The sequence below is a fragment of the Orcinus orca genome, chromosome X (assembly GCF_937001465.1).
Source record: "Orcinus orca chromosome X, mOrcOrc1.1, whole genome shotgun sequence".
NCBI classification, from domain to species: domain Eukaryota; kingdom Metazoa; phylum Chordata; class Mammalia; order Artiodactyla; family Delphinidae; genus Orcinus; species Orcinus orca.
Window position 1 is genome coordinate 87589618 of NC_064580.1, and position 243793 is coordinate 87833410.

The following is a 243793-nucleotide window of genomic DNA, read 5'->3' on the forward strand; positions in this document are numbered from 1 at the left end:
CCATCTTGTTTAATGTATCATTTAAAGTTTGTGTTTCCTTATTTATTTTCATTTTGGATGATAGGTCCATTGGTGAAAGTGGGGTGTTAAAGTCCCCTGCTATGAATGTGTTACTGTCAATTTCCCCTTTTATGGCTGTTAGTATTTTCCTTATGTATTGAGGTGCTCCTATGTTGGGTTCATAAATATTTACAATTGTTATATCTCCTTCTTGGATTGGTCCCTTGCTCATTATGTAGTGTCCTTCTTTGTCTCTTCTAATAGTCTTTATTTTAAAGTCTATTTTGTCTGATATGAGAATTGCTACTCCAGCTTTCTTTTGGTTTCCATTTGCATGGTATATATTTTCCATACCCTTACTTTCAGTCTGTATGAGTCTCTAGGTCTGAAGTGGGTCTCTTGTAGACAGCATATATATGGGTCTTGTTTTTGTATCCATTCAGCCAATCTGTGTCTTTTGGTGGGAGCATTTAATCCATTTACATTTAAGGTAATTATCGATATATATGTTCCTATTCCCATTTTCTTAATTTTTTGGTTTTTTTTTTTTTATTGGAGGTCTTTACGTTCTCTGTGTTTCTTGCCTAGAGAAGTTCCTTTAGCATTTGTTGTAAAGCTGGTTTGGTGGTGCTGAACTCTCTCTGCTTTGGCTTTTCACTAAAGATTTTAATTTCTCCATCAGCCGCATAGCACAGGGAGATCAGCTCGGGGCTTTGTGACCGCCTGGAGGGGTGGGATAGGGAGGGTGGGAGGGAGGGAGACGCAATCGGGAAGAGATATGGGAATATATGTATATATATAACTGATTCATTTTGTTGTGAAGCTGAAACTAACATACCATTGTAAAGCAATTATACTCCAATAAAGATGTTAAAAAAAAAAATCTGAATGAGATCCTTGCTGGGTAAAGTAATCTTGGTTGTAGGTTTTTTGTCTTCATCACTTTAAATATGTCCTTCCAGTCCCTTCTGGCTTGCAGAATTTCTGATGAAAGATCAGCTATTAACCTTATGAGGATTACCTTGTGTGTTTTTTGTTGTTTTTCCCTTGCTGTTTTAATATGTTTTCTTTGTATTTAATTTTTGACAGTTTGATGAATATGTTTCTTGGCGTGTATTTCCTTGGATTAATCCTGTATGGGACTCTGTGTGCTTCCTGGACTTGATTTACTATTTCCTTTCCCATATTAGGGAAGTTTTCAACTATAATCTCTTCAAATATTTTCTCAGTCCCTTTCTTTTTCTCTTATTCTTCTGGAAACTCTATAATTCGAATGTTGGTGCATTTAACGTTGTCCCAGTGGTCTCTGAGACTGTCCTCAATTCTTTTCATTCTTTTTTCTTTATTCTGCTCTGCAGTAGTTATTTCCACTATTTTGTCTTCCAGGTCACTTATCCATTCTTCTGCCTCAGTTTTTCTGCTATTGATCCCTTCTAGAGTATTTTTAATTTCATTTATTGTGTTGTTCATTGTTGCTTGTTTCCTCTGTAGTTCTTCTAGGTCCTTGTTAAATGTTTCTTGCATTTTGTCTATTCTATTTCCAAGATTTTGGATCATCTTTACTATAATAATTCTGAATTCTTTTTCAGGTAGACTGCCTATTTCCTCTTCATTTGTTAGGTCTGGTGGGGTTTTACTTTTCTCCTTCATCTGCTGTGTGTTTTTCTGTCTTTTCATTTTGCTTATCTTACTGTGTTTGGGGTCTCCTTTTTGCAGGCTGCAGCTTCAAAGTTCCCGTTGTTCTTGGTGTCTGTCCCCAGTGGCTAAGTTTGGTTCAGTGGGTTGTGTAGGCTTCCTGGTGGAGGGGACTTGTGCCTGTGTTCTGGTGGATGAGGCTGGATCTTGTCTTTCTGGTACGCAGGTCCATGTCTGGTGGTGTGTTTTGGGGTGTTTGTGGACTTATTATGATTTTAGGCAGCCTCTCTGCTAATGGGTGGAGTTGTATTTCTGTCTTGCTAGTTGTTTGGCATAGGGTGTCCAGCACTGTAGCTTGTTCATCGTTGAGTGAAGCTGAGTGCTGTTTTTGAGATGGAGATCTCTGGGAGATTTTCGCCATTTGATATTATGTGGAGCTGGGAGGTCTCTTGTGGACCAGTGTCCTGAAGGTTGCTCTCCCACTTCAGAGGCACAGCACTGACCCCTGGCTGTAGTACAAAGAGCCTTTCATCCACATGGCTCAGAATAAAAGAGAGAAAAAGTAGAAAGAAAGAAAGAAAGGAAGAAAGAAAAAAAAAGAAAGAAAGAGGTTTAAGTAAAAAAAAAAAATGGACAGATAGAACCTATGGACAAATGATGAACGCAAAGCTATACAGACAAAATCTCACACAGAAGCATACACATACACACTCACACAAAAGGGAAAAGGGGAAAACATAATAAATCTTGCTGTCAAAGTCCACCTCCTCAATTTGGGATGATTCGTTGTCTATTCATGTATTCCACAGATGCAGGGTACATCAAGTTACTTGTGGAGATTTAATCCACTGCTCCTGAGGCTTCTGGGAGAGATTTTCCTTTCTCTTCTTTGTTCACACAGCTCCAGGTGCTCAGCTTTGGATTTGTCCCAGCCTCTGCGTGTAGGTCACCAGAGGGTGTCTGTTCTTCTCTCAGACAGGACGGGGTTAAAGGAGCAGCTGACTTGGGAGCTCTGGCTCACTCATGCCGGGGGCAGGGAGGGGTGTGGATGCAGGACGTGCCTGCGGCGGCAGAGGCCAGCAGGACCTTGCACTAGCCTGTGGCGAGCCATGCGTTCTCCTGGGGAAGTTGCCCCTGGATCCCGGGGCCCTGGCAGTGGCGGGCTGCACAGGTCTCCCTGGAAGGGAGGTGTGGATAGTGACCTGTGCTCGCACACAAGCTTCTTGGCGGTGGCAGCAGCAGCCTTAGCATCTCATGCCCTTCTGGGGTCCACGCTGTTAGCTGCAGCTCACACCCATCTCTGAACCTCCTTTAAGCAGCACTCTTAATCCCCTGTCCTCGCGCACCAGGAAACAAAGAGGGAAGAAAAAGTCTCTTGCCTCTTTGGCAGGTCCAGACTTTTCCCCAGACTCCCTCCCGGCTAGCTGTGGTGCACTAACCCCCTGCAGGCTGTGTTCATGCTGCCACCCCCAGTCCTCTCCCAGTGCTCCGACTGAAGCCCGAGCCTCAGATCCCAGCCCCGCCCACCCCAGCGGGTGAGCCAACAAGCCTCTCGGGCTGGTGAGTGCTGGTTGGCACCGATCCTCTGTGCGGGAATCTCTCTGCTTTGCCCTCTGCACTCCTGTTGCTGTGCTCTCCTCCGTGGCTCCAAAGCTTCCTCCCTCCACAGCTTCCCCCTCCACCACCCACAGTCTCCCTACGTGAAGGGGCTTCGTAGTGTGTGGAAACCTTTCCTCCTTCACAGCTCCCTCCCACTGGTGCAGGTCCCATCCCTATTCTTTTGTCTTTGTTTATTCTTTTTGCTTTTGCCCTACCCAGGTACGTGGGGAGTTTCTTGCCTTTTGGGAGGTCTGAGGTCAGCGTTCAGTAGGTGTTCTTCAGTTTTTCTATGTGTAGATGTATTTCTGGTGTATCTGTGCAGAGGAAGGTGATCTCCATGTCTTACTCTTCTGCCATCTTCCTTCGACCCAAGAATGGACTATTGATACATGTAACAACATAGATGAAAGAAATTACACACAAAAGACTACATGTATATATATATATATATATATATATATATATATATATATATATATATATAGTATGATTCTATCTTTATGCAATTTGAGAAGAAGCAAGTTTTTAGTGACAGAAAGCAGTGGTCCATGTTGAAGATAAGGGATTTACTGCAAAATGACAAGATGAAATTTTTTGATTTGGTAAAAATTTCTACATTTTGATCATGATGTTAGTAACTCAACAGTATACACTTGTCAAAATTCATCAAATTGTACACTTACAATTGGTGAATTTTACTACTGTAAATTATACCTCAATAAAGCTGATTAATAAAGATCAATGAAATTTAACTTATCTTATTCTTTAGATACTGTAGCCACAGTAAAGGATACTATTTTTTATGAAGTCATGATATTTTAATGACATACCTAGAAAAAGATGAACTGTGTTTTCTCAATGTATTGTGTTTTAATCTCTAATTTGTTTTTCTTCACTGTGTATTTCAGGATCAACATCATTCCTGAAATATCAGAGGTAAATTTAATCAACTGGTCCCCAGTTCCTACTCTGGGATTTAAACTCTGTGCCTTGTATGTCAACAGTTGTGAAAGAGAGAAAAAGAAAGAAAGAAAGAAAGAAAGAAAGAAAGAAAGAAAGAAAGAAAGAAAGAAAGAAAGAAAGAAAGAAAGAAAGAAAGAAAGAAAGAAAGAAAGAAAGAAGGAAGGAAGGAAGGAAGGAAGAAGCAAGGAAGGAAGAAAGGAAGAAAGAAGGAAGAAGCAAGGAAGGAAGGAAGGAAGAAAGAAAAAAGAACAGAAGAAACAAAGAATGAAAGAAAGAAGGAAGGAAGGAAGGAAGAAAGAAAGAAAGAAAGAAAGAAAGGAAGGAAGGAAGAAAGAAAGAGAGGAGAGGAGAGAAAGAGAGAAAGAAAGAAGGAAGGAAGGAAGGAAGAAAGAAAGAAAGAAGGAAAGGAAGAAAGAAGGAAAGAAAGAAAGAAAGAAAGAAAGAAAGAAGGAAGGAAGGAAGGAAGGAAGAAAGAAAGAAAGAAAGAAAAAAGAAAAAAGAAAGAAAGAAAGAAGGAAGGATGGAAGGAAGGAAGGAAGGAAAGGAGGAAGGAAGGGAGAAAGAAAGAAAGGAAGGAAAGAAGAAAGAAAAGGAAGGAAGGAAGGAAAAAGGAAGGAAGGAGGGAAGAAAGGAAGAAAAAGGAAGAAAGAGAAACAATTTTATATACACTGATTTGATATTTGAAATAAGATTTAAAGTTACCTTTATTGTACAGATCCCATGACAATGTTCATATTAAAACTGGTCATGTTAGTAACTTCAGAGGGATGGTTTTGGCTTTACAGTCTTTAGCTTTCTTCTATAGGTTATTATGAGGGATTGATGGTATTCCACTCCTTGGATATAAATGCAGGTGCCCATAGCATATATTTGGGGGCATGTTAGGAGACTTTCCTTGTATTAAGGATCCAGTGACAGCTGGTCTTTATATCACCTCCTGGTGATTATGCTTGTTCCTTGGATACTCAGGAGTATCCTTGCAGTATGTGACCCAAATTTGATGCTAAATTTTGATTCCAAAAGATGACATACCCTAGAAAAATATCCATGTTCCCTGGAATATAGAAGCCCTGGAACAAACTCTACATTCATGGAGCTATTTTCAGTTTCCCTGAAGCCAATTCTGCATGGCATATGGGGAGAGGACAGTAGCAACTGAAGGACAAAATGACCTTTTGAATCCTCTCACTCATCTGTATGAAAAGTGGTAATGGATAGTTGAAAAATCATGAACTAGGAGTGTAACAATTCAACCACTTACAACTGGACAATATTATTTGTGTCAGTTAACCTTGCTAAGCCTTAGTCTCCTCATCTGCAAAATAGAGACAATATATATCTTGCAGTGCTATTGTGTTTATTAAAATTAGAATATAAATATCAGTATGTATATGTAATGCCTTTCACATTGCAAATATCCAAAACATGGTAGCTGTTATTATGATTATGCTTGGCATACTTGAAAATACCATTTGCAAGACTCCTCAAAGATAAAGAGCTCACTCTCCTCTATTTTCAAACATAAAATTCATGTTATTAATAAAAGCTAACTTGGGACTTAAAAGTCTAAGCAAAACTTCAATTCTTTACTTTTTTCCTATTTCCAGTCTTCAGGACTTTCTACTCTGTTTGATGTTCAAAATTAAATGTCATGAAAGAGGCCCTGGTGTACCCAGGTTAGTCATCATCTTAAAAACAAATCTGTAGCCATGAGATGTGGAATTCATTTTTGCAAGATTAAACAAAATTTCAAGCAAAACTACATTCTTCTCTGAGCTGAATCTTTGGAAATTAATCTGCTCAGCCATCCCTAGCACTTTACTGTTGTCTCTTGTAAATGCCTGCCAAAAAATTCCCATTCAAAAGTAAAAATGGAAGACTACCCAGAGTTCTAGAAAACAAAAATAAGTTGAACACAGGAACAACAAGAACAACAACAACTCTCCCTTATTGGAAAGAACTCCAACAATGACTCAGGGAAGAAGGGAGAGGCAAGGCAAGGAGAGGGTGAGTGGAGGGAGAAGATGTAGTCATCAATAGGATTTTGAAAACATAACTTTTCCTCTAAAATATAATCCCCCAAACCTGCTGCTATATTCTCAGAAGCAGATGATAAAACAGAATGCAAAGTAAGCTCTTATCTTACTACTGAATCTATATGCAAAACAGCTATTATGCACTGCAGAGGAATGCATTCTTCATTTTATCATTATTGCAGACTCATTCTGTGATTTCTCTCTCAATGGGTGACCACAATAAGCCCGAAGGTACAGTTCATTCTTCTGAAAGACCTATTAGAGTCACTCCTAAATGCCTGCCTCAGAGCTACCATTTTTAAAAACTCTAGGTTTTGCTTCATCCTTCAAGCAGCTGCAACCCAAACTTTTTACTGCTTGTAGAAAGAAGGAGGAGAAAGAAAAAGACCAATAATTCAGTGAAGTCTCAACGGAAGTTAAGGCAGTGGTGTCAGCTGGGATCTGGAGTGATGGATTAAGTTTTCATTTCCCTTGAGAATCTCGAGATCCACTTATGGGGGGATTCATGATGTGGTCAGACCTGTGGGCAGGGCTCAATTCGTACATTCCATAGAGGATTGCAACAGGCCAGAGAGAAGACAGGGGCATAGCTTTGTCACAGGCTGAAATGAAAAGAAATAGCAGGGGAAAAGGCTGAGCATTCCACCATCCTTATTCTGCCTCCTTCTATGAAAGGTGGTTTTGACCAGTGCTGCCGACTGTCAATAGAGAAATCTATTCTTTGCTCTTATCTCTGTCAGACTCACCCCAGAGATAGAGGGCAGAGGTTGAAAAGGAAAAGAGAAAGTTAAAGTTGTTTTTCTTAACTTATTGACTTTACTAACGTAGAAAACGGAGATGTGCATAGCTAGCTACCTTCCAGGCTGGGCTGTTACCAACTCAACATCTAACAAAGTGACCTGGAAACAAAGACAAAATAGATGAGCTGAGAGAGTTCCTCAGCCCCCTCCTCCCATAAGCAGGCACTGATTACTAAGAACATTTTCATGAGCAGTGCAAGATTTTTTTTCCTTTGCACATGACCTTTAAAACTACCTGATAAGCTATTTGCACTGCCTACCCTAGAAGTTTCAATAGAGAGAGAAGATGAACATTAACCTTAATGGCTAAATTACCAAGTGTCACTCGAAAGGCCTTTCCCCTTGAGAGAAGTCTGTGCAGCAGCCAAACACTCACTCCTTTAAAAATTAACAGCAAGTCTCTATTGAAATCAAAACTGCAGATTTTTCCAAACTTGGGCACTTTAAAAGTCAACATGTTACATTTGGCGATGGACAATCTTTTTTAAAAAATCAATAATCTGGTCAAAAAATTAGAAGAACTTTTATTAAAGCTTTCTGAAAAGAACCTGAAGAAAGTTTCTCAGGGTAATGCTGAGAACACTGATATATATATCTTATTCCAGAAAAGGCAAAAAATGAAACCTGCATGAATAAAGGAAGCCATTTTAGTGTGTCCAGCCATTCATTCATTTATGGAGTACCTACTCTATGCTAGGCACTATATTAGATCCTTGGGGTGTGATGGTGAGCAAAACCAGAAGTATTTACCCTCCATCATTGGACTCACTGTCTAGTGGAGGAAATCACATAAATACAGAAAAAAATGACTCATTACATTGTGATGGTTCCAATGAATGCACTCTGGTAGAAGTTTGGAGAAAATGACTGCCCAGAAATAGCCATCCTCTCCAAAGAGATAGCGCACTGATACCTTCATGTCTCATAGAACAAAAACTGGGAGCCCTTTCTTAGTCCCTAGGAAGTCAATTATTATGAAACAACAAGCGTTGGTCTTTGTTTGGCCTCAGAGCCTAATACTTTTCTCAGTCGTTCCTTCATTCAATCCACAATCATTTATTGAGTTTTTACTATGTGCCAGAAACTGTGTTAGACCCTGGGTATACAAAGATAAATAAGACAAAGTTCCTTCCATCAAGGGACTTACAGTCTACTGGGAAAGACAGACACAGACACAAATAATTACAATACAGCACAGTAATTGCTCTACTAGAGAAAAGTACAAAGTGTGATGAGAATTCAGAAGGAAAAATAAGCTGCTTTTCTAATACTTTCTGGGGCCTGATCCATCAGCAAAATCCTCACTACACAGGACTAACAGGAAAACACAGGCAGATCATTTGTCGTGTCGCTTGGTGTTCTAGCAGCAGTCAGAAGCTTCCACTCAGGAAAGGTGGGCAGGCAGTTGAAAAGGAAAGAGTGACATTAACAAACACAGCATGCCATTCTAAACTCAGGACACAAGTGAGTTTCCTGCCTGGCAACTCGTCCCTGACACCTCACTGCAGAGATAAACAAGCACCCCACCCCACCCTACCACCAGGCAATTGCTAAGGATGGTTTTATGTCTTCGAAGCAACTTCTCTAACACATCTGTCTCAAGTGCACTTACCTGCCACTCAGGGCCCTTCATAGTCTTTTCCGTGCTTTTTCCTTTTTAAATAGTTGGAGATATAATTTATGTCAAGCAGATAATGAGAGCTACTGCTTCACCTCAGTCTACCCTTCATCAAAATACTTAACTCCAATTAGGGAGATGCAAGCATAAAGAGGTAAGCATTTTCAGGAAAAAAATTAATGAAATAAATACTCTATAATGTATACACACCATAACTCTCTTTTTCAATCATCAGTTACAGCAGAAGGAATGAAATTCAAATAATAGTCAGCTATTGAACTGACCATATCCCCTTTTGCAATAAGTAAGCAGTTCTAATAAAACGGTACTTGGTCCTTTAACTCTTTCAGGTCAAACACGCAGCAATGTGTTAAAGCTCCAAACTGCCCTAGAATCCTGGAGGAATAAAGGAAGCTCCTAGGGTCTTTTAAAGGGAGCTCAAACCTAAAGTCATTTTTGCTGAAAGGCAAAGGACCAAGAGTTTCTAATGCTAAAGCTACTATCAATAGAAATATTAATAGAATCATTTGGCAGAAATGACAACAATTCCCAAAAAGAATACACACTGGGGGAATCTAGCAACACTTTTTCCATCAGTACTTGGTATACATTGAGATTTACATGGATAAATGTGTCGTTACACAAGACCATTATATGACACACCTGGGCAATTCACATAAACAGTCCAGGTATTCTGCATATATTCATTTCATAGAGGTAGCATCCCATCACTCCAAACCACATCTAGTACTGATTGAGGTCTCCTTAATTGCCATCCATTTTTTTCTCTACTCCTTTTGCAGGATTAAATAGACCTATTCCAGCTGGTAAAAAGAACCAATATATCCCATTACTGCTTTTGCAAAGGTCACTCTCCTGCTTTGAGCTGGGGTTATTTTTAATCACAGGTTATATGTATTCAAGGCAAGGCCTTTATTGAAACCTCCAGTTCATTTTAAAAAGTCTCTGGACATATTGAATAAATTGCAGCTCAGAAGTAAAATGCAATGATAGGCTCTCTACCTCCTTACATGCAAGGCACTAGGGAGCGGGTTCCCAACTAGCTCCACCTCCAGTGCAAATTAGGTCTTCACCTAGCCAAGATCAAGATGATAGTGCTCATCTCAGCATACACAGACTAGGAAACTTCAACCCATCAGGTACCATGGTACTGGTTTTCAATAAGATGTAGACCAAAAGGAGATGAACTTTATGGGTCACTTAAAATTTCATGGCAGCTTTTCAGGAAGAGAAGCAGAGAGATAATGTCCTGGCTAAGTTCCAGGCTGAAGAACAACACAGAAGCTGGAATACATATTCATTTAACAGCATAACTTCTATACTTCACTTGAGATGCCTCACTCCAAGATTATCTGTTTTTGTTACAATGTCTCTGTCATAGAGACAGCTGGATTTCTTTGGTGACTGAAACTAAGGAAGTCTTATGGATAAAATTCATATTTGTTGAGACTCACAAAAGGTAATATATAAATAGCTATTTATGGATTTTATTCTTCTCAGTGTCTATCTTTTTGATTTACAATGCTGTTTATATTACTGTTTAAGGTTAAAACTGTGTTATATACCTGGAAATTATATACAAATAGGCCAAATTTTGAATCAGATTAAATATTCAGAAGATAAAGTGGCAGTCAGCATTTTCATTTGTTTTATTCTGAATGCCAAATAACAAATAGTTTTCTCCAGATCTCAAAATCCACCATAATGAATCAACTTCCTCCTGTTGTAGCATATTTTATATTTAATGTCAATATGAATTTGTTTCTTAGTTTCAAAAAAATTGAGTTGGAAATTTTGATGTAAGAAGTAAGATGCATAAGCTTTCATTGTCTATAATGCAGTAGCCCCCAAGCATTATCTTACCATCAGCAAGACCGAGTTCTGAGAAATGAAGCCAATTGTCAGTGAGCAGTAACAAATATACTTGGCCTATCCATATAACATTCTACATGGATTTGAATACTATCTGCCATCCTATAATGACCTCTAAGAAGCCTTTGTAAGATTGTCAACCTCCTTTAAGGGGTAAGTAAATTTCTTTTCTACATCTTGACGGAGAGGCAATAAAAATTAGATTCCAACAAGTTCTGCACCAATGAGCTTCTGTTATGCAATATTACCATTATCAATGTAGTAACCACATCTGGCCTACTCTTTGGACATTCAAAACAAGGTGCTTCAAAAAGATGGTTCTAAAATGATTGTTAGAGGTAGGGGATTAAGAGATACAAACTATTATGTAAAAAATAAATAAGCTACAAGATATATTGTACAGCACAAGGAAATATAGCCATTATTTTGTAATAACTATAAATGGATATAATCTATAAAAATTTTGAATCAGTATTTTGTACACCTGAAACTAATATAATATTGTAAGTCAACTACAGGTAAATTTAAAAAAATTTTAAACTATAAGTGAAACTTAAAAATTAAAAAAAATAAAATGATTGTTATATTTTTATTAAATTTATTTTTATAAAATATTTACAGTCTTAAAGTATGTTTGGCTCAAAACTGTTCTACTGGAATAACAAGTAAAACTTCAAATTAAATAGCACTTGAAATAAGAAATTCACATAACTTTTTAAGGACACATTTTAGACATCAGAACAGGCACTATATCTAGATCATTTTCTTAATAACATTCTCAGTTTTCTCTAAACTTTTTATTGGAATATAGTTGATTTACAATGTTGTGTTACTTTCTGTTGTACAGCAAAGTGAATCAGTCATAGATATACATACATCCACCCTTCTTTAGACTCTTTTCCCATATAGGCCATTACAGACTATGGAGTAGACTTCCCTGTGCTATACAGTAGGTCCTTATTAGTTATCAGTTTTATACATAGTAGCGTGTATATGTCAATCTTAATCTCCCAATTTACCCCCCCCCCATTTTTCCTCCCTGGTAACCATAAGTTTGTATTCTACATCTGTAACTCTATTTCTGTTTTGTAGATAAATTCAGTTGTACCCTTTTTTAGATTCCACACATAAAGGATATCATATGATATTTGTCTTTCTCTGTGTGACTTACTTCACTCAGTATGACAATCTCTAGGTCCATCCATGTTGCTGCAAGTGGCATTATTTCATTCTTTTTTATGGCTGAGTAATATTCCATTGTACATAAGTACCACATCTTCTTTATCCATTCCTCTGTTGATGGACATTTAGGTTGCTTCCATATCCTGGTTATTGTAAATAGTGCTGCAGTGAACATTGAGGTACATGTATATCTTCAAATTATGGTTTTCTCCAGATATATGCCCAGGAGTGGGATTTCTGGATCATATGGTAGCTCAACTTTTAATTTCTTAAGGAACATCCATACTGTTCTCCACAGCAGCTGTACCAATTTACATTCCCACCAACAGTGTTGGAGTGTTTCCTTTTCTCCACACTCTCTAGCATTTATTGTTTGTTGATTTTTTGATGATAGCCAATTTTGACCGGTGTGAGGTGATACCTCATTGTAGTTTTGATTTGCATTTCTCTAATAATTAGTGATCTTGAGCCTTTCTTCATGTGATTTTTAACCCTCTGTATGTCTTCTTTGGAGAAATGTCTATTTAGATCTTCCACCCATTTTTTGACTGGGTTGTTTGTTTTTTTGATATTGAGATGCATGCACTGTTTGTATATATTGGAAATTAATCCTTTGTCCATTGTTGCATTTGCAAATATTTTCTCCCATTCTGACAGTTGTCTTTTCATTTTGTTTATGGTTTCTTTTGCTGGGAAAAAGCTCTTAAGTTCATTTAGGTCCCATTTGTTTATTTTTGTTTTTATTTTCATTACTCTAGGAGGTGGATCATAAAAAGATCTTGTGTCAATTTATGTCAAAGAGTGTTCCGCCTATGTTTTCCTCTAAGAGCTTTATAGTATCTGGCCTTATATTTAGGTCATTAATCTATTTTGAGTTTATTTTTCTGTATGGTATTTGGAAGTGTTCTAATTTCATTCTTTTACATGTGGCTGTCCAGTTTTCCAAGCACCACTTATTGAAGAGACTGTCTTTTCTCCATTGTATATTCTTGCCTCCTTTGTCATAGATTAATTGGCCATAGGTGTGTGGGTTTATCTCTGGACTTTCTATCCTGTCCATTGACATATATTTCTGTTTTTCTGCCATTACCATACTGTTATGATGACTGTAGCTTTGTAGTATAGTCTGAAGTCAGGGAGCCAGATTCCTCCAGCTTCATTTTTCTTCTCAAGATTGCTTTGGCTATTCAGGGTCTTTTGTGTTTCCATACAAATTGCAAAAATTTTCATTCTAGTTCTGTGAAAAATGCCATTGGTAGTTTGATAGGGATTGCATTGAATCTGTAGATTGCTTTGGGCAGTATAGTCATTTTGACAATATTGATTCTTCCAATCCAAGAACATGGTATATCTCTCCATCTGTTTGTGTCATCTTTTATTTCTTTCATCAGTATCTTATAGCTTTCTGAGTACAGGTCTTTTGCCTCCTTATATAAGCTTATTCATAGGTATATTATTCTTTTTGATGCAATGGTAAATGGGACTGTTTATTTGATTTCTCTTTCTGATCTTTCATTGTTAACATGTAGGTACACAAGTAATTTCTGTGTATTAACTATGTATCCTGCAACTTTACCCAATTCATTGATGAGTTCTTATAGTTTACTGTTAGCATCTTTAGGATTATCTATGTATATTATCATGTCATCTGCAAACAGTTACAGTTTTACTTTTTCCTTTCAAATCTGGATTCCATTTATTTCTTTTTCTTCTCTGATTGCCATAGCTAAGACTTTCAAACTATGTTGAATAATAGTGGTGAGTGTGGACATCCTTGTCTTGTTCCTGATCTTAGAGGAAATGCTTTCAGTTTTTCACCACTGAGAATGATATTTGCTGTTGGTTTGTTATATATAGCCTTTACTATGTTGAGGTAGGTTCCCTCTATGCCCACTTTCTGGAGAGTTTTTATCATAACTGGGTACTGAATTTTGTCAAAAGCTTTTTCTGCCTCTATTAAGATGATCATATCATTTTTATTCATCAGTTTGTTAATGTGGTGTATCACACTGATTGATTTGCTGATATCGAAAAATCCTGCATCCCTGGGATAAATCACATTTGATCATGCTGTTTGATACTTTTGGTGTGTTGTTGGATTCAGTTTGCTAGTATTTTGTTGAGAATTGTTGCATCTATGTTCATCAGTGATATTGGCCTGTAATTTTCTTCTTTTGTGATGTCCTTGGTTTTGGCATCAGGGTGATAGTGGCCTTGTAGAATGAGCTTGGGATTGTTCCTTCCTCTGCAAATTTTTCGAAGAATTTCAGAAGGGTAAGTGTTAACTCTTCTCTGAATGTTTGATAGAATTCGCCTATGAAGCCATTTGTGACTTTGGTTTTTTGGAAGGTTTTTAATCACAGTTTCCATTTTAGTACTTATAATTTGTCTCTATATTTTCTAATTTTTCCTGGTTCAGTCTTGGGAGATTGTACCTTTCTAAGAATTTGACCATTTCTTCTAGGTTGTCCACTTTATTGGCATATGGTTGCTTGTAGTAGTCTCTTAGGATCCTTTGTATTTCTGCAGTGTCCGTTGTAACTCCTCCTTTTTCATTTCTAATTTTATTGATTTGAGTTCTCTCCCTTTGTTTCCTGATGAGTCTGGCTAAAGGTTTATCAATTTTGTTCACCTTCTCAGAGAACCAGCTTTTAGCTTCATTGACCTTTGCTCTTGTTTTCTTCATCTCAATTTCATTTATTTCTTCTCTGATCTTTATGATTTCTTTCCTTCTACTAACTTTGGGTTTTGTTTCTTCTTTTTTCTCTAGTTGCTTTAGATGTAAGGTAGATTGTTTATTTGAGACTTTTCTTGTTTCTTTTTTTTCATAAATTTATTTATTTTACTTATTTATTTATTTTTGTCTGCAGTGAGTCTTCATTGCTGCACATGGGCTTTCTCTAGTTGTGGCGAGTGGGGCTCCTCTTTGTTACAGGCTTCTCACTGCAGTGGCTTCTCTTGTTTTGGAACACGAGCTCTAGGACATGTGGGTTTCAGTAGTTGTGGCATGCAGGCTCAGTAGTTGTGGTGCATGGGCTCTAAAGAGCAGGCTCAGTAGTTATGGTGCACGGGCTTAGTTTCTCCATGTGGGATATTCCCAGACCAGGGATTGAACCTGTATCCCCTGCATTGGCAGGTGGATTCTTAACCACTGCACTACCAAGGAAGTCCCTAGATTTTTCTTGTTTCTTGAGAATTGTATTGCTATAAACTTTCCTGTTAGAACTGCTTTACTGTGTCCCATAGGTTTTGGATCACTGTGTTTTTGTTGTCATTTGTCTCTAGGTATTTTTTGATTTCCTCTTTGATTTCTTCAGTGATCCATTGGTTATTTAGTAACATATTGTTTAGCCTCCATGTGTTTGTGTTTTTTACAGGTTATTTTTCCTTTAATTGGTTTCTAATCTCATAGTGTAGTGGTCAGAAAAGATGCTTGATATGATTTCAACTTTCTTAAATTTACCGAGGCTTGATTTGTGACCCTAGATGTCACCTATCCTGGAGAATGTTCCATGTGCACTTGAAAAGAAACTGTATTTTGCTGCTTTCTGATGGAATGTCCTATAAATATCAATTTAGTCTATCTGGTCTAATGTCTCCTTTAAGGCTTGTGTTTCCTTTTAATTTTCTGTCTGGATGATCTCTGTATTGGTGTAAGTGGAGTGTTAAAGTCCCCCACTATTATTGTGTTACTGTCTGTTTCCCCTTTTATGGCTGTCAGCATTTGCCTTATATACGGTGGTGCTCCTTTGTTGGGTGCATAGACTTTTACAATTGTTATATCTTCCCCTTGATCATTATGTAGTGTCCTTCCTTGTCTCTTGTAACAGTCTTTATTTTAAAGTGTATTTTGTCTGATATGAGTATTGCTACTCCAGCTTTCTGTTGATTTCCATTTGCATGCAATAGCTTTTTCTATCCCTTTGCTTTCAGTCTGTATGTGTCCCCAGGTCTTCAGTGGGTCTCTTGTAGATAGTATATATACGGGTCTTGTTTTTGTATCCATTCAGGCACTCTATGTCTTTTGGTTGGAGGGTTTAATGCATTTACATTTAAAGTAATTATTGATATGTATATTCTTATTGCAATTTTGTTAATTGTTTTGGGTTTGTTTCTGTAGGTCTTTTAACTTCCCTTCCTCTTTTGTTCTTTTCTCTTGTGGTTTGATAACCATTTTTAGTGTTGTGTTTGGGTTGCTTTTTCTTTTTTATGTGTATATCTATTGTAGTTTTTGGTTTGCATTTCCCATGAGGTTTTGATAAAGCAGTCTATACATATACAAGTTTGTTTTAAGTTGCTGGTCTCACAATTTCAAACGCAATTCCCATTTCCTACATTTATACTCTCTTCACAGTTGCTGATTTTGTTTTCATATTTGTGTATGGATTGTTTCCTGCTTTTAGTGTATGTTTGCCCTTATCATTGAGCTTTCACAATTGTGATTTTCTTGTTTCTAGTTGTGGCCTCTTTTATTTTCCTCTGCCTAGAGAAGTTCCTTTAGCATTTGTTGTAAAGCTGGTTTGTTGGTGCTGAATTCTCTTAGCTTTTGCTTGGCTGTAAAGCGTTTGATTTGTCCGTCAAATCTGAATGAGATCCTTGCTGGGTAGTGTAATCTTGGTTGTAGGTTTTTCTCTTTCATCACTTTAAATATATCCTGCCATTCCTTTCTGGACTGAAGATTTCTGCTGAAAAATCAGCTAATAACTTTATGGGTATTCCCTTGTATGTTATCTGTGGCTTTTAATATTTTTTCTTTGTATTTAATTTTTGTTAGTTTGATTAATACGTGTTTTGGTGTGTTCCTCCTTGGGTTTATCCTGTATGGGACTCTCTGCGCTTCCTGGACTTGGGTGGCTATTTCCTTTCCTATATTAGGCAAGTTTTTGACTATAATCTCTTCAAATATTTTCTTATGTCCTTTCTCTTTTTCTTCTTCTTCTGGCACCCCATAATTCAAATGTTAGTGCGTTTAATGTTGTCCCAGATGTCTCTGAGACTGTCCTCATTTCTTTTCATTCTTTTTTCTTTATTCTGTTCTGTGACAGTGATTTCCACCATTCTTTCTTCCAGCTCACGTATCCTTTCTTCTGCCTCAGTTATTCTGCTATTGATTCCCTCTAGTGTGTTTTTCATTTCAGTTATTGTATTGTTCATCTGTCTTTGTTCTTTAGTTCTACTAGGTTTTTGTTGAACATTTCTTGTATCTTCTCGATCCGTGCCTCCATTCTTTTTGTGAGATTGGATCATCTTTACTATCATTACTCTAAATTCTTTTTCAGGTAAATTGTTTATCTTCTCTTCATTTAGTTGCTCTTGTAGATTTTTTATCTTGCTCCTTTGTCTGAAACATATTTCTCTGTCATCTCATTTTGTCTAGCTTACTGTGTTTGTGGTCTCCTTTCTGCAGGCTGCGGAATTGTAGTTCCTCTTGCTTCTTGTGTCTGCCTTCTGGTGGGTGAGTTTGGTCCAGAGGCTTGTGCCATTACCTCCTTGATAGTGTGTTTGACTGGGGTTGTGGTTACTAGAGCCTGCCCTGGATATTGAGCAGGGCTTCCCTTTTGCTCTGTGGTTGTCACTGCCCTGTCAGGGGTGGGGTCTCCTCCCTAGTTGTTGGAGTAGAGGCCCCCAGATCTGTTTCTTAGTTGTGTTTTTGATCTGTGGTGCAAGGTAGGTGGAGTTGGAGCACTCCCACTGGGAGAGGAGGCACTGAGTATTCCTCCTCTGGAGTTGTTCACCTGTGAATGTGCTCTATTATTTCTATTTTTGCCTATTGTGTGGGCTCACAAAGTACACTGTTGTTGGCACTGCTCTCAGTCCTGCCTTAACAGTGGATATGCCAGCAATTGGCCCTGGTGACTCTCATGCGTTGTTTTCACCAGGCCACCAGTGTAAATCCACTGAGGTCAGGTTCCAGGACTGCAGTAGTCATGCACCTACACCTGCTGTGGGAGCTATGGAGGCAGTTAAGAGTCTGGCAGGTGGGTTGCCCAGGCCAGGGGCGGTGGGGGAGGGAGTGGGTAGCTGGCAATGACAGGACTGCACAAGCCAGCTATGGTGGGAGCCCTCCTTAGTACCAGTGGAGGCAGGGGCTGACACATGAGGAGAGAGGCTGCAATGAAACCCCACCCTTTGTGTGTCACTCAGCAATGGCACTTCAATTCTGTGGTGGTCTGGACTTCCTCTGCAAGCATTCCCAGTTATGTAGCTCCTCACTCACATCCCCTCAGGCTGTCTCCTCACAGCCAACAGCAGTCCCCTCCCTGGCTCTGCTCTCCAAACCCCATGTTCCAGCACCCAGTCCCCGTGTGCACCTGCAGACACCTGTCTCAGTCTGGGGTATGCAGGGATGTGGCACCGACCATCTGTGCAAGTCTCACTCTGTCCTGCCTGCCACAGACCAGTTGCTGGGCTCTCCTCTGAGCCCCCGAAGCTCCCCTTCTGTCCCAGCTGATCTCTCCACCAGTGAGAGGGCTTCCCCAGATACAGGAACCTCTCCTCTCCTTCATCTCCCCACAAGGGGTGCAGGTCTCATTCTGTTTCCTCTCCTCTTCCTTTTCCCTTCTTCTTTCTTTCATCCTACCTGGTAATATGGGGATCTTTCTCTTCTTTCCAATGTCCAAGGTCTTCTGATAGTATTCAGCAGATGCTCTGTGAGAAATGTTCCATTTGTACTTGTAGTCTTGATGTGTTTTTGAGGAGACATGAACTCCACGTCCTCCTGCTCCTCCACCATCTTAGAAAGTCCCACCAGCTGATATTTTTATTTTAACTTCTTTGGTTAAACTGTAACACAATGATGGAGACACCAAACACAGTCAGTGACATGTTATGACTCTCCAAGGAAAGATTAGAGTATTTTGCCATCATTTCTTCCTAGACAGGCAGACTTGTAAAAGGTAAAGCTGGGGGTGGCCGTCCTCCAAGCTCTGGCACACCACACCATTCTCAGTTTTCTTCACTAAGGTTGAGGCTTACTTGTCAAATAGGAATTTATTCTAACAGAACATTAAGCAATCATCCCTCCATAGTACGATAATATTTAAAAGCTAATACAGAAACTTTCAAAAATATTATTTTCATTGAGGATTTTAAGTCGTCCAGTAGCAGATACTCCCTCTGTACCTAGACTTATCAGAAACTGCCAAAAAATAATTTCAAACATTTGTTGTTTGTTTTGTTTTGCATTAAATAGTCACCAGTTCCAAAAGAATAGAAAGAACACCCTCTGCCAGCTTGACTTATTCTCAGTTATTAAATTTATTGTGAATTAAAAAGAAAAAAAAGGTCAGTGATCTTTTCCACACCATAAATAACCATGAAGAGAAAGAATTCTGGGTTAAATGACAATTTCTTTTATAGATGAAATTGTTTGACTTTGTTTATTAAAGTTCATTTCACAGAATTAAAGCAATTCAAAATTTTAAAGTGTTTGTGCTTATTTTTTTTTAACATCGTCATTGGAGTACAACTGCTCCACAATGGTGTGCTAGCCTCCGCCCCACAACAAAGTGAATCAGTTATACATATACATATGTTCCCATATCTCTTCCCTTTTGCATCTCCCTCCCTCCCACCCTCCCCATCCCACCCCTCCAGGCGGTCACAGACCACTGAGCTGACCTCCCTGTGCTATGTGGCCACCCCCACCATCTATCCATCTTACATTTGGCAGTGCATATATGTCCATGCAACTCTCCCACTCCGTCACAGCCTATCCCTCCCCCTCCCCATATCCTCAAGTCCATTCTCTAGTAGGTCTGTGTCTTTATTCCTGTATTACCCCTGGGTTCTTCATGACCTTCTTTTTTTTCTTAGATTCCATATATATGTGTTAGCACATGGTATTTGTCTTTCTCACCCTGACCTACCTCACTCTGCATGGCAGACTCTAGATCCATCCACCTCACCACAAATATCTCAACCTCATTTGCCTTTATGGCCGAGCAATATTCCATTGTATATATGTGCCACATCCTCTCCATCTACTCATCTGATGATGGACACCTAGGCTGCCCCCACGCCCTGACCACTGCAAACAGAGCTGCAATGAACATTTTGGTACATGACTCTTTTGGAATTATGGTTTTCCCAGGGTACATGCCCAGCAGTCAGACCGCTGGGCCGCATGGTAGTTCTATTTTTAGTTTTTAAAGGAAACTCCATACTGCTCCCCACAGTGGCTGCATCAATCTACATTCCCACCAACAGTGCAAGAGGGCTCCCCACTCTCCACACCCTCTCCAGCATTCACTGTTTCCAGATTTTTTGATGATGGCCACTCCGACCAGTGCGAGATGATATCCCACTGTAGACTTGATTTGCATCTCTCCAATGACTAATGAAGTTGAGCGTTCTTTCATGTGCCCGTTGGCAATCCGTATGTCTTCTTTGGAGAAACGTCCACCTAGGCCCTCCACCCACTCTTGGACCGGGTTGCCTGTTCCTTTGTTATTGAGCTGCACGAGCTGCTCGTAAATCCTGGAGATCAATCCTTTGTCAGCTGCCTCATATGCAAATATTCTCTCCCATTCTGAGGGTCATCCTTCGGTCTTGTCTATGGTTTATTTCCTGCGCAAAAGCTCCCAAGTTTCACTAGGTCCCACCTGTTCATTCTTGTCCCTACTTCCATTTCTCTAGGAGGTGGGTCAAAAAGGACCTCGCTGTGATCCATGCCACAGAGTGCCCTGCCTATGTTTTCCTCTAAGAGATTGATAGTGTCTGGCCTTACATTTAGGTCTTTAATCTATTTTGAGTTTATTTTTGTGTATGGTGTTAGGGAGTGTTCTAATTTCATACTTTTACATGTACCTGTTCAGTTTTCCCAGCACCACTTATTGAAGAGGCTGTCTTTTCTCCACTGTATATTCTTGCCTCCTTTATCAAAGATAAGGTGACCATACATGTTTCAGTTTATCTCTGGGATTTCTATCCTGTTCCATTGATCTATATTTCTGTTTTTGTGCCAGTACCATACTGTCTTGATTACTGTAGCTTTGTAGTATAGTCTCAAGTCAGGGAGCCTATTCCTCCAGCTCCGTTTTTTGTTCTCAAGATCACTTTGGCTATTCGGGGTCTTTTGTGCTTCAATACAAATGGTGAAATTTTTTGTTCTACTTCTGTGAAAAATGCCAGTGGTAGCTTGATAGGGATTGCATTGAATCTGTAGATTGCTTTGGGTAGTAGAGTCATTTTCACAATGTTGATTCTTCCAATCCAAGAACATGGTATATCTCTCCATTTATTTGTATCATCTTTAATTTCTTTCATCAGTGTCTTATAATTTTCTGCATACAGGTCTTTTGTCTCCTTAGGTAGGTTTTTTCCTAGATATTTTATTCTTTTTGTTGCAATGGTAAATGGGAGTGTTTTCTTAGTTGCACCTTCAGATTTTTCATCATTAGTGTATAGGAATGCGAGAGATTGCTGTGCATTAATTTTGTATCTGGCTACTTTACCAAATTCATTGACTAGCTCTAGTAGTTTTCTGGTAGCATCTTTAGGATTCTCTATGTATAGTATCATGTCATCTGCAAACAGTGACAGCTTTACTTCTTCTTTGCAGATTTGGATTCCTTTTATTTCTTTTTCTTCTCTGATGCCTCTGGCTAAAACTTCCAAAACTATGTTGAATAAGAGCGGTGAGAGTGGGCAACCTTGTCTTGTTCATGATCTTAGTGGAAATGGTTTCAGTTTTTTACCACTGAGGACGATGTTGACTGTGGCTTTGCCATATATGGCCTTTATTATGTTGAGGAAACTTCCCTCTATGCTTACTTTCTACAGAGTTTTTATCATAAATGGGTGTTGAATATTGTTGAAAGATTTCTCTGCATCTATTGAGATGATCGTATGGTTTTTCACCTTCAATTTGTTAATATGGTGTATCACGTTGATTGATTTGCATAGATTGAAAAATCCTTGTGTTCCTGGAATAAACCCCACTTGATGATGGTGTATGATCCTTTTAATGTGCTGTTGGTTACTCTTTGCTAGTATTTTGTTGAAGATTTTTGCATCTATGTTCATCAGTGATATTGGCCTGCAGTTTTCTTTCTTTGTGACATCTTTGTCTGGTTTTGGTATCAGAATGATGGTGACCTCGTAGAATGAGCTTGGGAGTGTTCCTCTCTCTGCTATATTTTGGAAGAGTTTGAGAAGGGTAGATGTTAGTTCTTCTCTAAATGTTTGATAGAATTCGCCTGTGAAGCCACCTGGTCCTTGGCTTTTGTTGTAAGATTTTTAATCACAGTTTTAATTTCAGTGCTTGTGATTGGTCTGTTCATATTTTCTGCTTCTTCCTGGTTCAGTCTCGGCGGGTTGTGCATTTCTAAGAATATGTCCAATTCTTCCAGGTTGTCCATTTTATTGGCATATAATTGCTTGTAGTAATCTCTAATGATCCTTTGTATTTCTGCAGTGTCAGTTGTTACTTCGCCTTTTTCATTTCTAATTCTATTGATTTGAGTCTTCTCCCTATTTTGCTTAATGAGTCTGGCTAATGGTTTATCAATTTTCTTTATCTTCTCAAAGAACCAGCTTTTAGTTTTATTGTTCTTTTCTATCATTTACTTCATTACTTTTTCATTTATTTCTGATCTGATCTTTATGATTTCTTTCTTTCTGTTAACTTTGAGGGTTTTTTTTTCTTCTTTATCCAATTGCTTTAGGTGGAAGTTTAGGTTGTTTATCTGAGATGTTTCCTGTTTCTTAAGGTAGGATTGTATTGCTATAAACTTCCCTCTTAGAACTGCTTTTGTTGCATCCCATAGATTTTGGGTCGTCGTGTCTCCATTGTCATTTGTTTCTGGGTATTTTCTGATTTCCCCTTTGATTTATTCAGTGATCACTTTGTTATTAAGTGGTGTATTGTTTAGCCTACATATGTTTGTATATTTTACAGATCTTTTCCTGTAATGGATATCTAGTCTCATAGCATTGTGGTGAGAAAAGATACTTGATATGATTTCAATTTTGTTAAATTTACCAAGGTTTGATTTGTGACCCAAGATATGATCTATCCTATAGAATGTTCCATGAGCACTTGAGAAAAATGTTTATTCTGTTGTTTTTGGATGGACTGTCCTATAAATATCAATTAAGTCCATCTTGTTTAATGTATCATTTAAAGCTTGTGTTTCCTTATTTATTTTCATTTTGGATGATCTGTTCATTGGTGAAAGTGGGGTGTTAAAGTCCCCTACTATGATGTGTTACTGCCAATTTCCCCTTTTATGGCTGTTAGTGTTTGCCTTATATATTGAGGTGCTCCTATGTTGGGTTCATAAATATTTACAATTGTTATAACTTCTTGGATCGATCCCTTGATCATTATGTAGTGTCCTTCTTTGTCTCTTGTAAAAGTCTTTATTTTAAAGTCTATTTTGTCTGATATGAGAATTGCTACTCTATCTTTATTTTGATTTGCATTTGCATGGAATATCTTTTTCCATCCCCTCACTTTCAGTCTGTATGTGTCTCTAGGTCTGAAGTGGATCTCTTGTAGACAGTATATATATGGGTCTTGTTTTTGTATCCATTCAGCAAGTCTGTGTCTTTTAGTGGGAGCATTAAATCCATTTAAATTTAAGGTAATTATCGACATGTATGTTCTTATTCCCATTTTCTTAATTGTTTTGCATTTGTTATTGTAGGTCTTTTCCTTCTCTGTGTTTCTTGCCTAGAGAAGTTCCTTTAGCATTTGTTGTAAAGCTGGTTTGGTGGTGCTGAACTCTCTCAGCTTTTGCTTGTCACTAAAGGTTTTCATATCTCCATCAAATCTGAATGAGATCCTTGCTGGATAGAGTAATATCAGTTGTAGGTTTTTCTCCTTCATCACTTTAAATATGTCCTACTACTCCCTTCTGGTTGCAGAGTTCATGCTGAAAGGTCAGCTGTTAACCTTATGGTGATTTCCTTGTGTGTTATTTTTTGTTTTTCCCTTGCTGCTTTTAATATGTTTTCTTTGTATTTAATGTTTGAGAGTTTGATTAATATGTGACTTGGCATGTTTCTCCTTGGATTTATCCTGTATGGGAATCTCTGTGCCTCCTGGACTTGATTAACTATTTCCTTTCCCATATTAGGGAAGTTTTCAACTATAATCTCCTCAAATATTTTCTCAGTCCCTTTCTTTTTCTCTTCTTCTTCTGGGACCCCTATAATTCGAATGTTGGTGCATTTCATGTTGTCCCAGAGGTCTCTGAGACTGTCCTCAGTTCTTTTCATTTCTTTATTCTGCTCTGCAGTAGTTATTTCCACTATTTTATCTTCCAGGTCACTTATCTGTTCTTCTGCCTCAGTTATTCTGCTATTGATCCCTTCTAGAGTATTTTTAATTTCATTTATTGTGTTGTTCATCATTGCTTGTTTCCTCTTTAGTTCTTCTAGGTCCTTGTTAAATGCTTCTTGCATTTTCTCTATTCTATTTCCAGGAGTTTGGATCATCTTTACTATCATTATTCTGAATTCTTTTTCAGGTAGACTGCCTATTTCCTCTTCATTTGTTAGGTCTGGTGGGGTTTTACTTTTCTCCTTCATCTGCTGTGTGTTTTTCTGTCTTCTCATTTTGCTTATCTTACTGTGTTTGGGGTCTCCTTTTTGCAGGCTGCAGGTTCGTAGTTCCCATTGTTTTTGTGTCTGTCCCCAGTGGCTAAGGTTGGTTCAGTGGGTTGTGTAGGCTTCCTGGTGGAGGGGACTTGTGCCTGTGTTCTGGTGGATGAGGCTGGATCTTGTCTTTCTGGTGCGCAGGTCCATGTCTGGTGGTGTGTTTTGGGGTGTCTGTGACCTTATTGTGATTTTAGGCAGACTCTCTGCCAGTGGGTGGGTTTGTGTTCCTGTCTTGCTAGTTGTTTGGCATAGGGTGTCCAGCACTGTAGCTTGCTTGTCATTGAGTGAAGATGGGTCTTGGTGTTGAGATGGAGATCTCTGGGAGATTTTTGCCGTTTGATATTTTGTGGAGCTAGGAGGTCTCTTGTGGACCAGTGTCCTGAAGATTGCTCTCCCATCTCAGAGGCACAGCACTGGCCCCTGGCTGGAGCACCAAGAGCCTTTCATCCACACAGAAGAGGAAAAGAGGAAAAAATAATATATCTTGCTACCGAAGTCCGCCTCCTGAATTTGGGATGATTCATTGTCTATTCAGGTATTCCACAGAAGCAGCGTACATCAAGTTGATTGTGGAGATTTAATCAGCTGCTTCTGAGGCTGCTGGGAGAAATTTCCCTTTCTCTTCTTTGTTCGCAGAGCTCCTGGGGTTCAGCTTTGGATTTGGCCCCGCCTCTGCATGTAGGTCACCTGAGGGCGTGTGTTCTCCGCTCAGACAGGACGGAGTTAAAGGAGCAGCTGATTCGGGGGCTCTGGCTCACAGGCAGGCCGTGCGTTCTCCCGGGTAAGTTGTCCCTGGATCCTGGGACCCTGGCAGTGGCAGGCTGCACAGGCTCCCGGGAAGGGAAGTGTGGAGGGTGACCTGTGCTTGCACACAGGCTTCTTCGTGGCGACAATAGCAGCCTTAGCGTCTCATGCCCGTCTCTGGGGTCCGAGCTTTTAGCTGCGGTTCGCGCCCGTCTCTGGAGCTCTTTAACTTGGCGCTATTAATCCCCTCTCCTCGTGCACCAGGAATCAAAGGGGGAAGAAAAAGTCTCTTGCCTCTTCGGCAGCTCCAGACTTCTTCCCCGCCTCCCTCCCAGCTAGCTGTGGTGCACTAACCCCTTCAGGCTGTGCTTATGCTGCCAGTCCTCTCCCTGCAATCGGAAGCCCGAGCCTCAGCTCCCAGCCCCCGCCGGTCCCAGCGGGTGAGCAGACAAGCCTCTCGGGCTGGTGAGTGCTGGTCGGCACCAATCCTCTGTGCGGGAATCTCTCCGCTCCGCCCTCCGCACCCCTGTTGCTGCGCTCTCCTCCGCGGCTCCGAAGCTTCCCCCCTCCGCCACCCACATTCTCCCCCCACGAAGGGGCTTCCTAGTGTGTGGAAACATTTCCTCCTTCACAGCTCCCTCCCACTGGTGCAGGTCCTCTCCCTATTCTTTTGTCTCTGTTTTTTCTTTTTTCTTTTGCCCTACCCAGGTACGTGGGGAGATTCTTGCCTTTTGGGAGGTCTGAGGTCTTCTGCCAGCGTTCAGTGGGTATTCTATAGGAGCAGATCCATGTGTAGATGTATTTCTGATATATCTGTGGGGAGGAAGGTGATCTCCGCGTCTTACTCTTCTGCCATCTTCCTCAACTCTCTCTGCTTATTTTTTAGTACTGTTGATATTACACATCTGTTACTAAAGAAAAATATCCAGAACACTACAATTTCTTACTTTAGCTAAATAAAACAATGTAAATGCCTGTGGTATTTGGTGATGGTGCCTATCCTTCTAATAGACTACGAAAAACAAACTATTGTCCAAATGTGTATGATTAACTCACTGAAATGGAGATGTTTCCCTTCCAGATAGCTTCACAAGTAACTGTTTTAATTAATTTGCTAAACACAATAACTAGATAATCTTCAGTTTTCTTATGGAACTGCAAATTGAGACTGAGTAAATCACTGACCAAAAAAATGTATAACATAGGTCTTCTAATAATGAAGTGTTACTAAGTATACTTATTATATGTTTATAAAGTATGCACAATTCTTTCCAGTTCTGTCATCTTTCAGTCATGCCCAACTAAAACCTGAGAGCTTTTTTTTAATAGGGGACCTTAGGTTTGGTGATAATGACACACATTTGCAAATGCTGTCACTCCTCCCATTAAGAGATGGAGTTTAAGGTCCCTACACTTGAACATGGGTGGGCTTTTGTGACTGCCTCAACAAACATAATGCAACAGAGGTGACTTCTGAGGTTAGCTTTCTGTTGCTTCCTCTTGAGACATTCACTATGGGATCTTTTATCCACCATGTAAGAAGTCCAGCTACTCTTAGACCACCATGTGGAGACACCAAATGGAGAGACTACACAGAGAAATAGAGATACCCAAAGCACACCAGCTGTTTCAGGCTTCCCACCATAGCACAGGACATAGAGTGCCGAAGTCTTTGAGATAACCCCAACTCCAACTACGACCTGACTATAACCACAGCTCTGATACAACTAGAGACCTGACAATAAATGCCTAGCTGAGTCCTGTCAACCTTCATATTTATGAGCAAAATTAATTTTTATTATGGTTTTAAGCCACTGCTTTGGTAAATTGTTTGTTACACAGCCAGAACAATATCTTACACCACTTTGATGTCCCCAGTGGTGCCTAGTATAATCTGAGTACTTGTAGGCATTTAATAAGTTGATCATTAATCAAACATTAACAATTCTTTAGTAAATCAAGATTTTTACCTAAATATTTAAAAGAAATCCATCCAAATTCAAAATAATTAACTTTTTAACCACTATTTATCATTATCCACTAGATACATTCAAAATCCTCAGACCTCAGTGGATTCTCAGAAGATATACCAGTCTATATTAATACAGCTACCCAGCAAATCAAGACCAATACTGAGTTGAGTGTCTGGAGTCTCACCCAACTTGGGCCCTGCACTGAGTAGATGGGAATATTCATGTGTCATGGTAAGGAATGATACCTCAAGCTGATCTGCCATCCTGAAATTTTTTCTGTCTCAGCTTCCCAAATAAGTGAGAAAAGAATATCCTCCATTTTCACAAAAATCTCATAACTGCTTTTCTTTTTCCCTTCCTTCCCTCCCTAATACCATTCTAGTTCAAATTCCCATCATCTCTCTCTATTACACAACTCAAATTGTCTCTTAAATGACCTGTCTCTGTTTTCTCTTTCTCCCCCCCCATACTACATTTTCTATAGAACAGACTGTCATCCTTAAAATATAAATCATGTTGCCCCTTGTTTGAAGAATTCCAGCGTTTTCTCTGAATTTAGGATAAAATTCATGTTTATATTTACTAGGGCCTACACAGCCTTATGTGATCCAGTCCTTGCCTATCACTGTAGCCCTTTTACAAAACCTCACTGACATGACCCTCTCACAGTGGCCTTCTTTCAGGTCCTAGATAATAACAAGCTTTTCCCATCTCAGATACTTCACACATGTTGCATTCTTTTCCTGGAATACCCTAGGCCAGTTATCCTTCCTTTATAACAGACTCCTTTGTAGCAGATCTCAGCTGAAATATCACTTCCCCAGAATAGCCTTTCCCAGTCAACCTATCTAAAGTGGTACCACAACCCCCATCATTACTCTCTTTCAGAACATGCTCACTTGTCCTTCATTGCACTTTTCACAATTTGCAATTATGCACTTATTTGGGTTTTTTTTCATTTTTTGGCCATGCCGTGCAGCACGTGGGATCTTAGTTCCTTGACCAGGGATCAAACCCGAGCCTCCTGCTGTGGAAGCATGGAGTGTTAACCACTGGACCACCAGGGAAGTCCCATGCAATTATGCATTTATTTGTGAATCAATTTTTTAAATATACATCTCCCTTTTTAGATTGTAAGCCCCACCAGAGCAAGGATGGTACATGTTCCATTTTTATACTCAGCTCCTAGAGCATTGTCTACTAGACATGGAAAAATAAATGAATATCCACTGATACATTTTGAAATTCTACAGTAGAAATTAGTATCTAGTTGACAATAAAAGAGGATTGTGGGGCTTCCCTGGTGGCGCACTTGTTGAGAGTCCGCCTGCCGATGCGGGGGACGCGGGTTCGTGCCCCAGTCCGGGGGGATCCCACATGCCACAGAGCAGCTGGGCTTGTGGGCCGTGGTCACTGGGCCTGCACGTCCGGAGCCTGTGCTCCATGGTGGGATAGGCCACAGCAGTGAGAGGCCCACGTACTGCAAAAAAAGAAAAAAAAAAAGAGGATCGTGAATTAGACATGATTTCTAACCCAGTACCTTTATTATATCTGGCAACTATAGTAAAAAAATAACTAGAAAAGGCAAGGACACAAAGAAGAATACCACCCAGGATACTCTGAGGTGCTGGGAGCAAGTGGATTGTCCATAGATTCACACTTGACTCTCTTACATAGTGTATTTATCCCTAAAAACCTAAGCACTTCCCTACAAATTGGTTTCCAGGGACACATTTACCTTCTGTGATGGTTAATTTTATGTGTCAACTTGACTGGGCTAAGGGATGCCCAAATAGCTGATAAAACATTATTTCTGGGTATGTCTATGAGGGTGTTTCTGGAAGAGATTAGTATTTATTCAGTAGAGTGAATAAAAAGTTCTACCCTCAACAATGGTGGGCATCATCCAATCCTTTGAAGGCCAAAATGGAACAAAAAGGCAGAGGAAAGGCAAATTTGCTTTTTTTTTTTTGAGCTGGGACACCCATCTTCTCCTGCCCTCAGACATCAGCTCTCCTGGTTCTCACGATTTCTGCTTCAGACTGGGAGTTACACCGCTGCTCCCCCATCCTGGGTTCTCAGGCCTTGGGACTCAGACTGAAATATACCACTGGCTTTCCTGGCTCTCCAGCTTGCAGATGGCAGGTTGTGGGACTTCTAGGTTTCCATAACTGCATAAGCCAAGTCCTACAATAAGTCTCCTCTTACATCTATCTATCTATCTATCTGCCTACCCTATTGGTTCTGTTTCTCTCGAGGACCCTGACTAATACACCTACTTCTTGTTTTCTTCACCTCTATCTTATGAAGTTGACAGAACTCTCATATACTTCACTGCCATCTTCCTTTTAGAATAGCTCTGTTGTGAAATACAATTTAGAAGTTAAAGAGCCCTTCCCCTTTGTCTCACTTGAAGTCCCAAAACAAACCAGAACACAACAGAGGCCAGTTTTAGTAAATAAAGGTTTTATTATGTAGGTCTGGAGACTTCACCTATTTTTAAGGAAACAAGTTTTTATTAAAACATCTGAGTACTCATGATGCTAGCTGAGTTGAGGGTAAGAATTTTTGGAAACATAAAAAATTAATTTGTCTCCAACTACAGAAAGCAAAAGAAGGAAGGATTTCTAAATGACCCTATGGTAAAGAAATACATTAATTAAGATATAAACATTGAAGTGAAATTAACAAAACTTTGTCTTCTCATTTGGACTGTAAGTTCCTTAAGGACAAGTCCTGTGCTTTACATCTCTACTTAATCAATCTATAAAAATGTTCTTAATACTTTTCCTCAAATATGCTAAGCACTTCATATTCATTAGCTTATTTCTACATACGTTCCCCTGGCAACCACTTTTTCCTGGTGTATAACTGGATTTCCAGGGTGTCAGAAGGGCTGACCCATCCATGAGTACTTGTCTGTGTAAACAAACAAGATGAAGCTTATTGTAAAATGCAGAAGTCTTCCATTCAGGAATCAAATCTACGTGAACAACTCATAATCAAGATGAAATTCAACACACATATTTAAGATGCAAAAGACCAGTACATTGCCCAATTCAGGATGCCTATTCTCATCATGTTCTTGGTTAATTTTCCTTCTAACGAAACACTCATTCAGCTAATATTTCCAGACATTTCCTATATGCAAGTCACAGTGCCTGGGTGGCAGGGAGGGGATTATGGGATGCAAAATATATAAAATGTGACTTCTGTTCTCAGAAAATTTACAGTCTAATTGAGAAGATAAAACATATACACAAATAACTATAATACAAAGTAAAAAGCAATCAGAACCAAAAACAATCTTTTAGATAAAAGGCTAGCTAAGTTGAGAAACTGTAAAAATGTGTGAGATGAGGAAGACTTCCTAAAATAGAAGGTGTTATTTGAATTGTAATTGCAATAATTAGTACGTAAGTCTTGAATATATGGGGATAAGGAAAAAGAGCATTTCTAGCACATACCATGTTCACTGTGCTGGACCCATAATGAGTACTGCACTGGTTACCTATTGCTGCTGTAACAATGTACCACAAATTTAGTGGTTTAAAATAACACAAATTTATTATCTTGCAGTTCTGAGGGTCAGAAGTCTACAGTATGTCTCACTGGGCTAAAATCTAGGTATCAACAGGCCTGTGTTCCTCCTAGAGGATCTAGGAGAGAATCTGTTTCATTGTTTTTTCCAGCTTGGAGGCCACCCACCTTCCAACCTTCTCACGTCAGCTAGTACTCATTCTCATCTCCTGCTTCCCTCTTATAATCACCCTTGTGATTACTTCAAGCCTAATCCAGGATAATCTCCTCATCTCAAGGTTCTTAAATTAAACAAAACTGCAATTTTCCTTTTGCCATATAAATTAATGTATTCACAGACCTCAGGGAATAGGTCAGAGACATTTTTAGGAGGCCATTATTCAGCCTACCACAAGTACTTAATTCAACATTTATTGATTTTCCTGCCTTTAAATACTTCACTTTACAGTCACAGATTTATGCATCTTGGAATTTTTTTGCTCTTATTGATGTATAAATTGACAAAATTGTAAAATATTTAAATTATCAACATGATGATTTGATATACATATACATTGAGAAAGAATTCTCACCATTGGGTTAATACATCCATTAACTCCTACATCTACCTTTCTTTGGTGAAAAAAGTTAAGTTTTATTCTCTTAGCAAATTTCAATACAATTATATAAACTTATACAGCACAGTGTTATCACCCACAATCACCATGTTATACATTAGCTCCTCAGCTCTTATTCATCCTATATCTAAAAGTCCTTTTACCAACCTCCTCCTATTTTCCCTACCTCTCAGACATCCTGGCAACAATCATTCTACTCTCTGTTTCTATGTGCTTGCCCTTATTTTTTTTAAGATTGCATATATAAAAGTTACCATGCAGTATTTGTCTCTCTCTGTCTGGCTTATTTCACTTAGCATAATGCCCACCAGGTTCATCCATGTTGTCACAAATGGAAGGATTTTCTTCTTTTTAAAGGCTGAATAATACCACATTTTCTTTATCCATTCATCTGTCAATGGATACTTAAGTTGTTTCCACACCTTGGATATTGTAAATAATGCTGCAATAAAAATGGGAGTACGGATATCTCTTTGAGATGGTCATTTTGTTTCCATTGGATATACACCCAGAAGTGGAATTGATGCTGGATTATATGGTAGTTCTATTTTTAATTTCTTGAGGAACCTCCATACTGTTTTTCATGATGGCTGTAGCAGTTTACAGTCCCACCAACAGTGTATAAGGATTCTTTTCCCTTCACATCCTCATCAGCATTTATCTCTTGTCTTTTTGATAATAGACATCCTAACAGGTGTGAGATGAAATCTCACTTATGTTTTTGTTTTGTTTTCTTTTCTTTTCTTTTTTGCGGTACACGGGCCTCTCACTGTTGTGGCCTCTCCCGTTGTGGAGCACAGTCTCCGGACGCGCAGGCTCAGCAGCCATGGCTCACAGGCCCAGCCGCTCCGCAGCATGTGGGATCTTCCCGGACCGGGACACAAACCCATGTCCCCCGCATCGGCAGGCGGACTCTCAACCACTGCACCACCAGGGAAGCCCTCACTTATGGTTTTGATTCACATTTCCCTGATGATTAGTGATATGATATGGAATACCTTTTCATGTACCTGTTGGCCATTTGTATGTCTTCTTTGGAGAAATGTCTATTCAGATTCTACTTATTTTCAGTTGGGTTATTTGTGTGTGTGTGTGTGTGTGTGTGTTTTACTATTGAGTTGTATGAGCTGCTTGTATATTTTATATATTAATCACTTATTGGATATGTCATTTGCAAATATTTTCTCCCATTCTATTCTGCCCTGCAAGGTTTCTTTTCAAAAATCTGCTGATGGTCTTATGGGGGTTGCCTTGAACATAATAAGTTGCTTTTCCCTCACTGCTTTTCCGATACTCTTTGACTTTTGATGATTTTACTATATTGTGTCTCTGTATGGATCTCTTTAGATTCATCTTGTTTGGTACTCTTTGGGCTTCTTGGATTGGATGTTTGTTTCTTTCCCCAGGTTAGGGAAGTTTTCAGCCAGTATTTCTTTGAATAAGCTTTCTGCCCCTTTCTGTCTCTCTTCTCCTTCTTGGTCCCTTGTAATGTGTATATGGGTTCACTTTATGGTGTCCCATAAGTCCCTTAAACTATCCTCAACCCTTTTTTCATTCTTTTTGCTTTTTGTTCCTCTGCTTAGATGAATTCCACTGCCCTGTCTCTCTGTCTTCGAGTTTGCTGATCCTTTCCTCTGTTTCATCTAGTCTGTTGTTGAACTCCTCCACTGGATTTTTCAGTTCTATTATTCTTCAGCTCTATGATTTCTGTTTGGTACTTTTAAAATTTTTTCCCTTTGTTGAACTTTTCACTTTGCTCATGCATTAATCTCCTTACCTCAGTGAGCCATTACCATTATGGTCATTATTTTGAACTCTCTATTGGATAAATCACTTATATCTGTTTCATTAGGATTGGTTTCTGGAGGTTTACCTTTTCCTTCGTTTGGAACATATTTCCTTGTTTCTTCATCCTTCTTGACCCTCTGAATTTTGTTTCTTCACATTAGATAAAATAGCCACCTCTGCCAGTCCTGACAGTCTGGTCTCATGTAGGAGACAAATCTCATTAATCAGCCTGACCTGAACTCCTGGTTGCCTCTCAAACCACTGTGATTTGCCATCCCAGTAGTTGAGGGTGTGCCAAGACCTGTTGGTGTCCCAAAGGGTACACCACAGTCAGCACCTGGATGCAGGCTAATTAGAAGCCAGATCCTCAGGCAGCATCTATAAAAATTGCACTCAAGCTCCTCCCAGCAGGAACTGGAAGATAAGAGTTTTTTCCTACTCTCTCTATGCTGAGCCTGGGTGTATAGCCTTGGGGGGGGTGGGTGTGTCCATTTAAAAACTGCTTCTTTTTTTATTATAGTCATGGGGGACTTGTGAATGCAAGCCTCACTGACTATGAGAGCCAGGCATTCTGAGGGCCCTTCCCTTGGGTGGCAGCTGCAAAAGCTAGGGCACCAGATGTGTATATAGGCTCCTCCCAGGGAGATGTTGGTGACCTGGTTTTACCATTGGAGCAAACTTGAAGGAGAAGGTGGGGGAAATTCCCATCAGCTCTTTTGGGCTCCATGGAAGATAGCAGTCTGCACATGGATGCATGCTAATTAGAGGCCAGACTCTCAGACAGCAGATTGTAAAGTATGCAGTCAAACTCCATCCAGGGAAAGACTGGGAGAGGGGTGTTTTTGCCTGCTCCCTCTACACTGAGCTCTGGGAGGATAGCCAAGGTGAGTGCTCACACACACGTTAAGAATTCCTTCTTCATTTTCTATAGTCTTGTGGCATTCATGAACACAAGCTCCATTAGCTTTCAGAGCTAGATGTTTTGGGGGCCCATTGGTCATGTGTGAGCCTTAAAAGTTGGGGCACTAGACATGTGGTCCAAACCTTTCTCTCCTCAGGGAGAAGCTGGAAGTTGGGGGTTCCTTCCTGATTGTATGGTGCTGTGCTGGGAGAGGGGCTTATGGTGAGAGAGTGTCTCAACCTTTCCATTTTGAAGTGGGTATTATTTTTTCTTTGCCTTATGTGTAGGACTCACTCAGCTAGTTTCTAGATTTCTCTCAGAGGAAATTGTTGCATGTGTAATTGTATATTTGGTGTATTTTGTTTTATTTTTTGACTGTCAAAGCAGGAAAGCCCCAGTGATAGGGTTACAATGGTCAAAAAGGGACACACAGAATAAAGAGTGTAGATCCTCTCTATCCTTGTTTTGTTTTTTTTTTTGTTTGTTTTAATTAATTTGTTTGTTTGTTTTGGCTGTGTTGGGTCTTCATTGCTGTGTACGGGCTTTCTCTAGCTGCGGCGAGCGGGGGCTACTCTTCATGGTGGTGCACTGGCTTCTCATTGTCATGGCTTCTCTTGTTGTGGAGCATGGGCTTTAGGCACACAGGTTTCATTAGTTGTGGCACACGGGCTCAGTAGTTGTGGATCACAAGCTCTAGAGCACAAGCTCAGTAGTTGTGGCACATGGGCTTAGTTGCTCCGTGGTATGTGGGATCTTCCCAGGCCAGGGCTTGAACACATGTTCCTGCATTGGCAGCCAGATTCTTAACCACTGCACCACTAGGGAAGCCCCTATCCTTGCTTTTGAATGACAGTCTTTCTGAATACAAAATTCTACCATAGAAATAATAACACAAATACTTACTTGAATTATTCTTTAAGCCTTCTTTAAAGGAAGCTTGGCCATTTAATGGATAACTGTGTACTAGAAATGTTAAATATTCAAATATTTTAGGGATTATTAGACATTGGCTTTCAGTTAACCATAATCTCTGGTGACCCATCAGTTAGCATGGGGTCCTATAAGACTTTCAGTGATAAATCGGGTATTGACCTGGGTCTGCATCATGATTCACTTAGTGAAATCTTAATGCTATCTTGAGTTCATTTCTCCAGCTCCTGAGTTAAATAGATACCCTTAACAACTGGTATGATTTCCATGTATGCTCCATGAGCAATGCAGTAAGAACTAATTTATAAGAAAGTAAAAGTTGGATTTTTTGTTTTATTTTTTTAAGGACAAAGCAGCAAAACCCCAATGGTAAGGTCACAATGGTCACAATGGAATACATAGAGTAAAGAGAGTATAGGTTCTCCCTATCCAGAGAAGATGGCAGTGCATATATGTAGAAACAAATATAATATGTAAAGGCACTTCACCAAATGCTTTAATTTCCCATTTCCATTATTTTCTGAATTTTCTTCTATTTTGTTATTGGGGACTATAGGGTGAAACCAATGTAGGGTATAGTACTCATTCAATACTCAATGCTCTCCGATTGAACAGACATAACACTAGACACTATATCAAGCTCTGGAGTTGCAGAAATGAATAGTGCACAGTTCATATGCCCAAGCAGTTCATCATTTAGCCATGGATATAGACATGAAGACAGAGAATTATACTAATAGGTATGTTAGTACAAGTAGTGTCACAGTGACAAGGAATGCCTAACTAGGGACTGGGGCACCAGAGAAACTTTCAGGATAAGTCTTTCATGTTGAGTTGGAGAATTCTAGGAAGACTAGCAGATGGAAAAACATTCCAGGCAGATGAAGCAGAGTGTGCAAAAGTACAGGGGCATGTAACAGTCTTCTAGGAACTGCAGGTAGTTTGTCATTGCTGGAATATAAGGTGTAAGCGGAGTAGTATAACTAGAGGAGGGAGGGAGGTAAGGAGTGGATTAAAAGGGACATTATATGCCATATCAGTAAGAGTCCAAGCAGTCAACTGATGGCACACTCAAATTGGGTAATTTGAGAAGAGTTTGATAAAGGGATTACTTACAAAGGTGTTGTACAGGGTTTAGGACAAGCAACAACAGCTGCAGAACTCTGGCGCAAATAACAGTAGGTGGTTATTACCATGAAGCTTTGAAGGGGCAAGGAATGGAGAAGGCCTAGCAGTAGTTGCAACATTCAGTAAAAGGATGAAGCCAACCCCAGCAACCTTCCAGGGAAGGAGCCAGGGAAATAAATATCACAACCACATTCTCAGTACCCTCTCCAATCTCCTTCTGAAGCCTCTCATTAACCAAATCCAGCTGGAAGCCAGAGAGCAAGAAATTCTATCAATGCAGTCTATATGGGGTCACGCTTCCCGGGCATAGCTCATGAGAGAAAGGTGGACCATAAATCTGCAAGACCAAATGAAAATTTTCCAGAATATATGACGTGCTAAGAAGTTTAAGCTTTATTTTGTAGATGATGGGGAGCCAAAATGATGTTTTATTGAAAGAAGTGAGAATCTGATTTCTGCTTTAGTCAAATCACTCTGGTAACAGCATGGAAAAAAATTTTTTTAATACTTTAGGAAAATAACACTAATAGATAATTAATTAATTAGTTAATTAATTAATTAAAGTAATGGAACAAATGACAAAGCAATCTCATTGATAGAAAACCTTTGTCCTGTGAGACCAGTCATAAGTATTTACAGCTATGCTTGAATCACATGTGTGATCAAGCTACAGAATATAGCTAGGGTCAAAGACATGATGGGGACCTGAAGAAATGATATTCCCTTTGATTTGTGACTCTCTGAAAGTGATGTTCTAAAGGAGATTCCCAACTCATGATTATTATTTAGGGATACATATTCTGTTCTGTATATTCAATAGACAGGAGTATAATTCAGTATTATGAGAGTCACACCAATCTGATAGGAGCTGAAATAATCAGAGACTAAATTGTAAATCATCTCATACTTTGGACAAATATTGATTTGAGCATAGAATATAATCCAAAGATGTTTGGTGAGATAGCACCTTAGGGAACCTTTGCTATAAAGCAGTTCATTCATTATTCATTCTACAAATGTTTATCAAGTACCTACTATGTGCTAGGCACTGTGCTGGGTGTTAAAAAAGAAAATGGAGAAAAAACATACAGGATCCCTTGCCCTTGTGTGGCATAAAGACTAGTGGGTAAGAAAGATCATGGAACCATAAACAAATATATAATATAGTATCAGATAATTCTAAGTGTTATATGTAAACATATCTTTGATAGACAATAACAGAGGAGACTTACATTAGATTGGATGATCAACATTTTGTCCATGACAATCCACCAACCACATACATTTCAAATACTTTGTTACCACTGTATGAAGCACCAGTGTCATAGCTACACAGAATACTAAGGTAATAAATATTTCTCTGGGACAGAACATATATTCAGGCTAGTTATAAAAAGTATGGTTTGGGGACTAATGCAATTATGAAACCAGGTGGTTCTTAGATCAGCCCGCATTCCAAAAGGACCAGACATCCCCATCAATACACTTAGTGCCTTTGACCTCTAGTTACACCCACATGGGTGGAGTATTGTTCCCAACTTTTGACTCATGGGCACATAGCAATCTTATCTTCCAAAAACTGGTATAGGAGTGGGGCTTTTATCAACATGAATGTGGGGTTATGTTGTTATTGCCGGTGCTTTCTTAACCACCCACACAAATTGTTTCATAAGTCTTCCAAATATTTTAGAAAAATAAAGTATATTGGGTTTGGAAGACAATTCAATATCATTTTATTGAAGAAACAAAGCACGAATGTATTTTTAAACTTTCATTGAGACCCCATGTTAAACAATCCAAAGACATCAAGGTAAGTATGAGTCCCAGATGTCATGCAGTAGCCGAGGAGGCCTTTTTATAAATCACAATATTGCTACATAAAAGTTTTTTTCCCTTTGTTGTCTAAAGCTGCCAGTTTATGGCTGACAGCTATCAGTAGCCAGTCAATAATAACGGGAAGCCATTGTTTAATTCACTTTTAACTGAGCTGGGATGCAAAAAGGAACATTTGAATCTTGGAAACAAGTCTCAATAGAGAAGCCTGACCGTATCTGTAACCTCCCCAACCTTGGGCCACTAGAAGCTCCAAACTAACTTAACATATTATTTTTGGATTCAGGTAAAGCAATGTGCACTCATCAGGCTAAGTCAGCTTTGGACCTATGGGCTTTAGATACCAACATCTCTATCCATAAAATGGAACAATTAACCCTGAGCTTTCAGACTCTCATTCAACTGATTCAAACAACTCTTAGACACTACTCACTATGCATTTTGATCATTACAATTGCTAAATACCAAGTACATCAAGGTCTCTAGGCTGACTCTAGCACCATATCAAGACAATATTTTATTTCCATTTTCTGGATTGGACCTCCACTCCAGAGAAAATTATTTGCTTTCAGGACCAACATCTGGAATAAACATTAAACTTACCATAAGGTATTTGGTTTGCACAGAGTGTAGAATTAAGCCGTTAAAAGGAATTCAGTTAGTTATATGACAGATTGGGTTTTATTCTTCAACCATGCAAAAAGCCATCAAACAGTGAGAGAAGCTGGAGCTTTCCTCTAGTGCTGAAGTCATCAATGCCACCATGGCTCCCTGCCAGCACTGCAGGCTCAGCTTGGCTTGCCTCTCTTGTCTCCTTCTTGCCTATTTCATAAATCCCTTCTCGATGCCTCTAGATGTATAAGGGAAATACATCCTGGACTGGGATCAAGGTTAGGGGGAGGAAAGGAAGTAGGGATTTTTTTTAAGGTATTGAGAAGAGTAAACAACCACAAAAGAAACCCAAGGTTTTATGACCTGAAAGTCTCCATGTTAATAGTCCAACCCTTTTCCAAACACAGTCAACTCTGTCCTCACCCTCTTGGCAAATAAATCCCATTCACCAAAGTTCAAAAGAAAGTTCATGAAAAGGGTATTTTGCAATAATAGGCAACTCATCCAGGTCCAGCCCTCACGGAATTCACCACCAAAATACACTACTATGGTTAACAATGATACAGACATATGGACTGCATAGTGCTAAAAATGTAAAACAGAAAACAGCTGGCAGTTATTAAGCTCTTTCTGTGGGCTACACACAGTGTTAAGTGATTAATCATTAATGACATTATTTCCCCTAATTCTTATAACAATCCAATGAGATAAACATAATTGATGTTCTCATTTTACAGATTAGAAAAATGAGGCACAGAAATGTAAAGTAATTTTTTCAAGGTCACACAGCTAGTAAATGACAGGACTAGGATATGATCTGAGGGACTCTGCTTCTAGATCCCACATTCTTCCCCCTTTCCCCCCACCATAATCTTATTCACCATGATATAGCACCTCACTACCCACCTACAGAGGTATCAAGACAGTACAGCCCATACACTTGTATGTAAACTTATAGCTTCTTTCCCACTTAAATTGAGGAAAACTAATTTAACGCTTTAGTCCTACCTTGTCTTCTTTTCTCTTTCCAGAGGATACTTCTCCCTTTTCAGTTTCCTCTTGTTATCTCTACTCCTTGTCTTCTGACAGGAACTTCTTTCGGCTTTCTGCCCCTGAACTTGAACACTTGTATTGAACCTTCTTAATGACTCAATGTCTTGATGGTATCAATGTGTTTTATAAAAATTGATTAATGCTTCTTGTGTGTTTTTATGTGTTTTCTAAATTAGTTCCTCTCATTGCCTTTTGTATTTCTTCTTGCTACCTAGCACCGTATAACTTTTCTTACAAATGAACCCATGAGCATATTATCCATAATCTTTTCCAACTTCAGCCATGCAGATCCAGTGACAGTCTCTCACGGGGCAGTGAAATAGGCACTTGTGCACTTAAGCACTTGTATTAGGTATCTAAATGAAAACATTAGCACTCCATATTCTGAAGCATTTCTCAGTTTGTATAGAGTGCTTAATCAATAAGATTCATATTGTGCCTGATTCTTCCCTTAGTGGTTGGTGAATACACTATTATAAAGCTATATAGGGAATCTCTTGGTTGAATTACTTAAGGAGTTTAAAGTCAAAAGTTGAATCCATATGTTTGTACAGCTGAATAACCCTCATCTGGGCAGGCAGCTAGAGATGATGAGCAAAGGTCCTCCAATTTAAAATCTATATTTGTAAGCTCCATTTATGGAGCTGTTTCTAAGACCTGCTTCTAGGCATTGACTTCCCAGGACATATAAAAGCCATGCTTTTATATATACATAGTGGTTAGGGGCATGAGCTTTGGCAACAAATTTGAATTTTAATCCCAGTCCACCACTTTTTGACTCTGACCTTGGACAAGTCACTTTACCTCTCTAGACCTCAGTTTTCTCATCTATACATGGAGATAGTATCTACCCCATAAGTTCACTATGAGCTTTAAATGGGATGTTATATGAAAAGAACGCATGCAATAGTAAGCAGCCAATAAATGGTAGTTTTCAGCCACCATATAGCCCGCCAATTCTTCAGAAGCATTCTATCTTAAAAATTCAGGAAAAGGGGCATAGATAGGGCAGAAAGCAAGTTCTACGCTATCATTAGCTCCAAGGACAATCTTAAGACTCTCCTAAGGTGAAGGGAGAAACTGAGGCCACTATGTTTGCTGTGTGGTCCAGTCCCATTCTGGTTGATGTCAGAACAGATAAGCGCACATTTTTGGCATTTGTAATAAAAAGCAGGAGGAGGAAATTATAAGAGAGAGAGCACGCACAACAAATGCTCTTAATTTTCCTTGTAATGAAACAGAATGAAAATGGATCATTAAAATCTTTCATTGGGAAATCAAGTAGCTCTCATATTAACACGAGAAACAATGATAACTTTGGCATGATTTTAGAATGAGAGTGTGAGTGGCAAAATACAAATGCCAAGGGGAAAATCAGTTGCCTTTTTTTCATTATTAATGTTTTCCTTTTGTCTACTGAATTCTGGAGTTATTTAAATTCAATGTTTGTATATAATCTTGCCTGTGCTTGGCATTCTTCAATAAAAATGGTTCAGCAGAACAGAAACAAAATCTAGTAATTATGGCTGTAGCTACAATGTTTGTTAAGACTTGAAAGCAGACAATAGAAATGGTTGTTTAATCATTGAAATTCAAAGAACAAAAAACATCTCTCCGTTAACCTTTTGTTGAACCTGGCCCAGCGAAAGAGAATTACAGCTGAATGAACCAATGCAGATGTGTGCCTCTTTTTAAAATATTTTTTAAAGGTGCAAAACAGATTGTCCAAAGCAAGTTTGTTGATGATGAGTTTTTTTCATTGGTAAATACTGCCTACCAGCCTCCAGTTGCCAACACACAAGACAGGTGAAAATATGATTGTAAGAGGTGTGATGACAGCTCCCTCACTATACTTTATTAATTCCAAGATACACTTGTGCAGGTGTTAAGTACTTTTTTGTGCCTTTTACTAAAAAATTTCAGAATATTTTGAGCAGGTACACCTAAGAGGTGATAAAGAAACATATCTATGTTTTACTGCAATATAGTGCAATTGCAGTCTTATGCTGCCATGTATAGTGATCACTCATTATTTATTCAATCTTTCAGTGAATATTTACTGAAGGCCTACTGTGTGCTGGAGTATCAGCAGTGAACCTCAGTGATGTGATCCACAACCTCATAGAGTTTTCAGTCTAGTACACATGAACAGTAAGCAAATAAATATAGTAATTCCAAATTGAGAATAATGGTATGAAGAAAATATAGCAGGGTCCTATTTTTACCAAGTTCCTATGGGAAATGAAATGTTCCTAGAAAGGACTGAGTCCACTGGGGAAATTTTCCGGTTTGACCACTTCAAGCATGAATTGACCACCCTGAGGCTTGAAGATTAATGGCCCTGGTAATTTTAGCCCTGCTACGGTACCTGCTCATGGCATTTAATTTACCTAAGGAAAACCTACCAAAAGGAAAAAAAATGTGTTGACATGCTGGGTAACGTAAATGCCCCCATTTATTTCATGTGACACATGGCTTTGAGCTTTTTTTCCAGGATAGTTGCTGTTTAATTTCACAAAACATTCTCCTATTCCCGCATCATAGGAAAGCGTAAATAAAGGTACCACTCTGCCATCCCTCTATCGTTAATCATGTTCCCTCCTGTCTCCCCCAATCCCTCCTCTCTTTTCAAAATGGAAACACTCTAGAGTGTTTAAATCTTCTCTCTTCTAGATATTTCTCAGTTTACCAATCATTTCTATTGCTGTACTTTGTTTTTAATATTTTCTCTTTCTTTTGAATGGATGCTGAACATGAAATAAAGCATCCCGAGCTATTACCTCACCTTCTGCAGCACAGGAGTCTTTATTGCACTGCTGATGATATTCCACGAAAATGTTAGAGCGTAATCATTCATGTTATTAAACAGTCCCAGATCTGGCTATAACAGCACAAAGGAACAGAGGAAGTCTTGGGTAAGTAATGCATCTGTTTGGCTGCTATAAGGAGTGGAGTCACTGAAAAATCTTGCCCTCGTTGCACCTGTTTATATTGCCAAGAACAGTCTTGCTTTCAAAAGGACTGTTTATTGTTGTAGTGGTTTGTTTGATTCTTGGAACATCAAAATGATCAAATTCTGACAAATCCATGATGTTATATAAAACTATGGTAATTTATCAAATTGGGGCACATTTCAGGGACTCACACAGGGTCACTGCCCCGATCAACCCTTGCTCTGATCTCCTCTGAACTCTGTCAAAACACAGGGACCATATTGTTTATTACCATCATTCCAGGAAGGTGCAGCTTTCCCTCATTCTCTACATTGCAACTGTCTCTCAAACTAGCTTCTTATTGGAGGAAGCTGCAATGACTTTTGAGGAGGGCTAGGGGAACTGTGACATAAGAAAGAGCAAAAGCGTGCTCCCCCACTGATTCTTGGGGTACAGAAAAGATTATACAGTCAAGGAGAAACCAAGAAATGTGGTTGTGAGTGCACACTCTTCCTTACCCCTTTTCAAAATGATCTGAAAAGTATAGCCAGAGTAATGCCTAATTTCCACATGGATGAGTTCTAAAATGATAACCTCTGTATTGTTTTTGTGGAGATTTTTTACATTTGATTGTTGTGGGCATTTAAAAAGGAATTTAAAACAAAAATACTCTTCAGAATGTGTCTGGCAACATATGTGGATCTTTCAGTAATGGGACAGGTACAAAAGGAAAGGTTTATTCAATGGGATTTCTAAACTGCAGAGCAATTTCCAGCATTTCAGCAAGGAAATGTTAAGCTCCAACTGTGTGCTCAGTAAGTTGGCCTTTTAATAATGTGCTCTTAAGACCCTTCCTTAATCTTTGTTCCTTCACCTACATAAGAAAGTGGGGGAAATCCCCAGCACCATTGCCCAGCAGTGTATCAAACTCGTTTATAGTTGAGTGATATTGAAAAAAATTGAAATCATAATTCTTACATAAACTATCCATTGGGATTTATGTATATCATGAAAATACAAAAGCCAAAGGTTCTACAACACTTCCTTAACAGTATCATTGGTTATAGAGAGAGCACTGTTTGCAATATACTGGTAAATGAGTCTATTTTCCTCTATATTGGTATTCCAAGCATCTGTCCTAGCAAGCAAGACAATTGGGCAGCAACTCTTTTTTTGTAATCAGATTTTGTTGAACGTGTCCTAAGAATCAGTAAAAGAAAGACGTTTCTCATTTCAATTCACATAATATTCATCAAAATCTTTAGTTGGTGATGTAAAGAAGCCCTGCACATGGATGTGGAAGAGGGTCCTTTACAGGCTTTCCAGAAATGTGTGTGCTTTGATAAAAGTTTACTAGAAGGCCAACCTAAGAACACAAGAAGGAAGGAGGATCCAAATGGTCTTCTGAGAAGTTGCTCCTTTCAACCAAAAAGCCAAACTTGGTGAAAAAGAGTAATGGAGGGATGTATGCCTGGTTGAGTGTCCATAACCTCTCAATGAACAGCAGCAGCAGGCTTTGCAGGAAACAGAAATCAGGGGATTAACAACCTTGTCCAACCACACATGGATCTAAAATGAAAAACAGTTTCTGGCAAACTAAGTAAGGCTTGAGGTTGCTCATGATGTCTCCAAAGAGGTGGCTTGGGCAAGCGTTTCCCCAAGGCACTCCAAATAAAATTAGAAAAGAATAAGAAGAAAATCTCATATTATTGGAACAAAAATGTCTTTGGAAGATTTTGCAATTTTGAAAATTGATATGTAACATATGATCTAATTAAAAAGAGTATACTGCTAAACACAGTTTTAAGACAAGTCTCCTAAACTCTCAACCAGTAGATAGTTTTCCCCTGAGCTCTTCCTGTAGAGAAATTTTGGAGTCACCACAGCAGTTGAGAGCTAAAGGATGGGGTGGGGTTACGGATAGGCTCTCAAAGGTTACTAGGGTTTGGTGAGCCTGGGCATAAAATTAGATGAATGACAGCCAGGAGAGAAGCTTAAACCAAAGTTTAAGCATGACCCTTGAGTTTGTCCCCTGATACCTCATCAACCTAGCTATCTTGAGGCTTCGATTTACTGTGGTAGAATGAGGAAAAAAGGTACTATTTCAATTTGGCCATTCATCCCTTGTTAACGTCAACATTCAATGAATTTTTAATTGTCTAAAATATCAAGGTATTTTACATAAGATAATAAGAGAGAATGTACTTTAAAAGTTGAAGAGTGTTATACAAAGGTAAAGGTTTATCTTTACAACTTTAGCTATAGCTTTGCCATAAAGGTTTTAAGGGGTCCACAAAACTTCACTGCATGTTAGCACTGATGGTCAAAACAGACACTTGAGCACTTACTTCTCTAGGCAACCCCTGGTAAAATAAGGCTGGCTGTGCATCCAAAGCTTGGTAATCTACCACCCCTATCCCTACAGCAGTGTAAAATAACAATGAGCTCCAAATATGGGCAAAGTGGGAGACCACCTCTGCAGAATGTTAATGTTTAATTATCAAACTTCTATTAGACTAAAGAAGCTGTTCTGGGAAGATGCTATGCAGTTACACTGTTAGTGACTTTAGTGACAGTTGCATACTAAACTGGGACTCAAATGGGATTTTTAGTACAAAAGCCACCTTTGTGAGTAACAGTCCAGCTGGCCAAGAGTTACCCGTAAAGACTCATTTAGGATTTTATTTTTCCAATGTGTGCAATATATTCAATTCATGAGTATCCTTGTTGACATGAAACACACTGAGTTTAGATAGACTCATGAGTATCCTTGTTGACATGAAACATACTGAGTTTAGATTAATTAAAATTAATAATTCTCTTGCATTTAAATATTTTTTCCAAACAATTCTCCCCAAACTGATGTCATGAAGTTGACTGGAGTTGTACCAACTACTGAAAGCCAGTAGTAGAATGTTCCTATGGAATTGTTAGAGCTAGTGAACTCTAACTCAGAGATTCCTTATGTTCCTTAACATGGAGTCTTATCACCAGTCATTTGAAGGCCAAACCTATAAACCATCAGTTAACATAATTTGACTTATCAAGCCAAATACAGTAGTGTTTAAGGGAAAGATTATATCTCCCAAGTAACCAGGCTAAATATATATATATATATATATATATATTTTTAGCAAACTTATCCTGAGATAAAATTCAAGTGCAATAAGTTTGGGGGGAGCTGCTTTCAGGAAACACTCATAGTAGAATGGGTAAATGAGACAGGGAAGGAGAAGAAACCAGTAAAAGGTGGCAACAGATGCTCAGTCTTGGTGTGGAACTCTGGAGAAAATTTTCCCTACTGGGAGACAATGAAGCAGGAATATTTATCCATGAAATTCCCATCAGACATTGGTTAAGGACTGCTTCTATGGCCACTAATCCTCTGGCACTTCACACTTGCCCTGCATACAGAACAAGTGCTCCCACAAGCAAAAAAAAAAAAAAAAAAGCCTCAACAGAGAGTCAAAAGTGTTAGCAGTAAGCAACCTCCAGTGTGTAGAAGTGAGTGTCACGAAACATGGGTGAAGTACCACCATCATCTGTTACACCCTTACTTACTAACCAGAGTGTAGTCCATTGAGCAGCAATATCAGAATACCCTGGGATCTTGTTAGAAATGCAGAATCTCCGGCTCCACCTCAGATTAATGTATATTAAAATTTGAGAAGAGGGCTTCCCTGGTGGCGCAGTGGTTGAGAGTCCGCCTGCCGATGCAGGGGACATGGGTTCGTGCCCCGGTCTGGGAAGATCCCACATGCCGCGGAGCGGCTGGGCCCGTGAGCCATGGCCGCTGAGCCTGCGCGTCCGGAGACTGTGCTCTGCAACAGGAGAGGCCACAACAGTGAGAAGCCCACATACCACAAAGAAAAAAAAAATTGAGAAGAGCTATGGTACAACATATGAGAGAGAGAGAGCGAGAGAGAGAGAGCGAGAGAGAGAGAGAGAGAGAGAGAGAGAGAGAGAGAGAGAAGAGAGAGAGAGAGAGAGAGAGAGGGAGAGAGAGAGGAAAAGAGAGAAGATAGATCAAACCTCTCAAAATAGAATCAAGTATGTCAAGGTGCTATTTTTAGCTGAAACAAACAAGTGTCATCTGGAATTCTAACAAAAGTCAGTTATCCACTAACATGCTTTGTCAGAGCCAACAAATCTACAGTTTCATAGACAAACATCAACAAGACAATAAAGTGCTCTCCCAACCCAGACACTTGTAAGACAAGATTCTTGTGGCCTTAATACCTGAAGGGTGTAAGACCATGACATAAAGGCTGCCTAGAGGTTTAGCACCTTGAGAATCTCCAAGCAGAAAACCAATCAAGACATTATAGTAGGTGCTTCTCAATACACTACTGTTTCCATGGTGATGGTTATTCTGATCCAAATCTGATCCATTTTCTCATTAAAGATACTAGAAAATGCATCATAATGAGAAAATGTTGACTGGACTATAAAATCAGAAGTAACAATGGACATTGTTAAGCTCTTTAAACCCCTAAAACAATCCCTCAAAGGACCATGCTACAGGCCATCCAGAAATAATTGCCAATGCTAGATCTTCCACATACATATAAGAAAGGTGGGGGTGGGAGAGAAAGCCCTTCTCACCCATAGAAAGTTAACATAATCTAAGAGAGATTGAGTGCTGGAAATTCATATCTGGAAAGCATACTGAGTTAACAAGGCCAAGATCACAAAGTAAGAAGCTTCAGATGGAGAAAATCTCTTACACAGGCAACCAGCCACGAATATGAGAATTTTATTATCATGTTCACAAGAAAGACACCCTACTGAAATCTGAATCATAACTTCAATTACAAATTTCAGCATATTTTAGTTGCATTATAATGTACTGTAACCTCTATGAGGAATCTATAAAATTATTATAAACATGACATCTAACATGTATCAACTATATACATGCCACACATATGCACTTATATATTTTCACCCATATAATTCTCAACCCTATGAGGTGAGGAACTATAATTAATTCCCATTTTACAGATGAGGAAACTGTGACTAAGGGACGATAGGTAACTCACTTGCACAAAATCACACAACTAGAGGGTTGCAGAATTGGGGTTTGAACATAGACCTATGGTGACAACAGAACCTACACTCTGATCCCCAAGGCTCTTCTATATCATTATGAGATACTCTATTCTTTATTATCAAGCCAGACATATTCAAAAAAACAGCCCATCAGAAGTCAAAACAGGATTAAAAATCACTGGACTACCATCTAAGTAGAGGATTTTCTTTTCTGCTCATTAAGTTTATTTTTTAACCTTGAAAGCAGATTATGTCTCTTTAGTGCACCCCCAACTTTGGATACACAAAATATTATTTATATCAAAGCTAATCTTATAAAGTGTAAGAGGCTGGTCAGTGCTTCCTATTAGAGGCTGATGATTCCCTTAAGGCTCATGTCATTTGAAATCTGGCCTTGTGTTTTGTTGAAATAAATCTAGATTTTCATAGTAATCCAAGGGAAAATATCGAAGACATGAAGAGAGCATAAATCTTTCTGAGTTATTAGGTTTGGTGTCTTATTCAGGTCTTCGGTTAAACTGCAGGAAGAAAGAAAGAAAGAAATGTAGAGAGGAAACATAAGTGCCCTGAAGGGAGAGCAGTGGTGCAATCAAGATCACATCATGGAGAAGGTGTCAAGATATGACAACACGAAGGAAACTACCAATGTAAAAACAGACATTTGGAAGCGTTTTAAAGACTTCTAGATAGAGGGACATTAGCAGGAGAATGCAGGTTAAAAAAATGCTTTATCTTTTGCTTCACAAATTTGCTGACTCATAACCTAGTAAAGCAAGTACAATCTTTTTGCAACAAAGAGAACCAGAAAAAGTATGGAAAAGAGCCAGCTAAACACTATAAGAAAGAGAGTGGGAGTGGGGAGAGGGGAAAGAAAGAGAGCAAAGGGGGAAAGAGGAATCAAAAATAAGAAAAGATGGATATAAAAGAGAACACTTTCAATTTTTTTGTGTTTTTTGTTTTTATGCCATTGCTTGTACATCTTTTTAAAAATATATTTATTGGAATATAATTTCTTTGCAATGTTGTATTAGTTTCTGCTGTACAACGAAGTGAATCAGCTATATGTATACATATATCCCCATATGCTCTCCCTCTTGAGCCTCCCTCCCACCCTCCCTATCCCACCCCTCTAGGTCATCACAAAGCATCGAGCTGATCTCCCTGTGCTATGCAGCAGCTTGCCACTAACCACCCATTTTACATTTGGTAGTGTATATATGTCAGTGCTACTCTCTCACTATTCCCAGCTTCCCCTTACCACCCTGTGTCCTCAAGCCCACTCTCTACATCTGTGTCGTTGTTGCTGCACTACCACTAGGTACATCAGTACTGTTTTTTTAGATTCCATATTTGTGTGTTAGCACCCGTTATATGTTTTTCTCTTTCTGACTTATTTCACTCGGTATGACAGACTCTACGTCTATCCACCTCATTACAAACAACTCAGTTTCATTCCTTTTTATGGCTGAGTAATATTCCACTGTATATATGTGCCACATCTTCTGTATCCATTCATGTGTCGATGGACATTTGGTTGCTTCAATGTCCTGGCTATTGTAAATAGTGCTGCAATGAGCATTGTGATACATGTACCTTTTTGAATTATGGTTTTCTCACGGTACATGCCCAGTAGCGGGATTGCTGGGTCATATGGTAATTCTATGTTTAGTTTTTTAAGGAACCTCCATACTGTTCTCCATAGTGACCTATCAATTTACATTCCCACCAATAGTGCAGGAGGGTTGCATTTTCTCCACACCAACTCCAGCATTTATTGTTTGTAGATTCTTTGATGAGGGACATTATGACCAGTGTGAGGTGATACCTTGTTGTGGTTTTGATTTGCATTTCTCTAATGATTAGTGATGTTGAGCATCTTTTCATGTGTTTCTTGGCAAAGTGTATGTCTACTTTGGAGAAATGTCTATTTAGGTTTTCTGCCCATTTTTGGATTACGTTGTTTGTTTTTTTGATATTTAGCTTCATGAGCTGCCTGTATATTTGGAGCTTAATCCTTTGTCAGTTGCTTCATTTGCAAATACTTTCTCCCATTTTGAGGGTTGTCTTTTCATCTTGTTTATGTTTTCCTTTGCTATGCAAAAGCTTTTAAGTTTCATTAGGTCCTATTTGTTTATTTTTTATTTTATTTCCATTACTCTAGGAGGTGGATCAAAAAGGATTGTGCTGTGATTTATGTCATACAGTGATCTGTCTATGTTTTCCTCTAAGAGTTTTATAGTGTCTGGCCTTACATTTAGGTCTTTAAGCCATTTTGAGTTTACTTTTGTGTATGGTGTTAGGAAGTGTTCTAATTTCATTCTTTTACATGTAGCTGTCCAGTTTTCCCAGCACCACTTATTGAAGAGGCTGTCTTTTCTCCATTTTATATTCTTGCTTCCTTTATGAAAATTAAGGTGACCATATGTGTGTGGGTTTATCTCTGGGCTTTCTATCCTGTTCCATTGATCTATATTTCTGTTTTTGTGCCAGTACAATACTGTCTTGATTACTGTAGCTTTGTAGTATAATCTGAAGCCAGGGAGCCTGATTCTTCCAGCTCTGTTTTTTATTCTCAAGATTGCTTTGGCTATTTGGGGTCCTTTGTGTTTCCATACAAACTGTAAAATTTCATGTTCTCATTCTATGAAAAATGCCCTTGGTAGTTTGATAGGGATTGCATTGAACCTGTAGATTGCTTTGGGTAGCATAGTCATTTTCACAATGTTGATTCTTCTAGTCCAAGAACATGGTACATCTCTCCATCTGTTTGTATCATCTTTGATTTCTTTCATCAGTTTCTTATAGTTTTCTGCATATACGTCTTTCGCCTCCTCAGGTAGGTTTATTCCTAGGTATTTTATTCTTTTTGTTGCAATGGTAAATGGGAGTGTTTCCTTAATTTCTCTTTCTGACATTTTGTTGTTGGTGAATAGGAATGCAAGAGATTTCTGTGCATTATTTTTGTATCCTGCTACTTTACCAAATTCATTGATTAGCTCTAGTAGTTTACTGGTGGCATCTTTAGCATTTTCTATGTATAGTATCAAACAGTGACAGTTTTACATTTTCTTTTGCAATTTGGATTCCTTTTATTTCTTTTTCTTCTCTGATTGCCATTGATAAAACTTCCAAAACTATGTTGAATAAGAGTGGTGAGAGTGGGCACCCTTGTCTTGTTCTTGATCTTAGAGGAGATGCATTCAGTTTTTCACAATTGGGAATGATGTTGGCTGTGGGTTTTTCATGTATGGCTTTTATTATCTTGAGATAGGTTCCCTCTAGGCCCACTTTCTGAAGAGTTTTTATCATACATGGGTGTTGAATTTTGTCAAAAGCTTTTTCTGCATCTATTGAGGTTATCATATGGTTTTTATCCTTCAGTTTGTTAATATGGTGTATCACACTGATTGATCTGCATATATTGAAGCATCCTTGCATTCCTGGGATAAACCCCACTTGATCATGGTGTATGATCCTTTTAATGTGTTGTTGGATTCTGTTTCCTAGTATTTTGCTGAGGATTTTTGCATCTATGTTCATCAGTGACATGGGCCTGTAATTTTTTTGTGATATCTTTTCCTGGTTTTGGTATCAGGGTGATGGTGGCCTCTTAGAAGTAGTTTGGGTGTGTTCCACCCTCTGCTATATTTTGGAAGACTTTGAGAAGGATAGGTGTTACCTCTTCTCTGAATGTTTGATAGAATTTGCCTGTGAAGCCATGTGGCCCTGGGCTTTTGTTTGTTGGAATATTTTTTTCTTTTATTTATTTATTATTATTATTTTGGCTGCATTGGGTCTTCATTGTGGTGTGTGGGCTTCTCATTGTGGTGGTTTCGCTTGTTGTGGAGCACAAGCAAGCGGGCTTCAGTAGTTGTGGGTCATGGGCTTAGTTGTTCCACAGCACGTGGGATCTTCCCAGACCAGGACTCGAACCCATATCCCCTACATTGGTGGGCAGATTCTTTACCACTGTGCCACCAGGGAAGTCCTGTTGGAAGAATTTTAATCACACTTTCAATTTCATTGCTTGTGATTGATGTGCTCATATGTTCTATTTCTTCCTGGTTCAGTCTTGGAAGGTTTTACTTTTCTAAGAATTTGTCCATTTCTTCAGGTTGTCCATTTTATTGGCAAATGGTTGCTTGTAGTAGTCTCTCAAGATCCTTTGTGTTTCTGCAGTGTCAGCTCTTACTTTTCCTTTTTCATTTCTAATTCTGTTGATTTGATTCTTCTCCCATTTTTTCCTGATGAGTCTGGCTAATGTTTATCAATTTTGTTTATTTTCTCAAAGAACCAGCTTTTAGTTTTATTGATTTTTGCTATAGTTTCCTTCATTTCTTTTTCATTTATTTCTGATCTGACCTTTATTATTTCTTTCCTTCTGCTAACTTGGAGTTTTTTTTTCTTCTTCTTTCTCTAATTGCTTTATATATAAAGTTAGGTTGTTATTTGAGATGTTTCTTGTTTCTTGAGGTAGGATTGTATTGCTATAAACTTCCCTCTTAGAACTGCTTTTGCTGCATCCCATAGGTTTTGGGTCGTCGTGTTTTCATTGTCATTTGTTTTTAGGTATTTTGATTTCCTCTTTTATTTCTTCAGTGACCTCTTGGTTGTTTAGTAGCATATTGTTTAGTCTTCATGTGTTTGTATTTTTTACATGTTGTTTTCTTGTAATTGATATCTAGTCTCATAGCATTGTGGTCAGAAAAGATGCTTGATACAATTTCAATTTTCTTAAGTTTACCAAGGCTTGACAGATCATTTCACCCAAGATGTGATCTGTCCTGGAGAATGTTCCATGTGTATTCTGTTGAAAACACAGAAGAATGTGTATTCTGTTATTTTTGGATGGAATGTCCTATAAATATCAATTAAGTCCATCTGGTCTAATATGTCATTTAAAGCTTGTGTTTCCTTATTCATTTTCATTTTGGATGATCTGTCCATTGGTGAAAGTGTAGTGTTACAGTTGCCCACTATTATTGTGTTACTGTCGATTTCCCCATTCATGGCTGTTAGCATTTGCCTTATGTATTGAGTTGTTCCTATGTTGTGTGCATATATAATTGTTATATCTTCTTCTTGGATTGATCCCTTGATCATTATATAGTGCCCTTCCTTGTCTCTTGTAACAGTGTTTATTTTAAAGTATTTTTTGTCTGATATGAGTATTGCTACTCCAACTTTCTTTTGAGTTCCATTTTCATGGAATATCTTTTTCCATTCCCTCACTTTCAGTCTGTGTGTGTCCTAGGTCTGAAGTGGTTCACTTGTAGACAGCATATATACAGGTCTCATTTTTGTATACATTCAGCCAGTCTGTGTCTTTTGGCTGCGGCATTTAATCTATTTACATTTAAGGTAATTATCGATATGTATGTTCCTATTGCCATTTTTTTAATTGTTTTGGGTTTGTAAGTTTGTAAGTTTAATTGTTTTGTTTTTGTAAGTCTTTTCCTACTCTTGTGTTTCCTGCCTAGAGAAGTTTTTTTATCATTTGTTGTAAAGCTGGTTGGGTGATGCTGAATTCTCTTAATGTTTCCTTGTTTGTAAAACTTTTGATTTCTCTGTCAAATCTGAATAAGGTCCTTTCTGGGTAGAGTATTCTTAGTTGTAGGTTCTTCCATTTCATCACTTTAAATATATTTTGTTACTCCCTTCTGGCCTGTAGAGCTTCTGCTGAAAGATCAGCTGTTAACCTTATGGGGATTCCCTTGTAAGTTATTTGTTGCTTTTCCCTTGCTGCTTTTAATATGTTTTCCTTGTGTTTCATTTTTGTTAGTTTGATTAATATGTGTCTTGGTGTCTTTCTCCTTGGGTTTATCCTGTATGGGACTGTCTGTGCTTCCTGGACTTCGACTATTTCCTTTCCCATGCTGGGGAAGTTTTTGGCTATAATGTCTTCAAATATTTCCTCAGAACCTGTCCTTTTTTCTTCTTCTGGGATGCCTATAATTAGAATGTTGGTGTATTTAATGTTGTCCCAGAGGTCTCTGAGACTGTCCTCCATTCTTTTCATTCTTTTTTCTTTTCTGCTCTGCAGCAGTTATTTCCATCATTCTATCTTCCAGCTCACTTATCCCTTCTTCTGCCTCAGTTTTTCTGTCATTGGTTCCTTCTAGAGTATTTTTAATTTCAGTTATTGTGTTGTTCATTACTCTTTGTATGCTCATTACCTCTTTTAGGTTCCTGTTAAACGTTTCTTGTATTTTCTCAATTCTATTTCTGAGATTTTAGATGATCTTTACTGTCATTTCTCTGAATTATTTTTCAAGTAGTTTGCCTATTTCCTCTTCATTTATTTGGTCTTGTAAGTTTTTATCTTGCTCCTTTGCCTGAAAGATATTTCTCTGTCTTCTCATTTTATCTAATTTACAGTATTTGAGTTCTCCTTTCCCTAGGCTGCCGGGTTGTAGCTCCTCTTGCTTCTGTTCTCTGCCCCTGGTGGTGAGGTTGGTCCAGTGGCTTGCATAGGCTTCCTGATGGGAGGGACTGGTGCCTGTGTTCTGGTGGGTAGAGCTGATTCTTTTCCCTCTGATGAGCAGGGCCCCGTCAGTTGGTGTGTTTTGGGGTGTCTATGAGCTTAGTATGACTTTAGGTAGACTGTATGCTGATTGGTGGATTGTGTTCCTGTCTTGTTTGTTGTTTGGTGTGAGGCATCCAACACTGGGAGCTGCTGGCAGTTGGTGGAGCTGGGTTTTGGATTCTGATAGAGGCCTCTATGAGAGTGTTCAGTGATTAATCTTCTCTGGGGCCAGGAATTCTCTAATGGTCCTGTGTCCTGGACTCGGTGCACCCAGTGCAGAGCCTCAGGCCTGACTTCTGGTCAAGAGACCAAGACCCAGCAAGTCACTCATCCCAGCAGTAAAGGGGATTAAAAAAAAGAATAACATAACCCCAGACAAGTGGTAAAAACTAAAGTCAAACAAACAGAAACAGAAACAAGGAAACATGCACACACACAAAAGAAACAAAAACAGAACAAAATAAATCAAAAAGCAAGAGAACAACTAGACAAACAAAAGAACCCAAGAGCAAAATCAAACAGTTAAAAAGTAAGCTGACAAAAACACAAAACCAAAAAGACAAAACCAAAGCAGAGTGCCAACTGAAGAATGAAGCAAAGAAACAAAACAAACCAACAAAAATGATAAAAAAATTTAAAAAGGAGAAAGAAGACAGAACTATAGAAAAGCAATGTAGAAATAGAAATATTAAAAAAATAAAATAGAAAATATGTTAAAGAGAAAAAAAAGGACAAACAAAACCTGAGAAATGGTAAAAACAAAATCAAACAGACAAAAACAGAAACAAGGTAACACACACACATGTAAAAGAAACAAAAACAGAGCCAAATTTTAAAAAAGCAAGAGAACAACCAGACACATAGAAGAACTCAAAAACGAAATCAAACAATTAGGATTAAAACTAACAAAAACACATAACCTAAAAACAAAATGAAAGCAGTGTGCCAACTGAAGAATAAAGCAAGGAAACAGAACAAACTGATAAAAATTATTTTAAAAATAATAATAAAATAAAACAAAATAAAAGGGGAAAAATACAGGACAACATAAAAGCAAAGTAGAAATGGAAATATAAAAATAAATAAAGATATATTAAAGGAAAAGAAGAAGAAAAACATAAGGGAAAAGAACACAGAAAAACAGAAAAGCAAAGTAAAAATAGAAATACATAAAAAGATTTTTTTTAAATATATTATAAAACAGAGATCCCAAAAGACTAAATGAAAAAAAAAGAGAGAAAGAAAAAGAAACAAACAAACAAAAAAAGCCAGAGCCAAAAACAGAATGAATCAAAATATCATAAAATTAATGGTAATAATTATGTTTCCCTGGGGTCTCAGCTGTAAGTGTCCTTGCACATGCCATGAGCCACAGCCCACCACCACCTCCCCAAGAGGCTAACCTCTACCTCTGGCCTGGTTTCTGGACCTGCTGTGGGCCCTGTGGAGACCACTCAGTCTCTGATCTGGCCCAATTCCTGTGTGTGCTTGCCCCCAAAGTCCACAGCTGCCAGAACTAGACCATTTTCATTCATGGAAACATTCATTGTCTACTCAGATATTACATAGACACAGGGTCTACCTAGCTGAATGTGGGGATTTAATCTGCAGCTTGTACAGCCATTGGAAAGACTTTCAATCTTCTTCCTTAGTCACCCTGCCCCTGGGGTTCAGCTTTGGTTTTATCCCTACTTCTGTGTGTGGTCCACCCACAGGAGTCTGGTCCTGAGGCTGCCTTGGAGCTCTTGGGTCTGCCCCTCTGAGAAACAGGCGCAGAGGTGGTATGACTGCTTGGATCATGGGGGCCCCAGTGGCGCCAAATGTGCAGGGAAGCCAACGGCCATGGGCGCAAGATATATGGCTCTAGTGAGGGACTTTTCTGGCTCCTGGTGTACTGCACACAAGGGCAACATTTTTTATTTCCCTTCAGCTGATGCATGAGGGCCAGCTCTGAGGGGGCTTTTTTTTATTGCTTGGCAGCCAGCATACACACGAGAGCCAGCCCTGAGGGTGCTTCTTTTGTTGTCATAGGCAGGCACCAGCATGTGGGGAGAGAGAGGTTACAGTAGTGGCTCCTCTGCCTGCGTGTGACTCAGCAGTAGTACCCTGCTTCCATGGCAGTCCTGTCTTCATCCATAAGCATTCCCTACTGCGGATTTCCTCCCTCCCGTCCCCTCAGTCTGTCTTCCCACAGCCAACAGCAGTTCTCGCTCCAGGCCTGTTCTCCAATCCCCACCCTCCAGCTCCCAGCCCCCTTGCACACCTGTGAACACACGTCCCATTCTGGGGCACATAGGGCCAAGGTATGGACCATCTGTGTATTTCTCACTCTGTGCCGTCTGCCACAGATAGGCTGCTTCACCCTCTTCTGACAGTCTCAAATGCTTCCCTTCTCTCCCAATTGATTTCCCCATCAGAGAGGGGGTTTCCCCATCAGAGAGGGGGTTTCCCCGAATTTGGGAATCTCTCCTTTGCTTCAGCTCCCCCACCCCTGGGTGCAGATCCCATCCCACTTCCTCTCCTCTTCCTTCTCCCTTCTTTTTTCCATCCTACCCAGTTATGAAGGGATCTTTATAGTCCTTTCTGTTGTCCAAGGTCTTCTGCTAGTTTTCAGCTGGTGTTCTGTGAGAACTGTTGCATCTATAGATGTCTTCCTGATGCATCCATGGAGAGAGATGAACTCCACATCCACCTACTCCTCTGCCATCTTGAATCTCCATGTTCAATTTTATAGCTTGTAATACAGTTGTCCAAAAACCTAGCAATGTGTGGTTGAGTAGAACATCAATTTATCAAAGTAAATATTTTCTTTACAATTATCATATTTAAAGTGTTTTGTATTTTTTTAAATCAAGAAGACTAAATTGAGGAGAAGAGTGTTTAAATGTGTTGCAGAAGAATGAAACTCCCTAGAGACCTGATGAAATGGGGATATGTGTGGGGCTGGGTACGGAGCTTAGCACAGAGTAAAGACAGATAAAACAAAACAGTCAGTAGCTCTCTCTGAAGGGTCAAAAGGCACAGAAAGAAATACTATAGAAACTTGACCTAGAAGTACAGGTTGATTCAAACTGGTATTTAATGGGCAGATTCAGCATACAGCACTAAATATTGCCTGTATTTGTTTTGATGATGATAAAGGGCCCAAGCTACCAATGCAAATCTAAACCCACTAAGCCTTGAGATCACAGCAGGACCAAATGTAAGAAGTAAACACACTGAATCAGCCCATCAGCCTCTGAGGCTCCCACCACACCTAAACATTTCATGATGACTCTGCCCTCCCTAAAGGGAACTTTGTAACAAGGGATCTGGCTCATCAAATATGAACCAAGGTAACCCAGCAGACACCTCTGAGTAAAAACAGCACAAGATCCTCCAGTGCTGGTCTCCATCTGGCACATTTATCACCTTCTTGAAAGGCAAGTATACTGGGAAGTGTATTATTATACCTGGATGCATCTCTGAGACCAAATTTCAGAGGTACCAACATCTGAAAGATTTTCCCTAGTGCTCCCTCAATCTACCTGAGAAGAAAGAGGCAGCAATGTGCAAGTAACTTTCCAATAAAGAAAATTTAGGGTAAACACGCTATTAATAATGACATGGGGCTGATGTAAGAACAGATGGGGTGCGGGTGTTCAAGGAAGCATCCATGTGAAAGTGTGAAACTGCAGAGAGGTGTGAAGAGGCACCACATCTCCCTCGATCTGAGGACTCCTGTGGGCATCTGTCACAGTCTCACCCGAGAACACACTGAGGAAACTAGGGAGTAAAATCCTCAGAGGGCACCTGAGGGAGTCCTGCTGCTTTACTAGAGAAAAAAATAGAGAACCAACTCAGGAACAATCCCAAAAACACCGAGGGAATTGACTTGGAGAGAGTAGAAAGAGAATCCAATTAAGAGGTGATTTAATGGAATTTGTTGGCTCCCTTCAACTCCAAAGTTTTCCAAAATATTAAGGGCTTCAGATGCATCTGCCAAATAGAACTACATAGTGCCTGAGTGCAGGCAAAGCCTGAATTCTAGCAATTTATATCAATACAAAACATTACTGAGGAGCAGCCATGTTCTCATCCAGCCAAGCAACATAAATATCACCACTGCATGACAGCACTTGCTCTATGGATGAACTCTACAGAAAACAAAATCCTCCATCTCAGAGCAAGCTTAGAGTCTTTTTAAAAATATATATCCACCCACAACAACTTTGAGTCAGAGTCATTTGCCTACAAATGAGATGATTATGTATTTTAGATAGTTCGTTTGTCTGATCTAAAGGACAACAGATGAAAGACAAGAAAAAAGAGAAAGAAAGGAATATGAGAAACAGACCAAAACAATGCCCCCTCTTAGAAAAGAAGAAAATAACCTTTAAGTATAGCTGGCTACAGAGAAACCTCTAGAATAGACAGTCCATTCCAGCATTCTCTACACACTTCTCAGCATCACAACTATACAGCTTTGTTAATTGTCCAAGACACAATTTTTCCAATAGCTTGATCCTGCCAGTGCCCAAATCCACAGCTTGATATAAAATCCATAGTGAGCTCTGGAAATGGAAAATTTTTCCTTGACAGCATAGGGAAATGTTAATAAATTCAACAAAGGAAGGAACATGATACTTTTGAAGGTGTTAAATAGACAGATACAAGAGAGATAACACTATTTTATGTACATTAAATATAAATGCTTATCATCCAAGCATCTAAATTCACAGTATCCTTGGCTATAAATAAATAAAAAGTAAATACAAATAGTAAGTCAATTTTGTTCTAATGATCAAAATCACTGATGATGCAAACATCTCAAAGTGCTGAAGTAGAAGTAATGGGAAAAGGCCCAGGTAACAGTCCTATAGAGTCGACCAGTGGCTGCTCTTAGCAAAGAAACAAGGTTATTCAAGTTATCATTTATCACTTCTGTGCAGCCTGGATCCTGGAAATTCTCTTGGGAGTTTTAAGGGGCCTGTACATCATCAGCCAATTAGCAAGTGATAGCCAATTAAAGGGAGTTTAGTCAATAACTTTGCTTTAAATCTGACCACAAAACTCTTGTCTACTCCCTCCTTTGTAAATGGGAATGATTGAACTCCCTTATCCCACAGGACCAGCATGAGGAACCATTAAAAATCATTCTACTCTTACATTCTACATCAATAGTTGCAAGGATAATGATTGCATTGGTTTATAGTGTGAACATTGAACCTAGTGTTTTCCAAGGAGGCTCTCACAAACCACCAAATCTTTTCCCTACCTCACTCTCGCTTAATTTAGAAGTTTCTGTTCTGGGCATTAGAGTAGCCAAAATATTTTAACAATTACCCTAACCTCACAGTGATGCCTTCCACTCTCTTACAGAAGACACTTCTCTCTCAGGGATCAGGATATATGTTTTTCTCTCTTTCTTCATCACTGTCTTCTCTTACCCCCTATACCACCCACCCACATTCTCCATGGTCTTTGGTACCACACTCTCAGTGGGTCTTTCTACCTCAACTCTAGCCATTAACCTATGTGTCTTAATCACACTGCAAGCCCAACACTGCTGCCCACAGTTCTTTGACCTCTTTTACTACAAGGACTTTCTCCTGCATCCCATTTCAGAAACATACTCCCAGGGTGACGTGCTGGACTTCATCTGTCACCAGAACTGCTCCACTTCAGAACACTTAAATGCCAATAGCTCTTTCTTTGAGTACTACCTTTTATTTGATAAACTCACTCCATGACTCCCACTCCTCCTGTTCTTCATTTTCACTGAGTTCCCCAGTCCTGTGAGACTTCTATTTTCATCAGCTTATTGGTCCATTTTGGTTTCACTTTCTTCCCGCCCCAGCCTCAAGTTGTGATTCAATCTTTAAACACTCTTTTGCCAATACCTTTAAATCCATTGCCCCCATAGGGAATTCTACAAAAATTGTCCTGCAAATCTTTACCCTTTAATCAATCCAATCACCTATGTTCTCTATTCCTACATTTGGGCCACTGACCATAACCAGATTTTTAAAAATCAAACAAATGTTCTTGGTGCTCTGAAATATCAGTCTCCAAACTAAGTTAGGCCATAATAAATACCCCCCACAGGTACCCAACAATCCTTCCAAGTGTCTCTGGTCCACAATCCACTCTACTTTTCCCCCTCCTAATTAACCCTTCATCCTGTTACAATCTGACTTTGTCCCCAGAAACAGCTTTTGTCTGTTTCGCTCATCATACTTAAAGAACCAAGGTTTCTTTGTCCCTCAGAGTATAACATAGTAATATCAGTGGGCATCACTGCCATTTTACTGAGTAGTGTATGGAGACCAAGAGAAGAGAGATGACTTTAGCAGAGTATGTGAACCTTCCATGAGCTTCAGCACACATATCAAGGATTCAGAACAACACATTAAAGTAAAGATGGCAAAGTGATGAGAACAAAACACTGAAAAGGGCCTTACACTTCTTAGTTTGTGCTTCAAAATCCTAGTGGGAGTAACCAGACCCTGGATAAAAGAATACAAACATGGCATGGGTACTGAACCCTAATGAATCAGAGATATATAGGTCTTATCTACTTGGAAATCAATTTTTCTTCGCTTACTCATGTTACCAAGATCCCAGTAAGGTAACATGACCTTCAGGCTTCCCTTGATTATTTTGTTACAATAGAAGTATCTCACTCCATCCATTCACTGATCAAGAATCATGGGAAAGTATCCTGGAATAGCTTACATGAAAGTTCACTTGCCTTCTGCCGAGTCAGTGTAGAGCACTCTGAAGTTACAGCAGCACCTATTCCATATGTAATTGATAACAACCCCCATAGTCAGGAAATCATACCTGGGAGTGACATGGCATAAGTTTTCTCTCTAAATCTATGTCAAACCAGCTCCTAACTGCATCTCAGAGGTACAGGGAGGCACTTTGTTTGCAAAGCTAGCTCAGAACTTTCCTCTTTTGCTCTTGGGAAATTTTTCATTCAAAGTCTCATTGCTTCAGCTCAGCACACCATCCATTTAACAGTCAAAGGGCACAGGTACACTTTCTTTACACAGGGTAGATTAAGTCCATTGATAAGCTCTTGAGCCAATGAATTTCCCCGTAGGTTGCCACAGAGACATTGAGCTCAAGTCTGTGTAATTGTGATACGTAGAGAAAATTCTCTACTGAAACACTGGAGTTCAGTACAAAGTGCACGCTGGCGCAGGTGCTGATGTGAGACTTGAAGAACTGGACGGAGCCTAAGTGAAATTCCTACACAGGAAAATGCTTCTCTAAAACTGTGAGTCATCCAAAGTTGGGAAAGTTTCAGAGGAAGCCCAGAGGGTGAGGAATAAAGAATAACAGAGTTAATTAGGAGGGCTATTACCACTGGAAGCTTCAGGCAGGCAGGAACCCCAGTTATACAGACTCCCAGACATAAATCACCGGCGCTTACCAGCTACATAGTCAAACTGGCAGGCTTTAAAAAAGACATGGTTGGCTTCCCAAGTCACACCACTCAGGAATGGAGGAAAATGAGGAGGCACAGTAGCAGCTGAGAGAGCCAAACTACTAAAGCAATGCCCCCCAGGAGACTCAGCTATGCAGAGCGGGAAACAAGTGACAGTTCAATCATTCTCCAGTGGGGGTTTGTGCCTCACGAGGTAATGGACTTATAATTGTACATATTTTTATAAATTTTCAATTAAGCAATTAGATTCTTTTCTCCCTAATTTGGTGCTCTCAGTGCTAGTTTCTCCTCTGGAAATTCCTCTGCCCTATGATCATCTGCAGGGGTCATGCTCATAGGAGCTACCTGGAGGCAGGCGGGGCTGCAGTAAACTCAAGTTTAGAATTCCAGGCATACCCTTCTAGGCGATTACTTTCAGAATTAATTTACATCTTTCCTCCGATTGATTCCTCTTGGGAAGGTGAGGGTTGCCTCCTGCCCTCAGGGCCTTCCTTGTGACTCCGCTGTAGGAGAGGCTCCTTTGAGAGGGTCTGCATTTGCTTTTATGTCACTAATGGCAGGATTGGATTTCCTCATGCTCTAAGAGTCTTCTGGAAAGAAAGATGTTTTGTCCTCCGTCCTCCTCCCCTCAATACACACTATCCTCCCTTCTTAATCCAAGCTTCCTACACAGATTCTCTTTCTCATTATCCTTTTCTAACTTCAAGTCCCTCATCCTCAATGAAGCCTTCAGCTCACTTACACTTCTCCCTCTCTTGAGCAGTTATGGCACTTAGAGAAGTATTGTGGCACACAGAGAAAAAAATTAAACAAAGTTTTGGGGTTACACAAGCTTGGATATGAATTCCAGCTCCAGAATTTACTACAAGGTAACTTTGAAAAAGTTATTTCATCTCTCCAAGGCTCAGCTCCCTCATCTGTATAGTGAATATCACCATAGTCTCTATTTCATATTTATAAGAATTAAATAATAAAAATAATAACCATCACTTATATTTGACTTAAAATGTGCCAAACTCTTTTTTAACTATGTTGCATACATTAATTCATTTACTTTTGAGTCACAGAGAGGTTAAGTAATTTGCTCAAAGTCACAGAGCTTGTGGGTGGAGAAAGGAGTTGAATCTAGGCAGTCCATGACCTTATCCTCTATACTACAATGATATGCTATATGTAAAAGATTTAACAGAGATATAGAAAATAATAAGTGATCAAGAGGGATGAAGAGGCCTCTCTCTGTTTGTCCACAAGAAAGAGCATAGTACATACTATAGAACAAATACAGATGGTCCCCAACTTAAGATAGTTCGACTTAACAATTTTTGACTTTAAACAGCATGAAAGCTAGATATGCATTCAGTAGAAACCATATTTCAAATTTTGAATTTTTATCTTTCCCTAAGCTAGCAATGTGTTGTACAATACTCTCTCATGATGAGGGGCAGTGGCTGTGAGCCACAGCCCCCACTCAGCTATGCGATCACAGGCTAAACAACCAATACACTTACAACCATTCTGTATCCATGTATTCTGTTTTTCACTTTCTGTACAATATTCAATAAATTACTTGAGAAATTCAACACTTTACTATGAGGTAGGCTTTGTGTTAGACGATTTTGCCCAACTGTAAGCTAATGTAAGTATTCTGACCACTTTTAAGGTAGGTTGGCTAAGCTATCATGTTCAGTAGAATAGGTGTATTAAATGCATTTTTGATTTACAATATTTTCAACTTACAGCAAGTTTATTGGGACATAACCCCATGGTAAGTCGAGGAAGATCTGTATAGAAGTGAGAGCAGGGATCAAAATCTCAGATATATCACTTATTACCTGTGTGACCAAGACAAAATCACTCTACTACTCCAAAATTTAGTTTACTCATCTGTAAAATGGAAATAATCATAGCACCAACCTATTATGATTGTTGTGAGGAATCAATGGCATGTAGTTGATACTCAGCAAATGCTAACTTACTTCCTAATTGTTTGCACCCATCATTTGACACTTACCTACACTACCTCATATTGCTGCTTCTCTCTTCATTTGTGGGTCCTGTCTTGCTCAGTTTATAAGCTTTGAGGACTAAGACAATACCCTAAGCCTCTTGATAACCCTTTAGCATAATGCTGTGCCCACACAAAGTCCTCATTAATTGGATTCTTAACCTTTGTTGAACATGTGCTTGGCCAAGCACTGTGCTAGGTGCTCAAATGCATTACCCCCTTGAAATCTCATAACTATTTTGTTTCTTGATAGATTTTATGCTTCGTGATATAAAATCTCCACTGAAAAATGGAACGTGTCCTTTTCTTTGGGACTAATTTCAAAGGGTGAGGATAATTTCAGAAGCTTCCAAGCCCTTTTGTTAACTGATAGAAACAAACCTTCTGTCATTCTTCTTTCTAAGTACCCTCGACTTGGTGACATTTTCCAAACAATTGTCAGTGTTTGTGCAGGTGGGAGCCAGGTTCTTCCTCTAGGGTTCAGCTATATGAATCACCTTGAGATTCTTTTTCCTGGGACCTTTACCCTAAACTTCTTTTTCTCACTCTTTGGTTTTATTCATCACATGCAGACCTCAGAGGACACAGAAGGCAGGGCTGTGTAACAATACTGATTCTTAGCATATGTAGGACCAAAGAGGAAAAATAGAAAATTGTGTGTAAAGAAATTAACCCTGGAGCTTTATTTGAATAGGCCAAAGAGTCATAATGCAGACATGTTGGACCATGTATCTGTACTCATTATTTTCATGACTGTGGCTTTATAATTGCTTCTGATGAAAAGCAGGGAGATGAAAATCCAACATCAAAACATAAATAACCAACAAACTCTGACTGTGTGGGAAATGCACTGTACTAAAGGATTTACTTTCCCAGACAAAAGAGTGAAAGTAAGTGGGTTTGCTGCTATTGAATTCAAAGCAATTGAACTCAGCTTCTTTCTGTAGTTCAAGTTTCCAGCAAACAATTTACAGTGTAAACGTAGCAAAGGATTTTGCTGAACAAATGGTTGTGTAGTGTGAATGGGATATAAATTAAGGATGCTCTGTTTTTTCTGAACCTGCAAGTAACTTCTCATTATGTCTCCCTCTGCACTGCAGTTTGCTTTCCATGTGTGGAATGTGTAGCTTTGAAACAAAGCCATGGAAACTGGCATCTAGTCAAGCGGTGTGCAATCACAAATGGGTGGAGGAGTGCAGTAATGCAATGTGGCACTTTAATTGAGTTTAGGTTAATACCACAACTTAGGAATATCAAGTTCTATTACCTACATTAAGAGTAATCTATTGGATGTAGTAGTTAGAAGTAGGAGAGGTTGGAAGCCACACATTAGTTAGACCTGCTTAAAGAGCTACCTGCTGTTGCTGTTTTTATCCCCTTGTCTATGGATAAAGATGTTAAGTGCCAATCACCAGAACATCTGACAACTCAATAATCTAATTGGACCATTTATAATTACTGAGACAGCCACCATTACTGGGGACCTGTGATCCATCAGGGTCTGTGTTGTTAGACATTTTGCTTATCTTGTTGCATTTAATCCTTACAGCAACCATGCAAAGTAGACATCAGGATCTTTATATTATAGATTTGGCAGCTGACAACTAAAGAGGTTAAATCACTTACCCACATTCACACTTTAAGTTATACAGCAAAGCTTGGACCAGGTCTGTTTGAATTCAAAACCTATGCCCTTTCCAGGGTGAAGTGCTGCCTGTCAGCTATGTGAGAGGCAGAGAAAAGAACTGATGACTTTCAGCGGTACTATTGACCTATTGACGACAAGAATGTTCTACACCATCTCAAGATCACCTTTCTCTGGTATTTGGTGATGAGAGGACAACATAACGATTACCAACGTGAGTTTTAGCATAGGAAAGACCTGGAAAGACCCGCAATTCAACCACTTACTAGTAGTGGGATCTTGGATAATGTACTTATCTCTAGGCCCTTGTTTTCTCACCTGTAAAATGAGGGTAATAATGCTATGGTAAATACCTCATAGAACTGTAGAATGGATTAAATGAGATCATATATGTAAAGTATCTGGCATAGTGCCTGGTATATATTAAGCATTCGATAAAACTTCACTATCATTGTTAGTATATTATTTAATACTTTCATGTATAAAGTAAAGGAATTCTCTCTCTTCTTCTTGGAGATATGCCTGACTTAGCATTCTAGCACAAACACAACTGTGGCATCTACCCCCTAGTGTCCCACAAGCTATGTTCCAGCTATAAGACTTACCAGCTAATATGGCCTCAGATTCTAAAAGACCTTCAAAAGTGTCATGCCAGGGGCAAAGAATCCTCAGAGAAATGAGTCTCAGATTTTTTTTAACTGAACATAAGATTTTTCTCCCCAAATCCCAAATGCACTTAATCAGCCTTTCAATTTAACTCCCTTAAGCAACTACCCAAATTTCAGAATCATTTCTTGTAGCCACGCTCGCTGAGAACCTCTTCACTGAGTCACATCTCAGACTTTTAAGTCTCCTTCACAGTAGCCTTTAAAAAAGAAAGATCTGTTCCCTTTCAAACACTTTGCAAAGAATCAAATTGTTAGGTTAACTTACCTCATGCTGTATGAAAACCTGAGTTCCTAGCCCTCCCACTGAAATATTTAGTTTGCATGTACTACAAGTCATACCTATCATTTATTTTTAATTGCAATAAACTTATGTTTGCCATAAAGCAATTGCAAAGTTTTTATTTCAACAAGGTAAGCAGAAGCAGTGTTTATAAAGAATGAGCTTCATCCCCAGGGTCAAACAGCTTAGCAAGATTGAGTCAAATGGCCAATTTATAAAACTATATTTAAAAATTATCCCATGTGTTAAAGGAAACATTTGAAGAAAAGTATAAAGTACTTGGTACTTGGAAATGTGAGGGAGTTCCTTAATTTTATTACAGCTGCAACCATAGACAGTAAGCCTTTAGGAAAACGGAAGTCATTTTGATGACACCCCTCAAAGCTGTAGCACCATGCACAAGTAGCAATCTGTCTTCTATAGCAGCTCTCTGGAAATATAAAGGGTCTGTCAAATGACAAGTTAGTACCCCAAACTCAGTAGGAAGACCAAATCGACATAAGATGCAATCCCCAGCCCCTCACTCTCTGCTCCAGCCTGAGGAACATCTTCCAGTTGTCCCAATGTCCTGTACTCTTTCATTCCTCCAAGCCTTAACCTCAGCTATTCTATCTGCCTAGTTTATTCTTACCTGCTACTTCACTTGTTTTACTCATCTTTCTGGTCTAATCTAAAAATGTCATTTTGTCAAAAAGTTTTCCTTGACCGCTCCCTCTCCACAAGTCTGGGTGAGTTGATACTGCTACATGTGATCACAACACCATACACTATTTCTGTCAGAGAACATATCACATCAGAGTGTATTATAATTGCTTATTTGCTTACCTAATCATCTGTACTAAATGTAAGCTCAGTAAAGCAGAGACAATGTGTTTCTTTTTCACCATTATATCTTAGTACCTAGCACACTGCCTAGTAAATAAATATTTGTTGAGTTGAATTAAATTGAATATTACTATAATAGAACTTCCATAGATATGAAAGATACCAAAAGAGTAAATTTATGATTTGGAAGTTTAACCTTCTCTGGCAATATAGTGTAGTAGTTATGAGCTGGATTTTACAGTCATCCAACCAAACCATAAGCTTTTAAGTGCAATTAACGTGTCGGTCATGCTCACTACTTTATCCTCAGCACATTGAACAGTATTGAGGGTATGATGGGAGCTCAACAAATATTCAATTAATGAATGAGTAACTGAATGAGTGAATGAACAAACAGCTCCCATATCAGACTTTCTCTCAATCAGGAAAAGTTCATGTCCTTGGAGAGTAAGGGAATCCCCACCAGGACCCTAACCCAAAATCTACCTCCTCCATGAAGCACTCTCTAATCCCCACTACCCCTCCCTAAACAGAAACCTTTATACCACCTGAATGAATACAGAAGGCAAACCTAAATAAATGTGAACATTACATAAAGCTTAGAAGGAATAGTCAATAGGATGGATAATCAAATCAGGATTCAAAATGATCTCAATAAACCAGAATAAAATGCCTACACCTAAAAGATTCAATTTAACTGAAATATGCTCTAAGTCCAGCATTCAGGTTCAAAATACAATTTCATAAGTACAGGATAGGATGAGACCAGTCTAGACAGCTGTGAAATAGACCTGGAGATTTTAGTTGGCCTCAAGATCAATATGAGCCAGCAGTGAGATGTGACTGCTAAAGATACAAATGCAGTCTAAAAACTACACTAGCAGAAGTATTTTGTCCAGTTCACTAAACGCAGTGGTCCCACAGTACCCTGTTCCAGCCCAACCACATCTGTGGTATTGTTTTCAACATTTTAAGAGAATCATTTACAAACTAGATTAAGTTCAGAATAGATAAACCAGAATGATGAAAGTGTACAATATATGATAGATAGCTGAAGGACCAGGGGACATGTGTACTGAGAACAGAAAATCTGAGGTCAGGGAATGTAGCAGCCTCTCTGGGCAGGGGGAAAGAAACAAAAGGTAAGGAGTGATAGGGGGCATATATAATTTGAAGAAGTCCCACCAATGAGTCTAATACACACATAATCCACCATGTCCACCCCCCATAATTGTTGAGAACCACTGTTCTTGAAAAAATAAATTAAACCAGCCAGCAGAATATTACATGAGGACAATTCTAGAAATGATATTATAATGTTATTATAGTTGAGGCAGTGGAACAATGCAACAGACTGCCTTATGAGTCAAAGAGCACCACCATCCCTCATTACTGGAAAAGTTTATACAGAAACTGAACATCCACTGTCAGGGATGTAACAGGGAAAATTAATTTTGGAGTCAGTTGTTGGAAGAGATGGTCTGAATAGTGCCTCCATGTTGTAAAGATGCTATGGGGGGGTGCAGGGAAGATGGCGGAAGAGTAACATGCGGAGATCACCTTCCTCCCCACAGATACACCAGAAATACATCTACACGTGGAACAGCTCCTACAGAACACCTACTGAATGCTGGCAGAAGACCTCAGACCTCCCAAAAGGCAAGAAACTCCCCACGTACCTGGGTAGGGCAAAAGAAAAAACAGAGACAAAAGAATAGGGACAGCACCTGCACCAGTGGGAGGGAGCTGTGAAGGAGGAAAAGTTTCCACACACTAGGAAGCCCCTTCGCGGGCAGAGACTGCGGGAGGCAGAGGGGGGAAGCTTCGGAGCCGCGGAGGAGATCAGAGCAACAGGGGTGCGGAGGGCAAAGCGGGGAAATTCCCACACAGAGGATCGGTGCCGACCGGCACTCACCAGCCTGAGAGGCTTGTCTGCTCACCCGCCCAGGCGGGCTGCGAGCTGAGGCTCGGGTTTCGGTCGGAGCGCAGGGAGAGGACTGGGGTTGGCGGCTTGAACAGAGCCTGAAGGGGTTAGTGCACCACGGCTAGCCGGGAGGGAGTCCGGGGAAAAGTCTGCACCTGCCGAAGAGGCAAGAGACTTTTTCTTCCCTCTTTGTTTCCTGGTGCTCGAGGAGAGGGGTTTAAGAGCACTGCTTAAAGGAACTCCAGAGACGGGCGCGAGCCGCGGCTAAAAGCGCGAACCCCAGAGATGGGCAGGAGACGCTAAGGCTGCTGCTGCCGCCACCAAGGGGCCTGTGTGAGAGCACAGGTCACTATCCACACCCCTCTTCCGGGGAGCCTGTGCAGCCCGCCACTGCCAGGTTCCCAGGATCCAGGGACAACTTCCCCGGGAGAACGCACGGCGGGCCTCAGGCTGGTGCAACGTCATGCCGGCCTCTGCCGCCGCAGGCCCGCCCCCCACGCCGTGCCCCTCCCTCCCCCCACCCCCCGGCCTGAGCGCGCCAGAGCCCCGAATCAGCGGCTCCTTTAACACCGTCCTGTCTGAGCAAAAAACAGACGCCCTCCAGGGACCTACACTCAGAGGCGGCCAAATCCAAAGCTGAGCCCCTGTGAGCTGTGAGAACAAAGAAGAGAAAGGGAAATCTCTCCCAGCAGCCTCAGAAACAGCGGATTAAAGCTCCACAATCAACTTGATGTACCCTGCATCTGTGGAATACATGAATAGACAACGAATCATCCCAAATTGAGGAGGTGGACTTCGAGAGCAAGATCTATGATTTTTTCCCCTTTTCCTCTTTCTGTGAATGTGTATGTGTATGCTTCTGTGTGAGATCTTGTCTGTATAGCTTTGCTTCCACCATTTGTCCTAGGGTTCTATCCGTCCATTGTTTTTTTTTAATTTTTTTCTTAATAATTCATTTTAATAACTTTATTACACTTTACCTTCTTTCTTTCTTTCTTTCTTTCTTTCTTTCTTTCTTTCTTTCTTTCTTTCTTTCTTTTTTTCTTTCTTTCTTTCTTTCCTTCCTTCCTTCCCTCCTTTAGACAATGAATCATCCCAAATTGAGGAGGTGGACTTTGAGAGCAAGATTTATGATTTTTTCCCCTTTACCTCTTTTTGTGAGGATGTATGTATATGCTTCTGTGTAAGATTTTTGTCTGTATAGCTTTGCTTCCAACATTTGTCTAAGGTTCTATCTGTCCTTTTTCTTTTTTCTTTCTAAATAATTATTGTTAAATTTAATAACTTTATTATACTTTATTTTATTTTACTGTATCTTCTTTCTTTCTGTCTTTTTTCCTTCCTGCCTGCCTGCCTTCCTTCCTCCCTCCCTCCCTCCTTTCTTTCCTTCTCGCCTTCTTTCCTTCTTTTCGTCTTTCTTTCTTTCTTTCTTTCTTTCTTTCTTTCTTCATACTTCTACTAATTCTCTCTACTTTTTCTCCCTTTTATTCTGAGCCGTGTGGATGAAAGGCTCTTGGTGCTCCAGCCAGGAGTCAGGGCTCTGCCTCTGAGGTGGGACAGCCAACTTCAGGACACTGGTCAACAAGAGACCTCCCAGCTCCACATAATAACAAACAGCGAAAATCTTCCAGAGACCTCCATCTTAACACCAGCACCCAGCTTCACTCAACGACAAGCAAGCTACAGTGCTGGACAACCTATGCCAAACAACTAGCAAAACAGGAACACAACCCCACCCATTAGCAGAGAGGCTGCCTAAAATCATAATAAGTCCACAGACACCACAAAACATACCACCAGACGTGGACCTGCCCACTAGAGAGACAAGATACAGCCTCATCCACCACAACACAGGTACTAGTCCCCTCCACCAGGAAGCCTACACAACCCACTGACCCAACCTTAGCCACTGGGGACAGACATCAAAAACAACGGGAACTACGAACCTGCAACCTGCAAAAAGGAGACCCCAAACACAGTAAGATAAGCAAAATGAGAAGACAGAAAAACACACAGCAGATGAAGGAGCAATATAAAATTGCACCACACCTAACAAATGAAGAGGAAATAGGCAGTCTACCTGAAAAAGAATTCAGAATAATGATAGTAAGGATGATCCAAAATCTTGAAAATAGAATGGACAAAATGCAAGAAACATTTAACAAGGACCTAGAAGAAATAAAGATGAAAAAAGCAACAATGAACAACACAATAACTGAAATTAAAAGAAGTCTAGATGGGATCAATAGCAGAATAACTGAGGCAGAAGAACGGATAAGTGACCTGGAAGATAAAATAGTGGAAATAACTACTGCAGAGCAGAATAAAGAAAAAAGAATAAAAAGAACTGAGGACAGTCTCAGAGACTTCTGGGACAACATTAAACACACCAACATTCGAATTATAGGGGTTCCAGAAGAAGAAGAGAAAAAGAAAGGGACTGAGACAATATTTGAAGAGATTATAGTTGAAAACTTCCCTAATATGGGAAAGGAAATACTTAATCAAGTCCAAGAAGCACAGAGAGTCCCATATAGGATAAGTCCAAGGAGAACTATGCCAAGACACATATTAATCAAACTGTCAAAAATTAAATACAAAGAAAACATATTAAAAGCAGCAAGGGAAAAACAACAAATAACACACAAGGGAATCCCCATAAGGTTAACAGCTGATCTCTCAGCAGAAACCCTGCAAGCCAGAAGGGAGTGGCAGGACATACTGAAAGTGATGAAGGAGAAAAACCTGCAACCAAGATTACTCTACCCAGCAAGGATCTCATTCAGATTTGATGGAGAAATTAAAACCTTTACAGACAAGCAAAAGCTGAGAGAGTTCAGCACCACCAAACCAGCTTTACAACAAACGCTAAAGGAACTTCTCTAGACAAGAAACACAAGAGAAGGAAAATACCTATAATAACTAACCCAAAACAATTTAGAAAATGGGAATAGGAACATACATATCGATAATTACCTTAAATGTAAATGGACTAAATTCTCCCACCAAAAGACACAGATTGGCTGAATGGATACAAAAACAAGACCCTTATATATGCTGTCTACAAGAGACCCACTTCAGACCTAGAGACACATAGAGACTGAAAGTAAGGGGATGGAAAAAGATATTCCATGCAAATGGAAACCAAAGGAAAGCTGGAGTAGCAATTCTCATATCAGACAAAATAGACTTTAAAATAAAGAATCTTAGAAAAGACAAAGAAGGACACTACCTAATGATCAAGGGATCGATTCAAGAAGAAGATATAACAATTGTAAATATTTATGCACCCAACATAGGAGCACCTCAATACATAAGGCAAATACTAACAGCCATAAAAGGGGAAATCGACAGTAACACATTCATAGTAGGGGACTTTAACACCCCACTTCCACCAATGGACAGATCACCCAAAATGAAAATAAATAAGGAAACACAAGCTTTAAATGATACATTAAACAAGATGGACTTCAGTGATATTTATAGGACACTCCATCCAAAAACAACAGAATACACATTTTTCTCAAGTGGTCATGGATCAATCTCCAGGATAGGTCGTATCTTGGGTCACAAATCAAGCCTTGGTAAATTTAAGAAAATTGAAATTGTATCAAGTATCTTTTCCGACCACAACACCATGAGACTAGATATCAGTTACAGGAAAAGATCTGTAAAAAATACTAACACATGGAGGCTAAACAGTACACTACTTAATAACGAAGTGATCACTGAAGAAATCAAAGAGGAAATAAAAAAATACCTAGAAACAAATGACAGTGGAGACACAACAACCCAAAACCTATGGGATGCAGCAAAAGCAGTTCTAAGGGGGAAGTTTATAGCAATACAAGCCCACCTTAAGAAGCAGGAAACATCTCGAATAAACAACCTAACCTTGCACCTCAAGCAGTTAGAGAAAGAAGAACAAAAAAACCCCAAAGCTAGCAGAAGGAAAGAAATCTTAAAAATCAGATCATAAATAAATGAAAAAGAAATGAAGGAAACAATAGCAAAGATCAATAAAACTAAAAGCTGGTACTTTGAGAAGATAAACAAAATAGATAAACCATTAGCCAGCCTCATCAAGAAAAAAAGGGAGAAGACTCAAATCAATAGAATTAGAAATGAAAAAGGAGAAGTAACAACTGACACTGCAGAAATAAAAAAGATCATGAGAGATTACTACAAGCAACTCTATGCCAATAAAATGGACAACCTGGAAGAAATGGACAAATTCTTAGAAATGCACAACCTGCCAAGACTGAACCAGGAATAAATAGAAAATATGAACAGACCAATCACAAGCACTGAAATTGAAACTGTGATTAAAGATCTTCCAACAAACAAAAGCCCAGGACCAGCTGGCTTCACAGGCGAATTCTATCAAACATTTAGAGAAGAACTAACACCTATCCTTCTCAAACTCTTCCAAAATATAGCAGAGGGAGGAACATTCCCATATTCCTTCTACGAGGCCACCATCACCTTGATACCAAAACCAGACAAGGATGTCACAAAGAAAGAAAACTACAGGCCAATATCACTGATGAACGTAGATGCAAAAATCCTCAATAAAATACTAGCAAACAGAATCCAGCAGCACATTAAAAGGATCATACACCATGATCAAGTGGGGTTTATTCCAGGAATGCAAGGATTCTACACTCTACGCAAATCTATCAATGTGATAAACCATATTAAAAAATTGAAGGAGAAAAAACATATGATCATTTCAATAGATGCAGAGAAAGCTTTTGACAAAATTCAACACCCATTTATGATAAAAACCCTGCAGAAGGTAGGCATAGAGGCAACTTTCCTCAACATAATAAAGGTCATATATGACAAGCCCACAGCCAACATCATCCTCAATGGTGAAAAACTGAAAGCATTTCCACTAAGATCAGGAAAAAGACAAGGTTGCCCACTCTCACCACTCTTATTCAACATAGCTTTGGAAGTTTTAGCCACAGCAATCAGAGAAGAAAAGGAAATAAAAGGAATCCAAATCAGAAAAGAAGAAGTAAAGCTGTCACTGTTTGCAGATGGCATGATACTATACATAGAGAATCCTAAAGATGCTACCAGAAAACTACTAGAGCTAATCAATGAATTTAGTAAAGTAGCAGGATATAAAATTAATGCCCAGAAATCTCTGGCATTCCTATATACTAATGATGAAAAATCTGAAATTGAAATCAAGAAAACACTCCCATTTACATTGCAACAAAAAAGAATAAAATATCTAGGAATAAACCTACCTAAAGAGACAAAAGACCTGTATGCAGAAAATTATAAGACACTGATGAAAGAAATTAAAGATGACACAAATAGATGGAGAGATATACCATGTTCTTGGATTGGAAGAATCAACATTCTGTAAATGACTCTACTACCGAAAGCAATCTTCAGATTCAATGCAATCCCTATCAAACTACCACTGGCATTTTTCACAGAACTAGAACAAAACATTTGGCAATTTGTATGGAAACACAAAAGACCCCGAATAGCCAAAGCAATCTTGAGAATGAAAAAAGGAGCTGGAGGAATCAGGCTCCCTGACTTCAGACTATACTACAAAGCTACAGTAATCAAGACGGTATGGTACTGGCACAAAAACAGAAATATAGATCAATGGAACATGATAGAAAGCCCAGAGATAAACCCATGCACATATGGATACCATATCTTTGATAAAGGTGGCAGGAATGTACAGTGGAGAAAGGACAGCCTCTTCAATAAGGGGTGCTGGGAAAACTGGACAGATACATGTAAAAGTATGAGATTAGATCAGTCACTAACCCCATACACAAAAATAAGCTCAAAATGGATTAAAGACCTAAATGTAAGGCCAGAAACTATCAAACTCTTAGAGGAAAACATAGGCAGAACACTCAATGACATAAATCACAGCAAGATCCTTTCTGACCCACCTCCTAGAGTAATGGAAATAAAAACAAAAATAAGCAAATGGGACCTAATGAAACTTCAAAGCTTTTTCACAGCAAAGGAAACCATAAACAAGACCAAAAGACAACCCTCAGAATGGGAGAAAATATTTTCAAATGAAGCAACTGACAAAGGATTAATCTCCAAAATTTACAAGCAGCTCATGCAGCTCAATAACAAAAAAACAAACAACCCAATCCAAAAATGGGCAGAAGACCTAAATAGACATTTCTCCAAAGAAGATATACAGACTGCCAACAAACACATGAAAGGATGCTCAATGTCATTAATCATTAGAGAAATGCAAATCAAAACTACAATGAGATATCATCTCACACCAGTCAGAATGGCCATCATCAAAAAATCTAGAAACAATAAATGCTGGAGAGGGTGTGGAGAAAAGGGAACACTCTTGCACTGCTGGTGGGAATGTGAATTGGTTCAGCCACTATGGAGAACAGTCTGGAGGTTCCTTAAAAAAACTACAAATAGAACTACCATATGACCCAGCAATCCCACTACTGGGCATATACCCTGAGAAAACCAAAATTCAAAAAGAGTCATGTACCAAAATGTTCATTGCAGCTCTATTTACAATAGCCAGGACATGGAAACAACCTAAGTGCCCATCATCGGATGAATGGATAAAGAAGATGTGGCACATATATACAATGGAATATTACTCAGCCATAAAAAGAAACGAAATTGAGCTATTTGTAATGAGGTGGATAGACCTGGAGTCTGTCATACAGAGTGAAGTAAATCAGAAAGAAAAAGACAAATACCGTATGTTAAGACATATATATGGAATTTAAGAAGAAAAAAAAATGTCATGAAGAACCCAGGGGTAAGACAGGAATAAAGACACAGACCTACTGGAGAACGGACTTGAGGATATGGGGAGGGGGAAGGGAGAGCTGTGACAGGGCGAGAGAGAGTCATGGACAGATACACACTAAAAAACGTAAGGTAGATAGCTAGTGGGAAGCAGTCGCATGGCACAGGGATATCGGCTCGGTGTTTTGTGACCGCCTGGAGGGGTGGGATAGGGAGGGTGGGAGGGAGGGAGGGAGACGCAAGAGGGAAGAGATATGGGAACATATGTATATGTATAACTGATTCACTTTGTTATAAAGCAGAAACTAACACACCATTGTAAAGCAATTATACCCCAAACTGATTCACTTTGTTATAAAGCAGAAACTAACACACCATTGTAAAGCAATTATACACCAGAAGAGATGTTAAAAAAAAAAAAAGAAAACACTCCCATTTACCAACGCAACAAAAAGAATAAAATATCTAGGAATAAACCTACCTAAGGAGACAAAAGACCTATATGCAGAAAACTATAAGACACTGATGAAAGAAATTCAAGATGATACAAATAGATGGAGAGATATACCATGTTCTTGGATTGGAAGAATCAACATTGTGAAAATGACTCTACTACCCAAAGCAATCTATAGATTCAATGCAATCCCAATCAAACTACCACTGGCATTTTTCACAGAACTAGAACAAAAAATTTCACCATTTGTACTGAAACACAAAAGACCCCGAATAGCCAAAGCAATCTTGAGAACGAAAAAGGGAGCTGGAGGAATCAGGCTCCCTGACTTGTGACTATACTACAAAGCTACAGTAATAAAGACAGTATGGTACTGGCAAAAAAACAGAAAGATAGATCAATGAAACAGGATAGACAGCCCAGACATAAACCCACGCACATATGAACACCGTGTCTTTGATAAAGGTGGCAGGAATGTACAGCGGAGAAAGGACAGCCTCCTCAATAAGTGGTGCTGGGAAAACTGGATAGGTACATGTAAAAGTGTGAGATTAGATCACTCCCTAACACCATACACAAAAATAAGCTCAAAATGGATTAAAGACCTAAATGTAAGGCCAGAAACTATCAAACTCTTAGAGAAAAACATAGGCAGAACACTCTATGACATAAATCACAGCAAGATCCTTTCTGACCCACCTCCTAGAGAAATGGAAATAAAAAGAAATAAACAAATGGGACCTAATGAAACTTCAAAGCTTTTGCACAACAAAGGAAACCACAAACAAGACCAAAAGACAACTCTCAGAATGGGAGAAAATTTTCAAATGAAGCAACTGACAAAGGATTAATCTCCAAAATTTACAAGCAGCTCATGCAGCTCAATAACAAAAAAACAAACAACCCAATCCAAAAATGGGCAGAAGACCTAAATAGACATTTCTCCAAAGAAGATATGCAGACTGCCAACAAACACATGAAAGAATGCTCAACATCATTAATCATTAGAGAAATGTAAATCAAGACTACAATGAGATATCATCTCACACCAGTCAGAATGGCCATCATCAAAAAATCTAGAAACAATAAATTCTAGAGAGGGTGTGGAGAAAAGGGAACACTCTTGCACTGCTGGTGGGAATGTGAATTGGTTCAGCCACTATGGAGAACAGTCTGGAGGTTCCTTAAAAAAACTACAAATAGAACTACCATATGACCCAGCAATCCCACTACTGGGCATATACCCTGAGAAAACCAAAATTCAAAAAGTCATGTACCAAAATGTTCATTGCAGCTCTATTTACAATAGCCCGGAGATGGAAACAACCTAAGTGCCCATCATCGGATGAATGGATAAAGAAGATGTGGCACATATATACAATGGAATATTACTCAGCCATAAAAAGAAATGAAATTGAGCTATTTGTAATGAGGTGGATAGATCTAGAGTCTGTCATACAGAGTGAAGTAAGTCAGAAAGAAAAAGACAAATACCGTATGCTAAGACATATATATGGAATTTAAGAAGAAAAAAAAATGTCATGAAGAACCTAGGGGTAAGACAGGAATAAAGACACAGACCTACTGGAGAACGGACTTGAGGATATGGGGAGGGGGAAGGGAGAGCTGTGACAGGGCGAGAGAGAGTCATGGACATATACACACTAACAAACGTAAGGTAGATAGCTAGTGGGAAGCAGCTGCATGGCACAGGGATATCGTCTCGGTGCTATGTGACCGCCTGGAGGGGTGGGATAGTGAGGGTGGGAGGCAGGGAGACGCAAGAGGGAAGTGATATGGGAACATATGTATATGTATAACTGATTCACTTTTTTATAAAGCAGAAACTAACACACCATTGTAAAGCAATTATACCCCAATAAAGATGTTAAAAAAAAAAGATGCTATGATTCTATCCTTCCATTTCTCTGAATTCCTAAATCATCTAGCTTACCCCATTCCTCTCGCAACTACTACTCATTTTTTCAGACAGTATTTATATAAGACTTTTGTGAGGGTGGATTCTATGCACAGAATTTTATGCAGAGTAGGTTGTCAGATGTTTAGTGAATAAATGAATCCTTGAATTGTAAAAGGTATTAAGAAGTTTCAGAAAACTGAATGTCAGCAATATTTACTAGAAAAAGACTGGGTTTGGATTTAGAATACCTGGATTCTAGACCCAGTTTGTCTTTTGACCTTAGTCATCTGAAATTAATTAACCTCGGCTTTCTCATCTATAAGATAAGAATAATAATGCCTGCCTTAGCTATCACATAAAGTAATAATTAAATGAGATAGTGTATCATAAACTCTAAGGTGTAAAAGTTTTTCTCAAACTATTGATATAAAACACCAGCCGTCATCCAACCACTGGCCTATGAATAAGTGGCTGACTACTTCTTTGGCAGATTTCTATTGCTGTCAATATCAACACTACTCCCCACACCACCCACCTTCACTCTCACTCCAAGATCACGTAACCCTTCCTATGGCTCAAGACATTTGGCCCTTCTGATTAAGCCCTATTCTTCTCCCTGCTTGTAAATATGAGTGAGTACAAGGAACTTCCAGTGTGTTGAGATAATGGAAACCATTTGGTTAAGATAGATCGTCCCCATAAAGCCTTTTTAGCCTCTTTAAAGAACTCTCTCATTTACCCTCATAACCCCAGCCAGGGTCCCAATTTCTTCTTCCTATACCTATGCTGATGAAGACAGCTATCACAGCATCCTACAGTTTTCCCCTTTCAGGCAACCTCCCCTTGGGCCTCCCTCCCCTTTCTCTTTACTTTGGTAACTTACTTCTTTGCTACTCTTCCTTGGAAAAGCTATGAAAAAAATCTTCCAGACTGAAGAGCAAAGAGCTGATACTGTGCCTTTTTCCCTCCATTCTGGGAGAGAGATCCACTGATAGGGAACAAATACCTTCTTATCCCAAAGGAATGAGCCACTCAGGGACAGAATTACCATAATTTGAGAACATAGAACTCTTTCTGGAATCCTTCATATACTATCATATAGGCAACAGACTATTCTGAAAAGAAATGCCTCCCCGAGTCCATCTCTACTCTCTGATACCAGCCACCTTTTAATCTGTATCTAGGTGTACGTGGTTGGCCACATAATCTAGTCTTGGGTTTGAAAAATTTGGATAGCTGAGACTCCAGTGATCTATAGGTTGTGGTGTGAATACTGATAATAAAGTGAGAGCATGTGCCCCTTCAATTTCTCCTCTTCATGATTTTCTGAGATAAAGGTGGCACACATAGAGTCACTTGTTATACAATGTAAATATGTGTGTTTGAGGCTCCACATAGCAATTGGATTCACTGACTGACTCTAAAGCAACACAGATATTTGAAGCAATGTGAAGAGGCAGCCTGGCCAACAATTGTAGATTTTAAAAAATTGTGCTAAAGTGCCTGGCAAGGTTTCATATTTAGGCACTAATACAATTTAAACAATTTTCACAACCTTTTGATTTCAGAAATCATTCTTTGTATTTAACTTCTGCCTCTGCTTACTCTTGTAAAGTCAACTGGATAATGGAAAAATAAATTAAATCAGTGCAACCCGCTGTGTATCTCAAATCACCTTCATCTCTTTCAACAGACAGACACAGCCCTAAACGTATGTAAATTGCTCCAGACAAATTTCTTAAGGTAGAGTTTGCAGTAGCATCTGCTTTAAGAAAAAGAAAATGTGTTTTCTTTAATTTTGTCATAATATATGGAGTCTCATATGGAAAAAGTTCTCCTCACTTCATGTTCTATGCCAGGACTGCAGAGAATAATTGACCAAACTCATACGATCCATATTCTAACCTCACTCTTTCACTAACCAGCTGTGGGTCCCTAAGTAAATCACTTTCCCTCTCTGGGTCTCACTTTATTCAACTGTGAAATGAATGTAGTTGGACTAAATCACTTGTTCCCAAATGGTAGTCCATAGACAGGTACCAGCCGGTGACAAAATATTTATCAGTCCTGAGCAAAAATGTTTATCTCATTCCTGAGCAAAAATGAGATAAATACAATGTAGCAAGTTTTGCATTAAGCTAATATTTTTAATCTTAAAAAATTTTGAACCTATGGACTTATTGGTATTGGACAAAAAGGCCATTGTTTTCTGATATGGTGATAATAGAAATGGTAATATTTTTCTTTAACAATATCTCTACTTGACAAAATCCGGTTAGCAAGCCTATATCAGTTCTCATGTTTTGATTTTTTAAATATTAATGGTAGATTACAATCAAAAATCAATTACATGGTTTCTAAGATCCGTTCTAGCTCTAAAATTCCTACGATTATGCATCCCATAACCCTGTTTTTGTCCAGGCTTTGCCATATATCATTAGAACTACATTCAAAAGTTTTGTCTTAAGAAACAAGGTATTGAGCAGTCACTTCAGAAGCATCTCCAAGAGATGTTGAAGGAATCTGTTAAAACGTGGAGGGTCTCTTTACCCCCTCAATCCAAACTCCAATAAGCTTCAACCTACAATGTCCAAATGTTGGCCACCTCCAAAACTGGAGGATTCAACTATGGCTGATATTTTAAACACACACACACACACACACACACACACACACACACACACCGAGAGAGAGAGAGAGAGAGAGAGAGAGAGAGAGAGAGAGAGAGAGAGAGAGAGAGAGAGAGCGCTCAGAGGGAGCAGAACTTCACATTCCCTCTACCCAAAGGATTTTGGGATCCTAGGATTGTCTGCCTTAAACATCACTACCCTCTACATGAAATCTTGCCTTTCTCAGTACCACACTAAAGAGTTTACCAGCTTGCCCTTACTGTGGTAGCCACAGATCCCTGTTAATCCACAGTTATAACACTACCTCACGTAGGTGCAAAGGTTTATGCTTTTCAGAAATCTTTTCTATACTTTGGAGCTACCCTGTATAAGCTGAGTTTACCACCTGAGGAAGACAGGTCATTGGCATGAAATTTATTGCATAAAACCAAAAAAAAATAGTGACCACTAACACAAGAAGGGTCTATATTTGCGTGATTTAAAGGAGTCTTCAAAAAAATTGCCCCAGTTTACTCTTGGAGGCCCAAAAGAGAAATAAGCTTTTATTGCTTGTTTGTTTGGGTTTTGTGTGTCTGTGTGCATGTGGGTGTGGGTGTGTGTGTGACATAGCATATTTTTAACATGTTTATTGGAATATAATTGCTTTACAATGGTGTGTTACTTTCTGCTTTATAACCAAGTGAATCAGCTATACATATATCCCCATATCTCCACCCTCTTTGCGTCTCCCTCCCACCCTCCCTATCCCAGCCCTCTAGGTGGTCACAAAGCACTGAGCTGATCTCCCTGTGGTATGTGGCTGCTTCCCACTAGCTATCTATTTTACATTTGGTAGTGTATATATGTCCATGCCACTCTCTCACTTCGTCCCAGCTTACCCTTCCCCCTCCCTGTGTCATCAAGTCCATTCTCTACATTTGCATCTTATTCCTGTCCTGCCCCTAGGTTCTTCAGAACCCTTTTTTTTCCCTTTAGATTCCATATATATGTGTTAGCATATGGTATTTGTTTTTCTCTTTCTGACTTACTGCACTCTGTATGACAGACTCTAGGTCCATCCACCTCACTACAAATTACTGATTTCGTTTCTTTTTATGGTTTAGTAATATTCCATTGCATATATATGCCACATTTTCTTTATCCATTCATCTGCCAATGGACACTTAGGTTGCTTCCATGTCCTGGCTATTTTAAATAGAGCTGCAATGAACATTGTGGTACATGACTCTTTTTGAATTATGGTTTTCTCAGGGTATATGCCCAGTAGTGGGATTGCTGGGTCATATGGTAGTTCCATTTTTAGTTTTTGAAGGAACCACCATATTGTTCTCCATAGTGGCTGTATCAATTTACATTCCCACCAACAGTGCAAGAGGGTTCCCTTTTCTCCACACTCTCTCCAGCATTTATTGTTTGTACATTTTTTGATGATGGCCATTCTGACTGGTGTGAGGTGATACCTCATTGTAGTTTTGGTTTGCATTTCTCTCATGATTAGTGAAGTTGAGGATCCATCCATGTGTTCGTTGGCAATTTGTCTATCTTCTTTGGAGAAATGTCAATTTAGGTCTTCTGCCCATTTTTGGATTGGGTTGTTTGTTTTTTTGATATTGAGCTGCATGAGCTGCTTGTAAATTTTGGAGATTAATCCTTTGTCAGTTGCTTCATTTGCAAATACATTTTCCCATTCTGAGGGTTGTCTTTTTGTCTTTTTTATGGTTTCTTTTGCTGTACAAAACCTTTTAAGTTTCATTAGGTTCCATGTGTTTATTTTTGTTTTCATTTCCATTTCTCTAGGAGGTGGGTCAAAAAGGGTCTTGCTGTGATGTATGTCACAGAGTGTTCTACCTATGTTTTCCTCTCAGAGTTTTATAATGTCTGGCCTTACATTTAGGTCTTTAATCCATTCTGAGTTTATTTTTGTGTATTTTGTTAGGGAGTGTTCTAACTTCATTCTTTTGCATGTAGCTGTCCAGTTTTCCCAGCACCACTTATTGAAGAGGCTGTCTTTGCTCCATTGTATATTCTTGTCTCCTTTATCAAAAATAAGGTGACCATATATGTGTGGGTTTATCTCTGGCCTTTCTATCCTTTTCCATTGATCTATACTTCTGCTTTTTGCCAGTGCCATACTGTTTTGATTACTGTAGCTTTGTAGTATAGTCTGAAGCCCAGGAGCCTGATTCCTCCAGCTCTGTTTTTCTTTCTTAAGATTGCTTTAGCTATTCAGGGTCTTTTGTGTTTCCATACAAATTGTGAAATTTTTTGTTGTAGTTCTGTGAAAAACATAGCATATTTTTTAAAACAGAGCTGCAAGTCAAGTTTTCCCTCACTGTATTGGTGACAAATCAAGCCTAGTTTTGCTGTTTTTGAGAACGCTTCTCCTAAAGAGAATCTCTAAAAAGTTGTAGGACATTAGCCTCATGGCTTGTCCAAGGAGTTTTCAAAATGAAAAAAGAACATCAGAAACCTGGAGTGAGGAAGTACTGGAAATGAAATAGGCAGGAAAGTGTTTCTCTGATGTCATGTTTGAAAGATATATGAGATGATCAGGAGACTCCTTTTCAATGCAGAGCCTCGGAAACCAAAGTTGCACTTCAGGATGTAAGCAATATTAGAAAAAAAAAAAAGAGAGATTCCATGAATTACCCTGTTCCAAGGCAGTGAAAGTTATCTAAAAAGCTAATGAATAGTAAAGTTTCTTGCCAGTGACTCTGCAACTTGTCAACTTGTCATTCTTTGCTCCCCTCTGCCATGCATTGAAGGAAAGGATGACCAGAATCAACAGAGTGTTTTGTTATAAAGTGGCCTCATAGAACTTCAGCCAGCTCAGTACTTGACATATGGGGGATATTCAAAATTTGGTTACTTGGTCATGGTCAGAGGATAACCACATACTTTTTATCATTCAAACAGACATTTTTAGGGTAAGTGTGGCAGCTATTAATAATTACACTAGAACAGCAGGTATAAACTAAAACAGTCCTCAGGGAAACCAGCATGTCTGATCACCCTAATCATGAAGAATAGAATTCAGATGGTGAATTTAGTTCCAGACATAGCTGAATAAATAAAGGCTGTGACAGTCTAATTGCAGACAGAGGAGAATCAAATTGGGCTACTGCTTAACTCAGGAGAAGTCAGGTGATGGTTCAAAGATAGCCAGATGTTCTCCAAAGAGAACACAAGTCTGTCTTAACTTATCTCTAATTTTAGGTTTATGATGTTTTTAATTATGTAAAACTACTGATTAAGAAAGGCAACTGTCACAGCACAGAATAAAAAGTATGTAAACAGTTGGACTGTATTATCATATTACCAAGAGTATATAACAGGCAAAAACTTTCTATTGAAGATCCAGTGATCTCAAGAGAAAAAGGAAATTGTCTCTCCCCCAGGAAGTTTCCCAAACAGCTCACTCCACTGCCAATAAGCTAACTTACACCAAGATGGACATCGTTCCTACTGAATGTCCATGAACCAAGTTTTCAGTCCCAACATGATTGCTAGAGTTGGAGGACATGCCATCCAACCCTTCTTACAAGAAACTGAAGAGTTCTGTGGATTCATAATGCAGCCTCCATTACATCTGACCCTCTCTCAGCATATATCCAATAGAAATCTTTCTGAATCAAGAGACAACATACCACCCAGTCATGCAGTAGGCATTTTCCTGGTAATCTTTTCAGCATCTTCAGAAAAGAAACTTGCTAGGTTGATCAAAGTACCTACTACTCCAGTAAAGGCCACATGACCAACCAGCAGCCACTTGGCAACAATTCAAGGCCAGCTCCAGAATAGGTGGAAGCAATGCAATTCCTGAGTTCTAAAATCAGGGAGTCCCAACAGTTCTGACAAAATTGGAGTAGTTATTCTGATCATTTAGGAAGAAGAAATTAACCCTGTTTGTTAACATTAAGAAATCATGTTGCTCAAAGTCAACATAACTCTCAGGATATAGAAAAATGTACCTAGATCTGTACGACCAGTAAACATCCTCAGTTCTGTGCTGCAAAGAGGATTATTGGCAAAGACAATCTTTAAATTACCTATAGCATATGTCTCCTTGGAAAAGCACTAAATAGCCCTTTCTTCAATGGCCATGCTAATGGAAAAAATATACTTCCGCAGATGACAACAAGATATGCACTGAGCCAATTATTATAATCTCTCCCACCAATGCTTTTACCATACATCAAGCAGCTATCAAAGTATCAGAAAGATACCCAGAAGTTAAGCAGCAGAAGGAAGTTGTGGTGTGGCTTGTCAGAAGTCTGGAGAGTTATTCCTGAGTAATTAAGATCTGGCTTAAACATTCTTAGTTCATAACCTTACATGTAATGCAGTCTTCTGTCTAAGCAGCTTTCTAATTCTCGCCTTCTAGCCAACCCCTTACCAAGTCACCTGATGCTATACCAAAGGTGATAAAAACTTGGTGATTTCTATTAAATTAAATTCTAATATGTTACTTCTCTGCTTATTCATATTTTGAAAGAGAATTTAAGCTGACAACTTGCCTTCAAAGATAAACATACCTAGAGTGAGGTAGAAGACAGTCTGATTTAAAGCAAATGCCACTGAAATGGAAGCCAAAATTCTAGCCTTTTCAGCAACTCTCTGGTTTATCTTGACAAGATTACTTTATCCTTATATTTTCTCTTCTATGCAATGGAAACTTTGAACTAGATGACCTGTAACTTCACTTCCAGTATTGACAGTCTACATTAACTTTGGTCAGAAGAAACTTCATCTACAGAGAAGGCTGACCCTGTTCACAAATTTTATTTGTATGGATATCAGGACCACTCTGCCCCATACACGCTCAAATCCATATACTTGGGTGACAGTCTCAGCCATACCACTGGATCATCTTGGGTAAATCACTTAATGTCTCTGGGTCTTTCTCTTGCTCTGTAAAAATAAAGGGATGAAAAGGACCAGTAATTTTCAAATGATGTTCCATGGAGACCTTTGATTTCACATACCTATAAAGCAATGAACTCAAGAACTGCCATGAGACAAGGTAAGAGGGAAGACCAAGGAGAAAGCCAGTCATGTGAGACTCTTGGACACCTCTCCCTATTACAGGCCAATCAGAGCAGCTCCATTTTTATCTATATTAACTTGAGGGATAGGTAATATTTCACTTGAAGAGGGTGTTCAACAAATGAAAGGAAACTTGAAAACCATAGGACTAAGGTGCTTCCTGAGTTCTGCTTCATAAAAAGCATTTATTATTTGTTAAATGACTGATTCTGTGGTATTAAACCAGGTGTCAGCAAACTTTTTTCTTAGAAAGGCCACATAGTCAATATTTTAGGCTTTGTGTGCCATTCAATCTGCCACTACCATTCAAATCTGCCATTGTAGTGTGAAGGCAGCCTCATTAGACAATACATAAATGAATGGTCATGGGTGGCTATGTTCCAATAAAAATTTATTTATGGACCCTACAATTTGAATTTTATGAAGTGTTCATGTGCCACAATATATTCTTCTGGGTTTTTTTTTCCAACCATTTTTAAATGTAAAAACCATTTTTAATTTACAGGTCAAATAAAAACAGGTAGTAGACCAAATTTGGACCATAGACTATAGTTTGCTGATTTCTTTTCTGAACCACATGGTACTAAAGAGAAAATCAGATGGAAACAACTATGTTATTAAAGGTACCTACTCCCTCTCTCCCAGGCTGTGATTTGGAAGTTCCTATCAGGTGACCCTCTCATTATGAATTTCCTTTCCAGTTTTCAGTAGCACGATTTTCTCCCCTTGTCCCATCAAGTCTAAAGTGGTAATCACTTCCTACAGTTGTTAGTCTCAGGGCAATTCACTGTCCCTTGTTAGTTCCCTTAACTCTGTTCACACCTTTGTAAATACTCCCTTCGTCAATCTCTCTACAGTTGCCCTTTGAGTGTGCCGTTTCTTATTAGAACGCTGACTCACACAAAGATGTTAAGTAAATATTCATTACCCCATCCTTCTGAATACACATTTCTCAATACGCTGTTTTTCTTTTTTTTTTTAATCCAGGAATAACCATCCCAAAATGTAATACAGGTCCAACTCAATTTTCTAAACAGAAAGTTCTTTCTCTGCCCAAACCTGAATTATGCTTCATTAAACAATTGCTAAATACAACAAACCTCATAAAGTCCTACCTTCATATTTACAAATGTCTTACAACTCGCTGAAATAAGGACAGAAGAGGTGGGAAACGTGTCTAGTAGACTTAACAGGAAGATCTTTGGTGTGAATTGGTTGACTCCTCTAAGGCTAAAAATCAGCTCCCCTTCATCTCTGGGAGTTGCAGCTTTGCTTTCATGAATCTATGGATCAGGCCAATAGCAACCTGTAGTTACATAACGTCTGAGCAAACTTCTAAAAGCAGCTGTTGATAACAGAAAGACTGGAAGTATCACACACAAAACGGACAGAGATTTCTGTTTGTTTATAAATTGTGTAATGTGTTGGTAAAAGTATGAGGAAATGGATATATTCATTCTAATTGGTGAGAGCCCATATTGATAAATCCTTTCAGGAAAGTGATTTGAAAATTAGCTTTAGTGACAAAATGAGTAAAACATTTGACACATTTGATCAAGTAATTCCTGAAGAAATAATGAGAGACTCAAAGATATATATAAAAGGATATCCTTGCAGAATTTTTTATTAAAATAATATTAATGTTAAAATAAGGGAATTAATAGAATAGTATATTATAATCCATATCATTGGGCACAATGTAGTCATTAAAAAGTATATTTTCAAATAATATTCAATGTTATAAAAAGTGTTCATTATCAGTTGTTAAATGTAAAGAAATGTATATATACATATAAAGCTGTATGTATATCTATATGCATGTGTGTGTATAGATCTAGATAGATAAATATGATATAGATACAGATATAGATATAAATATATAGTGGTAGGCAGAATAATGGCCTCCCAAAGATGTCCATTTCCTAATTCCTAGAACCTGTAAATATGTTACCTTACATGGCAAAAACAAACTTTGTAGATGTGATTAAAACACATGTGATTAAGCAATTTTACATGGAGAGATTATCCTGGTTTAACTGGGTGAGTCCAATCAAATCACATGAGTCCTCATATAGATGTGACTACAGAAGAATTGTCAGAGAGAGGCAACCTTGCTGTCTTAGAAGATGGAGAAAAGGGGTCATGAGCCAAGGAATGCAGGCACCCTCTAAAAGCTGGAAAAAAAAAGGAAATGGATTCTTCCCTAGAGCCTCTAAATAGGAACACAGTCCTGCTGACACTTTGATCATAGCCCAATAAGACCCATTTAAGACTTCTGACCTACAGAATTGTAAGATAATAAATTTGTATTAAGCCACTACATTTATGGTAATTTTGTTATTGCAGCTTCACACACACACACACACACGCACACACACACACACATATTCCCTGTCAAGTTTGATTCAAACTGTATTGGAGTTTAGATTGATTTGGGAGGAATTGCCATCTCCTCAATGCAATGCTGCTCCCAATTGATTTTTTGAGCAGTATTATGCTTAGTGAAATAAGTCAGACAGAGAAAGACAAATACTGTATGCTATCACTTATATTTAGAATCTAAAAAATAAAACAAACAAATGTTCCCAGTTGATTTTTGTAACCTTGCTGAACCCTTTAAATCCAATTACCTTGCTCCCATCTTATATATTACTAATGTCAGTATTTTTAATTCTTACTTCTACATCCCCCAAATTAGTCATAATAGGTATTGATGCTTTACAGAGTAAATGTTTGTTAAGTTTACTCAAGCTAATTTCTTATTTGCCAGCTCTTCTTACATCTCACTCCCTTTTTCTGAATTCAGTACTGTTCTTTATTTTAACCCTCACTTTGAAGACATTATTCTGCTTTCTTCTGACTTCTACTGTTGCTATTGAGAATGCTGCTGTCAGACTAATTGTCACTCCTTGCAGATAAATCGTCCTTTCTTTCTGCTGCTTTTTAAGCTCTTCTCTTTGTCCTTGGTGTTCTGTAGTTTCATTGTGATTAAAGTAAGTATAGATTTATTTCTATTTTTCCTGCTAAGGATACATTGCACTTCCAGAATGTGGATTCAAGTCTTTCATCAATACTGAAAAATTCATAGCCACCATTTCCTTGAATTTGCCCCTCTCGCTCTCTATTTTCTCTTTGGAAATGGCATTTATTATTTATAATCTGCCTGTTTGCATAGTTTCTTATTACTCTTTAATGTTTTTGATTCTTTCTCTTATTTCTGTAATGATTTTAAACACTCTAATTTCATGGATTCTATCATATTGTGCTATTTTGTGATGTTTGGGGGATTCTAATCCTGATTTTTGTTGTATTTTCACTTATTCACGATGATATATTTTTTCATGTAATTTTGGGTTGTGAGCTCTTCTGCAGCAGGACTTTATATGTGAAAATCTTTTGCAACCTGGTTTTATCACTGGAATCAATTTTACCTGGAACCAATTTTAGGTTAAATCCTTGGCTTGCAAGTTCCTAAACCCTGCAGGTAGTGTAAATAAAATATGAAGGACATCATCCATTGTTACAAATTTTCAGGACAGAACTTTTCCTCACCCAGATCCTGGACAATGATAGGTTTCCTTGTTATTTCTATGTATTATTGCATACAATTTTTTCTACTCCACACTTACAATGAGGTTGTAGCCCTTCAGATTCCTGGTTTTCTGTGAGAGGCACTTTGTACTGACTCAAGGTTTTATCTCTTGTCTCCATATAGGTGTTATAACACAAGCCTTTAGACTATTGAGTGTGATACTCCCTCCACCTCTCTCTAAGGCATCCATATCATAAAGTATATGCTTACCCTCTGAGTTTTCCTCTTTGTTTCTGAATCCTACCAATATTCTTTACTTTCTCAATAGCTAAGTTATGTACTTAATAGAACACTGTTATAATTTATCTAATATTTCCAGAACCCTCCTGGAGGGTTCTCATGGTACCTAGTTCACATTAAGTCCCTCAATATTACTTTTTATATAACATTAAAAAATTTTTTTAGAAAAAGGGGTAGATGGAAGCATGAGGGAAATTTTGAAATAATGATGAAATGAGAAAGACTTTTCAAATGAAAAAATAAAACCTGGAATCTGTAAAGAAAATATTTGATAAAGCTACATAAAAATTAAAACCTTCTGTATGACAAAAAATTACCATTAAAAAAACAGAAGACAAATGATAAACTAAGAACAAGTATTTGCTATATATTTGACAGGAAAAAAAAGCTAATTTCTCTCATATTCAAAGAGCTATTAAAATCAATAAGAAAAAGATATAAATAGAAAATGAACAGTTCAGAAAATAAAAAATGCAAATCACCAATAAACATACAAATACATATTCAACCTCACTTATAATTAAAGAAATGCAAAATAAAACTGTAAGATACTATTTTTTCTAGCCATCAGATCGACAAAGGCTATGCTAATATCAACATTTTTAAAAGCTATACATGAGTTTATATATGTGCCTAAATATTATATCTGCATAGAAAGTTTCTGGAAAGATATATGAAAAACTCAAGTGACTACTGACTGCTACAGAGTGTGTAGAGGTGGGGAAGGAAGAAGATTTTATTTTTCGCCTTTTGTTCTTTTTTTACAGTTTGAATTTTTACATGAACAGGAATCATTTTTTCAACAACAACAAAAAGTTAGATAATAAGAATTATAGCAACAACAATAAATGCCAAAAGGAATAGGGCTCCATGGCATAAGTACAGGGAAGCGAAGAGGAGAGGAGGGGGGAAGGCTGAGATCCAAACAAGCACTGAGCTACTGTGTTTTCTGGCTGCTTCTAGAGGTACTGCCCATATAGAGATGAGGGACAAAGTGGCTGTGAGCTGCAGGCTCTTCAATGGGGACCAGTGATGCTTATTTCTATGCTGAATGTGTTGCCACATTACATTCTGCACTGTAATACTCTGTGTTAATTGACAATTTTCCTTTTCATGCATATTAATTGTAATTGCATTCTAACTTTCAATCCTTCTTTGAGGAATACAGGTGGAAGCCATTATCATTAGCTATTTACCAAGTGCACAAACATATGTAAAAGATTTATTAATATAAAAAGGAAGAAAAGATAACAGACATATGTTAGCAAGAATTATGCTTTGAGAAACTCAAACGTGCTTAAATCTCTTTCTCTTCCAGCTTAACCTGTAAACCCTTAATACAAGATCCAAATGCTCAAGCTCCCCTAAGATATTGCCCTTCCATTTTCATAAAGCATATAATGCACAGAGGGGAAAGCTCTGTCATTAGACTGGATCCAAATCCTGACTCAACCACTTCCTAGCTGTGTGCACTTAAGCAAGTTGCTTAAGCTCTGAGTTCGAGCCAGTTTCCTCATTTGTGAAATGGAGACCCTAAAAGTACCTACAGGGGTTGTTAGGAGAATTAAACAAGATGATTAGCATGTAAAGCAGTAAAGTGGCTGGCACATGGCAAATAATCCATAAATGTTATCTATGATTATTGTGAAAAATCAATCTATTGTATATTGAGGGCGCAGAACCATACTAAGATGATGTGAGGGATATTCTAACCTCTTATAATGTTGCTGAGTGGAAGAGCATGTAAATTCCAAGATAAAGCTATTGAAACCCTATATTGCCCACTGCCTGTACCCAATCAGCCTTATTCTTGAAATGAAAAGGTTCAGCACTTAAGCCCCAAAGCACAAAGCTTCTCTTGTCAATAATGGGTCCAACTAAAGCAACATTTTCAAAAGTAGTGGGAAGTAGCATCATGGTCATGGAAAGAAAAGGAAATCCAGTGAGTTGGGAAAATCAGACCTTCAGTGGGGCTGAATAGTCCAAATCCACAACACTGATTATTGTCAAGGTATATGATCTAAATAAGTCACTAATTGTACCTTAACGTACCTTTATAAAGCCCACCTTAGAACTCTTTGATTTTGTTGATTTTGTATGGACTAACCAGCCAGCCAGGCAGCCAGGAAGTATCAGCAGAGGAGGACAGGCCAGTCTTTCCACAGGTGTTCCCCAGAAAGAAAAATACATCAATCAAGTGGCTTACAAATAAAAGATAACTGTATCTGATGGTGCTGGAGATGGTGGTGAAGTTGATGATACTGACTACACTGACTGCTAATGAATCCCAGAAGTGCTCTTATGCATTATAAATAACAAAATTGGAACTAGTCAAAATCTCATAGAAGCACAAAGTGTTAGAGCTGTAAAGGACATTAAGTCCTTCAAAGCATGGTGCATGGCCTGTGGACATCAAAATTACTTGCAGGTATGTACTTGTTAAAATGCAAGTTCCTGGGCTCATTTGAATTCTTACATCTTCACTTTTATCAACATTCCTATGTGATTCTTAATGCAGTCTGAAGTATAAGGGTCCTGTCTTTAGAGACCGTAATTTCATTTTACAAAAGATGATCTTCAGTTGTGTTGAGAGTTACCTGCTGTAGAATAACCAAGAAATATTATGCTTCTTGGAAGCAGCATAATGAAAGAGCATGAGTATGAAATCAAACAGACCTATATTCAAATTATACTTGTGCTACTTATAGTTTGGTCTTAGATAAAATACTTAACCTTGTGACCCTCTGTTTTTCTGACGAGAGTGTAGATGAGAAGATTTACTTCTTGGGGTTGTTTCAAGGATTGAATAAGATCACAGAACATAGTAGGTATTCAATGAATCTGACTTCTTTAATACCATACTAACTGAGGAGGTTTGAAAAGAAAGGAAGTTAATATAGATTGTTACCTATGTGCTGCTACTTTACATACATGTAAACTCCACAAGGGCAGGGATCTGTTTTGTTCATTGATGTATTTTGCTCATTGATGCCTAAGACAGGATCTGGAACAAGGTTAGTGCAAAGTAATAATGTGTGAAATAGATATCCTTGTCCTTTCTCTGGATCTCACTCCACCAATGATTGCCAAATGGATGGGGGTGGGGAGTAAGGTTAGGGTAAAATTCAGGAATGCGCTAAAAGTTAGAGAAGGCTGTTGTACATATCATCTGTAAGAAATATGGAGTGTGTGTGTGTGTGTGTGTGTGTGTGTGTGTTCTATATATCTGGGGACAGCTGTTTTGACACCTGGACTAACAACATAAGTCCATAAATCATTGCCGTCAAGTGTGGAGAAGAGATGAGTGCTGTATAAGGCCTTGTGCAGAAAATGAGAATAGGCCTTGGTCTAAAAATATGGGTCAAATTCGATATATAGGCAGTAGAATTCACAGATGAGCAGAACTCGGAAAGGGATCTTTGATGTTATCCAACCTCCCACCAAGCAATGTAGGAATTCTCTCTACCATATCCCTAATAGTTTACCATCTGACCCCTATTTCAACCCTTTCTGGGAAATGAAGGTCATTACCTGGCTAGTCAGCCCATCCTTTCTAAGCAGCTCTGATTTTGACAGAGTACCCATGCTAAACCAAAGTCTGCCTCTTAATAACTTCTGCCCATTAGTCCTAGATTTGTCCTCTGGAGCTCCAAAGAATGTCTACTCACTTTCCCACATAACAACTCTTTACATTTTAGAAGGTAGCTCTTCAGCCCTCCTAAGCCAGGCTGAAGTGAGGAAGACATTCCTTCCTTGCACTCATATACAACATGCCCAGGCCCAGTAGTCTCAGGAACATTCCCAGTCCCAGTGGAGCCCACCCAAAAGGGAAAGCATTTCTGAAAAAATAAAATAGATATGTAAATAAGTCTGGTGAAATAATCACTGCTAAAAACAGCAACTTGCTAGGTGGCCTCCAATTCATAAAAGCAAGCAGCCAGCACAAATGTGTTCAAGTGAGAAACTGGGAAAATGGATCAATTTTCTCTTCAGCAATTGTTCTTCCTGAAATTGAACAATTTCTCACACTGTTCTACATTACCCACTAATTATTCCCTGGTGCTGAGGCCAGTGGAGGCTCCTTGACTGAAAAGTCCCAAAAAGAATAAGCCCCTCCCTCTCGACACCTCATTTCCAGAGTCTTTAGGTCAGGCTTTATTTGTCCTTGGAATCAGGGGAGAACTGGAGTGCCCACAGAACGGATAAGCCTGAAACATGTGTTTTCATGAGATGACAAGGGGAATGATTGCACTTGCAGAATTTCACAGCATATCCAAGAGAATATTGAGGATATGAAGAATTTTACAAGAAATATGAACATTGTCAAAAGGAGCATATTTCTGTGAAATTCTCTAAAACTCATCCACAGTTATCTCACAAGGAAATTGGTCATAACCTAATGGAACAGATTTTAATTTCTTACTCTGTCTATGCAGCTTTCATTTGTAGTTTAACAGTTTTAGTGAAGAGTTCGTATTGCACTCTTTTACTGTGCAGATTCATGTTTCCTAGATGATTTTAAGCACTTTCTCTCCACAGACCAGCCATTGCCTACATTTCCAATGGTAGCCTCCATTCTATCCCTTCACAGGTCAGTCTATTGGCCATGTTCCCAAAATACTCAGTGCTGCTCTACCTCTACATTTCTTAGTGACTTCCTCCACCAGAAATATCTCATTCCCTTGCCTCCATTCCTCTACATATTGAAACCCTGTTTCTTTCAAGGCCCATCACAAATTATTCTTTCTCCATGAACCTTCCATAATACTCCCATCCAACCCCCTCCTTGGAATTCCCAAAGTAATCTATCTATATTGCCCTAAGACCAAAGAATGTTTTAGTCTTAGCGAGAAAAGGGCAACATGATGGTAGAATTCAAGAGGAAAAATATCAGAGGTTCGAAGCCAAACAAACTGCTGCAGCAGGTTGAAAAGGATAGAACTGGGGTTAATAAAATATACTTATTCAGCAAATGTCTACTGAGTACCCACTATGTGTCTGGCACCCTGAGAGACCCAGTAGTTACATTACAGAAATAAAGGAGAGAGATGATACTTAAGAGAGGCAGACATTTACCAACCCACCACACAAATATATTGATAGATCACACAAGGATTTTTTGCTTGAGAAACTGGATGGATGGTGCTGCCATTCACTGAGATGAGGAAAACTGGGAGAGATACAGGTTGGGGTGGAGCACTGGGGACTCATGGGTTCATTTTAGGTCCCTATAAATTTGGAGTGACCTGTGCGACATCCAAGTGGAGATATCAAGTCAGGGACTCAGAAGAGAGGCCAGGACTAGAAATGAGAGGAAGTGTTGAAAGTCAACAACCAGGAAATCAAGAGACAGCTGAAAGCAAGTGAAAAGTGGCCAGCCTGCAACCATTTCTGTAAATGTTGAGTGTCTCAAAAGGTACTCCTTTTCTATATTGGTAACAGGCTTTGAAGGGTGAAGAAAAGAATCTTAAAGGCGTCAAGTCACACTTATGGTACTTATCACATTCACCTTTTCTTATAATTATATATGGTCTTGTCTCACAACTCTTATTAGACCTTGGTGGGGGTGGGGAGAGGAGGCCAAATAAGTAGCACTCCTTCGAATTCTGAGTCAATCGCCTGCTAGACAATGAATTCAGACTGATGAAAATCAAAATATCACATTTTTTACTGCTGAAGTCTAGAGTCGAGGACATAGCTTGGGTGAATTTCCTAATATCTGAACCCCAGAACCTGATAGAGTTAACCCCATCACAAGTGGCACGGGAAGTCAGCAGTCCTCCAGTGAGGACCTGCACCTATGTGACTTCAGGCATGCAGGAGCAGACCAGAATATGTCTCAAATAAAGATACAAGCTACAGGGCTCTCAAACAAAGCTGGAGGGCTCAGCTGAGCTACACTTGCCCAGCACCTTTTCTCAAACACACCAATCAGAGCAGTCACGTCTTCTCCTCAGGAGAGGAGGAGATGAGGGGGCAGAGAGAGGCCAGAATGTTCTCCTAATGGGATGTCACTCCATATGGAAGGAAACATCAGGACTGGGGAAGAAGTGAACCTCCTTAACAGATTTGAAGCTCCTGGGGGAAGGCAGAGCTGGAGCTTTGTACCTCTGTGTATCCCCCAAAGCACCCTACATAGTGCTGTGCTACAACAGATGCCAAATAAATACTGCATAAAGGAATGGTGCCAGGAGCACTCTGTGTGTGTGGTATGGGTTTCCTTCATTCAAAACTCAGTTTAAAATTCTCCTCCTCAGGGAAGCCATTTCTTTTTTCTTTTTTTAAATTGAAGTATAGTTCATTTACAATGTTATGTTAGTTTCAAGTGTACAGTAAAGTGATTCAGTTATACATATATATATACATATATATATTCTTTTTCATATTCCTTTCCATTATAGGTTATTACAAGATATTGAGTATAGTTCCCTGTGTTATACAGTAGGTCCTTGTTGTTTAACTGTTTTATATATAGTAGTGTGTATATGTTAATCCCAAACTCCTAATTTATCTCTCCTCCCTGCCCCCCACTATCCCCTTTGGTAACCTTAAGTTTGTTTTCTATGAAGCCTTTTCTTTTTAACCCTCCTTCACTGTGATCACCTCTTCATCCTGGGCTTCCACAGCCCATTCCTGTTCTAGTTGGGTCATATGAATTTGCATTCATTTGTATGATAATTTGCAAATGTAACTATGAGTCATTTGCTATAAAAAAAAATCTTCCTTTCTTCAGCTGGATAGCAAGCACCTTGTAATCATGTGTTCTATCCTTCCTTATCAGTTGTGCCTAGAAGGGGACTGGCATTGCTAATTGTTGAGGCTGTCAATCTCCCACGAGAATCAAAGTGCAGTAACCACTGAGACACAAGAATCTCCACTGCAGCTCTGACTTCTTTACTGGATGCATTTCTCACTGCCTTTCTGTCCTATGCTCTCAGAACAAGATCCCTTGCCTACTGCCTTTTTCTATCTATCACAAAGGAGTGCATAAAGAATGATGGGCTCCAAACAAATGGAGTTTCTTCCCGCCCTTTTGCACTAGAAGAACACTCAACAGTGACAGGTTTTTGAAGGAGATGACAAAGAGAAGCCCTAAAATGAAAGCTGATGACATGGAGATTTCTCTGCATGAGGTCAGTCTCACCCTAATTCCTCCGTGAGCTGAGTTATGGAGCCATCATGGGTCACACAAATTGATAATGCATTTGATAGGGCATTCAAAATAGCATATAGGAAAAATTCTAGAAATAAGCTTTCACCCTAATGGAATTCGTAGAAGAAGGAACTAACCCAGCAGATGTTAACTGAAATGCCAGTTCTAAAACTGAGGGTCTTTCAGTTACTAGTCCCATCTTGACCTAATTCACTGCAGAATGATTTGACATATACAGGGGGTAAACTACAAATTAAATCCACAAGGGAGGCAGAGGTTCAAGATGAGTTTGAAATGAAAATATTTAGTGGGATCAAAGTTCATGTCTTAGCATGTCTATGCATCATCCTGCCAGCATGTGATATGTATGTGTGCTAAGTAGGAGAAGGGGGCGTGATCAGGAGTACACTCTGTATATGATTGGGGTTAATTGTCCTCATCTAGAAATATATAAAATATCAGACCTGATAAGCCCTAATTCAAAACCCTCATTCTATAGATGAGGAAATTGAATGAAGAGAGGGAGTAAATTAGGTCTCAAATCGGGCCTCTGATTCCTAGTTTGTATCTTTCTGCTCACCATAGGATGGGGATTACTATAGGGTAGGCTATTTAATGGCAGTTCTCAACTGATTTGCCCTTTTAATTGCATAAACTATAGTAATAATATCTTTTTGGCCATTTTACCTCCATGTAACTCCAGAACCACTATTCATATTATTATGTGCCATGACTCTGCAAATTAAACACCCAGTTTCATTTTGCATATGGCACCACTGAGGGATGATGACTAAAGGGACTTTTCCAAATTCACAGAGGTCATTATAAACCCCAGTATTCCATTTTTACTCCCTGGGCTATTTAGAAGATTGGACTTTAGGATAAAAATTAATTCATCTCTACTGTTCCCTGAATATGCCATGTGTTTTCTTCAGAGTATACCTTGACTCATGCTATTCCTTTGCCTGGAACATCTTCTTACCAGCCTAGCCATCCTCATCACAGTCTGTCAAAATTCTATCTTTCATGGCACATATAAAGTATTACCTCCTTTATGAAGCTTTCTCTAAACCCAAGCTCTCAAGCAAAATGTCTTCTTTTCTTTGAAGCTACAGAGTCCTCTGTTTATACAGCCCCAAAATACATGTCACATTCTTCCTTTATGATGGTCATTTTTTAATGGCAAACACTGTTGCCTTCTCAACAGATATTTCCTCTACTTTCTTGCCAAAAGAAACCCGGGTTGGTGGAGCAATGTGCCTAGCCCCAGGGAATGAATTCTAATTTACCTAAGCCAAATATGATTATTCCACTTTCCTTTGCCATATAATCTCTAGCTTTGCTTCTCTCACAGCTAGGATTGCCCATATGGAAAAAAATCTGACCAATGAGACTGTCAAGAACAGGGAAGGATCTGAGATTTTACCCTATTTACAAGCTAACAAGTTAAGCTGCCAGTGTTATGGATGCTGGCAGAAGACACACAATTCCTGAGCCAGAGACAAAGACTGTATCACTCACAACAGCATTAGTGATCAGACTCCCCATTTTACACAGGATGATAAAAAGAGAGCTGCACAATGACTGCAGCCTCAGTGTGTTAGGTTACAGGAGAAGAACCCTGAATTCAGGAAGCATAAATCATTTATAATGGTCAGTACACAGGCCTGCCCTTTGCCCTGAAAGAAGACATTATCTCTATCTTCCAAGCTATTTACTACACAAACATCCTTGAAAAAAAAAAAAAAATCCAGAACAAAGGTAGTCATTGTCTCTGCTCACAAGGCATGCTGAAATGCAAATGACTGCTGGAGAATTATCTTCCAACAGAGAGGTACGTAGAAATTTGATGTAGAGGTTTTGTGAAAGATTTTTCTCCATAATAAAAAGAAAACTCTGCAAAAAATTAGAGCTCCTTCCATTTTTCCCTGCCTAGAACACCTGCATGTGAGGACATGATCTTTAATACTTCTGTAGCCATCTTGAAACTCTGAGAAGAGGCCAGAAGAATTCCAGGGATGGCTACCTAGTGCCCATGGATCATCTTGTTCAGAAACACCCCTGAAATAACCTACTTCCATGCTTGATGGTAAGTAACCATATAGTGGCTTTACGGCTTAAACCAGTGTCAGTAGAGCTTTCTGTATCTTCAGGCAAAAGTGTCCAACCTGAAACATTTTTCATAGTTCTTATTATTCACCCACTTTCTGAAACTAAGAACTGTGTCATATATAATAATTAAGACAGATATGGGTTTGAATTCTTAGTCTTCTGTTGACTAGCTGTATGTTTTAGATTGTTACCTAAGCTCTCTAAGCCTTAGTTTTCATGTCTGTAAAATGAGTATAATAATAACATAAACTACCTCAGAGAGTTTTTGTGAAGAGTAAATGAAATTATAAATGTCAAGAGCTCAGCCTAATGTCCAGCATATAATAAGCATCCAATAAAGGACAGCTATCAGTATTTTTTTTCTCCCATATAAGGCCTAAGACAAAGCCACTTACAGAGTCAGAAGAATGTGTAAAATGAACTGTGCAGGGTCACATAGCCTGAGACTTAAATATAACTACTCCTCAACTCTCTGAGCTAAACAGAAATAGGAAGAACACAGCTAAATAGTGCCCTTGGATAATCTCTCAAATTCATTTTCATCAGTATTTTCAATTCCCACCCCAACCCCCACTGAATATTTTTTGAACAAAAATTTCCCAATATAACAGTAGAGCATATATGTATAGCTGATTCACTTTGTTATAATGCAGAAACTAACACACCATTGTAAAGCAATTATACTCCAATAAAGATGTTAAAAAAAAAGTAGAGCATGCTCAGTGTGCAAAATTTGAAAAAAAATGCAAAAAATAAAATAAAATAAAATCAGGAAAAAAATAAATTATAGCACCACCATCCAAACTCAACCATTCTTACCGTTCAGTTGCATTTCCTTCCATCTTTATTACTGTGCATTTACATGCATATTTTAAAATATAGTTGTGTTCACTCTCTAAATAAAGGCTTGTGTTTTTTCTCCAGTTAACATTACAACATAAGTATTTCCCCATGTTATTAAAAGCTCCTTGTAAGCACATTTTTAAATGACTGCCTAATAGCACATCATGTGGATATGCCATAATGTACTTAAATATATTCCCACATTCTCAAACATTTTGGTTGTATCCTATATTTGGCCAAAAAGAAATAAGCCACAATGAGCATATCTGTGCTTAAAACTTCACCTACTTAACATCATTTACTTAGGTTATAGAGATTCCCAGAAGTTAAATTATTGCATCAAAAATATAAACTCTGTCAAATTGTTTTCCAAAAGAGTTGTATCAATTTCTACTCCCACTAGTACCATTTGAGTGTGCCTATTTCATTATACCTTCCTTGGCTCTAGTATTTTCATTTCCCCTCCTTTCCTATTTTGATGGGGGGAAAAGTCTTAGTGTTCTAATTTGTATTTCTTTGATTATCAATGAAGCCAAACATTTTTTTTCCATATGTTCTCACTAAACCTTTTGATCAATGATGCTGACATATTACAGATCTTACTGATTCACACTTCCCTTATTCCTACCCTGGAAGCAATCCCCAGAAGACAGGAAGAGGCAAAAAACAATAAACTAGAAAATCCTCAAAAGTCCAAGATGGCTCCTAAATAATCTGATTTGATTGTAGAAATAGTTGACTAGAAGTTCTCCTTCCCATGGTATTTCCTGCCTCTGGGTCTGTACCCCACAACATTCCAGTCACTGACTGAGCTACATCTGAGGTGGGCAAGAAGCGAGGTACTTTCCCACTGCCTCTGGGTTTCATAAACTTAAGCTGTAAGAGGCTTATTAAAGAACAAGCAAGAGATGCCTGCTTTGGAAACCTCAACTTAGAAGATCTTGCTTAATAGACCGTTAAATCAGTCATCATGCCTGCTTTTAACTTTCCTTACTACTAAGGGGCCTCTCAATTTACAAGGAATGTAGTACATGCTATAACTCTTTGTGCATCAAGATCTGACATATTTCTCACACTTGCCTCTCACCCCACCTCCCTCACACCCACGCAGTTGTCAGTGGCATGTCCCAAAGTGTGATTTAGGCTGACCTCACTGGCTCACTACTCTATGTCAGAAGAGTTTGCCAGGAGGGAAAGATGTGCAGCTACGCCATGAGTGCTTCTCTCAGGTGACCACCTGTATTTTGAGGACCAGGAAAGTGTCCTGGAAACCCCCTCCACTAGTTCTGCCTGCATACTGTGAGAAATACTTTGCAGTTCCCTACAAAATTTTAGTTGCCTACTTGCCAGTATTGTCACAGTGGTTACCCATCCGGGCCCAGCTACAGACTTTCCTGCCTGAAGGAGATGACTTTGCCTCAAGTCTCTGCACTTGAGGGTATTTTGACTTCTGAGAACCAGTCCGAGAAAAAATTTAAAGCTGTTAGGTATGTGATGTAGAAGTTCACTTCTGCTTGATCAGAATTCTTTTCTCAGCTTCCAAAGTTTAACTGGATCCAAGAACTAGCTCTCATCATTTTCCAAAGCAAGGCCACTGTTGTGTTATCCAGGCAACACAATAGATCAACATGACAGGAGGAGTCACTGAAGGTGTTTTAAGATTCAAACCCATTTACATTTACCCAGCTTGACATAAAGTCGGCACAAGCTTGCATCTCTTTTAAAACATAATGGGCATTCTGTGATGCAGCTCAGTGAAATCAAGAGTGTGAGGCTTGTAATGGAGGCATCAACCTACAACCATTTTCAGGAATAAATCCCAATAATAGATGTTTGCTCTGGGGCTGAATGTACCATTATCATACTATCTTGGTCTGACTATCATGTCCCAGCCCACTTCTCTCAGCAGCCCTCTGATCCACTGCTAACATGTCAGACAAGGCAAAGCCAAGAAATTATGGACTCACCCTCCAGGGAGCATGTTGCAGTTTGACTCAAGGAGATGTGAGTTCCATTCAGAAATCTCTTTGTCATCCTCTGTTGATAATCTAGCTGCCTTTTGTCTTTATTTTTTTTTAAAGACGACTTTCTGTCCTGGTGAGAGTGGAGTGACTGACTTGGGTGTCAGTACCACGTCACAGAAATGATTCTGTATTGGCTTAAGCCACACATTCAGCACCAGAGCTCAGTGCCTGGCATTTGCTTAGCATGCAATAAATGTTGAATTGAATCTAATTGAACTGAACCACATATAATCAAATTGAATTAAACAGAATGCAATTGGTTGGGTGTATTAAATGGGGTCTTTCTTTTCACATATATGGCAGCCTTCCAAGTGCTCTATTTCAAACTTCCTCAAACAAACTGAGAATAACCAAATCATCACTAGAACATACAGCACAGAAAGAACAAAGACAGAGCTAGGTTTTTGGTTTTGTTTTGCTTTTGTTTTTTGTGGGGGTTTTTTTGGTAATATCATAACTTTATTTATTTACTTATTTATTTAGTTATTTTCTTCCAGTTTTATTGAGATATATTTGACATACAGCACTGTATAGGTTTAAGGTATACAGTATAATGATTTGATTCATATACATCATAAAAATGATTAGCACAAGTTTAGTTAAAATCCATCATCTCTTATACATACAAAATTAAAGAAACAGAAAAAAATATTTTTTCTTGTGATGAGAACTCTTAGGATTTACTCTCAACAACTTCCATATATAACATACAACACTGTTCATTATATTTATCATGCTGTACATTACATCCCTAGTATTTATTTATCTTATAACTGGAAGTTTCTACCTTTTGACTTGTTTTTGTTTTGTTTTTATAATGATAATCATATAACTAAAGGAGGGGGATAATTGTGCAGTTGGCTCAGAAAGCTGAGAGTCTAAGGAGAAGTCAGCTTTAGAAAGCACTATAATCAGAACAAAGTTTGTCCTCAGAAACCTTGACCTCTCCATTCTGGACCTTTTTCTGGGTCTCTCAAGCTTCTAGTGCCCAGCATGTTTATAAGCTTTCCCCCATAAAAATCCATTCTTGAGAAATGGTGAAATGTACAGACTCATACTAAGATGTAAAGTATCAAAAAATGTTGAAAGCATCAGCCCTCCTGAAGATGCCTACATGTTATGGGGACTTAAAAGCTTATGCTAAAGGGATGAAGTGGTGTATCAGTAGTCATCTACTGAGGAGAAACATTAGAGGTTGGGGACACCTAGGTGCACTCAAATCATACCACATCACCAGGAAGTAAGTTTTCCTTGAACTGTCACTTGACCCAATTAGAAAGTTAGAGGGTTTTTTGTTTTGTTTTGTTTTGCTCTGATTTGTTTTTTAATTAGGCCAATGGTTTAACCCCTGTGGTCTTCAACTTCCCCATAATAGAAAAAACAAAAAAACACAGAGGCAGTAATCAGACAACTCTTCTTGGTGATGCCTGTGGGCTGAGATGTTTGGGAGTACGTTTCTAAAGAGTTAGTAGTAAAGCAAACCAAATATATACTTCAATTGCCTCATTCTCTTCCCCAAGGAAAATCTAAGTTGTGCACCTGGCAATCCCCCAGTGTAAACTGGTTCCTCTGTCCACTCGCAGAAGGTACTAGCTCCATTCAGACTAGCCAATCTTGGGATAGGAAAAGTTGCTGATGAGTACACTTTTGAATGGAATGAGAATGGCATAAGAAAAAGGATGGACAAAATAAAAAGAGGATTTTTTTCCTTAAAAAACAGTGAGGGAGAAATCACTCTTCCTGCTGTTAAGGCCTACTACATAGCTACAACAATCAAGACAGCTACATATGTGATGAAATTACATAAAACTATACACACACACACACACACACACACACTAGAACACACACAAATGAGTACAACTATAACTGGTGAAATCTGAAAGAGTTCTGTGGATTGTACCAATGTCAATTTCATGGTTTTGCAAGATGATAACATTGGGGAAGGAGGGGTGAATACTGCATTGGACCTCCCTGTATATTTTTTGCAGCTTATTGAGAATCTATACATATTTCAAAATTTTTAATGTAAGGTGAAACCCCAATTTCAATACGGGGTGCTGCTGCCTTCCACTGTAGTATCCTGCCTTCTAAGCTCCAAGAAGTGTAAGACTGGCTACAGCAAGCATTAAGAAGACAAGTCCCTTTGCAGAGACCTGACCCTGGCCTCTCCCTAGGGGCTAGATGCTAACAGCAGGAGCTAGTCCTGGCCTTGGACTTTTTTCTTGCCTCTGCTAATGTTTTAGATCAGGGCCAAAAGCAATTGAATATAGGGGATTGAGCCTGATTTCCTTGGAGTCCTTGAAACAAGGAACCTGTCAGTGAGAGGAAAAATAGTAGATCTCCCAGAATACTGTGAGTGCTAAGAGCAGAATGAAAATGGATCTTGGGGGCAGGCAACAGGATGCCTCCCTGAAGAGAATCATAGCATTTGGCCATTGCCCTTTTCAAAGACCAAATTAAGAAAGGGGACAGAAGGAGCCTATCTTACTAAGTTGCTTTTAGACTGCAAAATTTTATGCCTGGTTGTTCTACTTGCTAGTTTTCTCTCCTGTGATGTGAAGAAGGAATGAGTTTTTGCTTCACTGAAGATTCTACTTCTAAGTTGTGTCCTTAAGGTATTACATGTTAACAAAATGTTGACAGATCAGACAGCATTTTTAAATGCTTCTTTTTTTAACTAAGATTTTTTTTCTTAAGCAGAAGTACTGCTAGCAGCACCTTCAGTGTTCATTTCATCAAATGACTCTCTAAACATATCGTATATTTATTGCATCTTTGGGAGTAATAATTTTCTTTCCAGCTTTCAAATTACTACATATTTGTTATTGCACCACTGAGGGAGGAGATCATTTGTTATTAGTTCCTTGTCTGATGTGAAACATTTAATTTGAACTGAAACTACCACACAAGAAAATAAACAGTGCATTTCATATGCAAAGTGTCTGCTTCCCTCACTAGGAAGCAGTGGGAATCATTTTGACCGTATGGTGGGTATTTATCGTCTGATGGCTCATAAGCGGCTCTGCTGTCTGCCTCCCTTTTTCCCTCAGACCTGGGCACTGGCTCTTTTTCAAGAGCAAGTGAGGTCAGCTTGATCTTAGACAGAGATTCTAAACCCTGGGAGCTCATCAGAATCCTCAGGGGAGATTTTTTAAAATACCGATGACCAGGCCACATCACTCTCAGGTATGTTGCAAGGGTGGGACAGGTTGTGAAGTGGTTACTCTCTTGGGCTCTAAAGCCAGATTGCTTGAGTATGACACCTTTGCCACTTAAGACTGTGAGTTGGTAGGCAAGTTATTTAGTATCTCTGGGCCTCAGTTGCCTCAAATGAAAATGGAGGTAATAATATTACCTACATCACAGAGTTACAGTGAGAGAATTCATGTAAAGTCATTAAAACAAAGCCTGGTTCACAGGAAGTACCTGATAATGTTGGCTATGTCCTTTACTGATGAGCACCATGATTCTTTTTTTTTTTTATTGAAGTATAGTTGATTTACAATGTTGTGTTTAATTTCTACTGTACAGCAAAGGGACTCAGTTATACATATATATATATATATATATATATATTCTTTTTCATATTTTTTTCCATTATGGTTCATCACAGGATATTGAATATAGTTTCCTGTGCTATACAGTAGGACCTTGTTGTTTATCTATCCTATATATACTAGTTTGCATCTGCTAATCCCAAACCCCCAGTCCTTCCCTCCCCCACCCACCTCCCCCTTGGCAACCACCAGTCTGTTCTCTATGTCTGTGATTCCATTTCTGTTTCATAGATAGGTTCATTTGTGTCATATTTTAGGTTCCACATATAAGTGATATCATATGGTATTTGCCTCTCTGACTTACTTCACTTAGTATGATAATATCTAGGTCCATCCATGTTGCTACAAATGGCATTATTTCATTCTTTTTTATGGCTGAGTAGTATTCCATTGTGTATATGTACCACATCTTCTTTAACCATTCATCTGTGGATGGACATTTAGGTTGCTTCCATGTCTTGGCTATTGTAAATAGTGCTTCAGTGAACATTGGGATGCATGTATCTTTTCGATTTAGAGTTTTGTCTGGGTATATGCCCAGGAGTGGAATTGCTGGATCATATGGCAACCTTATTTTTAGTTTGTTGAGGAAACTTCATACTGTTTTCCATAGTGGTTGCACCAATTTACATTCCCACCAACAGTGTAAGAGAGTTCCCTTTCCAGCATTTACTATTTGTAGACATTTTAATGATGGCAATTCTAACTGAACACCACCATTCTTAACCTATAATAAGAAAGCTAGGATTTATCCTCCTATAAGTTGTTCTTACCCACTGAGTTTCTCCCCCAGATGCTTCACACACAAACATGCACGTGCACGTGTGCACACACACACACACACACACACACACACACATTCTACACAAGAAAGGGAAAAGCCCAGAGCCAGTTTCAAAGCAGGCCCGGTGCAAGGCAGATTGGATCCTTTGTTTTGCTTAGAATCAGAAATGTCAAAAATGAGTGAAAAGAATCCTTTGAAGAAACCTGATGCTTTCTATTCAAAAAAAATTTAATACACACACACGTAAAATGCCAAAAAGGATATTCCAAACTTTATGTCTAAATATCTTTTACCATCTACACATTACTAAAATATCATGTACCAAGTGGGAGAAAAAAGACTCTATCACACAAATGATTAGAGCATTAAGTTATGAGACCATAGACACCTGACAGAATACAGCAAACACCATAGCATCCCTTCTTATACTCAAACTCAGATCTGATAACTCTGGTTATTATGCATCTAGAAACTCACACACATTGCATTTCTGATGTCTTCTAGTCTTAGCCCTATAGGATGAGTCAGAGTCACAGGAGTGCTATTGTCTTGAAACATGTCCTTTGGGCTTCATAATTACATTCAGAGTTATGTGGCTCTTTAGGTTAAAATAATGTTTCTGTAAAGCAGTCTCTTTAGTCTGCCTTGATATTGCAGACTGCCACATGTTAATGAATTGTCAAAAATATAAAATATAAAGAGGATGTGAAGAAGAAGCATATTGGACACGGCTCTGAGGGCTGTCATTTTACGTGTAAGTTAATTATAAGCGCATTTTTTCTTCCCATAGCACCTAGCAGTGCTTTCCACAGAGTAGGTGGCCAATCAAGATTTTGTGGCTTTTGAGTAATATAAAATTTTCTGTACCTCCTGGAGGGTTTACATGTATTTAAGGTACAATGTGTAGTATTATTGTCAATCCCCTTGTTTTACTTTTTATTGCTTAAAAAATAAAAGTTAAAAATGTCTTCTTTCCAGAGACACGAAATGGGGAGTGATGAAACATCTTTTACTTACAGTAAGTTTGGATCTCTTCTGGTGATTGTTTATTTTTTTTCACCACTCATATTCATCTTCTTTTATTGATGCTCAGCTACAAATCATAGCACTGTATTTATCATGGCTTATTCATAACTCAGAATGAACCAGCATTTGATAAGTGGGCATGAATCACTAACCTCTCTTATCTAAGTCTATCCCTCTACATATTTCTAGTGTCCATTAGCCCATCAGCCATAGGTACAAAGCTAAATATATTAAATATATTACCCTTCCCTGTTAGAGATAAGAATGACACTTTGGCACAAAGTTTAAGGACCCCCAAATCACATTTTTACAGTCATTTTCAAAATATGAATATATTGTATTAAATTTAACCCTCAGAATACATGACTTCAAGTGAAGCTGTTAAAGAAACTAGTTGTATTGTTAAAAGGCTCTGCTTTTTCCACTTCTGGGCACAATAGGAAGTTAACATAATGGAAAGTTACTAACACACAATATTCTTTTAGCACAACCCTCATATTATAATAAGGTTTTACTTTTAGATCTTTAAGCAATTTAACACAGTATGGATCTCATTATCTTAAGAGAACTATTGACCAAAAAAGAAGGTGGGGAGAGGAAAGGAAAAAAAAGCATATTACAATCAGGAGGCTAATGGCCTTATGTGAAAGGGAATTTTGCTAATGCTTTTCCTTTAAAGTGAAATTGGACAAAGGCCAGAATGATTGTTGAGGGAACAGTGCTGCCATGGTTAGGAGGAAGTGAGCTAATTGACCTGATAGGTTCTTTCCATATGTGATAGTCGTGATTCTATCATTCAATTCTTATGAATGCATCCACAGACAAATGAACTGTGGTCTTTCCATGTGTACGGTACAAGGAAACATGTAACTATCTGAGCCTTGGGTCTCTCAACAAAAGAGTAATGCTGAAATTGACACATAGGAAGGTCTTTTTACTCAGAAGACAATGTGTACTCATTTGGCCTTTGCAGGTTCAAAGCCGCTAGACAAGAAACTATCCAGGAAACAATCTGGTGAGGTGACAAACTTCAGTCTCCAGTGCTCTGTTAATTTCCAGTCCATGCCACTTCCATCTGCTAAAAGCATAGCAGCCCCAGCTATGGCCCCCACACTCCACACTCCACATTAAGAGTTCTCTCTGGAAACAGGTTTCCCTTTTAAAGATGATCCATCAGACTCCATTATAATCTTCTCTCCTGTCATTTACTTTGTTACACTTTTTGTGCCAACAGATTGTGAGGCACCAAACATTTTAAGCAAAGCTCTGTAAAATTGCTAACATCTAGCAATAAATATTAATGCCTAACTGTTACATAACTAGAGGTGGATATAAAGTTGGCTAACATTTGACAATAGTGGCAAATCATTATCTGATATTCACTTTAACAAATGTGATCAAGAGTGAACTCATTACTAGGATAGGCATGAAATACAGTTTTATGAGTGATTCTATTATATTTTCCTTTCTAAAGGGAAAATTATAAAAGATGGCTGAATGAATAGCAAAGATACTTTATTATATTGTAGTTAGTTGGGCTGGAGAGATTGGGGACAGGGAGACTGAGTCTATACTTTCACACTCACAGGCACACACACACACACACACAGGGCACTGAAAAAATAAGTATTTCTCCTAATCCTTCAATATAGACTTTTCCCTCCTCTTACAGCCTCTAGAAGAATTTGTTTTTAGTGCCAGGAAACTAAGGTACAGAAAGATTAAGTAACTTGCCAAGCCTGAAATAGGCAGTAGACTGGATTTAAACTCTAGGCTGCATGAATCTAGAGATGACAGATTTAGCCACTATGCCATGCTGTTTCTTCCGCCAGGACAGAGTACCAGTTTTGAAAGGCTCTACAAAATGCTACTATGAAAGCAGCCTGCAGCACCAACACAAACTTAGCAGACCTTCTAGAGACATCAGGCCAGCAACATCTAAGAAACTGAGCAGCTAACTTAGGTGGCTTTCAGAGACCCTCACAGAGAAGCACATAGGTCCTGCAGTATAAACAAGCTACCAAATATCATAAAATGATATTAGTTGTTTGAAAGTAGCAAAAACAAAGGCTGGGAGTGGGAAGGTTACAACTTTGTTATTCTGTAAGATGGACTGTGTTCGTGTACTTGGGTAATGTATTTTAAATACTTATTTGGAGAGCACTACATTACTGTAGCTAAGGACATGGGATGTGGAACCCTACAGTTGTTTCATCTGTAAGATGGGGTTTGTAATGTAATCTATCCTTTAGGGTTGTTAGAAAGGTGAAATGAAAGAAAATATGTCAAACTCTTAACACAAAGACTGGAACAGAGTAAACACTCAATAACTGTCAACTCCTGCTGTTTTTGTTGTCTTACAGTTGATAATTTTTCTGTCTGTGCCTCCAGTTAGTCCATGAGTCTTTGAATGCAAAGACTCTTATTCCTCTTTGAAAGGCAGTAGAATGCAATAATTGAAAGAAGTCTTAGGAACCATACTACCTGGGTGTAAACCTGTCTCTGCACTTCCTGCCAATGAGATCTTGAACAGGTTATTAATCTCTCTGTGTCTTGGCTTCCTTACCTATAAAATGGACTTAAAGATAGAATTAACCTCATAAATGTGTCAGAAGGATAGAGTATAAGTTCCATGAGGACATTAATTTTTGTCTGTTTTGTTCAACCATATAAGCCCAGTGCCCAGAACATACCTGGCACACAATAAGTGCTCAGCACAAATATGCTGAAAGGTTAGACAAAATTCACCTCGAACAGATCCTGTACAGATATATAAAGGTTAGCTATTATTTACATCTCTACCATTGGAGCCTAGTATAGTGCTTTGCACAGGTTAAGCCTTCAAGAAGTATTAGCAGAGTGAATGAATGAATGTTGTCCTTCTAGTCTGGGGCAGCCCTCTCTCATGAGAAACTGTGAAGTTATTGAAGTTTGACCTTTCATGCCCCTGGCCTCCTTTACCTGCATCATATACATACATGTGTAAATACCTATAGTAATTAAGAAAAATTTCTGTGGAGCAAATGAAATAGAACGTTAGACATGTAAGAGAACTCAGATCTATAATTCAAGCCTTCCATTTTGCTGATTTATTTTATATTCACTCAATATTATTTTATTGAGTGCCTACAATGGTAAGCAAAATACTTAAGATCCCTGCCCTCGTAGAGCTATGGATCTTATAGCCTCATCATTTCCCTTCTCTGCAGTTCATTTTCCTCATCTGTAAAATTAGGGAGTTGAATGATCACTAAGGTACCTTTCAGCTAGGAAATAAAATGTAACATGCTGGTTAAAATCACAGGTTTTCAGATAAGGTTACTAGTATTTGAATCTCACTTCTGGTACTTGATAGCTGTTTGAACCTGAATCAAGTAAATGCTCTCCAAGCCTCAGTTTCCTCATCTGCAAAATGGGAATGATGATAATAGGAACTATCTTGCTATCGTGTAAGGTGGACTAAATGAGAATATATATATTTCATTTTGATGGTGCCTGGCACATAGTAAATACTCAACAAGTGGTGGTTAATATTATTCTATAATGTGCAATCTCTGAGGCCCCATGTGAGAAGCTGCTCCCTGTAAGGCTAGCTGTGTCTATAGAGGTCAGATAGGGCCAATTTGCATATAAGGACTCTTTTTCTGAGATGTCTTTGGATTTCACCTCCTTTTGATTATCAGACAAAACAATGAAAGCCCTCAGCCCCTGCAATGCTTTCTTACCTGTGTCACATTACCAGGCAGCATCTGTATAGTGGGTCAGATTGTGACAAATTATAAGAAAAATCAGGCAGGGAAAGGGGATAGTAAATGTCTAGGATGTTACTGAAATTTTAGTTAGGGCAGCCAGGGAAGGCCTCACTGGGAAGTGCCACCACAACTAAGTGGCAACCCAAGAATGTGTGTCTATTTCCTTGAGGTTTCCAAATGTAGGATTCTCATTCTTAAAGTGTCCCAGAAAGGAAGGTTTTCTGGTGCTCACTGCCTTCTGACTGAGGCTGCTTTTCTAATCACATTACTCTTTGGTTTATCAAAGCCAGATGCAGCTCCCTGACAAAGTGTTGGGAGAGACTTAAAACATCTTCAGCTGCCTTTGGAAACCTCAGAAGGGATTGATCCAGGCCTAATATTTGACCTGTCATCTGAAAATAGTAAGTGAAAAACTACCATATGCTCAGATCAAGCAGCACCCAGGTGCCGTTTCTGGAGCCCAGCCCAGTCCTCAACATCACTCCCCACAGGGCCAGCCTGTTGCCAATGAGCATGACCCTCCCATATAGAACCTCACTAGTGAGTATTTTGTGTCAAACTGGCTATTTTTTTTCTATTTAAAATAACTTTTTTAAACCATCTTTATTGGAGTATAATTGCTTTACAACAAAGTGAAACAGCTATACATATACATATATCCCCATATCTCTTCCCTCTTGCATCTCCCTCCTTCCCACCCTCCCTACCCCACCCCTCTAGGTGGTCACCAGGCACCAAGCTGATCTCCCTGTGCTATGCGGCTGCTTCCCACTAGCTATTTTACATTTGGTAGTGTATATATAAGTCCATGCCACTCTCTCACTTCATCCCAGCTTACCCTTCACCCTCCCATGTCCTCAAGTCCATTCTCTACGTCTGTGTCTTTATTCCTGTCCTGCCCCTAGGTTCTTCAGAAACATTTTTTTTTTTAGATTCCATACACATGTGTCAGCATACGGTGTTTGTTGTTCTCTTTCTGACGTATTTCACTCTGTATGACAGACTCTAGGTCCATCCGCCTCAATACAAATAACTCAATCTCATTTCTTTTTATGGCTGAGTAATATTCCATTGTATATATGTACCACATCTTCTTTATCCATTCATCTGTTAGTGGACACTTAGGTTGCTTCCATGTCCTGGCTATTGTAAATAGAGCTGCAATGAACATTGGGGTACACGACTCTTTATGAATTATGGTTTTCTCAGGGAATATGCACAGTAGTGGGAATGCTGGGTTGTATGGTAGTTCTATTTTTAGTTTTTAAAAGAACCTCCATACTGTTCTGAATAGTGGCTGGATCAATTTACGTTCCCACTAACAGTGCAGGAGGGTTCCCTTTTCTCCACACCCCCTCCAGACTTTATCGTTTGCAGATTCTTTGAGGATGGCCATTCTGACTGGTGTGTGATGATACCTCATTGTAGATTTCATTTGCATTACTCTAATAATTAGTGATCTGGAGCATCCTTCCATGTGTTTGTTGGCAGTCTGTATATCTTCTTTGGAGAAATGTCGATTTAGGTATTCTGCCCATTTGTGGATTGGGTTCTCTAATTTTTGATATTGAGCTGCATGAGCTGCTTGTAAATTTTGGAGATTAATCCTTTGTCAGATGCTTCATTTGCAAATATATTCTCCCATTATGACAGTGGCCTTTTCATCTTGTTTATGGTATCCTTTGCTGTGCAAGTTTTTAAGTTTCATTAGGTCCCATTTGTTTATTTTTGTTTTCATTTCCCTTTCTCTAGGAGGTGTGTCAAGAAGGATCTTGCTGTGATTTATATCATAGAGTGTTCTGCCTATGTTTGCCTCTAAGAGTTTTATAGTGTCTGGCATTATATTTAGGTCTTTAATCCATTTGGAGTTTATTTTTGTGTATGGTGTTACGAAGTGTTCTAATTTCATTCTTGTACATGTAGCTCTCCAGTTTTTCCAGCGCCACTTATTGAAGAGGCTATTCTCCATTGTGTATTCTTGCCTCCTTTATCAAAAATACGGTGACCAGATGTGCATGGGTTTATCCCTGGCCTTTCTATCCTGTTCCATTGATCTATATTTCTGTGTTTGTACCAGTACCATACTGTCTTGATTACTTTAGCTCTGTACTATAGTCTGGAGTCTGGGAGCCTCATTCCTCCAGCTCCGCTTTTCTTGATCAAGATTGGTCTGGCTATTCGGAGTCTTATGTGTTTCCATACAAATTGTGAAATTTTTGTTCTACTTCTGTGAAAAATGCCATTGGTAGTTTGATAGGGATTGCATTGAATCTGTAGATTCATTGGGTAGTATAGTCATTTTCACAATGTTGATTCTTCCAATCCAAAAACATGGCATACCTCTCCATCTGTTTGTATCCTCTTTAATTTCTTTCACCACTGTCTTATAGTTTTCTGCATACAGGTCTTTTGTCTCCTTAGGTAGGTTTATTCCTAGGTATTTTATGCTTTTTGCAGCAGTGGTAAATGGGAGTGTTTCCTTAATTGCTCTTTCAGATTTTTCATCACTAGTGTATAAGAATGCAAGAGAGTTCTCTGCATTAACTTTGTATTCTGCTACTTTACCAAATTCATTGATTAGCTCTAGTAGTTTTCTGGAAGCATCTTTAGGATTCTCTATGTATAGTATCATGTCATCTGCAAACAGTGACATCTTTACTTCTTTTCCGATTTGAATTCATTTTCTTTCTTTTTGTTCTCTGATTGCTGTGGCTAAAACTTCCAAAACTATGTTGAAAAATAGTGGTGAGAGTGGACAACCTTGTCTTGTTCCTGACCTTAGAGGAAATGGTTTCAGTTTTTCACCATTGAGAACGATGTTGGCTGTGGGTTTTTCATATATGGCCTTTATTGTGTTGAGGTAAGTTCCCTCTATGCCTACTTTCTGGAGGGTTTTTATTATAAATGGTGCTGAATTTTGTCGAAAGATTTTTCTGCATCTACTGAGATGATCATATGGCTTTTCTCCTTCAATTTGTTAATACGGTTTATCACATTGATTGGTTTGCATATATTAAAGAATCCTTGCATTCCTGGGATAAACTCCACATGATCAGGGTGTATGATCCTTTTAATGTGTTGTTGGATTCTGTTTGCTAGTATTTTGTTGAGGACTTTTGCATCTATGTTCATCAGTGATATTGGTCTGTAGTTTTGTTTCTTTGTGACATCTTTGTCTGGTTTTTATATCAGGGTGATGGTGGCCTCATAGAAAGAGTTTGGGAGTGTTCCTCCCTCTGTTATATTTTGGAAGAGTTTGAGAAGGATAGGTGTTATCTCTTCTCTAAATATTTGATGGAATTCGCCTGTGAAGCCATCTGGTCCTGGGCTGTTGTTTGTAGGAAGATTTTTTTTTTTTTTTTTTTTTTTTTTTAACATCTTTATTGGGGTATAATTGCTTTACAATGGTGTGTTAGTTTCTGCTTTATAACAAAGTGAATCAGTCATACATAAACATATGTTCCCATATGTCTTCCCTGTTGCATCTCCCTCCCTCCCACCCTCCCTATCCCACCCCTCCAGGCTGTCACAAAGCACCGAGCCAATATCCCTGTGCCATGTGGCTGCTTGTAGGAAGATTTTTAATCACATTCTCAATTTCAGTGCTTGTGATTGGTTGGTTTATATTTTCTATTTCTTCCTGGTTCAGTCATAGAAGGTTGTGCTTTTCTCAGAATGTGTCCATTTCTTCCAGGCTGTCCATTTTATTGGCATATAGTTGCTTGTAGTAATCTCTCATGATCCTTTGTATTTCTGCACTGTCAGTTGTTACTTATCCTTTTTCATTTCTAATTCTATTGATTTGAGTCTTCTCCCTTTTTTTCTTGATGAGTCTAGCTAATGGCTTATCAATTTTTTTTTATCTTCTCAAAGAACCAGTTTTTAGCTTTACTGAACTTTGCTATCATTTTCTTCATTTCTTTTTCATTTATTTCTGACCTGATCTTTATGATTTCTTTCCTTCTTTTAACTTTGGGTTTTTTCGTTCTCCTTTCTCCAATTGCTCTAGGTGTAAGGTTAGGTTGTTTACCTGAGATGTTTCTTCTTTCTTGAGGCAGAATTGTATTGCTATAAACTTCCCTCTTAGAACTGCTTTTGCTGCATCCCATAGGTTTTGGGTCATCGTGTTTTCATTATCATTTGTTTCTAGGTATTTTTGATTTCCTTTTTGATTTCTTCAGTGATCCCTTGGTTATTTAGCAGTGTATTCTTTTGCCTTCATATGTTTGTATTTTTTCAGATTTTTTCCTGTAATTGATAGCTAGTCTCATAGCGTTGTGGTCAGAAAAGATACTTGATATGATTTCAATTTTCTTAAATTTACCAAGGCTTGATTTGTGACCCAAGATATGATCTATCCTGGAGAGTGTTCCATGGGCACTTGAGAAGAAAGTGTATTTTGTTGTTTTTGGATGGAATGTCCTATAAATATCAATTAAATCCATCTCGTTTAATGTATCATTTAAAGTCTGTGTTTCCTTATTTATTTTGATTTTTGATGATCTGTCCATTGGTGAAAGTGGGGTGTTAAAGTCCCCTACAATGCTTGTGTTACTGTCAATTTACCATTTTATGGCTGTTAGCATTTTCCTTATGTCTTGAGGTGCTCCTAATTTGGGTGCATAAATATTTACAATTGTTATATCTATTTCTTGGATCGATCCCTTGATCATTATGTATTGTCCTTCTTTGTCACTTGTAATAGTCTTTATTTAAAAGTTTATTTTTTCTGATATGAGAATTGCTACTCCAGCTTTCTTTTCATTTCCATTTGCATGGAATGTCTTTTTCCATCTCCTCACTTTTGGTCTGTATGTGTCTCTAGGTCTGAAGTGGATCTTTTGTAGAGAGCATATATACGGGTCTTGTTTTTGTACCCATTTAGCCAGTCTATGTCTTTTGGTAGGAGCATTTAATGCATTTATATTTAAGGTAGTTATATGTATGTTCCTATTACCATTTTCTTTAATTGTTTTGGGTTTGTTATTGTAGGTCTTTTCCTTCTCTTGTGTTTCCTGCCTAGAGTAGTTCCTGTAGCATTTGTTGTAAAGCTGGTTTGATGGTGATGATTTCTCTTAGCTTTTGCTTGTCTGTAATGGTTTCAATTTCTCCATCGAATCTGAATGAGATCCTTGCTGGGCAGAGTAATCTTGGTTGTAGGTTTTTCCCTTTCATCACTTTAAATATGTCCTGCCACTCCCTTCTGGCTTGCTGAGTTTCTGCTGAAAAATCAGCTGTTATCCTTATGGGGATTCCCTTGTATGTTATTTGTTGTTTTTCCCTTGCTGCTTTATTTTTCTTTGTATTTAATTTTTTATAGTTTGGTTAATATGTTTCTTGCTGTTTTTCCCCCTGGATTTATCCTCTGTGGGACTCTCTGTGCTTCCTGGACTTGACTGACTATTTCCTTTCCCATATTAGGGAAGTTTTCAACTATAATCTCTTCAAATACTTTCTCAGTCCCTTTGTTTTTCTCTTCTTCTTCTGAGACCCCCATAATTCCAATGTTGGTGTGCTTAATGTTGTCCCAGAGGTCTCAGAGACTGTCCTCAATTCTTTTCATTCTTTTTTCTTTATTCTTCTCTGCAGTAGTTAATTCCACTATCTTATCTTCCAGATCACTTATCTGTTCTTCTGCCTCAGTTATTCTGCTATTGATTCCTTCTAGAGAATTTTTAATTTCATTTATCATTTTGTTCATCATTGTTTTTTGCTCTTTAGTTCTTCTGTGTCCTTGATAAATGTTTCTTGTATTTTCTCCATTCTATTTCCAAGATTTTGGATCATCTTTACTATCATTACTCTGAATTCTTTTTCAGGTAGACTGCCTATTTCCTCTTCATTTGTTTGGTCTGGTGGGTTTTTACCTTACTCCTTCATCTGCTGTGTATTTGTCTTTCTTCTCATTTTTCTTAACTTAACTGTTTTTGGGGGTCTCCTTTTCCGAGGCTTCAGGTTCATAGTTCCCGTTGCTTTTGATGTCTGCCCTCAGTGGATAAGCTTGGTTCAGTGGGTTGTGTAGGCTTCCTGTTGGAGGGGACTGGTGCCTGTGTTCTGGTGGATGAGGCTGGATCTTGTCTTTCTGGTGGGCAGGACCCCATCCGCTGGTGTGTTTATGGTGTATGTTACCTTATTATGATTTTAGGCAGCTTCTCTGCTAATGGGTGAGGTTGTATTCCTGTCTTGCTAGTTGCTTGGCATAGGATGTTCAGCACGGTAGCTTGCTGGTCGTTGAGTGGAGCTGGGTCTTAGTACTGAGATGGAGATCTCTGGGAGAGATTTCGCCTTTTGATATTATGCAGAGACAGGAGGTACCTGGTGGACCAATATCCTGAGCTCAGCTCTCCCACCTCAGAGGCATAGGCCTGACACCCGGTCAGAGCACCAAGACCCTGTCAGGCACACGGCTCAGAAGAAAAGGGAGAAAAAAAGAAAGAAAGAATGAAGAGAGAAGGAGAGAAAGAAAAGAAAAGAAAGTTATTAAAATAATTTTTTAATTATTAAAAATAAAAAAATTAACAGGTAATTTAAAAAAAGGAAAGAAGGGAGCAACCAAACCCCAAAACAAATCCACCAATGATAACAAGCACTAAAAACTATACAAAAAAAAAATGGGCAGACAGAGCCCAGGACAAATGGTAAAAGCAGAGCTATACAGACAAAATCACACAAAGAAGCATACACATACACACTCATGAAAAGAGAAAAAGGAAAATATATATATATATAAACAAAAGGAAGAGACCAACCAAATCAATTAACAAATCTACCAATGGTAATAAACTATAAATACTAAACTAAGATAAACATAAAACCAGAAACAAATTAGATGCAGAAAGCAAACTCCAAGTGTACAGTTGCTCCCAAAGTTCACCGCCTCAATTTTGGGATGATTCCTTGTCTATTCAGGTATTCCAGAGATGCAGGGTACATCAAGTTGATTTTGAAGATTTAATCCGCTGCTCCTGAGGCTGCTGGGGGAGATTTCCCTTTCTCTTCTTTGTTCGCACAGCTCCTGGGGTTCAGCTTTGGATTTGGCCCCGCCTCTGCATGTAGGTCACCTGAGAGCATCTGTTCTCGGCTCAGACAGGATGGGGTTAAAGGAGCAGCTGATTAAGGGGCTCTGCCTCACTCAAGCCAGGGGGAGGGAGGGGTACAGAATGCAGGGCGAGCCTGCAGTGGCAGAGGCTGGCGTGATGTTGCACCAGCCTGAGGCACGCCGTGTGTCCTCCTGGGGAAGTTGTCCCTGGATCATGGGACCCTGGCAGTGGCGGGCTGCACAGGTACCTGGGAGGGGAGGTGTGGATAGTGATCCACAGGTTTCTTGGTGGCTTCAGCAGCAGTCAGCGTTTCATGCCTGCCTCTGGTGTCCACACTGATAGCTGAGGCTCACGCCCATCTCTGGAGCTCGTTTAGGCAGTGCTCTGAAGCCCCTCTCCTCACACACCCCAAAACAATGGTATCTTGCCTCTTCAGCAGCTGCAGACTTTTCCTGGACTCCCTCCCAGCTAGCCGTGGTGCACTATCCCCCTGCAGGCTGTGTTCACGCCGCCAACCCCAGTCCTCTCCCTGCGCTCCTACGGAAGCCCGAGCCTCAGCTCCCAGCCCCGCCCACCCCGGCGGGTGAGCAGATAAGCCTCTCGGGCTGGTGAGTGCTTGTCGGCACTGATCCTCTGTGCGGGAATCTCTCCACTTTGCCTTCCGCACCCTTGTTGCTGTGCTCTCCTCCGTGGCTCCGAAGCTTTCCCCCTCCACCACCCGCTGTCTCCTGCCCATGAAGGGGCTTCCTAGTGTGTGGAAACCTTTCCTCCTTCACAGCGCCCTCCCACTGCTGCAGGTCCCATCCCTATTCTTTTGTCTCTGTTTTTTCTTTTCTCTTTTGCCCTACCCAGGTATGTGGGGAGTTTCTTGCTTTTGGGGAAGTCTGAGGTCTTCTGCCAGCATTCAGTAGGTGTTCTGTAGGAGTTGTTCCACATGTAGATGTATTTCTGATGTATATGTGGGATGGACGGTCCTCTCCTCGTCTTACTCCTCCGCCATCTTGAAGGTCTCTCTAAACTGGCTATTTTGTAAGCCAAAGTATAACAGTGTTATCAGTTGGATCACTCTTTGGCAACAATTACTTATCAAAAGAAAGTAAACTTTTGTAGTTACTCCACCCTTCACTTACCCCATCCTAGAACCATCTAAGCACACTTCTCCAAACACACACACTCACATAATTATACTCACACACAAACACACAAATACACATATACACAGCTTTTTTGTCTCCAATGCAATCAAGTTTCAGGGATAAGAAAACTGAAGATGGTACAAAGTTAATTGTGACATTTTTTCCTATGAGAAGGCACTACTGTAAACTGTAAGGACCTTACATCTTTCAACAAAAAAAAGAGCTTGAACTTTTTTTTGTGTGTGTGGTACGCGGGCCTCTAACTGTTGTGGCCTCTCCCATTGCGGAGCACAGGCTCCAGACGCGCAGGCTCAGCGGCCATGGCTCACGGGCCCAGCCCCTCCACGGCATGTGGGATCTTCCCAGACCGGGGCATGAATCCGTGTCCCCTGCATCGGCAGGCGGACTCTCAATCACTGCGCCACCAGGGAAGCCCAAGAGCTTAAACTTTTAAAAGTCAACATGCTGCAAAAAAAGAAGTGGTGAGTGAAAAACAACTACTTGCAAAGTAAATTACTTTTCCTATGGATTTTTACTGCTGAAATATCACAATGATCTCATGCTTCATCAAAAGAAAAAGAGGAAACACCCCAAGTAGAATGACTAAACTGAGCTGAAAACTTTGGGAAGAGAAAAGTTAACCATTAGATGCCAACCTCGTAACCTCTAGAGGGTTACACTCCACCAGCAGCTCAGGGCTTTGTACTTTTCCTTAGTAGATTTTTTCCTAATTCTAAAAGTTATCATTTTCCTTCTCTCTGCCCCTCGATGTTCTTCAGTCTGCAAAACTTGGAGATGTCTCCTATTTCTGGACCAGACTATACTCTGAATCTTCTGATTGCAGGGAAATTAAAATGTCAGCATTCCAAAAGACACAGTCTACCCAGGGTTCCAATTCTCCTTTATTCTCTGTGAAATATAAAGCTCAAGTGTACTGACAAGTATTCTCCTCAAAACTTGTGAAGTGTATAGGTAACATCATCTGAAAATTCAAGCTAATGTGCTATGAAACAAGAGTGTCTCTTTCTTCCTCTGAGTTGTGTTCTTTGAAAAGATTCATTTTGTGAAGTTGGCTTGGAGATTGAATTTATGTTAAACTGTGCTTTACTTGTCGTGTATATGTATGTACTTATTTTCATACATAGATGTGACCATTGTATATATTGAGAAAGAAAAAGAGAGAAAGAGATAGAATTTGTTTTGATTGATTGGGGTTTTTTCTCTCTTTAGTGATCGTGAAAATTATTTTCTAGCTCATTGCTTGCTAATCGAGGTTAGATAAACACTTCAGTTGTACTACGAGGGGAAGAAATGTAGAAAATAAGAAGTATGACATATAAAGGGGACACTGGTATGGAGCTTCTCAAGATCTGGGCCTATGGGTAAGGCACTGTATGATATGGAAATATCTCTAGTTAGAGCGCTTACTACTCGGGATTGGGGATGAGTTGCTCTGCATGTGAAAACTGGGGGATCTTTGGGGAATGCACAAAGTCCTGGGAATTGTAAACAGAAGTCTTGTACACACCACTACAACAGTAAAGTTTAGTAGTTGCAACAGAGATCATCCAACCTACAAAGCCTAAAATATATACCATATGTTCCTTTACAGAAGAAGTTTGCTGATCATTGGCATACAGAGTTGAATAGAAAATATCTGAGTGCATTGCAGGTAACAAGGATAATTGTTTGTGGAATGCTTGTTTTAGTTATGTGTGTGTGTGATACTGAGTCATCATGCAAAATGCATTTCTTACTATGCGGAGCAATCCCCCCAGATTGAAAAGCACTCTTGTCCATATTAAGGAGTTTGGACTTCATCTTAAGAAAATCATTGACAGGTTTTAAGCAGAGTTGTGACTTAACCAGCATTTTGTTTTAGCACTATCTTTCTGGCTACAGTGTGAAGAATGTGATAAATAGAGGCAGGGTGGATAAGAGGAGGCAAACTAGGAGACTATTTCAGCCATTCAGATGAGGGATGCTGTGGCCTGGATCACAGTGGTGGCAGAGGAAAGCTTATCAGATATTTGGGGAAAAGTTCCTCTGTATTAATTTGGGGACATAAAATGCCTCTGTCTTGGTCTCTGACACTCCATATTTTTCTGCTAAAAGGAAAAAAAATGAATGCTAGAACAGTGTTGGTAAAACATCTCCATGCATAGCATTCCCTGTAACTCAATTCTGACATCCTAAATCCTAAAGAACTATGTCCCAGACTAAGTTCTGGACCACTGAGGCAAACTGGACAAGATCATTTCAATAACAGGAATTTTAAAATAGGTTTGTCTTTAAATTCTTTATATCAAGGCCTCCTTTTGGGGAACCTGGTATATTCATTACCAGAAACTTCATGCATGTAATTGGGATCATTCCTCTCCTCCCTTCCCATTTTTCTTTGTCTGGCTTCACTTCCTAGTTTAGCTCCGTGTTAAGGCCCTTGCTGACTAAGAAGGACCAGATAAAGGGCCTTTGGGGGCCTATCAACACCTCTTCGACCCCACTTGAACAGTGAGGCAGGCATGGGAACAAATTCCTAGGCCTCTGGTGGCCAAGTGTTCACAACTAGTGCAGCCACTTTTCTCAGCTAATTTTTTTGACTCCTTGACATCTTTCTTTGCAATAGCCTGGATTTCAATTTCTTTTCAAGCATGCCACCCATCCCCACCCTCACTACCACCCTGTTTTAGCCTTCAACCTACCTCACTTTCAATCAAGTTTTTGGACCTAAAAAAGTCACCAAGGCCTGTTGTGAACATATATTGGGATCGACTCCAGCTGTGCTGACCTGTAACACACATGAATACATCCTTGACAGATTGCTTGAAACCCAGAGAGACAGATGAACATAGGGTTACCAGACCTTCATTTCATGGGCTGTTTACTAGCTAGTGTGCACAGACTCTAAAAGGAGCCATAGTTGTGTCGTGCATGACTAATGCAACTTGAAAGGCAGGTACTGGCTATAGAAGGGGTAGGGAGTTGCCTATGAGGCTGATCAAAAGCCCCCAGCTTAAAAATCCCGCTGCTGCAATCACTTCTTTGGACCATGACACTGAGTTCACAAAAATCTCAGTTAAAATGTCAATATGTTTTTCAGATGGATAAATGCCTTAAGATATTAGCATCCATTGTTATTACTCTAGTAAGGAAGAACTTACCAGGTTGATTATTTGTCCCTTAAGAGTAGTTGAGAAGAGTAATAATTTCTAAGTAGATAGACATGGTTTTGAATTGTAGCTATGCTACTTAGTAATTGTGTGACATTGGGCAAGTCTCCTAAGCTCTCTAAGCCTCAATTTATTTGTGTATAAAATGGAGATAGCATCATCTACTACATAAAGTTACTGTGAGGATAAAATGAGATGATGTTTGTAAAACATCTGATACATAATAGGTGCTCAATAAACATTTGACTCCCTTAAACACTAGCAGAAAAAAACCGTAGAAGAGATGGGATTCAGATAAATTTTAGAGATAAAGTAGAGAGGGAAGTAGGGAGACCCTTACAAGAGAGATGAGACCTCTGGTTGGGGAGATGGGGTATACTGGAAAACCTAGAGAGCTAAAAGAAATTCAGGCTTTGGGCACCTGAGGAAAGTCAAGACGCAAAAACACACAGAAAAGGAGAGTAAGGAAGTGTTGGGACCATTAGCCCAGCTCCCGCCTCACTTCTGGGCAGAAACAGCAGGTGTTCCTAACAGGGCCCAATGGACTCCCTGCAGTGCACTGAGCCTTGAGAGAGTGGGATGGGGTTACGGCCAGTGAGCCAGGAATTGCATGTAATGGAGAGAATCTTGTATCACTTCCCACCTATCCTCCTTCTCCACCTCAAAAACACATGAAAGAATGCTCAACATCATTAATCATTAGGGAAATGCAAATCAAAACTACAATGAGACATCATCTCACACCAGTCAGAATGGCCATCATCAAAAAATCTAGAAACAATAAATTCTAGAGAGGGTGTGGAGAAAACGGAACACTCCTGCACTGCTGGTGGGAATGTGAATTGGTGCAGCCATTATGGAGAACAGTATGGAGGTTCCTTAAAAACCTACAAATAGAACTACCATATGACCCAGCAATCCCACTACTGGGCATATACCCTGAGAAAACCAAAATTCAAAAAGAGTCATGTGCCAAAATGTTCATTGCAGCTCTATATACAATAGCTCGGTGATGGAAACAACCTAAGTGCCCACCATTGGATGAATGGATAAAGAAGATGTGGCACATATATACAATGGAATATTACTCAGCCATAAAAAGAAACGAAATTGAGCTATTTGTAATGAGATGGATAGACCTAGAGTCTGTCATACAGAGTGAAGTAAGTCAGAAAGAGACACACAAATACCGTATGCTAACACATATATATGGAATTTAAGAAAAAAAATGTCATGAAGAACCTAGGGGTAAGACAGGACTAAAGACACAGACCTACTGGAGAACAGACTTGAGGATATGGGGAAGGGGAAGGGTGAGCTGTGACAAAGCGAGAGAGAGGCATGGACATATATACACTACCAAACGTGAGGTAAATAGCTAGTGGGAAGCAGCCGCATAGCACAGGTATATCAGCTCGGTGCTTTGTGACCGCCTGGAGGGGTGGGATAGGGAGGATGGGAGGGAGGGAGACGCAAGAGGGAAGAGATATGGGAACATATGTGTATGTATAACTGATTCACTTTGTTATAAAGCAGAAACTAACACGCCATTGTAAAGCAATTATACCCCAATAAAGATGTTAAGAAAAAAAAAGCAGTACAAGAATGCAGTGTCAGACATGTGCAACTAGGTCATTTGCCAACATGAAGGAAGGTTAAGGACCCAAAACTCTAAGAGGACACCTCTCTGCTTCCATCCTGGAGAATTTTGTTTTGGGGGTTAAGGGTCTGATCCACTTACAAGCCGTGGCAGTGCATCCAAGATGCTCCTCTCTCAGGCATATCTCTACCCCCAAACCAAAATAGTAAAAATGGTTAGTGCTATCTTTGTTCCTGGAGCAGCTGTCACCTCCTATCAGAAAACACCCTCTTAGGCATCAATTCCCAACATGGTTTCTTGACTCCCAACACAGCAAACCAGTGACACATTTGAGGTAAGTCAAAAACACTCTGTTAACCAAAATGAAGAGGGGATTATTTTAATGATTTGTTTTATTGTGCTTTATAAATTTGAATAGTTTTGAGGTTACGCCTCTAATCTGGTCACTCTCCCATGTTAGGTAGAGGTACATAGTAGCGGTCCATGACCTTGGATATACCTATGTTGCATATGTGAATGCCCTTCATTACATGAGAATTTATTTACTTATTTATTTATTGCTCATTCTTTGAAGGATCTAATTTTAAAGGAGGAGTTTCCATTTCTTTGGGGACCAAAAAACAAAAGGTAGACGAAAGAGAGTCAAAAAATTTTTCTTTGCCCTCTTAGTGTGGACTAACCCAGAAGCACTCATAATGGCCTTCTAAGACATAATGTCCTCCAAGCAAGTGACAGACCAGCCTCCCTCCAATACACGTTTATGAACATCTGTGAGTCTGTGTGAACATCTGCACCTATACCAGTGTATGTGACTTGCGTGTCCCCCCATGTCCATGTTTGCTTTCTGATGTAACACCTGCTAAACTGCAGCACCAAATAGCTGGCTATTGCAGCTTTAGGGCTAATTCTGGGAAATAAGATGCAATCTCAATTTAATACATGTTGGTAGCGATAACAGGAAGATGGAGATCCGGGGAAGCAGTGGATTTCCTTGAGATCATTTTTTTTTTAATTGTCCAGAGATAGTAGGTCATGCTGAAGCAGCTTAGCCTTTAACCACTAAAGGCAGTATTTGGAAATGGTCTGCCATGCTCCCTTTTTTTCCTCTACTCTGATTTTTTTTTCCTGCCAGTTGCAGCCAGAATGAATACTTACAGCGCAAGTGCTAAATCTCAGAGAATAATAGTTTGGATAAAGAAAGCTTGTCAGGGCTTTCACTGCAGCCTTGTTATGTGCAAAGTCAAAGTCTCTCCTGTTGCTTCTTTCAAAGCTGAAGGCATCAAAGGGGCAGCCAGGTCATCTTTGTTTTAAACTCTTTTTTCCCCCCTGCTGTCAGCCTCTACTATTTCTCACCTTTTTTAAAATTAATTCTTCAGAGAAGACCCACTGTGGAGTTGGCCTGAAATGGTTTATTTTAAAGAAGAGTTTTAGTGCTCTTGTGTAAAGTACCACCCAGGAAAGTTGTTTACCACTCTGGATATGAATGGGTCTCCCTCCTCAGAAAAAGGTATTGACTGGGGTGGGAAGGAGAGAGGTACTAAGGAAATGACTGGAGCCTGGCTGAAGGAAGAATCTCCTCTTAGTTGGAGAATTGGTGATCATGTGAAATGAAAAAGGCAAAAGAAATCCTTTGGGTCTGAACATCAGTGAGCCCACCAAGGGCTGGTTCCCTCCTGGGCCTTATAGTCACCCTCACGCCCTAGCCAACCAACACCCTCCGAGACAGATTTCACCAAACAATCATTTTTCCATAATAGCCTTTAATACTAAAATGCATTAAATTTTTGAAGCAGAGAAAACACATTAAGGGGAAAACAGAGAACCACCAGATAAAAGGAAACAATGTGGCAGATAACACTGTCTAAAACATAACTGTAATAATTTAATAAAGCTGCTTTATCATCTTCATAAAATAGAGTGGTGATTCTTTTTTGTCTTTTTTCTTTTTACAATGATTCAATCACTGTGAAAATGTACATAACATACAGATCAGCATATACAACAATTTCATCTTCATATAGTCAGCAACAGAGACTGCTTAATGAGACATACTGTACTTGCATCCCTCTAAATTTCCACCCTGGTTTGACACGTAAACAGTAATAGTGTCATCAGGCTCATTCCCCTCACTAGAGGAGCGAAGGCGTAAGCCTTTTGCAACTAATACCTTAGCATTCAAATAGCACAGGAGGTATTTGTTGCTGAATTTCTAGCTCGAGCTAGTCTGGCTCTTGGTCATTAAAGTCTGTATCCTAGCCTTCCTCAGATGAACGCCAGCCAGTGCCAGTAAAAATCTACTTAACCAGTGCTGTAATGGTGTTAGCTGGTTTGTTTGCTAAGGTTGACAGCAACTTTCAGTTAGTAACAAGGTCATCTTTAATTGCCAACACAGCTGGAGCAACAATCAGCATCATCAGTTTTCCCTAATGACCTACAGTGCTTTCCAATCAAGATCAAGTTTTTGTGGGTTGTTCTTTACCAAGAGCGCCTTACGATATATATTTCAGACAAGGTGGTTGATTTTCTTTGTTTTACAAAAGCAATATGAGTTCTATTGGAAATTAATTCACTTTGCACAACATGTGACCCACAGGCCAATTCCAGCCTCACAAGAAAACAAAGAGAGCTGCAATAACTTCATTAGGACAATGTGTTTTGCTCTGGAATATTTCATATCAATATAAAGCCACCCAGTCCCAGCCCCACCCCCACACATCCCCTTTGAATATTACTTTGTTACATACTTAAACTAAAGAACAACATCTCAATACACTTCAGTGTCAGCAGATACAATTTGACTCATGAAATGACATCCCTAAATGTAATTTTACCAAGAAGGCAAACACTAGGACTGTATACAATGGACTTCTTAAGCTCATTTATGCCAGTTTTTCAAAGGCAGGTTCTTATTACCCTGGGTAAAGAGCCAAGTGGACCATACTTGTCAGGATGCTTTGGGGAACATTCAACATCAAAATGATCCCCATAAAGTGAATTGGAATCCCAGCCAGAACTTCTATTATGTACAATAATAATCCTTTTCCCACCCTGAATGCACAGTCAAGCTATCGCTATACCCTTGCCTCTCCCAGAACTGCCCTTTATCCTTGCTGCTTCAAGTGAACTGCTTTTGTTTTGCTTGTTAATACGATAGAGCTATACGAAAAGTTCAGCTGAATTCCCTTCAGACAATCAGTTGTATGCTGAAGTAACACTATTGGGATGACACTCTGGGTGGTTCCAATTTTCAGAGTTCTAAGTTGTATTCCTTTAATATTTTTGATTAGTGGTGAGAGGGTCACCGACTAATCAGTTTAAATGGGCACCTTAGGTGCAATTAGCTCTATTAGGCAGGTTCACACTGGAGCAGTGATACTCAAAGTGTGGTCCCTGGACCAGCTGCATCAGCATCACCTGGGAATTTTGAAATCAGCAAAGACTCAGGCCCCATTCCAGACCTACTGAACCAGAAACTCTAAGTGCGGGGCCCATCAACCCGTGCTTTAACTAGTCCTCAACCTTTAGTGGGCATCTGATCCATATGGATTGCTAGGTCCCACCTCCAGAGGTTCTGCTTTAGTTGGTCTGCGTGAGGATGGAGAGTTACCATTTCTAACAAGTTCCCAAGTGATGTTGGTGCTGCTGGTCCAGGGACTACACTTTGAAAATCAGGAACTGCGGGGTCCCTTGGCCCATTACCTATTTGGGCAATAAGGTGGGCCATAATTTACTCTGCTGGCTTTAAGAGAATCAAAGGGATGGTAAGTTTCCTTCTGAACAGGTTCATAGATTAGTCAGTATAGAGAAAAGAAAAAAGAGACTCCACACAGCATGGCTCCCTTCTTCCTATTCCTTGTATGTAGTGTATTCCCATATTTGGGGAGAAGCAATCAATCAATGCAAACTAAAACCTTTATATTGCATGAAGATGTTCATCTGCTCAGGGACGTGCCCAAAACAGTTATTAGTAAAGCAAGTCACGTCTCAACACCAACTCCTCCCCAAAAGGGGCATCAGAATAAATGGAATAGAACTCCCTACGATTTAGGAACTGAAATTGCTGCCTCATATTTAAATGTGTAACATGTTTAGAGAGGAAAAGAAGAGAATATTTGGCCCTCTGGCCTTTGTGGCTTTTCATCAGACATGCTCAAAAGAAGGGGAGAAAAACATGAGCCAAAAGAGAAATTTAGGATCCTTGCACAAAATTCCTATTTGCAGCCACAGCCTGCCTATAAAACCAGCTTACAAAGCCCTCCTAGGATGCACTTGTGCTTCTGGGAGGATGTATACATCAAACAACTGTAGAGGAGAAAAAAAAAAGATATTTTCTTAATGAAGGGAATTCTCTGAACATGCTCAATAAAGGGTTTGGAAGCCAAAAAAATGTCTGACTGCCCATTGTGAACAAGTATTTTGAGAAGGAAAAAGGATTGGTCTATCGCTTAAAACTGAATTCTGGAAAAAAAATTGGAGGAAAATAAACACAAGAGAAAAGCAGAATCAATGTCACCCTTACACTAACATTTTAAACTTGGCTGGTTTAAAATGGTTAGTGTAAAGACATGGCAGCCAGTGGCCCCTCTGGCTCAATAGCCACATAACATTGAATGTTCCCACTTGCCACAATCTTTTCAGCTCCCTCATTCTGACTGAGCATAATAAGAAATACACCTATACAAAAACTGTCAAATCTGACTTGAAAGCGACCTTGAGGTGGTAGCCAACAACATGATATCAGGATGGATCAGGTGAGGAACAGTCTAAATTCTACAGGCAGCCATCATAACTTAAATGGAAAAAAATTAATTTTTAATGTGTTAATCAAATAGTCTATTCACTTGCAAACAGAAATAAATACCTAATTCAAAATCTACTACTAAAATGAAATGAATCAAAGGGGAAAAAAGCAAGAGAATAAAATGAGCCAAAATGAAGATGCTATGGTAATTGATTTCTAATTGTGTCAGTTTCAGAGGGAAATTTGCAGCCACACCAATATTTTGCATGAGGTAGTATTCATCACTGAATAAGAAATAAGGATGAATTTGTAGCTTCATTATAACTTCTTTTTCAGAAATATTCTCCCCTACGTAACCCCATCCCCACTGCCTTACCCACCCTCCCCAAAACCATCCCTCCTGCAAAAGAAAATATTCCTAGTAATGTATAAAGCCAGGAACTCAGGCAAAAAATAACTAAAACATTTAAAAGATCAGACTTATCTACCTAAATTTAAGAAAATAAATCCTCTTTTGCATTCTTAGTGCTCTAACCTCTAAGCCTTTTTTTGCTGGATACTCTTGAATTTCAAAAAATGAAACAAATGAGAACATAACCACAAAACTTGTTTCTCTAGAAACAACTCTTTTAAGACCAAGGCAGAGCAAAGGTGACATATTTGTCTATTTTTAAATAATGAACTCTTAGGCTGCAAGAATACTATGTTGGCTAGTGAATATTAATAGACAGTAAATAAACGGGAGTTCGAGGAATGTTAAACAAACAAAAAAAGAATGTGTGTAACAAACTTGTTAATAAAAAAGATGTATTCCTAGCCTACAGCAAAGAGTTAGCTAAATGTAATGCATTTTTGATAGTTTCCTATTCACATTTTTAATTAAAAAAAAAGTGTTAGTCATAAAAAGACGAGTTCAAGTGTCCAAGTGTCTCCATTTAGAAGGCACAGTAATTGAATTAATGATGCTGTTACCTGTTACCTGTCTTTTCCTAAATGTACACTTTGTACTGCTTACTCTATCCCTATTTATAATCCTACGATACAGAGCAACATGGAGTTCTCAATTCCAGCCCATGACATGCTTTGCAGTCTAATTCTAATCATGACGGGGAAACACTGAATCAGGAAGTGTGTGTCTGAAAAGATGCTTATTTAGAACTCAAAATAGATTCAGTCTTTTTGAGTTTTAGATGATTGGAGATAAGGAATTTCTAAGCCTGGAAACTGATAACTTCAGGAGCAGCTTTCCTGTTCAGGGCCTGAAAATCAGAAAAATTGATCTCATAAAATTTTCAGCACAGTATTTCTGACAGCTGCAAATTAGATAGTAGAATATCCAAGAATGTCTTTCTGCAATGATCTATCATGGATCTGGGCAGAAGACTGAAAGTCAGGAAAAATACCCTGCAACGTGGTGAGCAACCACTCCGTGGGTAGACTCTGTGAGTGAGTATCCTCCAAGTACTCAATCTATATGTGTGGTGTTACTCATTCACTTGTTGTCTCAGTTGTTTGCACTTTGTTTTTATCTGTAGTTTTATTTTAGTTTTTTAAGAAAAAAACACCAACTTCTAAAAGCCTTTTGCCATCACCACACACGTAGCAATTTGCAATATCAAATATGACAATAGCACAGCTAGCAAAAGGGTTCTTAAAGCAGGGATGTCCACAGCAAAGTAGTGGCATTGGAAAGTACTCGAGCTTCAGAAACAACCATTTGGGGGCTTGATTTCACATCACTGAATCAATGAATAGTACACAATAAATGACCATTAACTTGTCTACACTACAAAACAGTGGCGAGCCTATTAAAGGTGTCCAGAGCTTTTTTTTTTTTTTGGCTTTTTTAAAATGTAATCCTCCACAAACAATGGTAATTTTTATTATAATTTTGACATACAAAAATATATAAATCCAAACACTTAATACATAATACTTTTCACACTGAATTTGTCTCTGCTTCCCCAACATCAAGGCCCCATGAACAACTCAAGCCAAAGCTAATTTGCTCCAACGGAACACCCCTGCTGCCTGTTGAAACGAGAGGGATTGTCACAGAATGATAGTCACTTATAAACAATACATTTAGGGAAAGCTCTGAAATACAGCCACTCAAGAACCAACCATTGGTGAGCAATTAAAACGATCAGCTCCTGCTTCTTTGCTAGCCAGCATGGTTTCTCTCTCTTCTTCCCCAAGACTGATTTAGAGAATGATATCCTTCAGACGCTTCACGCCAGGAGACTCTTTGTCTCGACCTTCCTTCAGAATAGGGCTGACCTCATGCACGACTTTCTCGCCATCAGCTCCACGGGGTTCAGCTTCAGAGGGACGAGAAGGGCCATTGTTGACATACTGCTCTAGATCGCGGGCCGGGGGCGCCAGGGCAACGGTGTAAGACACAGAAGGCTTAGTAGGCAGAGGGCTCTTGAGGTGCAGAGGGGAGGTGACAGGGCTAATAGCCTCACAGCCATTGCCTGCCTCCCGGATAGCGCCGTTGACTTTGGGGCTGCAGATGGTCACATCAACAGTCCTCCTGCCTTTCAGGGTGGGCCTCTCCTCAGCTGGGTGGTCGCTGACATCCTTTCCAAAGGTTGCAAAAGTCCGCTTGGTGGGGCCGCAGTCATCATAAGCTTCAACATCGGCAGCAGTAGCTTCAATGGACAGTGCAATGATGTTCCTCACATGCTCAGGGGACTTGGAGCGGGTGGGCATGGGGTTCCGGGGCATCCAGCACCTGTCAGAGTGGCCAAGAATCCGGCATTCTTCCCTGCAATGAAATCCTTCATTCTGATCTGTTTGGAGAAAATAAAATGTCAATTTTATCAGCTTTTCCCAGGAATCATTGTTAGTCCCCAGTGTTCTGGTTTCTTAGGTACCCACAGGCCCTTTGGGGAAATGATACTTTTAGATAGTCCTTTATTGCCTTTTGGAACAAGTGTGAAGAATTGGATTTTTAAAAAGCTGCAGATCTCCCCCTCAATACTCTCCCCTTCTTTTTTATTTTTATTTTTGTTGCTGTTCCCACTGCTGACAAAACTAAAAACCTAAAGGAAAACACAGTGTGATGAAAAAATATATTTTTAAGAAGTTTATCCTGACTGTAGAGGTGCTGAGAGTCAGCAATTTTATCAACAACTCCCGTTAAAAATCAACTGTGTTTGAAACTGGTTCCAGCAGAAGAGGGAGTGGAGGCAGAGCAGGGAATCCAACAGTCAGTATATCTGAGAAGTCTTGGCCATGTTTTTGAGCAGTAGCACTGTCAACCACATTCCCACCCTACCTGTTAATGATATGCAATGCTTAATTTTAGATTAGTAACATGCTTTCTTTGAAAACCCAATCACATCACTTCTTTTTGACCACCAGTCCCACCAGCCAATCTCCTCACTAAACCATTTACATAATTTCATTTCCCATCAGAAGGAATATATTGAGATCTCTTCCTTACATGTGACCCAGAAGGTTCAATTGGCCTTATGCACACATCACTCATAGATTGAACATCATTTAATTATACCCAACTAGCCATCCCTCCTTATCTTTCTTATCTGCAGTTTCATTAGGGTCATATTTCTTAAAATAATTCTTTCTTGGATTACCTTAACCCTATCATAGAAGATCTCAGCAAATAGAATTCATAATTATTGGCAAGACATGCTTTGCTCTTTTCATGTCGGTTCATTTAGAGTTAAGGTTTTAATTTGGCTCTCAGAAAGGCTTTCTACAGGGGCTTCACTAAAGCATGGACCCAGGGTTAACATCTACCTGTCCACTGGAAAACTATTAATGTCTGGTTTACAGCTCTAGTTTTCCAGATCAATTTATATTTGTTACATTCTTGCATGAGGATGACCTAATGAAGGTTTTCATAACATTGCACAATGCATCAAAATATTAGCAGCTTAACATTTATAGAAATCTTTGGGGCAGGATCAGAGGAGGTGGGGAGACCACAAGAGATCGCAAGGACAAAAAAGTACATGTTAAAAAAAAGTTATAAATATGCGCTGTGACCGCTGTTTTTTTTTGCAGGAAGAAGTCTGCAATTCAGGGTCTTGCCTGATATTAGTCTATATATAACACACTTTCCTTATACAATTGTATTTCTGTGTTTTAGTCTGTTTCTTGATTTTTTTAAAGAGTAAATGACAGAGCAAAGAGGCACTGCTCTGCCTCAATCATCAAAAGTTATTTTGGTGAAGGGGCAATTGGGAGGGGGCTCAAGAAATAATGGTTGAATTGGGTGTATACTTCATCATTTGGAGAAAAAGTGTTAGAAGCAGCTAAACATCAAGGCCTAATCCAGGCTGAGTCTAGATTTCAACACAACTCTGGAAATGGCCTTTAACCTAGTCTAAAGTATGGAAAGGCTAACCAAAGGTAAGATCTCCTTCAATGCACCTGGACACAATTTGCCGACTTATCTTTAAGATGGCCATTTTAAGCCCCCTTTCAGTACTGAAGAATGAAACTTTCAGAATTTTGCAGAGGTGCAACCAAATAGCAAATGAGCATTATCACCAAGAAGATAAGTGCCTTCCCCATACACAGGACAATGCTTCTGCAATCTCCAGCACAGTTCCATGTCAAGGTTGCCTGGCCACCTCTGCAAAATGAGGGTTTGTCAAAAGCCCTTTCTCTGCCTCTTCCCTGAAAACTCTCAGTGTTGCCATCTGATAACTTATCATTATTCAAAACACATATGTTCTTAGAGAGTGAAGTAAGTCAGAAAGAGAAAAACAAGTATTGCATATTAATGCATATATGTGGAATCTGAAAAAATGGTATAGACAATCTTATTTACAAAGCAGAAATAGAGCCACAGACGTAGAGAATAAATATATGGATACTAAAGGGGAAAGGGGGGGTGGGACAAATTGGGAGATTGGGACTGACATGTAAACATTATTGATACTATGTATAAAATAGATAACCTAATGAGAACCTACTGTGTAGCACAGGGAACTCTACTCAATGCTCTGTGGTGACCTAAATGGGAAGGAAATCCGAAAAAGAGGGGATATATGTATATGTATAGCTGATTCACTTTGCTGTACAGTAGAAACTAACACAACATTGTAAAGCAACTATACTCCAACAAATATTTTTTTTAAAAATACACATATGTTCCTGGGAGGCAGAAAGTATGAAAGTATGGGAAACATGTTGGGATATACTTGGGAAACACTTTGTGTAGACCCAAACATTATGAGTGGAAGAGTCTATAGATGATCCACCCACATTCAATTTCATCCAAATCTAGTGGATGACCCCAGTATCCCTCCAGTAGGACAGAGTTTCACACCTTCAGAGTTTCCCCAAAAGATGCTTCTTCCTCAACATTTCCTCTGAGGCTTATCTCATAACTCTCTAAGTAATAGCTCTAAAGAATTAGTTTGAGTGTTTGTTTGGAGGTGGGGAGTAAGGAGGTGCAAGTGGGGGAACAGTTCAATAACTAACTTCCATTTCTATAACTGAGTGAGCTCCCTGGAAGTCAGAAAAAAAAAGAAAAGAAAAAAATGTCTGGAAGGCTGTGGGATCCCTGTCCTTTTTGTCCACAATTTAGGGCACAGAGGCATAGAGGCCTTAACCTTTGAGCCATGGAACCACAGCCATATGACCAGCTATGAAGAGGAAATCCCAGCTGACCTTCAGACTGATATTACAGGCCACTTGCTCATATGCCCAGAGCAGAACAGTGATGAATGACAATCTAGTAGAATCTTCTCAATAGGCTCAACATAAAGCTCTCTTAAGTTTCTTTTAAGTTTTTAGTTTCAAGTAGCTATCTTAAAATATGAAGAGGTACTTCTTTTCTCAACACAATTCATTAAGAGAACAGCATTCATGTGTCACCCCAAATCCACATACAGTGCTCCTTCCCTATGGTAGGCTGCTTCAAATGAACAACATAAGGAGACCTGGATCCCCAGCATACACAGAGGGCAGAGACCCCAGAGGTAGATACCTCTAAGATCTTATGAATTGACAAAGACCAGAGCAAGGAACTCAATCATCTCAGAAGCTTCTCTGCAAAGACAGTGCTTGCTTTCAGCTTTCAGCTTACCCACTGCCTAAGTGAATAGATCACTCTCTGGGAAGAGAAAAAGGTAAACTCACTCAGCACCCCCAGGAACGCAATCGGTCTAAGCCTACACACCAATCTCACTAAGCCCACCTCAGCCCTTTGGAAGCTAGAATAATATACAATTTTCTTTGGTTAATTATGTGTACATATTAGGTACACTGCTCTTACCCCATGCAAGTGAAGACTTCAATCTGAAAGACTCATTTACTCACAATGTCTCACTCCTGGTTTAGATCTGATCTCTTTATTTCCTTAAACCCTTAACAAGGGCAGTGACTTGCTGCTTATCATTTTAGTATCAAACAACACTCAGTGACATTTGTGTCCATACTATTGAAACAAAATCTAACCTAGCTTTAGTGTTTATAGACATATGAAATATGAAAGAAAATATGGAGAATATAGATGGACAGAAAGAATGTCTTCCCAGCCCAAGGTAACCTACATTCATAAATGCAATGCAGATGAATTACCTTTAAAAATCAAAACTTCAGTTTAGTAAGGAAACTAAGTGTGCTTTAAAAGTGAGAGGGGGGAACTTCAAGAAAGCGGAGGACTAAGACATGGAGATCACCTTCCTCCACACAAATACATCAAAAATATATCTACATGTGGAACAACTCTTACAGAACACCTACTAAATGCTGGCAGAAGACCTCAGACTTCCCAAAATGCAAGAAACTCCCCACGTACCTGGGTAGGGCAAAAGAGAAAAGGAAAAACAGGGCTTCCCTGGTGGCGCAGTGGTTGGGAGTCCGCCTGCCGATGCAGGCTACATAGGTTCGTGCCCCGGTCTGGGAAGATCCCACATGCCGCGGAGCGGCTGGGCCCGTGAGCCATGGCCACTGAGCCTGCGCGTCCGGAGCCTGTGCTCCGCAACGGGAGAGGCCACAACAGTGAGAGGTCCACGTACTTCAAAAAAGGAAAAAAAAAAAAAAAAGAGGAAAAACAGAGACAATAGAATAGGGATGGGACCTGCACCAGTGGGAGGGAGACAGGGGGGTGGGCAGATTCCCACACAGAGGATCCGTGCCCACCAGCACTCATCAGCCTGAGCAGGTTGTCTGTTCACCCGCTGGGGAAGGTGGGGGCTGCGAGCTGAGGCTCAGGTTTCAGAGGTCAGATCCCAGGGAGACGACCGGGGTTGGCTGTGTGAACACAGCCTGAAGGAGGCTAGAGCACCACAGCTAGCCGGGAGGGAGTCTGGGGAAAAGTCTGGACCTGACTAAGAAGCAAGAGACCATTGTTTCAGGGTGTGCGAGGAGAGGGGATTCAGAGCACCACCTAAATGAGCTCCAGAGGCAGGCGAGAGCCGCAGCTAACAGTGCGGACACCAGAGACGGGCATGAGGTGCTAAGACTGCTGTTGCAACCACCAAGAAACCTGTGTACAAGCACAGACCACTATCCACACCTCCCTTCCCAGGAGGCTGTGCAGCCTGCCACCGCCAGGGTCCCGTGATACAGGGACAACTTCCTCAGGAGAACACACGGCGCGCCTCAGGCTGATGCAACGTCATGCCGGCCTCTGCCAACACAGGTACGCCCCACATTCCATACCCCTCCCTCCCCCCGGCCTCAGTGAGCCAGAGCCCCCTAATCAGATGCTCCTTTAACCCCGTCCTGTCTGGGCAAAGAACAGACGCCCTCAGGTGACCTACATGCAGAGGTGGGGCCAAATCCAAAGCTGAACCCCAGGAGCTGTGCGAACAAAGAAGAGAAAGGGAAATTTCTCCCAGCAGCCTCAGGAGCAGTGGATTAAATCCCCACAATCAACTTGATGTACCCTGCATCTGTGGAATACCTGAAGAGACAACAAATCATCCCAAAATTGATGTTGTGGACTTTGGGAACAACTGTAAACTAGGGTTTTGCATTCTGCATCTAATTTGTATCTGGTTTTATGTTTATCTTAGTTTAGTATTTAGAGCTTATTATCATTGGTAGATTTGTTTATTGATTTGGTTGCTCTCTTCCTTTTTTTTGATATATGTGTGTGTGTGTGTGTGTGTGTGTGTGTGTGTGTGTGTGTGTGTGTATGTTTTCCTTTTCCTCTTTTTGTGGGTGTTTATGTGTATGCTTCCTGGTGTGAATTTGTCTGTATAGCTTTGCTTTTACCATTTGCCCTAGGGTTATTTCTGTCCAGATTTTGTTGGTTGGGTTTGTTTTGTTTTGGATTTTTTTTTAGTATAGTTTTTAGCACTTGTTATCATGGGTGGAATTGTTTATTGGCTTGGTTGCTCTCTTCTTTCTTTCTTTCTTTTTTAATTACTTTTAAAAAATTTTTAATTTAATTTTTTATTGTAATAACTTTATTGCATTTTCTTTCTTTCCTTCTTTCTCTCTCTCTCTCTCTTTCTTTCTATCTTTCTTTCTTTCTTCCTTTTTCTCCCTTTTCTTCTGAGTCATGTGGCTGACAAGGTCTTGTTGCTCCAGCTGGCTGTCAGGCCTGAGCCTCTAAGATGGAAGAGCCGAGCTCAAGACATTGCTCCACCAGAGACCTCCCAGCCCCATGGAATATCAAATGGCGAAAGCTCTCCCAAAGATCTCCATCTCAACTTTATGACCCAGCTCCAATCAACGACCAGCAAGCTACAGTGCTGCACACACTATGCCAAAAAACTAGCAAGACAGGAACACAACCCCACCCATAAGCAAAGAGGCTGCCTAAAATCATAAGGCCACAGACACCCCAAAACGCAACACCAGACATGGTCCTGCCCACCAGAAAGACAAGATCCAGCCTCATCCACCAGAACACAGGCACCAGTTCCCTCTGTCAGGAAGCCTACACAGCCCAATGAACCAAGCTTACCCACTGTGGGCAGAGAGCAAAAACAACAGGAACTATGAACCTGAAGCCTGTGAAAAGGAAACCACAAACACAGTAAGTTAAGCAAAAAGAGAAGACAGAGAAATTCACAGCAGATGATGGAGCAAGCTAAAAACCCAACAGACCAAGGAAATGAAGAGGAAACAGGCAGTTTACCTGAAAAAGAATTCAGAGGAATGATAGTACAGATGATTCAAAATCTTGGAAATACAATGGATAAAATACAAGAAACATTTAACAAGGACCTAGAAGAATGAAAGAGCAAGCAAAGAATGATGAACAACAAAATAAATGAAATTTAAAATTCTCTAGAAAGAATCAATAGCAGAATAACTGAGCCAGAAGAACAGATAAGAGACCTGGAAGATAAAATAGTGGAAATAACTACCACAGAGCAGAATAAAGAAAAAAGAATGAAAAGAATTGAGGACAGTTTCAGAGACCTCTGGGACAATATTAAACACACCAACATTTGACACAAAAACAAGACCCGTATATATGCTATCTACAAGAGAACCACTTCAGACCTAGGGACACATACAGACTGAAAGTGAGGGGATGGAAAAAGATATTCCATGCAAATGGAAATCAAAAGCAAGCAGGAGTAGCAATTCTCATATCAGAAAAAATAGACTTTAAAATAAAGACTATTACAAGAAACAAAGAAGGACAATACATAATGATCAAGGGATCAATCCAAGAAGAAGATATACGAATTGTAAGTATTTATGCACCCAACAAGGGAGCACATCAATACATAAGGCAAATGCTAACAGCCATAAAATGGGAAATCGACAGTAACACAATCACAGTAGGGGACTATAACACCCCACATTCACCAACGGACAGATCATCCAAAATGAAAATAAAAAACGAAATACAAGCTTTAAATGACACATTAAACAAGATGGACTTTATTGATATTTATAGGACACTCCATTCAAAAACAACAGAATACACTTTATTCTCAAGTGTTAATGGAACACCCTCCAGGATAGTTCATATCTTGGGTCACAAATCAAGCCTTGGTAAATTTAAGAAAATTGAAATTGTATCAAGTATCTTTTCTGAACACAATGCTATGACACTAGATATCAATTACAGGAAAAGATCTGTAAAAAATACAAACACATGGAGGCTAAACAATTCACTACTTAATAACCAAGAGATCACTAAAGAAGTCAAAGAGGAAATCATAAAATACGTAGAAATAAATGACAATGAAAACACGACAATCCAAAACTCATGGGATGCAGCAAAAGCAGTTCTAAGAGGGAAGTTTATAACAATACAATCCTACCTCAAGAAACAAGAAACATCACAAATAAACAACCTAACATTACACCTAAAGCAATTAGAGAAAGAAGAACAAAAAAACCCCCAAAGTTAGCAGAAGGAAAGAAATCATAAAGATCAGATCAGAAATAAATGAAAAAGAAATGAAGGAAATGATAGCAAAGTTCAGTAAAGATAAAAGCTGATCCTTTGAGAAGATAAACAAAATTGATAAGCCATTAGCCAGACTCATCAAGAAAAAAAGGGAGAAGACTCAAATCAGTAGAATTAGAAATGAAAAAGAAGTAACAACTAACACTGCAGAAATACAAAGGATCATGAGAGATTAGTACAAGCAACTATATGCCAATAAAATGGACAACCTGGAAGAAATGGACACATTCTTAGAAAATCACAAACTTATGAGTCTGAACCAGTAAGAAATAGAAAATATAAACAGAACAATCACAAGCACTAAATTTGAAACTGTGATTAAAAACCTTCCAACAAACAAAAGCCCAGGACCAGATGGCTTCACAGGAAAATTCTACAAAACATTTAGAGAAAACCTAACACCTATCCTTCTCAAACTCCTCCAAAATATAGCAGAGGGAGGAACACTCCAAAACTCATTCTATGAGGCCAACATCACCCTGATACTAAAACCAGAAAAAGATGTCACAAAGAAAGAAAAGTACAGACCAATATCACGTATGAACATAGAAGCAAAAATCCTCAACAAAATACTAGCAAAGGAAATCCAACAACACATGAAAAGGATCATACACCATGATCAAGTGGGGTGTATCCCAGGAATGCAATGATTCTTCAATATATGAAAATCAATCAATGTGATACACCATATCAACAAATTGAAGGAGAAACCACATGGTCATCTCAAAAATGCACAGAGAGCTTTCGACAAAATTCAACACCCATTTATGATAAAAAAAAAAAACACCAGAAAGTAGGCATAGAGGGAACTTTCTTCAACATAATAAAGGCCATATATGACAAACCCACAGCCAAAATCGTCCTCAATGGTGAAAAACTGAAACCATTGCCACGAAGATCAGAAACAAGACAAGTTTGCCCACTCTTACCACTATTATTCAACACTGTTTTGGAAGTTTTAGCCACAGGAATCAGAGAAGAAAAAGAACGAAAAGGAACCCAAATCAGAAAAGAAGTAAAGCTGTCACTGGTTGCAGATGACATGATACTATACATAGAATCCTAAAGATGCTACCAGAAAACTACTAGAGCTAATCAATGAATTTCATAAAGTAGCAGGATACAAAATTAATGCACAGAAATCTCTTGCATTCCTATACACTAATGTTGAGAACTCTGAAAGTGAAGTTAAGAAAACACTCCTATTTACCACTGCAAGAAAAAGAATAAAATATCTAGGAAAAAACCTACCTAAGGTGACAAAACACCTGTATGCAGAAAATTATGAGACACTGATGAAAGAAATTAAAGATGATACAAATAGATGGAGAGATATACCATGTTATTGGATTGGAAGAATCAACAATGTGAAAATGACTCTACTACCCAAAGACTCTATCTACAGATTCAGAGCAATCCCTATCAAACTACCACTGGCACTTTTCACAGAACTAGAGCAAAAAATCTCACAATTTGTATGGAAACAAAAAAGACCCTGAATATCCAAAGAAATCTTGAGAAAGAAAAACGGAGCTGGAGGTATCAGTCTCCCTGATTTCAGACTATGCTTCAAAGCTACAGTAATCAAGACAGTATGATACTGGCACAGAAACAGAAATATAGATCAATGGAACAGGATAGAAAGCCCAGAGATAAACCCATACACATATGGTCACCTCATCTTTGATAAAGGAGGCAGGAATATACAATGGATAAAAGACAGCCTCTTCAATAAGTGTTTCTGGGAAAACTGGACAGCTAAATGTAAAAGAATGAAATTAGAACACTTCCTAAACAACACACAAAGAGAAACTCAAAATGGATTAAAGACCTGAATTTAAGGCCAGACACTGTCAAACTCTTAGAGGAAAACATAGGCAGAACACTCTATGACATAAATCACAGCAAGATCCTTTTTGATCCACCTCCTAGAGAAATGGAAATAAAAACAAAAATAAACAAATGGGACCTAATGAAACCTAAAAGCTTTTGCACAGCAAAGGAAACCATAAACAAGACCAAAAGACAACCCTCAGAATGGGAGAAAATATTTGCAAATGAAGCAACTGACAAAGGATTAATATCTAAAACTGACAAGCAGCTCATGCAGCTAAATATCAAAAAAACAAAAAACCCAATCCAAACATGGGCAGAAGACCTAAATAGACATTTCTCCAAAGAAGATACACAGATTGCCAACAAACACATGAAACAATGCTCAACATCATTAATCATTAGAGAAATGCAAATCAAAACTACAATGAGATACCATCTCACAGCACTTAGAATGGCCATCATCAAAAAGTCTACAAACAATAAATGCTGGAAAGGATGTAGAGAAAAGGGAACCCTCTTGCACTGTTGGTAGGAATGTAAATTGATATAGCCACTATAGAGAACAGTACGGAGTTTCCTTAAAAAAACTAAAAATAGAACTACCATACGACCCAGCAAACCCACTACTGGACATATACCCTGAGAAAACCATAATTCAAAAAGAGTCATGTACCACAATGTTCATTGCAGCTCTATTTACAATAGCCAGGTCATGGAAGCAACCTAAGTGTCCATCAACAGATGAATGGATAAAGAAGATGGGGCACATATATACAATGGAATATTACTCAGCCATAAAAGGAAACGAAATTGAGTTATTTGTAGTGAGGTGGATGGACCTAGAGTCTGTCATATAGAGTGAAGTAAGTCAGAAAGAGAAAAGAAAATATCATATGCTAACACATATATATGGAATCTAAAAAAAAAAAGAAAAAAAAGGTCAGGAAGAACCTAGGTGCAGGACAGGAGTAAAGATGCAGAGCTACTAGAGAATGGTCTTGAGGATATGGGGAGGGGGAAGGGTAAGCTGGGACAAAGTGAGAGAGTGGCATGGACATATATACACTACCAAACATAAATAGATAGCTAGTGGGAAGCAGCCGCATAGCACAGGGAGATCAGCTTGGTGCTTTGTGACCACCTAGAGAGGTGAGATAGGGAGGATGGGAGGGAGGGAGACACAAGAGGGAAGAGATATCGGGATATATGTATATGTATAACTGATTCACTTTGCTATAAAGCAGAAACTAACACACCATTGTAAAGCAATTATACTCTAATAAAGATGTTAAAAAAAAGACACTGATGAAAGAAATTAAAGATGATGCAAACAGATGGAGAGATATACCATGTTCTTGGATTGGAAGAATCAACATTGTGAAAATGACTATACTACCCAAAGCAATCTACAGATTCAATGCAATTGCTACCGAACTACCAACGGCATTTTTCACAGAAGTAGAACAAAACATTTCACAATTGTATGGAACACAAAAGACCCTGAATAGCCAAAGCAATCTTGAGAATAAAAAACGGAGCTGGAGGAATCAGGCTCCCTGACTTCAGACTATACTGCAAAGCTACAGTAATCAAGGCAGTATGGTACTGGCACAAAAAACAGAAATATTGATCAATGGAATAGGATAGAAAGCCCAGAGGTAAACCCACACACATATGGTCACCTTATTTTTGATAAAGGAGGCAAGAATATACAATGGAGCAAAGACAGCCTCTTCAATAAGTGGTGCTGGGAAAACTGGACAGCTACATGTAAAAGAATGAAATTAGAACACTCCCTAACACCATATACAAAAATAAACTCAAAATGGATTAAAGTCCTAAATAAAGGCCAGACACTATAAATCTCTTAGAGGAAAACATAGGCAGAATACTCTATGACATAAATCACAGCAAGATACTTCTTGACCCACCTCCTAGAGAAAGGGAAATAAAAACAAATATAAACAAATGGGACCTAATGAAACTTCAAAGCTTTTGTACAACAAAGGAAACCATAAACAAGACCAAAAGACAACCCTCAGAATGGGAGAAAATATTTGCCAACAAAGCAACTGACAAAGGATTAATTTCCAAAATATACAAGCAGCTCATGCAGCTCAATATCAGAAAAACAAACAACCCAATCCAAAAATGGGCAGAAGACCTAAATCGACATTTCTCCAAAGAAGATAAATTGCCAACAAACACATGAAAGGATGCTCAACATCATTAATCATTAGAGAAATGCAAATCAAAACTACAATGAGGTATCACCTTACACAAGTCAGAATGGCCATCATCAAAAAATGTACAAACAATAAATGCTGGAGACAGTGTGGAGAAAAGGGAACCCTCTTGCACTGTTGGTGGGAATATAAATTGATACAGCCACTATGGAGAACAGTGTGGATGTTCCTTAAAAATCTAAAAATAGAACTAGCATACTATCCAGCAATCCCACGACTGGGCATATACCCTGAGAATACTATAATTCAAAAAGAGTCATGTACCCCAATGTTCAGTGCTGCTCTATTTACAATAACCAGGAGATGGAAACAACCTAAGTGTCCACATCAGATGAATGGATAAAGAAGATGTGGCACATATATACAATGGAATATTACTCAGCCATAAAAAGAAACAAAATTGAGTTATTCGTAGTGAGGTGGATGGACCTAGAGTCTGTCATACAGAGTGAAGTAAGTCAGAAAGAGAAAAACAAATACCGTATGCTAACACATATATATGAATCTTAAAACAAAAAATGGTTCTGAAGAACCTAGGGGCAGGACGGGAATAAAGATGCAGATGTAGAGAATGGACTTGAGGATACGGGGAGGGGGAAGGGTAAGCTGGGCCGAAGTGAGAGAGTGGCATCGACATATATACACTACCAAATGTAAAATAGCTAGCTAGTGGGAAGCAGCTGCATAGCACAGGGAGATCAGCTCGGTGCTTTGTGACCACCTAGAGGGGTGGGATAGGGAGGGTGGGAGGGAGGTTCAAGGGGGAGGGTATATGGGGATATATGTGTACATAAAGCTGATTCACTTTGTTATACAGCAGAAACTAACACAACACTGTAAAGCAATTATACTCCAATAAAGATGTTAAAAAAAAACAAATGTTAGAAAGTCACAACACAAAGTCCCTTAAGAATAGCAATGATGACAAACCAGATGTAAAAAAGTAGAGACGACTTGTGGAATTGCCTAGAACTGTTAGAGATTATGTGCCTGCCATCATGTAGTTCTGTGGCTGGGGATGGAGCTATGCGACTAGACAGGAATCATTTTGTACTGTCACAAATTAACTGTCAAGATTCTGGCTCCAGCTGAAATAGAGGTAAGCTAACAATTCACTAATTCCCGGCTAAGATTCCTCTTATGAGCCTATCTGTGACTCTATACCTTGCTACATCTTTCTCTGAAAGCATTACCCTGAGACTAGGCAAAGCAAAATGTTAAGACTAAAATCCACACAAAGTTGTGGAAATTTAAACACACTAACATGTACAGATGAATAAAAGCAGGTGTCTTTAATTCAAATACACACATGATTACGGGTGAATGATGAATTTGCAAATTGGTTTTCCCTGCTTCTGAACTTGTTCCTAGGATTTGCAAATAAATAAATAAATAAATAAATGAAGAGAGTGCATGAGTTTGGAAGAGGACACAAATCTTGAGGCCATGGAACTCCTTAGTTCAAAACAGATCAGATTATTTTAGACAAAAAAATAAATAAAATATAGAGAAAAAATAAAGCTTCTTCAATCTAGGTAGTAATAAATATATTTTTGGTCACAATCTGTCATTAGGGACTTTTGTAAGAGACTCCCAAAACCTCTGGCCAAAAGAAAAATTAAATAAATCTTAATGCATCAGTCTTATGAGAACATGGGAGGCGTAAGAGGCTGCAACGCCTAAGTCATGATGGATAAGGAAGTAATTCAAATAGAAAAAGAACAGAATATGTTACTTTGTGCAGATAATAGCAAAACTTTTTGCAGCAATTACTACCCTCCTCAGGACGTGAAACTGCTGTCTCTTCAGATGTGGGCAAACAATATGTTTCCACACACTAGAAAGAGCCTACCCAAGGTCCCAACCAAAGTAAAAAAAGAAAATGATGAAAACACCATCTCAGGCTTTGCTAAAACTTTCAAAGTCTTGGTATAATAGAAGGGTTGAGAGGCTCTGTTGAGTTTGTATAGATGTTCAGCCACAATGGATGTGTTCAATAATGCTGGCAGTTCTTTACCATGATTCAGAGTTTGGTGTATTAACTCAAAGATCCCAATGATCAGAGACAAAACTCCAACACTAAAATAGTTCAAGGTAAGAATTACAAGAGCAATGTGTTACCTCCTCAGAAGTGATCTGCAATCAATGAGGCAGAAAGGGAAAGTTAAAATGAGTTCCAGTTCCTGAGAGCTCAAGTAGTTAGCTACATCTAAGTAGCAGCAGTAACATAACTTAGATGCAAGTGATGTGTAAATCAGAAAAGCTTCCTGGATTGTACTCATATATATCCACTTAGCTTACCCTGCGTCATCCCATAAACAAAATAATCTAAGACCAAAGTGGGGCCATTTTTTGTAAGATACAATAGAAGGGATTGTGGCAAAGATTATGAAGAGGTTAAATGCTGTTAAAATTGATCACATGCACCTAATCAATAAAACATAATTGTCGAGAAGTGTCCCCTCTTGACTTAGCTAACTCCTACTCATCTGAAGCAGAAAAAACAAACTGCCTACCAAACATCCATATCTATTTTTTAACATCTTTATTGGAATATAATTGCTTTACAATGGTGTATTAGTTTCTGCTTTATAACAAAGTGAATCATTTAGAAACAGAACCCCGCTTCTGTTAGGGCTGGCAATGTGCCAGCTAAAAAACTACATTTTCTAGTCTTTATAGATAGGAGTGGCCATGTAACTAAGAGTGGGTCAATGTTATGGAGGTAGGATGTCAAGAAATCTCCTTAAAAGAGGTGAGCTGACTTAACTGGGGGACCTTTGTCCTTATTTCTCCCTGCTTTGTCCTGTCTGGAATGGAGACATAATAGATGGAGCCACAGCATCCATCTTACTACCATGAGGCAACTCTGAGGATGGAGGCCATGTGCCTATGAATAGCAGAGTAAAAAAATATAAGGACTTTGGGATACTGAAGATATTGTAAACCTACCTCACTAGACATGAACTTTTTTTAAATAAGAGGAAAACTAAGCTTCTCTCTTATTTCATTCAGTGATTTATTTCCCTTAGTGAGGGAAGGGGATGTTTATCACCAGCAGTTTAACACTATTCATATCTGATACATTATCCCTAAAGTCTCAACTTAAATGTAACTTCCTCAGGGAATCCTTGCCTGATTCCTTAGATTAAGGTAGGTCCCATACCACCTCCTATATAGCACTCATCATACTTGTAGTTACTTGTTTAATATCTATATTCAATGCCAGCTTGTAAACTCTAAATGAGCAAAGATTATATCTGTTTTGTTCCCTCCCATGTCCACAGAACCTAGCAAAGGGCCCAGCAGAAAGCAGGTACTCAATAACAGTTTAATTTAACTGAATGAAAAAGGTACCCAAAAAAGTGATGGCAACAGAACAAAGAATCTTGGTCAACACACCAGATACTGTGCCACTAATACAACTCCTAAAAGTGGAAATAACTAGTATATTCTATTTAGTAGAAACACTAAGGAAACCTGCAAAGAAAACTATGTAGCTTTGCTGAAGGCAATAAAGTAAATGAACACTTGAGAAACATTGAAGTCAAACGTCATCTTGGCCTCTGAGTGGTTTCCTGCACACTATATACAGATCTTAAAGAGATCTATTATGCTCTGATGTCCAGTCGAAAATACATTTGCCATGTACCTTGGAGTTTTTAATTCTAACAATAGTTAATGGGGCCTGTACTCATAAGTTAACAACACGATAAGCAGAAGCGTCTGTTTTATGAAATTAATCTGTTGTCCAAATACCCACCGCAGATGCTGACTCTTCCTGGCAAAACTAATTTAAATACCCATCAAGAGACTACTTCTCAAGTCAAATATGCCTGGGAATTACCAAAGGAAAGAATTATCCTGGAAATAATTCTTAAAAGCATTTTAAGGCCTGCAAAGAGTCAGGAGAAAGAACATCCATCCGTTATCTGTAACTTAACAATGCAAACGAGTAGCAATGGGCTCAGTGGAAAAGGGAGGGAGGGAAGGAAGAGGGAAGAAAGGAAAGAGAGCAGGAAGCACTATCTAGGCTTCAGATATTCCATCTTAGTTTTGATCTGATTGACATATTAAGGGCTAAGCTTCTTTTGGGTATTTAGATACCATTTGAGTATCTAGCAAAAATTCAATAAGGGCTCAGGACTTTGTAAAATCACAACTTCCCAAAGCCTTCCCCTCTTCCAGCTGTAATTCTGGGAGGAATTTACACTCACTTCCTAAAGGACCCAAAGTTTCAGCAAGTAAAGATGGAGTTCCATTTGTAAAATATTCAAGAGCGCACCAGTGAAGGCTGGGACATTTCTAGAGACTCGTGAACCAATGACACCAGGCTATTCTGCACCCATTCCAGTGTGACAAGAAGTAAATCACAAATTATGTACACTACAAACAGCTCCTTGTCTCTCATTCTCTTCTTCTCTTTCTTGCAGCATCTTCTGCCATTTTGGTTTCTCCTTCTTTCTGTTCTCCTGTTCCTTAGCATCCTGCTAGTTAGCAGCCCTACCTACAGCACTATGGCCAGGCAGACAACATGCAGAAGGGGTAGGACCAAAAACTGTGATAGGCATTCAAAACGCTTATGTGACAGATGCCAAAGAAGAAGTATACAAAAACCAACACTTGTAACGTGGAGAGAAATTCCCACATTTTTCATTCATCTGGATACAGGTATTAAAATTCCCTGTTAAAATAAGAGGATCCACTATCAAACTGATATCAACAGATTTCCTTTGGTCATAGAGCAAAGCCCTGGGTAAAGGGTACCAGGAGAGGAGAGTTTGATGGGGGTAAGAAAGACTAGAAATGTCTGGAGGCAGAGATACCTCAGGAAAGGCAAGGTGGGGGATAGGATATAGGAACAGCGTTCCTGAGACTGCCAAAGGTATGTTGCCAAAAGAGAGGAGACAGAGAGAGAGAAAAGTCAGCCTTGATCAGCATAGGTTGGCATTTTCAGGATGGCTAACTAGTTAAACAGCAAGAATTCTGTGAAGTTTAGCTTTAGCTTGCAATAAAGAGGATGGCTGAAAAGACTGATGAATCCCAACCTTGTCCTAGACAATTTGACAGATCAGCATCAGTTAGCAAGTGCCACCCGATATTGGGCCTCTGTGATGCCAAATGGCACAAAGGTCTCTCCCCTCATTCACGGTCTATGCACGTGAAATTCACTTACTCCTGGTGCAACATGAAAATAGATTAAAAAGATGCCTCTTCCTGGGCTTCCCTGGTGGCGCAGTGGTTGAGAGTCCGCCTGCCGATGCAGGGGACACAGGTTCGTGCCCCGGTCCTGGAGAATCCCACATGCCGCGGAGCGGCTGGGCCCGTGAACCATGGCCGCTGAGCCTGTGCGTCCGGAGCCTGTGCTCTGCAACGGGAGAGGCCACAACAGTGAGAGGCCCGCGTACCAAAAAAAAAAAAAGAAAAAAAAAAAGATGCCCCTTCCAGGATGCAAAGCAGTTGAATTATTTTCAATGGAATCTTCAGTGCTGAGTTGGTCGAAAAGATAAAGTTAAAACATATTAAAGTATAAGTGGTTGAGAATTTAATATTTATGATAGATGAGAGTATAGCGTGTACAGTCATACAATCTAAGTTGCAATTTGGGCAATCACAATAGTTCCTGGAGTTTTCATTTTTGTACTGGGGCTCAATTCAATTCAATCCATAAAGAAGAGATTTCAAGATGTTTATAAGTATAAATCATTTGTGCTGATGCATGGGGAGTAAAGAAATGAAGCTGGGGTTGCCTGGAAAATTGAGACTGATAAATAAGAGGCACTGACAGTGACTGAGATAAGCAGAGATTGGCTAGACTAGAATCTTTGTATTTTGGCTTCTATGTGGAGCAAATTACCTGACAAAGTTCTGGACTTCATAGAGGTGCTTCGAAACCATTTGAAAAAGCTTTACAACTAAACTATGAGGTGTCACAGAAGGCCACTGAACTATTCCCCCAAAGGAGGAACATTGAGATACTGCAACTCTGAGAAAAGAGAGTTTCATTCTACAATGTCCACAGAATTAAGTCCTTTAGCCTACATCCATTGGACACCTACAACACCTCATCACTTCTGTGAAGAGTTCGAACCAGCTGTTTAATTTTGTGTAGATGAAAAACAGACAGACCGTTTCACACATTCTACAGGTAGTTGTACCGCTGTGAAGACAAAGGCTTTAGATGATGCTTGCAAGTAGCACTGAACTTAATGTTATTGCCAATTTAGTTTCACTCTTTCCTTGAAACTAAGGAAATTGCTGACATATCATTAGCATGAGAAAAAAAGCCACTTTTATGCTGGTCATAAGTTTATGGGTATTGGACATAATACGTAGTGAGGATGTCACAAATAAGGCTGGTATGGAAAGCAGGAGGGGCAGGGCACGTTAGCCAAGAAAAAAACCTTCCCTTTTTGAGTGAAAATTTAATGTTGGTGGGGAAAAAAAGGCGCACAGCAGCTGGTGTTCTTCTTAACAGGAACTGACACTTCCTTCACTCAAGTCCCAGGACATTCAGTTTTGTGGAACAGGCAATGCCATACATGAGTCAATGAAAAATGTTGCAGCTGTAACTTCTAAATTCTTTAAAGATTCTCGACTGCCAAAATGTTCTTGTTACTGGGTGGGGAGGCTAAGAAACAACATTAGTAATTCTCCAATCACTTACTTCCCATTTGAAATATAAAGTGTTCAGTAAACCAATCACTGTTTCTTGCAATGATTCAAAAAGATAGTGTGTGTCATGTCATCAGATAGGTAAGAATCACTAGAAATAGTCACTGGAAGCAAATGAGTGTCGGAGGGATTAATATCTATTAACTACCTTAGGTTGGACTATTCATTACCAACAAAAGCCTCATAGAAAAGTCTAGCATTATCTTGATATTTCAGCATAACTTCAGCAACCATCTGGAATACTGTAATTGCAATGACACTGCTTCTGGGTACAGCAAACAGCACAATCATTAAAAAATATTCATTTCAAATATCTTCCTGGAAGCTAATAAATTTTACAGCAGTTTCAATCCTTTCACATAGCAACAAAGAAAAGCTTCGTTCCAGACAAATTAAAAGTAAATTGATTGCCTTAGGGGAATCTATTCAAATATCACTTTTCCATGTTAGAAATCTTTTTTCCTAAAACATTAGAGAGAGAGAGAGAGGCAGAGAGAGATAATGAATCTTGGACGGGGGAGTGAGATGGATGATGGAGATAGTGTGAAAGGGATAGAAGCCAGTATATGAAAAAGACAAAATTGCAGCAGAGGGAGAGTGAGAAATAACCATAATCATTAAATCCTTGTTTGCAAAACCAGGTAGAAATCAACTTAAAATAAATGCAAATATGTCACTGAGGTGCAGGCCTAACATTTGTGCTGGAATTTATGAATCATAACTATGAATAATGAATACCAAAATTGAAGGGATCAAATGCCACCTTCTATGTTTACTTGTCATTATCCATCTTTCACGGACAATGCTTAATTTTATTCTTTTGCTCTTTTCCTTAGAATTACTTAGAATTATTCTTTTTCCAGTTGTCCACTTAATCATACTAGTAGGAGAAAACAAGCTGTATTTTTCAGGGTGTTGCCTCAAAAGCAATTAGACAAATTCAGAAGCAAAGCCAATATGGGAGGTCAGCTTCTTTGAGGAAGCTTGATCATTTGAAAGCATGAGACGCTAGTCCTGCTGCTCATTTTAGGAAGAAAAAAATCCTTTACACCTTTAGCACATGGTGGTTCCAGTATGACCGCCTGACCTTCAGCTTGTCCAACTCTACTTGGAAAGAAAGAATGGCTGCTCCATCTGAAGCATTGAGGAAGTCTTAGAAACTCTTTGGTCCACAGCTGTGGGGGCTTTCTCTGAGTTGGCTTGAACTCTGAATACAGAAGTAGCAGAAGCTTTTCGGTTGAGATGACCTGAGTTCAGACATCCTGACATGGCTCTAGAAAAATCTATGTAAGAGCTGATGCATATTAATCCTAAATTATGGCCATAAAAAAAACTATCACGGACACACACACACTCACCAGCACCCCTATCAGTCCTCATCATCCTGAATACTCATCTCCATTCACAAGTTAAAACAATGGAGCATTATATATCAATCATATCTCAATAAAGCTGGAAAAAATCAAATGGAACAAATCAAAAGATTACTAAAAACCAGTCTGGTAAATTTAAATGCTCTGTCCATTTTGTACAGATCATGTATCTTTACACCCTTGGAATAATCTGTTTTTCCAAAACGTTGCCTCTTCTGAACTCCAATTTTATTGCATTTGCCCCTTGTTGGTTAATATGCCAATCTTTCATGACTGGGTCTGTGAAACATGGGGCTAATGAAGGAATGCCATGCTGTGGCTTAAGAAGCCCTGAGGAGTCTAGTTCTATGTTCAGAAAACAAGACAGCACTGGGAGTAGCGAATTTGATGCTTCAGCCAAGCCTGCATGATTTCTATTCTCTGAGATTCCAATTTGGCAGTTATAGAGAAGGAGGGTGTAGACTTGTTTAATATAAGATGTTGGACTCTAGCATAAAAATATTCTAAGAGTAAATTGAAATAATTAAAGAAAAAGACTTCTTTGGCCCTAGAGCTTTCTTATCCCCTTAATTCCACTTTGCAATCTTTTTTTCTTTGCTTCCCTCAGTTAGTGAACAGCAAATAATCTAGCTTGTTATTAAAACTGCAGATAAAATAATCAGCTTTGGCAAAATGCAAACGGTGACTAGCTGAAGAGCTAAGGATCATCATCTGCTCACATATGAAGACGTGACACAATTCTTTTAACTACCCTAATGGTCCTGGATTGGGGGCAGGGTTTAGAAAAGGGTTGGAAAGGAGAAAAGAACGGGGCAGATGCAGAATTATATTTTAAAACTTCCTGCTGGCAATCAATGAGCTCTCTGCTGTTACTAATCACACACACATATACACACAACACAGAATTGTAATGCTGACATAGCTTCCTGGATGAGATACTTATAGGACAGTAACAAAGACATTGACACATGGTTTTATTCTCCTGAGGAATCTTTGTCCCCCTTCTTCCAGAGTTTATGCAAACTGAAAGGTTTATATGTTTAACACCCTGTTATCCATTCCAATATGGGAGGTCAGCGGTATTTCAACAAAGAAACCACTCATGAGTAATGATTTTACGGAGACAAGAGTGGGAAAACGAACGGTTTGAAATGAGTCTAATTCCTTGTGTGATGGCTAATAAAAAGAAACATGTGAACACAGTGCTTGAGAAGCATTTTTGTACTGTTCAACAGACTGAAAATAATAGCCGTTTTTCTGGTCTGCATTACCATTAATAACAGCCTTCCCTTCTGGTCATCTGTGTTTACAGAGGGAATAAAGATTGATACAAGAGCTCGCCTTTCTTCTGCACCACCCAACTAGACACAGACTGTCCAGATGATTTTTTTTAAAACACAAACCAAGTTTTATTTTCAAAAGTAACACTAATCAGGGTACCCAAGTGTTTCAGAAATTACTTAGGAACTGTGCGGAAGCCAAAGAATTGCCAAGATGGTTCTCAGAAAGGTTGTTTGGAGAGTAAAAGGGGACGTTGACATCTCGCCTTTGTTTAAAGAAGCTCTTGAACTGTCCTGAGAGGAAATCTTTCATCTGTTCTATTTACTTTCTTCTGACCACACCCCAAAGACTGTCCAAGGCAGGGAAAGAGTAGATTGATTATGCACCAGATAGAATATTCCAAGGTAGGTTGTCGGTTCCCCCATTGCATTTAAGATGGAATTGCCTTCACAAAATTTCTAACATATTCACAGGCATTGCATAAAGGAAGGTTCCCCTGGAGTTCAATGGACCTTTTATTTCCACCTATAAATAATAAGTGCTCTCATGAATTAATTCTCATTCCTCTTTTCTCATCTCATTTCCTTTGTCTCCATTCCATAGTATTCAACACATCTCTGCCCTGCCCAAAATATCCTCTTTCTTACCATTCTGCTCAGACTTCATTTCTCTTCCTTTAGCTTTGTAGCCTTTCCTCATCACATCAAATCTTTCTGCCTAGAAACTCACACCTCCAGGGAAGCTACAGGGAGGCAATCAGAAATAACAGCAGTGGCCAAATCTCCGACAGAAAATCCCCCAATATGAAAAAGGCCTGTTCCCTGGGACATTTCCCACTTCCCACCAAGGAACCTTCAGAGTAAGCCTGATGGTTCTGTGGGGGCCCCTCCGAATATTAGAAACAGCTGTGTCTGGAAATTCCTTAGCCAGATATGTTACCAGAACCCCTTACAAGAAAAACTTGAGGAGAGGAATATTATCTGTACAACTACATAGTCTGCACACCCTATAAAAGAGCCCACATTTCCCTATTAGGAGAGTGAATGGTTAACATTTATTGTAAAACAAAATTTTAAGACAATTTCCTCAAATTCTAAAAAAGTTGCCGTGAATTTTATGTCTGCCAAAAAAAATCAGAAGGGTATTCAGTAAACCACTCAACTATTTGCTCACTGGAAACACAGTCTAATTTAACACTGGCCCTCTCCTGTCCTTCACGTTAGTATCACTGGGCCATCGGCCAAGGCCTAGAGAAGTGGTAAGCTTCATCTTGGTGAATTGGAATCTCTAGTGTCAGATATAGTCAGTCTGACTAAGGGGAACTACAGCTTGCCAAAATCTACAGTCTCCCTGTCTGTTCCACCCATCAAATATGCTTAGAAGTCCCAAGACCCAAGCCCAGCAGCCTACAGATCCCAATCAACTATCAATAGCTTAAGTGTAAGTGACTGTAGATGAAGTACAAGCCAAATGTGTTTCCTTTTTAGCTTCAGGAATTCCAGTGTTATTATGGCACCCATAATTCTCATACCTAATGATTCAGACAAGTATCCAGGAGCTAAGTTTTATGGGATGCTCTGCGCATGCTACAATTACAGCATTCAGCATAACACTAATAGGCATCCCAGTCTCGAGTTCCAAGGGCACCACATGCACAGTATTGACAGGATTACCCCTCCCATCCCTGGTTAAATATGATGGAAGATGTAGGGGTTCTCATATGCCCTGCTGCTAGTCTGGAGGCCTGTTTCTGCCTCTTCAGACTCCCACAGCTAGTGAACAAAGGAATGCATGTGTATATGTTATAGCCTAGAACTCTCTAGTGGGTCTCTTATTTCCCTAACATCCTAATATTGCATCAAATGTTAATTTATTGAATTTTCCTTCCCTTTCTATTCTTGAACACTACCCATATGATTCAAACTCAATGCTCTATCAAATTATCTTTTCTTCTCAAACCAGAGGCTTCCCATCCTATAAAAGAATATTCCATCTCAGAGACACTACTTCAAAGTGAGCTGCTCAGGAAAACAGTTTTTCAATAGCTAGTTGTATCAGGAGTGAATCTAACTGAGTTATCCCTAAATGCAGCAGCATCCCAGTGCATTTAAAGGGTGCTGCTTTATTTTCTTCCTTGATCAGGACCATATCTTGACATTCATATCCAGAGGAAAGCCAACTGCCTTGTGTTAACTATCATTGACCCTCCTCCAAGAATAACCTGGAAAATCCAAGGCATGGAAACCTGGCATCTCTTCAGAAAGCCCATACCTTGGGGCTCAGGTATATGCATGCCCATGTGCCTCTTTAGAGGGATAGAACAATTACTAGGTCCCAGACTCTATTGAACTGAGCAGAGCCAACTTTGTACATAATTGTGGGTGGAGGGTGGGAATGGAAAAGTTGGATAATCCATAATATTTGTATTTGCTATGGGGAAACCACAGTTCCTTTCACAATAATAGTGATCATATATTAAAAGTCTTTAGCATTATTGAGCTAGTCATTATTTAAACAAATCTCAGGAATAAAACTGAGTCCAGATATCATAACAAATCAGTCCTTTCCAAAGGCAGTATTCTTCTGCCTTTGCTTCCAGTGAACATGGAGAGAATCAAACTGAATATAAATGCAGCTACAATTTCACTAGATATTTTCTTTTCACTGTCATATTTAATCTTTGAGGGTTCCTTATTTTGTCCAACATCTTCCATTTCTTTGTTTCCTAGCACCATAACTGGAACATATTTGAGGATGTGTCTTTAGATTTTCCTAACCTTTGCCTAGTTTTTATCTCCTACTGATAAGAAGCTATAAGACAATATAATTAACACCAGCTGCCCCATCTTCACTTCTGACTCTAGGAGCTGAGCAAGCCAACCTCACAGGGTGTGGACTAGAGTGGGTAGAAAAATGTCTGGCTCCAGCCCAGCCATGGTGGGCCTCTCCCAAATTGCAATCCTCCTCTATTAGATAATACCTAAGTTCTTCAATCATGTTTACACAGCTGGAACTGTGCAGACCCTGAAAATCATGCAAAATGCAGACTGCTTAAGACTGCTGCCTGCTTCATTCTAGATTTAATCCTGTTTATCCAAAGAAGAATAAATGCATGTATTAAATTCCCAGCACTGGGGTAACGGCTACCAGGAAAGAAAACTCCCCTTCCTGCAGCATCCCACAGGTGTGAGGCTTTATGTCTGCTAGTAAGTAAGCAGCAGCCAATACAAGTTCAGTCCAGTAGGAAAAGCAGTAATAACAGGAAACACAATCATTCACATCAGAAAACAATTCACTGTGTGACTACACTGAAAAACTACTTCTAGTGGAGAGACTGGCACTACCTTAGTGAGGCACAGTTTCTAGCCATTCCGGCCCTTGAGAGTATGGGTGAGTCTGCTCTCCCCTTCACAGAGTTCCCACCCTGAGTTTTTCATGTTCCTGCTGGCCAACACCAAGGAAAACCCTCCACACAGCTCCATCAGCTCCAAAAGTAGAGAACAGATAGAGTGTAAGTTTGGTCCTAGGCATTTGACAACCATTCCTGCTGAGGACCTAAAGTCATAGGGACTGGTGAAGAAAATTTTTAGCATTGCTAATTTTGGGGTTACAGAAAAGCAAAGGCAAACCATGCTGATGCAGCAGTGTGTCCAAAGGCAAGCTTCTCTCCAGATAGAATGAGGTGTATGTAAGTCAGATCTACTGGAGCAACTCAAGACTTAATCTGCTCCTTGCCAAAGGGAAGCTTATCACCCTGCAGCACACCTGAAGCCAGCTTCTCTCAGTGAAGTGTGCATTTGAAAAAGGCACCATCCCTCTCTCCCAGAGGCAGTGTAGCATAGAGTGTAGACTGTAGGCTCTGGAGCAAGACTGCCTGGTTCAAGTCCCAGCTCTACCACTTAATAGCCCTATCGGGAAATTACTTAAAATTATTCTCTGTGCCTTAGTTTTTTTTCTTCTATCTGTAAAATAGGAATAACCCCACTGACCTCCTGGGGTTGTTGGGATGGTTAAAAGTAAAAATGCATGTAAACCAAGCTAAAGAGTACCTGGCACAAAGGAAGAACTCCATACATGTTTAGGTCAAGAAGCTCTAACTCTTTGGGATAGATGGAGTCCAAGCTGGCCTTATCCTTAGAACATGTAGCCAACTACTGGTGGGATATAAAGGAAGGGATGCTGGGAAAGATCCCATGTTAAAGAGATCACCCTCATCAGGCTGCCTTGGTGGCCCAAATGCCACCATTAATTATTCCCTTGTATTATCATCACATTAAGATATCAAATGCTATATGGAAAGAGAGACCAATGAGTTTAGCAGATCCCTTGGAATAATTAGGACCTTGGGGAAATGGAACGTGAAACAGATAAGTTTATATGTGGGAAGTAGGAAACAAAGCCTGAGAATGCAGGGCCCTGAGTGGTGACAGAAACTAAGAAAACCCAAGGGGAGTATTAGATGCCAGTGTGCCCAAATGGAGGGGAAGGAGAAGACAGATATAGTGGCACGATAGACACAATTTTGCCAAGGGCTCGCCCTCGCATACTCCTTCTGAGAATGTGAGCAATGCTCTTTCCCTCTGTGCTTTTTTTCCTCCTAGGCACGGAGCTAATTCTGACTCTCTGCTGCAGTAGAGCTCATCACTTAAGGGGAAAAAAAAAAAAAACCACACACGCAGAATGCATTCAAATTTAAAAAATAGACCTCAGAAAGGAAATATTGACAAGATGCCTAATATGCTAAGTATGAGGAATTAAATTGAATGAGGCACTTGGGGCGGGAAAGCAAAAACAGGCTGCACCACACACATTTGGAACGACAGTACTAAACCGACAATACAAAACGCTTTCAGTTGATTAACAGGGAACATAATATGAGAGGGAAGATGGAGTGGAGTGGAGAAGCTGACTTGATATCTTAGATGTAAGGGCAAGCTATGATAAGTGCAATTCCCAACAGTTAACAGTGGAAGTGAGTCATCATAAAATTAAAGGCCAGAGGGGCAGATAACATCAAAGCACCTAGGGAAAAACAGCAATTTCTTTCTAAAATACAGGTGTACATAAAAGTAAAACAAAAAAAAACAATGGGCAAGAAGGTTTCTTAGGAATTGAAGTGGAGAATCTGTGAAATGGACAAATGAGAGCCATTTAATTCAGGGGAAAAGTATATTTAGGATCTTTCTTACCCTCTGTTTCTCCATCAAAGCCACATTAGAGACATTGGCCTAGGTTCTCCTCATAGATGAATCAGTGTCTCAAAAGGCTGAACAACAGAATCACTGGAGATAATGAGGCAAATGGAGCTCTGAAAGATTGCTAAATTCCCCATTTCATGTGAATTAAGACCCCCAAAGATTGAAAGGCACCAAAGGGAACAACTCTGGTCATTGGATTTGGGAGTTCCATCACCAGGAGATGGGCTAGTAGTCCTGAACTAATGAACAGCTAAGAAATTGAAAGAAAGAGCTAATCATTACATTTTGGGAAAGGCAGAGGCAGCTGCCAAAGCATCAGAGAGGGAACAGCTGTGTTCTTCAGTTAGGAGAAAGACCTAATTAAGTTGAAAATTGCAAACTATTCAGAAATCGATGATTCAGTAAGGGAGAAGGAAGATGAGAACATGAATCGGGTGTAAAAAGGAAAGGAGGACCATTTTCACAAAAATGCACGCACTTGAAAGCAGAGTTAAGCTAAACACATGCAAGCAAAAGTCAAAGACAAGGAAGAAACTCAGAATGTTTAATACAAGCTATCTTCACCAATGTTTCACCCTAATTTCACTTGCCACGATGGAAGGATTTTTACAACCCAAAGTCCCATGACTGAGTCATATTTCCCATCCTGGCTTGGTCTTTAGAAATACAAAGGAAAATTCAGCCAACATACCTTCTACTTCCCCAATAATCGTTTCATACTAAATGAAAATTAAAGAGTCATAAAATATCAGCAATAATGAGCCCTACAAATCATTCCAGTCCAAACTCTTCATTTACAGATGAGGAAACTGGGGCCCAAAATGAGGAAGTAAGTCGCTTAAGATCATAAATGGAGTTAGTAACAGATCCAGGACTTGAATTCAGATGCCTGAATCAGGGCTTTTCCCCAAACAACAAAAACCACAATAAAAAGAAAAAAAATAGAAAACACCTTAATAAATACTGGGAAGTCCTCAAGTCCATTCTCTATGTCTGCATCTTTATTCCTGTCCTGCCCCTAGGTTCATTAGAACCTTTTTGTTTTTTTTAGATTCCATATATATGTGTTAGCATATGGTATTTGTTTTTCTCTTTCTGACTTACTTCACTCTGTATGACTCTAGTGAAGAATGATCACAGGGTGTTTTAACAATGTGGAAAATATTTTTTAAGTCATCTTTGAGAAATGACTGTCACCAAAATGCCCATACAGTACCACAAAGAACAAGCCAATCTAGAATGATTGGATCTCAGCAAGTTTGCAGTCCAATAAGTGAAAAAGAATGAAACCATATGATAAAACTTAGGACATTTATCTTAATGAAAACATTTGACCCAAAATAGCCCAGATCAGAGGAAATGATGAGGGGAACAGAAGCTAAAGATTTGAATTTCATCAGGCATTTTTTCAAGCCCCAACATGAGCAAGAAATCATCAAGGTCAGAGGGAAGGAAACTTCAAGAAGACTCAAGCTGTGATTCAATTGAAGTGTTGTGGTCAATGGAATTGCCAGTGAAACAGATTACACAGCAGACCAACTCAAAGAGTAAAATGTAAGAAACAAAGTGAAAGGCCAATATCTATATAGATATACTGTAGACACACCCAGGTACTATCAAACATGCCCCCTGGGCTAGTTAGGCACATTTCTTTCCTCCCATCTCATAGTAATGCTTCTAACTCCCTGATCTTTCTGGCTTCTCTGCCATATTCTGCTGCAATTTCCCTAAGCAACATATCTTCTAAACTGGAGGAGGTAGCCCTTTAATAACAGGAATGAAAATTTCCTGCCAGCCCAATAGACTTTGAGATTTCAAATGGAAAAACAGAACAATGCCCTGGAGTCACATAACAAGTCCAGGAAACACAAACTCTCTTCTGATCCTTGCACTGTCTTAGAGTAAATCATTTCACCTCCGGCATCTGTAGAAAGGGGTGGATGAGAACTGCCCTGGGGATCAAACATTGGTGGCTGGCATCTGTTGTTTGGTAGTGTTCAGAGCAATGAACTAATCAACATTTGTTCACTAAGGGTCTTCTCTAGTCATAGGAGTGTGCTATGAGCTGTGTGGGAGGAGGGGAAAAGTAATAAAGAAGGCAACTCTACTAAATGAAAAGAAGCCTTAAAAATCTCCCATAAAGGAACACTGAACCACTACAACCAAAAAAATTCTTACTCGATGTCATTGAAAACATCTCTGTTTTTCATAAAAATATAATGGTGAAAGAGAAGCTGTCCCTAGAAGAAAAGAGGATGGAATTAGGCTGAGTTTAAAAGGGGGAGGGTTGGAGAAAGAACTAAATAAGAAACATCAAAGGAAAAAGATGGGGGAGGGAAGAGGAGGAGGGGAAGGGAAAGGCTACAGTAAAGTGAGCAGTTTACAACTGACCCCATAGAAGAAAGTACACCAGATTTGGCTTAGAGTATTAGATTTTAAGAACAACAGATTGACTGTGAGAGGTGTGACATGGTAGCCAAGGAGGAGGAGTCTTAAACATTGTTTAAGGAAAATGAAGACAGTTATCAACTAGATATAGCCAACTTGCTTAGGAAAAGAGGAATGAACAGACATTCTAAGTTCATTGTGTCCTTAGACTTATTTGGCCTCTAATACTAGGGTGAAAAGCCCCTCCCTTGGTAGAACTTCACTGTTCCTTACTTTTTAACTGTAATTTTTCCTAAAATAGACAAGTGACCTGTTACTTCAGTTTGATTTTCACTCCATGCTTCATGACATTGCCATTGAGCAGTTTCCAAGAAAGGAACACCAAAGGGAGAAAATTAAGATGAAAGAGCAATTACCCCTCAAAGCAAGCACACCATACCGTCTGTTAACTTGAGTATGGCACTCATTACAGATCCATTGGCAAATGGCTGTGTGCTCAGGAATCTAAAAAGATTGTGCCCAGAACCCAAAATGCAGAATAAAAAGAGCTTGGAAGTTGAAAGGTCCTAACAATTACCAACCCCCTCATTTTACATTTTAAAAAAATAGGTAAAATGCAAATAATGTGATATAAACCATGTATATAGTTGTTGAAGAGGTACTAAGTAAAGGAGAGATCAGTCAAGAATGGCTTCTTATAGGACTTAAATTTTGCCCAAGAGGATTTTAAAGTAAGAAAGAGATATGGATAAGTGAAGAGGGGAAGTAAGCCAAGAAGGAGAATGATTTCATTAGCTTCATCTTACCACCATGATTCTTTGTGTGTCTACTATAAGAAAGGTACTTATCTAAGATTTTTACATGCATTATCTCATTTAATCCTTACAATCACCCTATAAGGTAGGTACTACCAATAGCCTCTGTTCTACAGATGAGAAACCCAAAGACTGGACAGGACAAGTAACTTGCATACAGTTGCACAGCTATGAATTTGTGGAATATAAGGAGAACCAAAATCCCCTGACTCTCAGGTCAGTGTTTATCTGCTAAACTAGATTGTGCTGATAGTAAAGTGCTCAGGTCAAAAGGTCAAGCAGGAGACGGGCAGAGAAAAAAAAATAGCTGATCACAATTATACTGTACCAAGAAAACGTATTATACACATATAAATAGCACTTTGGTTATTGATCCGAGCAACATTATTGCAACATTGCTCATCAGCCTCTCTATAAATATATGAATTAAGATTTTGAGAGGTTAGTGACTTACCCAGGGCTCTGTGATGAATAAATAATAGAGTGAAAACTATAATTCTCTTTCCCATGGGCAACATAGTATTAAATCATTTTAGGGCTATAATGATCTTTTTAGCATTTTGCAATATCATGTGGATTTGGATTTTTATAAAGGCAAAAATTATGCCCTTCCAGTTACACTGATCATAGAATGTTATGTTCAAGCTAGGGAAGTTTGGTTTTCTTTTTCAGAATCTGCCTTTTTTAAACACAGTGCGTGTTCCTGTGTTATAAGTCTTTTTTGCATATCCCTAATTCCACACTAGTCTCTGTATGTGTTCTCACTCTCTCCCTCTCTCATTCTTTCTGTCTTTCTTGCTCTCTCCATCTCCATTTATTGGCAAACACAAGCATAAGGTCCCTTACAAGCCAAAGCATTTTATGTCACAAAACCACAGCCTGCCAGCTAAATTCAACACACTATAACCAGTGAAGATGAGCTACCTGACTTACCTTAATATAAGACAAACAGCTCTAAGCCAAGGCATGAGGAAAAAGAAAAAGAAAATTCATTTATCAACTGTGTATTTGAGTGGCTCTCTCCTGGCATTTATATAGAGAGGATTTTATAAGGGGCTTTGGCTGAGTATTTTTCTATCATTAACAAATTCATTTTTTTCATTACAAGAAAGAGGCAGAAATCCAAAGGCACATAAATTCCCATCATTGCTCAGATGACATTGTCCCCATGGACCTGCTGTGAGCTCATTCATATGACAAGGAGATATGACCTTTCAGGTAGGAGCTGGGCATTTTTCAGTTCATTGGCAGAAAAAAAGAATAGAAATGATCCTTTGCAGGGTGACTTCTAGAGGAGAACTAGAAGTGAAAAATGTATCTCCTCATTTATTTTTTAATGAAAGTCTGGGCATGAGGTAGAAACAAACAAACAAAAAAGAATCAAAATGATGGCCCATTAGCCATTTAAGAGCAGTGAGGCAAGAGAAGGAGAGCAGGGAAAGATAAAGCCCCTGGGGGTTGGAACATGCACATTTTTGCAGAGGGAAAGCAAAGCAGAGTCAATGCCAACAGAAAAGAACTAGAACTTTGCTTGCCTCACCACAGGTGTTCAAGAATATGTGCATTTTGTAACATAGATTAACATGGACCTCTCTTTCAAATTCCACAATGAAACCAAGCAGGACACTGTGGGGCTCCTGGGCACAGAAGCCTTTCCATGTCCCCCATTTCTTGTTTGTAGGGAATAGAATCCAGCCTCCATGACCTTCCCTGAGTTTCAAAGGGCAGATTCTAACAGTTGCTAATCAGGGAAGGGAGGGGATGCAGAGACAAAGGAGGAGCAGCCAAGAAACAATAGTGCAGCCTTACAGCAGGGTCCTGGTTCCGCCTCAAGGATACACATAACAATATCTTTGAGCTCTGTAAAGAAATAAAACCCCCAACAAATGGAAGATTTTAGCATTCTTCATTCCAGAGAAGATCACAGTTTGAATATCTAGAGAAACTCATCAGGAGACCACCTGAAACCAGATTAAAGGAGTGCAGGCCCTGCACGCACCCTGATCCTCATCAGCAACCCCACTGTTGAACCATTGCTATAAAACTCCTCACCAAATCCTCCTGGGTTGGGACACACAGTTTTTGAGGCACGAGTCTGCTGTGTCCCCCTTTGCCTGGCAAAGCAACAAAGATATTCTTTTCTACTTCACCCAAAACTCTGTCTCGAAGATTCTATTTGGCACCTGTGCACCGAGGCCAAGATTTCAGCATCGATAAGAACCTTTAGTGGACATCCTTTAATTTCTCAAACCAAAGTCTGGGCTAATTCAGAAACATGATGTGATAGTGAAGGCAGCTTTTCAGCATTCAGATATTTCACAGCGAGTAAATCAAATAATTATCCAGCATTCATTTGGACATTGATAGCTGTGGGTGAACTCATGAGGTTGTCATCTTTGGCACTCCTTTTCTGTGCTTCCCTCCACCTGCTGAGACTCAGTCTTCAATATTCTAGAAACCACCCACACACACACACCAAATTCCAAACTTAGAAACAATCTAATAGCAGTCATTTACAACTTAGTGTGAATTTGAATAAATGCATTCCCTCTTCCCATGGGCTGCTTGAAATTTGAGCTATAATTGTAAAATGAAATGCCTGACCCTCTGTTAAAAGTATCATAGATAGCAGCAAGCAGATGAGAGGCTCTGGACAGTGGTGTCCCTGAAATCATGGAAAGTAGATATTTCACTGACTGAATCTCTGTAGTAATAACAGCACTTTTTATTCTTGAGCACTTACTATGTGCCAGGAAGTAACACTAAGTGCTTTACCTGGATCATCTCACAACCATCCTGATAAGTAATTTCTATGTTTACTCCTATTTCATAGATGAGAATATTGAGGGTTCCAAAAAATAAGTAATTTGAGTAAGGTTAATAGCTATTAAGAAGCAAAGATAAGCATGGAACTTAGACCTGTCTTATTCCAAAATCTGTAGTCACTATGATGCTATGCTTGCCTTCAGATTTACAGGCAGACTAGTGGTGTCGATCTTGAAGAGAATGGAACAGGGTAGAAGTTGGACTTGCTTATACTAGTTGGAGCCTGAATTGATGGGACACTGTCTGTCTGGAAAACTCTAATGACAATTAGCATTCTCCGGTTTACCTATGAGGATTAGCTAGATAGTCTGTCTGGACTATGCCTCTCCTGTCCCTGCCAACCTTACTTTCAACCACAGATATTTGTATCTTATTTCATTTCTCTCAACTCTTCATTCTAACCTTGTCTACCTTTCTTAATCAGCTAAGATTCTGATTTTGAGTCTCATTTTAAATGGCTGTCACTCCTCTGTTAACTTTTTAAAATTCTACACTTGTCTCCCTCTCAGGGTTGCTGTAATAGATAAATGATATAACATGAACTCCCTTTCACGATGATTTTGGGGACTTTTCAGGACTTCAAACATTCTATGTTAAGTGGAAAATTAAGATACCAAAGGGGCCTCTAAGTAATGCTGCAGGTAGAATATTAGGTTCTGTGTCTGCATTTCTGGTATAGGTATTTTAATCTCTAAAGGATCCTACATAATTAACATTAGGCTTCTGGAAAAAGTACCACTTTTCTAAATTGAATAAAACAATGTCTAACTTTGCAAATCTCACTTATTTAATAGACAGCCAATTCCTCATCTAAAGGTTCTGTCCCCTAGGATCATGTAAGTTGTTCATTTTAGATAATTTTTCTTTACGACAATGAGAGAGAAATGAGGCAGTTAAAGGTGCTGTAGATGGATAAACAAAAGCACAGGATGAAGAAATGAGTCCAATAGGTTTTGAACGCTTATCTCACAATACTCCTTCCTCAGTGACACTTATTTCTGAGTGTGGAAACTATCAACAAGGCAGTGGGATGGGGGACAATAGCAGAAAGGAATGCTGCTCCTTCATCTTCATCATGCAGATGTAATCGTTTGAATGTTGGGTAGGCTCAGTTGATAACTATCATTTTTACTTAAACAGCTCTTTAAATATAGAAGACTTCCCCCCTCCCGACAGTACAATTCTCATTCCTTGGCTCATCATCCTGCAGAAAATAAGCAAAACACACCTCTAACACCCTTAGGCAATCAAGAGGAATTTAGCAACGCAGAAGGCAGACGGGGAGTCTGGCAGACAGGGTTACAGCCTGGGAATGGGTACCTTCAGACCATCAACCTATAATGTTGGTAGAAACATCTGCCACCCACTTCAATACCACCGGAATCTGGAGAGCATTATAAATTATACCAACTACAGAAGCAACTTTTTCTGGCATTTTAATTGCTGGAACATTAGAGATTAATTAAGCAAACTTTACTTAAATGGCAAGTCAGTCATTTTCCTCCATGAGGGGCACCATACTAATGGAAGCCTTAAAGTAGACTGTGTTTCTTTGAAAACTGGATTTTAAACCAAAGATACAAAGCAGATAGTTTTATGAGTCTCTAATTAGCATCAAAAAGGAAACACCAAAAGGTTAATAAGAGATGGTTAGTTTGGAATGGTGGTTTCCTGGTGCCAGCTCCAGCAGCTCAGTCTGTTTGCAAACTCATTAGCTGCCTAGATTGATTATCAGCTGAATTCAGGAAGTGCTCACTTGCTGTGTTAGCAGAAAGCTAGTGTGATTCGATACACCTACCCTACAGCTAACTAGGGCCCAACAGTAAGGTAACATTTTCTGCAGTCAAATAAAGCAGGTTTTCTTTGCCTTCAACTTCAGTTGACATCAATTATAAATCTGAAAGTGTTTGGTGAAGCTCTGAGAGGCATAATGAAACCTTCTAAGTTGACAGTTGGCACAAACAAAGGTCTGGCTCCAGGTCTTTAATATCCAATTTGTGCATCGACATCATATTTCTGAATTCTCATTTTGCTGCTAAGCAAAATCATCCAGTGTAAGAAAACCCAAACTTAATAGAGTACTCACAGATAATCACTCAACTTCTAAAATGTACAGTTTGATGGGCAGTGAGTCAAGCAAAAGAATTTGCACTTTGAGTTTCACTCTGGACTTTGCCATTGATTTGTGTTCTGATGTGAATAAAGTTTTCAAATTCTTGGTGCATCAGTTTTTCTTCCAGAAAAAAAAAATGGAACAGATATTTATACGAAGCATGTCTCTGCAATAAAATGGGTCCTTGAATTAAACGGACTAAATTTTCTAGCTAGTGATGATAATAATAATAGCTCCCCAAATTTAAAATAGTTCACATTTGCATATGAATCATGGTTCAGCTTCTGCATCTGACTTACTTTAGTTTATCAACAGTGGGCAACCTGACTCTTACAAGCTGGAGGCATTTTTTTTCCAACAAGCTGATTTTTAAATTAAATTAAAATCAAAACCATTCTTTTTGTTCAACTCCCAGATTAGAGCAACTGACAGCCTCATTAATGATTAAAAACAGCAGGTGGTGATGTCTTAGAACAGTTTGACCAGTCTGAGTATCTTGGAACCTCTACCATTCCTCTTTTCCCCCTTTTACACGTATTAAAAAGGAAAGATTCTATTGTTCATACAGGTTGGAAACTCCACAGGGTGAAAGAGGAGGGAAGAAAGCAAGTGGTCAAACATCTATTATTATGCAACCTAAGGACAGAAAGGAGAGACTATATGAGCTTAGAAGTGGCGAAAGCAGCCACACATTGGAAAAATGTATCTCTGACACTGGATTTGAATTTGCAAACTCATGTCTGGGAAGCTGCCTTGCTGTAATCAACTAAGATTACCAAGTTTCTCCAGGTGATTATAGTAGTGTTTGTTTACAGATATCTATTCAAAGGGAAGCAGTATAATAGGTTATGCTTTTATTTTAAAGTAGATTACAGTTGCACTCCTGCGTGACTTAGAGTCTAGTTACTAAACCACAAATTAGAAAGAATCTAAGGCTTAGCTAACTGGGGTAGGGGGAGATGAATGTGTTTTTAAGGTTTTAACTTCTTCCAAACTGAAAATCTCCCCGTTCAACTAAGAAAGGAACATAAAGAGTCTCATTTGCCATGAAAATGGATATTAAAGATTTAAAAGAACTAACAATAAGATGGTGTCGTCTATTATTTCTGATTTAACAGTTTACAAGTTTGTTGTCTCCACTGTTGTGAAGAATAATGGAGTAGAATTATTATTTCTGATAACAAGGAACCCACAAAAGACAAAGTGTCTCTCATGAGGCCACCTCAATGAGACAAAACTTTGAATGAATTCATCCAGAGTTCATTTTATGACAAACTCCTTTGGCCCCTTCTGAATTCAGTGCCTTTCAAATCACCTCTGCTACCTACCATCTCACCTATTCCTCTAACTACAAGAGTAGATCTTTGAGGTGCACGTTTTGGGGTGAAGTCCAGTGTTCATCATAAAACCTAAAATCCCACAACACCCTTCTGACTTTGTCACTTGCACACAAATGTCTAGTCCCAACGGATTTGCTCCAAAACAACTCTAGAGACTGGTATCTCACTGATAATCTTTATGAGAAGCCGTGGGGAACTGCTTTGTATTCTCTCTGCATGGCAGAATAACTAGTTGGCAGGGAGGGGGTTCCATTCTGCCCAATTGCAAAAGCATCTGTTTTGTCTACCCACTTTAAGCTGTGTGTAAGTCTCTAAAAAGTAACTTTTCTGATGGCTCTAAAGGCCAGTTCAAACCTTTTCCAATTTGGTGCCTGGTGATTTTTTCCATGGTTGAAGTTTTATTGGGGGTAAGCCTTGGGGTAGGAATAGAAATTGAAAAGACTTTCTTGTCAAGCCACATTTCAAAAGTGGATGTGTCAAATTAGCTTTCCTTGGCCCATAATGAACAAACAGGCAATGAGCCATCTAGTGAAGACAGAGACCAAAATACCTGGGGCAAAGACCTGATCCTGGATGACAAAAAGCATCTACAGTAAGAAAGGAAAGCCATCTCACAAGTATTTTGCCTACAGTGCAATAAAGGAATAATACATGATTTTGGTATTCTTGAAATTGCTTTTTAAATTATGACTCAATTCTTCATATTTATTTCATAATAAAAGGGTTAAAGGGAAGATGACAGAAAAAATACTTCATAAATATTTGAACAGAAAGTTCAGATTTATGTTTTCCCATCCTGATGGAGTTTATTTATGGTCCTTAACCACCTTATGATAGGACAGAAATAATGTTAAATAGATTGAGAGACCCAAAGAAAATAATGATCTTGACATTTCAATGGACTTTTTGAGTATGTGGATCAACCATATGATCTAGCCCTATACAACAACTTGATTTGCTTCTCATCTGTTGTCCTATTGGCAATGTCCCTACTTATCATGGCCTATAGAACTTGCTTCATCATGAAGCAATTGGGAAAAAATTCACCTAGCAAATCACATAGAGCATAATTTTATCTTGCATACTATGTCGGGGCCTGGCTTCCACTCTTCCTCCAAAGGGATCCCATTACACCAAACTGTCTTTTGAAATGCACTTTGCTTTCCAGCTCAAATAATCTTAATTAATTTCTTCACTGATCATATGCAGTCTATTCCATACTGGACCATTTGTGCTATTGGATCATAAACTCCTAGAGAATGAAACTGCTAATTGTTCAGTGTGCTCCCTTTATATAGCCTCCATCCTCCAATGCTTTCCGAGTGTTCAGAAATATAGAAATTCTTAGTGCCAACCAGTAAAGAAAGCCCTTGACATTTACTCTCGTGATGAGTAATGAATCCCATACTACAGGTAATTATTAATAATAATAAATTTTAAAATAGACAATGACTATGAGACAACTAAAAGTTCCAAGTGGATCAGGAAAACATTATTATATTAAGAAAAGGAATAGCGCTTTTATTTCAAAGCAGATGAACAGAGCTGTCCTAAAAGAATTCTCTGACCAAAAGGCCCAGGCCAAAATAATGCTAGTAAACAACTGCTAAGAGCATGGATGTTTCCATTAGTTAAGGACAACATTTTATTCTAGCGGCTACCTTGCCAATAAAATGTAAATAATGCTTTGGAAGGAGTTCAATTATCTGGTGCAGCAATGTAGTTGAAATAAATAAAAGCATCCACCTGTCACTTCTCTTCCCACCTACCCAGCCATTGCTGAGACTGAGAATGGATAAAGGTTCTGGATGTCAGAATGAAAGGGAGACTGGGTATTGAGTATCACTGAGTACCTCTTAACCAGCAAGGTAACTGGGCATGTCAGAGATTAAACCAACCATCTTACAATGACAGTAACTAAAAGTAAGCAGGAAGTTCAATCTCAGAGTAGATGGATTTAAAAAGAAAATGTTTAATATTGTGACACTGTTCAAATTAGAACATCAAGAACCTTTCGTGATACTCTTACTAAAAATAAGATCTTGAGTGTAACAGTCTTCTTTTATTGTTTCTTTTGCTTTATTGGCACAATATTAATAAGGTTTTTATTAGTCCCAGGCTCCATTCTTACGATGATTTCTAAAATCAGAAAGAATTATTCATTTCATCATTGAGCTGACCTTGGTCACCCCAGTAAAACCCGGATAAGCATAGCTAAAAAGATAACTTTCACAGTCAATAACAGAAGTAGTTGACACATTCCCAGAGCCAGACATATAGTGGGCACTCCAAAATATTGCTGAATGAATGAATAATATATATCTATGCATGGATTGTTCCTGTCTGGTTAGAATGCTGTATACCTAAGGCAAGATGAAAAAAACCTGCAAGTCATATATATAGAAACACTGTATACATATACATTACTGTGTTCAAGTAATTAAACATTTTACCTGGTATATTTTCAAGAGGCTAAACACACCTTTAAAAGATTCTATATGAGCAAAACCAGGGGAGAAATAACCACATGAATTGCAAAACAGTATATCTAGCCTGAAAGATGCTAATTCGGGTCCAGGGGGAGCTAATCAACCCCTTTGCTGAAGTAAAGATAAAACTTTTTGACAGCAAATGTTATTCTGATAAAATGGAATTTTCAATTACTCTATGAACATCTGGTTCATGCTACCATTTCTGGAGCCCAGCAGCACACTGCTTTGCAATGTCACAAAATATTCTCCATTGAGAACTCCCTATTTTGCTAAGAGATTAATTGAAATGAGTGTTTGGAAATTTAGTGAGGTGAGAGGTGAGTCAGGGGATAGGTAAGAGGATAAGGAAAGGATGTTTAGTCACTGAATCATAATTTCCTTAAAAGCCTAGAGGAAATTAAATTACACATTGTTGGTAGAGTGTTGAAAGTGTAAACGTCTTAATACACCTGTGGTTGAAACTAGAATATGCATAGTATGCAGTCTACAGAACATTTTCATGGCTAATTTGCAAGCAGTGGTTACATTAGACACAGATCAAGTTCTTCAAATCCATGTTTTACACAACAAACATGTTAAATGATATTCAGGCGATGAAACTAGCAAATAAACAAGTTTAGGAACATGCAGAAGAACCTACACTCCGAGAAATAAAGCAATCATTATATTGCATTTTGGTGATTTTAGATGTCAAAATCAGCTAGATGTTATCACAAATTTCTGTATGTTCCTTCCATTTGGTATCAATTAGCATGGGAGGGGAAACCAATTCAGTGTTGTAGTGAACTCCAAATTAGGTGCATATTACAGCAATTAGAGTCATCTTTTCAGCTGATGAATTTATAATCAATAATTAAAATCATAAGGTAAGAGATTGAGTGTGATTTGAAACAAATTAGTTGGGCTTGGGACTAGTATGTACGGTTCTAAGACATGAACCTATAAACTCTAATTTCATATCAGGACTACACATTTGAGTATGCATAATGGGATATCTAAGTCATCACAAATGGGCATGCAAAGAAGCAAGGAGACAAAAGCCTCTTAACCCAGCACTATTCAATCCAAAAATAACCCTGACAGGAAGAGATTCAAGCCCAGTGAAACCCCCAATTGTGCAACAAATCCATGAGCCTCTGGCATCTCTGACCACCCTACTTTTTGGCTATTCTTCTTAGAGATTGTCTGCAGAAATTGCATAGGGAGAAATTTTTGTCCCTGCCAGAAGGTGGTAATTTTACCAAATAACTCAAATTCACGGAGGGAAAACAATGGTTAAAAGATTTGAGTGCGACTCCCCAGCTCAGCACCAAATCACATCAGGAACCAGATCAGGTGGTAAAATCTGCTGAGTGATAACACTTACTTGTTCTCAAGGCACTCTGAGAGCTATAGAGAGATAGCATTGCAAAAAAGTGCCATATGCCAGTAGAAGTACAGGATAAAGAATGTTCCATCACCTTCTTTTCTGGGAAGCCATGACAAGAGCTACAGTATGGGGGACAAGCTGAGACATATTAATTCAAAGGCACTGCAGATGATAAATGTAATTCAGTCACCTGGCAACCAGGAAATTCAGCTCAGCCAGTTCATCAACCCACTGACCTGGTTTTAGGCTTGTCGAGAGTGATACCAGGATTGATAATAATCCAGAAAGAAGAGATTCCTGCCATTCCATCATATCTCCACCCTGACCCAGCTCACAGATGTGTTTGGTTGGGGCAATCAAAATGCAATCAGTGATTGTCTTTCAACCACTGTGCCTTAGGATAAAATGAAAAACATTTATTATATGAATCCAAGTTTGAGAAAATGCTAGAAAATGTTAATTTTTGAATCATTGCTATTGTTTGAGGTAGCAATATTCAACCCAAGTAAACTGGTGACACCACCTATGTGGCTAGCCTAGAGTTGATTGGGGATACAATTAAGTACCATTATGGAAAGCTCAGTAGTACTGGGATATCATAAGGTAGAGCCAGAGATGTAAACAAGGCCTGAATTCCCTTTGTAACTAAACTTTAATGACTCAACCAAATTGAAAAGAACAAACCCGAGGGTTGGTTCAAGGTTTAGCCACTGCTAGAATAATGGAAAAAATGAAGATACATAGATAAGAATCGAATATTGAGAAACAAAATGTAAAAGTGTTGCCAAAACAGAAGAGCAAAAAACTGTGTGTGTGTGTGTGTGTGTGTGTGTGTGTGTGTGTGTGTGTGTGTGTGTGTAATCCCCATCTTAAACATAGGAGAGTCTTGGGATAATGCCACACATTTGCTTTAGAAGTCTCATTATTACAAATCTACAGTATCTATACACAATACATCCCTTTTGTAAGAAACACTCAGAAAAATTAGCTGCAGTCCACTGGTACTATTTTCCTAGAGACATGTGACAAAAAACTAAAACAAATGTTGTTCTAGCCAGGCACAAAGTGAGAATCAATTATGACTATTTCTTTTCCTGGAGTCATTTCATTTTAGAGAGCATCTAACTAAAACCCTTCCTGATACAAATGAAAAAGCATTTCTTTGAGACACAAGACTAGTAAATGATACATATCAGTCTGTATCCTGTGACACGCTGCTAATCCTCTGGGAATCAAATAGCCTCTGTTTCAGTTATATAAATGTTTGATTTTTTTCATCTTTAGTCTTAGTAAGATTACCCAGAAAGTATAGTATCTCTGCGGATGGCACCACTCACCAATGAGAGAAGGCAGCAGTGCATAATTGGTAGTGACATATATATTATAGACTTTGACACTTGGATCTGCTGGGGAGGGGATGGACTAAACAATTTAATAGAATCTACAGTGACTAACTCTTTCTCCATAGAAAACATTTTATTTTGTGGATCTTACATTTTTTCCCCTTTGGATTCATTTACAAGACCAAAACAAAAGCATTTAATGATGTTTACAGTGAAATGAAACAGCTGAAGACCAGCACATAATCACCATATTTTGTTTTCTCATCTTTAAGTCTTTTAGCAGTGGGGCTTCCAGCTGAGCTTGCATCTAGCTTCTCTCAAGACATAGCCAAGCATTCTGAACCTTCACTGAGCCTAAACACCAAGCTGAATTCATAGTTCTTAATTGAAAAAGACAGGCTGTTTGTCCAACATGTTTGCATCAGTAAAACACTGAAAATGACATTTGTGCTCAAGTCCATCTGAACATTCTGCCTTAGCTGAACTCTGCTAATGTTTTTATACCCTGGTTTATGCTTGGCTCCTCTTGTTAAAGCATGTGTGGCTGAGTTCCCAAAAATAGACTCTTCTTCATACATGAGGATGCCGTTCCTGACTTGTGCTTTGAGGCATTTTTGACATGCACAGAATGTTACATTAAGTCAGCCATGTTTTCTTACCCTGGTCTCTCCTATGAACAATGGCATGCATTTGCATGGTAGCTAGTGGGATTTGGCATCACAGCCCCATAGACAAAATGGGAAGCTTTGTACTCTCTCCTCAGTAAAGATTATGCAATCTGTGGTCAGAGAACAGAGTCTCTTTCTGGGTAAAGTTAACCAACTTGATATGGAAATAAAACTCACCCCTTTGGTGTCATAAGTGCTGTGCTCTCTGCAACTCAACTGATCAGTCCAATTCATGTACTAAAGCAAAAAGAGGCATTTATTCCTAGTGAGAAAGCATCTGTTAATTTCCTATGTGTGCAGTGCAGTTATGATCGATGAGTATGTATACAATATGTATAGGTAGTTGGCTTTTTAAATGCCTGAACGTTATATGATCATACGGGATCCACTCATGGAGGGTGAAGAAGAGTCTGGACAGGTGTCAGGACATCTCAAAACCCTGTAGGAAAATACACTCATTACAGTAAAGTAATGCAGTGAGCCTCCAAACATCCTGGGTTCTTTGGAATCTATGGTTGCAACTTACAGCCGATCAGCCCTTACCATGGTCAGGCATCTGAGATCCCATGGAGGTCACGCTGGTGTTCAGCACATCATTGACAGCAGTGTCACAATACAGGCTTCGCTGGACATCATGCTCACTGTCGGTCTGGTCACTCTCCTCATGGCCGCTATCCTTCAGGCTGTTGCCCTCTAAGTCCTTGAAGGTGGAGCTGCTGGGTTAAAGAAAGAATGATAATTTATAACTGTGATAGATCTGATTTTTAAAACTCTTTCAGAGCCAGGATGATGTCAGCTCTGTGGTGAGGCCAACAGCAACTGGATTGTCCAACAGGGCAGGAGGAAGAGAAATTTCTGTTTAAAGATCACGGAACTTAACATTGTAGAGAGGTTCCCACTACTGGATGCTGATGCAGCTAATACTTTCATTCACTTATCTTCATTGCATCACTACTGGCGAGGCGGAAGAAGCTACAACTCTGAAACAACCACCTGCAAAAAATATCATCATTTCAGAAGGTTTTTTTCTCTTCTTACATAATCAAATTAAAATAATAACAGCTAATGTTTACTGAGGGATTACTGTGCATGAGGCACTGTTCTAAGTGCTTGACATGAGTTAACTATTTTAATAATCACAACTCTATAAGAGACAGGTGCTATTAATATTCACATTTACAGGTGAAGAAAAGAGAGGCACATGGAAGTTAAATAACTTGTCCAAGGTCACATAGCTGGTTAAAATGTAGCAGATCTAAGACCAAACCCAGGCAGTCTAGCTGCAGAGCCTGGACCCTTAAACACGATGTATACTACCCCTCCAAAGATATCTACTAACCAACTGTGAAAATGAAAGTGGAAGAAATTGAGGTAATGCAATTCAAATAGAAAGGGTTATCAGGATCAGAGCTCAGGTCAGTTTTAACTGAGAGAGGTTGAGGGACAGAGTCAAAGAAAAAGAGGAGAGGTAAGAGCTGAGAAGAAGAGAGCCTTCGCGCATGGAAAGTAAGACAAAAGTGAGAACCAGAGAGTGAACTCTAAGGAAACTGTGAGTGTAGCTATGCTAAGAACATGGCAACTTGCAGCTCAAGACTTTGTGTGTAAATTTTTCTTGCACCTATTAAATCAATCCACCATTCAATGCACTAAGCATACTACCCAAAATCCCCACACCATTTCTCACGAAATAGAGAACAATACATTAGGTACATCCATAGAGGCCCCATCTGCTATTTCTAATACTTTGTGTGTCCTGACAGAATCTGCAGCTGTGCTCCACCATGGACCATAAATTATGCATCTGAAATACCTAGTGAATGGGGAATCCATTCCCTAGTCAGTGAGGAAGCTGCAAAGGCATACTCAAGAAAATGTGTTGTTGTCTCAACAAGGGAGAGTGGCACACTTGTGAATTAGGACAAGTCTCAACAGACCTACTCTACCTCTGAAAAGGGAGCCCTGTGGAGATGACACTGCAAACTCGCTTGATCTGCTCAACCTTGAACATCCACAGGCCTGGCTCTCTGAAGCTTTGATAAGAACATTCAGTACATACGATGAAGAGCTATGCCATGGACACAATGGCTACATTGTCAATCTCCACACTTGGTCAAAAGGAAATCACAGCAGATTTTTAACATATGACCAACCTAGATGTAGAATGCTTGCTGCCCTGAATATGAAAAGGAAAAGACCAAAAGGGCAGTAACTGGAAAGCCATAATTGTCAGAAAATGAAGGGCAGAAGGGGGTGAAGCATTGACCTGTTTGCTAATTATTTTCAGAAAGAATAACTGAGCATCAACTGTATTAAAACTAAAATCATTCAATAGGCCAACTCACTCAGCTCCTCCAAATTATGTCATGCAGCTACTCAGCCCTATGGACCCACCAGGATGCAGTCCTATTCAAAAATCAATCATCTTATGAGTCTTTTATGGTCATTAAGACCAAATGGAAACACATGCTTTAAAGTGTGTCACCACCTCTAGTTTTATGGCACAGATTTGGAGGCTTCCTGTAAATACTAATCACACAGCATGAACAGATTCAAAGTTTGTTTTTTAGAAAAAAATCTGGTCCTGCCCACATGCACCCCTGCACCTCAGGAGAAAGGAAACCTGCCTGGATAGTATTACTAGTTCCTACATTTTTATAACAAATAATTTTTTGACCTGCATTTCTGCTATCTGAAGCATGTGAAAATTTCTTTAATCCACAATGCAAAATTGTTACCTTAAACCACAGAATTCAACCCTGAATTGACTGCATTTCAGCAGTTGCTAAAACTTGCTTGAGACATACGATGGTGAGGGGTGTAGAATAAGAACAATGCAATTAACCATTCCTTAGAGCAAGGTTCTCAACCTCGGCACCATTGATATTTTGGGATGCATAATTCTTTGTTGTGGGTTGGGGGGGTGTCCTGTGCATTGTAGGATATTTAGCAGCATCCCTGGCCTCTACCCACTAGATGCCAGTAGTGCCTCTCCCAGAAGTTACAACCAAAAATGTCTCCAGACTTTGCCAAATCACTCCCAGGTGAGAACCACTGCTCTAGGTTCTTTAAACTCTATTCCTGTAGCATATTAGATTTCCTGACTGTAGTGGAAAGAGCACTGAACTTGGAGTCATTAGAACAAGTGATAATCCATAATCTGCCACTTCATCTATGGGAACCTGGGCCTGATAGCTAATGTCTTGGTGCCTAGACTTCCTTGTCTGTAAAATGCATTTGCTGGGAATTCCCTGGCGGTCCAGTGGTTAGGATTCCATGCTTTCACTGCCAAGGGCCCAGGTTCAATCCCTTGTTGGGGAACTAAGTACATCACTGTTAATCAACTATAATCCAATTTAAAAAAAAAAAGAAAGAAAAAACTTAAAAAAATAAAATAATAAAATGCATTTGCTAAAACCTCTTTCAAGAGGCCATTTTGAGGACTCAATGAGATAGTTCACATGAAGTACCAGGTATACACAAATGCTCAGTAAATGGTTATTGTTTAATATGATCATTACTTCCATATATGGTAATGCTTTCATTGAGTTACTATTAAATATTATGCCCATAGTCTTTTTATAGGATTGATATAGGAAATGTATATATAAATAATGTTTCTATATCTTCTATAAACTATAGTCAGACATTGTCCACTATGTTAATTTCTTCTAAAATTCAGGGACAGGAAAAAAATTCTCCTGTCAAATGTGTATCCTTCCTTTATTAAAAAATGAGAATGACACGCTCTGGTATACTTACCTTTCTGTCTTGGCTTCTCAAAAGCTTCAAGGAAAATATAATGTTTAATTGCAGTGAGTTACATGCCAGGGATCTCTATTTAGCTTCTTGTAATTGGTTTTGGATCTGTCTTTTAAATTTTTGATCATCGTTTTTATATGCATCTAAATATTATAAACCACCTCGGAGCTTTTGGTTTTTTAGGTAGAAAGAAGAGAAATAATAAAATAGTGAAGAATTGGCTACTAGGACTTAAGGGACTGGTAAGGAGAGAATAAGTCATATATTCTCTAAAGAAAAAGCAAGGAGTATTAACCCCCTCCCCCAAACCTTAGAATAGTTAACTTGTTTAAAGCTCAGTTTGCCCATCTGACAAACTAAGTACCACTTACTCTCTAAGTACCACTTTCTCTCTCTCATCCTGTAAGGACATTTAGTGGCTTAATGAATGGATTTCTGTAAGGCAGTTTAAGACAGTAAGTAAGATGCTGCAAATTGTAAAACAGCCTGGTAAACGGCCACTCACCCAAAACAAATAACAATTTATGCCAGGCATAAAAAGTGCTGATTCCACTTGCTTTATTACCTGTGTACTTCTTGGTAGATGAACGACTTGTAAACCAACTTTTGTGGGACAATAAATTAGGGTTCTTTTTGCAATGGTATTGTAAATACAAATGTTTCTATTACTTGCTCTGGTGGCCAACAGAGGGACAAGTTTGTCTGAGAAAACTTAGAACAAGATTCTGCACACAATAATTACTCATAAAATTCTTGATGAATGATCATTAATAACATTCTGACCCGTATTTACCCTTTAAAATATTAGAAATCTTTCCAAAAGACAAAAAAATCTGAAAGGAAACAGGTCTTATCTTCCTAGTAGGTCACACCACATACCCAGGAAATACCTTCTGAGAATGAGAAAAGAGTGAAAGTCAAAAGAGAAGGGAAACTATATTTAAGAAACATAAGGAAGATCCCAGAGTGGTTCCTAGACCACCTGTATCACAATCACCTTGGGAACCTGTGAAAACTGGAGATTCTCCAGGGATGGAGCTAGAGACTCTGCATTTAACAAGCCTCCCAGGAGATTCTAATGCACATAAAAGGACAGAAATTGCAGGTTTAAGGGAACATTTAATGCTAGTTTTCAATGGAAAAATGCTGAGGCGTTTTTTTCAACTTTTTTCCTCCATTCCTTCAATAAACATGTACCAGCATTTGTTATAGACAAGGCACCATACCAGGTGCTGCAAAACCCCAGGACAATTTGGGTGGAAAAGGAAAGCACTACGCATGGTTTAGGAGCCAATGCTCATTTTTTTCCCCCACACTGCTTCAGTACCATGTTCATTTCCTGTTTTACTTTCTTTGAGCTATAGCCACATGCACTGCTTGATATTGCTCAAAAAGCACTGCAGAAGCAGGTATCAGACAGCAGCACAGAAAACTGGCATGAGGAAAGAGTGTTGCAGCAGGGACAAAGTAGCACTGCTGGCTTTCCTTGCTGAGATGACAGCAAGGAAACAAACATAGCAGGAACGAAATCTATCCAGAAAAAAATCCTAACTGTCTTGGCTTGTTAATCTGGACTCTGACATAAACCTTGGGTATACCTGCAGGTTACAGGTGACGTTCTGAAAAAAAAAAACTACAGAAATATATTGCTAGATTACTCAGTGCAGAAGATTATGGGCGAATGTGCCATATATCTTCCGTTACCCTTCCAGATCTACTCTTCACCCTTCTCAACCTTGATTTGTGCTAGGAGAACCCCCTTGCCCTCTGGCTTTCCTTTGGTTTACCCTAGGTAGACAGATGAGAGAATAAAAGAAGTCTGAGTGTAAGACAGTTAACAACTGCTGGAGAATGCTAAAAAGAAGGGTCCAAGAAGCATCCTTGGATGGGTAGAAAGTGAATAGAGGAAGAAAAAATGGATAGGAAAAGAAGTTCTCAAGGTTGGCCTGAAATTGGATTGGCATTTAAAGAAACAAGGACTTGATAATAAAGTTAAAACTGATAATCAGATTCAGAATGTCCTGGTCAGGAGCTTTTTCCATGCATGTAAATGGATCCTCAAGAAACCACATACAGCGAAACACCTTTCAAACATCACTGTGAGCTATTTGAACATGGTTTGTGTGGTTTTATCACCTAGTCACTACTCTCTTAACATTTTCCACACATTTTACATTTAAAATAGTTAGTCCCCCCAAAAAGCATAGCACACAAGATTCCCTGTGTCTTTCCAGGTATTGTGCTTTGTCTAAATTCAATTGATCCTATAAATTCCAAGGCCTTTGTGGTTTTCTAAAGCCCTCAGGGTTCCAAAAACAGAACCTGGCAAAAATGCATGTGTCCCTGAGCTTTCAGATGTTTCCTCTTAATCAAGGTTGTCCCTGGTAAAAAGCCACTATCTTTGATTTCAGGCAACATCAGGAGATTTTTCCACTGAGATCCTATTGAGTCCAGGTTGTGCCTTTTGTGTGTCTGTGTGTGCAAACAAAAACATATAAAGTAATTAATCAAAATCAGAAGTTCAAGTGAGTCCCAAAGCTGCTGTGGAAATACATGTGTCCCGACAGCTAAATGTTCGAACATAAGTTTTCATCTCATCAGTTTGCCTTGTGCATTGGATATTCAGGTCTGACCTAAGACGGTGAGGGTCCCCAGGAGTCTTAGCTTTCTGCCATGCTATGAAAATCAGGCTTATGCTATTAGTTTAACCTGGTCGTAGAATCCCCGGGTACCCAGAGCTAGCCCAAGGGATCTATGAGGATAAGGTAAGTCACTGTTTTTACCAGAAGTTTAAAAAAGGAGCTATGAAATAACAGTTCTGAAGCAGAAAGAAAGCAAATTTCTGCTGTGGTTACTCTAATAAGTGCACAAAAAAGAGGGCTTTTTCCCTCCTAATAGATCAGTCGGATAATTTTGAATTCCTCCCCTTCTGCTTTTATTCTGTAGGCCAAGAAAATATTCAAAATGGATTCCTCCCAACCCCTCAAAAACTTCCAAACAATGCTATGACTGTTAATACTGGGCTATCCATTTTCAGATAATTAACGATCGACACTTAAGGTCACAAGCGATTCCAGACCAATACAGATAAACCTAGCATGTTTTCAGGGTTACTGCAGCATCGTGAATTAAATTAGATCTGAATTAAAGTTGTTTGTACAACAAACTAGTTTATTCCTCGAATCCTACACTTCTGGTGATGTAAATTTATGGAATTAGAGCCAGCAAATAATAGAATTTTCAGATCTTCTCTACTGCAGCTCTAACATACCCTGCTTGCTTCTCTATTTCATTTCTATTATTTTAACAATCACACACAGAGTTCAATTTTAGCTGCAGAATAACCACTGGACCATTCAAGAGGATATCTGCATCAAACAGTAATAAAGGCATCATCTGAATGGTCAGTACCAATTTTTCTGCACAAGTTCTCTCCTTAGAGGACTCCCTGAACCCCTTGTCTTGCCTGCCTTGGGCACCTCAGTGCCCACCGCACCAGATAGAAATCTTCCTTGGCAGTATTCAGCTCTGTATTCACATACGTTGTGGCTCCATGGATAACTGAGTTATGACCAACCATTCACACAAATCTCAACTTTGAACGCTTCATTTGAAATACTTCTATTTCAAGATTTACTGAATTAGGCAAATACCTTTTCTTTCCCTCTCTCATCTATAAAGTTTTTTAAAGATAAGGAATTAGTTTATCTGTCATTAAAATAGCCTTAAAATGATTTCAAAGTTGTCAAAATAACAGCCATGCTGAAATTCACTAGAAGTTCCACAGGAGAAAATTTTAATATTAGATTTCTTAATCATCACATAAAGCTGTATTTTAATATGACCCCAATTTTTTTTATTTTGTTAATTATTTCTGTATACAGTTATGTAAATAAACATGATAAAATGTCGACAGTGATTCTAGGTGGCGGAATTACCAGTGATTTTTACTTAGTTTTTTTTAATGCTTTTCTGAATTTTCCTAATTTTCTACAATAAACAGATAGGTATTTTCATTTCAAAATCTGAAAATGGCACCATTAAAAATACTTAATCTTTTTGCTTTTTATATTAAATCAAGCTTAGTTGTAGAAATAGGCAAGCAAACCAACATACCTTTTGATTAAATGGGCTCGGCTGTTCACGTAGTTGGAGTCAAAAGAATAGTTTTCAGTCTGCAGTGGGGGGAAAAAAAGATTAAAAAGGTTACAGAGATGACTCATGAAAAGAGCTAAACTCTCCTGCTTAGGAGGAATTTTTCTACTGGGCAAGAGGCAATGAATGAATCAGAAACCAAGGCCATAGTGGTGCAACAGCCTGACGAATGCCTGCCACCTCCTTGGGGCCCTGGGGGCTCTGTGGAGGCAGCTTTCCCAGGCAGATGAAGATGAACTTGACACAAACATCCCCTAGAATATGCCTGGCTACTGACCATGCAACCACTTAGGGAAGATACAGCATGACCCAAAATCTTTACAGAAACTAATTGCTTCCCATTCCCCAGTGGACACAATTCTGTGCCCATCAAATTGACTGGAAGTTCAAAGGTATTTTTATTAGTAGTAGATAATTAACATGTTAAAATATGTATTCCATAGATATGGAAATGCAAGCAAGGTAATCACTGTGGATTTAAACTGCACTTCCCTTTGTTTTAAGACATTTTGCTCAGCACTGGTTATACAGGAAGGCCTTCGTTTTATCACAGACATAAAGGCAAACAAGTATTATGCCTAAAACGGGATGAAGGGCAGTCCACAGGGGGTGCCAAAGCCTTTCATGTGAAACATGAAGTTTGCAAGCAAACCTCTCATAGCACGTTCCTATCATTAAAACACCACTGTCTAATCTGGTTACAGCAGACTGCCTGAACAATGGTTTTACAAAAGCAAACGCAGAATACCTGCCAGATGAAAGAGATGGGCTAACAGCTGATGAGCATCCAGAGGTTGGGGGTGGATTGAAGGGGGGGCAGCCTTAGAAGGGGGAACACAGGGAAAAGTCAACACTGAAGTAACTGAAAGTCCAGTAAAGTGGATCTTACCTCTAACACTAAAGTACTACTCTCCTTGAACCATTGTATAAACTGAAAAATGTCCAAACACATCTCCTCCACTCTCCTGCCAGTCTACCAGAAATTCTCACCATTCTCACCACTCCTTAGGGCCTTCTGAAATCACTTCAACTGAAAGTGCCTGGGAAAGGAAACACAATAGCTGTCGAGCTAACAAAATAGTACATTCCTTTCCGATGACTACTGTCGCTAGGCTCTTAGATGCAGCTTTATGTTTCAAGGAGCTCAGAATTTGGTAGAGGGGAAAACAGGACAGGTGATAGCAGATCTAACTACCACATGAGCACCAAACAGCCAATAGTCAGGATAGGGACCCTAAGTATCTAGAGTAAGTGGGGATGGGGGTGGCGAGTAGGTGAGAGAAAGAAGGAAGAACGTATGGAGAAGAAAACTAAATCCCATCACTGCCCTGTACTTACTCAGGCATGCCCATGCCCTCCACATGCCCCTTATTTGAAGATGAGCTGTATAATATCCACCCACACTGCTTTTATCTAGAGGATAAAATCCCCTTTAATGAAAACCACAAGTAAGTTTTTGTGCTGTTGGAAGGAATGGATTGGGAGAGTGAAAATCAAAAGGGTTAGTTCATTTCTAATTTGTTCATAAGAAAATGGAGGCTGAAATTGTTGCAAACATAATTACAGAAGGAGGAAGCAAACTTGAAGGTGCATGGGGAATACAATGCTGGAAGAGGTTGTCCATCAGTCAGTCAACCAACAAACACTTCTTGAACTGATTTTTATACAAACATAAAATGCAAAAATGGTGTTGGGTAAATGTGCTTTTCTATGATATTCAGTACAATATATAATTTAATAAGTGGAAATCTCCTAACCGCCCCCCCAAAAGCATTCTATCCAAATAAAACAGGGAATTGATTAAGCACTCAGGAGTTTAATTATTAGTTTGTACAACCGGGACAAATTACTTAATTTCTATGTGTCTCATTTTACTCCTCTATAAAATAGGCATAATGGAACACAAATCCAAAGGGGAATTTCAAGTGCATTTATCATGACTCATTGTGGGAATGATGGAAACCCTTATCCTCTGCTTTCTACAGAACCTGGATCCCTGAGTAGGAGCAGGGATTTGACCACATTCAGGCAATAAAAGAGTAACGTGCATACATTCCATCTCAGCCTCCAAACTTCCTAAATCATTTTTTCAAGAAAGTTAATAGAGAAACAGATGTAAAAGAAAAGAGGATACTGGCTTTGCAGGGAAAGCATGAGCAACATCCCAAGATATTGTCATGTTAAAGAAGCCAGTTTTCAAGTAGAATATTTTACATAGACTTGCATATGAGGGTGTCCAATCTGTGTGCACTGTGCATCAAATATGGAGCCCTGTGGAGATGTGACCTCCAGGCACGGTGCCAGAACTCTGGGCAAATAAGCAAAACCATACAAATTTATCCCTGGTGACTGTACTACTTCTTGGTCCTAATGGAATAATATATCTCACCTTGAGGATTCCCACTCACAGGCACTGAGTTAAAAGAGGACACAGGTCTAAAAGGCTTGCTTATGGAAACCTTAACAATTCTCTTTCCCTTGCTGTGATATACAGATGGGTTAACCTGGGCAGAAAAGCCAGCCATGATCTGCCACTGTAGGTAGGAGAGTATCATTGAAGCTTATCACCTTCCTATCTTTCTCCTTTTTCTTAGTCTAAAAGAGTAAACCCCCCTCCCATTCTCGTGGGTCCTGGCCTTCAAATGTAAATACTCCATTCCCCAAACCAGCACCAACCATAATGGACAGATGGCCCATGCTGCATCCTCATGCAATTAGAAGTACTGTTCATGAGGCAGGTTACTAGAACTGATTTTCCCATAATGGATGGTACTATACTGAGTCATCCATTGTCTTTTGCCTCTTTAATCAGTATCAGGTTTCTTTGTGAGGCAGCTTGGTTAGCGTTATGGAAACAACGTATGCAACAGAATTATTCTAATTGGGTAGGATACACTATTCTGGCCTCATTAGAACTATAATCCAAACAACTGAGCTAACTGGCCATAGATGGCCTTTTATGGGTCAGGGTATACTAACATCAAGTGTTCTTGCTCATACCGATTCAAGGCGTGTGCTCAAACCCAACTGTGCACTGAAAGAGTAAATTTTTTTCACACTTCAGGTAGAGCAAACAATGAGACTCAGACCACCCTGAAGAAGGAAATAATCTTTTCTTAATGAATAGTTTGCATGACTTAAGCCGGTGATTCTCAGCCCTAACTGCACATTAGAATCAACTAGGGAATTTTTTTTTAATACTGTTGTGAAGGTCCCACTCCAAGAGATTCTGAGGTAATTGGCATGGAATGGGGCCCAGGCATTAGTATTTTTTTTAAAAGCTTCCCAGGTAATTCTAACAGACATCCAGAGTGGAGAACTCTCCTGAGCAAAAGATGGGCCACAGGCTTTGACTTGATGTGCTGTGTTTTCTAAGGCAAGCTCAGCTGTTTAGAAGATGGATCTCTTTTGTCAGATTATCTGCCAAGGTGATCTCAATAGAAGATAAAGAATGACAACAGAAATACACTTTTTAAGAAATAATAGAAGAGCTTTTCTTTTTTGCATGAATGTATTGGCTCCTGGTTAGCCTTATTTAATCAAAATTTGCTTGACATTATTCCAATCCCCTCTCTAAGTATTCTAAATGGCAAATAACATAAAACATTTGAGAGGGGAAATTTTCTCTAAATGTCACATTAATTTCACTAGGAAATGTCCCCATCTCTAATGAGACAGCCAAGTTAACACAGGAACACAACAAAGAGACAAGAATATTTGTTTCTGAAAAACCTAAATCTTGACATTAGAAAAAAAAATGGGTCTAGAGCAAACTTTTATTTTCTGTCTCAGTGGTAAATAAGAGTCACTTTCCTATCATTTAATATATTTCTCCCAAATCCCTTCTCTAATTAGAATTCCTTATCCTAGGATTCACTGAGAGCAGACTTCTCACTTTGTTTAGGTTTAATAAAATCTTGATTTTCTGAAAACCTAAAGAATAAATACTTCTGGATAGCAGAGGGGTTTTTTTTTGTTTTTTGTTTGTTTGTTTGTTTGTTTGTTTTTGCAGTACACGGGCCTCTCACTGTTGTGGCCTCTCCCGTTGCAGAGCACAGGCTCCGGACGCGCAGGCTCCGCGGCCATGGCTCACAGGCCTAGCTGCTCCGCTGCATGTGGGATCCTCCCGGACCTGGGCACGAACCAGTGTCCCCTGCATTGGCAGGCGGATTCTCAACAACTGCGCCACCAGGGAAGCCTGGGAAGCCCCTGGATAGCACAGTTTTTTAGATAGCTTAGTGCTTTCTCCTCTAAGGACTAAAACTTTGATTTAAAATCCTACCCATTCTGCCTTCTTTTTGAACGTTATCACACAGTTCCTTATTGGTTCCTTAGAAGAACCTTTCTAAACATAAATCACTGTACCATGCAGGTTTTGCCTGTACACTCACTGACCCCAAAGCACTGTGTTTTTTGAGTTCTTACCTTTAATTTTTAACATATGTCTCCCACCAACTTGCTATAAAACACTCAATATTGTTACTTCTCACTACTATTAGTATATCAAAAGCAGCTCCTCTTCTGTTTCAAGTTTGATATTTCCACTCTGCTGTCTTGGAAACTATATAATTGTTAGAACAGTCTAGAAAATGAGAGTTAAGTTCTGGGTAGAGAGCTGAGATGTTTTTCTGAGAGGGAAATGATGTGATCTTTACTATAGGGACTTCTGTGTAATGTTTTGGGTTTTGTTGTTGTTTGTTTTTTTACCTGCTCAGGAGCCTTCTTTGCTAACTACTTTCTACTCGCAGCTCCTTTCTGGATATGGGAGGTTTCTAGAGAGACTTTGGGGTGGGTAGTATGTTATTATGTTAATGAGTCTGGCACATCTGAAGTCAAATACTTCCACTTTGTCAGGCCCCCAAGGTACCAGAATGCCCTACTTTAACTGTCATTTTGCATTACTTTCACAGTTCACTAAGTTGTGCCCTAGTCTCTGGAAGAGTGACTGCGACTCTCTCAGCACCACATTTATCACCAGGAGAGACTTCAGCCCTAAGGAGAAACAAGCCCAATAAATGCAGATATCCAGGACTAGAATATTTGCCCAGCGGCACAAATCCCCAGGTCATGCTACAAAGTTAAAAAAGGTTACAGATGCTGAGATGAAAACAAGAGATTCATCAAACCTTAAGGTTTTCATGAAAATGAACAGCCATTTTAAATTACACTTTAAAAGTCCCATCAAACTGAAAAGCATTATAACTGCGATCTGCTAACTAATTCTTTTTAATTTTTCACTCAGTCATCTTATCAAAACAAATAGGAAAACTGGAATCCTAAATCAGATGCACAGCAAAATGACTTTTAAATGCTGGTTCTTGATCAATAATGATAAGATGCATAACCTTTTTCTAAAAGCAATTGCTGCTTTAGATGTTCAAATGGCATCTCCTCACAAAGGCGTTTTTAGAAAATGAATTGAAAAATGGCTTTTTCCTCCTTACTATCCTCAACACATAAAAATTAAAATGTAAATTCTATATAAAAACAAAGTCAACATGCCTCCAGTTAGAATGTATATTCAAAGACATCCATCCAGACAACAAAAGCTGGAGGAGGAATTAGTAAAGATGGAATAAAAGGCACCATCCCCAGAGCTGCCATCACTAGAAAGCTCATATTTACCCTGAACTGGAAAACAAGCTAAATAAACTTCCACTAGCCATGCCTATGTACACACCAGCACTAATTCTCATGCAGACACACACGCGGTTTGACGATAGTAAGCAAGGTGGTGTAGTGGGGTGACCTGAATTCCCTCTTCATGTTTGTCACTGACTCGTTGATGGCCTTGAATAAATCACTTGATTCCTCCTGAAGCCTTAATTTATCTATCTAGGAAATGAAGAGAATAACCCAAATGATGCCAATGTTCCCTTCGAGCCCCCTCAAATTGTAGGATTCTAAAACAAAATGGGTCTTGTTCACGCACTGATTCATCTATTCATTCATCCATTCAAAACACATGCACCAAACCCTGAGGATGAAAAAAAAGATATAGGCTGTACCGGTGAGGAGGTCACAAATTGATAGACCTCTTGCTGGGGATGGTTAAAATGTCAGCCATTCAGAAAAACATGAAACACACACACACAGAGGCACATACACCTGCAGACACATGCATATACTTGTACAGAGGCTATGGAGTGCAACTTTGAGAATTACACTGCAACTTTATGGAACTAAGTAGCATCCTAGTGGCTTGATGGTAGTAGGTGATGCACATAGGCGGATTTGGCCTTTATATTTGTTACATGTACAAACCCATATCACAAATACAAACCACATCCCTCTCCTATCAAATGAGTTATAAAACTTATGAAGTTCTTAGAAATAGCATGTGTATACGTCCTTTTGGCTCTACTTCAACAGCTTTCATCACCTTGTGACACTACTTCTTCAGTTCCATTTGCCTTTTCCTCTAGCCCATTTTGCAAAACGTTATGTGGATAATATTCCTCACCCACTATTTTCATCACAGCATTTCTCTTTGCAAGGCCTCAAAGAACCCTTTCAGTGGTTCCCTGTTACATTTAGCACTAAATCTAAATTAAATCTTTAGCTAAGCAGTCATCCAACACAAGTCCTCTATTTCCCTCATATCTCATTTCCTTCATTTCTAATATGTCTACATCCCTGATCATCCCACATAGCTTAGCATGTTCTCAGCACTTAGTGTACAGACTGTGTGATGTAGTTATGAATTTCCTCAGGTTCTATGATTACTTCAGTGTGTAGCATGTCAGTTCATCCTCCAACTGGATTGGAAGCTTTCATTTGAAGTGTCACTGCCACAATGCTGGACACTTAGCAAGTACTCATGTAATGAATCCATCAATGACAGACCAGAGAATAAATGGAAGAGGTTTAGAATGAAGCTTCTTATTGCAGTTAAAGCAGGTGACCAATTCTATTAGTCCAAGGTGGTCTTGTTTCTTCAGAAAGTATCTATTCTGCCCACTGTCTTCTGTAGTTACAGTTTGTTTTCTCTCCTCACTTTCAACTATGACCTTATAAATACACAGTAGTCTGGATATAACTGCCAAGGATAAGATGCCACAGTTAGGTGCTTCCTGCCCATCATCCATCAGTCCTGCCATATCTCTGGGAATGGCAGTAGTGACACATGATACTGTTTCCAAACCAGGAGTAGATAAAATTTCTGTGATAAGGCTTTGCCTTATCTGTAGACTTCTGAGCCACAGATTGACAGCGTGGCAGCTACTTTTCTGCATGTGGAAGGGAACTCTAGGATTCCAATGGCTTTCAGGACAGGGCTATCAGTGGTAAACACAGCCCATTTAGTTAACATCCAAGTCAAGTTGAAAGAGTTCCCCTCTTGGTGGCCTTTTGTCAGCACTGCTAAAATTCCACTGGCACCATTGATGTGGTCAGACTACATAGAGGTGACAAAGGCAGCTTAGGGAAATCACTTTTCTCCACCCTCATCTTTTATTGGGTCAAAGTTGTGACTTTAGAAGAGCAACCCAGTGCAAATTTTACTACAAAGGCCTCCTTGAGAAACCTAGCAGCTTTCTTCAGGAATCCATGTAATTCAGAGGCAAAGAGCCTACTGAATGACCAGGCTAAGCACCACCCCATTATATAGATAAGAACAGGCTTCTGAATAAGGCTCTGGGACCATTTTCTAAGTCCTCTGTGGGGCACAGTGCACTTTAAAATAATATCTTCTTATAAAAAGCTCTGAGGAACAAGTTAATGCCTATTCTACACAGGAATGCAAAATCAACAAGACTTCGGTGTGGATACAAGTAGTTTAAATAAAATGACTAACCCAATCACATGAGTCATACTATCTCATCCCACATAAACAAAATTCAACCTGAGAAGTAAATAGCTATCAACCACATTCACCAATGGAACAAACCCTGAAGACCAATCACCATCCCCAAATATGTAACTACAACACATTAAAGCTATTTTGCAGGCTCAGAGTGCCTTTCATCCCCAAATATTAAAGTACTTTACAAGCAGGTGCCAATTGTTACTCTCCCCCTTAAACAGCCAAGAAAACAAACACACAGGTTAAGTGCTACAGCCACGTTAAATACTGACTCAGCTAGAACAAGTCACAAAAACAAGAAAAATCCCCAGGAACACTGTTCTTGGCATTACCTACTACTGAGATGGAAAGAAAACACAAGATGGAAACATCAGGGAAGTGATTAGCCGGCTTTATACCTATTTTTCTCTGAATGACTTTCTTGGCTACTTTCAGTGAGTGGGTCAGGAGAGTATAGTGTAGCAGATAGACAAAAGAAAAATTTGGCACACACTAACTGGAGAAAGTTCTCCAGACCTAGATGGAGGACCCAGTCACATAGCCCAAAGGATCCAGGAATGAGCCACTTTCTTCCCTGCAACCTTGGTGACCATTTCAATTGTCCTTTAGAGGCATTTACAACCATCTTTACAAGGTGACCTAAGATGACTAGTGATGACTTATGGGGTAGCTTCAACTTCAGAAGCTATGATTTGGTAAAGCTGGTCTAACTGACAGTTAGAAACCAATATAAGATGTCCCACAAGCAATGGCCCATGGATCCACCGTATGAGCTCTCCTGAATCCAGCCTATCTTTAAGCCCTCCTGGCTTAGAGAAGGTCCAGCACTCTGAGCTGGTACATTTCTGCTAAATTCTATTTCATTGGTCTCAATTCTCTACTACTTAGCAGCTACAGAGCCTTGACTGCCTGCAGAGTACAATTTCTATTGAGCAAGCCTTGCCAGCTGAAAAACTTTCATAATATTTGGAGGGAAAGCAGTGTGTGGCCCTGTGCCTGTGGGCCAAAACAACACCCCCAAATCCAGTTCCAGCCCCAATCTCATTATTTATATTATACATCACTTAAAACCCAGTTGTCTCCACAAGCTTATTTAAGCGTGAAGGAGTAACAGCCTTTGGCATACCATTCTTAATTCATTTCCCTTGTATTGGCTTGTTGCTCAAGCCAGTAATGTGTGATCATGCTGACAAAAAAAACCGAGTTATATACCATCTTAGAAATAGTGAATGTGTTAGCTTCTAATATTAATGTTTTCTAATTAGATGCAACTCAATAGATCGTTTTCTTGTTTGTCGTCAATGAAATCCTCCATAGTCCTCTTTTGGTGTAGCTATTTTGATTACCACCATGGCAAACACAGGGGTGTCTCAGTTCACTGGGATGCATAGAGGAAAGGGTGTGCACACACAGCATCCACTACCAAAATATAAACAGATTATTTATTTCTGATCTTAAGTACTAATTTCAAATTTAATGAGGCACAATAAACATTTCTCAAAACCAGACTCCATCGGTTGCTTAACATTGGCAACCCTCTAATTATGACTGGAGTTTAAATAAAGGCATTTGGTTTTGTTGAAATTATTAGGCACTGAAGGAAATCCACAGTAACCTCCAATTTCTAGTGACTTAAAGCAAGCATTGCAGCAAATCGGTGTTGGAGACAAGACAGAGCTTACACTTCGGCATCACCTCATGAAGCATCAATGAGAAGCAATAGGAAGAGGACTGATTCAAGGAAGTAATGGAAATGTTTACTCATTCTTTCAAAACCCCTACCTGTCCTCCCAAATCCTAACAGATCTTCTTGTTTTATGCCAGGGTGGGGGTGGTGAGGGTAGGCTGGAATTTGACCTGATTTTTTAAACAGAGATTAATCAAAAGGCTACTATCTGACGTTAAGAATGCTGGCAACCATGCACAGTAAATCCATGATTACACCTTGAAAAGTGGCTAATATTATGAGCAGTTTGAAATTGTCAGCGTATCAGAAATCTGTAATGTAGTTATGCAATGCACCAACAGAACAATTACTAAAGCATCTTGCATGTATATGAAACATTTTTCACAAAGAATTTCAGAAAGTTTAAAAAGAGTTTCAGGAGAGAGAAAAAAATGTACTTAACCTTTGAGAAACCATAAGATAGAGGAATATTCTTAGATGGGCAGAAAACAGACACCCAGGTTAGAAACTGGGCCTGAAGGTAGCTACATTTTCTACAGAGGTCATGGCACAGAATTTTGCTTCTCATCCATCCAGCAAGACTTCCAGGAGGTGCTTGATAAGTGCAATAGAGCAGGTGCCTCCTGTCAATATCATCCTGAAAGAATTAGCATTTGGAAATGAACACGATACACAAAAACTTGCCCTTTTTTCTTTTTTTCCCTTTTAACCAACATTAACTAGTTAATTCTCCTGCTACTATAAGTTAAATAAATATTAGTAACCCCATTAACAGCACGACAAAACACGTTAAGAGACTTGCCCTCTGCTAAAGAGAAGCAGTGTCACATCTGCAACTAGAATTCAAGATTTCTCACTGCAGGTCCTGCACTCACACCACTAGGCCACACCTCATTAGGATTCTGGGAAATGCAATGAAATAGAAGTAATTAAGACTGGCTGACTGGATGTACTATTTGGGAGAAAAAAAAATACCCTAGCCTGCTTGAACATGACAGGTTCAAGGGCAGTGAACACAACTAGAGCAATTTCCTCCTGCAGGAAGATTAAGAAATAATGAGGGGGAACACCTCACCTTCCCTCTCCCATCAGACTCTCAGCAGCAAAAACCAGGAACAATTCCAAAATTAACTGTCTAAAAAAAACTTAATGCTGTCAGAAACATAACACTGTACTGTGCCTGGGAGTCCTACCACTCAACCTGTACAAGTAACTTCTATGTTGCTTTCTCCACACAGTTCTTAGTGTCCTCCCTCCCCAGCTTTCTCCTGGCCAGTCTTCCAAATACTCTTTTTTTTTTAAATAAATAAATTTATTTATTTATTTTGGCTGCGTTGGTTTCTTTTTTTTTTAACATTTTTACTGGAGTATAATTGCTTTACAATGGTGTGTTAGTTTCTGCTTTATAACAAACTGAATCAGTTATACATATACATATGTCCCCATATCTCTTCCCTCTTGCATCTCCCTCCCTCCCACCCTCCCTATCCCACCCCTCTAGGTGGTCACAAAACACTGAGCTGATCTCCCTGTGCTATGAGGCTGCTTCCCACTAGCTATCTATTTTACACTTGGTAGTGTATATATGTCCATATATACACTACCACTCTCTCACTTCATCCCCGCTTACCCTTCCCCCTTCCCGTGTCCTCAAGTCCATTCTCTACATCTCTGTCTTTATTCCTGTCCTGCCCCTAGGTTCTTCAGAACCTTTTTTTTTTTTTTAAGATTCCATATATATGTGTTAGCATATGGTATTTGTTTTTCTCTTTCTGACTTACTTCACTCTGTATGACAGACTCTAGGTCCATCCACCTCACTACAAATAACTCAATTTCGTTGCTTTTTATGGCTGAGTAATATTCCATTGTATATATGTGCCACACCTTCTTTATCCATTCATCTGTCAGTGGACACTTAGGTTGCTTCCAAGTCCTGGCTATTGTAAATAGAGCTGCAATGAACATTGTGGTACATGACTCTTTTTGAATTATGGTTTTCTCAGCTCTTTCTCCATTTCTAGCACACTCACTCCTCATCCTGGTCTGCCCAATACTTCTGTCTACTTGATAACAAAGAAAGATTTTGTTTGGGGTTCAACCAGTACAAACAGGTGCGGGCAGTCATATCTTCATTCATAACACACATACAGGTACACGCAGATTACATATAATTTTTGTGAGGGAAAGAGGGTTGTGTTTTTGTGTCTCCATATTAAAAAATGCTTGTTCCTGGTCGACACAGCTCAGTTAGGGCCATAAGTCACCCTGGTGATTGTTTCTTCAGGTTGTTTTAAGCTTAGAAAAGAACACAGACTATTCAAAGAAAAGTCCTAGAAACCCTCCAAATACAGAACCTTCAAGGTAAAAATAGCTGTGTGACCTTACAGAAATCACTGAACCTCTCTGACCTGCAATTTCTTAATCTATAAAATGGAAATAGCACCTGTCCTAACTATCTTACAGAGTTGTTATTAGGATCAAATAAAATAATAAATGTGCAGGTGCTTTCTAAAAGTGAACTTCCAGACAAATGACAGGTCATCTGATTATCAGGTTATAAACTTGATCTCTCTTGAATACTCATTTCTATTTGCAACTAAATTTCCATTCAACATCATGAATAGTTTTTTTCTGAGGTTTCCTACTAGGATATTTTATCTCATTCTCCCCTTAACTGTACTATCAGAAAAAGAAAGAATGCAGTGAACAGTCTTGTTTTCTGGCATGAGAGATAAAAATATATATACATGAACCCAACTTCTCTAATTGCTGATTCAACACCTTAGCTGGAGTGTGTGTGTGTGTGTGTGTGTGTGTGTGTGTGTGTGTGTGTGTAGAGAGAGAGAGAAAGACAACTCATCTAAAGAGAGTTGAAATGACCTCATAACATCTGAAATTATGTGAAAGGCAAGATTTGAGACACTTTAAAATCCTTTATAAACTAGTTTTCCTTCGCCCCATTTGCTTCCCCTGTTATGATTGAACTGTCATGGAATCTCTTTTTAAAAAGAAGGAAGGAAGGAAGAAAGAAAGAAAGAAAAAGAAAGAAAGAAAGGGAGGGAGGGAGGGAAAGGGAAGATGAAAGAAAGGAAGAAAAAAGAAAGAAAGAAAGAAAGAAAGAAAGAAAGAAAGAAAGAGAGAAAGAAAGAAAGAAAGAGAAAGAAAGAAAGGGAGGGAGGGAGGAAGAGGGGGAGGGAGGGAGGGGGGAAGGAAGGAAGGAGGAAAGAAAGAAAGAAAGAAAGGAAGGAAGGAAGGAAGGAAGAAAGGAAGGAAGGAAGGAAGGAAGAAAAAAAGAAAACCTCATCCCAGGATTAAGTAAAGCACATTAGCATGCATAATTCAGAGCAGTCAGCTGGAAAGGAGCCATTCAAAACCTAGTGTAGTGTGTGGATAGAAAAACATGGTTAAAGGGCTGGAGCAGCTTGACCAGGGCCTTCTAAGTTCCAAAGAAATGAGAGAGTTCAACTCAGGACCACCCTGGAGCCTACTGTGGGCTCATTCTACCATTCCTTAGAGCTGTGCTGTCCAATGGCATAGATACCATGTCCAATAGCACAAATATATGTAGTACTTTAATTTAAATTAGCAAAAATCAAGTTAAATTTTTAGTTCCTCAATCACAGTAGCCATCTTTCAAGTGCTCAGTAGGCAAATGTGGCTAGTGGCTCGCGTATTAAACAGCACAGATATAGATATTTCCATCATCCCTTAAAGTTCTATTGAACAGTGCTGCCTTAGAGAGACTGTTGGCCTGTGACTCAGGACTCTCCAGTTATGAAATGTGATGCTCTTGGTGACCTAACGAAATATAAGGAGTAGACTTACCTCTATCACATCATGTAATACATTTTATTACCTATATGTCAGCCCCATGAGACTGGAAACTCCTTGAAGGCAAGGACCACGTCTTTAGTGTCTGTATGTTCAGTGCCTGTCACCATTCCTGGAACAGAGCACGTACTCACCCACTACTTGCTAGTCAGCTAACAGCTGATGTTAGACCTGTCCATCAGATAGGAAGAGCTCATTTGTCTCTTCCATAGATGAAATGTAAGGATTTGCAAAATTCTTTTAAGAAAGACTACTCTGCTTCCTAGACTTGTATTTGTTTCAACATTTCTCAAGAATTTAGATTATAGGGAGGACTGGCTTAAGTTAAAACTACCCTTCTGTCTCCCACCCCTGTAAACCCATCTCTTTCATTCATCCAAAGAATCACTTGTGAACCTACAAAATTAGAATGGTATGTTTATTAACATTAAGATACCAGTGTATAATACACGTCATGATGAACATGATACAATCTACACATTTAAAGCAAGTTTTTACAATCTAATACAGTGAGAAACACCTGTAGGGCTGTGTCTCTCAATGGCCCAATTAAAAAAAATTATTTTCTTAAATAGCACCTTGTTTCAGTATGGTGACTGTTTTTCACACAGCCTTTCTCTATGCTCTTTTCCAATAACCACAACAGTCTTAAGAAGTACATAGGCAAGGTATTATTTTCCCTTTTTAACAGATGGAAAATATGAGGCCCAGAGAGTTTTTGAATCCAAAATCAATAGCCAATTTTTGGCAGAGTCAGAGCAAGAACCTGAGACTCTTGCTTCCCAGACCAGGGGACCTTCCACCCAGTCTAACTTTATAGACAGTAGGAAATGGAAACCCAGTTGGCCAGCACTGCTTTTGCTTTCAATCTATAGTCTCTTCTGAGTTCTATCTTTCATAAATTACAAAGAAATACATCCTTTTATGCAATATTAATTATTTCTTCAGATCATGATAGAGCCCTCAGTTGCTTTTCTGCCAAATGTGGTCATTTGCAAAGGTTCTTGAAATCATTATTGCAGTCTGACCATGCTATGCCCTAGGCTTTGAAAAATTCCCTTTTGGCCTCATGACCGTCACAGAATCAGATACTCAGAGAGCATTAAAGCTCAAAAAGATCTTAGAGAGTATCTAATTTCTCTCTGTCTCTCTTCCCTCGCTATCTCTCTGTTTCTCTGTCTCTTTGTCTCTGTCTCTCTCTCACACACACACATGCACACACACACGCACACACAGTCAATATTTTTAAGACAAGGAAATGGGCCCAGGGAACCTCACCACCACCCTCAAAGCATCACAGCCGGTTATTAGAAACCCAGACATAAGTTTAGAACTCATCTCTTTGGGCACCCAGGCCAGGGCTCATCCCTTTCCACCTTCCCAGCTCCTTCCTCTTATTTCTTCTAAGAAGTCCCCAAAGAGTAAAACCTAATGCTGTAAATTCCATCAACAAAATTTCTAAAGGGAGGGAAAAGTAAAATTTAGTGCAAATGATGTTTGTAAATCATTTTTTGTCAATGTCCTATCATTAAGAAAAGTAATTGTTCCTCAGGATACTGCAGAAAGAGGATGTATGATCCACCCAAGGAAACAGACTGTCTTTAGCTGAGTGATCCGAAAAAAGTCTAATGATAAAGCTCGATGAAATACAGCCTCATTCTAGCAAATGACTTGCTTTGTTGCCACTTAAATTGCTCATCTATAATTGCTAGAGATAAACTGCAATCAAAATACAGTATCTTCTATTAGTTTTGCCCACTGGGGATTGTTTGATCATACTGAAATTATTGAAAAGGTAAATTTGCTCATTTTTACTGCCTCAGTGGAAACTGGCATTAGACCACTGAGGGGGGCTAGACTGATAGCAAGTGTTGCTTCCTGGTGAGGGAGCTTTTCTCATCTCTGCATAGGACTGAGGTCCTGCCTCTGTGACTAACAACTAAGCAGGAAAGGAGGAATCTGCTCTGCCCACTTCCTCAAAGCATCATTCTCAGGCTTACTTGCTTCACCGTGTTGGAGTCATACCTTTGTAGTTCAGATGTCACTAATTCACATTTGGTGATCATTCTGATAGAGCTAGGCTGCTGTATCTATTTTTTAAAACGTTTGCTGGGCAAATTATGGTGTAAACAAGATTACAAGGGAAATGTTTAAACCACTCAAGAGAATAAATTGTTTTTAAGCACTTTAGAAGCAATTTACAAACAATAAATATGTTAATTGCACATCATTCTTATTTATTCATTAAAGAAGATCCAAGGACTTCTACTTGGCAAAACTTCCTGGCAAGGGCTTTGTTAGTCTACTTCTTATTGCTCTATGAACTTGAAAGTAATAAAATTGCATTTCATTTCTATCTATAATTCCGACTGGCCTTCCCTCAAGTTAGTCTCAATTAATCAGATTTGACTGTACTAAATAAAGGCTGAGTAAAATGACAAAGCCATCAGCCCCAGGTCAAAAGACAAAAAAGTCACAGAAAATCCGGCACTATGTTTAAGACTTTTCTTTGCACAAACTATAAGCACCCAGCAGTGAAAAATGGTAGATGGGAGTAATGGGGGAGGGGGGATAGAGGGAAAAGCAAAAAGATCATTCAGAGCTTTCCCCACAATTGAAAAGAGTTGCCTCATGCTCCCTGGCTGTCCTTGACTGCTGTTTAGAACAAATGGAAGCAATACACAGCTCAGGCCTGAAATAATTTAATTCAATTCAACAAATACTATTAAAACTATGTGCCAGGACCCATAGTAGATGCTAAGTGTATGGAGATGTATCAGATTCCACTCCTGCCCTCAAGGAGTCCACATTTCTAGTGTTGGGGACATGTAAGTAAAGACAGAATTAATAATGCCATGTTGTAAGTGCTATGACAAGGGTATATATGTGTGGGAGCACAGAGGAGAGAGCAACAGAGAAGAAGTTTCCTCTAGGTGACACTTGACATCAGAACTGCTTTCAGACACATTCAATCTAAGGTGGGGGATGGAACTAGGGAAATCATTTGTTTGGGGGGAAGAGTTTTCTTCTCTCTAGCTCTAATTCTTGATTTTGCAAGCTACGTGTGAGTGTCAGGTGTGAGAGAAAGAGAGCATAAGCCATGCTTAATAAAAGCAAGCAACTTCCCTACAGCCACAAATCCAACTGGATTTGGGTTGGCTCTTCTGTCAAGTTTGAAAGACAAGTTAAATTCAGTACAAGTGCTCAAAAAATCAATGTCCAAAGGGGTAGCTAATTAAACCACAGAGACTTATTTTTGAGCCAGGAAAGGTTTTCACCAGTGGTCAGATGTTCATGACCTTCAAATTCTTTTTTGCAGCCTTTGCATAAAGATGAGTCCCGAGACAAGTCGACCCTAGCTTGGATAATCTCTTAAAAGGTGCCCTAGTCCACTTGTCAGAGGTAGGAAAGAAGATGGAGCTCTTTCCTACAGCAGCCTGCAGTTGGAGACTTTCACTTTCCTTGCATGGCTGACCCACTTGCTCTCAGCCTTACAAGAGATTACCATAAAACTTGCACATTTGGTGGGGAGCAGAGTGAGCACTTTCTTTTCTCCTTTCATGGAATCTAAGAATGTGGATTTTATGCTTTTTCCATTCCTCTTCTGATTGCCTGACATTGTGCGTTTTTTCCAGAAGAAGCTGAAAGTTCTTGGGTCACCCTCTTGCCTTCCAGGTACTACTGGATCCCTAGTTCCTCCCTATCACCAGGTAACTGAGTGCCATCCCTGGAGCCCTGATCCCATCCAGTACCTCAAAGTGAGGGAAGGTCACAAGAGGAAACAAGGGAAATCTTGGCTTGTTCACAAACACTGTCTCTGCTCTGGATGACTCTCAAGCCAGACTCTTTCTGTCTACTACAGGCCTTAAGCCAACATGTACACGTTGTGTTTCTGTGCAAACAAAAGATTACTTTTATCTCTTCCCTCACAAGTTTTCTCCCCTGTGCTTTAAAAAATAAATGAATAAGGCATGAGAAGATAGACAATTAATAAATAAAGGTATGAGTGACCTCTCCCTACGTGTTCTAAAAATAATGAGGATCCTATGGAGGTCAAGCATTTCATAAAATTTGCCTTTTGAACATTTCTTTTCATAAGTTAATATTTCTTCTGCCATTTGCGATGATGATGATGATGATTAGAAGTGTTTTTTAGAAAAAGAGCCTATAAACCAGAAAATCTCAAAATTTCCCACTACATGCTCACCTTCTCAATATTCCTAAGAGGAAAACAAACAACATTCAAGGTTATTCCAAGATACTAACTCCTTCCTAACTCCACTAAAAGCACACCACTACAAAGCTGCAAAGGATGTCAAGATGGAAAACAGCATACTAGCAATCAGTCCATCCTTTCTAGGACCTTGCCTCTGGCAGTGGTGTTTTTTAAATGATGAGAATATTAAATATAGCACTCTACAAGAGGAAGCGAAATCCCCATGATCACCCAAGGATCCATGAGGTTTTAGCCTTATACCTGAGAACTGATCTTCCAGGCTGAGTACGTAAAGGCTGTTGTGCTGGTCGAACAATTAGCTAGTACTGGGTTCAAACAGTATATATTTTTACTCAAAGTAACTAATTCAAAGTTCAAACATTAGGAAGAAGAATGTTTTATACTTTTGTGACATTTTGGTTTCAGTATCTGCATTTCAACACATTTTCCCAGTGCAGACCAATGATAATGTTGGCTTCATGCAACTGACTTTTTGCCTCCATCATAATGAAGCAATAGAAATGTTGTTCCACAAATGACGTGGTTTCCTTGATCAGTTTCTTAACCTTCTTTGAAGCTTACTCTAGTCTGTCAGTGTCCTACTTAAAATAAGGCGATGCAGGATTGAACATAATACTCCAGATGTAATCTGAGCAGCAAAGAGTTCAGAGGAGCTAATCCTTTCTATAATCGGCAAACTATACTTCATTAATGAGGCCTAAGATCCTATCTGTTTTAGCAATCCACTTAACCTCAACTTGCTCTCCTCATAACATTTCTATCCTTCCTGAAGACTCCTTCCATTTTGGCATTACCAGTCCCACTCCAGATTGACATTGGGTTGGAACTTTCAAAAAAACCACCAGATAGGCAAGCAGAGCCACTGAAGAGTAGACCAAAAGGGAAAGTAACAGAACTCCCAAACAAAAGAAATTCTCCTGAAAAGGAAAGCGAACAGGCTAGCTAATAGGGTTACCAGCTAATAGGTTACCTAGATAAAGAGGACAATTGGAGACTGCCAGATTTGACGACATGGAGAAGAATGTCATAGCCTTGCCTGTTGCACTCCTCACTTGTAAACAGCTAATTACTCCTGCTCACCAAAGTAACACCACATGGACCTAGAGATTATCATACTAAGTGAAGTAAGCCAGACAGAGAAAGACAAATATCGTATGATATCGCTTATATGTGGAATCTAAAATGTGATACAAATGAACTTATTTACAAAACAGAAACAGACTCACAGACATAGAAAACAAACTTATGGTTACCAAAGGGGAAGGGGGAAGGGATAAATTAGGAGTTTGGGATTAACATATACACACTACTATATAAAATATTAGATAGCCAACAAGGACCTACTGTATAGTACAGGGAACTATACTCAATATTTTGTAATAACTTATAAGGGAAAAGAATCTGAAAAAGAATACATATATATTATATATGTATAACTGAATCACTTTGCTGTACATCTGAAACTAACACAACATTGTAAATCAACTATGCTTCAATTTTTAAAAAATGAATTAGGGACTTCCCTGGTGGTCCAGTGGGTAAGACTCTGCGCTCCCAATGCAGGGGACCTGGGTTCAATCCCTGGTCAGGAAACTAGATCCCACATGCCACAACTAAAGATCCCACATGTCGCAAACGAAGATCCCGCATGCAGCAATGAAGATCCTACATGCCGTAAGTAAGACCCAGTGCAGCCAAATAAATAAATAAATATTAAAAGAATAAATTGTACCAACAATGCAGGGAACATTAAAAAAAAAGTAACACCACATAGCACATAAAGGCAGAGATCAGCGTAAATAACCAAACTGTTGTCTACTTGAAGAATAAATGGAAAGAAAAAAAGTTAGCTAAACTATATTCCACAGATGTCAATTTAAAAGTCATAACTTTATTATAAGTCATGCTCTCCTGGACACACATTCCCCTCATGTCTCCTTTTGCTATTCTATTCTCCACCCACTAGCCTTTCTACACTATAAAGAATTTGGTAAATATAGTTAATTATTCTAAAGGTGCCCAAACTCTCATTTCAACTTGTTTCCCAGTTAATGTACCATAGCAGAGAATGAATCGCTATTACAAGGAACTGAAAATAAAAATGTTTCAGAGTCCGTAATTGGCTTGTCTTGTTGGTCTTTTTAGGGAGCCAAAGTACCAGTTCCAGGATATTAGCCCTTGGTTCATAGGAGAATAAAATATTTCATGAAAATACTTTGCTCTCCATGGTTTAAAAATAAAAAGGATGCATTTTATCCTACAATCTTTCATTTTAGGGGGTTTTGAATCTTTGCAGGCACAATGAAAGGAGAAGAAAAAATAAATAGGCACTCTGCTCCGAAAGTCAGCCATTACTTCATTAAAGCTTTCCCTCCTTTTAAGTTAGTTTATCTAGTAGCCCCACAAATTCACCACATCAAACAGTCATTAATTTGTTTTCCAGAAAAATACAGTCGTATATGTGTGTGTGTGTGTGTTTAAAATCAAATGCTAGTAATTATCTAGGATGGAGGCTGAAGGTATCTATATGCAATTATGGCAATCAGATATTTGAAATCACAAATTTGTGGATCCCTAGATACAACCAAAATCAAATGAGACTTGCTGTTTTGTAATCATGTCATCATGGTCCTTCCTACTATAACCCTATAATCCAGTGAGATCAAATGTTCAGTGGTTTGTCTATGGCCTTTAGCCTCACAGAGTTGGTAGCTGTGTCCTGGCCTCCATGTGTGGTACATGTTAGTACCCTGTACTGCTTTCCATCACACTTATCATGATTGCAAGTAATTATCTGCGTAACCATTTTTTACTGTCTCCTGTACTATACTCTGGGCTCCATAAGGGTAGGAGAAATATCTGTTTTGTTCTTAAATGCATATCCCATGTAGGATACAAAGGTAGTAGGTAGGGTAGGTACTAATGAATGAATGAACTATGGGCCTGGCTGGAGAAGAGTCTGTGTGTGAAGTGAAAAGGAATAAAAATAGGTTTCACTGAAGCCTTACCTAACCACCCTATTTAAATTTGCAAAATTTCTCCAATACTCACAGTCCCTCTTTTCTGTCTTTCTCCATAACACCCATCTTCTAAAATATCATATATTTAACTTATTTATTTTGTTTATTATCTCTTTCCCCCTACTAGAATGTAAACTCCATGATCTTAGGAATTTTTGTCTGTTTTGTTCACCGCTCTTCCTGGAACCCTGAAAACACTGCCTTGCGTGAAGTAGGTATTCAATAGCTACTTGTTGAATGAATTAATGTTCTTTATGGACTAGGCAAATGACAAAAAAAATTTTCATAGTAAATGTGTGATACTCATTCTAAATTTTGTAAGGGCACACCAGAGAAATGGGCCTACACTAGCCCCCTTTGTCAGTTTTCGGCTTCCTAAGATGTCAGAACATGGTCCTGTTTTACTAGAGGACCCCACCCACCTCCATTTCCCATGTGTCCTATGTCTTCCAAGCATCACCAAGCCACTTCAGGCAACACAACGCCTTTCTTTCCTAACAGGGCAGTTGTAAGTAAAATAGAGAAGGAAACTGCCTTTTCCTGGTAATGAGATTCCGTTGCGACATGGGAAGAAAGTGCTGTGGTCATTTCTAAAGTATTAGCCTAATGCCCTCTACTAAAAGTTTTTCCTAGAATTGTCCCCCAACTCAAATTTTATGGGTCATCCAGAATGCTGCCCCCTGTCCTAGAAGTCTCAATTGCCAAAGAGGCAGAGAAGCAAATTCCAGATGTCAAAGAGGGATCTGGAATTTGTACTAGAACTACTAGAAGCCTCTCACTTTTCTGGAAAACTCTGCTAGCTTTCTGCAGAAGAAAGGACTCTGGATCAGAGAGACTTGGGTTCAAGTCCTGATATATATGTGACCTCAGGAAAATTACTTAACCTTTAAATACTTCAGTTTCTTCATCTGTAGAAATAGGATAATACTGTTTCCAGTCTCAAAGGGCTGTTGTGACTATCGTTAGTTAATATAAGAAAGGATCAAGCCCAAGAACTGACGTAGATTCAGTGTCCAATTAATGTCCTCAGTTCTCTTCCCTCCTTGGATCCCTTCTCCTTGTTTTATGGGAAAAACAGGGGGAAATCGATTTGCTATTCAAAAGCACTATAAAAAATCTTGAATTCTTGTTGCACACAATGGTATCCTCTGAAAGGATGATCTCATTGGGGAAAACTGGTTTCATTTTTAACGTCTCCCTTTGTCTTTTCTTTGCACTATAATAAGGAAAACAACTTAATATGCTGAGATGCACAGAGAAGAAACTTGGACTTTTTCCCCTTACTCTTCCAGGAGAAAGCTCTTCAGAGCTAGCCCCTTTTCCTTTCTTTGAAAAAAGAACAAACCACCACCAGGCAATGTTAGATAGTCCCCAAGGCATTAAATTTAAAAAAGGCCTCCAACAAAACTAAAACTTGGAAAACCTCAGAGGGGCAACTTCCTTGTGAGGGAAAAATAAGAAAACCAATACAATGGACAGGCTAGAGAGCAAGGCAAGAAAGTTCTAGATGAGAAAGAAAACAAAGCAGGGCTCTGCCAAAAGTGGAAGCCAGAGGGACGGTCCTTTGGGGGCTCTCACAGGTGACTAAAAGGAAAGCAGCAGCCTCAGGGAAGCTCCTCTTTTTAACTACATTTTTTTCCAGTGTGGCTTGTGCTTGCTGGCTCTGAAACCTCCAAAAGCAAGAGAAGATTCCCTAAAATAAGGGTTTCTCTAGGGGAGCCACCTTTGGAGGCTGGGTGGTTTTCATTGATTTAAAAAGTAGCTTTCTTAGAAGAAAGCTTTATGGAAGAAACAGGGGGAAATCGATTTTGCCTTCCAGAAAACAAACTTTTTTAAAAATTTTACCTCTCCCCTTTTGATAATGCATAGGCAATACCTTGGGAAAAGGGGGCCAAATAACAGTTATTAATTACCCTAATTAACGCAATTCATGAGACATATTTGTATGGCTGTCATGACAACTGCTTTGACTAACTTGCCAAGAATAGCTTAGCTGTCCATTCAAATAAATCCCTGATAATTACCCGTCTAGTTTACTGGGCTTCTGTGATAATAATAATTAGTGCTACTGTGCAAAAGGTCACACTAAACAATTTATGAATGATGCATTTTGCATGGTGATTATGTGAGTCACAGGCAATGTACAGAATGTTCACCATTGTGCTATTAATGTGGAAGGAGGTGGCCAAATTTGAGGCAGTGACTGACTCTATGGTCTTTATCGCTAAAAAGGAGCAACAGGGGGAAAGTGGTAACTGTACTATGAACTAAGACCTGTCCAAAGAATAGCAGGGTACACTGTACCCGACTCTTCCTCTGAATCCATAATCCATAAGTGATGGTCACAGTCTTGGATTCAAAAGGGGATGAAATATGAAATAGTTGAGTTATGGAAGTACATACCCTGGTAAGAGGGTTTGAGAGGGTAGGTATGCTGTGTTACACGTAGTAGGAGCTCAGTAAAGCCTCAGGAACAGTGTTCAGGGATAATAAAGTCTGCGTCCAGATGTGCATGTTAAGCCCTATGCAATAAGGACAAACCTCAGAAAAGTCCCCTTAACAACTGGTGATGACCTTGGTCAAGTAAGGAGGTAAGGCATTTCAGTTGAAAGATCAATGTTTTATTATTCTAATGAAACACTGTTATGGTCCACATGTTTGAAAAGTAACACATCTTTGAAAAATGAGTTCTGAATGTCGCTGTCACTTTTCCATACTAGTAAAATGTCTTTACACTCCACAATTAGAATAGGAAATACAGATATCATACTCTGGGTTTTAGATGCACTATAAATTTGACTAGTTAGAAAAGATTGAGTCAATTGCAAAAACATTGGTCCTGCCTCCTCTTTCTACTTTGCCTTACTTTTGTTTCCCTCTCTTCCAGGGATTTTTTTAAATGGCACAATATTTTGGTGTCAAAGAAAAAAAATTAGACCAAAGTTTTGTTTTTTGTTTCATTCCTATATCAAATAATTGTATTTATTAGCTAGGTCTTTTTCTAAACTGCATTCCTTCTGAGATCACTGTCATTTCAGGCTTCAGACTGTGCTCTAAGTACTGTTCACATCAAATTAGAAATTTGGCGTTAATGAAGCGCTCTGGTTGAGTTGGCAGAGATACAAAACACATCCCTTTGTTGCCAGTAAACTTGGATTTTTTTATCGACAGCAAATGCAGAGAAGGTTCATTTATGGTGAGCAATTACTAAGATGCTGCAATTAAGCGCTTGGAACCGTGCCTGGCATGTGGTGAGTGTTCAAGGAATGAGGAGCTACACGAAGAAGGAATTAGGTAATATTTACACTAATGTGGGACACAGATTGTGATTTTGCCACCAGGTTGAGACTCTTGAGCATTAAGATCACAATTGGTAACACCTGTACCCTTGCTGATGCTTGTGGGAAACCATGACTGACTCCATTTTCCATTCCTTTTGGTTCCCTCCCTTCCAGGGATGAATTAAATTGTATATATTTGGGTGTCAAAAGAAAAAGATATAGACCCTAGTCTGTATGTAATGTCAAGGCCTGTTAGAGAGTAGTCTACATATGAATTTGTATTACTCTATGCCTGATGGGAATCTCTTAGAATCACATGAGTTCTAATATTATACTAGGTACATATGCAAGCAGGATTGAGTGTGTTAAGAGACCCCAGAGTTTTATCGCAATTCTGTCAATACCTGCAGTGGAACCCGGTAAAATGTCCATATTTCACTCAATTGTGCTTCATAATTTTTTTTTCATTATGGAACAGAGTGGTGGCAATAATGGCATTATAAGTAACAAGTTGCCTTCTAAGGTGCTTTAATTAGGCCAAATATAAACTGTTACTAGGGAAGTGGTAAAACCAACACTTACTCTTCATGCACATAGTTTTTCATCTTATGTACTGCCCTGTCCTAGCCCCGCCCAGTAGACTGTAAACTCCTTGAAGGCAAGGATTATTCCCCACTCACTTTTGTAGACTCTGCAGCCTCGAGCACAGACTGATGCACAGGTGTTCAATACCACACAGCTGAATTGAACCAAACCCGTGAGCAGATAGGGCTGCCTGAGGCACTGAAGTGTGCAGTCAGAGCTCATGGAGAGCTGTACATTAAAGAAGGTTCAAGAGAAATGAATCTGCAAGTGTGTAATTAACAACTCAGTGACTGCTGATGGGAAAGAAAATTCAATACTACGCAGCACCAAACACAACTTAAAAAGCAGCGACCCATGTAAGGGAACCTAATACTCTCCACATTGTGGGGAGGAAAATCCTGCTAGGCAGTGAGGTGTAAGGGAATCTAATCTACTATGAATGGATGGCAGCCTAATAGGGTTTGATGTGATTGGAAATCCAATGTACTGGAGTAGAAGGAAACCCAATACGGAATAGTAGGGAACAGGGAATAAGCACAGTGATTAACCAAACTGGTCACTGGAAGTTTCCCTTGTTCCAAAGACACAAAACCAAGCCGGATAAGTATTCAACACAGGATTGCAAGTCTATTGAGAAAGGGCAGGAATGACCCTGACTATACAAACACTTTTTTTTAAGTTGTTCATTTATAGCACACAAACCAAGGAGTAGTAGCCTAGGCCTGACTCCTAATCTTGCTCCCATCATACGGAAGCCATCCAAGAGAGAGCAAGCTGGCAGCACCACTCACTCCATCAGTAACAGTTACTGTGTTAAATGCCCTTTGTGTTTAAAGTATTAGTGTTTTGCTGGTATAGAAAAGAAGAATACTTCTACTGGGCTCATAAGCTAACATGCAATCTACCCACGTGGATCTTAGAAACAAGGGGGGCAGCCCAGAGCCCCAAGGGGAAAAGCTGAAAAGCATTTTATTGGGAAATCATTCTGCTTTTTAAATAACCTGTTCTTCAACACAGCTCTTTTCCAAACTCGCTAACAGTCAGAAAATTTACATGGAAAATGGCCTTTCAGAGCTATCGCTATTATTTATGAGAAAGCTATAACTGTGCCTGGTGCTTCACAATAGGCAGAACATGCTAAACTAAACCTTGTTCATTCCTCGTGTGGAGTTATTACAAAACTAGTTAGTTATAAAGCTCCCTGCACTTGTATCAATGTGCTAGCCAGTATAACTACCCCCGGCCAAGCAATTCTTTGTGACACCAGAATCATTTGAGCAAAGCAGAACAAAAGTCAGGTTAAGACATCAGAAGGAGATTGGCACTAGGAGCAGATGAACGTGAAGTGCGTGGGCTTTTGTCAGAAGTTGGTACTAAGCTGCACACCTCCTCACTCCCTGCAGCTGGGCTGTGGATGTCTTCTCCGATTATGTCATTGACACAAACAAGTCTCCACCTTCGTCAGCACTGCCATGCCAAGACATCTTCAGAGGAGCTTAAACTAGCTCTCCTCTGCCTCTCACACATCACACACAGAACTGTCACAGGCATATGTGGTTTGCTTTCTACGGCCAGTGATGTTGGAGGCAGACAGGCTCCAGCTGGATTCTCTGACCTTGGGCAGAGTGAACAGAGCACACGGTTAAAAGGAGACAATCCTCTTTGGACTTCAGCAAGGAGCAAACTCAATGAAGAGGTCATATTTGGGGAAGAAGGTGAATCTCTCCCTGGCCATATCATCCTCATTATTAAGACATGTCAGGAAGCAGGGCAGCTGCTATGAGGACAACAGCCCAGGGAAAGCAAAGAAGAGGAGCCCAGACATTCTGCCTTGTTATTGGCAAAATGAGTCCTTCCCAAATGAGTCACAGAGGGTACCAGCAATTCTGAGATCTGTCACAGTTGCACACACACACACACACACACAATATGCTCCCAGATCTCAGGAATACAATCCAGTTCTCTCTTTTTTTAAAAAAATGTAGACAGTAGCTTTTTCCCACCTTTACAAAATAGGTGGGGAAATGGTTACCCTTGATGAAAATATTAAAAGAGAAAAGGCCAAGATGCATCCCTATCTCTGAGGAATGTAAAGATGAAGAGATAAAGACAATGAAATTACTGTGGCCAGAGGAATAAAGGCTGCAGTTTAGTGCATTTGTGCGCCCTCTACTGGCTATTGGGCAGAACTTCACAGAAAAAGAAGAAGGAACAGAAAGGGAAGAGAGAAAAAGAAGCGGAGACATAGGGGAAGAAAGAGTTCTTTCTTCTCTGGGGCCTGCTGTTTATTTATCCAGAGGGAAGATGAAAAGGAGGAATTCTTTGCCTTCTTCTCTATCAAGAGCAGCCGGGAAAGAAGATAAAATCATAAATAATGCCTCGACACTACTGATTCATGTTGTAAATGTAACTTGATAAGCCTGCAGTGTGCCACAAACACTATGTCACAGAGCTCATCAGTACACCACTCACTAATGTGTGTGGATGCAGCATGAACACAAAAGGCCATCGAGCAGAGTGGGCTTGAACTACAAACCATCCATCTGAATCTGGCTGCAGGCTGCTTCTTTCTCTACGTTAAAATCGATCCTTTCCGTGGCTACTTCTCTGAAATGAATTTGTTTTCTGCAGAATTCACAGTAGACTCTGTGCACCACCCTCCTGCCTCAACCCCTTTTCCCTTTTTCAGCCAACCGCTATGTGTGGGATTCCAGACGTCAGCATTCAGATTCACACCACCTGGGGGGAAAGAACAACTTCCTGAAATTCAGCCAAGGGTTTCATTCCAGATCCACACCTCACCAGCCACAGCATGTGATGTTTTCCCACTTACCCACCTGCTTTGATTTCCCTGGCCCTCTCACTCCGCCTCCAGCAAGCTCTTTCCCACCTAAGGGTCTTCATACAAGCTACTCCTTTTCTCAGCTTTCAACTATCACCCCATCTCCACACCTTTTTGCATCACCAACTCTTGTTCATCTTTCAAGTGTCAACTCAAATATGACTTCCCTAATCCCAGAGACTAGCTCAGGTTCTCCCATTTTCTTTCATAATAACATGATCCTTCTTTCATAGCACTATGACCTTATATTGGGGTTTTTGTCTCCCAACTCCACAAAGGCAGGGATTATGTCAGTTTTGGTCACTGCTCTTTAACCAGTATCTAGAACACTAAGAAAACACTGGGGAAAAAGTATAGAATAAAATAAATGAATATATCCATAGCAAAGCAAGCTAAACTATGCAAGAAAAGGATTTTCTAATATTGACATAAGCCTTAAAAAGCATTTTGGAACACTTCCCCCAAAATCTCTGTTCTTTGGTTCTTATTCCTCCCAAACACCCAGATATACTTAGTTACATCAAGAAATGCTGGCAGAACCCTTATGCCACAGCCTGCTTTCTGCTTCAATTACCTTTAATTCTGTTTTCAAATTCCAAATCAAAATCCTGTTCCCTGCTACAACTTACCACTCCAAGTGCTTATGCTATGTTTAGTTAATTTTGCAAACCAAGGAATCAATAAAACATATTGATAACATAATTTCATTGTATCCTGCAAACAGGCCATCAGCTGATGCTTAACCAATTAATATTGAACTCTATGTATTCTCATTTGATCTAATAGTCACATACAGTATTTACATAGTCCATTATTCAGCAATAAAAAGGCCTAGAATCATTTGATCTATTTCTGACTTTTATGTTCTAAGAAATCTTTTTTTTCCACTTTGAAATATTATCTATACAGCCTTTCACCAAATTATACTCTGTATGCAGTATATAAAGTCCATGGCCAAAGACAAATGTTATTTTAAAAAAATCCTTCCTACTAATAGATGAGTATACATGACCTATTACCTAGTCTTCAAATGTTTAACATTGGTAAGAAAATGCCAGAAGGTCTTAGCTTAGTGGAATTTCACCTACCTGACTTAAAGATGGGTTAATGCAATCCACCAACAGAGACATTTTAAAGTCTTCTGTATGGCATACATTTACCATCACAAAAGACAGCATAATCTGACAAACTGAAACCCCGGTAAAACCAGTGAGTGATTTGTATCCAAGCTTCTTGTCGTCATTGAAAGCAGATTTTTTCTTCCTCTTCCACTCAGCCATAGGGAAATCAAATTTCATTTGGGGTTAATGCTTACTTGATTTGATGTAGAGGGAATTTTTCTCCCCCTTGGTTCTTGCACCAAGAGAAACTACATCCCATAGAATGTTTTAGGTAGACTGTCAAGGTTATGGAGCACAATGTATATGATACACTTCTTTCTGCTACATTGTTATCAATCATTAAATTACATTGTGCCTGAACAAGAAAGCAAGAGCAAAGGGGGGAATCTGCTTTGTGCAGGGAATCACTTCTAAAATTACATTAAAAGGAACTATCCACCTGAAATGAATCATCAGATAAGCTTTGTATTTTGCACAGTTCACAATGGTTAGGATGATGTAATATGGGCAATTACACACAAGCAACAAGAAACTTGTAGTCCAAAATAGCTACAGCACAGCTGAGGTTTACGCTGGGTCTGTGGTTTACAGCAAAGCAACAACCTTCCTTACGCACAAAAGCCACTACAAATTCGCAGGAAACCCTGAGCTGTATGTGGATATTATTTTAATTGTATGCACATGGATTACAACTCTATAAGCTAGAAAGGAAAACAAAAGAAAAAAAGATCAGCCTGTATTTAAATAAACAGAAAGTGATTGATACTCAACTTCTGACTCTATAGGGAACAATATCTAGTCATTTAAAAAAGCAAACTAGTGTATCAGGACTACGTACAACCTGATTAGGAAATAGTGGCACCCAGCTACCTATTGTTTTGTTGGCATCAATCAATGAGTGAGACCATGCTTGCCACGGTTCACACTTTCCATTCAGGTGAAATATATTCACTCAGAGTAAAGCCATGTTTGCCAGGTTCACACTTTTCATTCACATTAAATATTATACTAGAGAATCAAGCTTTGTTCTCCCTTCCTACTCCCACTCCCACTAACTTCCTGGCATTTCCCTGAAACTCCCAAAAGTATAAAATGGTCCCCAAGTGGCCAAAGTAGAATTGGAGCCCCTGTCCTAGGCCCTTATCTTCCTTCCCAAAAGTTGAGAAAAGAGTATAAAGTATCCCTCAAAAAGAGACACCAGGAACTGGTTTCCTGGGTGGAAGGAAGGCATGTCTGGCACAGAGCACAGTCCTGGGAACGTGAGCTCACAATTTCCTCACCATGAACTGGCTATTTAAAATTCATTTGTAAGTCACTTGCATGAAAGAGAGAAGAAAAAGCAGTGGGCCTCAAACAGAGCCCAGGTCTGCGGAAGCAGCAGGTCACAGGAGAAGAAAGGCTTGGGGCAGTATTTATTGAAGTGCAAGTCACAACCCCAAGCCAGTGGTCCATGAAATTGCCATCTCTAGAGCTTCCTAGCTAATGGAGATGCCCAGCACAGAGTCACGCAGGAGAAAGGTTGAAAAATGCCAGATTAAGGCCTAAATTGATATCCACTGACTTTGAAAAGAAAATACAAGGAGATAACATCAGAGAAGAGCTTTTTGCTCTCCTGCCAGCACAACTAGCTAACTCTGATACGTGTAGGACCTCCTGCAACTTCACAGTTGAACTAGAGATGAGTATCATAGTAAAGAGCAATGAGAAACCTTGAAGGAGCCGCTAATGAAAAAACTAAATATTGTCATGCAAAAGGGACTTCATGTAACTAATAGCAAAAAACGTATGCTGGGGTGGAATTTATTTGTAATAATTAAATAGAGGCAAATGGAAGTTTTCCTTAATTTCAAAATTGGATTGTGTTGCCCTCTACAGTACATGGTTAGGGACATGAGATTCTGATTGCTTCCTTTCAAATAGAGAGGTACAAATTAGATACCTTCTTAGGCATAAAGAGATGATGATAATAATAATAGCTACTTGATATTTATGAAAGGCTTACTATGTGCCAGGTACTTGAATACTCACAAAAATCTATGAAGTAGGTTGTATTATTCTCATTTTCAATGGAGGAAGCTGAGGCTCAGAGAGTAACTTCCCTTAAAGTCACTGGCTAAAGACTAGCGTGGTTAGAATTCTTATAGTCTGCATCCAGAATCCAAGCTCTTTCCACTATCCTGCCTATTCTATGCCTAGATGTATAAGTCCAAGCCCTGCCTTTTTGTCTCCACAAAAGGAACTTTTCACCCAAGTGAAAACCATGTCTAAAAAAAAAAAAAGCTAGATACAAAATATAGCTGCAAAATAGCTACAAATGTCAAGAGCTCTCCTACATACTCTACCAGCTTTCCAATTAGGAAATGTAATGGGGAGGATAGAAAGCCCAGAGATAAACCCACGCACATATGGTCACTTTATCTTTGATAAAAGAGGCAGGAATGTACAGTGGAGAAAGGACAGCCTCTTCAGTAAGTGGTGCTGGGAAAACTGGACAGGTATATTTAAAAGTATGAGATTAGATCACTCTCTAACACCATACACAAAAATAAGCTCAAAATGGATTAAAGACCTAAATGTAAGGCCAGAAACTATCAAACTCTTAGAGGAAAACATAGGCAGAACACTCTATGACATAAATCACAGCAAGATCCTTTTTGACCCACCTCCTAGAGAAATGAAAATAAAAACAAAAAGAAACAAATGGGACCTAATGAAACTTCAAAGCTTTTGCACAGCAAAGGAAACCATAAACAAGACCAAAAGACAACCCTCAGAATGAGAGAAAATATTTGCAAATGAAGCAACTGACAAAGCATTAATCTCCAAAATTTACAAGCAGTTCAATAACAAAAAAACAAACAACCCAATCCAAAAATGGGTAGAAGACCTAAATAGACATTTCTCCAAAGAAGATATACAGACTGCCAACAAACATATGAAAGAATGCTCAACATTATTAATCACTAGAGAAATGCAAATCAAAACTACAATGAGATATTACCTCACACCGGTCAGAATGGCCATCATCAAAAAATCTAGAAACAATAAATGCTGGAGAGGGTGTGGAGAAAACGGAATACTCTTGCACTGCTGGTGGGAATGTGAATTGGTACAGCCACTATGGAGAACAGTATGGAGGTTCCTTAAAAAACTACAAATAGAACTACCATATGACCCAGCAATCCCACTACTGGGCATATACCCTGAGAAAACCAAGAGTCATGTACCAAAATGTTCATTGCAGCTCTATTTACAATAGCCCGGAGATGGAAACAACCTAAGTGCCCATCATCAGATGAATGGATAAAGAAGATGTGGCACATATATACAATGGAATATTACTCAGCCATAAAAAGAAACGAAATTGAGCTATTTGTAATGAGGTGGATGGACCTAGAGTCTGTCATGCGGAGTGAAGTGAGTCGGAAGGAAAAAGACAAATACCGTATGCTAACACATATATATGGAATTTAAGAAAAAAAAATGTCATGAAGAACCTAGGGGTAAGGCAGGAATAAAGACGCAGACCTCCTAGAGAACGGACTTGAGGTTATGGGGAGGGGGAAGGGTGAGCTGTGACAGGGCGAGAGAGAGTCATGGACATATACACACTAACAAACGTAGTAAGGTAGATAGCTAGTGGGAAGCAGCTGCATGGCACAGGGATATTGGCTCGGTGCTTTGTGACAGCCTGGAGGGGTGGGATAGGGAGTGTGGGAGGGAGTGAGACGCAAGAGGGAAGACATATGGGAACATATGTTTATGTATGACTGATTCACTTTGTTGTAAAGCAGAAACTAGCACACCATTGTAAAGCAATTATTCCCCAATAAAGATGTTAAAAAAAAAAAGTCATGTGGCATGACATTTATTTGAAAACATAGAAAATAAAGATGAGTAACAATATTAAAAAAAAAAAGAGTCATGTACCAAAATGTTCATTGCAGCTCTATTTACAATAGCCGGGAGATGGAAACAACCTAAGTGTCCATCATCGGATGTATGGATAAAGAAGATGTGGCACATATATACAGCGGAAAATTACTCAGGCATAAAAAGAAATGAAATTGAGCTACTTGTAATGAGGTGGATAGACCTAGAGTCTGTCATACAGAGTGAAGTAAGTCAGAAAGAGAAAGACAAATACTGTATGCTAACACATATATATGGAATCTAAGAAAAAAAATATCATGAAGAACCTTGGGGTAAGACAGGAATAAAGACACAGACCTACTAGACAATGGACTTGAGGATAAGGGGAGGGGGAAGGTTAAGCTCGGACAAAGTGAGAGAGTGGCATGGACATATATCCACTACCAAACATAAAATAGATAGCTAGTGGGAAGCAGCCTCATAGCACAGGGAGATCAGCTCAGTGTTTTGTGACCACCTAGAGGGGTGGGATAGGGAGGGTGGGAGGGAGGGAGACGCAAGAGGGAAGAGCTATGGAAACATATGTATATGTATAACTGATTCACTTTGTTATAAAGCAGAAACTAACACACCACTGTAAAGCAATTATACTCCAATAAAGATGTAAAAAAAAAAAAAGAAGATGTGGCACATATATATATAATGGAATATTACTCAGCCATAAAAAGGAATGATATTTAGTTATTTGTAGTGAGGTGGATGGACCTAGAGTCTGTCATACAGAGTGAAGTAAGTCAGAAAGAGAAAAACAAATACCATGTGCTAACATATATATATGGAATTTAAAAAAAAAATTGCTTCCGAAGAACCTAGGGGCAGGACAGGAATAAAGACGCAGATGTAGAGAATGGACTTGAGGACACAAAGAGGGGGAAGGGTAAGCTGAGATGAAGTGAGAGAGTGGCATGGACATATATACACTACCAAATGTAAAATAGATAGCTAGTGGAAAGCAGCCGCATAGCACAGGGAGATCAGCTAGGTGCTTTGTGACCACCTAGAGCAGTGGGATAGGGAGGGTGGAAGGGAAGGAGATGCAAGAGGGAAGAGATATGGGAACATATGTATATGTATAACTGATTCACTTTGTTATAAAGCAGAAACTAACACACCATTGTAAAGCAATTATACTCCAATAAAGATGTTAAAAAAAAAAAAAGAAAATGTAATGGGGAAAAGAGCCCCCTCAAAATAACAGCAAAACTATAAAGTAGCTGGAAATAAGGTTAACAAGAAATGTAAGGAGAACTGTATAAATTTAATGATGACAATGGAATGAAACATGACTAAATGAAAAGATATCATGTTCCTATAAAAAGGTATTAAACACTATATGTACATCAGTTCTTCCTAAATTTATTTCCAATCAAAATCCCAACATAATCATTTTTAAATTTAACATGATTCCAACGTTTATCTGAAAAAAATACAGAAAAACTAAAAGTTTTTTTTGAAAAGATAAATAAGGAGAAACAAATCCTACTATTTATTAAAATTTATTATAAAGTATCAGTGATTAAATCAGTGTGGTATTAGTACAAAAGTAGAGAAACTGGTCAATGGGAAAAAATGAACAACTCAGGTAAGTTCCTAGTATATATAAAAACTTAATATATGATGTTTTTAAGAAGCAACAGAAAGCAGTGGAGATGGAGGAGAAATAAACAATAAATGATACAAAGTCAACCAACTAACCATCTAGAAAAATATTTTTTTACAGTCACCTCCAACCACATGCCACAATAAATTCCTAATGAATTTAAAATGTAATGAAAAAATGAATTCATAAGAATATTGGAAAATGTGATATATATATATGCAGATTTGACCAACCACAGATGAACAATATTTGAAAAAAATCCAGAAATTTCCAAAAAGCAAAGCTTGAATTTGCCACATGTTGGCAACTATTTACATGGCATTTACTTTATTAGGTATTATAAATAACCTAGAGATGATTTAAAGTATACGGGAGGATGTGTAGGTTATATGCAAATACTGTGACATATAAAGAGACTTGAGCATCCACGGAAACAATCTCCTACAGATACTGAGGGACAACTGTATATATATAATCTCGGGGTTGGAAGAAAGTTTCATAGCTTAAAAGGAACAAAAGATATCACAGACTAAAAGGCTGATATATTTTTCTATATAATGATTCCAAAACACTGTAAATAAAAAATAAGCATAAACAGAGTTAAAAGTCATACAACGCACTGAAAAAAAGTCTTTGCAACAAATTATAAGGGAGATTTTTATTTGAAAAATCAAAGAAATACAAATTTAAACTAAAATTAGATACCCATTTTCATCTATGGAACTAATAATTTTTCCTCCCATTCCTGTGCCCTATACTCTCATTTGCCATTTTCCCAACAGGTACCCATTCTAATTAATTTCCTGTTTATCGTTTCATACAATTTCATGCATATATAAAACAATAAAATGTACATTTTTTCTCTCCTTTTTCACACAAATGATAGTGTGCTTACATATTTTCCTGAATCTTCCTTTTGTTAACAATATATTTAGAGATCTTTCACTATCAATACATAAAACATTCATTTTTGAAAGGGTTATATTGCTTGACATACATATTGTTTTAATTTTTGCTATATCGAATAATACATTAACGAATAATCTTGTATTTACATAATTTTGCACATGGTCAAGCATATCTATAGGATGAATACCCTAAAAACATAATTGCTGGGTCAAAATATATCATTTGCAAGTTTGAAGAACGCTGTCAAATTGTCCTCCGTGGGATTGGTACCAATTTATACACCCAACAACAATGTATGAGACTGTCTGGTTCCCTATGGTTTCATCAGATTGGTGATGATATTTTATAATAATGCTTTGTGAGTACAGTGAAATGGGTTCTTATACACTGTTGGTGGGACTGTACATTGGTACTTTTCTGGGAGAAATATATATATCAAAAGTCTTAAAAATATATAAGCCTTCAGATAAAACAATTTCACCTCTAGGGAATTTATTCTAAGGAAACAATCAGAGATAACAAGGAGATTTATACATAAAGACATCTATTACAGTGCTATTTATAATATGACAAAAATTTAAATAACTTAAAAGATCCACATTAAAAGTTATTTGAGTAAAATAAATCCTATCTATAGTAAAGAATACAATTCAACCACTAAAAAAATCTTGCTTATAAATATTTTCTACTGATATAGAAAAAAACTCTTATGATATAATGTAAAGATGGGAAAAGAAACAGAATGATCTCAACTAAAGTGATTCCAATTTTAAAACAGTAAAACCGTGGAAGTTTTTTCATTAATTCACTAACTTTTATTGAGCATTTATTTTGTGTCAGGCACTGAACAGAAAGTTAATGGTGGTTGCCCCTGAGTGGTAGAATTATGGATGATTTTCCAACTTCCTCAAATATTTCTGTTATTTTCCATTGTTTTCACAATGAAAATGAATTGATTTTGTAATGAGTAACCAATAAGAACAATAATAAAAAAGACACTGGGGGAATTCCCTGGCAGTCCAGTGGTTGGGACTCTGCGCCTCCACTGCAGGGGGCATGGGTTTGATCCTTCGTCAGGGAACAAAGGTACCACAAGCCCTGTGGCCCCAGACTACTTTTCCCCCAGAGAGCAACAGGTTTCTTAATAATTGTCAAGTTAAAGTCAGCTAGTATACTACATTCACTCAGGACATTAACAGATGTGTCTTTAAAGATACTAACCTGTGAGATTACCATTTGTGGCAGGGGGCTTTTGTGTGCCTATATCTCCCTACATGGCTCAATCTCCCTCATAATTGCACTAGTAAACAAGAACTTCTCAGCCACAAAGTCTAATCAATTCTGTTCTTGGGCCCTAGGCAACAACAGTGTGGAAAGTGGAGGGTAGGGAGAACTTCAAGGTCTTTAGACCTATCCATGGCCCATAGGCAAGTTCAGAATCAGAACTTCACACACATACTAGGCAGCAGCATGTGTTTAGTAGGGCCTTCTTCAGAGCCAGTACCAAACCCCCACAGATAGGCAACCGCCAATAGGATCAGAATTCAGTAAACAAAATTCCTTGCTTTCAATCTTCTTATCACCTTCTGGAGATTTACACTCTAGTGGTGATACGAATTTACATAGTATTACATTTTATTTTTTCAGGTAGAACACTCTGCTTTATCACATTAACTTCTTTCAATTAAATATTTTAATTTCCTGGGAATTCTTTTCTAATCCAAACAACCTCATCTTCAAGCCATATGAAGGAAAAATGTGAATCTTTTTTAAGTTGCCTCATAATCGTTTCAAGCATTCTCAATATTTCTTTAAATGAGGACTTTTTCATTAAAGATCTAAGATAGAAAAGAGGAGGGCTGAGAGGAAGGTAATGGTGTTTCCTTTAATTGCCCTTAATTTTTAGTCCCTTCTTCCTGTGACCACACTCACAAAAAAGAAACAGCTATTAAAAAAAAAAGAAACAGCTATTTATTTCTATCAAATACTCCATGTTATAACATGAAAAACACAATTTGAATAGAAACTCATCTAGTTAAATGACTGCACATATAAGAAATACAGTTCTACTGAAGTCCATAGTCTCCATTTATCCAAGGGACAGACTACAGAATTAGGCCACAGATGTTTTCCCATAGCTGGCAAACACTTCATCTACAATCAGGGTGACATTGTACAGATGACATTCTCATCTATTAGCTATGGTGGCGGGTGGTGGGGTGAGCATCTGTTTGTTTGTTTGTTTGTAATGAGAATTTTCTTTACAATATCTAAATAGTTCTGCTATCTACACAGGGCCACTGAATAGTCATTTTACATACTAAGTGCAGTACTTAGTATGTGAGAAGTTTACACAGCCATCATTTAAAAGGTGTCCCAGTGGATACTGGGTTTTGTAGTATTTATGCTGTTTAAGTTAGGCTACTAGATGGGGAGGCAATCAAATAAATGAGCATTTCTTTAAAAGGATTGAACTCATTCAATTTTGGGGGGGAAAAAACAGTGCATTTAGTCAAGGCTGAAATTTGAAATTTTGAGTATCTCAGTGACCACCAACTCATCAACTCCCTCATTTTTATTGTTTCAAATTGTCAGGGCTATCCTATGTCTTAGAGCCAACAAACCCAAACATGAAATCAAATACTGAGGAGTATAAAAAAGTTCTCCTTTGAATTGGCTATTTGGTCCTGAAGAGGGCACTGAAAAATATATTTTGTGAAAACTGGCCCTTAGAAAAAGTCTACACCATTTTTATAGTATTAAAAATCTGTATGGATTAAAGTTAAATGTTACTATTTCAAAATCCCTCATTCTAAAAATAAATTTTGTGAACCAGATGTCTAACACTGGTGAAATAAATCTACTTTTGCAAGAGTATACATATGGGTAAGAAGAATGAAGGAGGAAAATATATTTTTCATAACATTATTTCTCACACTTAAAATGTAAACTGTAAAGAAAAGGGTTATTTTTAAATATAAACCTTCATACCTGTTATCATCTGAGAGAGACCTCCAAAAAAGGAAAAATAAGAAGAAAAATTCAGAAGGTATAATCTGACTGAAAAATGAAATTGAAAAGAATAATTGATCTGTCCCTCCTCATAATAACTTACAATCCTGTTTATGCCACCTCTTTGTTCCTTAATAGTTACTGTGTAATATAGTAGTTAACTTTTTAAAGTAACTGCTTTCCGATGTCAAAGATAATACATGTTCAATGTAGAAAAATAGGGAAATTAGAAAAGTATATTTAAAAAGTATAAAAAGTAAAAATCACCTGATTTCCTGAACTTGAGATAACTATTAACACTTTGGTAATTTACCTTCCAGTGTATTTTCTCTGCATATGTATTTTAAACAACTGGAATCAATCTATACATGCTGTTTTGTTTACTTATTTTTTTCAATAAATGTAAAACATGAGCATTTTCCTGTGTCACTAAATATTCCTCAAAATATTATATTAATGGTTTCATAGAATTCTAGCAATATATGTACCATGATATATTTAGTCATTCACATATTGATGATATTTAGGATATTTCCTATATTTTATTTCTATAATCTATGCTGAGATTGACACCCTTGAACATAAATTTCTAAGCAAATCTAAAGTTATTTCCTTAGGATAACTTCCAGAAGAAGAAACACTACATATTCAAGGACATTTTTTTTTTTTTGGTACGCGGGCCTCTCACTGCTGTAGTCTCTCCCGTTGCGGAGCACAGGCTCCGGACGCGCAGGCTCAGCAGCCATGGCTCACGGGCCTAGCTGCTCCACAGCATGTGGGATCTTCTCGGACTGGGGCACGAACCCGTGTCCCCTGCATCAGCAGGCGGACTCTCAACCACTGCGCCACCAGGGAAGCCCTCAAGGACATTTAAATATCGACAAATTGCACCCCAAGAAAGATTATATTAATTTCAGTTCTATCAATTATTCTCCACGTATGATAACCACACTCTTGCCAATGCTCAGTATATTTTTTTTAATCTTTCCTAATTTGATAAGTAAAAAATGACATCTTGCACATCAAATTATTGTCTGTGGTTCCCCTGAGGTAATGGATGGGTGAGAAGAGAGTTGTGAAGACTTCAATTCTATTTTGTACACTCCTGTACTGCTTGACTTTTTAATAAGTATATATAGTGTCCATAATTAAAAGTTAATAATGGCATTCCATTGTTATTATTTGGTTATTAAGATTGAAATATTTTCATATACTGGTCATTTGTACAGCTTCTTTATGAATTACCTATTTGTGTCCTTTGCATAATTTTTTAATTAATTAATTTATTTATTTTTGGCTGTGTTGGGTCTTTGTTGCTGTGCACAGTCTTTCTCTGGTTGCAGCAAGTGGGGGCTACTCTTCGTTGCAGTGCACTGGCTTCTCATTGAGGTGGCTTCTCCTGTTGCAGAGCACAGGCTCTAGGCACATGGGCTTCAGTAGTTGTGGCACGTGGGTTCAGTAGTTGTGCCTCACAGGCTCTAGAGCGCAGGCTCAGTAGTTGTGGCGCACGGGCTTCACTGCTCCGCAGCATGTGGGATCTTCCCAGACCAGGGCTCAAACCCGTGTCCCCTGCATTGGCAGGCAGATTCTTAACCACTGCACCACCAGGGAAGTCCCATAAATTTTATATTGTAGCATTTGTCTTATTGATTTGTAAGAGCTCTTTATATTTGAAGGGCATTGCTTAAATGTCCCCTTATCCAAGATGTCTTCCCTGACCTCCCAGAGAACCTTCATTCCTGGCAGAGCATGTGCCCTTTACCATTCCTTATTTTTCTACATATCACCACCTAACATATTATATATTTATTTGTTTATTATTTGTACCCATAAAAATATAAACTCAATGGGGACAGAGACTTTGTTTTGTTCACTGTTGCATCCCCAGCACTTTGAATAGTGATAAGCACACAGTAAGCACTCTATAAATATTTGTAGAAATAATAAATATAGGTTCTTTGCTATATAAATTGAAAATATTTCCTGGCTTATAGTTTATTTTTTATTTAGCTTTTGATATTTTGGGACATACAGACATTTCTAAATTTTACTTAGCCAGAGCTGCTGGTATTTTTCTTTGCATTCATTTACACTGCTTTTACGCTTCTGAAGTCCTATTCAGTTTCAAGGTTAGATGGATATTTATTTGTTTTCTTTTAATAATTGTATTATTTGAATTTTCATCTTAAAGTTTTAACTCTTTAAGCCATGTGGAATTTATTTTGACATATAGTGGGAAATTAAAACTTTTTTAAATTGTTAATCAATTACATGTCACCACTTAGTGAATAATCCTTAGTTTCCCCATTGACTTTTTAAAATGTTTAACTTCTCAGTTTGTCTCCTCAATGACAATATAAGCTATGAGGGTAGGCACTGCTTATACTTGCTCTATGTCCCTCAGAGCTGAGTACTGGCTGGTCAATAAAGAATGATCTACAAATATTTGGTGGATGGACGAATGGGTGAATATTTTCAAACCAAAATATCTTTTTGAAAAAAAGTCTAACTAATTAAACAGGAAGTCCATTCACTAAAGTCTGGAAGTAATCCACATAGAGGGCCAGGCTTTACCTAGAATAAATGAATACCCTTTAAGATCAGGGCACAATAACCACCACAGAAACTATATAACTCACGAGTAACAAAACACAATAACACCTGACACTGTACACAAGGAATTGCACAGAATTGGCCCTGCCTTCAAGGAGCCCCTGAAAAATATTCTTTAGGGGGCTTAAAAGTAAAACAGAGCTTCCCAAAAGCTCCCCTACTGACCTCTCCTTCCCCTGAAATAGCAGTTTACTCTCTGAAAGAAGTAGATTGCTTTGTTACAGATAGTGCCCCAAATCCTGCTAAATGCAATCCGCCAGCCTCCAACATGCATTGAGTTTAATAATTCTGGAATCAAATCTACTTTAAAAGAAAATCTACCTCATTTTTGATTCTCAAGAAAAACCCCAAGTGCCCCCTATATATTGATTCTGTAGGGCTCAGTTAGCCTCCTATGGCCTGAAATTTAAAAATAACAGCAAAAACAAAAATACATGTTTTTTTTGAATTCTGGCTCTTTGCTGATTATCTATAGCAAACAGCAAAATAAGCAAAGCCATGGTGAACTGCCTCTCATGCCAACAAATGCTACCAAAAAAATGGACAATCACGGAAATATATTGTTAAGCATGAATAGTAGCTAAAAAATATTTATCTCTGTTGCAAGGTATTAAAATGAGAAAACTTTCAAAGTTGAAGCTTCAAGCAATTGCATTAGAAGTTGCATAATTTAGTTAGACTGACCTTAGAATGGAATAAAAAGCTGCTTATTTCCATAATGTTGGTCTTCAAAAGTATGAAAGGTTAGATAATTTATCATGATATACAAAACAGTTCTCAAGAATACCTAACTTAAAAAGGAGGTCTTGGTGACTTACAGCCCTGTGAATTTTTCGGTAGCATGATAATCAACATAATTTATACTTAAGTGAATTTGTGTTCTTCTGAAAGGTCTAGCTGGCCAGGCAAGAGAAGTGTATCTCCTACTCATCCCTAGAGCAAGTACAGACCAACTGAAGCCAGGTTAATGTACTCATTGCTGCCTTTATGACAGAACCCACATTGGACAAGGAGACCCATTTGAATAGGGAGGCTACTGACTTTTGACGTACATACAACTCACATTAGACACAGAATATCTTGCCCTCATGTAAAAGCTAAAGGGCCGTATCTATTGTGTCACCTGTCATAGCTAAGTTCCTTAGTCTCAATACCACCATTGTGGTAGCCATTGTAGCAGCCATTGTCATCATAGACTCAAACCTTAATGCAGTTATATGAAACCCTTCAAACCAATACTGCAAAATTCAAATTATACTCAGAACTGCAAAAGAACTTGGAGATCCCCTGACCCAGTCTCCTTATATGTTTGTTCCAGGATTGGTGCCGTTTGGCATCTGTTTGGATTTTTCAGAATTCTCAATGTCTTGGAGTCTGCTTTCCTAAGTAATAATAGATTTCAATAAATTAAAGCTCTTCTTTTATGAGGTTTTTAATTCTGTTTCACCTGTTTTGCTAGTGACCTCCTCCTCCCCTATCCCAGAATTATAGATTTCTAGATTATCTTTGGGAATACAGTGACTAGGAGTGACACACACATTAGGGATAACTGTCCCAATGGAGCTTTCTAGGCTCAAAGGGTGAGGAAAACAAGGTATTGCAAGTGTCACACACATATTTGACTCCAAATATGACACCATGCACAGCCACAAACCTTTGCAGTTCCGGATGAACCCTTGCAGTTCAGTTTCTCTCCACCTTCCATGATCACTTCTTGAGGGCGCTAGATGATCAGATGTGCAAACACCAAGCTTTACCAGTTTTATAAGATTTTGCTCTATCAGGCCCCTACATAGAGTTCGTGCAAAAGCAGTTTAACTTTCTTTCCATTTCAGGCATTTCCTTATTGTATTTCTTGCTGCAACAAAGCACACACCTTTTTCTGTTTCTAAAGAATTACAAGTAGAGGCAAAATTAGAAAGAGTGACCTAGAGATGTAAGGACACACATCCCATTAGCAGGCTCACAAGCCACACAGAAAATTGGTGTTTCATATATAGCATTTGAGATTTGTTTCTAAAGAGTCATAACTATCATAAATTGTTTTGCAATTAAAAATCAGGCAAAATCTCACTATGAAAAGGACATTATTTAATACTAATGCCATCCTGTTCTCTCCCCTAAGGTCTTAGGAACAAATGTTGCCATTAGCATACTCCATCACTTGAAAGTCCATACTTGAGAAAACAGAAATGCACTAATTAAAGAAATGACCAGGATGGCAAGATCAGAGTCAGTGACAGTCTTCTGAGGGCAGCATGCCTGTGTCCTCACCATGGCCTCTGTGCCTGGCAGCACAGAGAAGGGAATCAGTCTTCCAACAAGTCATTCAACATTACCTACAGCCAGATGCCTCTGCTTGTCCCTGCATTTCCAGAGCCCTGTATCCCTCAAGCATGTCAAGCTTCAAATATGAATGCTAGATTACAGGCATCTTTAGTTATAAAAAGAAAGTTGCTTAAAGGTTAAGTCAATCCCTATGAATGCAGTCTGATCTAGTCTCCCTACTCATACATCTCACTCAGAAAAGATATGGTTTTATAGCAAAGTACCTATACACATAGGCAGCCCAAACCAGATTTCCTTGAGCCAAGTGAATTAAAGAGGAAGACTTTAAACAGAATTATGCCCAAAAAAGACAGAAAGAGAAACTGAGACTCAGAAAATCATTTCCAAGGAACTGAGATTCCCTGTAAGGTTTTCTTAAGCTAGGTTGTATGCACAGCAATGTTTATTTGACTGCTTCCTACTCAGAGCTCTCAATTAAAAATAGTCCCCAGGATATCTGTCCCTGGGCTATATCAAATTGGGGTGCCCTGGCCTCACATTTGGGGGATCACACCCTGCTGTGATGAGGTTTATAAGCATTCCTCAGGGAGATAACCAGCAGAGTGTCACAGTGGGGAGGGGAGCTCTGAGAAGCTAAGCTCATAGATATGTATACAATCAGGCCAGCTCATAAAGGCTCCATCACCTCAGAGGCAGAATAAGTGGGTGAGACAAGTAGATATGTCCTCTCTCTCTCTCCCTCTCTCTCTCTCTCTCTCTCTCTCTCACACACACACACACACACACACACACGCACACGCGCACACACACACACACACTCCCCTAAAGGGAGAGTCTGGCCTTTGTATTGAACTTATCTTCCCACCAGCTTACACAGGGAATCCATTTTGTTCAGAAGAGCAAACTACACAATCTGAGATGAAGTGCCCTTCATGCTCTGGAAATCAAATTTACAAGCAAAAATAATCCAGAAAGCAGAGACTGCCAAAACCAGTGCTGGTGGCAGTGAGGGAGAGCAGCTTGCCACAGAACAGTGGCCAGATGGGGCCCGGTGGGAGAAGCTGAAAACTGGCCACCCTGGCATTCGGAGACTTAATGGAGCATCCGAAGACTATGCACATCAAGGCAGTGCTTAAGCATCTGACATGGAGAAGCCCCAGTGCTAGTCCATGTACACTGAGCTCAAGGAGAATGCAGGCTTCACACCAAGCTTCTTGCCTGCTTCAATCCCAAATGGTCTGCTTAAAACTCAAGATAGCTGCCCCTGACACCTGTCTGTCTGTCAATCTGTCTAACTCTCACTCTCACTTATTTTCTTTCCAAAAAGTAATTTTCTCCCTCCCCAAAGGCTGAAATTTTTTTAACATCTTTATATACTACCAAAGGCTGAATTTAAAGCAAGCTTAAGAGAGCGTTTTCATTTTCCAAAGTAATTCCCAGGCTCTACTCAATCCAGGAGACCCATATTAACTTGGGGAGCTTTTAGGACCTGGGGCTGCAAAATGAGAGCCATCTCTTTCAGAAGCAAGCTCATGAGGCTAAGACAAAACGCACCAAAAACATTCCTGATGGGTTGCTGTTCTTCCAGCTACAGACTTACAAAGAATGGATAGAGGGAGAGGAATAGAATGGGAAGAGGATAGCTGTAACCTTTAATTTTTTTAAATCTGGAGCAAATATGAAATGTTAACATTTGTTAAATCTGGGAGATATTATCTGTCTTCTCTGGACACCATGTATTTTAGATATTACATAATTACATTTTGTAATTAAGTGAGATTCAACCAGGAAGGCTAAACAGTGAGAAGTCAAGGGAATAATGAATTGGCCCACCTTTCAAAGGCTTTGTAAATCTTGCCAATGTGAGGAATTGCACTTTAAGCAAACAAGATATGTGAAAAATCCAGATTTACAAAGGAAATCGGTAAGGAGTTGATTACTCACATTACACAAGGGTTCTTTCCTTTATGAAGGAATCCGCCACAGTGTTTCTATACGGAATGCCACTACTGTGGTTAACAGGGGGTCTAATTTACAAAACAAACACTTCCTGCTGCACAACTTTTCAGGAACACAACTAAGGGCCAAAGGTATAGCCACAGGTCTTCTTGTGGAATCCAGTCAAGTTTTCTGTTACGTGACAGAAAGCACTTGGAAACTGCAACAGAGGAACTGCTATCGATCCAAAGGGACCCAGTTTGGCCCCAAATGATGTGTGCCTGGGCAACTCATCTGCCTTCTCTGCAACTCCATTTTCATGATTATAGAGTAGAAATACTGGTCCCTTCTGACACCTCTTCCAGGAGTGCTGTGGCGCCGTGTGGTCCTAACCAGTATCCTGAATGCTGCTGAATGATGGCAAATGAGATTTCCTCATGGGACCCCAAGTTCCTAGAGCTGGCAGAGCTGTTATCCAGTTTCAGGCTGCAGTACTTTCCTCCTGGTTTTCTGGGGGGACATACGAAGGCACTAGCAGCCTGGGTACACCCACTGGAAGCAGAGTGACCCTCACCATGCAGCCCACACAAAAACCACTCCTAACTACACAACAGCCAAAGAGGAAATGTAACTTGAAGAGCATTTCCCTCTACAAACAACTGATCCTCTGGGACTTTTCACTTCAAGCCTATCAATTGTTCGAAGTAAATGAGGCTCACATTAAAGGCCAGCCAGTCACACATCAAGAAATCAAGCCTCCTCTCAGTGGGGGAAAATGGCTGCTCCAGAGCCAGCCTCCCGCCTCTTATACACAGGCCTTTTGTACAAATGGCTTCATTTACCCACATCTGAGACACTTGATCCAGCCAAGCTTGGCCTCCCCTAAGCCCTAGAAGCTGAGATACACATGCAGAGGGGTCAACATCTCAAACTCCAAGCAGACGCCTCAGATCCACTGCAGCACCATAATTGAAAGACTCCAGCTTTGCCAGGAGGTGACTTCATCCTCTTTCAGTCTTCCAATTCCGAGCAAGAAATCCCCCAACCCTACTGCTTCAGCCTCAGGGCATGGTATACCAAAGCCACAGCAAAGACTAGGGCAAGGTTAGGGGAGGAGAGGTCTGCAGCTCCTCCCACTTTATAAATCTGACTGACAGAGAAAAACCAGGTAGGGTGACTGGGACCCAAAGCAAGTGGTCCTCTGATAAGAGGAATCCAAAGGCTCAGAATCCTCTATGGAAAATGTCCTGCCTCCAGTCCCCTAGGGAGAGAAATCTCAGGATCATTAGCAAGCTCTCTGGCTGAGCTCAACTTTAGTGAAGGTGTATGGGGAGAGAGGTGATCTCTAAGGTAACCAGTTAATTGCCAATAAGGAATGATAATAATAAATTAGCAAATACTAATGTAAACTAACTCAGTTCTGCAGCAGTTGCATGGAGATGACAGAGGAACAGTTTATTCTGGAACACATCTTGCAAGCGGATCCCCATGGGAAACGCACTGCTTAGACTAGATGTGAAACGGGCCAATAAGATGCAATGTAGGCAATGGGTGGCCCTAGACTGTCTCTCAGTAAAAGTGGAGACTTTGATTTTTAAGAAAACTGGAGTGAGCCTTGAAAATATGTGGGCTGCACTGTTTTGCATTGCTTCCTTCTGAAGCCTGAGGGGTACTTTTGAACCTTAGGGATAAGACTCAGATGGTTCCAAGACCCTGTCAAAACAAGGAAATTACAATAAAATTGCTTCCTGAAGCGTTTGTTGGTTTGTTTTAATTGGAGGGGGTGATTTGTGTCATTACCTTGCTATCCTAACCAGCCTCATTGTACCTATTAATTTTCTAGTGACTTCTGAACCTGACACCTGATAGGTTTGTGGCTGCTTTTCTAGCTCCTTAGCTCAGAGTTTCACTCAGATCACTGCAAATCCCTAACTTTTAAAACTCTTTTTAGGGACCAAAGCATGCTATTTCTTTCTTATTTTTCTTCAAAGCCTAACTGATGTTTTAGTTTCATTATTTGCACTAAGATAACACGCACTGAGACTTTCAGTAGGATAATTGGAAGCATTCAATTTGGTCTGCCACATACATCCTTGTCCTGCAAACTCATCCACTGCTACCGCGCTGCTACTTATGAAACTGCTCCGTGAGTGACCATAGCAGACCACGCACACACCCTGAGGATGTCTTATATCAAAGATGTTACAGTTTGCTAGTGAAAGAAGGAAAAATAAAAAGAGAGAGCTCAAGATGGAGTCTGAAACCAAAATTAAATCCCTATGCACCCTATGACTAGAATTCTGGAAGCTCTTGCCCACTATCACTCTCTTAGAATTGTCAGCTCTGAAACATTCAATATTTAAAAACTCAAATTAAAAATATCTCACCAAAGAGACTGGATGTTTGGCCATTTCACCCCTCCTGAAGGCAGGAAGAGGTCCCACCCAAGTCTCCATTACCAGCAGAAGAAATGAGTTTCATTTTCTTCCTTCAACAATGACCATGGCCTGGGTGACAAAAAGGGTAATGCAGGAATGCTGATGTACAAAGTAGTAATACTTTGTAGCATACAGAGACACCCAGAAGGCATGCCACCATTCCATAAGATTGGAAGAAAAATTATTTGCCGTACTGAGGAGGCTCTAAAAAAACTGGACTAGGGCTTCCCTGGTGGCGCAGTGATAGAGAGTCCGCCTGCCCATGCAGGGGACATGGGTTCGTGCCCCGGTCCGGGAAGATCCCACATGCCGCGGAGCGGCTGGACCCGTGAGCCATGGCCGCTGAGCCTGCGCGTCCGGAGCCTGCGCTCCGCAATGGGAGAGGCCACAACAGTGAGAGGCCCGTGTATCGAAAAAATAATAATAATAAAAAAAACTGGACTAAGTTTAGAAAAATCTTAGCAAACTGGCAAAACTACTTACTTTCTTCTCCATTATCTATTTTTTCAACCTCCTTTCCCCTCTCTTCACTATCCCCCCACCCCATACACCCATAGGCATGTGCACACACACACACACATTCACTTACATATACACTAAATCTATGGACTAAATAAACCAGGATGCCAAAGAATGCAAATCTCACCTTCAATTTAAAATATTTAAGAGATACTTGACATCACTAATCCTACAAAAGTCTTCTGTAAACAGCAAAAGCATCCTCCACGTTCCCTCATCAAATTTGTGTACAAAACCACAAAATCCACACAGCTGACCTCCTGACCAACATCAGAGGACAGGTAAATGAAGACAAAGAATTCCAGGCAAGGGCTTCCCTGGTGGCGCAGTGGTTGAGAGTCCACCTGCCGATGCAGGGGACACGGGTTCGTGCCCTGGTCTGGGAAGATCCCACGTGCCGCGGAGCGGCTAGGCCCGTGAGCCATGGCCACTGAGCCTGCGCGTCTGGAGCCTGTGCTCCACAATGGGAGAAGCCACAACAGTGAGAGGCCCGCGTACCGCAAAAAAAAACAAACAAAAAAAGAATTCCAGGCAAGATGGTCTCCATAATTCTAAAGGCTGAGTTCCAATGCAACTCATTTCTTCTGCTGGTAATTAATAGAGACTTGGGTGGGACCTCTTCCTGCCTTCAGGAGGGGTGAAATGGCCAAACATCCAGTCTCTTTGGTGAGGCATTTTTTAATTTGAGTTTTTTAATATTGAATGTTTCAGTGCTCCATTCCCTTTGCCTTTTCCTACCTAACTGCCTTTAAAGTCACGTTCCCTTCAGTTTCTAGAGCCAACAATATTCAAATGTGGCTAGGTCTGCACACTGATGCAAAAGTTACCCTCACATCAGCACCAAACTTGAGAGCTCAACAGTAAATCTACATATAAATGATGGCTGCGTTGCCAGGGAAGGAGTAGCAGGAGAGTACTAAGCAGGCTGCAAAGTGACTGGAGGTTAGAAACCCTTTTGTGTTGCTTACAGGGAAATCATGTGGGTGATCTTAGCTCCCCAACCAAACTATGAACTCTGAAGGCAGATGCTACATCTTATATTTATTTGGGATCCCCATGGTACCTGCCACACAGCTGAGCACACAGTGGACACTCAAACAATGTTTAGTGATTTGATTTAATGCCATGGTGATAAACTTTAAAGTGTGATGCAGCGCTGTGAGGGAAGCAATTCTCACTCCTCTGTAATGCCATTGCCAGTAAGCCCTGTAACCGACGCTGCAGCTAATGAAGGGAGTGAGTTTGTCCACAAGGTAGCCCAGCAAAGGAACCTAATGCGTAGTGACCTTTGGTCCCAGTCTGGTGAGTAAGAATGTAATATGTGCTCAGTAAAGACATGTTCTCCTGAACTGAAATGACCTATTTACTTGTCTGTCTCCCCATAAGCTCCCTGGGGTCAAGGATCAAGTGTTTTATTTTTGTATCCTTGGCAAGTTATACAGTGTCTGGCATGTTCTAAGTGTGCAATAAATGCTCCTGGGTTGAGTTAATGAATAAAAAATGGTTTAATGAAATAATATAGAGAAAAATGTACATGACATAATAAGATTTAATACAGAAATTTCCACAGAATCTTATATGTATCACATGGTAGCACTTAACACTCTGTGCTATAATTGCTTAACAATTGTTGGTTTCTTAGATGGATCAATTAATTAATTAGGAAAAATATAAAGAAAAGGTAGGAAATACATTATGATATTATTATCCTAGTAATGGAGACTATCCCATTGTACCTGATAGTAGCATCTATCACTCCATACCGCAAATCACCTATTTGCTTATCTCCCTCACTAGAATGTGCATTCTTTGAGATCAGAGGACATCTTTTTCATTTCTCTAACACCAGAGCCTACAACAGAACCTTACAAAGAATAGACACACAACAAATATTAGTTGAATGTATGAATCAATCATCCCTACACCTCTACAGATTTCACTGTACCTAAGTATTCTACCTAGTCCATGTTCAAGGGCCTCTGGTATGGGAAGAAAAGAAGTGTCATTTTCTCCATGCAGGACTTTGTGACAGATGCAGGTTTAAATGGCCTGATTCATGCTCTGCTGTGAGTGGGTCTCTCTCCTTCTGAATGGGTTTGTCAGTTGAACTCTCCGGGACTGCATGTTAGAAATACACAACCTCACCATACCTAATATATGCTGTCTTGGCCCTGACTAGCCCTAGACACTAGGTCTGCATGACTTTGTTAAATAAGAGAGTATCTTGCTTTGTGAGTCAGAGATAGGATCAGAATTCAGACTTTCAATGGCTTTTCTAAATAACTGAAGCAATACTTTGTTTAATTTTGTCCACAGGAGAATCTCAGAAAGAACACCAAGATCTCAAGTAAACCATGCAGATATAGTCATATATCTCTTGCCCCCTCAAAGCATCCCATAGACACCAGGGCTTATGTTTCTCTACTACTTTGAATTGATTGCATAGTCACCAAGCCCTCAGGATTCAATTCTTTTGTCCATCTCCACTGGCAGCAGCAGTCAGCACCTAACCCAAAACCTTGGCATTTTTTACCTCCATTATTTAAAAGTCCAGTATGAATACGGTAACCACACCACTTTGTAGATCTTCTCTATACAGAACCAGCCTAAATTCCTCTTTGGTTATAAGTGCCTAGGGAGTTACACTTAGGTATGCAGGCCATTACAATAGTCACTCTTCAATTATTGTCTGGTGAAGAGACCTACGATTCAGGGGGTACCTATGTGTCAGTCTCCTTACATTACATAATGCCATATTATTCCTTGGACCAACCTTGCATGACAGATGTACCCATTTTGTAGATGAGGAAACAGAGATTCAGAGGGATACCATAGCAAGACATGTCCCCCAGATTCAAAATCATGGTCTATCTGATTCCACTACATAGCACTACCTCTCCCTCTCCGTTGTTGAACTCTTGGTGGTCCATGAGTAGTCCTCCAGAAAGTCTATGGTCTAGTCCCTAGTAGTATCCACTGACATTCATAATTATAACTGAGCCTACCTAGCATAATACTGGATTTTCAATAAATCCTTACTTATAGATTGACAATATTGGTGTCTCTGTTGCTAGAAGAAAATCATCAGTTTCTAAGGAAAAGCACTGCTTTTTGGCCCCATTAATTCTGATGAGAAATATTTTTCAGGAACTAGGAGGAGCAGTCGATAAAAGTGATCCTAAAACCCTTTGCCCTATGAAATTGATATAAATACTATCAGGCCATTTTATATGCATCCCAGCCCAGGTATGTTAGGCTGAATTATTTCTGAGGCAGGGAAGTGTCACTGAAACAGCACTCGCCAGAGTTATAGAGCCCTGCAATCTAGTCCTTCCTCTCTCTCTCTCTTGATATCCCTGCCCAGTGAGTCTGAACAAGTCCCTTAGCATCTCTGGACCTCCTTTCATCATCTACTGAAGGGCAACCTATTAAGATACCTGACTGTAAGGATCAAAGAAGACAAAGGTTGTGAAGTGCTCTCCAAGTATGTAGTATTCCTTTCATTAGTGGCCTGGAAGAGGGCATATGCCTCCCAGTGCATTAAATTTCCAACCAAAGAGGGACTTAAGCAATTCAAGGAAAAATGAAATTAACTTAAGAGCTGTTATTTATAGCCTTCCACCCAGCCACCAACCTACCATCATCCACGTTACTACCCTACTACCCTGAAAAATTTCAATAGACAGCAAACACCGGACCACATAGTGTCTAAAAAAAAAAAAATGCTTCCATTTGAAAACATTCATTCCTGGTAAAGAGAAACAGAGCTAACTCAAATACATAGTTAATTCCTGAAATTTTCATTATTAGTGACAGTTTCAACCTCCTCATTTGTCAAATGTCACCATAAGAACTATTAAGAAACAGCAATGTGGCTTTTTTATATTTTTGTTTGCCTCCCTTTAACCGGCCCATCCATATTCTCAGCAAAGCACGTATATGACCAAAGAAAAAGCAAAAGGGGGCTTCAGAAGGCTGAATCACTCTCACACTAGGAAACTGGCCCCCGAGCATTCTAGGGCTCATCTATCTTTAAGACTACTTGTTGATTCTTAGCCACTTTAACTGTTGTACTGGTACAACAGGCTGGCAAGCGTACTGTATTTGCAACAGGTGGTACAATTCATATTACGCCAAAATACCATATAGGTATTTCAAAGGCTCAGACCTTGAGCTCCTACTCCCAACATCCACCCCTACAAAGGCTCAATATGTTGGGTTACCCTCTGCCCCAAGAAGCACTGGTAGCAAACCCTGACTTTGGAAATGGGCTTAGGCAGAGAAGTTCTCCCACCCCTGCCAGGGAATGTGCCACCATAGAGGCTGATGGGGTCCAGCGAGCAGCATGGGAAAGAGGCCTCGGAGGACCTCACAGAGCCGCTTAGCTGCACTCACCTCGGGCAGAGGCACACCGTTGATGATCAGGTCTGGTTGCTGGGGGCCCTGGCTGTTGAAAGAGTGATGGTAGATGTGGTTGGCGCTGGTATTGCGGGTATTCTGGTTCTCCACATTCAAGAAAGTGCTCTCAGAGCGGCGGCAGCCCAGAGGAAGGGTCTGCTGGTGGTAGTCGAAATAGTTGAGGGACGAGGTCAGGGAGGAGCAACTGACAACGTTCATCTTGTCTGTCTCCTCCACATCCCGGGGTACCAGGCGGATGTCATTCTTATTGATTTTTTTCTTCTTGCTTGATTTCTTTTGATGCCCATAGGAGTACTCAGCGATTCTATGTGACAGAAAAGGCAGCATGTATCGCTAACGCCCTCCCAAACCACGCATCGATTAATAAACATTAAGCACCCCAGAGGGTTGCACCCCATCTCCGCTCCAGCTTCTTATTCTGGTGCATTACATCATCAGGTTTCTCCCTGTGCTTTCTACGTGTGAAACCAAGCTGAGGGCTGTAAAGTTTTTATATTAAACATAGTAACCTCCCACTACCCCTCCCCAAAGTTTCTATACTTTAGATTTGGAATTCCTCATTGTGAGTGACCATTTAACAAGGGTGTGGGGACGGGGAAAGTTGAGCCTATGGGAGAGAAAGCATGAAAATGCTCAAATCGGGAGCTTTTCTGGAAGCCAAAGGAACTCCTGGGTGAAATAAGAAGCTAGTTCTAATTTAACAGAAGAGGAGATAGAAAGAAATAAAAACTAATCCCCTTTCCAGTTCCTCCAAGCAATTGCCATGTGACGAACACCCTCAATCAGGTTCCTTGGTGATTGAACTGATCGATTTTGAACGGGAGCAAATCAGACCCTGTCCTTTGACAAATTCTCAGCTCCTCTCCTCCACAACCTCGTTCCCACTGCCCTAGCCCTGCTCCCTTCTACTCCCCACCCCACCCCCCACCTCTCCTCAGGAAATCTGATAGCCAAACCCATTTGAACGAGGGGAAAAGACTTTTTACCTCTTTCCCCTTAGGCTCACTTTCTCCTCAGCCTTTTTGTCTTGCTCCTTGCTAATGGGAGAAACCAAGATGCAATGCAGACACTTGCTGTTTTGTCCTTTTTTAAAACAGCCGAGGAGACAAATGATGGTTAAACAATTACTGCAAAGGAATTTAAAGGTTAGTGCATTCAGCATCCCTCTCCATTCAGGTGTACCTACAAGCAGCTGTGCTGGAACATAAAGAGCTCAATTTAATTAACACTGACACAGACCCAGCAACGCGCACCAAAGACACCAAGCATTAAGAGACTTGTCAAAAGAAATACATTTAAATGTAGCCAGATTCTCAAAGTCATTTATTACTTTGCACACAATGATTCAGCTTATTGTCTGGAAATTCCATTTCTGAGCAATAATCAGCAAAACAATAGGGTTAATAAATAATACAGGTTGATCTTTACAAGGGAAAGACTGTGCCTGTATTCTCCCTCGACAAAGCTAATTGTCTGAATACAAAAAGGGAGCCCAATTCAAACAGCAAGTGCAGATCATCTCGCAAGTATCATAAATGAATGCATTTCAGGAAGAGGCTCTGCAGAGGCTGAGAACAAGAAACCTCTGCTTAATACATGGAAAGACAAGCTCTTAAACTTTAGGTTTCTAAAAAGTGATCAGACCAGGAGATTGCCTATCTCCAGAGGCACTTTCTTGCTATGTCCCAGGGATCTTCCTAGAGCTGAACAGTTGCCTTCCCCTCACCCTTTCTCTCTGTGCTCAGGCAGACTTGCAGTGAGGGCAAGCTGATGCTATTGGGGCTTGGGAGCAGATAAAATCCCAAAGACCCCAGGACTGGGGTTGATTTTCTTTTCTAATCGTTTAGAATCAATGAGAAGTTCTAATCATTTTGTTTACCCACGATGGGTAAGTTTGGCAATGCCCCGTCCAATTATTCAGCTGAGGCATTCATTGCACAGCCCTTTCTGTATCGAGCAATTATTTAATTAAACTGTACTTCATTAATCCCAAACCAGCGCAGGAAACAGAGTTCTTTACAAAATACACATATGAGTGAAGTTGGAGAGCACTGAGATTCACTTTTTTTGTTTTTTTTTCTTTTCATTTCAAATGCTCTCCTCCTTGTTTAATGATCTCCCTGGCAAGCTCTCAGAAAGAGCTCTCACTTTGAGTCATACATCACCAAGAGGTGGCAAAGCCTTCAATATCTTTATTTCAACCTGATTTCTTTTCATCAAGGAAAGGGTCTTATGCATTTACTTTATGCTGAGGAAATGGCTTAAGAGTCCCCTCTATCATTATCTCCATATAAATAAAATTTTATAGACTCCTCATTTTTCTCCTATAAAAAATGCCACTGGCAGTCACAGGTTTCAAAGGTAAGAGTAATATTAATTTCCATTTCTCCCATCTGAAATGACTCGGAGCTGAAGGAAAGAAAAGTCATGGCCATTTCACTAGCAACAGGATTAAAGCATTTATGAGGCATTGCAGCTGCTCTTTTATGGCACCTGATTGATATTCATGTGTGGTTAGCATTTGTCTACTAACTTGTGTAACGCAGAGAATAGTAAAAGGGAAACAATAATTGCATGGCTGTTACATATTCAGGGGGCTCTGATTCACAGAAGTGTGCATTTCAGTTGATGTCAAATACAAATTGGACCTACAGGAACATATTTTGACTGATTAACATGCAAGCACAGATGGCACAAAAGACACACTGGATGTGTAGGTGTGTTGAAAGCACACACACACCTTGGTTGGAAATAGCAGCATCATTCATTTTCAGCAAACTAAAGAAACAACTTTTTTTTTCAACCGTTTCAATGAGACACTGCTGAAAAAAAATTACATGTATTATCCTAAATTGGATATTGTAAGGAAGGGCTTCAGTAAGACCCTCCAAAGTGCTTATCAGGAAATCTTTTTCTAAAAAAATTACTACGTGTCATTCCAGTTTCCACATTTCTATTCCCCCTCCCTCCCTCCCTCTCTCTCTCTCTCTCTCTCTCTATCTCCCTCCCTCCCTCCCTCCTTCCCCCACCTCCCTCTCTCTCAGGCATACCACACACATATTCTGCACACATTTCAAGGGAAACTGTAACACCACAGCCCATAGTGACATCCACTGGTAAGGACCAGCTCTTAGGGCCACAGCAGAGTTCCACATTAGAGGAAAGAACCATCAACTCCAGAAGATTGCTGCTTTTAGTGAAACATCTGGATGCAAAAGTCCTGTTCCTCATTGGGATGTTTGGTCTCTACCCAATAACCAGATATTTGAAAACATATAGATGACTAGTAGAATTTCACTTCACATAGCCAGATGTTTGGGGACTGGATACAAAATAAGCCAAGAACACACTAAAAAACTCTAATCACCTGCTTCCCCACACACTTCTGTTCTCTCTTCCCCCAACTTTGTTTCCTACCTTAGACTCCCACTCACAGGCTTTCTTCAGAGGTTCTCTCTACAACAGGACAGGGCAGCTGCCAGTACTCCCTTTCCTTTCAGTACCTGTCCCCAAAACACTACAGCCCCCAAATCAAGTTGTGGTACTTCAAGGTTCTGCTAAAACTCAATCAATCTTTCTCTCTCTCTCATATTAATTTTTTTCTGCCATAACTTCATGGAGACAGCTGTGCAAATTTTAAAATGATAATTGCTATTCTGCTCATCATCATTATGTGACAGAATCCATTCGAACAGTAAATGATTGTCTTCCAGAAAACTGTCAGTTCAAAAGAATTGATCAACTTGGGCTGACATAAACTCCCCCCTCCCTCCAAAAAGAAGCGCTGTAAGTAGGGTGCATGTATTTAAATAGGAAACAAAAGCACTGGGGTTTTCACACAGAGACACAGATACACATTATTCACCCAAGACAAAGAAGGAAAGAAAGAAAAGTTGGCTCTACCTGCAGTTGTAGGTCCGGATTTCTTTGTTGTCTCTCTTGCACTTGATCGCCACAAAGATCATAGTGACAAAGAGGATGCCAGCAATGGAGCCCAGGGCGATAATGAAAATCAAGGACAAGTTCACCGAACCCATCGACTCTTGGGCGTCGAGAGCAGGGGATAGGTAGATTAGGACGAGCGCAGAGGCGGAGAGAGACGTCTTGCCGTGGTCGTGGGCCACCACAATAAGCTCGTAGGAAGCTTTGGAGCTCTCGCTGAAGGTGCGAGTGGTTCTGACCTCGCCATTGACCTGGTCTATTTCAAAGAAGCCGCGGTCGCCCTCTGTCATGTCATAGGTGACCCGGCCATTCTCGCCTTCATCGTAGTCGTCTGCTTTGACAACGGTCACCAGGTAGCCTATGCCCGAGTTGCGGGGTATGTAGACTTCAGCGGTGCCGTTGATCAGGGGTGGGGCGGTGATGACTGGGGTATTGTCATTGACGTCGAGGATGATGACCCGAACAGTGGAGTTGCTCTGCAGCGAGGGCAGGCCGCCGTCCTTGGCCAGCACCTTGAATTCAAATGCCTTGGTCTGCTCGTGGTTGAAGGATCGCAGCGCATAGATGTCACCCGAGTTGGGGTTGATGGAGACATAGGTGAAGACAGGCATGTCCCGCACCTGCGACGGCACGATCTGGTAGGAAACACTGCCATTGAGACCCAGGTCGGGGTCTCGGGCCGACACAGAGAGCAGATAGGCACCGGGAGTGTTGTTCTCCTGCACAATGACCTGGTAGTAGGGCTTGGAGAAGTGCGGGTGGTTGTCGTTCTCGTCGGTGATGCGCACGGTAAAGGACTTAGAGCTCTGCAGCATGGGCACGCCGCCGTCGCGCGCCTGGATCGTGAGATTGTACTGGTCGTGCTGCTCGCGGTCCAGTCGTCCGTCCACCAGGATAGTGGAGAAGCTTTCATACTCCTGCAGACGAAAGGGCACGTTGCCCAGCAAACGGCACTGCACGCGCCCATTGAGGCCGGAGTCTCGATCAGACACCCGCACCAGTGCAATCACGTAGCCCGGTGGGGCGCTCTCGCTCACCTCCACCAGCTCGCTGTTGACCGACAGCAGGTTGATGACCGGCGGGTTGTCATTGGTGTCCAGAACGCTGACGGTGACCTTGCAGTGTGCCGGGATGGAGTTGGGCCCCAGGTCCTTGGCCTGCACATCCAGTTCGTACACATGGCCCTCTTCATAGTCTAGGGCACCAGTGACCGTGACCAGGCCGCTGTGCGGGTCGATCTGGAAGAGTTCTCGAGTGCGGTCGTTGACGTAGCCATAGAAGGAGTAGACCACCTGGCCATTGGTGCCTTCGTCTGGGTCACTGGCGTTGAGACGGATAACAGGCGTGTTGGGAGGTGAGTTCTCTGGCACGGTCACTAAATAGGTGGACTCGCCAAACACAGGGTTGTTGTCATTGGAGTCGGTCACCTTGATGCTGAGGCCAACAGTGCCCAGGTGCGGCGGGTCGCCGCCGTCGAGCGCAGTGATGCGAAAGCTGTAGTGCGACTGCGTCTCCCGGTCCAGACTCTTCTCCACCACGAGTTCTGCAAAGCGCGAGCCGTCGCCGCGCGTCTTGATCTCCAGGCCAAATAGCTCGTTAGGCGTGAGCTCGTACGTCTGCACGCCGAAGCTGCCCGAGTCCGGGTCATAGGCGCTGTCCAGCGGGATGCGCGTCCCAGGGCTGGCCGCCTCTGAGATCTCCAGCTCAATCTGTGCCGCCGGGAAGCTGGGCGCGTTGTCATTCAGGTCCTTGATCTCCACCTTAATCACGCAGATCTCCATTGAGCTGGACATGACCTCAAGCGAGATGATGCACTTGGGGCTCTGGCGGCACAACAAGTCACGGTCGATCTTCTGCTTGGTGACCAACAGGCCCGAGCTGGGGTTGATGTCCACCAGGTGCGGAGCGGAGTTGGACACCACACGAAAGGCAGAGGCCTGCCGTGGGTCCAGTGCAAAGCCCGCCTCGCGCGCGTCCTTGGCCACGTTGGCGATCACCGTCCCGGCGCGCTGCTCCTCTTCTACCGAGTACTTGAGGTTAATGAGGGCGGCCGCCTGTGTCCACAGTACAGCCAACAGCAGCAGCACCGGCAGCAGGAGCGACTCCATGGCTGCGCGGGGCTCTGCCTGGCCTCGCCTCTCCACACCCCTCCGAAGCCGACGCCGCCGGCGCTCCAGCTTCCCGCCGACTCGGGCCGCCTGTTGCGCGCGCCCCGGGGCCCCGGAGGCCGCCGGAGGAGTCTCGCCCAGGGCGGCCCGGCGGCGCGGGGGGGACACCCGCGCCGGCTCCAATGCTGAGGTTGCGGCGGACCGGGCGGGGGCTCGCGGGGGACCCGGGGGCTCCGGGGGGCCGAGGGAGCGCCGCGCGGCCCCGAGCCCCCTCCCTCCAGCCCGGCTACTCAGTTTTCCCCCTTCAAAGTTAGCCGGGCTCGACTGGCCGCAGCGGCGCAGGGCTGCGGGTCGGACGGCGTCTGAGCGGCCGGGTCGACGCGCTGCTGAGTCCTGACCGCGCTTGAGGCGAAGGCGGGGAGTGCAGTGAGGGTACAGCCTCTCAGGCAGTGCCCGGCCCGCCGCGGCGCACCTGCACTGGGGCTGGCTATCGCGTAGTCTGTGCACCTGGCATGCGCAAGGACCTCCCCCCAGTGCTCCTGGATCACTGCGGAGACAGGACCCGCCTGGAACGCGCCCTCCGGGGTCCGGGGGGGTCACGCTGGCCTTTTCGAGGCCTGTTGGGGAGAAAGGGGGGTCGCAGGAGGGAGTCTGAGTTGCTGTCAAGCGCCGCAGCCGCCAGAGTATCCGGCTGAGCGGGATGGCTCTCCCCGGGCCGGCAGAAGAAGGGGGAGGGGAGAGAGGCTGCCGAGACGAGAACGCGCTCCCTTGCACTGTGGTTGGCTTCAGAAGGCTTGAGGGGCGCGTGTGTCCAGGATCGGAGATGGGCACGGAGCCACCCCCACAGAGCAGTTGGACTGCGGGCGTTTTCGTCTCGAAAATCACAGTTACCAACGCAGCCCGAGCCTCCACGTCAAGTTTGCGAAAGCTGGCCGATGGCAATTTGTCCAAGAAAATAGAAGTCCGGGTCTTTCCAATGGCCCGGGGGGCGGGGAATGGGGAGGAGGGGAGGCAAAGCGACAACAGTACCGGCCAGGAGAGGCGGGGCCGACGCCGCAGGTACCAGGGGCTTCTCCTCCTCCCTCAGTCTGGGCTGGGGTGTCGCTCCGAGGGCCGCCGCCGCCGCCGCCGCCGCCGCGGTAGGAAGCCCTCCTAGCTCAGTTGCATGTCGCTGGGGTCCGCCTCAGCAGCTGCCACGGTCGACGGTTATGTCGCCGCCAAAGTTTACTTGCGGGAGCGTCTTGATTCCATCCTCCTGGAGAGGCGCTGGCCGCGCTGCGTTGGGCTCACTCCCTCCCGGGCGCTCCAGCACTCGGAGGTCTATCTCGCAGTCTCTTTCTGTCTCGGGCTGTGGGTGAATGTGTGAGAGAAAGGAAGAGTGAGTGTGTGGTGTGGGGAGTGTGAGTGGGGAGTGTGAGCGAGCAGGGGTGGGAGGTTTCAGATCGCCGATAAATCCGCTCAGCCAGAATGCCGCGGAGCGTAACGCGCCAAGGGCCCGTGCCAGGCTAGGGACGCGGGTGCCAGTGTCCCCCGGGCAACCGGGGCATGGCGCGCGGGAGCCGTGCTACCGTCTGTGCCCGCTCGTCAGTCTACCCACTGCGCCCACCGCCGCCGCTAGTGCTGCTGCTGCTCCTGCCGATGCCGCAAACTACTGGCCGTGGAGTCTGGAGAGAGCCAGAGAAAGCCCGAGCTGCCTAGCCCGGCTACGCCAGGCGTTAGCCAATCAGCGCGCAGCCCAGCGGGCTCCGGGCTTGGGGAGGGGCCAATGCGCGGGAGGGGGCGGGGCGGGGCCAGCCGGAAACTTACACACTGGCGGGACCAAGTGGTACCCCAGCCAGCGGAGCCGCAGCAGGAGTCAGGGGAGGCCAGGCGGGCAGGCCCAGCCAGGGCAAGAAGGCAGGGTGGAGCAAGGAGAGCGGCGTGCTGGCGCTGCAACTTAGCCTCCCCAGGAACTGCGCGCCTCTCATGTTTGTAGAGATTGCAGGATTTGATTCTCTCGGCGTGTTTATCTCCCTCACATATCTTCATGTCTTGAATATAATATTCATATTCATATTCTTTTTCTCCTCTTCCCCCCTCCCTCTTTGTCTCTTCGCCCTGGGTTTGTCAGTCAGTTTCTCTGTCTTTCTCTCTTCTCCTTCTCGGGTAGTGGAAGGAAGAACGGATAGGAGAAAGCGCCCCAGAGGTGGTCATTCATCCGGCTCTTGGCCGGTGACTCTTCACTTCAGCTAAGAACCACGGCAGCCATCCTCCTGGACCGTCATCCCTCTCCCTCCTTCCCCGGCAGACGCAGCACCACGCTCCCCCTCCACCCCCGGCCCAAGCAGGGCCCCTGACCCGGTTCGGTTAGCTCTTGTCTGTTGCTTGTTAATCAAATGAGATCTGTGGCGCAAGGAGTGAGCCGCCGAGAGGGCTGGACACATTTCGTTGCCCCTCACCCCACCCCGTTGGAGAATTTAGCTCCCTATAAATAAACCGTACATTTGAGAAGAGCTGGTGGAGCGGACGCCGCCGCGCCGCGCCGCGCCAAGCCGGGAGAGCCCCGAGTCCAGCGGGAGCTGCGGAGCTGGCGCGCAGTCCACATAGGTCGCTGGCAGCTGGAGCCGGCGCCGGTGTGCTGGGCGCCCCAGCCTTCCTGCGGGGCCTCGGTCCTAGGGGGCTGCCAGCTTCGCTCGTGCGGTGGTGGCGACAGTGGCTGGTGTGTGCCAGTGCTGAGAAGCGGGAGGCCAGCGTGGCTGGGGCTATCAAACTCGGCTTGCCTTCTGGACTGAAGGCGCCCTGGGGACAGAGGGGACTCCTCCCCGCCCCGTTCTGAGTCTCTTAATTAAGGTCACTGGCGGGAAGAATAAAAAGCACTTCGCCGAACAAGTTGGAGTGTTTTTTTCATCACAGATTGGGGGTGGAGGGAACCGGCTTCTGAATTCAGAATTCTTGGAAGAGTAAACCTCCCTTCTGAGTGAGTCGTCTCGGATATTTGGGAATCTTGGGTGAGCAAAGTCATAATTAGCCCAGCGACGTTGGCCCGAGTCTGTTTGTTTAAAATGAGACTCACTTTTGCCCTTTAAAAAACATTAAACAAGAAAAGGGAAAAAGGCATTTGAACACATAATAGGTTTTCTCAAAACTGCCATCTTCTTGCAGAGAGCAACCCAGCTGCTTTAAAAAATATATTTATCTTTCCAAAAGGAGCTAGTTTAGCAGCCTTTACCTTGGAAGGGGAAGAAGACAGCTTCCTCCTACAGAAAGGAATTATTTCGGGAGTGAGGTTGAGACCCCCTAAACGTGCATCTGAGACCAAGCGGAGGGCGCGGAGAGCTTGATCCGCTTTCCGCGTGGGGGTCGTTTCACTCTCTCACATTAGGATGCAATTCAGCCCAGAAGATGTAGGAGAAAATCGAAGCAGCTGCAATAAGTATCATTTAATTTGGTCGTTTAGAGATGCGGGTGAACAGCAGAGCGTGGCTCGAGGGAGCCCCGCGGCCCGCCCGGTTTTCTGCAGACCCTTCTGGAGGAGAGTGACAACATGGCAGGCAACGCGGGCGCACCTCACGCGCTCCGTAAAGAGAAGGGCTCCATTTGATTTATCACAGTTATTTACCTTTGATGTCAGCGAGTGGGAATGAAGTGCATCTTGGTCTAATTAAAAAGGCCTAAAAAGGCATTTGAAATGGGGTTGCTATCTGATCACGGGATATGAGTTCGGCGTTTGGCAGCTTTCTAAAATATTGCTTGGACTATTTAAACAGAACAATTAGCAGCATACTAAAATGTTTGCATGCTCTGCTTAGAAGCTTTTAGCTGTAAACTTTAAGGCGATCTGTTCCCCTTTAAGTTAAAAAAGGATGATGCTGCTTCCTTGTGGCAAAGGCTGTCAGGAACCCGCTGATCAATAAAAGTAAACTGGCGCCTCCACGGCTTGACTGAGCGGGAGCAAAGAGTCTGAGAAGTAGTCTCGGCCATTAACAATCCCCCAGGTAACGAGAAATGGAAGAATTACTCAGGTAAAATGATTAATATTGCCGTGGCATCTGAAAAGATGCACACAACAAGATAAGAGGGCTGAGGACCTCTTACCTTGGGGAGTGCTAATAGAATGTCTATATTCTGCTGTCTTTTAAAGATAAATAGGAGAATTCAATTCATGTACAATGTCATTACCTTTGTAAGTGCAATCACATTGTAAAGACCTGTTCTGCATTTGCAAAGACAAATACTCTCTTAGCTAAGGAGATCACACGTGGTCCCCTGGGTCCCGTTCCCCGTTCACACTCAATGCGCCCCTCCTTTCCAAGTAGAGCACCCCAAGTACTCCCAGCTATACTAAACCGCTTTATGGAAGCCAGGTATGGAGAGAGGCAGGGGCGGGTGCCTCTGCTTTCCTACCTTCCCATCACCCCCAAGATCAAAGTGATAGTGACACCTCCCTTCCAAAAAAATAGTTCGTCCATCCTCCGCAATCAACTTCTACAGATAACCCTAAGGCCGCCGTCCTTTGCTCTCAGAATGTATTTTTTGCGAATAGACGCACTTTATCATTATACTCCACCAATGTTTGCTCATAGACACACTTGATCATTGTACTGCAACAATGTTATTGACTAAGTGAGTAGCCGAAAACACCTTCATGCTCAGGAATTTATTAATTAATTGAATAAAACCGTTCTGGGTGTAGATAATAAAAACAAAAAGAAAGTTCCCTCAGTCTTAGCTTCCCTTTATTTCAATCCTGAAGGGAGCCCCCCCTCCTCAGCCTCTTTAGAGACACAAGAGGGACATCTAGTGACCATCCTCAGTATTTTTGATCCAACTTTGCTGAGAAACACTAGGCCCCCCTAGGTATCAACTACAGTGCTGTGCAGCCCTGGCCAGCTTTCTGGACCAAGACAGCTCTTGGTTCTGAGGCCAGAATCAAATTGGTAAGATACTTTTATCTTTAAAATTTCAGCCATGCCACTGAAATAATGCTGAATGGCAATGGAAGAACTAGAATGAGGTATACCATGTTGACATCTTCCTGAAATTCTGTCCCTTCTGCCCAAAGTGATTGCCCAATTTCA

At 39.8% G+C, this 243793-nt stretch overlaps 1 protein-coding gene across 3 annotated transcripts; it reads right to left on the bottom strand.

The window, feature by feature from the left end:
* Positions 1-127899: 127899 nt before the first annotated feature.
* PCDH19 (protocadherin 19) lies at positions 127900-238823 on the bottom strand. 3 transcript variants are annotated; one of them, XM_004283523.3, is made up of 6 exons: positions 236590-238823; positions 233673-233813; positions 232663-232990; positions 180568-180626; positions 173236-173408; positions 127900-131152 (listed from the first exon to the last, which is right to left on the bottom strand). In XM_004283523.3, the coding sequence occupies exons 1-6, from the start codon at positions 238734-238736 to the stop codon at positions 130563-130565; spliced, it is 3438 nt and encodes a 1145-aa protein (XP_004283571.1). In that variant the 5' UTR covers positions 238737-238823; the 3' UTR covers positions 127900-130562. The 3 variants fall into 3 exon arrangements, with proteins under 3 accessions (XP_004283571.1, XP_012393601.1, XP_004283572.1); XM_012538147.3 differs by lacking the exon at positions 233673-233813 and having other exon boundaries at positions 173236-173405; XM_004283524.3 differs by lacking the exon at positions 233673-233813.
* Between the last annotated feature and the right edge of the window lie 4970 nt (positions 238824-243793).

Excerpts from the sequence above, each read along its gene's own strand:
- PCDH19 (XM_004283523.3), bottom strand. The coding sequence starts at position 238,736 with ATGGAGTCGCTCCTGCTGCCGGTGCTGCTGCTGTTGGCTGTACTGTGG. Across the intron at positions 232,991-233,672 it reads GTGAGCCTAAGGGGAAAGAG|AATCGCTGAGTACTCCTATG; the intron begins GTAAAAAGTCTT and ends TCTGTCACATAG. Across the intron at positions 180,627-232,662 it reads ACGGTGTGCCTCTGCCCGAG|ACTGAAAACTATTCTTTTGA; the intron begins GTGAGTGCAGCT and ends CCCCCACTGCAG.